Below are 288,358 nucleotides of genomic sequence, written 5' to 3'. Positions count from 1 at the left end.
CTCAGGGTTGGGTGCAGGCTCTGGAAGGAAGTTAGGGTGTGGGAGGGGATTCTGACCTGGGGCAGGGGGTTGGGGTGCGGGAGTTGGTTTGGGCTCTGGGCGGCGCTTACTTCATGTGGCTCCCGGAAGTGGCCGACATTGCTGGCTCCTACCTCTGCGTGCTGCCCGCCCTGGCAGGCGCCACCCCTGCAACTGCCTTTGGCTGCAGTTCCCAGCCCGAGGGAGCTGCGAAGCCAGCACTTGGGGCAGTGGCAGCATGCAGAGCCCCCTGGCCCCTGTGCCTAGGAGCCAGAGAGGGGACATGCTGCCACTTCCAGGAGCTGTGCGGAGCTAGGGCAGGCTGGGAGCCTACCTTAGGCCCGCTGCACTGCCAATTGGACTTTTAGCGGCCTGGTCAGCAGTGCTGTCTGGAAACGCCAGGGTCCCTTTTCAACCGGGCATTCCGGTCAAAAACCGGATGCCTGGCAACCCTATGTACAAGAATAGCTGAAGAGATGCAGAACGACTCTTGCTTGAAGGGAAAGAGAGCAGCTGCTTCCTGGGTGCACCACCTTTACCCCTTCCTCCCAAACCACCTGGAAGGGATTTCTGTGGAATTCTGGGGGGCAGGGAAGAAACAGACTGCAGAGCCTGTGCTCTCCCCATGTTTGTATCCCTCTGTGAGATCTTACATATTTGGTTTTCCTCAGCTTATATGCCCAAAGGGCAGAATATAGACTTCTGCAGTGACCCGATTCTGTTCTCACACCTGTGCATCTCCACACATTTCACTGCTTTTAGATTCTTGAGTTACACCCATGTGAGCGAGAGCAGTATCAGAACCCGTATTTTACAAAGTTAGTGTAAATGAGCCTTAGTGTGTGAATCAATCTTTTACCAACAGTCTCCCTGACTCTACCAATATGTTAATTTAAAAATAAAATTCTCAAACTCTGAAAGAAGATTTAACTTTGAAAGATAGGTCTAGGGTACTTGCCTCTTGGTTTGTTCTTTCTGGCTTTTGTTATACAAGTGTATTTTTTAAATTTAAAATGTCATTATACTGGGATTAAATCACACTTTTGCAATCAAGCCAATGCTGCTTCTATTATTTTGCTCTTCCTCATCACAGCTGTGGACTTCACATGCTGAACGAGGGAGGTCACCCCACTTGGTCAGAAAGGATGGAACAGAGGAAAGAATTTTAAGCTCTCCGGTGTGATGTCTAGAATGAAATGGAGAATTTTAACATCTTGGGAGGTGGAAGCGTCAGTGTATAAAATATGCATGCGCGCGCGCACACACACACACACACAGCTGAACCACTAAGTTGTGTCAGCACCCGATGTCATTATGATGCGATAAATGCCTCACTCAAACCACAAGATGGCACTAGAGCCAGGTTTTGTGGATGAACAATATTTCACCAATGTAGCTTTATATTTAGCAAATAAAGTGCATGTATTTCAAAGCATTAATTTGTTCTTAATAAGCCAAAGCCACTTGAAAACACTTCAATACTTATCTTTAGAGTAATTTATTAGCAAAAAACATGTATTGCTATAAGACAGACACCAAGAATGATCATTTCTGTAATTCTCATCACATCATAGAGACAAGTTACTGATATTTAACATTTCCAATATACTTGTTCTCACATGAGCTGAAAGGACCAAGCAAAACTTCCATATGTAGAAATTTCACACTTTAATATAAAATGTAAAATAACATTTTTTAAAGAGCGGGTGTGCTAAAGTTATATCTTTACATAGGATGACAGAGAAAATTCTTCGCATACATGCTCAAGTAAATGTTGTAGAAAACATCAAAGTGTTCCTTGCATCTTTCAATCTATAAAGCACACAGCTGCATCTAAATGGGCCATGATTTGAGAGGCAAAGTGAGCTGGGGACACACTGTAGCCACAAGCCAAGGTAAGGGTCCAGTCCTATGTGCAGAACTTTAATGGAGTTACATGTGCAAGACCAGACTCTTAAAAACTTTGAGAGCTTCAGAAGGTGAGTCTGAGCTGTAGCAATAATATGATAGAACATTGTAGAAATGCAGGCCCCACACACTCTGTGTTAAAAGCAATTATAAAAGGTCACCATCAACCTCTTCAAAACAAAAGCTGTACAAATAATCCAGAATAATTTCCCTTTTTAAAAGCAATTTTTACAAAAATGAAGGTTTAAAATTTAAAAGAACTGATGAAGTACAAACCTCCACCATGATTCAGACAAGTCTTCATTTGAAGTTTTATTTTAAAAGAACTGTCAAAGAATGTATCTTTTGATGAATTTTCTCTTTGCCTCTATTGTGATAACTATCAGATCCTCGTTCCTTGCAGTTTATAACAGCCACTTCAATGGTAGACACAAAATCTGTTTACTTACAAAAATATATGTCATCCGATGAACGTACTAGTTTATTACTGTAGGGTTACTAATACATCCTCAGCTACTTTGAAGTCTGTATAAAACCTGAAGGAACATCAGACCGCTAGCTACAGAAAAAAAATGCATGTAAAGAATTACATGAAGTTTGCAAATAGATTAGGGAAAAGGAAAGTTCAAATTTCTTTGTTTACTGTACTAACCTTGACAGTGTCCCTTTAATACACAGGGCTACTTAAGATTAATTTAATAATGTCAAAAGGGGAAACAATGTCCCAAGACTAATTTAAAATTGGACTACCCATGGTTTAAAAGAGAATCTGTTTTCACTGGAATACTGGCCTGCTACTGCTCTCAGAATATTTTGGTACAGCATTGTATGCTTTAAAGATGGGTTAACAATTTGGGTCAAATTTTGCTGTCCTCATTTAGCTTGAATGCTGCAACTGGACCTGTGCAGGCCCCCTGAAGCCAAAGAGGCTAGAAGCAGGCACAGAGATCCATCTGTGCAGATCCAGGTACAAGAGCAAGGCCCCTGTTTTATCCTAGTGCATGAAAGTGCACATAGTTAGTGGCACAATGACAGGCAAGTTATTTCAGGTCATGGACTTCCTTCTGCGTCACTGTTGTACTAGCTCTTTAGCATGGTTTCAAAGTTCTCATTAAGCCCTAGATTCTGCCACCATTATTTACAATGAAGTTGGCTTCAATGGGATCACTTGCCAAGAATCTGGCCTGATGAAATGAAGCTGTAAACAACTTAATCCTGAAATGCACTAACACTTGCAGCAGCACACGGACATTACTCAACACACAGATGTTAGTGGCAGAATGTTCTCCACCCAAAACACACTTACATCATCTGGCATCAGACAGTTTCCAGAATTTTTTTTTTTAAAGAAATTTAAACAGGCTGAAGGGAAACAGCAGCTCCTGCTACTCCACTGAGGGTTACATTGTAACTCAAACTACATATCCACGTAAGGGAATAAAAGCTCCCGTAAAGGCTCTGCACCGGCTACCCAGACCATAGGTCCCAGGCATTTCGGAGTAAGCAGGCACTGCAAGCCCAGAAGGAATCACAGCAACATGTTGCACCTTGGGAGTCACAGGCAGCAACTCTGAGCATCTAGAACCAGAACCTAGAGACTTTAACCACAGACCATGAAGATTAAGAGTTGGGACCCTCTGCCAAACCGGGTAACAATGACACAAAAGCCTCTCAGTAAAAAATATGTTCCATGGCAGACGTCTGCTAAACAACCTACTGTCTGGTCAGCCCTGTCTACCAGCATGCTAACTTTTTAGAAAGACCAAGAATTTATGAGATCTATATATGGCTTCCACAGTAGGCAAAATGAAAGCGGAAGGTCCTGTATATTCTACAGTTCAGCAGGGCAGCTGGAAACCAGTAACAGAAAAGAGCAGATATAGACAGTATTGAAATCACTGGCATGCCTTGCTTTGCTTTGCAGTTTCACTGCTATTTAAAACATACCATGGTTTTTATCAGGCATAACGTGTGTAGTTACAGTGGAGATTGTAGTGCTACTGCTGGACGAGCAAATTCTCTCTTAACAAGTGCATATGTTTCCAGTATTACATTTTTTCTAAAAGCCTTGGCTGCCCCCAGGGTCTAGTCATGATCAGCCTCATCATGGGGGAGAGAGACTCGAGTTTATATTCCCAGCCTGGGAACCTGCCCTCCTGCTGGGTTTGCAGGAGAACGAGGAGGAAGAGGAACCACTAGTTAGTGAATTGCTGTTACATTTTGGTGGAAGCCCCTTGTATACCCTGCTAGCAATAGAGGAGGGAGAGGTTTTAGGAGTTTACACTTGGGAGCTTGGCAGGGGGGAGTGAAGGGAGAGGGATTCCTGGGATTTATGGACCAGCTGTCAGTCAAGTCATGTTCAAAACCAGCAAATGTAGCTTGGATGGGGGGGTGGGGGTGGGGGGTTAACCTCTGACCAAAAAAATTGAGCATGCCCTTGTATTCTGACAGAGTGCAAACACCTGTCACTTGGTAACTGTACACAGTGCCACCTCAGAGCCATTAAGGAGATGAGTTTGTAAGTTTAGTCTGGTTTCTAATACACTTTCCATTCTCCAGTTTTAATTATCAATATAGTATTGGTCTCTATGAGAAACCATTCTGTCTCACTGGTTCACATCTTCCTGTCTAACAAGGGACATAAGGAAATCTGGTAATTTAGCCAGTGAGTTTCCTATAGGACAATGACTGTTCTAAGACATAGTTAATAACGTCTTAAAAAATTCTTCCTATGTGACCTAAGAGCCAAGCATCCCTGTGTGTTGTACACAAGGTACAGAGTGTGTCACATATGAAGTCAGCTAGCTCCAGTTTTTAAACAGTGACAAACTGATCTCCGTACAGGAGTATTCAACTGAAGTCCATTTTTAAAAGCATCCATAACAAATAAAGTCAATGCAAGAGAACGCTGTCACAGAATAGCAACTCCTGCTGCTATTGTAGAGAGAAGTTTATCAAAAACACTCTAAGGTTTATCTGGGAGTCATTTATCTAGTGAGGACATTCAATGACTTTATAGCCCTTATACCAGAGGATTGGAAATCAAAATGAAACCTACTTTAGTGTAACAGAATTACAGTTAGTGTCTACAAACCCTGTATGCTGTGGCATTTCCACAAGCAGAACATGTGAACAATCAGGCCTTATCATTTCTGCAAAGCTGTGTTCTGATTGCCTGAAGCATGGCAATCCATTCCTGCAAGCCAAGCGGATGCCATTTTGCTATTTTTTCCCCCAAATTCTTCTGTCCTATGAGCAATGAGCTAGTTTCCAGTCCTCTGATCTGAATTTTTATTAACAATGACCAGCCAGCAAAGCAATCTTAGTGGTTGCCAACAAATTCATGTTGTATATGATATAAGCAGCATTTTTCCAGTAATTCTTTTCATAAACATCTAAATTAAAAATGCTATAAAACATTTAAGACATCATAAATAAACTTATTCTAAAAAATCTCCTTTCAAGTAATTAATAAATAAAACCCATCCTTATTTGCTAGCACAAACAGGCTGGATTATAAAAGTGCTATGGAGAATCTGCAGAGACCTTGCTTGTTTCGTGCTTAGTTGCTCAATGGTTTCCGAGGCAGAGCTTCTTGCTCTGGTGCTGCTGTTCATCTAGTGATTTTGTTTTCTGTACGCCATCTAAAACACAAGATGTTTTAAGAGAATATTAAATATACATTAAACACTCAAATGTATCGTGACCATATCACTGCTGTTGTAGCCATGTTGTTCTCAGTATATTAGAGACAAAAGATGGTGAAGTGGGTCCAATAACAGATATTAGTTCATCCCCTTGTCTGTGGGGATAGTTAAGCAGACTCAGCCCCTAAGAGATACCTATACAAAGTATCAGGCAACTGAGAATTACTCAGCTATTACTCCACTGAAAGAATGCTGGTGACATGCCAGCACATGCTGTTCGTACAGTCATTAGCACACAGCAATGGGGGTCGAGAGCTCTAGATAAAAATGTCTATCCCTTTTTATTTGCTATAACACATGGGTCTGAGTCTGGATCCAGGGACTACACAGGTCTTCCTCTTTCATATGTACTCCAAGTTCCCAGGGAAGGCACAGGTCAATGCCCTTGCCACATTCCCAACTATGAATACTTGTCATTAGTGGGTTTAAAACTGCAATCAATTAATTAAAATATTTAATCTACTTTAGGACAGACAGACACTCTATGCAGGCACAGCATTGTGTGTGCACACAGCACTTCAGGATTCTCATACCTTGGGCTGAAAACAGAGGTAGCACATTTAGTTTAAGCAAGGATAAGGGAGCACCTTTTCCAAGATGGAGGAACTTACTCCACTTAAGCACAGCCATTGTGAGGTAAGTATACTGAGGGTACGTCTACACTTTCCGGAGGGTCCGGTGGCAGGCAATCGATGTTCTGGGATCGATTTATCGCGTCTGGTTTAGACACGATAAATCGATCCCGGATCGATCCTGGAAGTGCTCGCCCTCGACGCCGGTACTCCAGCTCGGCGAGAGGAGTACGCGGCATCGACGGGGGAGCCTCCCTGCCGCATCTGGACCCGCGGTAAGTTCGGACTAAGGTACTTCAAATTCAGCTACGTTAATAACGTAGCTGAATTTGCGTACCTTAGTCCGAAGTGGGGGCTTAGTGGGGACCAGGCATGAGTGGCCCAGAATGGAGATGGTTTTAAAACTCAAGGGCACCACATTAAAGGAATAAACATTTGGAAAATAACCTGTTGACAACAGCGGTCAAGCACTGGGACCTTATGCACCTCTCCTCAGTGAGGGTTGAAAATAGTTCAGTTATTGGTATTCTGCAGTGGATAGTGAACACCTATGTAATATCTGATGAATTCCTGACCAAACAACCAAAGAAGAGAGTGCCCCTGAGAATCAATCTCAAATTTCACATGGACCTCACTGCATGCTGGAGTTTAGTCAGTGCTCTGTGGCCTCTCAGACCAGAAAATCAGTCAAACTCCTAGCTATGTATACAGTACGCAGACTCAGTACTTCCAGTCAAGGTATTCCCAGTTACCCCCGGAACAAGATATCTAGCATGCCTTCTGCATTGGGTATTACAAATATTTTGGCTGTTTACATCATTTCCAAACCTGATTCAGAGGCTAACAGCTGATGCTAGTTTGTTGCAGTGGATCATTTCCCCTAGTGTAGAAAGGGCCTTAGCATGACACTGTGACTTAATTCCTGTCTTTGGAAAGTGACAGCTCACTTGGCACATACACTTGCTTGGGGTTGAAGGAGTGGGAAACAGCTCATATTCAGTGATCTGGGGACCAACTGCCATGGAAATGAGAGTTGCTTGAGAAAAAGTATTGGTGCATTTTTTTATTTATAAAACGTGGACAGTGGTTTGAATTTTTGAAAGCATTAAGTGACTTCAGAGCCCACATCTCATTGAAAGTTACTGGTACTTGTGCTCCAAGTCACTTGAAGGCTTTTCAAAAACCCTCCCAATAGGATGGAATCATCAGTGCAAAAAACTAGGATACTATGGATAACTTACATATCTGGATAAAGCACTACTGGATATTTATGTTGTGTGGGGGGTACCAGGTTTGTTTGTTTTTTAAATGAATACAGAAGTTTTATACTCACCACTAGTATCTAGTTGAAAGTTTAAATAGGCATGTTGTCTCTGTCAGAATTTGAAAAGTAAGCTATAACCTTGCAAGTATTCCAGGTTTGTTTTCAAAATCTGTTGTATTTATTGCATGTAATTACTTACAACCTGTTACTACAAATACTTACTTTCTCTGGATGTGGGCTCATCAACACCAGTGTGGGATGGGCTTAGTTGCCACTGTGAAAAAGAAAAAGTTTCATTTTTTCTAGAGGACAAAAAACAAACAATGGGAGGAAGAGGACATTTGGGACATCACTTCATTTTAAGGATGTGAGCTCCTCTGACACTATAAAACTACAAACAAGGTTTGCTTTCTTTTTACACCTCACCTTTTGAAGGAAAAAGCTATTGCTCTGTTAAAACTGTGTGGCCACAACTTCCACTTGTGAGGCAGAATTGCCTGCTGGAATGGGAGACTTGCACCAACATCCATGATCTTGAACACCTACAAGGCCCAGTGCCTCAGAACAGGTGCCTAGATCCACCTTCCACCCTATGCACTGTGACTCCTCCAAGAGCTATGTTCTTGAATGGGCCCTTCCAGTGGATACCTCCAACCCCACCCCAGTGTATGAAGGGGAGGGTTTGGAGGAGGTCACTTCATACAAAAGTACCAACTGAGTTAGCAAATCTTATTTAAGGGAAAACTTTGTAGGGAGATACCATGGAGATACTCCCAGCTCTGCCTTTGGCCTGCCCCTTTTCACTTTGCAGAGTATGCACCATATACTGTCCCTTTAGACGGGCTTCCAAAGGATCAGGAGAGCATGCCACAGAGCCCTTCTCTTTCTTCTGTACATCTACTCCGTGTGCACATACCCTGGCCTCCCCATATGGTAGCAGAGGGGACAACTGCACTCATAACAAAATACTGAAGATTAGAATCTTGAGCAGAGTGTGTCATATATGATATTTTCCTCAGCTCCCAGCCTGTTACTGAAAACCCAGATTTTGTGGGGAGGGTTGAAGAAGGGATCTTATGTAGTTAGGAAGGTCCCATTTTAATCTCCCAGATGCATCTGGAAGCATTTACATTGGAAACCAATCTTCCAAGCTACTGAAGGTATGAGAGGATTATGTCTGAGCTTGTTGAATCTGGTCAAGCGGCAGGAGGGTTTTTAAAAATGGGTTATTAACTGCAAAATGCTCCTATTGAAAAAACTGTATCGGAAGCCTTGTCTACACTAGCACTTTTCCCATCATGGGTCTCACACTAGCACAGCAATGGTACAAACACCAGTGTAGACAGAGTGCAGGCATTTTTATTACCATCTCTTTGAACCCTGCTCCAAGCAGGATTAGGTGACATGATGGTAGAACGTCTACGCCCCATCTCCACAGCTCTCCTAACATTCCTGTACACTTAAAGATTTAAAAAAAAATAAAAAAAATTCGCTAGGTTCTACCATTTACCGTAAATTTGCTAACGCCTTCAAGTTCACGAAACTTCATGTATGATATATCTGCTTTCTTCTTTCCAACATCTACATCTCCTACATAGATTTGCTTGATGCCAGCACCTTTGATTAAAGGCACACATTCATCACAAGGACATTTTGTCACAAAAATCATGCTTCTCTCTTCTGGTTTTATTTCTTGACACCTACAAGTAGTCAGAAAAAGATTCTGAAATTAAAAACTCCACAATTCTGAATGGTGGTGATTTAGGCTCAAGTGGGTGAGCAAAGAAATTCTGTTAATCATATTATATTCTGCTCTTCGGAGCAGGTTTGTTATTCCTACCAAAGCACCTGGGAACAAGAGGACACATTTGGTTAGGATTTGCTATCTGAATGACAAACACAGCACTGTTAAAGACTCAGCATTTACCATTCTGCAGCATTTCATTTCATGACAATAATGTGGTTATGACAGGTACCAGAGATGGTGACTGTTGAGTTTTAATGGTACTCATCACACACACAAGAATGAACAATTTAAGTCAAGTCCTTCAGTTTTGAAGAATTCACAGAAACTATTTTACCTGTGAATTTTCAAATTTTACATCATGTTTAAATGTGTATTTTGATTATACATAGCACCTTTCATCATCACATCATGTTCTGCATCTACCAGTTGTTCATTTCTGAACTGCCTTTTTCTTTTCTGATATTAAAATAATAGATTCATATACCTGAATGTCAAGGCGTTCTGTTCAGCATGTATGATGTATCTGAACTTTCTGATTTCTCTGTCTTTTTGTTTATCATCCATGTGTGGAAAATCAGCATATTCAGATCCAACAGGAAAGGCATTATAACCACAGCCTACAAAATACATGGCTCCTGTTCCATCACAGCTCTGCAAAAGTGAACCATCAAGATTGATTTAATATGCAGTCTATTTGAACATCTGCAGGGTGCTGCCCAATATACCTATATTTAATTCAGTGTTCAAATTCTGAGTTGTAGAGTTAAACTGGGCTTTCACTAGCAGTATATTGTGTGTATGTAGTGGTGGGGGTTCTACAGATTTATTTATTTATTTTGTTCGTGTTATAATGTGACCATCCAGTGCCATCTATATCTATCCATCCCCATCCATGGCACTGGATGGTCACATTATAACACAAACAAAATAAATAATGCAAGTCGTCCTCATTGGCTACTTCTCCTTGTAAGCAGCACTGATAGAGGCAATAAAAAGTATGAATGACTAAGTCATTAAGCCACATTGCAATATGTGAGAGCAGGAAAAAGCAGCTACAGGGTGAGCTCGAGATGCAAAAGCCTGTATTTGGCCATTGCATGGAGATCTATCAGATGCCAGACGTGTTGATATAGTAAAGAAGTTAGTGGCTGAAGTTAGAATAGTTTGTGGTACAACTGTAAGTATCTAACGACTAGAATGAAATAATCCAAACTGAGTGCTAGAAAATACATCATGGAATAATCTTGCACTTGCAGGAGGATACAGTAAGAATAATCAAAGATGGAAAAGACCTATGAAATGAGCTCTAGCATAAAGAAGTTTATGCCTGGGCATGAAAAGAAAAAGAGAGTAATAACACTTTACATTTATCTTTCTAGTGCCATGTGCGGAACCAAGGCATAAAATCGGAGACTAAAGTTCTGTGACTTAAATTCAGGTTCCAGTTCTTATTTTGCTAGGCAGATGAATTAGTCACTAAATAGATGTGGTTCTCAAAAAGTACTGCTCCAGTGCAGAGTAGCTAGAACCAAGAAAGCAAGTTGAAGCAGGAGAAATAGCAGAGACACATATCTACGATTAGTTAAGATACTTTTCCACAGAAGTAAAATAACCTGTCATTCTGATACATCCAGCACTGCTATAGTTATTTGCTGTTGCATCACAACAGTATAGTTCAGTACATGAATGCATTTTGTCTAGGTTTACCATTTATGAGTCAATGCTGCACATTAGTATATGCCTTGTTTTGGCATTTTTCCATTCCCTCAAACCCTACTCTGAGCCAAAGAAGGCATGTTCACCAGACATTTGCTGCAAAAAGAAGTTCAACGTGGTGTAACACTACCGTTGCATCAAACAAGGATTTGTCAGGTAAACTGTTGCCCTTTGACTTCTCTAGGGGAGAAGAACTGAATAGTGACACTGTTGAACAGCACATGTTGCTGGATTAGTAGTACTGGCAAAGCTTTGTAGCTAGGACACCTGGAATGACCGTAATTCTGTTACTATGGAGTCTAACAGATGAGAAACTAGGCACAAACATTGTGGTATTTACCAACTCAATCATACTAATTCATCTTGACAGCCCAATTATCAACCAAACGTTAATTTAGGGTTACCAGAGAATAAAAAATGCAATTTTTAATAACATAAGGCATAAACACCTCTTCTACAAAGTTATATAGTCAATGCTGAGCAAAATTAAAGTACAAACTGCCAGTGTGAGACAAAGTGACAATTTTTCCATACTCACAGATTTTCCTTCTGCCCAAATAACCGCTCCAACACCCGTTTTGTGATCCTCTAAAATATAGAATGTATAAGTAATAAGTAATAGCCACTTTTGTAGAAAACTTCCATTTGGAAATCTGATAGCATTACCTAACAATTAATGAATGATGCCTCATGGTACATCTGAGAGGTATTAGCTCCACTTTGCTGATAGGGAAAATGAGGCACAGAAAGATTAAGAAACTTACCAAAGGTTTGCAAGTCTATGACAAAGACAGGAACAGAATGCAGCCCTCCTGACTCAGGCCTTGTCTTTTCCCCAACATCTTAGCTGACTAAATAATTTAATTACTTTACAGTGTGGAGAGATATAAGCATTGGGTCTCTTTTGACAGTTATTAGATACTACTAACGCAATGTGTGCTAAGAAGATAGCTATCTAGAAACACTAGGTGCTTTGTGATTGGCTTTGATCACCCTACACAAAGCAAAGGACTGTGTGTTGGGAATCTAGCCCATAGCACCAAGGAGTTTAATGGATGGCAGAAGATCACTTGGAAACTTAAAAAAGAAAAAAGAAAAAAAAAAAAAGAATAAATTAATCAAAATTTATTTAAAGACAAACTTTTTAATAGCCACATACAGAATCAAGCTCTAGTACAGTAGAGTTTTGTGAGCTCTCTCTTACACACTACGCAGGAGTTTGAACAAAACTTTCATTTAAGTTATTGGAAAATCTTCCAAGGTATTTCTGATGGGAGGCATTTTAACTGGTTAAAAATGGGGTGTGCTCCGGTGGTAAAGAACATTATGGCTTTCGGTACAGAACACTTCAACCAGTGCTGTTCCAATTAACCATCTCCCAGCATTCTTAGTGCCATGTAGAATTCAGCAATCACTTACAGGGGGACTTTCCTGGCAAGGAAATGTTTTTACCAGGTCTTACAAATTATTTACATGTTTTTCTTAGTTATTCCTATATATTAGCCAGCATGAATTGTTCTCCTTCCTTGTATCCCTTCTTTACCACATGGTATAACTAGAGCTGTAGCATTAGTTCAATATCAGTTAACATAGGATTAGGAGGTCACTGCTAGCCTAAATAGGACAAGCTGGGCTGGACATAATAAACACTCATCCAAATATCTTCAGTTAATAAAGGTAAAACAGAAGAACAATTTGTGGCTGTAAACCTTCTTCCTCAAGTTTTATCCCCCCCTTACCTGAACCAATCAGTGCTCTTTGTTTAGATAATGCTCTCTGGTTTAAAAGATGGTCATCATATTGTGGTCTAAAACTGAGTCCAAAGGGTTAGGCAGCCCAGGCTTGTGTCATCACCAGGTTAACAGGGAGTTACCTCAACTTATCCTGGCATGTGCTCCCTACTTTGATCCTTTTCTCTCTCTATTCTGTGCCAACCCTGCCTCCTAACTTTCCAAAATAAGCATTCTTTCAAAGGGCACGATTTGCAAAAAAGCATAAAGCCAGGCTTCAAAACCTATGTTTAGGCATCTAAATAAATGGTCTGGTTTTCAAAGTGTTTAGTACCCAGCAGCTTCTCTTGACTTAAAGTTGCAACTGTAACTGAGGGCAGAATTGGAACCTTAAATAAATACAATTTTTCAGAGGGAGGCAAGAGAGCTAGAGTGGGAGTTTTAAAAATATGTAATTTAAAGAAAATTCTTCATTATGGCTCCAGAGCAGGTTGAAAAGATATAAGATGATGGGTGCCACATTTGCTGTGGGCATAGGGATGGAGAGTTCCTGTTAGCTAGTACCTATCATGCTCAGAGATTTCCCTATTTTATGGTTATTGAGGAACATGCAGACAGATGGCCAGACCTGAACAGCATCCCAAGCCCACACCGCTATATGCGCATCACTCATCAATTCAAAAATTGGTGCTGGAAGTGTAGGAAGAGTTGATCACCAGCGGACAATTTTTGTTTACAAATCTGAATTGAATGGAATTCCTTTGCTTTTGCAGAAGTGTCACCAGAGTCACTTGTAAGAAAGGACAGATTTCTGGAAGGAATTCCTCTTGCTGTTCTGGAGGCACAAAAGCCTCGAGGATAATTAGGAACTAGACAAAAGAGAAACTTTCTAAACCTTCCTGGGCCCAATTACACGCAAATACCAGAAATCTGCCTCAGATTCCCTGAAAGAGAGGCTGGAATAACGAACCAAATTTTGCCCAGCTGTACATGGGTGGAGTGCCCATTAACTTAGATGGAGTTTACGCTAGCTTATGTCAGTGCTGCATTTGGGTTTGGGGAGCAGTGGTTTACCTGCAGAAGGAAGTATGGGAAATACCCTTCCTATAAAAATTATATAGTGCCAGCCAGGGCATCTATGTCCTCCTCCACTGATCTGCCTGTGGTTTGCATGTCATTTATTTAATATAACACTTTAATTATGACCACATTATCAAGACCTCTGATGGTTGCCCCATTTCCAGGACTTTCACAAATACATTAATGCATAAACTGGATGCTTTGTGGCTCTCAACTGTGCCGGTGGCAGGATGTAGAGGGTTTAGGGGCTTATGGTGTATGATGCCAGGAAGAATGAATAGCTTGTGCTTCTTGAAGCCAATCTTACGTAAAAACCCAAGACTTATGCTGAGGTCTCTTTCACACTAAGGAAACTTAGAAATGGCAAGGAACAGGAGGCTGGATGAAAGATCTACAGGTTAAAGGTGGTAGGACTTAATATAAGAAAGGTTTCCTGCACCCTTTGTCCAACAAACATTCTCTAAGTCCTAGGAGACACTTAGGCTATCTAGTACCAATGCATACACACTATGAAATAACCCTAAAGTGTGCAGATCTCTTGGTACTTGGCTCTCTCTACAAGTTACCCTACTGCCATCTGTTATTTTTTCCCCTTGTCCTATAGAACAAAAGCTGGAAGGAAAAAACAAAACAAAAACAAACCATACTTTGCTCGAGAAAACCAAACATCTGAGTCAGTCTGAGTTCAGCTTCACAGTCAAACTGATTTTCAACTTAATCACATCAGAGACTCATGGGGCCTAATGATGTGATATATGTCAGAGAAGGGAAAGAGAAATAATTCTAAATGTGATGAGACCTCTTCACAAAACACAGGATGTAAAAGTTTCTTATTGCCAGGTACATCCTAGGGGATGTGACATATACAATACTTCAAACTTTAAATGTGCAGGCCAAGGAAAAGGATATATTAATATAAGGGATATACTGTATTTACATCCCTTTTCAATAGAACAAGCAATTTGTTATATTTGACCTATTTTAAAGTATTTGAAAAAAAAAAAATCAATCTAACCAATTATGGATGGATTTTTCAAACAAATGCTTCATTTATTAATGGAAAAATAAAAAACAACACTGGCAAACACAGTAACTAACCAACATAGAGGAAGCAAAAAATGAGTAAGGAAAGTATTGTCAATTTTAAGTTTCCTAAGGGTTATCATGTAGAGTATATATTTTTTCTCAGAGTCCTGCATAATAGCATAAATAATTTTAGTTTCTAATAGGGGAATTTGCACAAGTCTGCCATTATTTAATTAACTAGAGAATAAGGGGATTAGAAATCATTGGTATCAAAAGTAGGCCAAAGTCGATACATAGCCTCTGTCCTCTACAAAAAAAGTATTCTGTTCTTCAAAACTCCAGAATCTTTGCAAGTAGGAAACGGTCAGTTGTCAAGTGTGTAATGACTATCACTACTAAACAATGGGAATAGGAAAATGCTGTTATACAAAACTAACTAGTATTCTGCTGGTGGGTAATGAACAGATATGGAAGAGCATCTCTATTTCTGTTTACTATTATTTTCTATTTAAGTGTATTAAGTGCTTACTACAATGCCAACTGACCACTAGGTGTCACTTGTTGACAAGAAGGTGTTTGTATATAAAAGATCTTGCAGGGGCTCCAATAAATTAGATAACGTTTCAATCTTTGAGATGGGGGTGCACACGCTGGCTGAGGCTTTGCCAGTGTAGGATAATTGCACTGTGAGAGCTCCTTCCATCTGAAGAGCTCAAAGCCCCTTACAAACATTAATGAAGGCCCCTTGTGAGGTACTCTAAGTGGTACCCCCGCTTTACAGATGTAGGAACTGAGGCACAGAGCAGGTAAGTACCTTGCCCAAGGTCAGATGGGAAGTGTTTGGCACTGCCAGGAATGTAACCAGGGCTCCTGACTTCTAGTCCCATGATCACCACAAGACTGGTTTTTCTCCCATTCACATAGAAACTCACCAGTTCGGTACGCCAGTAACCTGGCTTGTATCATACAGTGCCTTGCAATTTCTTGGGGCAAGCTCTGATGGTGCATGTCATTTGTCTGCTGTGATCCATTACAATAAAATCCAAAATGGCCAAAGGTAGGGACACTGGCAGCTACTGTGGCCAAAAGCAGGATAAGATCTTTCATATTTTGCCTAAGATTGCTAAAATACGGATTTTCACAGAGGTTCTCCAGACCCATAGTCATCAATATTTGCTTGTGCATTTCTTCATTTGAAATTAGGAATAAACGTTCATACTCCTTTATTCTTTCTTGTCTACACTCAGTATAAAAGTCAGCGTTATTCCCAGACAGAGTTTTTGCAATTTTTTGAATGAAATCACACTTGTAAGAGGTTTCTTCTACAAACTGCACCATATCACACACTAAAGGCTGAAGCAAGAGACACACACGAGCTCGACTATTTGACTTCAATCTTTCTACTGCTTTGGCATCTAGCTTTGCATCTTCAGTACTAGTAGGGTTGGAGGCTTCATTCTGCAAACTTATTTCAGGATCTGCAGGCCAATAAGAAATTCTGTTCACTCCAGCTGAAACAGAAGATACACATGGTTAACAGGAAGTGTGCAAACACTGGTGTTAAATGACAGGTTTCAGAGTAGCAGCCGTGTTAGTCTGTATCCGCAAAAAGAAGAACAGGAGTACTTGTGGCACCTTAGAGACTAACAAATTTATTAGAGCATAAGCTTTCATGGACTACAGCCCACTTCTTCAGATGCATCCGAAGAAGTGGGCTGTAGTCCACGAAAGCTTATGCTCTAATAAATTTGTTAGTCTCTAAGGTGCCACAAGTACTCCTGTTCTTCTTTTTACTGGTGTTAAAAACATTTTTCATAATCTTAACTTTAAAACATTACCATAGAATACTGCATTTTGACCCCTTTAACAACAAGGAGTGGGTATTCTTCAAACTGTATTTGAGCATATGTGCTGGCAAATATCAGCATCAAGGGGTTATTGTGTCTTAGATTAGCTAGTTTTGCTTCTATTATGCTTTTACAGTTCTGGCAACCAAAAGGCCAAGATGCACCATCTCCAATAGACTGAAGCTGATTGTTTTCTAGATTGTAAGCTCCTCAGGGCAGGGACTTTTACTTTTGTGTCTTGTACCACCTGACCACATTGCCAGTGCATAACAAAAAAAACAGCTACTGTTAGTGGTGCTCTAGGTGGTGAAAAGCAAGGGTTGCTGAAGGACAGTGCAGTCAGTCCACACCACACAAAGACGAAGAAAATGATCTGTGAAATGCACTTGGTCTTCATCTTAAATGGAAAAGGAATTTCAAAGAACTGCATCTGAATTCCACACCAACTCACATTCCTCTTTGCTGCAGTTAATACTTAGCACGCAATAGGATCGTCTGGTAAAATTACAGGTAGGCAAGCAGAATGCAACTACCTGGGATAAAACTAACCAGGACTCCCAGGCTAACACTGCTATGCTTGCAAAGTGTCAGTGGTCAAAGGCCTAAGTTTTATGTCCAAGTAATGAACACAATAGTGCCACCTATCAGTACTTGAGAGGCTACTGTCTCAGTGGAAAGAGTCCCACTTCCTGAATCACCAACTGTAGAATAGAGACATTTAATGCTGGTTTCCCCTAATGAAAATATCAAGGCTTACTATGCAAACCAATGAGGTAAACATTTACATACAGTACTGGGGCAATCCCCAGGGAGTATGAGTTTTCTGTATTGTCAGTCAGTCATAAGTAGCAAAACATCTAAATTAACATGTTTACCCTTTCCATACTACAGTCTGTAACTTACCATTTACAATCATTTTTAAACAAGTTGAACATGGTTTTCTGGAAAAATAAAGATCACAGTTTTTAAGCCTTGATCCATGTTTAATCAGAGCAATTTGACCAGCATGTAAGTCTGCACTGGAGCAATGTAGACCAACCATTTTTATATTTTTCACTACGACCAGGCCAGTCTTCTTTACCTATTAAAAAGTACATTATTAATTTTTGTTACAAATTAAAAGTTCATAATGATGCCATAGCTCATTCAGTGTGTTCCACAAAGCAAGGATTTATCTACATGCAGCATTGCACTTCTTTGAATTTTGGGCTATGATAATGCAGTGATGGTCAAAACATGTTTCATGATCCCAGGATATTGGAGAGAGAAGGTGGATTCATCGGACCAAATTCCACTGGTAAAAGAGACAAGCTTTTGAGCTGCACAGAGCTCTTCTTCAGGTCTAGGAAAGGTATGCAGAGTGTTACAGCTAAATACAAGGAGGACTACTTATGCTAAACAATCTGTTCCATCTTGTATTCAGCTGTGACGCTGTGTAGCTTGAAAGTTTGTCTCTTTCACCAACAGAAGTTGGTCCAATAAAAGATATTACCTCACCCACCTTGTCTCTCAGAGATTAATAGGCAGATACATCTCTTGGTTACATTTCCTTTAGGCAGTGCCGTTCATTATAGATCTTGGAAGTACATGCTAATCTTTTTTAGTCATTCTACTCATCTAACAGATCCTGTATCAAATTTCCAGTCAAAACACATTGAATCTTACTGTCTTTTTTTCCCGGGGCAGATTATTCCCTGAAAATCCACATGGAGGATGGGACATCCCACAAATTTCCAGTCAGTATCTTTTGAATGATTCCATCTGAGTGAGGTTCGTCTCCTCCCTTCCAGCCACAGAAACTAAAACCATGGCTCAAGGGATCTGTGTGGAAAGGCCAGGGTACAGCCTCCAACCCTAGTCACTGTCTACATTCTTGAATCCTCTCTGTTGCACAGTGAACCCTCCATGTAAGAATGCTGAGGAGTTCAGCACTCTTCTTATTCATTCTCACAGGACGAGGATGAAGTTATGCTGGAGAACATCTGAGCTTCCAACACTAGCAGGGCCGGCTCTAGGCACCAGCGCTCCAAGCATGTGCTTGGGGCAGCACTTTCCAAGGGGCGGCACTCCAGCCCGCCCCCCCCCCTTTTTTTTTATTTCTTGCGGCACAAAAAGCCGGGAGCCGGCCCTGAACCAAGATGTTCCCGGTCAGCTGAAGCTTTCAGGCTGAGTTGGATCTGACGCTGCAGTTCTGGCAGCAGTCACTAGATGGCGCTCATGGCAGCCTGAGTCGCACAGGCTGGACTGCAGTTCAGGCTGCCCTGCCGCTGGAGAGCCAGATCATCATCCCCCGGAGCTGAGCCCGGCAACGAGAGGGGCTCAGCTCCGGGGGATGATGTTCTGGCTCTCCAGCGGCCGGGCAGCCTGAACTGCAGTCCAGCCTGGGTGTGAGGAGCCAGGGAGGGAGGGAGGAGGGGTCCTGCTGCCGCTGCTGCTCTGAGTCTCCCCAGGGCAGCGCGGCGTTTGCCCGCCCGAGTGGGCTGTGCAGGGCGCCGCCGGGCTGTGCAGGGAGCGCAGATCCCGGCTCGTGCGCTGATAGGGCGAGTGGCTGGGCAGCCCGAGCTGCCGCTGTCCCCTCCTGCCCCCGTACCCAGCCCGCCGCGCACCTCCCCCGCCTCAGCCCTGCGCTGCCTGCCCTGGGCGGGGAGAGGCAGAGACCGGCTCCGAGCGGGGCAGCAGGGAATACTGCCCTGCCGGGGGACCCCCGCAGCTCAGGCACCTGGGGGTCACTGTCTGTCCTCTCGGCTCTGCCTGCATGGGGTTGGGGAAGCAGCTGTCAGCGCCTGCCCCTCTCAGTCCTTGTACCCCCCCATCCCACTCACAGCCCCTCCACTTGTACCTCCCCCATTGCTCCTTTGCTGCACCCCTTCCCCTTGTACTCTCCCTTCACCCACACCTCTCCCCTTGTACCCTCCCAGAGTCCTCTCCTACCGTACCTCCCCCCTCCCCTGCACCTCTTCTCCCGCAACCCTCCTGATACCCCCTCTCCTCCTCCGCAAGTACATCACACCCCCCTCTCTGCCAGCGTAGAGCCCCCAAGCACCCCCACACCCGCTCCTCTGCCTGAACCCTCTTTACTAGCTCCCCATCCCTTTCTGGGTACAAGGTTTGAGGGTTAGTCCCTATGCCTTCCATGTGCATTTGGAGCACTAAAGATGGGGTTGTGGGGGCGAGATTTATACTAAAGTGAAATAAAAATAAGAGAAACGGTTTGATCCCCACTGCAAGTATAAATGGGGATTGCTGTGGTGAACAAGGAGGTCATGTTTGGGGGGGGGGAGCAGGGGGTGCGGGTGGCGGGGGGAAGAGCCCAGGGCTGGGGAGTCAGGGGGTGCGGGTGGGGGAGGGGAAAAGGGCCCAGGGCTGGGGTAGGAGGCAGCCAAATTTTTTTTTTGCTTGGGGTGGCAAAAAGCCTGGAGCCGGCCCTGAACACCAGTTTCGCCTCTCCTCATCGGCAGAGGCTGCCTGGGGAATCAGGAAGACAAATCCTCCCTTTGTACATTGCAGGCAACATTTGCTACATCTGGATCATTTGTGTTTGTGGAAAAATAGGAGACAGCCTAGCCCAATGAGATTTTTCTAATAATGGCCATCATGGTGTTACAGCTACTAAGAGTGAGAACTGAAAGACTACAGTTGCTTAAGATTTATGAAGAAATTCCATTGTTAGTGACAGTTATGTATCTGGGATTTTTGTACAGCCCCATGTAGCTGCCTACTACCTGCCTCTCCTAGTCACTTTGTCTAAGTTTGAATTTGGGTTCAAACTTCATAAGGAGCCCATATCTCTATGATAGGCAGAATCAGAAGAGTGGGTTTGAATACCCTAGAACAGCAAGTTAGTTAAATTTGGAACCTAACTTTGAGGCTTGGGTCAGATTTCTAATTATTACCAATTTTTATTTTACCCTCCTTTTCCTGTTCTAGTTTATACACGAAATGGCTATACATTGCCATTTCCCCTTCAAGCAGTTTAAATGAAGAAATAACATTTACACTTGTGTAAAAGTATTGGCACTAGACTAGAGGAGTACATTAAGATTTATCTTGACTCCATCAGGTGGCATATAGGTATGCAATGTATAAAAAAATTAATTATTTTTAAAGAAGAGTAACAAAATCCTTGATCCCAAAGGGATCGCTTAGAGAGAACCCTGTAACAAGGTGCTTACAAAAAACACCTTGAATTGGAAGCATCACTGTCTTTCAGTTATCCAGGAGACCAGTTGACAGATAAATACCCTTTTCACTAACACCCAGATATTCTAGCCTTAAAAAGGTGCAATGGACATTTCAAATGGCTCCATGCACCTACCATTCACTCAAGAGTTTGGTTTTAAAATGACAGTTTCCTATAACTATACAAGAAGGTTTGTGTTTTAAAGAGAGTCTGCTCTGTCAATGGGATCCATGTTTTTAAGCCCCAGTTGAGTGAGCCATTGGCCAGCTTGGTGGACTACAGGAAAATCCATGGAGGTAGACTCCAAACAACATCATAATGTTTTCCATAACACTACATCAGCGTACACCCTCTTACCATTTGAGTAAGGTATAGAAAATTCAAGAAATCATCACATGGCAACACATTGTAACATGTGCTGAAAAATACAGGGGACCACCAATCTCAAGAGATTCTTTAGCATTTCAACCCCATTTTTTAAATCTGGACCACCATTCTGCCACATGTATAACCCCATTCCTATCTTTCTAATTTAATATCGGTCAGCCAATACCAAGCCTCTTTTGAGATCATATGATCAAAGTTAATGCTGCTGACTGGAATTCCTTATCTATTGTAGTACATATGACATCTCAATTCTTTTCTGCTATAGCATCTACAGAAGAGCATTTACAATAATCCTATTGTTTGAACAAGGTTTGGATATAAACAAAAGAAATGTATGTAACTACATTTAAGTTTAGATGGTGAATAGATAGCATTCTTAAATTTTTGCTCTCAGGTTCTACTTTTATTCCTCCTGCCATTTACTACAGAAGAAAAAATGGTCAGAAATACAATCAATACAATTTTTGTACTTTTAAAAAAAGTACCTGGAAAGTATTTATTATATGTATAAATAACACACAATAGTCTGGTTAAGTGTATTCACAGCCTAAATGTTAGCATCTGTTCAGGAAGGACACCTAAACTGCAAGCAATATATTTTACCTGCGATTTCTTTTGCTGTTCAACTGGGGGAAATAGTTCCATCCAGAGACTGAACAAAGTAAAAAGGTTGACTTTGGAAAGCCTTGGTGTTTGACCTGTCATCAGAAAAAAGATGAAAGATAAATATTAACTGATAAAAATATTGTATTGCTTTAATGATTAAGACTCATAACTGGTGTTCTATAGTGTAGGTAGAAAAAGATGGAATACCTTGCTTAATACACACTGGACGGTAGTGTAGCTTGAAGTGCCATCTTCAACTTAAATTTGGCCTCCAAATTAAATTTTGTAAAAACAAGCATTTATAAAGCCAATGACTAATATTGATGTTTCCTCTATAGAAAATGTAGTAAGCTGTTTTACACTGGCATGTACTCAATATATAATTTTTCTAAATGTACACACATGTAATTCAAATATAAGTGTGTATTTATATAAACTGTAATAAATACAAATAAATTGTTCCATTAATTAATATACAAATAAAAACAGTAAAATAAATATGCAGAATTTAAAATTCAAACATTGCAAAAGTATGATCTGGAAAGTGAAAACAACGAAGTGAGCGATTTCACCTAATTTTATTACCAAAACTGAAAAGCAAAAAACAAGCAAAAATTGTGACTTTTGTTTTTAAAATAAAGAATTCCTTCACATTTTTAATGACCTAAATATTACTCCAAGCATCTACTACGAAAACTTTCCCTAGTCCTATAGGCCAAGCAATGGAAGAGCTAACGAGGCATTATAATCACTCAGTGGCCACTAGTAATACTAGTGCCTAAATTCATCTCTCCCCAACACCAGCCCCACAGATCACCATGCTTTTCTGATATTTCCATCAAATGAAGCAAGAAGGAAATGAAACAAATTTCAGCAGAAAATATGATTAGATGCAAATAAACTACAAAGATTTCCTAGAAATTCTACACCCGCCATGGTAGAGCCTAGTGGATCTTTTGCTTCTACTATTGCTGTGGCTAAATCCCACTACATAGAACTTTTCTAGGACACAAATTGCTTTGTCTACCCAGCTCTGTATAATGTGAGGAACTGGTAACATACTTTTCACAGAAGTCATCCCACTTGTGGGGGGAAAGCAGCAACCATATACTTAGTCCCACTGAATTTGGCACTTCATGGAGAAAGGCACATTAAATGTGCTGAAAGAAATCTGAGTCACCTCCTGTGGTCATCTAGTCTAGTCCCTGCGCTCATGGCAGGACTAAGTATTATCTAGACCATTGCTGACAGGTGTTTGTCTAACCTGCTCTTAAAAATCCCCAATGATGGAGATTCCCTAGGCAATTTATTCCAGTGCTTAACTACTCTGATAGTTAGGAAGTTTCTCCTAATGTCCAACCTAACCTGCCCTTACTGCAATTTAAGCCTATTGCTTCTTGTCCTATCCTCAGAGTTCAAAAGAACAATTTTTCTCCCTCCTCCTTGTGATAACCTTTTACGTACTTGAAAACTTATCATGTTCCCTCTCAGTCTTCTCTTTTCCAGACTAAACAAACCTCATTTTTTCAATCTTCCCTCATAAGTCATGTTTTCTAGACCTTTAGTCATTTTTGTTGCTCTTTTCTGGACTCTCTCCTATTTGTCCACATCTTTCCTGAAATGTGGTGCCCAAACTGGATACAATACTCCAGTTGAGGCCTAATCAGAGCAGAGTAGAGTGGAAGAATTACTTCTCCTGTTTTGCTTACAACACTCCTGCTAATACATCCCAGAATGATGTTCGCTTTTTTTGCTACAGCGTTACATCGTTGATTCATATTTAGCCTGTGGTCCCTCTGACTCCCAGATCCCTTTCTGCAGTACTCCATCCTAGGTAGTCATTTCCCATTTTGCATGTGTGTAACTGATTGTTCCTTCCTAAATGGAGTATTTTGCATTTGTCCTTATTGAATTTTATCCTATTTACTTCAGTACTACCATTTCTCCAGTTTGTCCAGATCATTTTGGATTTTAATCCTATCCTCCAAAGTACTTGTAACCCCTCCCAGCTTGGTATCATACGCAAACATTATAAGCATACTCTCTATACCATTATCTAAATCATTAATGAAGATATTTAACAGAACTGGACCCAGAACTGATCCCTGCAGGACCCCAATTGTTATGCAATATATAAGAAGTGTGAGGAAATTCCTGTTCTCACATTTTCTAAAGAAAAACAAAACAGTAAAATAGGTTTACTCTTCATGTAATTTTGACTTGTAGAGTTTATCCCATTAATCTATATTTCTATTGCATTTATGAATTTCAGAGCCCTTCTGTAGCTAGAACATATATATTCCTTATAGATGGTAAAGAAAAGTGTATAGCACAATGGATAGCTTGTATTATATGTTTGAAGGGCAACTCCAAATATCTGTTAAGGTGGACCTTAAACAAACATATTATGACCTGATTTTCAGAGGTGCTGAACACCTGCAACCCACTGAAGTTAATGTCAGTTAGAATCATAGAATATCAGGGTTGTAAGGGACCTCAGGAGGTCATCTAGTCCAACCCCCGGCTCAAAGCAGGACCAATCCCCAACTAAATCATCCCAGCCAGGGCTTTGTCAAGCCTGACCTTAAAACCTTTAAGGAAGGAGATTCCATCACCTACCTAGGTAACCCATTCCAGTGCTTCACCGCCCTCCTAGTGAAAAAGTTTTTCCTAATATCCAACCTAAACCTCCCCTACTGCAACTTGAGACCATTACTCCTTGTTCTGTCATCTGGTACCACTGAGAACAGTCTAGATCTAGCCTCTTTGGAACCCCTTTCAAGTAGTTGAAAGCAGCTGTCAAATCTCCCCTCATTCTTCTCTTCTGCAGCCTCTCCTCATAAGTCATGTGCTCCAGCCCCCTAATTATTTTTGTTGCCTTCTGCTGGACTCTTTCCAATTTTTCCACATCCTTCTTGTAGTGTGGGGCCCAAAACTGGACATAGTACTCCAGATGAGGCCTCACCAATGCCGAACAGAGGGGAACGATCACGTCCCTCGATCTGCTGGCAATGCCCCTACTTATATAGCCCAAAATGCAGTTAGCCTTCTTGGCAACAAGGGCACACTCTTGACTCATATCCAGCTTCTCATCCATTGTAACCCCTAGGTCCTTTTCTGCAGAACTGCTGCCTAGCCACTTGGTCCCTAGTCTGTAGCAGTACATGGGATTCTTCTGTCCTAAGTGCAGGACTCTGCACTTGTCTTTGTTGAACCTCATCAGATTTCTTTTGGCCCAAACCTCTAATTTGTCTAGGTCCCTCTGTATCCTATTCCTACCCTCCAGCGTATCTACCACTCCTCCCAGTTTCGTGTCATCTGCAAACTTCCTGAGGGTGCAGTCTACACCATCCTCCGAATCATTAATGAAGATATTGAACAAAATTGGCCCCAGGACCGACCCTTGGGGCACTCCGCTTGATACCGGCTGCCAACTAGACATGGAGCCATTGATCACTACCTGTTGAGCCCAATGATCTAGCCAGCTTTCTATCCACCTTATAATCCATTCATCCAGCCCATACTTCTTTAACTTGCTGGCGAGAATACTGTGGGAGACGGTATCAAAAGCTTTACTAAAATCAAGGAATAACACTTCCACTGCTCTCCCCTCATCCACAGAGCCAATTATCTCATCATAGAAGGCAATTAGGTTAGTCAGGCATGACTTGCCCTGGGTGAATCCATGCTGACTGTTCCTGATCACTTTCCTCTCCTTGAAGTGCTTCAAAATTGATTCCTTGAGGATCTGCTCCATGATTTTTCCAGGGACTGAGGTGAGGCTGACTAGCCTGTTGTAGTTCCCGGGATCCTCCTCCTTCCCTTTTTGCAAGAGTTCAGAACCTTTGAAAAATCAAGCCACTTTTTTTTTTTTTAAACTGCTGCCAATGTATAGTTATTGAAAGAGAACTTTGCAGGTGTATCAAAGCACCATCATCCTCCCAAATAATCCTGGGGATGCTGATCTCATCCCCACTACAAGACTCAGCAAAAGCAGTGTCAAAGGGCGATTCCTGGCTAGAGTATCGGTCGGGAATGAATAGGAGCCAAGCTTTGTGTCACATAAAATGTCATCCAGGAAGTAACACTATTCTTCATTTCAGTATCACGCAACAGCAGGGAAAACAAATGCTTGTTATTCAATTCCGAGGGTTTACACTGGCAGAAAGAGAACCAAGGCTGGATAGAAGGTTTTCTTCCCATCTGTATCCACCATAAGGACTGGGTTTCTCAGAGGAATTCAAGCAGAAGGGAGAATGGTTCTCTTCTTAAGCAGAGCTTTAGCAGCACCATCTTTATTTCCCATGGTGCTGAGGCAGCGTAAGTGTGGTATTCATGGGCAGTCTGCACATACACCTTATTCCCCCTGCTACATTTGGGTCACAAACACTAAGGGAAAATCTGAAGCCAATCAAAATTAGTTTCAGTTAGAATTTCATAACACTCTTGCAAGATTATTTTGCAAAACCTCTATTTGGGCCATGTTATAGGTGGATCGTGCCTGTAGGCATATGAAGGCATATTTAGATTTTTAGACATGGCTAGAGTAACTGTTCAGGAATAATTTGGTCTTTGGATTTAATAAAGGAATTTATGATTGAATTGGTGTCATGGTAATATCCTGTATTAATAATAATAATTCCAACAGTATCAGAGGGGTAGCCATGTTAGTCTGGATCTGTAAAAAACGACAAAAAGTCCTGTGGCACCTTATAGACTAACAAACGTATTGGAGCATAAGCTTTCGTGGGTGAATACCCACTTCGTCAGACGCAGCTTATGCTCCAATACGTCTGTTAGTCTATAAGGTGCCACAGGACTGTCAATTCCAACAGTGTTACTTTTAAGAAAAGGAATGCTTCATAATTAAGTACACAGGCCATAAAACCCAGTTAAGACATACAATACAAGGAAAAAGATAAAACTATATCCCAAACTCAAGTAAGTAGTACTGGTTTAGCAGGAAACCATATAAATAAAATTTAATGGGAAACACCCATTGTTAGTAATGCTAGGAAAATGTCAAGAAGAATGATGGGAAAAATCTCTGAGCCGTCCTGCCAGAGAAGCAGTTACCAGGCAGAAATAGACTTACAAACTCCCTAATGAGTTTCAAAAGATAATAGATGGCTAAGCGACATTTCTAATCATTAAATAATTTTAAAGTGTATGTATCATGTAAACAAAGAACTACAAAGGAAGATCTGCTAGCATACATGAGAATATATACTCCTACACTTACAGCTCTTGCAATAGCACATTAGGACCAGTTACCTAGAAAAGATTTTACCATAGTGTAAACTTAGATGAGATTATAATTTGAAAAGATGTGCGAAAAAATAAGGGAGTGGAAGGAAAGAGAGAAGAAAACAGTCATCCACACATCTTGTTTTCCAGAATATTCTTCCGTCTTTTATGTATTTACATATTGAATGGTAAGCTCTTTGAAAATGGGACTCAGTTAACATGCTGTCGATGTCCCAGTGGGGGAGCCTCCTCCACTGTAGTCATAGATTTTAAGGACCACTAGCTTGATCTGCTTAACACAAGCCAAGAACCTCACCCAATGATTTCTCCATCAGGCCTATAACTGCTGTTTCAACTACAGCCAGGGGTGAAAGTAAAACTGAAAACTTACTTGCACAGGGGCCCTGAAAGGGGCGGGGCTGGCTCTGCTCCCCCTGGAAGGGCTGGTGGTCAGCATCCCACAGCCAGCCCTTCCAGGCTGCCTGGCCCATGCCGCCCAGGGCTCCAGGGACGATTTAAAGGGCCTGGGGCTCTGTCCGCTGCTGCCACTACTGCAGCAGAAGATGGAACCCTGGGCCCTTTTAAATCGCCGGCCCTGGGGCAGCTGCTCTTTTTGTCCCCCGCATTGGCAGCCTGGGGGAGTGGGGGGGCAAAAGGGGCAGGGACGATAAAGCGCTGCCCCAGCAAGGCCAACGACAGGGGGCACAAAAGTGGCAGTGACGTTAAAGTAAGGTGGCAGGGGCCGGTACCGGCAGCCATGTTTTACCGGTACGCCATACCAGACCGTACCGCGTTACTTTCACCCTGACTACAGCACATCTGTTAGAAAGACGCACAGCCCTAGTTGATCAACTTCTAGTGATGGAGGACTCCAAGGAGGTGGGAAGTAGATGCCAGTTTGGTGAGGGGAGGCAAGTGGGATAGAAGGGGGCTCTTGCCTGACATGCTGCCAGGCTCAGTCCTGAAGGCATGGAAATATCACATTGTGGGGGAGACGGGCTCCCTCTTATCTGTCAACCTGGATATCGGGGAGGGCTGTCTGCTGGGGATACAGAAGAGAGAAGCTCTCACCTGACATGCTGTCTGACCGGGGCGGGGCAGTCGCAGTAGAAAGGGCATTAAGGAGTGCTCACCTGGCACACTCTCAGTCTGGGTGCCAGGGATGGGGGAGGGGCGCTCACCTGGCACGGTCTGGGGATGGGGGAGGGGCACTCACCTGACACGCGGCGGGGGAGGGGCGCTCACCTGACACGCTATCGGTCTGGGGGAGGGGGAGGGGCGGGGGCGCTCACCTGACACGCTGTCGGTCTGGGGGAGGGGGAGGGGCGCTCACCTGACACGCTGTCGGTCTGGGGGAGGGGGAGGGGCGCTCACCTGACACGCTGTCGGTCTGGGGGAGGGGGAGGGGCGCTCACCTGACACGCTGTCGGTCTGGGGGAGGGGGAGGGGCGCTCACCTGACACGCTGTCGGTCTGGGGGAGGGGGAGGGGCGCTCACCTGACACGCTGTCGGTCTGGGGGAGGGGCGGGGGCGCTCACCTGACACGCTGTCGGTCTGGGGGAGGGGCGGGGGCGCTCACCTGACACGCTGTCGGTCTGGGTGCCCGCGGTGCTGACTCTCCGCCCGGCCGCCACTTGTCCATCGCCCGGACCCTCCGCACTTTGCATTGGTCTCGCTGGCCTCACCCGCCCGCTAGCGACTCCGGCGACTCAGCTCCGCCCCACATAACTGCTGTGGCAACAAACACCCGTCAACGAGCCCAGCGCGGCGCGAGCTCTTGCGTCAGCATCACCAAGTCATCATGAAGCTGCTGCCTTAACCGCGAAGGGGCGTGGCTGGCCGGTTCAGGCACTGGGGAGGGGGAGGTGAAGTCACTCCAATGAGCGGCCTTTGGTTGGCTCAATATGGGGCGGGGCGGGGCGGGGCGGGCTGCGGGGAGCTGAGCGGGCTGCTGTGGGAATTGGGCGGTTGGGGTGTCTCATGCTCCCCTCAGCAGCGGCCGTATTGGCGAACCGGGAAGTGGGCGGGCTCAGCCCGGCGAGCTGCTTCTCGCGCGGGGCCGGCTCAGTCGCACGCAGGGATGTTTTGGCGCCGCGCTGGCAGGGCGGGAAGCGCAGTTAGCGGTGCGACGGTTTTGTGTGGAAACTGGACCCGTTTGCAGACATATAACGGCTGTCTGGAGCCGTTGGAGGGCCCGGGCATGTCAGGGGAGCGGGGCTGGAAGCAGCGCTGTTGGGGCGGCGAGGGAGCAGCAGCCCCAGGGGCTCTGATCTCCCCCAAGGGGTTCGGGCAGCTTTCACTTTTCACTTAGTGGGTTTGTTTTTAGGGAGCCTGGGACGTGTGGCCCCAGCCTCGTGCGCCGCACGCGCTATTCAAGGCACAGCGATCTCCAATGGCTAGAGCCCTGCAATCCGCCGATACCCGCTTCACATCCACGGGCCATTTTTGCAGCTAGTGGATCGGATGCAGATACAACTACGCAGCGCTCTACTCCCCGGCAACACCTGGCCTGCGGCATCGGGCTCAGGCAGCACAGGGGGGGACGTAGCACGCTTGGGGACAGGGGCTGTCGGGCACCTGCTTGTTGCGCTACTTCCTCTCCAGCAGCTTGGGCCCTTCGGGCAGCACCAGCATCCCCACCATGCCCAACCCAGCAGCACTAGCCGCAGTCCCAGCCCTGGCCTGCCGGCTCCTGGGCTGCAGGGCCCACCCTGGTCACAGGGATTGGAGCAGGTGGGGCCCCAGTGCTCCACCCCTCTGTGATACCACACACTGCTGTTGCCATGTGCCATCCCTCGTGAGCCCCTGGGAGCAGGATGCGCCCCTTTCCCCAGCCCCCCCTCAGTGCTGCTCCTTCTTGAGACCCTGTTCCCGTGCTGTCCCTTACCCCTAGCCTCTTCCCTGCAAGACACCCCCTGCCCCACACACCAACCCTTGTGAGAGGGCTTGTTGCTGCAGGTGCAGATGTAGATACAGGTAAAAGAGGGCTAGTGGATCACGGGTCGGATCATGGGTTGATCATATCAGATGTGGATCCACATTTTGTATCTGCACAGGGCTTGACAAATGGCCTGGGCCGGATTTAAGGGCAGGTGATCCAGGCAACTGCCTGGAGTGCCAGGCTTGGGGGGGCACTAGGCTCACAGATTTACAGATCCTAATGTGCACATTTATCATCTTATATGACAGATAAATCACACATGTAAATTGTGCAAAGGGGTGAAATGGGCTACAAATGCAAAATAATAAGGTAGTCAAAAGTTTAACAAATGGGTGGGGGGGAGGTGTCAAAGACATTCCTTGTCTGGGGCATCATTTGGGGCCCTGTCTACTGTGGCAAGTTTCTGTGCAGTAAAGCAGCTTTCTGTGTTGTAACTCCCAAGGTATACACACTGCCAAGCCACTTAGTGCGCAATTGTAGTGCTGTAAAAAAACCACCCCAATGAGAGGCGTACAGCTTTCTGCACCGGGGGTACAGCACTGCAGTGCCAGTGTAGACACCGTGGTCGGTTACAGTGCTGTGATTGGCCTCTGGGAGGTGTCTCACAATGCCTGTTCTCACCTCTCTGGTCATCATTTTGAACTCCACTGCCCTGCCTTCAGATGACCAACCATCATCCCCACCCCGTAAATTCCTTTGGAATTTTGAAAGTCCCCTTCCTGATTGCTCAGTGATGTCTACAGTGGTCTCAGCACATCTTTCCAGGTTCCCATGTCTGCTCCACGCACCAGGCGATTCCCCGCTTGGAGCAGTGCCGAACTGCTGGGCCTCATCAGCATTTGGGGATAGGAGGCTGTCCAGTCCCAGCTGTGCTCCAGCCGTAGGAATTATACCACCTATGGCCAGATTTCACAATGTATGACAGAAAGGGTCCAGGACTGGGACACACTGCAGTGCAGGGTCAAAGTGAAGGAGCTGCAGAACGCCTACCACAAGGCATGGGAGGCAAATTGCAGCTCCAGTGCTGCGCCCATCGGCTGCCAGTTCTTCAAAGAGCTCGGTGCGATACTTGGTGGCGACCCCACCTCCACTGTGAAGATCACTGTGGATACTACAGTGGCTTATGTGCCAGTCGAGAGTGGACTGAGCCAGGAGGAGGAAATCTTGGATGAGGAGAGGGAGGGGGATCCAGAGGCAGAGGACAACTCGGAGGTCAGAGGTGCATGAAGCCAGGAGCTCTTTTCTACCCTGGAGGAGGCTAGCCAGTCACAGCTGTCAGATGTTGGTGAAGCGCAAACAGGAGAGGAGGCCTCCAGTAAGTGTTTTTGATTTTGGGAATCACTGAGGCGAGTTGTTGGGGGCAGGAGGTTTCAGAAAGCAGGCTTGTCTCTGTATGATGCAGGTCCCACCACATGCCTAGTCTGAGTGGCGGAACAGGCTGTTGATTCACTCCCTCACTTCATGGGAATTTGCCTCAGAGATCTCCAGGAAACTCTCATGAGATACTGAGCAATCCACTGCCGCAGGTTCTTTGGCAGAGCTGCTTTGTTTCTTGCCCCATTAACGGTAACTTTCCCATGCCACTGTGCCATCACAGGAGGGTGGGAGGGGGAGGAAGAAACCATTGCTGCACACAGGCAAGCTGCATAAGGGCCAGGGTGGAAGCAGCAGTCTTGGAGAAGACCCTCCCTTGATTCTCTGCTCAGCCTCAGCAGCGAGATATCTTCCATAATGATCATATCCTGTGGAAAATGTGGGGACAGGAATGATTATCAGCCCCCCCCCAACAGTGCTGGCTCTCCCCAAGAGCCAAGTGCCCAATGAGCAGCAGGGTCTGGGAAAACTGATTTACCCTGTCCCTGTGGCTACTGATCATTTTGGGGGTCTTATGGCTCATACGTACTTGCCTGTAGTCAGCCAGTTAGTGACAGGTGCGTGAATACTGGCTGTGTTTTAAATCACTGAATCAGTGTTCTGTGTGTTGCAAACAATACTGCTTCTGTAAAATGTTGGGTTTAAACTTCACAGAGATGACCATGGGAGCCCAGCCTCCCTCTTTGTTATCAGTGGCTGAATGGCTACGAAGAATTAAGGAGGACTTTCTGCGTGATGTTATGATGCACGCCACGGCCAAGAAACACGAATTGAAGGAGTAGTACAACAGCGAGAAGAGGGACCGAAAGGAGAATATGGCACGCCAGATTGAAGCCACGGAGCGGCTTTTAAACGTTATGGAGCACCAAGCGAACATGCTCCAGGCAATACTAGCACTGCAAACCGAGCAGCTCTGCGCCCGCCCTCCCCTGCAGCCGCTGTCGCAAAACTCTTTCCCAGGCTCCCCCCCAGACACTGCCAACATTCTCTTATCAACCTTCTGGCTCCAGTCTCTATCTGCGACATTCCACTCCTTCCCTGTCACAGTCCAGCACTGCAGAGTCCCACTACCCACTGCACTCAACACCCAACCTTCTGCAGTTTGGCCCTGCTGAAGTACAGTACCCACTGCATTGTCCTCCAAAGGAGAAGATTGGATATGATCCCTGGACATACACAAATCTTTAGCTTTCCCAGGACCCCACCTCGTCCTGGGACCTTCCCTTCCCCCATCCCCCTCAGTGCTGATAGGTTTTTTTGTTTGACTCTCTCCTCCGGTTGTTGTTTTTTAATAAAAGAATTGTGTTTGTTTGAAAGCAATCTTTATTCTATTAATTGAAAGCAAATAGAGCCTGGCAAAGCAACAGACAATTATGTTAAACCTTCATATTGCTTCATCTGCACCAATCAATCACCTAGCATTACAAACACTGCATTCACGAGCATAGCAACAAATATTAGTGGCTTTCAGCTTCAAATTGTTGCCTCAAGGCATCCCTGATCCTTATGGCCCTGCACTGTGCACCTCTAATAGCCCTGGTTTCTGACTGTTCAAACTCAGCCTCCTGGCAAAAGTAGGATTCCAGGTCACCGCAGAACTGTATCATGTTCGTGGGGGTGGTGGGACAGAAGGAGAGGCTCCGAGATAGGACAGACTCTTCTGCCAGGCTAAGGGTATAGCTGGATGGAATCCTACTTTTGCCGTATCCAACTCAAGGAATGTTTCCACCACACCACTGAACAGCACACTAACCCACAGAAACCTTCCTACCAACACTACAAGAAGAAGGATACTGCATTGACTCCTCCTGACGGTCAAAACAACAGACTGGACTTCTACATAGAGTGCTTCCGCCGACGTGCACAGGCTGAAATTGTGGAAAAGCAGCATCACTTGCCCTGTAACCTCAGCCGTGCAGAACACAAGGCCATCCACAGCCTCAGAAACAACTCTGACATTCTAATAAAAAAGGCTGACAAAGGAGGTGCTGTAGTCATCATGAATAGGTCAGAGTATGAACGAGAGGCTGCTAGGCAATTCTCTGACACCACATTCTACAGACACACCCCTACAGCCCCGACCAGGGGTATTCTATCTGCTACCCAAGATCCATAAACCTGGGAATCCTGGATGCCCCATCATCTCAGGCATTGGCACCCTGACAGCAGGATTGTCTGGCTATGTGGACTCTCTTCTCAGGCCCTACACTCCCAGCACTCCCAGCTATCTTCGAGATACCACTGACTTCCTGAGGAAACTACAATCCATTGGTGACCTTCCAGAAAACACCATCCTAGCCACTATGGATGGAGAAGCTCTCTACATCTAAATTCCACACAGAGATGGACTACAAGCCGTCAGGAACAGTATCCCCGATAATGTCATGGCAGACCTGGTGGCTGAACTTTGTGACTTTGTCCTCACCCACAACTATTTCAGATTTGGGGACGATTTATTCCTTCAAGTCAGCGGCACTGCTATGGGTACTTGCATGGCCCCACAGTATGCCAACTTTTTTATGGCTGACTTAGAACAATGCTTTCTCAGTGCTCATCCCCTAGCGCCCCTACTCTACTTGGACCCATGGGAAGGAGGCCCTGGAGGAATTCCACCAGGATTTCAACAATTTCCATCCCACCATCAACTTCAGTCTGGACCAGTCCACACAAGAGATCCACTTCCTGGATACTACAGTGCAAATAAGCGATGGTCACATAAACACCACCCTATATCAGAAACCTACTGATCCCTATACTTACCTACATGCTTCCAGCTTTCATCCAGATCACATCAGACAATCCATTGTCTACAGCCAAGCCCTAAAATACAACCGCATTTGCTCCAATACCTCAGACAGAGACAAACACCTACAGGATCTCTATCAAGCGTTCTTAGAACTACAGTACCCACCTGAGGAAGTGAAGAAACAGATTGACAGAGCCAGAAGGGTACCTAGAAGTCACCTACTACAGGACAGGCCCAACAAAGAAAGTAACAGAATGCCACTAGCCATCACCTACAGCCCCCAACTAAAACCTCTCCAGCGCATCTACAACCTATCCTGTAGGACGATCCCTCACTCTCACAGACCTTGGGAGACAGGCCAGTCCTCGCTTACAGACAGCCTCCAACCTGAAGCAAATACTCACCAGCAACTACACACCACACAACAGAAACACTAACCCAGGAACCAATCTCTGCAACAAACCCCTTTGCCAACTCTGTCCGCATATCTATTCAAGGGACACCATCATAGGACCTAACCACATCAGCCACACCATCAGGGGCTCGTTCACCTGCACATCTACCAATGTGATATATGCCATCACGTGCCAGCAATGCCCCTCTACCATGTACATTGGCCAAACCGGACAGTCTCTACGCAAAAGCACAAATGGACACAAATCAGACATCAAGAATTGTAACATTCTAAAACCCGTAGGAGAGCACTTCAATCTCCCTGGACACTCAATGACAGACTTAAAAGTGGCCATTCTTCAACAAAAAAACTTCAAAAACAGACTTCAATGAGAAACTGCGGAACTGGAATAAATTTGCAAACTTGATACCATCAAGTTAGACCTGAATAAAGACTGGGAGTGGCTGGGTCACTACAAAGAGTAATTTTCCCTCTGTTGATACTCACACCTTCTCGTCAACTGTTGGGAATGGGCCACATCCACCCTGATTGAATTGGCCTCATTAGCAGTGACCCCCAGTTGGTAAGGCAACTCCCATCTTTTCACATGCTATATATTTATACCTGCTTACTGTATTTTTCACTCCATGCATCTGATGAAGTGGGTTATAGCCCACGAAAGCTTATGCCCAAATAAATGTGTTAGTCTCTAAGGTGCCACAAGGACTCCTTGTTATTGTTCCAGATTTGGAATCTATTTATCTATATTTGGTCTAAAGACTATACCCAAAGTTGTATCAGAGATGGGAAAACTGAGGGGTTAAGATACTCTGACTTTATCTCACAGAGGTTCTGTCATATTTTTCTGTCAGCTTGGGTAGGCAGAAATAGACCCTCCAAACCCGCAAATATACTGAGATCCACAAACAAAGCCTTCAGATCTCAAGATGCCCATGGAGGGCTGGATTATTTGCAGAGATAAATTCCTCTGCACTATTCCCTACAACCCCTATGTGCTTCCTGCAGACAACTATCCTTCCCGAGTATGTGAATAGGGCCGGGTGGAAGTCAGAATTCCACTGTGCAATGGTGTAAGAGAAGTGCTGCAGAAATGTCTGTTGGAAATTGGAAACACTGTTTTACCTAGTGGGAAAATAAAAAAATTCATAGATACAGTATTGTGCAGTATAAAGTTAGACTTGTAGAGCAATGTATTGTGACTATATATGGATGGGGAGTGATAGACTTAGAAAATTTTAGGCAGTTTATGAATACAGGTACAAAATCTGTGTATGGCACTAGTATGTATGAAAATTATCCATTTGAGGGATGCAATTTTGTATATGTACCCAGAAAGGGTGAGATGGATCCTGATATATTATTCTCAGCAAACACTTGAAGGACCATACAAAGGCATTTACTCTGATATCCTGACTTGGTCCCCTGCTGGGCCTGCCAGACAGGCTTCCCAGGAATGATTCAATCCATGTGGTGAGGGGGAGGAGGAAATCAAAGGATCTGGGTGGGTTTAAAGAGACACCCAAAGATAGAAGGCAACTTTTGACTCCTACCAGGTGGAAGTCTGGGATAAGATACATCTGCCTAAAATTCTCATAAATGTAGACATTGCTGTAGACTTTTTAAAATCCCTTTTCTCTTATGTTATGCTTTGTTCCTACTGGTAAGATTAATGCTTTATGAAGGCTGTCTCTGCTCACTGTATTTAACCACAGGTCATAGACTCCCAAAGAGAACAGTAGATATCAAAATCAGTCAGACTTGCTTGGGTAATCATGGCCAATACACAGTGTCTGCTAAACCCAGGGTTAAAAGAACAGGAGTACTTATGACACCTTAGAGACTAACAGATTTATTTCAGCATAAGCTTTCGTGGGCTACAGCTCACTTCTTCAGATGCATAGAGTGGAACACACAGACAGAAGATATTTATACATACAGAGAACATGAAAAGCTGGAAATATGCATACTAATTGTAAGAGGCCAATCAATACTTCCACCTTTTCATGTTTTCTGTATGTATAAATATCTTCTGTCTGTGTGTTCCACTCTATGCATCTGAAGAAGTGAGCTGTAGCCCACGAAAGCTTATGCTGAAATAAATTTGTTAGTCTCTAAGGTGCCACAAGTACTCCTGTTCTTTTTGCGGATACAGACTAACAGGGCTGCTACTTTGAAACCCAGGGTTGTGAGCTCAATCCTTGAGGGGGCCATTTAGGGATTTGGGGCAAAAATCTGTCTGGGGATTGGTCCTGCTTTGAACAGGGGGTTGTATTAGATGACCTCCTGAGGTCCATTCCAACCCTGATATTCTATGATTCTATACAGTCTGGGGCCCAGGCTCAGAGAAGGACACTCAGGGGTTCCACCCCTGGCAAGGTAAAGGCCCAAGGCCTGACACCTGAGGAGGTGCACTCAGAGGTGGAAAAGGGAACAGATACAGCTAGCCATGGCACGTGTAGTCTGAAATTTCAGGGGGAATGCTTTTATTTTATCAAACTTGGGGAGGATGTGAAAATTGGCCTTGCACCACCTTGCTTCAGCATTAACCACAAAGCGATCATGTATTTAGATATAACACAAAGTCAGGAGAAAATGGATACATTTCAGTGAGAGCATAAACAGCAAAATCAGGCTTCAGCACTAAAGTTCTTTAAATAAACCAGGTCAGGTCCAGCACTTGATCTCTCAGCAGCACCAGAGATCCTGGGCAGCCTGTCATTAAACTGGGACAGACATTAAATGTTTTGACTCCGCACATCCACAACCAGAGCCATCCCTAGGGTACAGGAGGGGAAGCTCTGGCTGGGATGATTTAGTTGGGGATTGGGTCCTGCTTTGAGCAGGGGGTTGGACTAGATGACCTCCTGAGGTCCCTTACAACCCTGATAATCTATGATTCTATGTTTGGCCTAAATTCTTTGTTCCTATGTGTATGTTTAGCCATACTAAAATGCATATTGTTTTCTTGGGCTCAGTTCACCAAGCAATCCAGATTGCTCTGAATCAGTGACCTGTCCTCTTCATTATTTAGCATTCCCGTAATTTTTGTGTCGTGCACACTTGATGATTTTATGTTTTCTCCCAAGTCATTGATAAAAATGTTAAATAGCATAGAGCCAAGAATTGACCCTACAGGTTCCCACTAGAAACACACCCATTCAATGATGATTCCCCATTTACAGTTATATTTTGAGACATACTAGTTAACCAGCTTTTAATCCATTTAATGTGTGCTCTGTTAATTTTATATCTTTCTAGTTTTTTTACTTAAAATGTTATGTGGTACCAAGTCAAATGCCTTATAGAAATCTATGCATATTACATCAACACTATTACCTTTATCAACCAAACTTGTAATTGAATCAAAAAGAGATAAGTTAGTTTGACAGGATCTATTTTCCATGTTGATTGGCATTGGGGGGAGGGATAGCTCAGTGGTTTGAGCATTGGCCTGCTAAACCCAGGGTTGTGAGTTCAATCCTTGAGGAGGCCACTTGGGGATCTGGGGCAAAATCAGTACTTGGTCCTGCTAGTGAAGGCAGGGGGCTGGACTCGATGACCTTTCAAGGTCCCTTCCAGTTCTAGGAGATGGGATATCTCCATTAATTTATTTATTTATTTAATTTATTATTTATATTACCCTCCTTTTAATTATTTATTAATCAAATACTGTGTCAGTTGCTCCATTATCTTGCCCAGCCAGGATCAGCGTCAGACTGATAGGCCTATAATTACCTGGGTTATCCCCTTTACCCTTTTAAATTGTTTGGCACAATATTAGCTTTCTTCCAGTGTTCTGAAACTATCCCAGTGTTCAAAGACTTATTGAAAATGAGAGTTAATGGTCCAGTGAGCTCAACAGCCAGTTCTTTAAAAACTGTTGGATGTCAATTAACTGGACTTGCTGATTTAAAATGTTTAACTTTAGTAGCTGCTATTTAATATCCTCCTGGGATACAGGTGGAATGGAAAGTGTGTTGTTATATGATATGTCTAGTTGGCAGCCAGTTTCAAGCGGAGTGCCCCAAGGGTCGGTCCTGGGGCCAGTTTTGTTCAATATCTTCATCAATGATCTGGAGGATGGCGTGGACTTCACTCTCAGCAAGTTTGCAGATGACACTAAACTGGGAGGAGTGGTAGATACGCTGGTGGATAGGAATAGGATACAGAGGGACCTAGACAAATTAGAGGATTGGGCCAAAAGAAACCTGATGAGGTTCAACAAGGACAAGTGCAGAGTCCTGCACTTAGGACGGAAGAATCCCATTCACTGTTACAGACTAGGGATCGAATGGCTAGGAAGCAGTTCTGCAGAAAAGGACCTAGGGGTTACAGTGGACGAGAAGCTGGATATGAGTCGACAGTGTGCCCTTGTTGCCAAGAAGGCTAATGGCATTTTGGGCTGTATAAGTAGGGGCATTGCCAGCAGATTGAGGGACGTGATCATTCCCCTCTATTCGACATTGGTGAGGCCTCATCTGGAGTACTGTGTCCAGTTTTGGGCCCCACACTACAAGAAGGATGTGGAAAAATTGGAAAGAGTCCAGTGGAGAGCAACAAAAATAATTAGGGGCTGGAGCACATGACTTATGAGGAGAGGCTGAGGGAACTGGGATTGTTTAGTCTGCAGAAGAGAAGAATGAGGGGAGATTTGATAGCTGCTTTCAACTATCTGAAAGGGGGTTCCAAAGAGGATGGATCTAGACTGTTCTCAGTGATACCTGATGATAGAACAAGGAGTAATGGTCTCAAGTTGCAATGGGGGAGGTTTAGGTTGGATATTAGGAAAAACTTTTTCACTAGGAAGGTGGTGAAGCACTGGAATGGGTTAGCTAGGGAGGTAGTGGAATATCCATCCTTAGAGATTTTTACGGTCAGGCTTGACAAAGCCCTGGCTGGGATGATTTAGTTGGGAATTGGTCCTGCTTTGAGCAGGGGGTTGGACTAGATGACCTCCTGAGGTCCCTTCCAACCCTGATATTCTATGATTCTATGACCGCATCATCTGTTTTTTCTCCAAATGCAAAACAAAAATATTTATTGAACATGTCTGCTTTTTGTGCATCAGTACTGGTAATTCTACCATTTCCATCTAGTAATCAATTAATACCATTGTTAAGGGTCTTTTTGTAGCTAATATACTTAAAAAACTCCTCCTTATTGTCCTTAACTCTACTGGCCAAAGTTTTCACCTTGTGTCCCTTTGTTTCCTTATCAAATTTCCGCAAGTCCTAGCGTCTGATTTATATTCAATACTATCAACTTCCCCTTTCTTTCATTTGTTATATTTTTAAAAATTTGTTATAGTTACCTTCACTTCCACCTGAAATCACATTTTTTTTTAAACCAGTATGGCCTACAGAACATTAAATGGACTGTCTAAAAAAGAAATATTTGTACTATATGTACCTAGTAATCCACTTTAATTTTGGGGAACAAAAGTACATGCTGAGTTTTCTTTTTTTTTGCTTATGCTTCTCACATTTCTGTAACTTACTTTATGTTGGCACAAAAAACCTCCTCCCAGTCCTTTTTAAAGTGTTTTTTGTAGTGATGGGAAGGAACACCAGGGGGAACTATAAGTTAAGTACTAAATTATAAGAAACAATTGTTGGCTATTGTTTTGAGAGGTAATAATGAATAAAGGGCTGATCATGCAGTCCTCTCCCTCCCTGACTGCACTCTGATTGACTTCAGTGGTATGGATGATTTAGGACTCTCTAGGTGAGGACTAGCTATGCCAACCTGCTAGTTTAGGGCAGGAGACTCCAGGTGGGGGGTTTTGTTTATAGATGTCCTCTCTCCGGGCAGATAATTTTAAATCCAGTCTTCTCTGTACAAACCTATCAACTGCCATTATGTGACCTACTTAATAAAAGAACAGTACAATACTTAGTTGAGACTATGGAAAACAGTACTGAGCTGAGAATATGGTCTTAAAATATACCAAACTTTCACACTTCACAGTAAACTACCGAAGTAATATCATGAGTAACTGACAGAGCCCAAATCAGAGAAATAAAGGTAAATTAATTTCCTAAGGCAAATGTAACTGTACTTGGGAAATGTGCAGCAAAATATGACGCTTAGTGCTAACAAATCGTCTGACATTATTGCTGCATCAGTTCTTTACCAATGATGGATCCAACTCAAAGAGAAACAAGGTCTGAGCTTGCTCCAATTGAAGTCTACGGGAGCAGCCAGTGAAACTATTATTTCCCTATCTACCTTGAAAAAGGAAATACAATTTAATTCCCAGAGTATTACTGAAAATCTGCATCCCTATATTAATAAGAACAGATTAAAAATTTTATTAAGATGATGTTAAAAAAAGTGAACAGAGTTTGAGTATAGAAGTTTCTGGTTATCAGGGAAGAACGTACAGATTATTGAGGGTGCAAAGTTTGGTTTAAAATCAGGTGGCATAAGGAATACATAATCTGCAATATCCTCGATTTGGGGTAAAGGGTTGATGGGTCAAAGTACAGGCATTGAGATATGAGGCTATGAAGTTCCTGAAGTGGCTCTGTTCAGGTGTGGAGTATAATGAGTGGATATGATGATGAGGATGGATTGACCCTCATTTGGTGAGATTTAATGTTCAGGGAGTTTATGGTTCCAGTTCATATGATCCAACGGAGAAGGTCACTTGGTCCCTTTCTCTAATAGAAACTGTTTTGATCCCTCCAGGCAACTCAGAGATAGTAAGCAGTTGAGTGTAGAAAGTGAAGTACACCTCTACCCGATATAATGTGACCCGCTATAACACGAATTCAGATATAATGCGGTAAAGCAGTGTTCTGGGGGGCGGGGCAGCACGCTCCAGCGGATCAGTGCGTCATCATGTCTGGCTCCGACATGCTGCTCTGAGCAGCATGTTAAGGGTGCCGGACCAGGGCCGAGGGGTTGGATAAGAGGCAGTCAGGGGACAGGGAGAAGGGGGGGTTGGATGGTTTGGAGGTGGGACAAATGGGGGGTGTTGGATAGGGCGTGGAAGTCCTGGGGGTGATTAGGGATGGGGGGGGTCTCTGGAGGGGGCAGTCAGGGGACAAGGAGCGGGGGGGGTGTTGGATGGGTCGGGGATTCTGAGGGGTCAGTCAGGGGCCAGGAAGTAGCTAGGGGTTGGATAGGGGGTAGGGCTAGGCTGTTTGGGGAGGCACAGCGTTCCCTAACCGGCCCTCCATACAATTTTGATGGAAATGCTCGAGGCCAAAAAGTTCGATATAACACAGTTTCACCTATAATGCGGTAAGATTTTTTTGGCTCACGAGGACTGTGTTATATCGGGGTAGAGGTGTATAATATGTCAAATTAAACTATCCACTATTTATCACACAATTAAATAGATCTTAAACTTTTAAAAATTGTCCCTCCTTAAAAGAGGCAGTTGCCACCTGCTGACTAATGCTGCAGAAGTGGTTCTAAATGCTTATGTATTATATGTGGCTTATTGGAATGTTGCACTGATAGGGTCTTTCAGAGCACTTTAAATGTGATATGTTCCATAACGGAGCATTGAGGTTTATATTGTGTCAAAAATATCACCGTAAAAACCAGTTACATTTCAGATGCATATTAGTGCTGCCAGCTCTCTTAAGAGTCAGGCACTACAGAAGCCAAAAGCTGCTGTGATTATTTTAAAAGGGAGGCCCAGGGGCTATAATGTGGATCAAGAGCCTTTGATACTACTTTTTAATTAGTGGTGCTACCCATCTGGGGAAGAAGTATTCCGTGAAAAAAATTCAGTTTGCTTCTATAATTGAGTTTATCCTTGTAAATTAATAACATTATAGAAAATCTACAACATGTTGCACATTTGTTTGGCAGCATGTTGCCAACGGAGAAATCCATAAAATGACAATAAGGGCATAAGTCAAATCTCAGACCTTCAGCTCCTAGTAGTCTCAGAGGATGTTGTGTTTAACTGTTTTTTCATGCTGTACATTCAGAACCCTCACATTACAAATCAGAGTACAGAGCCTGCTCTTCTTGAAGCTAAGGGGAGTTTATTGGGGGAAAGGAAGGGCCTTTGAGGTAAAATGAAAATTTATTGCAGCATAGGAGGGGTAACTTCTCTGCTTGGCTTGTATGATCACATCCTTACTAACACTGAGCTGCTCAATACTTGATGTGATACTTAATACAAATTGACACAGTAATGGCTCTGATGCCGCCTTCCTGCTACATCCAAAACTTGTAATGAAGCCAATAAGATTCTTTTAATGCATAAGCAATGGAAGATCAGGCCCAAAAATATAGGTCTTCAAAGGAACCATCACAATCCAATGACTGCATATGCAGGGGAACCTAGGGAGGCTGAATGCAGGAGGGAGGCTGTGAAGAACTGATGAGTATAATTCACCAGAGGGGAAAAGAATGGCATTTTAGTAAGCAGGTTAATATGGGGGCAGGGATATCTGAGGGGGTAAGGAGGAGACTGGGGAGTTGTAAAAGAAAATGTGGAGTATGGGGTTAACAGCAGAGTTATGTTTTGGGTTGTTCTGGGAAGCATTGTGCTCTTGGAGGACCCCAGCATAAAGAAACTATTTTTCTTCAAATTCCAACATGTGCATTAAGGGCACAAACTAGCCCTTCAGTTTTACACATGTGACACAATCTGACAAATACAGGGTGCTGGCCACAGTTATGGTGCAAGGTTAAGAAACTAACTCTTAGCCTGATTTACAGAAACACATCTCTTCTTCACTTCATTGCACTGTGATGGCAGGTGACACGACCTGGCACTGTTACACATGGTCTGCCAAATTCTTTTTCTTAGGGCTTGTCTACCCTGCAAGTCAGCATGTGAATTTACAGCACGCCAGCTTGCTGAACAGTAATTTCCTGTGTGGACACTGCTATAGTGTAGTGAAAGTTCTCAAATGCAGCTCAGCGTACTACTTCAAAGTGTAAAAACAATGAGGAGTACTTGTGGCACCATAGAGACTAACAAATTTATTTCGGCATAAGCTTTTGGGGGCTAAACCCCACTTCATCAGATGCATGGAGTGGAAAATACAGTAAGAAGATATATACACTCACTACATGAAAAGATGGGAGTTGCCTTACTAAGTGAGGGGTCAGTTCTAACAAGACAATTCAATTAAATAAAACTGCTTGAATGACAGCCTTCTGTTGCTTGAACCATCCTCTGTAGTGGAGTGGCTGAGTGCCCGGAGCCTCCCCACACCTTCTTGGGCGTCTGGGTGAGGCGGATATAGAATATGGGGAGGAGGGTTGGCGGTTATACAGTGGATACAGCAGGGGTCTGTGCTCTTGTTGGCTTTCCTGCAGCTCCAACACACACTTCATCATGTCTGTTTGCTCCAACAGACAGACACTTCAGCATGTCCTTTTGCTCCCCATTAGTCTCAGCATCGCGTCCTGCCTCTGCTCTTCACGCTCACTCAATTCTTTCCTGGCCTCTGCCACTGAATGCCTCCATGCATTAAGCTGTGCCCTATCAGTGCGGGAGGACTGCATCAGCTTGGAAAACATGTCATCGTGAGTGCGTTTTTTTTCCCCCACCTTCTAATCTGCGACAACCACAGAGACAAGAGATGGTAGGGGGAGTGGAGAAACATTTGCACTTGGGGGAGATAAAAAGGGAGAGCAAAATTTGGTTGGCTTCTTACACCTTCATAACATGTGGGAAGGTTTTCAAACTGCAGCTCCCCCTTTTCCCAGAGCAAGCAACGGGTTAGGTTTCACCTTTAAAAGGAGGGGCTGCAGTATTCGGGTAGATGTGCAGCACACACCTACCCCCACCCCACTGCGTGGCTATTCTCTGGGATGATCCATTTTAGCCAAGCGCAAACAGCCCAGCATGAACAGAGTCCTTTTATGGTTCCCTTACAAAAATTCCCTTATTTCAACCAGGTGACCATGAACACTATCGCTTTTAAAACCTGTATTGTAGTTACAAATGTGCACTCACCAGAGGTACCTTCTCTGGCTTCAGGGTCTGGGATCCTGCCTTGGGAGGGTTCACGGTGATGAAAAGTTCCTGGCTGCTAGGGAGAATGGATTCACTGCTTGCCTGCTGTGCATTCTCCTCCTCCTCATCCACAAAATCCTCCTCTGTGTTCTGTGAGACTCTCCCCCCCCCTGCAGATGTCCACGAACAGTGGTGGGATAGTGGTAGGGCCCCCTCCAGAATGGCATGCCACTGTTCATAGAAGTGGCATGTATGGGGCTCTGACCTGGAGCGACCATTTGCCTCCTTTGTCTTTTGGTAGGCTTGCCTGAGCTCCTTAACTTTCACGCGGCACTGCTGTGTGTCCCTGGTGTAGCCTCTGTCCAACATGCCCTGTGAGATTTTGGCAAATATATTAGCATTTCTTCTTTTGGATCGGAGTTCTGCATGCACAGATTCTTCTCCCCATACTGCAATCAGATCCAGTGTCTCCCTTTCAGTCCATGCTGGAGCTAGTTTGTGATTCTGGGACTCCATGGTCACCTGTGCTGCTGAGTTTGCCATGCTGACCAAACAGGAAATGAAATCCAAAAAGTTCCCGGGGCTTTTCCTGTGTACCTGGCTAGTGCATTGGAGTTCAAAGTGCTGTCCAGAGCAGTCACAATGGAGCACTCTGGGATAGCTTCCGGAGGCCAATACCGTCAATTTGTATCCACACTACCCGACATTCAATCCAGCAAGGTTGATTTTAGTGCTACTCCCCTTGTTGGGGAGGAGTACAGAAGTCGATTTTAAGAGCCCTTTAGGTTGACGGAATGGGGTTGGTTGTGTGGACGTGGTCATTTTTAAATCTACCTAATGCGGCTAAATTCGACCTAACCCTGTAGCGTAGACCAGGCCTAAGGGTTTACAGGATTAGGTTCCAAGTTTGTAAATTGTTCTAGGAAAAACTGACAATGCCTGAACTGAGAGAGTCATTCGAATAAAGGTGGGCAGATGTGTGATAAGCCTTCGCTCCATTGCTAAGATGAGGAACATATTTTCAGCAAAGTTATTGGCAGATTACTGAGGCAGATCGTTTAAGGTTGACAGTGTCAGGCATTATAATCTTCACTTAGAGTTCTCTCACCCACAAAGCTGGAAAATGAGGTATTTGTTTTCTTTGTTTTGCTGCTCCAGTTCCAGTTAGCAAAATGTATGTTAGACTAGTTTGGCTGCAAAGAAGAATTCGGTGTATGCTGGTGACAACACCAGATTCCTGTCAGGCTGCAGAACTGGGCTGACATCAGAATCCAAACATCCTCTGGTCAGTGCAAGCAGAGGCATTCCTCTAATGATTTGGACTTGATGTGATGCAGTATGAATGTCATGCATAATTCAGACCAATGGGGAGAAAATCAAAAACACTGTTTAAACACCTTCTGTCCCCCATCCCTACCCTCTTAAGGACTCCTGACCAATTTAACAGCTCAATACATATGCTAACAAACTTAAACAAAGCTTTTAAGTTTGTTAGCATATGCATTGTGCTGTTAAAGCCATATAAAGAATGAATGCCCTCCCTAGCCGTGTAGAGCAAAGCCCTGCTCCACCCCACCCCTTCAGCAGGAGAGCTAGCCCCAAGTCTTTCTGGTACCCCATACACCCTAAAAATCTCTTGCTGGTACTGCATACTGGAGAGTACCACCAATACCTGTTACCTGCCAGCACCCACAGGCCACCACGCAGTAGGTGGCAGCAGAGGGCTTGTGCAAGAGAGCCTGGCACAGGGAGATGCAGGGAAAGCATGAGAGATATCAAGCTGGAACAGGAGACAGAGAGAAAGACATTTTTGGTTGCTAGAACATGGGCTACCTAAACAGCTGATCTTGGTTAGGGGTCTAACTCTAGGAGAGGATTCACAACTGAGGTTCTTGAGTGGTGGGATACCCATGAGAGAGGCGCACCAAGTCACTTAGGCAACTCTAGGGTTACCATATTTCAGCAAGCAAAAAAGAGGACGGGAGGAGCCCCGCCCTAGCCCCGCCCCTGCCCCTCCCACTTCCCGCCCCCCCAGAACCCCCAACCCTCCCCCCGTTCCTTGTCCCCTGACTGCCCCCTCCTGGGACCCCTGCCCCTAACTGCCCCCCAGGACTCCACTCCCTATCTAAGCCTCCCTGCCTCTTGTCCCCTGACTGCCCCAACCCTTATCCACACCCCCACCCCCAGACAGACCCCTGGGACTCCCACGCCCCATCCAACCACTCCCCACCCCCTGACAGCCCCCCCCAGAACTCCCAACCCATCTAAACCTCTCTGCTCCCTGTCCCCTGACTGCTCCGATCCCTCTCCCCACTCCTGCCCCCTTGACAGCCCCCCCCAGAACTCCCAACCCATCTAAACCGCTCTGCTCCCTGTCCCCTGACTGCTCCGATCCCTCTCCCCACCCCTGCCCCCTGACAGCCCCCCCCAGAACTCCCGACCCATCTAAACCCCTATGCTCCCTGTCCCCTGACTGCTCCGATCCCTCTCCCCACTCCTGCCCCCTGACAGCCCCCCCCAGAACTCCCAACTCCCCACCCCCCTGCTCCTTGTCCCCTGACTGCCCCTTCCTGGGACCCCTGCTCCTAACTGCCCTCCAGAACCCCACCCCTAAGCCTCCCTGTTCCTTGTCCCCTAACTGCCCCCTCCTAAGACCCCCCCCAACTGCCCCCCAGGACCCTACCCCCTACCTGTACCCTGACTGCCCAAAACTTTCTCCACCCCCCCCCAAAGCCACCCCCCCGTTTCTTGACTGCCCCCTCCAGAACCTTCCTGCCCCCGGTCCCCCTTACCCTGCTGCTCAGAACAGGGTGTTGGGCTCTGTGCGAGACGAGCCGGACACGTGGCTGCGCTCCCCAGCACAACAAAACCCAGTCCCTGGCCCTGCACAACAAAACCCGGTCCCTGGCCCTGCACAGTGCTGCCGGACCGGGTTGTAGGAGAGGCCAACTCAGAATGCAGGGCGGCTCCGGCTCCTCTACAGCTGCTCAGGAGTCCAGCCCGGGATTTTTCTGCAGCCCTCCCAGCCACTCGCTCTGCCGGGGGAGGGGGAAATCCCGGACATTGTGAGTGCTTTACAAATTCCCCCCGGACGCTATTTTTAGCGCGAAAAGGACGACATGTCCGGGTAAATCCGGACGAATGGTAACCCTAGGCAACTCCCCCTCTTCTCCTGCATTGTATGGGGAGCCTGGACACCTACCCTAGGACTGAAAACTCTAGCGCTTAGCAGTCTACCTCCTAGGGGCTAGGCATTGTAACACAGTGGAGCAAGGATCCGGGCCTCTTGCTTTTGATTTCCTACTTCCACCTGCCAGGGGTTGTCAAGCCCTTTTGGTGTTTAAATACAAAGATCATTGTCATATATGGAAACAACTGGATTATTTGGCTCTATGGTTTTAAAGTTGCATATTTAAGGCATCATATCTGAACCTCTTGAAAGACTAGAATTTGCTGCAGAATAAGCAAAGATCTCTCTGGTGATGTGATCAAAGTAGTTATTTCTGCAAAACCTTTTAGGAATTTCAGATAAAATCTATTTCAGTGTAGGAACTGGCTGAGTTCCTGCAGTTCTGCATTACACTTTTATTTCTTCTCTTTAGAACTCTAATCCTGCTTCACTAACAGTATTACCAAAAACCTCTCTCTACCATGCAAAGCAGCACATACTATCAGACCTTTTAAGATGAGCTCCTCTGCATACAGTAAAAATTACTTTCTAAACATTTTTGAAAGCTCTGGGTACTCTTTATGGATGCAAATAAAAGCATTCAAGTTAACAAATACATCTTCAGCCCCCCTCTGGGTTGTTTACTCTCTAAAAGGTGTAGTGTTAAGACCAAATGGGAGATACTATATATTAAACACAGGCATAGGTAAACCAAATATGCCTTGTCCATCTTCTGTATGATCTTCTAGTGATATCTTGTAACCACATCAAAACTCATGAAAAATATTGCTCTATTAAGTTCATCTAGTGTTTCAGCCATGCTGAGGCATTGATACCTATTACTAGTTGTTTGTCTATCAAAATATTCCAACCTGGGTCCCCACTGTTATGGTCCTAAATTCATCATTAGGCACAGGATGGGATTGTCGAAAGTCCCTACGTGACTTGGACCATAAGGTCCATCGCACGTCAAACCTCACCACAAAAGGACACATGGATCCTAAGCAGGATGAAGTAGAGACAGCCTACTTTATAGGTGTTCTCCCATTCTTTACAGCATCCTAATCCAGTTCTGGATCCAGGTTTTTTCTGGTCCTGAATCCGAAAGCCCCCAAGGGGCTAGAACCAAGCAGACTCACTAACTGCTTCTCCATTGTGCCCCACAGCAAAAACTGATTAAAAGGTGCATTCCAATTGCTGGTTCCCTGGCTGAACCTTTTAGAGGCATGGAAGAGAGTGGTGGAATTCTCTAACACCAGAGATCAGGATAAGCCTGAAGATTGTCATCCATTGTGGTTTCTATAAAGCTAGATACTCATTTGTACAAGGTCTGTCCCTGTAATGATGCTTCAGAATGGTATAGCAACATCTTCCTGGAAGATGGCTATCAAAAACAAGCCTGCAGAGAACAGCCAAGTCAAGGGAGCAGAGGAGGACATTGTTCTTTTGGCAGAATGTATCTGAGTCTTATGTATAAGAAATGTAAATTCTACTTTGATTGGTACTGTGGAAATACATAGCTAAGGTATGAGTCTATTATTCCTTTTACTTACAGCACACTGCTTCTACATTTGACCAACAAAGCTTCTAGTTGTCACATAGCAGCTTAGCTTAAAGGCAAGCTGTTTCAGCTAAGTCCATTCCCAGATCTTGACCCTAGATACGCTTCAGTGCAGGAGTCCTAGAGAAAGCTTACTACTTTATTCAGGGCTGCAGTTTGTCCCTGAGTGACCACTCTAATAGATGGATCACCAAATCCTATATTCTCCATTGGAACCTGTTTTACTCAGCAGAACCCCTACAGTGAATTCTGTTTCAGAGAGTCTTGGAAAGTTGGAACTTCTCTTGCTTGTAAAGGAGTCAAGATTTCACTCCATCTCTCTTGCAGCAGCTGTGAGTGCTGAGTAGAACAGTATTGGGGTAGCTGTGTTAGGGGATGGATCACTTGATGATTACCCTTCTGTTCATTCCCTCTGAAGCATCTGGCATTGGCCACTGTCGGAAGACAGGATACTGGGCTAGATGGACCTTTGGTCTGACCCAGTATGGCTGTTCTTATATGATATTCTCACATTTAGTCACCAGCCTGAACCTTCTTTTCAGGCTTATTAGCTTAGAACACCTGTACCTGTGTAACCTTTGGGTGGGCTAGAGTTCACCTCATTGTTCTTTCAATGCCTAAAACCCTCAACTCCCATAGAAAGTAGCTGGAGACCCAGAGTTCAGTCTCTAAAGATTTTCAGCAGGGATTGCACAGGGTCAACCTCCCGACATTCGAATCCCAAAAGGAACTAAAGAAATGAATTTAATTAAATAAAACTTTATAAAATCTTATGATAAAGAAATAATCAAATTTTTACAGCATAAAATGGCTATTTTATAATCCACAGATGACATCTTCACAATTATACATAAACATAAAAAACAAACAAATTAAAATCTGAACAGTTCAATCCCCACAGAAACCCAATGAAAAGAAACTCAGAGTTCCCAAAAGACCCCAGCAACAGGGAACCTAGTGGAGCATACCTAAACTACCACACCCAATTCCAGAAGCTTCTGGATGTGGAGTGCTAAATCTGCCTAGCAACAATGACCCAGACACAACTCACTCCTATTTCCCCCCAATGGGTCTCTTAACGAGATCTCCCCCTATTAGGCACATCAGTTACACCTGCATCTCACAATTGCTTTACAATCTCTTCCTGTACCTCCTTGTGCACTACAGTTTTCAGACTCTGAAACGTAGCTACATATAATACTTTCTTGCAACCTCTCAGGATTTCCACACAACATCTCTCCTGCTCCAGTGTCTTTGCAGCAATATCATCATTTATTAAGGTCTCTCACACCTCCAAGGACAGAATGTTTAAAAACTGTCTTAGATGAAGGGAATCTCTCATAAATAAGCCCCTGGTTTGTGTTTCCTCACACAATGTCCATTGTTAATTCAAGTAGTCTCATCCTTCTCATTTGTTGACTTCCTGCATTTGATTGTGCATGAAAGTTAAAGTGAATGAGTAGTACTGATGAGAGTGAGCTCTTCAATTGATTCAGGAGATACATGGGCAGGCTGTTTCCTTCTGTAGTACAAGAGTGCTAAGTCTCCCTTTTAATTGTGTAGTCCTTAAGAACTCTGTCTGAAACCTTCCCTGATGATGCATCACTGGCAGCTTATGGAAAGAAAGCTTTTGCATCACCAGCTAAAAAAACAAATAGAAACCCCGCTGCCCTTTTATCATTGTCTTCATTAGAGACAAATTAATACATTGTAATAAGTAAAACATCAAATACGCAAATAGGATAATTGAGGATACTGTAAATTACTTTAACATGGAGGCAACTTCTTCCTTCTGCTTTGAATGTGCACTGACTTAAATGGAAGTTGCATGCACATATCAGAGGACAGAATTTGCTCATGGGGAAAGGCAGCTGGTACAAATCAGGTCAGCTACAGCACATTACATTAACATGAACTCACACACTCCAAACTTAAAAGGACTAAGTGCATTATTACATTTTCTTCACTTCCTAACAAACTGTGTGGTGTTGAAAATGCAACTGCTGTGTTTTGCCTCAGAGGTGGCTGTAGCAATCCCCTTACGTATAGTTTGCATATCTATTTAAAGGCACTTGGGGATCAATAATGATACTTGCATTTATAAACAGAAAAGAAACATTATTTAACCCTGAACAGAGGAAATACATTAAGACATTTGTAATGAGCCATAAAAGCCACAATTTTTAACACCGCCTACCACCTACTAACCCTTAATTGCACACTTCAGCATGTGTGAACCCCTGATGCCTAACAATCTGTCCCACCTTGTATTCAGCTTTGACACTCAGCTCTTCCTGAGGTCTGGGGAAGGTAACCAATATCTTGCTCAAAAGTTTGTCCCCTCCACCAACAGAAGTGGGTCCAATAACAGATGTTACCTCACCCAGTTTGTCCCTCTAACTGAATTTTAAACATTTTGAGGGAAGAGTCTGCTTGGGCCTCAAGTGGCTGTGCAGGACAGGAAGGTGTAAGGAGGCCAACTAGAACCAGGGCCAGTGCTTCTACTAGGCGACCCTAGGCGGTCGCCTGGGGCAGCAGCATTTTGCTGTCCTCGGTGGAAATTCGGTGGTGTGTGTGGGGGGGGTCCTTCACTCGCTCTGGGACCCGCTGCCAAAGTGCCCCGAAGACGCAGAGCGGAAGGACCCCTCGCCGCTGAATGCTCACAGGAGGAGCTGCTGCCTAGGGTGGCAAAAACCCTGGCGCCGCTCCTGACTAGAACAGCAGTGCCTAGGCTACATTCTCAGAATTTACCAGCAGTAGAGGAATAATCCTCTATTTAGCGGTGACATGCCAACTAACCAAATACATTTTTCATTCCCAAATTATGCATTTGTGCTATACATACATCCCCCTTGGATATACACATCACTCACAAGCTTATTAAGCACATGAGACTATTACTAAACAAAGGACGTTCAATAGAGAAGCTAGTATGGGGCAGAGGCTCAGCTGGTGTAGGGCAGCATAGCTCCTTTGGTTTAAACGAAACAATGCTGATTTACACCAGCTGAGCCTCTGGCCCAAAGCGAGTATGCACTTCTGTTTTCGTTGGGAATGAACTACTTTAGGGCTTCTTTGTAATAAGCTAAGAGCTTGTCTACACATTGAGTTATTCCAGAATAGCTATTGGGCTTTCAATTCTCTGAATCCTGGAATTCAAGTCCGCACTTGAAAGTTAACAAGTCTTAAGAAGTGTGATCCCTATACACCAAAATGTTAAGCTCCGTTTTCATGTCTCACTATATACTCAAATATAGCACTGCTCAGAAGGAGACCACCATAATACAGGTCACATACAATATGGCCAGAGAAACCTATGGGCTAGATGACAAACTTCGGTCACAATGTGTTTAAAATATTTTAAGAAGTTATTTACATAGCATTGATAGAGATCATGGGCAGGATGTCAAGCCAATAAGAATAATGTAACCAAACTTTGAATATACAGTAGACTTATTTGTTTTATGAAGCAGCATGTCAAAATACACACAGTGGAAATGAAAATATTTAGAAAGTGACTGCAGGAAAGCAGTTAGCCAAGATTGCTACACTGGGCAGTAAAACCTGTGCAGCTGCTCCAAGATCCTGGCTGTGGAGAAGGCCCCAGGGGAAAGGTAATGTAGGTTAGGCTGTATTATCTTTTCTGGGGAATCTCCTTGGGGACAAAGAAGGGAGGATGTGCATCCTCTGTCAACCTCATTGTCGGTCTCATCCCCATGTAACACAGATCACCCAGTCTGGGGCCCCTATCCTCAGGTAGATTCTAACTCTGTGGAGAGACCTCGGGGGGCGGAAGAAGAAGAGAAAGAAGAGGCTGGTGAAGTGGAGCTGGCTGACACCCAGCCCTTTCCAGTATGTGAGAACCACGTATGGGGGGGGGGGTCCCCTCTGTGCATGGAACTTGAGGGCACCACCTGCATTTATTAAGAACCAGAAAGAGGGGAGATACAGCTGTTTGGCCTGTTTAACTCTAGGCAGGTACTGGAGTAGGAGATTTAAAGCTGTAGAGTTGAGCCACAGAGAACTTATTTTGCGCCAAACCTTTAGGTTTAACTTTAGAGCCCTTTTAAATCAAGAGCTGTATTTGTCATCAGCACTTATTTTCCTTTTTCAGGGTCATAAAAAAAGAAAACGTGAGATTAGTGGTGGAAACATGTCAGTCTGACAGCCCTGGAACTGGAGCAGCTGTTGCAGTCACAAAACAGGCAGCTGCCCAACAGTTATACAAGTGGCCCATGGACCATCACTTGTGACATGGACACTGCTCCCTGGGGAATTGGATGAAGATGTTTTTCACACTGGCCACCAAATACTGATGGCAACTTTTCATTCCTACTGACACTGGTCAGATTCATACCGTGACAGATGCCATAATTAACTGCTGACCCCCACCTTTCTGCCTGATTACACTCATTAGCAGATTACACAGCTCAGCTCTAAACGCCTGCCAGACTCCCTTTGATTTGGATTACATTGTGCAAGGTGATGAACACCCACCAGTCCTGTTAGGGCACATTTTGAAAGGTGCAAGTGAATGGGGTTTCCATAGTGGGAGTCACTGGTGCTCACTATTGTCAGCACTTGCCCACTGACATCACTTTGAGTTGAAGGTACTCAGCACCATGCATGCCCTACTCTAAGTGTTTGAATTGTTAGTGGGCTCAGTTCAGCCCTGGTCTAACTCCACTGAACTCAATAAGGAATGGGTTAAAATGCATAATTGGGGAGCAGAGATCTTTCAGAGACTGTACATTCCAATTAATACCCTTGTTTGCCTTTAAAGTCTACAAGCCAATAGAAGGAAATTTGTTCCAAGGATAGGTCTTGTGATTGTTAGACCACATCAGTTCTAATACAGCAGTTTTACTAACACGTGCTGTGAAGTATTATCACTTTGGCTTTTTTCCCCTTTTCACAAAGAGCATCTGTAATTTTTAAAAGCCAAACCAGTCATATCAGAGGTTAAATTCCTTCATTTTTCTAGCCTGAATTTCTAGTGGATAGGAGGGGATAATTTAGTTTAGTCTCAGTTTGTTGAAAATAATGCAGAACATCCAGAGTCCTGCACAAAGCACACAATACATATTATGAAGAACAGGAGTACTTGTGGCACCTTAGAGACTAACAAATTGTTAGTCTCTAAGGTGCCACAAGTACTCCTGTTCTTCTTTTTGCGGATACAGACTAACACGGCTGTTACTCTGAAACAATACATATTATGCCTTTCATCTTATTTCTTCTCATATTTGTGAGACAATTACACAAGAGGAAACTGAAGCAATTATCACAGCCTAAATGAAAGGAAAAGTTTTCTGCCATTCTGGGTCACACATGACCCACTTAGATGACAGTACCTGGTAATTGCATAACTGTTGGGCAGCTAGCTGCCTATTTTGTGACTACAACAGCTGCTTTCATACAAGGCCATACATGTTCAAACAAACGGTTTCCCCCCAAATACTTAAGAGAAATCAGGTCGATATAATAATTACTAAGAAATAATGGCAGAGGGAGAGAGAATCAAAGTAGAGTGATGATGTAGAAGAGAGGAAGGATTTAACTTCAGATATGTCCATCAATGGCTATTAGCCAAGATGATCACAGATGCAACCCCATTTTCTAGATCAGGGATAGTCTATTTTTCATCAAGGTCCAAAATTTCTTGGTCCTGTTCCTGACTATAGAGAAACATTTTTCACACCACCACCACAAGAATGATAAAAAGATTGTGTGGTCCATTCAAAAGTGTTTGTTGCTCTGGATTTGGCATGTGGTTTGCCTATTGACTACCCTTGCTCTAGGTGTCCCTTAGCCTCTAACTGCCGGATGCTAGGACTGGACTACAGGGGATGGATCACTTGATTGTCCTGTCCTGTTCATTCCTTTTGAAGCATCTGGCACTGGCCACTGTCAGAAGACAGGATACTGGGCTGGCTGGACCATTGGTCTGATCCAGTATGGCCATTCTTATATTCCTAAGGTATGTGCTGCAGAGAGATGGCTGTCACACCAGCCATGGCAAAATAAACTCTGTGGAAGGACAGAGGGAAAGTTACCGTTAGCCTAGTAAATAAAGACTAGAGGGTGAAATTCACCCCCAGGCAGAGAGCTAGTGCTAGGGCTGTTCAAGCGCCACAGAGTACTGCCCCTGGGACTTAAGCAACGCATGTCGGCCTCATGCTGCCTCTGCACGAGAGTGGATTTCGCCCAAAGAAGAGATCTGCAAGATAAAAAAACCTCTTCATGGACCAAAGTGAGTCTTAAACACCCCCAAAAAGAAAACACACCCAAGAAAAGTGATTTTGAACTGGATCCTGGAATTGCATCTCAGTTCTTGACATCTCTATGCACCAATTCCTTACCTGCTTTTTTCAGCCAGGAGTATCCACAGAGCTTTTCTTTGTACAGTATAACTTTGTTTTGTGTAGCATCTGTTATACAAAGTATACAAACACGGTATGAGGCCAAATAGCATGGAGTCTGTCAATACCCATTGTGCCTGCGCTCCCTATACAACATTAAGGATGAGGAAACCACAGACATATGTTTCAGATAACTATGTTTACTTACGATATAGAAACATACAAGGCCTAACTACCCATGTACACTGTTAGGTTCTGCTGGCTTCCGCAATGGAAGGCAGGGAGAGCTCAAGCTATTTATGGGGATACTATCCAATTCCTCCTGTATACTACAATACCTGACAGCATCCCAGTTTTACTGGATTCTGAATCTTTTTGCTCTGTTTTTTAAATGTCCAGCTGCTTGGGGATTTGGTTACCTTGAAGAAATATGACAAAGTTGACGCCTTACACACAGATCAACTTTTAGTTCCTTGAAATATACTGAATCACTCCAACTTATTTCTTCTATATTCATTAGACAATTACACAAGTGGAAACTGAAGCAGTTATCCCAGCCTAAATGAAAGGAAAAGTTTTCTGCTATTCAGGTTCTCAGGAGACCCACTCAGATGACAGTACCTGGGTAATTAAGTGTTGATTATTACATTGGCTAAATATGACAGCCACTGAGAACAGGTGTGATCAAATAAAGAGGCCATCAGGACTCTTCTGTACTCTTGAATATTGTGTGCAGATGTGGTTGCACCATCTCAAAAAGAGATTTATTGGAAAAGGTTCAGAAAAGGGCAACAAAAATGATTAGGGTATGGAACGGCTTCTGCCGGAGGAGAGAATAACAAGACTTGGACTTTTCAGCTTGGAAAGAGAGACAAATAAGAGGGATATGATTGAAGTCTATAAAATCATGACTGGTGTGGAGAAAGTAAATAAGGAAGTGTTATTTACTCCTTCTCATAACACAAGAACTAGGGGTCACCAAATGAAATTAATAGGCAGTAGGTTTAAAACAAACAAAAAGGAAGTATTTTTCCCCCCCCACACAATGCAGTCAGTATATGGAACTCTTTGTCAGAAGATGTTGTGAAGGCTAATATTATGACAGGGTTCAAAAAAAGAACTAAAGTTCATGGAGGATAGGTCCATCAATTTCTATTAGCCGGGATGGGCAGGGATGGTATCCTTAGCCTGTTTTCCAGAAGCTGGGAATGGGCAACAGGGGGTGGATTACTTGATGGTTACCTGTTCTGTTCATTCCCTCTGGGGCAGCTGGCATTAGCCACTGTCAGAAGACAGGATGCTGGGCTTGATGGACCTTTGGTCTGACCCAGTACAGCTGTTCTTATGTTCTAAAGATGAGCTGGCATAATCATTCCATCTTTACTTTCTGATTCATGGGGCTGGACAAAGAGCAAAATTAAGTTGAGAGCAACATAAGGAAAGATTGGTTACTGAGAAATGCACATTAGATCACAGGAGAGGCAATCCAGGAGCTGCATTCTGTCTTTCCACCATCTGAGCTATGGGACAACATAATTCCCCAGTTTTGCAAAGCAGCTACATAAATTCCTGTTCATGCTGCAGAAATTGACAGCAATGGGTCTTGGCGGTCAGGAAGCCAAAGAAAAGGCAATGAGAGATTTCTGGAGGAGGTGCTGTCCTTGCAGAGCCACACTGTGCAGAGTTATACTCCACCAGAACTTAGGTGCCTGTCTTCCAGAGCTCCTACCAAGCCAGGAGCTCCCAGTGGAGCCAATGCGGCATGGCTCTTCTCCTGTATAATATAGGAGCTCTGCTGCTTTGATCTGCTTCTGCAAGCCTTTAACTTTAACAGTTCCCTGGCTGCAATACCTTTCTCTGACATATTCCAATTAAGGCCACATTCTCAGGCAACATCTACTTCCTCTTGGCTGCAGCCATGTTCCCATACTCCAGCTCTGCTGGAATGCAGTAGACACCCCACAGGCTAGACATCTGTTTTGTCTGCTAGAGAGAAATGAAGCGAAGCATCCTTTGCTGTTTTGGAAGTGAGCACAATGTGTAGGAGGAAGAGCAGTTGTAGTTAGTTTTATTTATTCCAAAGTCTGTGCCTCTGCCAGGGCTTCTGGGGGGAGGGGGAAGGGAGGAGGAGGAGCGGCAAGTGGGGCAATTTGCCCCAGGCTCTGGGCCTTGCAGGGGCCCCGTGAGCCCTGGCCCGGCGGTGGTCCGGGTCTTTGGTGGCGGGTCCTTCAGTGCTGCCAGAGACACGGAGTGACTGAAGGGCCCTCCGCTGCCAAAATGCCAAAGACTTGGACCACCGCTGGGTGAGTACAAGTGCCGCAGCTCCCCCGCTTTGCCCCAGGCCCCCTGAATCCTCTGGGTGGCCCTGGCCTCTGCTCCTTCAGGAAGAGAAAGGGATCATTCATTTGTTTTACACAGGGACAGCTTCTGTTCTCAGGAACCCCAGTTTAAATCCAGATTAACTCTACTGAAGCTGGATTCTCCATTGTTGTGCATCAATAGTTACGGATACCTGTGCAAGCTGGCTGTAAAACACCAGCAAGTCAGTTTTCCAGTCCACATGGCTCAGGGGTAAATGACTACACAAGAGGCAAGGCACTGGTGAACTGGTCACCAATGTCTTTTGAATTCAGTGCAATCCCTTTAGCGTCACAACATGACTGAGAGCAGTATCTAACCAATGCACCCTCATTTAAAGGAAGTGTATTTTTAAATTCTTACCTTTCCAAAAGATGAGTGCATCTCTTGTGCTTTCTCATTTACCTGCTGCTGAAAGGCTCCCGTTTACATAGGCTGGGGTTTGGGGATGCTAGAAATGGGCTGCTGAAGGGCAGTACAGTAATTGATGTCTTGCAAAGATTCAAATGTCAAAGTGCAGGCTATTAGGGGCCTATCTAGGATTGAGGAGATGAAGTGGAATTTGGCATCAGGGCAATTCAATCATATAGCTTTATGCTTTGGCCATGTGGGGGTTAGTCAGTCCTGCAGTAAATAACCACATGGGCTCCTTCTGGAGGCACAGCATTCAGTGAGGATACAAGCCACCTGGAGAGTTGGGGTGACAATATTCTAAACTTTGAGAGTTCCATAGATACTACCTGATAAATTGACAGATCCCCAGGGTACAACCTCGAACTGTGGGACCACTGTGCCCCCTTAACTCTCCCACCTGGGCTGTCTCCCATGATGCGTTGTTAGTGTCAAGCAGCAAACTCTTCCAGGTGCTGTGATCACTCAGTCAACAACATGCAGGGACACACCCAGCTAAATTGCATGAATGCTCTAAGCCACTCATGAACCATACACAGGGAAACACCAGCAAATCCCCCCCAGCTTTGCACCCCAGAAACGTACCCTCTTACACCGCTCACAACCTTCTCTTGAACAATGCAAGCTCAGAGTAACAGCCGTGTTAGTCTGTATCCGCAAAAAGAAGAACAGGGAGTACTTGTGGCACCTTAGAGACTAACAAATTTATTAGAGCATAAGCTTTCGTGGACTACAGCCCACTTCTTCGGATGCATATAGAATGGAACATATAATGAGGAGATCTATATACACACATACAGAGAGCATAAACAGGTGGGAGTTGTCTTACCAACTCTGAGAGGCCAATTAAAGAGGTCACATCAATACCACCCTATACCGGAAACCTACTGACCGCTACACTTACCTACATGCCTCCAGCTTCCATCCAGGACACACCACACGATCCATTGTCTACAGCCAAGCTCTAAGATATAACCGCATTTGCTCCAATCCCTCGGATAGAGACAAGCACCTACAAGATCTCTATCAAGCATTCTTAAAACTACAATACCCACCTGCTGAAGTGAAAAAACAGATTGACAGAGCCAGACGAGTACCCAGAAGTCACCTCCTACAAGACAGGCCCAACAAAGAAAATAACAGAACACCACTAGCTGTCACCTTCAGCCCCCAACTAAAACCTCTCCAGCGCATCATCAGAGATCTACAACCTATCCTGAAAGATGATCCTTTACTCTCACAGATCTTGGGAGACAGACCTGTCCTCGCTTACAGACAACCCCCCAACCTAAAGCAAATACTCACCAGCAACCACACATCACTGAACAAAACCACTAACCCAGGAACCTATCCTTGTAACAAACCCCGATGCCAACTCTGTCCACATATCTATTCAAGTGACATCATCATAGGACCTAATCACATCAGCCATACCATCAGGGGCTCGTTCACCTGCACATCTACCAATGTGATATATGCCATCATGTGCCAGCAATGCCCCTCTGCCATGTACATTGGCCAAACCGGACAGTCTCTACGCAAAAGAATTAATGGACACAAATCTGACATCAGGAATCAAAATACTCAAAAACCAGTGGGAGAACACTTTAACCTGTCTGGTCATTCAGTGACAGACCTGCGGGTGGCTATATTACAACAGAAAAACTTCAAAAACAGACTCCAAAGAGAGACTGCAGAGCTAGAATTGATATGCAAACTAGACACAATCAACTCCGGTTTGAATAAGGACTGGGAATGGCTGAGCCATTACAAACATTGACTCTATCTCCCCTTGTAAGTACTCTCACACTTCTTATCACACTGTCTGTACTCGGCTAGCTTGATTATCACTTCAAAAGTTTTTTTTCTCTTAATTAATTGGCCTCTCAGAGTTGGTAAGACAACTCCCACCTGTTTATGCTCTCTGTATGTGTGTATATATATCTCCCCTCATTATATGTTCCATTCTATATGCATCCGAAGAAGTGGGCTGTAGTCCACGAAAGCTTATGCTCTAATAAATTTGTTAGTCTCTAAGGTGCCACAAGTACTCCTGTTCTTCTTAATGCAAGCTCATTAATTCGTTCACCACTTCGTCAAAGGTGAGCAGACATGCACCAGCGTTTTTAATCTGAGCAGATTCCCCAAGCGCTTTAGACAGACTCATTGGTAAGGATAAATCATTGTTTATTAACTACAGACAGATAGGCACAGAGGTTAGAATTGGTTACATAAGAAAGAAGAGGTAAACTCAGACTAAGCAAAATTTAAATTAAACAGTTTCTCACCCCGCTAGATGTTCCAGGCAGTTTACAATTCTTATTACACAAGTTGCATTCCCTCCTCAGCCTCGGCCCAATCTTCCCAGTTCAAAGTATTTTCTTCCAAACATTCTTGTTGCCCTCAGAGTAGATAGGGGAAGAGAGAGGTGGACTAATGAGGTCACAGTCCTTATTTTATACTCCGTTATATGCCTGGAAAAATCCTGGCTCAAACATGGAGTCAAGCATCAGGTGTCTTGAGGTGCCTTGTTGAGTCAGAGTTAAGCAATCCCTATTGTGTGGATGTGACACTACCATACTCATTCATATATGGTTGTGATATTTCATACAAAGCATGCCATGTAAGGTACATGGAAGATCATGATCTGCTGAAATCCTTTGTTCTGTCCAAATATGTGTATCATTACTGTGTATAAAGCTATGAGATTAAGCTGTATGGTTGCTACTAAATAGGCTGTAAATTTGCTAGTGGCGTGCAAAGGTCCTTACATTTTGGAAGTGTTCTCTACAGTATGCTTAGGGAATGGAGGGTTGACACACTCTAGGTTTACACATACATTTATAAACAGAATATATTACGTGCAGCTCAGACAAAGGGCAAATTCTGCCCTCAGTTGAAATGAGGGAACCAATAGGGTTAGCTGTATGCAAGCATGGGCAGAATTTGACCCAAGGAGTCTGCATATACTGGGCCTGATTCTTCCACTCACAGTGGTTTTAAACCACTTAATTCCACTTCTCAATGGAGTTATTCCTAATTCATCCCAGAGAACTGGGCCTATTTTTCCCCTGGAATTGTTTGACTTTGTAAAGCTGTTTGTAGAAGCTTTTCACAGACTAAGCATTTGAGCGCCACAACTTGTAGGGCCGTCTTGTGAAACTATGCTGGACATCATAAGATTCACTTGGAAGAAACTGACTTTTAGAATGCCATGAGATACTGAGGTTAAAGCCGTTTCCCCTCTGATGACCAGAAGTGGTCTTATGGTTAAGGCAGTGGGCTGGGATTCCAGAGATCTGTGTTTATGGGCATACATGCAGGTACCTATTTTAAGGTCCCATCACACTGACAGAACGGCTCAAAGAGGACTTAATATAGTGAGAATCAGACCTGATGATCTAGCATGCTTACCTACACTGGGTGGTTGTACTCAGCTGACCACATCTACACCAGAAGGACAGCCCCTTTCAGCACTGCTTTGGCTTTACCAAACAAGGAACCTGCAGGAGCTATGATGCCAGGGTCTCCTCCAATGGTGGCTGCACCTGAAACTGCCCTTAACAGTGCAGAAGAGCTTCCAGATTGTGACAGGGAACACCATACTGCAGACTCACTTGCCCAAAGGGGAAACTATCTGGCAGAGGACATCCTGCTTTCCTTTTGTACCTCCTCCCACCTGCAACACAGGGATCTCCCTGAAGGAGCTTGTCTGAGGTTTGGGGTAAAGCAGGAGCATGTCACACACACCTCTCCCCATCTACCATCCCACAGACAGAATCACCTCTGCTCATGGAAGCAGAGGAGAAAGCCTGGGTGACAAACTGTGGCTTTCTATATACTGGGTATGAGCTCTAATCCAACTGTACTCCTTGTAGTTTGGCACATGGTTCTACAAGATAGGAAACATTCTACATAAAAAAATTCTTTGCATCTTTGTTGCTTTACATTGCACCCTCACCAAGGCAACAATAGTCTGTGATATGGTGACTGCACAGTATGCTGGTTGGATCTAAGTGCCTTATGTAATAACAGTATCATCTGTTTTGTTTTTCATTCTAGCCCCTGATAAGCACACCTGTTATCTTGTTTGTCTTTTTGTGCTGATGGTTTCAATGACGCCCTGGCCTCTTTTACTACGTCACATTTAAGGTCTTCATTGTCAACTACAAGATGTTCTGGTGGAGATATGAGTCTGAGATCCAGGAGATCGAGGCTCTATTCTTGGCCTTACTTCTTGAGTGGCTGTAGGTGAAGCAAATTAGGCCAAATTTTAAGAAGTGGCCTCTGTTTTAGACACAAAAAGGTCTGAGGTGAATTCAAAAGGGTTGAGCACTGACTTAACTGGAGTGGTAGGCGCTCAAACAGCTGGGGTCTGAAACTGAACACTGAAAAAATCCAAGTCTGTTTTGAAAATTTTAGTACTGAGTCTTCAGTTTGTAGATCTCAGGTTCCTCATCAGTAAAATAGGGATAATACAGTCTACCTGCTTTGCACATGCACTGAAGGGGAGGCTTAATTCATTAAAAATTGCATTGATATCTTCAGATCTCCCATACATACAAGAACAAAGTTTTAATGTGTTAAATACCCAATAATTTCTCCTGATCAGTTTTCTGGTTGATTGTTCAAAGTGGTGTTCTCTAGATTTGTTCCTCTCTCTCAGATTGTTTTACACAGACAGGAATTATCTTGCTGAAGAAATGCTACATTAACAACCAAAAGTTACTGTGATCTTAAGGTCCTAGTGCACTTCAAGAATGTACTGCACATTTAAAAAAAAAAAAAAGTCACCTTTCCAAATATATACAACCTTCAAATCCCAGCAGTCTGCAAAGAATTCTGGTCCAACTATTCATACATTCAGCATCCCTGAGCACTTGTGAACACCCAGGGACGGCTCTATGTTTTTTGCCATCCCAAGCACAGCAGTCAGCCTTGCTGGTCATGCGGATTTGGCGGCGTTTCTGCGGGTGATCTGCCGGTCCCCCATGTTCAGCATGCTCGCCGCAGAGTTGCCACCAAAACTGCAGACCTCCCGCTTGCATGCCTCACAGCGACTGACAGGCTGCCCCCTGCAGCTTGCCGCCCCAGGTACGCGCTTGCTGCGCTGGTGCCTGGAGCCGCCCCTGTGAACACCTCCCTGTCCCCCCCCCAAAAAAACCAAACAACCAAACAAAAAAAAACAAAAACCTGCATTTGCCATCTGATCTCCTAATCAATGCACAAGCATTTGTATCTGATTGTACAATTTCTCACTATTTGTTCTGCCTACAATTTTAGTATCATCTGCAAGTCTGGAGATCTCTTTGCAGTACATCCACACCCCTCATTTACAGACTACCTAATGCACTGTGCTTAGCAATGAGTGTAACAGGTCCTGAACTAACTCCTAACCGCTCTCCAATTCGTAAGATACCCATGACTAATCTTTTCTATGGTTCTTTGCATTAACCATGATGGGCCAAATCCTTCTCCAATGACTTGAGCAAGGAGAGCTGGATTTGGCCCCATATTCAGTGGGGAACCTCATCAAATGCTTTTAGAAAATCCAAGCAGTCATTAAGTATCACGCATCTATTTTAGCAGTAATCTCCAGAGTACTTCAGCAAGCTGGTTAAGGAGGACCTCCCCTGTCTTAATGCATACTGCTACCCATTGCAAACAGGGCTGCTCCCACCACATGCCTTTGGATGCTTTCCAATAGTTCCCGAACAATTGTTAAAACTACAGCTCTAGAGTTTTCTGGTTTGTCTTGATTTTATTTTCAGTAGTGGAGCTTGTTTGCCATTTCACTGCCCTTGAGATTTTAGTACATGAATTAACCATCTAGAAAATGTGTCAATTTGTTACATTGGTGTTGGTGCTTTTGTTTATTTTTACTACACAATACCGGGTTCTCTCTCTGCCAGGTGTGGTGAATATGCAGCTAGAACTTTAGGTTCTAAACCAGGGGTTCTCGGGACAAATTTTTTGGTGGCCTCAGAGTGCGGACACCCACTCTGGCTGGTGGCCGCTCTCACTTTTTCCTAAAATACTTAATTAGCTTTAGGAAAACCAAATAAATACTCACATATACATCCAAATCATTGCAATTTATTTATTGCTAGCTAGTAAGTCGGTTGTGAAAAGTGATAATAACAAGCATACAAGTATCACTTTTTACAGCAGTCTTACTCAGCCCCAGTAAGTCTTGGGACATATTAAGCCCTGGGGAAGGGCCAAGGAGATGGGAGTGGGGAGGCAGCGAGGGCTGGAGCCTGAAGCTCTGTGGCTAGAGCCCAAAGTCCTGCAGCTGGAGGACAGGGCCAGAGGATGGAGCCCGAAGACAATGGGCTGGACTCTGGGGCCTGCTGCCACACAGCCGGTGCCTGGGGCTGGAGCCCAAAGCCCCACAGCCAGAGCCTGCTGCCCTGCCACCCCCAAGCTAAAGCCCAAAGCCTGACCCCCACTACTCCTGGGAAGGTGGGGAACTCATTGGCTGCCTGCTCCTACAGCATTGTGCCCCTGGTGATTCCAGACGGTGCAGGGCCCAACCCCTGATGGTGGCCCCAGCAGCCAACATCAAGGCAGTGCATCCAGGAGCAACGGGGGAGGGGCAGGAGGCCCTACTTTGCCCTCCTCACCCAGTGATGAGCTCCCAAAATCCTAAGAACTGGTTCCCTACTGGGTCCTCGGCAGCACTTCGGCAGCTGGGGGGAGCCTCCCCAGCTGGGAGCTCAGGCAGGATGGTCCCGTGGGCTGGATGTGGCCCACGGACTGGAGTTTACTCACCCACCTGCCCCTTTAGGAACTGGTTCTACACCGGCTTCTAAATTTAACAACCAGTTCTTGCAAACTGGTGCGAACCAACTCCAGCTCACCACTGTCCCCACCCCTTCCAATCACAGCCCAAGAGGCTGTGGTCACAAGAAAAGCCCCTGGTGGCTGCATTTGAGAAACACACTAAACCCAACTTCTCTATGCCCTGCCTTGACTTCAGTGGAGTCAGACCAGTTTAAACTAGCTGAAGTTCTGGTCCTAACTTATTTCCTAACTCCCTGCTATTCACTCTATTGGTTTTTTTTTAAATCTTTTGTCCACTGTGCATTTAGTTGAAGAGCCCTGATTGTTACTGGAGATTTTTAAAGTGCATGCTTTGTTTTTATTCCTTCACTGCTCTCATTTCTCTGTTGGCCTATGCACCTTTCCCAGTTTCTCTCCTCCTGTCTGAAGGAATCTTCCCTACCTGTAGCTTAGGCACATCCTAGTGTTCCATTGTGGATTTCCCAGGTGTTATTGAATTCCAGCCAGTTTTCTTGATCTCATGGTCTTCATTTCCTGCCATTTTATTTTCAAGCCTTTGTGTTTGATCCCACCTGTATCTTTTTCAGCAGCCTCATAAGATGCTCTGTTAATATTAGTTTGGGTATTTCTCTGGCCTTGGGTCCTTAAATAGTTCCATGGAATCTAGGCTTTGCTATTTATTTTAGCCTTGCAGTCCCTTCCAGCCTTACATGTCTATGGTAAACAGTAGATTATAGCAGTGAATGGCTTAGCTCAGTGGCTCTCAACCTTTCCAGACTACTGTACCCCTGTCAGGAGTCCCATTTGTCTTGTGTACGCTAAGTTTCACCTCACTTAAAAGTTACTTGCTTACAAAATCAGACATAAAAATAGTGTCCCAGCACACTGTTACTGAAAAATTGCTTACTCTCTTTTACCATAGAATTATAAATCAACTGGAATATAAATATTGTACTTACATTTCAGTGTATAGTATATAGTGCAGTATAAACAAGTCATTGTCCGTATGAAATTTTAGTTTGTACTGAGTTTGCTAGTGCTTTTTATGTAGCCTGTTGTAAAACTAGGCAAATATCTAGATGAGTTGATGTACCCCCTGTAAGACTTCTACATACTTCTAGGGGTACATGTACCCCTGGTTGAGAACCACTGTCTTAGCTAAGTGGATCATCTTTAAGACATACAGTTAAAGATGACTTGAAGTGCTTTTGGGATAGACTAATGGTGACTTGCTGAGGTCTGTTGGAGAATGACAGTCCATCAATTAGAGAGCACTAAGAACACCATATTCAGTCCTTGTGAGATCTCTACCCAGTTTGTTTTAAGGCAGCCAAGGACCAATGGTGCAAGCTGCTAAGCACCAACAGTTCCCATGGACTCCACTGGTCACACAGGATCAGGCCATTAATGAAAGGCTTGATATGAGGGAAGGAAGAGGTCAAGGACCAAGTTCCACCCTCAGTTTGACCCAGGAAAACCCATTCATGTCAATAGAGTTACAGGAATGTAACTAATGGCAACGTCTGGCCCATAGACTTTAAAAATAGTGCTAACTCCATTGCAACAGTTAACCTTATTTTAGGTGCTTTTCACACCACCAGCTGGATATTAAAGCGACACTACATGATATTGTTGACAGGGAATATTTGTATACAGAATTTCACAACTGAACACACACGCCTGGCCATAAAGCTATCAAATTTAAATATTTACCAAATAATATTTTCTTATTACAGCCTCAGTAGGCATAGAGCACATGGGTTTGATAGAACAGGCATATGAAACAAAAGCCTTCATTTTCTAGCCTATTGAGACTGCCTACGTTTGTTTCCGCATGGTAGGTGCAAGTCAGAGTGATCAGGGAAGTCTGGACTCTGAGAAAGAGTGGACTATTTGCTTTTGGAGAGAGTGATGAATGGATAGTAACAAGAGAGATTATCCTAATCAACTTTATTTACAATATGTACAATTTCTTTGGAATATGGCTTTGAATAGAGCCATGAAAGAGCAGGCAGGCCACCTTGGATCTATGCACTCCTAGGCCCATATTTCAGTCTCTCAGCAAGAATTGTGTGGTTTATTTCCCTCAGCTAGCACAGGGACATGCTTCCCAGGGACACCCAGGGTTGTGGGGCACCTTGCTACTACCTGCCCTTAGTGAGAGGGAACCTTGTCTGCCTGTTGGGGGCCAGTTCCCTGGCTCTCCCAGCCACAAGCAACAAAGCACTCCCCTCTCAGCCCATGGGCTTTGCTGTTTCTCAAGCTGGCTAGCAATAATTCTCCAACACCTAAGGCCTCCGAGTGTCCCTCCAGCACCCAGCCCCTTATCCACTGGGCACAGGTTTTCATTGGCAACCTTACATGACATTCTTTGGCAAACTAGTATGTAGATCCTAGACCCAGGGATCCCTGCAACTCTTAAGTACCTCTGTTCCCTCTGACAGTTGGCACAAAGAGGTCCCTGGGTCATACAGTGACAGACTCTGGGTCTAACCCTGCACTCACTGACATAATTAAATTGGTGCAAAAGGCTGAGAGGACATTTTGTTTTAGTGAAACCTGTTAAACCAAAAAAATGACTTATTTTAGATTAGCAGTAAGTGTCCACACAGGGCTCTGTACCTACTTATCTATATTAGTTTAAATTCACTTCTTAATTCATATCCTTGCAGCTTTCTTGTGTAGATCATACCTCTATCTCAGTCCCCTCTACTCTACTGTCTGGTGATAGTGTCTCATAGTTTTCCAAACTTCTCCACCTCATTCAATTGCCTTTGTGCCACATAAGGCAATGCTCTAGGGGCTTGTTTACGACACACATGTCACATTAAACCAGTTTAGTTAAATACATGCAATGTTGCATGTGGACACTCACATCAACTAAACTTCTATAAACTGGGTTTAATCTGAACAACTCCTCCATTTGAGAGGAGGGTAAATTCTTCAATCTTAACTTATTTCCTTTGTAACTAGTCTAGGCACTGTACACTCATTTTTAGTAAGAGGAGCCATGAAGCGGGGGGGGGGGGGGGGAGAGCCCCTCTACATTAACTTTCTTAGCACTAACAGCAAAATGGCTTGAGAAATGGTCATTTAGAAATCAGACAACAGCAAGAAAAGCAGCCAGCCTTATGTGAGAAGCACTTATTCATGTGAGTAGCATGTTTGAGTTTGGAGGATTAGACTTTTGCTTGTATTTAAACAAACTATTTCTGTAGAAGTGTACATTAAACATTTGTACAAAGTGATGATTATGTTTATACAGGTCTCCTCTTGCACTAATTTATAAATTTTAAAGATACTTTTCAGTGCACAAGAATAACCGTACTGGGTCAGACCAATGGTCTGCTTAGCCCAGTATCCAGTCTTCTGACAGTGGCCAATGCCAGGTGCCCCAGAAGGAATGAATGGAACAGGCAATCATCAGTGATCCATACCCAGTCATCCACTCCCAACCTCTGCCAGTCAGAGACTAGGGACAACTGGAGAATGGGGCTGCATCCCCAGCCATTTTAACTAATAACCATTGATGGACCAATCCTCCATGAACTTGAGGGTTTTTTTTTTTTTAATTATTATTATTAAACACAGTTATACTTTTGGCCTTGACAACATCCCCTGACAAGGAGTTCCTCAGGTTGACTGTATTGTATGAAGAAGTTTCATGGGGTGATCCTCAGTTCTTGTGTAATGTGATGGAGTAAACACTTCCTTATTCACTTTCTCAACAGCAGTCATGATCTTCTAGCTCTCTATCATATCTCCCCTTAATCTCTTTTCCGAGATTAAAAAAGACTGGGACTGTTCATCTCTCCACAGAAGCTGTTCCATACCCTTAATCATTTTTGTTGCCCTTCTCTGTACCTTTTCCAATTCTAGTACATCTTTTTTGAGATGGGGAGACCAGAACAGCACACAGTATTCAAGATGTGGGTGTACCATGTTTATACAGTGGCATTTGATATTTTCTTAGTATTTAGCTCTTTCATAATATTCTGTTGGTTTTGGTTGGGGTGTTTTTTTTTTTTTTGGACTGCTGCTGCACATGGGGCAGATGTTTTTGGAGAACTATTCACCGTTATTGCAAGATCTTTGAGTGGTAACAGCTAATTTAGACCCTATCTTTTTGAACATATAGTTGGGATTATGTTTTCCAATGTGCATTACTTTGCATTTAACAATTAACTTCATCTGTCTTTTTGTCATCTAGTCGCCCATGTTGGGAGATCCTTTTGTAATTCTTTGCAATCAGATTTGGGCTTACTATTTGGAGTAATTTTGTATCAGCAGCAAGTTCTGCTGCTTATTTACCCCCTTTTCCAAGATAATTTATGAATATGTTGAACACCACTAGTCCCAGTACAGATTCCTGGAGGACACCACTATTTCTCTCTCCTCATTCTGAGAGTGACCATTTATTCCTACCCTTTGTTTCCTGTCTTTTAACCAGCTACTGTTCCACGAGAGGACCTTCCCTCTTATCCCATGACTGCTTTCAAGAGCCTTTTGTGAGGGTCCTTGTCCAAGGCTTTCTGAAAGTCCATGTACACTATATCCACTTGAATCACCCTTGTCCACATTATTGGAATTCTCTGAGGGGGTCAACTAAATTGGTGAGACATGATTTTCCTTTACAAAAACCATGTTGACTCTTCCCCAACAAATGGTGTTCATCTGTGTGTTTAATAATTCTGTTCTTTACTATAGTTCCAACCAATTTGCCCCATACTCAAGTTAGGCTTACCAGCCTGTAATTGCCAGAATTGCCTCTGGAGACTTAAAAATTGGTGTCACATTAGCTATCCTCTAGTATGGAAGTTGATTTAAGTGACAGGATACATATCACAGTTAGTAGTTCTGCAATTTCATAGTTGAGTTCTTTCAGAACTCTTGGGTGAATCTCATCTGGTCCTGGTGGCTTATTACTGTTTAATTTATCAATTTGTTCCAAAACCTCCTCTATTTACATCTGAATCTAGGACAGCTCCTCAGATTTGTCAGCTAAAAACACTAGCTCGAATCTCCCTCACACCCTCTGCAGTGAAGACTGATGAAGAATTAATTTAACTTAGGGTTATCATATTTGAGGTTCCCCAAAAGAGGACACTGCCAGTGGGGATGGGGCAGGGGGAAGCTGGAGAGGAAGGGGGTTCAATTGGGGTGTGTACTGGAAGGGATACCTGGGGGGCACTAGAGGGGGGGTAGTATTGCTCCCTGTCATGGTGGCAGGGAGGCTGGAGCAAGCCCAGGATGCAGCACCAGCTATCAGTCAGCATCTCCCTGCAGGATCCTTCTCCTTAGGGCTGGGAGCTGGGGTCTGGCAGCTGTGGCTGCAGGGGAATGGACCAATCAGTTGTGGATACAAGAAGGGACCAATCAGGGATCTTTCTGAGCTGCAATGACTGCTGTGCAAAAATTCCAGATGTTGCCTGTTATTTGAAAAATCCACCCAGACAGAAGGTCAAAAAGAGGCAAAGTCTGGGAAAACCCAAACATATAGTAACCCTAATTTAGCTTCTCTGCTATAGTCTTATGTTCCCTGAGTGTTCCTTTAGCACCTCATTTGTCCAGTGGCCCTACTGATTGTTTGGCAGGCTTCCTGATTCTGATGTACTTAAAACTATTTTGTTAGTCTTTGGCTAGTTGCTCTTCAAATTATTTTTGGTCTGCCTAATTATACTTTTACATTTGCCAGAATTCATGCTTCTTTTTATTAACCTCAGTAGAATTTGACTTCCAATTTTTAAAGCATGGCTTTTTGTCTCTGCTTCTTTTACTTTCTTATTTAGCCACAGTGGCACTTTTTTGGTCCTCTTATGCGTTTTAATTTGGGTTAGGAGTTTGAGCCTGTATTGTGGTCTTTTAAAGAATTTCCATGCAGCTTGCAGGCATTTCATTTTTGTGACTGCACCTTTTAATTTCCATTAACTAGCTTCCTCATTTTTGTGACGTTCCCCTTCCTTAAGGGAAATGTGATGGGCGTGTTCGGTTCTTCCCACATCCCAAAGATGTTAAATTCAATTACATTCGGTTCACTGTTACCCAGTAGTCCAGCTATAGTCGCTTCTTGGACCAGCTCCTGTGCTTCACTTAGGAGCAAGTCAAGAATTGTCTCTCTGCTTGGGGGGTTCCAGGACTAGTGCTCCAAAAAGCAGTCATTTAAGGTGTCAAGAAACTTTCTTTGCATCCTGTTCTGAGGTGACAAGTACCCAGTCAATATGGGGATAGTTGAAATCCCCCATTAGAGATGCTATACAAATAGAAAATGCAATAATAATCTCCAAGACATTTCGCAATCACCATCCTGGTCAGGTTGTTGGTAGTATATTCCAACTGCTATATTCTTGTTATTCAAGCATGGAATTTCTATCCCTAGAGATTCTATGTATAGTTTGATTCATGAGATTTTTATTAGATTTGACTCTTTCACATAGAGTGCCACTGACCCACCAGCACAACCTACTCTCTAAACCCCTCACCTACACCTCAGAACTGTAAATCTTCCTTCAGAATGGTCTAGTCCATTTGTCATGGTATTACCATTGCCTGCTCTGCCAAAGCCTTTGTGGACTACTTAGGAGAAGTCATTTGTCTCTCTTGGCCTCATTCCCCTCCCCCTCTGTAAGATTAGAGATAAGAACACTTGCTGACCTCACACTGGTGTTGTGAGGGTAACTACATTAAAGAGTGAGAGGTGCTCAGATATTACAGGAATGGGGGCTGGTCCTGCCTGAAGTGCCATCCTGTAGCAGGCCATGGCACAATAGACATACTGCCTCCGTTCCCTGCTTCAGAATACCCATAAAACTTCCCTTCAGTCTCTCTTGTCCTAGTATTACCCCTTCTTGGGGGCAGTTTATTACCCAAACAATGTGTCAATGATCCATAATATAAATCCAAACACATAGGCCAGTTGTCACCCCAGTACAAGTAGTCCTCTCATCCCTCAAGTCTTCTCATACCTCAGTACCCCCCCCACCATGTACCACACCAGCACCTTTGACCACATACACACACATTCTCTGTTAGCCCTCTCTTCTCCCTGTACCAGGACAGCCACACTAGCCCCTCCAACCACAGTATAATCCCACTCATCCCAGAATCTCTCTGGGAGATGCATCCTTGCCAAGGGAGCATCCTTCACCCCACACCCTCAGTTCCTCTTGGTCTAGCTCACCAGCCTTGGAGATATCAGCAGGTAATAGCCCTACTGCCTCATTGCCTTCAACTTGCTCCAACCCTTGGCTCTGGTTCTCCAGCTTAGAGCAGGGGTCTCAAACACCCCCTGTCCGGAGCCTCCACCACACCCCTCACCCCTCCTGCACCCCATCCCCCTGTATGGAGCCCCCACCACACCCCACACCCCCAACTATACCCTGCACCCCAACCTGCACCCCACACTCCAACTCCCTGCCGTACCCTTCACCTCAACTCCCTGCCCTGAGCCCCCATCACACCCCGCACCCCTCCTGGGGGTAGGGAGGGGGCAGAGTTGGCGTGAGGACTTCAGGGGTTGAAATGGAGGTAGGGAAGGGGCAGGAAGAACAGGGCCGGCTCCAGGGTTTTGGCCACCCCAAGCGGGCAAAAAAAAAAAAAAAAAAAAAAAAGCCGCAATCACGATCTGTAGCAGCAATTCGGCGGGAGGTCCTTCGCTCCAAGCAGGAGTGAGGGACCGTCCGCCGAATTGCCGCCAAATAGCTGGACATGCCGCCCCTCTCTGGAGCGGCCCCCCCAAGCACCTGCTTGCCAGGCTTGGTGCCTGGAGCCAGCCTTAGGGAAGAGGCAGGGGCAGGGCCTCATGGAAGGGGTAGAGTGGGGGCTGAGGCAGGGTCAGCAAGGAGTGGGTGTCAGTGATGCGGCCCTCAGGCCAATGCACTAGTCCTCATGCGGCCCTCATGGTCATTTGAGTTTGAGACCCCTGGCTTAGAGTTAACAGGCAGCTCCCTCTGCTGCTGTTCCTCTTACCTTCAGCCCTCTGGCCCTGGCCCTGGCCCAGGGAGGCCAGCAAACCTCTCTTTGTACTCCTCTACTTTCAACTTCCTTCTTGGCTCTGCCACAGTCCTCTGGTCTCTAGCAGCTCATACATACCTTTCCAGATTGAAGCAGCCTACTTTGGCAGAGTGGGACTCCCTGATTCTTTATAGCCCAAAGATACTGTCCCACCCTCTTAATTGGCTAAATGGGAGCACCTGCTCTGGCACCGGGGCTTTGGAGCGACTTCATTTACTGGGGCCAGCCACCTATGGCAGGGCCATATAAGTGCCTAGGAGTGATTGACATGAAGAGATTCTAGCTGCTATGACTAGATACAATCCTAGTAATTTAGGCCCCTATTCAGGACTGCACTTCATCTTCAAGTCAAACACATGCTTCAAGTGTTGTCCTGAGCCAGGAACTTAGTTTCAAAAGTGTCTTTCCCCAACTGCAGAAAAACAGTGTATAAAACACCTATCAATGAGGGGGCTGCTGGCAGGGCCAAAATACCTTCAGAAAATGGTTTGAAGATGCCTTTTATAAGTGAAGAGGGTTTGGCTGAGACAGATGTCAATGGGGAATGAGTTCGTCTTGCTAGGCTCCCCTACAACAAAGACACAACTGCCTGCTGCCCTGAGACACGCGTACAATATCCAGAAAGAGCAGATGGCAAATGCCAGCCAGGACTAGGCTCCAGGTGGAAGGGACAAGGATCACTAGAGCTTACATTAGTGAAAGCTTTTAAAAAAGACGTAAACCCCATTCAGCATACTAGACTATACAACTCATGGGGAGAATTTCTGCCATCAAAAGAGTGAATATATCTGGGTTAATTTACTTTTCAGCATAATTCTTTTGCCCATAGCTGTGTCCCCATAGAGACTGGTGGAGAAAGAATGGAACATTCACAGTTCTCCATAGAAAGCACAGGTTAGCCAGCCAGGCAATCTAATCACTTCTCGAATGAACCCCTCCAGTCCATTACAAACACTATTTTTTTCTGATCAGAACAATCCATTAAATGCTGTTCTGCCTGGATTTTCGCCTTTACTAGAGTAATCGGAATTGTAATGTTCTGAAAGGATATTTTAAAAGTTCCAATCCTCATAGAAAATGCCGTAGGAGCAAATCCCGCTTGCCTTTCTCATATGACTTCCAAGGGGCTACTCATGTGAAGAAGGCAAGCAGGATTTGGGTTTATTGTATTATAACAAAAACAAAACCAAGTAGGAATTCCATAAGGACCAGAGAAAAACACAGTTGTTTCCCAGCCTGAAAGAAAGATGGCTTTGTGGATAAGGCACTGCACGGGCACACAGATTTGGGATCAGTGCCGGTCTCTGCCACAGACGTCCTGTGTAATCTTGGGCACATCACGTCACCTATGCGTACCTCAGTTTCTCCGTCTGTAAAATGGAGCTAATGATATTCACTGCCATTGAAGCGCTCTGAGATCTACTGATGAAAAGTGCTGTATAAGAGCAGCTGTAAAATGGGGTCCATAGTTCTTCTTTAGTCATAAGAATGACCATACTGGGTCACATCAAAGGTCTATCTAGCCCAGTGGTTCTCAAACTTTTCTACTGGTGACCCCTTTCAAATAGCAAGCCTTGGAGTGCAACCCCCCCTTCTAAATTAAAAACACTTTTTAATGTATTTAACACCATTGTAAATGCTGGATGCAAAGCGGGGTTTGGGGTGGAGGTTGACAGCTCACGACTCCATGTAATAACCTCGTGACCCCCTGAGGGATCCTGACCCCCAGTTTAAAAACCCCTGATCTAGCCCATCCTGTGGCCAATGTCAGGTGTCCCAGAGGGAATGAACAGAACAGGCAATCATCAAGTGATCCATCCCCTGTTGCGCATTCCCAGCTTCTGGCAAACAGAGGCTAGGGACACAATCCCTGCCCATTCTGGCTAAGAGCCATTGATGGACCTATCCTCCGTGAAATTATCTAGATTTTTTTTAAACCCTGTTAGTATCTTGGCCTTCACAACATCCTCTGGCAAAGATTTCAACAGGTTGACTGTGCATTGTTTATCTGTCTTGTGTATTTAGCCTGTAAAGCCTTTCTGGCAGGGACTGTCTCTTATGTACCTAGCACAATGGGGCCTTGGATGTCAGCTGGGGCATCGATACTACCATAATATAAATAATACAAAAATCAAACAGCTTTCTGGACCCAACTGCCACAGCGAGCTCACAGACATTACCTTGCTCCAGAAAAAGAGAAGGGCTGCATGGAATTTTGGAGTGTAACTGTTCACCCTCTGCACCATTGACTAAACAGCCTTTTTCTGTGGGAATACGGACCTTACCCCAAACCACACGTGTCTTTTGGCTGCCTTCAGTGACCTTTGGCTCAAGCCCTGATACTTTCCCCATTATTCACCTTACTGATGCATATCTAAACTGGCAAGTAAAAATCAGTAAAAATCAGTGGCCAGAACCCCTGTGTTTTGCAGAATGTGCAGATCTGGTTGCACGGGGCCACAAATAAACTACCAAGGCATAACACAGGCAGGTCTGTTGGGGGAGAGGCACAAAATACATTTATTTAAAGAAATGTCCGAGGCCTAATATTTTGTTGAAACCTAAAAGGAATATGGAAACTGCCATACTGGCTAAGAGCAGTGGTTCATGTAGGGCTCAGTCCTGCATCATTGAAGCCAATGGGAGTGTTGCCATTGATTTCAGTGGGAGCAGGAGCAGGCCCTAAGTCCACTTTCTGTCTCTGGCAGAGGCCTCTACCCAATGCCTGAATAAGGTGAGAAACACCAAAGTGGACAGTTTGGGAATAACTTACTCCCGGGGAGGTGGGGGGGATAGGGAAGGGAGTTTCTTCCCAGTCCCCTCGATTACATTGGTTTATACCTTGGAGCATGAAGTGTTTTAGCCTTTTCAAACGTTAGGTGCTTAAAAAAACAACCAACCAAAAACCAATAGGGTATCTGACTGTGGGGTGCTTTGTTAGTCAGAGAAATGGCCAATTGATAACTCCAGCTAAGCAACACCACACCGATCTCTTGTGACAATGAGTTCCACAGACTAATCATAAGTTGTGCAAAATTGTTTCCCTCTGTCACTTTTTTGATTTGCTGCCTTTCAGTTTTTAATCAAATGCTCCCTTATTCTTGTATTTCAAGAGGGTAAATCGGAGCACCCTGACATCCTCTTCTTTACCATTCATTGTTTGTGCACCTCCTGCTATGTCCCTCCTTACCTGTCCCCTCTTTAAACAATCCCAATCGTTTCATATGGAAGGCTTTCCATGCTGCTGATTAGTTTCGTTCCCCATCTTGGAATGTAATTGGAATCTATTCTGCTCTATCTTGTTTTTACAGTGGGGTGGCCAGAGCTGACAACAGTGGGGATGAAGTAGTGATTTATAGCTCAGCATTACAATATTTCTAATATTATTCTCCATCCCAGTCCTTAACATTGTATTGTTTGACTGCCAAGGCAATGCAATGTCAGACCCAGCATTTCTGTATAACCACTCTAAGCTCTGGTTAGTTTATGTGCATATGTATTTGTTTTCAAGTAAAGCACATCACAAGCTTGCAGTTGTGGTTTTCTGAATAAATTTATTCTGCGATGCTTGGAAAAGGGATATTTACAATGGGGACACAAACGATCTTCCTACCAAACAGGGCAGATTTCATGCCATCACGGTAACCAGAAACCAGTTTGCTTTTGGCATTTTCTGCTGATCAGCAGCAATGCATTATCTCCCAATCATAATATCCAGCCCAAGGTGTACCATGAGTAAGAGACGAGGCAACTTCTAAATAGCTTGCCAGCAGCTGATATGGAGCAGGAATGCAGTGTCCCAACACTAAAGGGTTATACTGACATTACAGTGGCTGGTGTGCCATAAATGCTATAGATCAGACAGAACAGAGCTGCTGACACTTCTTCAAAGTGAGGAGCACATTTTATATAGGGAGTGTCTGGTGGATGGTTTTCCATTCTATTCACAATCACCTGGGGCACCTCCCCTCTTGTTTGTGCTCAGGGGGGCCTCTTCCCCTCCTAACTATGATCCCCCTGGAAGCTACAGGAATTACTCATAAGGAAAAGTAACACCGAGGAAGTATTTAAAGTGCTTTTAGCAGGTCTTTCAATAACATTTAGCAAATGGAAATGGAGAGGAGGTGCCAGCACCATGTAACCCGCCAGCTCTCAGCAGACCACAATGTGGGATTATCCAATCTAGATTAGACAAATTAGTATCAGGTTAGTGAAGCTCACAAATCAGTGTCACAAGGCTTTGTTTTATATACCTCTATTTATTTACAGAGTTCACAGGAGAAAATGACGTGTTCTACCAAACCCACAAACTAGCAACTATTCTTTTTTCTGTTGTTAATTTAACATTTTGAAGGGCAAAAAATCCAGCCTTGCAGGGGTGAGAAGTTGCTGCAAGGCAAAGGCTGTATGTGTATGGCATGCCATGAGCTAACTGGCTCCTCTGCCCCGTGGCCTTTACTCTAACCAGCCAGTGCTCCCTTTCGTTAAACTAAGGGTTTTGTCCGAGAATTTTAACGCCTGGGAAGGGTCAAACACTGTTTTCTATGCTGGAATTTTTTAGTCATATTTTAACATGTCCACTCGTACCATTGTAAACATTAGTGTAGACAGGACACACATGTTACTACACTAAGGATACACAACCACGGTAGTTAACATGGGTTAACTAACGTGTTAAAACACAAGTAAAATTAAAGTGTAGCCATGTGATCAATTACGCTGATGTGAATGCAGCTTAGCTCCATTGGTTTCAATCGAGTTGTTCCAGATTTACATCAATGTAGCTCAAAGAAAAATTTGGCTCTTCATGTATGAGCAATATGCTTTGACTCTCTGTAGATAACGATACCTTGTCTTCCTACAGCTCTGCCTGACACCACCACATTCCTCACTAAATCATCTAGTTTTAGTCTGGGTTTAAAATTTGTGGTCTCGGTCTCAACTAGAAAGTTAACCTAATGTGAGCTAATAAATGCATATATTTAATAAGGAACAACACTGCTATTAAAATTATTACAGAGGATTGGTCCATATTATATAAATTAGAGACCATTAAATTGTACAGGTCATATGTAAGGGACTGATCCTGGAAACAAGCATGCACATGAGAAAATTTACTTGGGGGGAGCTTGGTGACGCTATTCATGTGAGTAAAATTACTCATGTTTGCACAATTAAACCCTAAAATCAACCTCCAATCTTGCAGGACACTCATATAGATGGACCCCTGCACCTGCACAGACCTCTTTGCAGTTGGGCCTAGGAGTTACAGTGGATGGGAAGCTGGATATGAGTCAACAGTGTGCCCTTGTTGCCAAGAAGGCTAACGGCATTTTGGGCTGTATAAGTAGAGGCATTGCCAGCAGATCGAGGGACGTGATCATTCCCCTCTATTCGACATTGGTGGGGCCTCATCTGGAGTACTGTGTCCAGTTTTGGGCCCCACACTACAAGAGGGATGTGGAAAAATTGGAAAGAGTCCAGTGGAGGGCAACAAAAATGTTTAGGGGGCTGGAGCACATGACTTATGAGGTGAGGCTGAGGGAACTGGGATTGTTTAGTCTGCAGGAGAGAAGAATGAGGGGGGATTTGATAGCTGCTTTCAACTACCTGAAAGGGGATTCCAAAGAGGATGGATCTAGACTGTTCTCAATGGTACCAGATGACAGAACAAGGACCAATGGTCTCAAGTTGCAGTGGGGGAGATTTAGGTTGGATATTAGGAAAAACTTTTTCACTAGGAGGGTGGTGAAGCACTGGAATGGGTTACCTAGGGAGGTGGTGGAATCTCCTTCCTTAGAGGTTTTTAAGGTCAGGCTTGATAAAGCCCTGGCTGGGATGATTTAGTTGGGAATTGGTCCTTTTTTGAGCAGGGGATTGGACTAGATGACCTCCTGAGGTCCCTTCCAACCCTGATATTCTATGATTCTTATAGTTTGTAAGATCTTGTTAATGAGAAATCAATTTCAAAAGGGCAAAGGCGCTCTTGGAGGTTCCTTGGCTAGCAAACCCAAACAGAACAACCTTAATATTTGGCACTGTCTCTCACACACTTTTACATAGCAGTTTTTACTGATTGACATGTAATAAGTTAACAATGGGGTTTCTAGGTAATTGACATCACCTTGCCCTTTGCTATTTTGTTGCCTTTCACTAGTTCTATGCCAGTCTCACAGTTCTAAGTTGCCTATTCATTTTCTCTATTAACAGAACAATACAAGTATTAAGAAAAAATACAAAGAATTATAAAACTCCACAAATAGCAAAACAAAAATCTAGTCTTTTATGACTATACTGCTAGAATTAACTGCCCTTCCTTTATAGATTATCTCTCTAGAAGTCCATCCATGAAGCAGTCTCAGAAGGGGGTTATGTACTCTTTTTTTATGCTAGTGCTGGTCTCAGTGTAGCCACCAGTATCTCGGGTAGCACTGAAAGCCCTTTCTCCAGATCTGCGTGGGAGCAGGAGTTTGTAGACAGCTGCCCTGTATTTCTTTGAAATGAGGTTGTAGAGGATTGGGTTGATGGATGCGCTCAGATAGAAAAGCTGCAAAGCGAATATATTAAAGTACTGGGAGAAAAGCATCATGCTGGTATCCTGAGTGTTTATAAATATGATCCTGCCCACATGGAATGGCAACCAGCAAATTATAAACGCCAGAACCACCACAGCTGTAAGACAAAACAACACACACAAAATAGTTAAGGGTCAGGATTCAGACTCATTAAACCACTAACATTCTGAATGTCTAGGTACCAAAACATAGAATATATTATAAGTCTGATTCTGCTCTCATTACTTTCTCTTCTTACACTAATGTAGATCAGGAGAAATACCAGTGAAGTAATGAAGTTATATTGGTGTAAGAAAATGGGAACAGCATCACATCCATTAACTACTTTTCAGAACAAAATAAGGTAATTGGGAATCTCTCCAGCAAAATTCCTAGAGATTATTTAAACAGGGGGAAAAGTACATACTTTAGTGAATATGAAATTGTAAACTATTGTATCTTCCCTGTAATAGCAAACACAATAAAAATGAATTTATGTAACATTTTCAACTTCATTTATATAGTCTGAAAACTAAGAGGAAAACCAGAATGAGGAGAGTTTTTGTAAAAGTGCACAGCAAATCTTTTCTTGTCATCAATTTATTCTTTAACATAGATATGTTGAAAAGGGCTGTACTGTTATGCCTGTTGTAACGCACTGTATAGTTAATGTGTTCTCTCTACTGGGCTCTTACTGTAATCTACCGTGTGCATTATTTTTAATTATTTCTATTTACAAGTTCAGGAAACACATACAATTCCTTTGTATTACTTGTGACTTTTCAAAAGATAACAACATATGGCTAGTCAACTATAGAAAAAGTTTAATGGTCCAAATTCATCCCTTGCATAATTCCACTAGTTTCAAAGGAATAACCAAGGATCAGTTTGACCCATATGTCAAAAGACACTATCAACTTGAAATTCACATTTCTGTCAGAAAACTTGGTCCTACTCTAGTTAAAAGAAATATCTAAGTTTACTACACCTGAAAGAAGTTGGCAAACACCTATTTTTCTCTAGTGGTTTTAATTTCTTTGCTTTGTGCAACTGACAGCGCTCTGTATGTAGTCAGTTTCTCTCTTGTTGAAAGAGCTTTACATATGGCAACCGAGGCAGAAAAACCTTCTGAAAAACATTGGCCCCATAATGTATAAATGATGCTCAATCAACAACTGGAATCTTTTAAAATTAGCCAATATATTACAAAAATTAACACTGGCAATGTTAATTCAACTCTATAGCTGTTAAGAACCTAAAACTAACTGTGTCAATGCATGTAAATAACTGAATTGTTTAACAAGATCTTGTTAATGAGAAATCAATTTCAAAAGGGCAAAGTCTAAAATCTATTGTATACATTTTTCTCTAAGCACTTATATCACAGTTATCACAGAGTATTTTAGTATCTCCTCTGCTTGCAAATAAATGTTATGCATTCCTGCAAGCATGGCTTTGTGGTCTAATCAATATTTTCTAAATACATAGACAGCTGGGAGCCACATGTTCAAATACTGGCAGGGTCCGTTCAGCCCTTTGTATTTCTCATGTAGCTGTCTGATACAAAATCGGTGTGTTAGTTGAAGCCTTAGAAGTTAAGGAATGAAAATCAGTACCATTGAAGTCAATGGGAATATCACCATTGACTTCAATGGAGCCAGGGTTTCATCACAAGTCTTCTTTGCTGCATGGGCCCATCATGATTTGTTAGCCTTTTTCATAAACATGCACCTGACCCCAAATTCTCCATTCCTTTGCTGCCATCCTGGTTATCCACCTCTGAAACGGCTGAATTTCAGTGGTGCTACATAGATAAAGTTAGTGAAGTTAGTTAGCTGTTAGGAAGTATTTTAGGTAGTAGATATCCCAAATATTATTTAAAATTTAATATTATAACCAAGTGCATTTGGGGGGTGGCCCCTCCAAAGCAGTGCTGACGACTATGGTGCACGCAAATGTATGAAAGCAAGATTTAGCAAGTACACCAGAAAAATCTGCTAACAGGGAAACCTATTAGGCAAGGGAAAAAATCTCCACAGGGAAGAGGCAGAAGCCTCATTATTAGAGTAATTTTAAACTGAACAAAGCTTTGGAGAGAGCATGAACCTCACCTACTGCTAGACATTGGCCGAATACATCTATAGGGACCAGTGGTGGCTTGCTGAGGTCAGAGGTCACCAGGCCCTACTGAGCAGTTTGACCTAAGGGATTTTTCCACCTCTGATGTCCCTGCTCTCAGACACATCCCTGCTGCAATCGGTGGGGTGCAGACACTGGCCGAATTGTGCCCTATGAGGTTCTCAGTCCTTTTCACTCTGCAGTTCACCCTGGAGCCACCCTGCACAAGTGGGCTGTGGGGAGGGTGCCAGGTTGCCTTGGTCTGTACACGGCTGATTGAGCCCAGCCTAGGGGGAGCTGGGCGGTACCTGGGGATGGAGTGAGGGAAGGGGCTGATTCCCTGGGACTCACCCAGGATCCTGATGGTCTGTCTGTGCCCCTTCTCCCTGAGGGCTGCGTTGGGGCCCTGGGGCCGGACCTTGCTCCTCCACAGCGCCCTGCCGATGAGGCCGTAGAGCACGTTGAGGCAGAGGACGGGCAGGATGAAGTAACTGGTGGTGACCCACAACATGATGCCCAGCAGGCCGGACTCGGTGGCCAGCGGCGTGAGCCGGCACTCGCGGCTGAAGTCGGTCTGGTTGTCCCGCTGCTCCACGCCCACCAGGAAGAAGAAGGGCCCGGCCGAGAGCAGGGCGAAGGCCCACAGGGCCCCGATCACCGCTTTGACCCGGCGCTTGGTGATCACCACCTTGGCCTTGAGCGGGAAGCAGATGGCCAGGTAGCGCTCCACGGTGAGCGCCGTGATGTGCAGGATGGTGCAGTAGGTGCAGGCCTCGCTCAGGTAGTAGGAGAGGCGGCAGAGCAGCTGGCCAAAGATCCAGGGCCGGGAGCGCCAGAGGCGGTAGAGGTCGAAGGGCAGCCCCAGCAGGATGAGCAGGTCGGACACGGCCATGCTGCCCAGGTACAGGTTGGTGGTGGTCTTCAGCTCCCGGCAGCGCCGCAGGATCAGCACGGTCAGCACGTTCCCCGCCACCCCCACCACGAAGAGGCCGAGGCACACGGCGGTGACCGGGATGAGCGCGGGCAGCGGCAGGGAGCTGCAGAGGCGCTCGTCGCACGGGGACCCCGCCCACGCCTCGCCCTCCACCCTCAGCGCGCTGCTGTTCTCGCAGCCGCCCCCCATGGCGCCGGCCGCCGCGGCTAAGCCCGGGGCTGGGGCTGGGGCTCGGGCGCGCCGCCCGGAGGAGCTGGGAGAGAGGCGCCCTGGCCGCAGCCCATGGTGGGCAGCGAGCGCCCCGCTGCCAGGGCTGGGCCCCGCTCCGGCGAGGCAGGGGCAGCAGGAGCCTCCGCTCGGACTGTTCCTCTGCGGCCGGGGGCAGAGCTAGGAGCTGCCGCCGCTCCGAGGCGTGGGTCGGGCTGAGCTCGGCGCCACTGTCCCGTCCGCTCCCCGCGGAGCTTATATGGCTCCTGCTTCAGAGCGGACGTTTTTCAAAGTCTAATCTAATGACTGGCCCCAGCACAGCGGAAGCCCATTTCTCACTGCTGGGAAGTGACCGCGAAAGCCAGGACAGCCCCAAGCGTGCACCTGTCGCCAGCAGTTTTTGCTTTAAAGAGCTCCGTCGAGTCAGGAATCAGCGCCCCGCCTGGGCTTAAGAGGAAAAGTACTAGTCAGCCCTGGGCAGTTGTGCTTTAAAAACCGAACTGAACCCTGGCTTTTAAGGTAGAGTTTTTCGTTCTTTCTTTTAAACTCAGCATGAATTGAACATCACGTTCCAACAAATCTCAAAACAAACGGAATGGAAACCACTGATTTTCTCCTTTCAGCCAAAACCTTGAATTTTGGATGCGGTCACAATGTTGCGCTGGTCTAGACACAACTTCATTTCAGAATCTGAAATATCCGGTTAAAAGTTGCAGTCCCTGCTTTGACCTTACTCTCACAAAATTCCCTGTGGAAGTTTTGCCTAAACGGGCAGCAGTTCCCTATGACAAAAATAGATTTAAAAGAGCTTGTATGAATGGATCATGTGGAAAAATAGATAATTTTCTGCTGGGCAAGAATTAGCTTTTTGTACTGTAAGGGCTATTTTAAATCACTGCTTCTTAGTCTTCTTGCACTAACTTCTTGTACTGCATAAAGTAGGCTACACGCAATATTTAGGAACTATGGAATATTGTTCAATGAAATTGTGATTTTCAAATCAGCGTTTACATTTAATACCCATTCCTTGCTTCACTAACAAAACAATATGGTTATGAAAGCACTAAGGAAAAATAATTTACAGGAGAGCAAAGCTAAGTTTTAAGAAAGGCACTTAGTATAGCAATGAGGAATTTGCCTAATCTCCCTATCAGACTGATGTCTGAGACAGTGTCTGGTCACACTCATCTTGTCATAAAATAGACAGAATTCTTAAAACCTGGCAAAAGGAGGAGAATACTATTTTACATGAATTGTTGTCTCATTAAAAACTATGTCTGTCTGCCAGAAAAGTGGGGAAGTCCAGGAATAGTTCAGTTATATCCAAAGATCAATTAACAAACATGGAAAAAGAATACTTTTATTTTCCACACATTTTAAAGATACTTTTGCTACATAGTTTGTGTATATTTCTATGAGATTATACATTTTTAATCTGTATGAAGTCCAACATTATACAAGTTTAAAGTGATATGTTTGGTACTGTATCTATAACGTTTTAAAAAGTTTAGAGTTTTTTTGGAATGTACAGTATATGAGGTAAAATTAAGATTACATTAAAAACTGTCTTCACTGCAGTAATCTGCACTGAGGTTCAAATGGCAAATACACTATTAAATGACATTTACTATCAAAAATAGGAGTTCATTTGAATTTTACTATGAAAAACATAAGCCACTGCAGTTTAACTGGAGTGACAAATCTTACCATTTTAGACATTCAACCATATAGAAATCTCTGGGCTATTACACTCAATCTCATTTGTACTGCCGAACATGGCACTTTAAGAAGGTTCTAGAAAATATCTGCTGTCACTGTATTTTGTGGGAAGATATTAGCCTCTACATAAAAGTGACAAATTTAAAATAAAATGTAAACATACAGTACATTTTAAAGACAGATCATTCTTACCACTTGAGGGCCAAGTTCTTATCCATTTCTTTTTTAAAACAAAACTCAACAACATTATTCTACAGCACAGATCATTGGACGTAGAAACAATTACAATACATGCCCGTTCTAATATAAGAGAAATTCTTCAGAGATCTTCAAAACACAAGACAGAGGTTCTTTTTATTATTATTTTAAGACTGACAGAAGTGCTTAATACCATTAAAAATGCTAAATCCAACACAAGTAGAAGTCATTAGTGATCCACTATCTTGTAACTGAAATAAATTAAAGCTAATTACAAAATGGATAACAGATAATTGTAAGTGTGATGAGACAAGAATTTTTTTAAGATAGTTTCACTACAAGCTTTATGTAACTGGCAGTCATTGACATCTGGCAAGATGTTCCACGGGCTACTTGATAAAGTTAAGTCTGGTCATTCAAGAACTCACAAATGCAAGCTCACAAAACATCGATGAATTATGCAATTGCAAAGTGCTCTAATGCAACATTAACTACATGCAATCAACATTTTGGTACAGTATCCAAAGAGACATTACATTAAACGTTAGGTTCTCAGGAAAAAGAAGGTTGAAGTTTTCTGGTGCAAATTATTACACTCCCCCCTTTGCCCGATTTGGTGCCCCAAAGAACAAAGGCAGTGCTTCATTCCGGTGGCCACGGCAAGTGAATGTAGGGGTAACAGCAAAAATTATGGTTATCCAAGAAAATTTATACACATTATCAATAGAGGGCACATATATCTATATAAACAGCACCCAATCAAATAAAGGTCTTATTTCAAAAATGATTTTTAACTTACTTCTTTATAGTGTTAGATCAAAAAAGCTCTCTCTCTTCCATGTCTGTAGGAAGCTAAAGAGGCATTTTTATGAGTAAACATATCGGGGCCAAGATAAACCATTTGTGCCATATCTTTTTAGTCTTACAAAATGTATACTTGCAGTGGAAAACTCTACATTTCGATAAGAATCTTCTTTCATGCATTCACTTCCATCCAGTTTACTGCCTGAGAAAAGCCCCTTCTATTTTCATCATAATCCTGCTTCCCAAATAATTAAGAGAAATGAGGAGGTAGAAATACAGCGCTAGATTGCTTTCACAGCATCAGACTAACATTTTATACAGCACAAGTTTGTTAGTGTAACTTTTAAATACATTTTACTCATTTCCCCATCTCCCCCTTAAGGTACTAATCCTTAAAAATGTGGACCAGGTTACCATTATTACGCTCCTGCTTATTGGTCATAACCTTATAATGATACATTGCTTGCCTTATATAAAGTTTGTACTGCAAGAAGGCATGTTAAAGGAAATATTTCTGTGGCTTGCATTCTATAATCTGTGCCAGCGTCTACTTAATAAGCATTTTAAGTGGCTGAAAAGATGTGCTACAGTCCCAATGCTGATGCTAAATGCCTGTTTTTGTAAAAGCAAGAGAACAGAAATATTTTTAGAATATGAGAATGTAAAATGTAATGGGCAGCATTCTAAAAGAAAATGGTTTTTCTCACTTTATTACGAAGTACTGAATGATAAAGGCAATCAGAATGGAAAAGGTAGCAAAGAGCACAAGGATGACAGCAGCACACTGTTCATCACTTAGTGTCTGTTGTGTCCTTGAGATTTCCACAGTGTCTTTGTTGGTGCTGGTTGGTGGTTCAGTTCTCTGAGAGATGAATAGTACTGTGGTACTGTAGGGGCCTATCAGGTCCTGATGACCTACTGTTTCTTGGCACTGTCGAATGGCACACACACGAAAACGATATTCACAGTTCAGCTGGAGGCCTGAATACCGGAATGACCAGTCAGGCCCTTTATAAATCTGTCAAGAAAAAAAAAAAAAAAAAAAAAAACAAAAACACTTCTAGCAAACAGGCACATTGTGTTTACTGTAAAAATTTAAACAAAATGTCATACCTATAGTTTAATACTGGGATCGGTAACCTTTGGCACGTGGCTCGCCAGGGTAAGCCCCCTGGCGGGCCGGGCCGGTTTGTTTACCTGCCGCGTCCGCAGGTTTGGCCGATAGCGGCTCCCACTGGCCGCGGTTCGCCGTCCCAGGCCAATGGGGGTGGTGGGAAGCAGCGGCAGCCCCATTTGCCTGAGATGGCGAACCACTGCCAGTAGGAGTCGCGATCGGCCGAACCTGCGGATGCAGCAGGTAAACAAAGCAGCCTGGCCCGCCAGGGGGCTTACCCTGGTGAGCTGCGTGCCAAAGGTTGCCAATCCCTGGTTTAATATGTCTCTATGTTTACTGTTGAAGTTATTGTGAAAATAGCAAGTGCTACTTAATCACCTGTGTTTTCAATGACATTCTTCTAGCCATATAGGCAGAAAAAATTAACAAAGATTAATGGAAAAGAACTTTAATGTCTAATTAAATTTATTTTCAGTCTTTTGGTAAAATATGTAGCATTACAAACTCCACTATATCATAACTTGCAAAGCACCAAATTTAGCTCCTGTAAGAAGCCTTCACTTTAAGTAAACATTTTAAGTGTCAAATTTGATGTAAATCTCATTGTCTCACAATGGGTTTCTAGTGACTAATTAGATGTCAGATTGTACGCAGTGTTGTTGTAGCCGTGTCAGTTCCAGGATATTAGAGAGAAGAGGCAGGCGAGGTAATATCTTTTATTGGACCAACTTCTGTTGATGGATATTAGAGAGACAAGCTTTTGAGCTACTCGGAGCTCTTCCTCAGCTCTTCATTCACACTGTTCCTTAATCTGAGGAAGAACTCCGAGTACTTCAAAAGCTTGTCTCCCTAATAGCCACCAACAGAAGTTGGTCCAATAAAAGATATCACCTCACCCGCCTTGTCTCTAGATGTCAGATTACCATATTCATCAATTCTAACCAAATCCAACACATTTTTGCTATATTTAAGCTACGCTCTCTTAAAAAGACCACCATAAATTTTCCCAGCAAACTTTGGAGCCAATAAAGAGCCTTGAATAGGGCCGGATTTGGGGGCAGGCGATTGCCCGGGGTGCCATTTTTGTTGTTATCATGAATAAATACAGATTTACAGATCCTAGCATGCATATTTATCGTCTTATATGTGAGGGCTAAATCATGCATCAGAGTTGTAAAATGGGCTACAAATGCAATAAAAAATAAGGTATTCAGAAGTTTAACAAATGGAAGGTGGGGGCACCGAAGACAGTCCTTGCCTGGGGCTCCATTTGGTCAAGGGCTGGCCCTGCCTTGAAAAGCCCTCTTTGTGATTCTTTTAACCTCACCAATTCAGTGGTCCCAACACGCTGTTAGTGTTCATTCACACTGTTCCTTAATCTATCTGTTGGGTGACTAGGCCCCATCTTTCACTGAACTCACTGCTTCTTCTACGTTCTGAATGCCTGCCTCACTGAAAGCTGAGGCCCGGTCTCCTAAGGATCCATGTTTGTAGATCCATTTATGTCTGTGGAAGTCTCATTGAGGCCAATAAGACTCCTTGCAGGCATAATGGTCTGGGTGGGTGGATTCATTTTCATATGCATCACAAACACAGCATATGCTAATTTCTCTCTTTAAATGCTTTTATCCTCTTCTCTCCCATTATTCGATCTCATATTTAAGTGGAGTACTGGTAGCAGTAAACAAACATCAAATAATCCAAAACCTTTTCCTATAGTTGATTTCACAGTATTGAACATCGTCTAGCAAACAAATGCATGCAACTACTAATTTGTTTAGTGGTGGAAGAAATAATCAAAACCTGTTCTCTAGGTTTAGGTCTGGAACTCAATGTAACCCTGTTTTGCTTGTCTTGATGCAAAATTTGATTTAAAGATGTTTCATGAACTAATATAATTAATCAGATGTACAATCAAATTTCATATAGGTATAATATATTTTCAGAGGAAATACAGTACATTAGGTGTATGCTGTCAAAGTAATAAACTTCTCAAACTGAATTTGCTTGAAGATTGTAGAAATAGTACGAGAGCTCTTTCTACTACTTGCTACATAAAGCGTTACAATAACCAACATTTCACATCACATTAAGGGCAGATCTTCTGGTCTGGTCCAGCTATACTGACAGCTGCCCTGCTTTACAGCTGGCTGCCCATGGACCCAAGAGACCATTCTGACAGCCAGGGATTGCTAGAATGTATAGACACCTTGGAGACTCCCCTTCTTCCTAGACACAGTTCCCACACCAAGGGATGGGAGACAGGTTGTATAGGAAACCCTACAGCAGACCAATGCCACAAGAGGATTCCCCTACACAGAGGGCACCCTACACTAGAAGGTCTTAAGGCTGGCCATGTCTATACTACAAGGACTATAGTAGCAGAGCTACAGAGTGTAGCTCTGCTAGCATAACCCCAGAGTGTATGCACAGCCTATGGAAATGGAAGAGGTTTTTCTGTCGTTGTCACCCCTGAGTGTTGGTAGCTACGCTGATGGAAGCAGTCGTCCGTCAACCTAGCTGCATCTATGCCAGGGATTAGGTCTGCGTAATTATGGTGCCAGGGGTGTGGATTATTGCACTCAGCTGTGTTGACCTGAAATTTAAGGGTAGACCAGACCGCTTTTTTGTATTGCTGGAGTAGCAAAAAGCAGCCTTAATGGACAAGAGAATCTGGTTCTAAGGCCATGTCTACACTTACCCGTAGATCAGCACTGCTGCAATTGAAGCAGCGGGTGTCGAGTTAGCGGGTCTAGTGAAGACACGCTAAATTGATGGATAACGTAGCTGAAGTTGAACTATCTTAGTTCGAACTTAATGCGGGTCCACACGCGGCAGGCAGGCTTCCCCGTCGACTCCGCGTACTCCTCTCGCGGAGCAGGACTACCGGTGTCGACGGCGAGCACTTCCGGGATCGATCCCAGAAGATCGATTGCTTACCGCCGGACCCGGAGGTAAGTATAGACGTACCCAAAAAACAGTCCAACTCTGTCTTTAGAGGCAATTACACAGCATTCAATGAATTCTACTAACATACTGAACGCTGCATTTGCAACTTTAAAGCTACAAAATCAATAAGTAAAATACGTAACACTACATTGTAGGTACTGATTTATGAGACTAGTAATGTGCATAATCTACCAAAACACAGGGCTACACTTATTTAATTTGGGCCCATAATAAAATTACAGTATCTCAAAATTAATTGTGCTTCCTCTTTGGAAGGAAACCTGCTTGCTTAATAGTGTGAAACAGAGCTCACAAGTCTAATTATATGTCAATTTTCTGAGAGTTCATAGTGAAAGACATCAGAAGCTAAGGTGGTATTGTACATCCTCTGTTAAAAGCAGCCTATTTTGTTATTTGGCATCTCAAACTGCATATCTACATGGTAAAAACTGAAATTAACTGAAAACATTCTTAACTGTTTGGCACTGGTGGTTGCAGCATCCCCTATCACTGGGAAGGGAATGAATGGCAAGAAACTAATGATTGGAATGGGTTAGAGCAGCTTCCCGCAAACCAACATTCCACTGTGTCTACACTGCCTATGGAATTCTTCTTGTTGGGTAGGGCCTGTCTGCTCTACTGTGCTTTCCATACACTACAGACAATACAGTGAAACTTTCTAGAATATCAACAGCTTTCCTTGAACAGTTCATGATGTGCAGTGAACATCGAGTTTGTTTACTCTTTCTTCATAAATCTTGCTTCCATTCCTTTAATTAATTTGTTTCCCTTTTCTCAATTCCTCCCATTTGTGGACATTTTCCTGACCCTCAGGTGCAAAGAACTGTACGTAGTATTCAAGATGACTCATCAGTACAATGCAGATTCATAGATTCAAAGGCCCAAAGGGACCACGGTGATCATCTAGTCTGATCTCCTGTATAACAGAGGCCATAGAACTTCCCCAAAATAATTCCCAGAGCAGATCTTATAGAAAAACATCCAATCTTAGTTTAAAAATTGTCAGTGATGGAGAATCTACCACAATTCTTGGTGAACTATTCCAATGGTTAATTACCCTCACTGTTAAAAATGTACACCCCGTTTCCAGTCTGAAACTATAACATCCTTTTACTGAAGTCTTTTCCCTCTGTAAACATTTTAGAAGAAGAAACCTGGAGGATTAGCTTTTAAGACAAAATCAGCATGGGTGATAAATATAACATTTGACCTGCACATTCTTTAATTGCAATTAACCTTCACCATTACATTTTTTTAATGAACTATACCTGTTTGAATTCTGAGTCTTTTCCCGCCATGACCTGAAGACTATAAATAACTGGATCACCTTTCATTGGTTGCAAAACCTCCCATGTGATTTCACAAGTGTGATCATTTACTCTCTCTATTCTTGGCGCTATTGGAAAAAAGCAAATACATTAGTTAACTGTGTACTGTCTCCAGTTAGTGGTTTTCACTAATTTGTAAACTGTAGCCTCTATGGTATTTTATTTTGTATCTGAAACACAGAAACAAAAGATTTAAGTGCAAAGATATTTTTCTTATCCACTTCTCATGTTGACTAACACTACATAAATAAGGATGCTAGCATATTGCTTACATGTTTTGTTTCCTCCACAAGGAAGCAAGGACAATTATGATTCTGATGAATTAATATCATAAGAAAGGTTAGTTGCTATGAAGAAAGTAGTCTGAAAGAACTTTTATTGCAGAGAAGTGTTAAGTAATAAATGTAGATCAAGAATTGCAGTTTAAGATCAACTGACCGAGTCTGAACACAGGAATTGCCATACTCAACCATCAGAGAGTGGAAAGAACCAGATGCTTCAAAGGATAGCATAAGAACCCTGCAGCAGGCAGAGACAGGATAATCTGATACCTCCCCACCCACCAAATACAGAAAGAAGAATCTGTACAGTGAGTGAGGGCTGGGTGAGTCTGAGACTACGTGATACACTGTGGAAGAGACTGGGTGCCGGGTTGTATGTAGTAGTCATTTTATAAATTCCTCAACAATATAAGGGAAGGAAGGAGCAAGTGATGACATAGGAAGGGGCCTCAAATGAGTTGGTCTGCAGGTGTTCTGGATGGATCTGACCCAGCCCTGCTACCAGGACACCAAGAAACATTTCCAAAAGGAATACTACTACAAATGCCTAGGCAAACTTATTTCTGATGTCACAGAAAGTTAAATCTGTACCCTAAGTGTATGGAAGGAGATGTGCAGTCTTGGTGATTTGTGTTCAAGCTTGACAAAAGGCTGTCAACCCTGCTTTAATTGAAAAATTACATGTCCCATTAAGTATGGAGCTGCTGATGATACCGTCATAATCTATGTATTTTAATGCACCCATTATGGAGTCTCTGGATGCCACAATGTATCGTGTTTGTTTAGAGCACTTTAAAGAGGAATTGTTTAAACCACATCAAAAATAATTAATTGAATAAAATATGATCACAAAATCCTTCCTATTCAGTTGATTTTTAATTAAAAAAAAAAAAAAACCTTAACATGGATTTGGGACTTAAACTACTCAGCACTGCCCCTTAACTGCAAGCTTGTTTAAACTGAATAGGACTAGTAGAACTGATTTATTAAGTAGTGAGAAAAATGACATTACAGTTAAATGACAAGTGAAAATACAATGCTTACCTTTCAAGGCAGTTGGAACAGATTTGGGAGTCGTGAAAATGTATGCTTGAGAAAGTGGACCTTCACCAGCTTCATTACAAGCCTGAATACAAAATTTGTAGGATGTTGACTCAATGAGTCTTTGTACTTTGTATGTATGACATGGTCCTCTGTATAAGGATATAAATCTGAAAGTAGACATAGTGATTATATAAACAGACTAAATAGATTCCAAAGTAGTCTGCATGATTTCTATTTTTGTTTTAAATTCACTCATCTTTTTTTTTTAATTCCTGGAACTTAATGAGAAGCTCACAAATACTAATTTCCAAGTTAATTTATGATCTTTTAGTAATACAAAACAATAAGCTCACTTTTCAATAAGCAGTAACTGCTACTGGTCTTATTTCGTCTTGGAGTGGGAAAGGGGGAGAGCTCTGGATTAGTTTAGTATGTGGTGCTTTCATTATCATTGCTCCCCTATTATCAAAAGTGAGTGGGCCTGGATTTTAGCTACCTGCACCTCAGCAATACTCCTCACTAGCTCCAAGAAATGGTCCAGTCTCTGTGGTTCCCATTGCTCTTCCACATTTTTGCGGGGAAGATGTGCTATGGCGCTAATGTCACATCTGTGTGGGAGGGATCTGTCACAGTTGCAACATACGTTGTTGCCCCACTGATGGGTTTTTCTAGATTGGCCACACTCTCTTGTGTCATGATGCTGGAGCAGGTTAGTTTCACTAGCCCATCTGTTTGCTTTTCAGTCTTGGGGGTTCTAATACATAGCACAGGTTTTGTCTCAGAGAGAGTGGAGAAGTTTTGTTACCATATTCGACTCCTGTTCATTTCTGAGTTGGGGTGCAGGCATGAATTACTTTTTGGGGCGATGGTGAATTCCCTGCTATGTGGATCTCCATTTCTGTTTCTCCCTATGTCAGGGCAGGTTCCATAATCTACCCTGTCCTACTTTTGTCCAGTTCTCAAGCTATCATATGCTCATACTGGGTAGTGTATGTGGTGCGGTGGTATTGTGTGTTTTGCTATCTAGGGAAAAGTGGTGCAAGTAAAACATTAATGAATTTAAATCCTTAAGCTCCTCACCCTATAAAGAAAGCAGCAACAAGGTGAGAACTCACCCCTCATCCCCCAAGAGGGGCATCAAGTTAAAAGAATTAGATCAAACTTAATCAACATAAATACTTAACAAAACCATAGAAAACAGAAGAGCATGGTGGCACAAGCCATCCTATCTCCACATCAAGCTCCTCATGTTGAACCTTCACTATGAAAACTGTTCAGTTTTAATTTCTTGCACCCTCTAATGCTGAACATCAGAGTCTCCCATTTTCTTCCCAAGATAGACAACTTCTTAAATTCATTTTAAATTAAACCAAAGGTATGGTGTTTTCTTCCATTATGTCTTTCTGATACATCCTTAATCCATTAAACAACACCATATATAATGCAGAGCACATACAAAAGGAAGTGATATTAGTGCTAACCTTCCATTCTTATCTTCCATTTGAAGGTGATACTGAATGGAGTCAGTTAATGCTTTTGAAGTTCCCTCTCCCCATTTTAGCTTGAGAGTCTGAGAACTGTATACAGCACATTCCAGGCGAGGCGGATCAGGAGGGAGTGGCTTTGTTTTCAGTTTTATTGTGTGGCTGAAAGGACCTGCTCCAAGACTATTTAGGGCTTGAATTCGTATTCTAATAATTAAAAAGAAAAAAATTATCCATGTAAACATGAATACAGATTTAAAAGGGTAACTGATTAATTCCAGTACTCATATTCAAGAGTGTTACAGTAGAGAATAATAAGGTCATTGTACAGATACTACTTTTTATGATATATATGTCCCTTACCACTCAGAGCTGTTGGATTTAGTCATAAATATTAATGAATGTGCATTCATCTTGCAGTACTTTAAAACAATCTATTCTATTAAAAGTAAAGAATATTAACATAAGGGTCATCATATAATGACAGGAAATAAAAGTTCTAATGTTTGGGTCCTGGGACATCAAGTGATCCTAGTTCAGCACAAGAACTTATATTTATAGGAATTATATTAATAGAAAGCCATGATCTTCTGAATCCCTTCCAATTACTGCATATTTTCATTATACTAATAATTGAAGTAATAAGCAACAGATCAACATTCAGCTTTCTCTGATAATAAACATCCATGTTACGACCAGCCTTAAGAGAGTTGGGGTGGCCAGAGAGAAGTTCTGAGAGCCTCCTAGAACTGAACTAATTCATTAAAAATGGAAGGGAATATTTGGACTGCCACCATTTTTTTCTCTTGCAGGGATGTTGCAGTGGTGCTGGTATCACTGGTAGCGGCACAGTTGGTCACTCCCAACAATGAATTATCAAGGGGTCCACAAGAAAAGAGGGAAAGAAAATGATAAATCAGAGGTCTAGCAGCTGTGAACTTTGCAGGCCATTGTGATTGCGGTAGGGACTAGGAATAATCTGTGATTTTCAGGAAGTCAATGTTGCAAACTTTCAATCTCAGGAACAGGTTTACAGTTTGAAGGTCTGTGACTCAACAAAGAAGATTAGAACCTTATTTTTACAAAACAAAAACAGAAAATAGCCCTGAGATTTAAAGAGCATAGAAATTGGGGGACACAGCTGCAGGCTTTATGGATTTCAAAGGTACCTTGATTAGACCAACACTTCATGACTCTAAGGCACCTTGTTTTCCATTAAAATATCATACATTAATGTCTGTGTGTTTTGAAAAAAATCAATGTTTGAGCAACTGCAAAAATTAAGTTCACAATTGCAAAATGCTGGGGTCCCTCTGTCTGCACATATTTCATTCCTTATATATCTATCACTATAGAACAGTTTAATTTTGAGTATGTTAATTTATTAGCACACTGTAGAACTGGTGACCACATATTTGAGTTTTGTTTATTTTCACAAGAAGCTGGCAGGGTTTATCAAATCTGTGATATAAAAGTACTTTTGTGTGTCTAAATGCAAAAATATCTTTGCAATGTCAATTTCCAGTTCTTCGGTAATATATATATTTTACAATTACTCATAATGTGGCAGGCAGTAGTTCTTCAATTACTAATATAACAGTTTTAAAAGTAATAGTAACACAAAAGTATTTTATTTCTAAAAAAATATTAAGGGTTACCCTGGCAGTCTATAATGAACATCATACACATGGGGTGAAACCCTGGCCCCAGTGAAGTCAATGCGAGCTTTGCCATTGACTTCAATGGAGTCAAGATTTCACCCAATCTATTTTAATGTAGAGGATCTGTGTTTGTAACATGAGCATAGAATGCTATTCAACTGTAAAAATGACTGAAGTGGCACAGTGGAATTCTGTGTTCATCGTCTTTTAATAACTGCCATATTAAATTTAACTGATTTACAAGGAAAAGGATGTTTTCTGTAACCATCACTTTTGTAGACACCACCAGGGATCTCAAAGTTATGCTCTTTGTGCCTAGATGTATCACCACCAGCAATAAAGGTTCTGCAGAAATTGCATCACACTTTGTAACAACCAGGCACTGGATCAGAAATGGAAAATAATGACAAATGGACACAGCAGATCAAATGATGTACAGTCCTACCATGGACAGATCTTACCTAATTTGACAGATACCTTAGGAGTCTGTCTTTTTTCAATACTTTGACAACACCCGTATATCTTGTTTCATGACAACAAAGTCTCATTGAATTTGAATTTACAATCAGAACTTTGTTAACCAATATGAAGCTGATGCATGAATGGAATTAGGTTCTCTTTTTCCAGAAATTTATTGGTTCTGCCATGCTAACAGGAGCAAAAACTTGGTAGATACAACTAAATGTCCATAGTGACCAGATCTGTTGAGTTCATTACATAGTCTCTTTTCTGACCATAGCTACATACTAATACTTTGATAGGGTGGTAGTGATTTGAAGCAATGTGGGAACAAAGACAATAGATTATTTTCCTTCTACGTAAAATGCTAAGGAAGGCACACCACTTTGCACAGCATACCTGTATGTTGTGTCTGGCTGCAAATTGTCTATGAAATAGCTTGAAACCTTCCCAACAGTTACAGGCTGCTTTTCTCCATAGTCTATGCTGTAGCCAAGGATTTCAGAACCATGGTCACAGGGCTTTTCCCAGCTTATGGCAAGGCATGTGGAAGGTGAATAGTGTGGACTCTCCACTTCATCTTCACTTCTTCCCTGAAGACAGGTCACAACTGCAGGTACAGAGGCTGGTGTCATGCATACAACTACTTCACTGAAAGGTCCTGCGCCTGCAACATTCACGGCCTGCAAATGCAAAGCAACATAAGAATGGTGATACTGGGTCAGATCAATGGTCCATCAACTCAATATACTGTCTTCCCACAGTAGCCAATGCCAGGTGCTTCAGAAGGAATAAACAGAACAGGTAATCATCAAGTGATCCATCCTGTTGTCCATTCCCAGCTTTTGGCAATCAGAGGCTAGGGACACTCAGACCATGAGATTGCATCCCTGACCGCCTTGGCTAATAGCCATTGATGGACATATCCTCAAAGAACTTATCTAATTCTCTTTTAACCCTGTTACAGTTCTGGCTTTCACAATGTCCCCGGGCAATAAGTTCCACAGATTGACTATGTGCTGTGTGAAGAAGTACTTCCTTATGTCCGTTTTAAACCTGCTGCCTATTAATTTCACTGGGTGACCCCTGGTTTCTTGTGTGAAGGAGTAAATAATATTTCCTTATTCACTTTCTCCACACCAGTTACTATTTTATAGACCTCTACCATATCCCCTCTTAGTCATCTCTTTTCCAACCTGAAAAGTCCTAGTCTTTTTAATCTCTCCTCATACTGTTCCCTATTCTTAATCATTTTTGTTGTCCTTCTCTGTACCTTTTTGAATTCTAATGTATTTTTTTGAGATGGGGCGACCAGAACTGCATGCAGTATTCAAGGACTGGGCATACCATGGATTCATACAGTGGCATTATGATATTTTCTGTCTTATTATCTATCCCTTTCCTAATGGTTCCTAATATTCTATTGGCTTTTTTGACCACCACTGCAGACTGAGTGGATGTTTTCAGAGAACTATCCACAATGATTCTAAGATCTCTTTCTTGAGTGGTAAGAGCTAATTTAGACGCTATCATATTGTATGTATAGCTGGGATTATGTTTTCCAATGTGCATTATTTTGCATTTGTCAACATAGAATTTCATGTGCCATTTTGTTGCTCACTCCGTCCCCCAGTTTTGTGAGATCGCTTTATAACTCTTTGCAGTCTGATTTGAACTTAACTATCTTGAGTAATTTTGCATCGTCTGCAAATTTGCCACCTCACTGTTAACCCCTTTTTACAGATCATGTATGAATATGTTGACCAGCACTGATCCCAGTACAGATCCCTGGGGGACACCACTATTTATCCCTATCCATTGTGAAAATTGACCATTTATTTCTACCCATCGTTTCCTATCTTTTAACAAGTTACTTATCCATGAGAGGAGGTCCCTTTTATTCCATGACTGCTTACTTTGCTTAATAGCCTTCTGTGAGGGATCTTGTCAAAAGCTTTCTGAAAGTCCAAGTACACTATATCCACTGGATCACCCTTGTCCACATGTTTGTTGATCCCCTCAAAGAATTCTAATAGATTGGTGAGGCACGATTTCCCTTTACAAAAGCCATGTTGACTTTTCCCTAACAAATGGTGTTCATCTATGTGTCTGATAATTCTGTTCTTCACTATAGTTTCAACCAATTTGTCTGGTACTGAAGTTAGGCTTACCAGTCTATAATTGCCAGGATCGCCTCTTGAGCCTTTTTAAAAAATTGGTGTCACATTAGCTATTTTCCAGTCATCTGGTACAGAAGCTGATTTAAATGATAGGTTTCATACCAGAGTCAGTAGTTCTGCAATTTCATATTTGAGTTCCTTCAGAAATCATGGGTGAATCCCATCTGGTAGGTGGCATATTATTATTTAATTTATCAATTTGTTCCAAAATCTCCTCTATTGACACCTCGATCTGGAATAATTCCTCAGATCTGTCACCTAAAAAGATTGGCTCAGGTGTGGGAGTCTCCCTCTCATCCTCTGCAGGGAAGACCAATACAAAGAATTCATTTCACTTCTCCGCAATGGCCTTATCTTCCTTAAGTGTTCCTTTAGAATGTCCTTTGTCCAATGGCCCCACTGATTGTTTGGCAGGCTTCCTGCTTCTGATGTACTTAAAAAACTCTTTGCTGTTAGTTTCTGAGTTGTTGGCTAGTTGCTCTTCAAATTCTTTTTGGCCTACCTAATTATACTTTTACACTTGACTTGCCAGAATTCATGCTCCTTTCTATTTTCCTAAGTAGGATTTAGCTTCCAATTTTTAAAGGAAGCCTTTTTGCCTTTAACCACTTCTTTTACTTTATTGTTTGTTGTGGCACTTTTTGGTCCTCTTATTGTGTTTTTTAATTTGGGGTATACATTTAATTTGAGCCTCTATTATGGTGTTTTTAAAAAGTTTCCATGCAGCTTGCAGGCATTTGAGTTTTGTGACTGTACCTTTAAATTTCCATTTAACTAGCGTCTTCATTTTTGTGTAGTTGCCCTTTCTGCAGTTAAATGCTACTGTGGCAGGCTTCATTGGTGTTCCCCTCCCGCCCAAGGATGTTAAATTTCATTATATTATGGTTGCTATTATCAAGCAGTTCAGCTATATATTTTTCTCTTGGACCAGATCCTGTGCTCCATTTAGGACAAATCAAGAATTGTCTCTCTTCTTGTGGGTTCTAGGACTAGCTAGCAGTCATTTATGGAGTCAAGAAACTTTATCTATGCATCCCATCCTGAGACGACATGTACCCAGTCAATATAGGGATAGCTAAAATCCCCCATTATTATTTAGTTTTCTATTTGTATTGCTTCTCTAATCTCCTGGAGCATTTCCTAGTCAGGTGGTTGGTGGTAGATCCCTACTGCTTTATTCTTATTATTCAAGCATGGAATTTCTATTCATAGAGATTCTATGGCACAGTTTGATTCATTTAAGGTTTTTATAATATTTGACTCTATTCTTTCTTTCACATACAGTGCCACTCTCCCACCAGCACGACCTATTCTGTCATTCCTATATATTTTGTCCCCCGATATTACCATGTCCCATTGCCTATCATCATTCTATCAAGTTTCTGTATTGCCTATTATATCAATATCCTCATTTAATATGAGGCGCAAAGTTCACCATCTTAGTATTTAGACTTCTAACATCTGTATACAAGCACTTATACAATTTGTCACTTTTTAGTTGTCTGCCATTATGTGATGTAATTGAATGGGACTCTTTCATTTGACTGTTTCTCGTCATCTCCTACCTGTACTTTATTAACTTCTATCCTATCTTCAATACTAGGATATAGAGAATTCCCATTAATAGATCTTTCCCTAAGGGATGTCTCTGTCCAAACCATGTGCTCCTCCGCACCTGATAGCTTTCCCCCCAGACCTTAGTTTAAAAACTCCTCTACCACCTTAAATTTTACATGCTAGGAATCTGATTCTGTTTTGGTTTAGGTGGAGCCCATCCTTCCTGTATAGGCTCCTCATTTCCCAAAAGGTTCCCCAGTTCTTAATAAATCGAAACCTCTCTCCCTACACTATTGTCTCATCCACGCATTGAGAAAAATGGTTACTCACCTTCTCATAACTGTTGTTCTTCGAGCTGTGTTGCTCATATCGATTCCACGTGCACAGTCATTGGAAGGTTTTTCCGCTAGCAACACCCGTTGGGTTGGCTGTGGAGCCCCCTGGAGTGGCACCTCCATGGCGGTGAATATAGGACCCTGCCGACCCGGCTCCTCCTCAGTTGCTTCTTGCCAGTACTCTGACAAAGGGGAAGGCAGGTGGATATGAGAAACATATCTCGAAGAACAACAGTTATGAGAAGGTGAGTACCCATTTCTTCTTCTTCGAGTGCTTGCTCATATCGATTCCAATTAGGTGATTCCCAAGCCTTCCCTAGGAGGTGGGGTTGGAGTTATGGAATTGCTGACTGGAGCACCGCTCTGCTGAATTCTGTATCGTCTCTGGCATGCTAGGTAATTGAGCAATGAGAGGTGAAAGTGTGAACCGAGGACCATGTCGCTGCCCTGCAGATCTCCTGGACTGGAACCGGGGCCAGGAATGCCGCCGAGGAGGTCTGCACTCTCTTGGAATGTGTTGTTAGTGCAGAGGCTGGAATTTTGGCTAACTCATAGCATGCCTGGATACAGGACGTGATCCATGATGAGATCCTCTGCGATGAGACCAGGAATCCTTTCATCCGGTCTGCCACTGCCACGAACAGCTGGTTTAACTTACGAAACAGCTTTGTGCGTTCAATGTAAAAGGCCAGCGCTCACCTAATGTCCAGAGAGTGAAACCTTTGTTCTTGGCTATCCGTGTGAGGCTTAGGGTAAAACACAGGTAGAAAAATGTCCTGGTTGGAGTGGAATTAGGACACAACCTTTGGGAGAAAGGCTGGGTGAGGCCTGAGCTGCACCTTGTCCTTATAGAAAACCATGTAAGGAGGGTCGGAGGTGAGGACTTGTAGCTCCTATACCCTCCTTACCAAAGTAATGGTGACTAGGAAGGCCACCTTCAGTGACAGGTAGAGGAGCGAGCAAGTCACCAGGGGTACAAATGGTGGCCCCGTTAGTCTGCACAGGACCAGCTTCAGGTCCCACGCCAGGATTGGCTGTCTAACCCGTGGGTACAGTCTGTCCAGCCCCTTTAGGAAATGGCCAACTATGGGACTGGCGAAGACAGAACACCCAGTCGCTCCCGGGTGGGCGGCCAAGATGGCTGCTAGGTGTACCTTGATGGATGGTGCCACCAGGCTTTGCTGTTTCAAGTGCAGTAGATAGTCCAGGATAAGCGGTATGTGCAACTGCATCGGAGGTACGCGGCTCTGAGAGCACCAGATTGCAAACCTTTTCCACTTGGCCAGGTAGGTGGCCCTGCTGGAGGGTTTCCTGCTACCAAGTAAGATCTCCCTAACAGGCTCTGAGCACCTGAGCTCCATGGGGTTAGCCATGGAGCTTCCAAGCTATGAGGTGAAGGGACTGGAGGTTTGGGTGCTGAAGGCGACCATAGTATTGGGTGATCAGGTCCAGGACCAGGGGCAGTGGACTGGGATTGTCCACCGACAGCTCCAGGAGCGTGGTGTACCAGTGCTGACGAGGCCAAGTCATTGCCACCAGTATGACCGCTGCCTTGTCTCAGTGGATCTTGAGCAGAACCTCGTGGATGAGTGGGAACGCAGATGGTCCATCCAGGGTAGGAGAAATGCATCCGCGAGTGAGCCCGGACTGTGATTCTGGAAGGAACAGAATCACAGGCACTTTCTGTTGTCCCGTGTGGCAAACAGGTCGATCTGGGAAATTCCCCACCTTTGGAAAACGCTGTGTATTACGTCCAGGCAGATGGACCACTCATGGTTGTGGAAGGATCTGCTGAGGTAGTCCACCAACTCATTCTGGGACCCTGGGAGGTAAGACGCTTCCAGGTGAATAGAGTAGGCTATGCAGAAGACCCACAGCTTGAGGGCTTCCCAACGTAGGGGAGAAGAACGAGTCCCACCCTCCTTGTTTGTATAAAACATCGCAGTTGTGTTGTCTGTCATGACTCCCACACACTTCCCTTGCAATTGGACTTGGAAGGTTTGGGATGCTCGTCGGACTACCCTCAACTCCTTGATGTTGATGTGGCGTGAGAGCTCATCCTGCGACCAGAGGCCTCGCGTCTGTAGTTCTCCCAGGTGAGCGCCCCATCCCAGCGCTGATGCATCTGCTACAAGAGACAGAGAGGACTGGGGTCTGTTGAAGGGGATTCCCTCGTACACTTCCTGCGGGTTGAGCCACTAGCAGAGGGACTTGAGGACCTGCACCAGAAGAGTGACCACTGTGTCTAGGCAGTCTCGTCCTGGACAGTAGGCCGATGCTAACCAAGCTTGTAGAGGCCTGAGCCTCAGTCTGGCGTGCTGTACCATATAAGTACATGTTGCCATGTGGCCGAGGAGCCTCAAGCAACCCCTTGTTGTGGTCATAGGGTGCCGTCTGAGGCTTTGAATGATGTCCGTCATTGCTTGGAAATGGGCCTCTGGCAGTGACGCCGTGGCCCGGCCCGAGTCCAACACTGAGCCGATAAACTCTATCCTTTGAGTTGGTGATAGGGTCGATTTGTGTTCGTTGAGGAGGAAACCCAACCTGTCGAAAGTGGATCTCACAAAGTGGACCTGAGCCTCCACCTGATCCCTGAAATCTCCACTGAGCAGCCAGTCATTGAGGTATGGATATATCTGCACTTGCCTCTGACGTAGGAAAATGGCCATGACCGACATGCACTTGGTGAAGACTCGTGGGGCTGTGGATAGGCCGAAAGGGAGGACCGTGAATTGGTAACGGTTGTTGTAGACCACAAACATGAGGAAATGTCTGTGAGCAGGATGTATCGAGATGTGGAAGTACGCATCCTTGAGGTCGAGGGCAGCGTACCAGTCTCCTGGATCAGGAGAGGTGATGATCGAACTTAGGGAGACTATGCAAAACTTCAGCTTTTTTATGAAGCTGTTGAGGCCTCGCAGGTTGAGGATGGGTCTGGGAGGGAGGAGAAGAGCAGAACTGGAGAGAATATCCCACTTTTACCATACGAAGGACCCAGCGGTCTGATGTTATTTGTGACCAAGCACGGTAAAAGTGGGACAGATGGTTCAGGAAAAAGGGATGAGGATCTGGTCCATTGACTGGTATGCTGTCCTCGGGCGCACCTTCATAAGGCCTGTTTAGCGCCTGATGAAGACTGCGCTTGGCCTTGGCCTAGGCTAGGCGGGGGCTGGGAAGGCTTGCGCCTGCCATTCTTGCCACGCTTCCTCGAGAAGTCCTGCCTAGGCTGGGGAGGGTAGAAATGCTGCTGGGGTTGGGGCTTAAAATGTTTGCGCTGGGTGGCTGGTGTATGCATGCCCAGCGATTTCATCATTGCCTGAGAATCTTTTAGGCTGTGAAGCCTGGAGTCTGTTTGCTCCACAAAGAGGCCTATGCCATCAAATGGCAAGTCCTGCAGAGTTTGTTGCACTTCCGGGGGAAGCCCAGCCACCATGAGCTGCTTCTCATGTCTGCAGCATCCAGTGAGGCTTGCAACAAGGTCCATGCCGCTGCCTTGCCCTCGTTCATTATGGCCCCAAACTCTTCCATGGACTCCCTGGGTAGTAACTCCTTGAACTTTAACATGGAGCTCCAGGAGTTAAAGTTGTGCCTACTCAGGATTGCCTGCTGGTTGGCAATCCTGAGCTGGAGCCCCCCGATCCAGTAGACCTTCCGGCCGAATAGGTCCAGCTTTTTAGAATCCTTAGACTTTGGGTTTGGACCCTGCTGCCCCTGCCTTTCATGCTCGTTTACCGCAGCCACCATCAACGAGCAGGGCTGCGGGTGTGTATACAAGTACTCGTACCCCTTAGAGGGGACGAAGTACTTTCTTTCCACTCCCTTTGCAGTCGGGGGAATGGAGGCAGGGTTTTGGTGTTAGCCTGAATTGTTTTAATGAGGGGCAAAGCCACCCTCGATGGGCCCTCCAGAGCCAGAATGTCCACCCTCAGGTCCTCTGGCTTGACAACCTCCTTGGCTTGCAGCCCCATGTTGTGAGCCACTCTGCACAGCAGGTCCCGGTGTGCCTGACTGTCGATTGGGGGCGGCCCAGAGGAGGAAGACCCCACTACTGCTTTTTCCGGGGAGGACGAAGACGATGCCAGGGGGACAAAGGGCCCTCCTGGCCATCTGGAGCCCTGGAGATGTCCTGTTTGGTGACAGGCAATGACTGCAGGTTCGGTGCTGGTGGTGGGCACGGGATTGGGAGGTGGCTGTGCAGCCCGCACCGATGTAGTCTCGGAGCCTCGAGGGGTGAGACAACCCGCGGCTGCCGGGGGCATTCGTGGTTCCGATACCATTGAGTGAGGGCCCCTGGAATGAGTGTCCTGGGTCTGGTGGTGGGCCCACAGAGTCCAAAAGGGCCCCTGCCACTGCACATGCTATGGCACTGCACTCATGTCTTGCTTGTGACGACCCAACCTGCGCCAGCTGTGCCGCGAATAGTGGGACTCTGCCTCCGACAATGTGGACCTGGAGTGCGAAGGCCACAGCGGTGCTGAGCGGAGCGGTGCTGGGGATTGATGCCGTGAGTACGGTGCTGGGGAGCGGTGCTGCGATGGGGAGATGGGAAATGGTGCCATGATGAGCGGTGCCAGGATGGAAAGCGGTGCTGGAATGTAGAGCAGCACTGCGACTGAGAGCGGTGTCATCCGTCCGGTGCAGGGGACAGGTGCCGTGTTGTCAGCGGTGATCGGTGCCTCGAAGACTGAGACGGGGACCGTCGTGGGGAGTGGTGGCATGGGGATCGAAGCCTGGGGGATGGTGATCTCCTCATCATTGACAGCTTGCCCCTAGAAGATACCCCGCGCTGCGGCACCGGGGACCTTATCCCGACTGGCTAGGGACCAAGAAGCTGTCGTGGTAATTAAGTTCCAAGCGGCCTCAAAGGTATCCCGGTTAGATGGAAGTTCTATGTCCTCCACCCGGCATTCTTGATCAGAAGAGACCAGAGGTACCAGACTCAACGGCTCCCCCTGTGGGGCCGAAGTCAACGGTGCTGTCTCCTGGGCTGTCGGCGCCAGGACCTCTTTGCTACCTTTCCCTATGTCATTGGTACCTACATGTACCACGACCACTGGCTCTCCTCAGCACTGCACATAAATCTGTCTAGATGTCTTGAGAGATCTGCAACATTCACACCTGGCAGGCAATTCACCATCACAAACCCATCTCTATATTTCTAATGATCGAATCCCCCATTACTATTACTTGTCTCTTCCTAATAACTGGGATTCCCTTCCCCAGAGAGGTATCCTCAGTGCGAGAGGATACCATGACATCATCTGGAGAGAGGGAACGTTTCTCTCTGTTCCACCTTGATGTTCTCCTTCCCTGAGAAAGTAAAATAAATATTCATGGAAACACAGAGATCTGTGAATAGCAGGATACCAACAGTAAGTCTTCCTCTTTACCTGAACCCTGCAGTAATATATAGTTGCAGGCAAAAGTCCTTTCATTTCATAATTGAGTCCAGTCCCACAGTAACAGATCTGCATGCATCCTTCCACACTGCCCCACTCCAAACGGTATTCTGTGATGTCAGCTCCATTATTTACTGGGACCTTTAAAGTTAACAGAAAATAATTAGGACTTAAATTCATTGTCTGAAAATCAGACCAAACTCACCAAATCTTGACTACTTTCTCTATAAAACAGTAAGATAATGAATGTAACATTTGAAGCCATAAAAGTAAGCCAGAAAGCTGTAGAAACTGCATTTCCACAGGAAAGTCACCCTATGGTAGCTTCAGCAATCTCCAATTTATTATAGTACAAGCAAAACACTGCATTATTTTATTGGTCTTGAGCACATTAAAATACTAATGGATAATGTTCATGGTGGCAGAGTATTATATGTGGAGCAGTAACTGCTTTTTCAGTTGCTTAAATACTGAAGTGACACTAAGCGATAATCATAAAATCTATTAAATGTGGATATACTTCAAAGTGATTTCTCTTAAAGAACTAGATTACAAATAATGAAATAAAAATTATTCTCTTCTTTCATGGAGGACTTACCAGTCTAAGATACTGCTTCTCACTGAGGATATGCTATTATGAATCATTGCTCCAGGGCAGTTTTTTAAAAAAATCATTAGTTTAAGAAGTGGACTATATGAAAAAGGAATGTGATTGAACATAAACAACATTTGAGAGAATAGTGTTTGATGTCCTGTGCTATGATTGGCAGAAATCTTTCTCTTCTGTAATTTACAATAAATTGTGGCATATTCTGGACTATTTATAGATGACATTAAAATTGTTAAAACACATTTAGGTTGCAAAGTCAAACACTAGAAAGTTAGGATGCACCAGAAACTAAGTTGGCTATGTACATTTTAATTCTGCTCCCTTGTGTGTATGCATCACGATACAGTATTTAAATATATAATTATATACTACTGTTTCCAGAGGACCCCTGCCTTGTTCAGGCCACAGAATGGACAATCAAGGAATGAGGCGGCTGTCCAAATATTTTTATTCTCATTTTTCAATTGGTGGCTCCATGCCTTACTTACTCCACAGTGTTCAAAGCCTATGAGCAACACAGAATTATTTTTCTCATGGTATTTTTGATCATGGTACTTATAATTGTATCTGTGTTGCACAGACATTAATTAATTTATCTCAACTACAAGATGACAGAATTATTTTTCCCATTTTATAAATGGGAAAATCAAGGCAAAGAGACTTGGCTGAGGCCACACAGTGATTCAGTGGCAGGGCCAGGATTAAAACTCAGGACCTCCTGATTCCCAGTGCTATGCACAGTCCTGCATACCAAATTACCTTACTGCTAGAGGGGCTGAGCATCCACAACTCCCAATAGCATTGGTTGCATTTGTGAACGCTCAGCACTTCTGTGTCTCAGTTTGCAGGTATCTTAAGTTGGGCACCAATAAATGAGGAACACACAATTAAAATGTTGGTTTAAATGACTTGTTTGAAATCATATAGGAAGACTGGGCAGAAGCAGGGATAGAACAGAGTTCTCCTGTGAGGCATTCACAGCGGTAAGAAGGAACTGAGAGGGCGTAGGGCCAGCGGCGCCTGATATACAGGCGCATGAGTGCGACACTCAAGGGGGCACCACTGCCTACTCTATGGATACCGCTAAGGCAAAAATCTCTGACGATCGCACCCAAGGACGTGCACACCTAGAATGGAATTGACATGAGCAAGCACTTGAAGAAGAATTAATGACATTAGCTGTTAGCAGAATCATAGAATATCAAGGTTGGAAGGGACCTCAGGAGATCATTTAGTCCAACCCCCTGCTCAAAGCAGGACCAATCCCCAACTAAATCATCCTAGCCAGGGCTTTGTCAAGCCTGACCTTAAAAACCTCTAAGGAAGGAGATTCCACCACCTCCCTAGGTAACCCATCTGAGTGCTTCACCACTTTCCCAGTGAAAAAGTTTTTCCTAATATCCAACCTAAACCTCCCCCACTGCAACTTGAGACCATTGCTCCTTGTTCTGTCATCTGCTACCACTGAGAACAGTCTCGATCCATCCTCTTTGGAACCCCCTTTCAGGTAGTTGAAAGCAGCTATCAAATCCCCCTCATTCTTCTCTTCTGCAGACTAAACAATCCCAGTTCCCTCAGCCTCTCCTCATAAGTCATGTGCTCCAGCCCCCTAATCATTTTTGTTGCCCTCCTCTGGACTCTTTCCAATTTTTTCACATCCTTCTTGTAGTGTGGGGCCCAAAACTGGATACAGTACTCCAGATGAGGCCTCACCAATGCCGAATAGAGGGGAATGATTACGTCCCTCGATCTGCTGGCAATGCTCCTACTTATACAGCCCAAAATGCCGTTAGCCTTCCTGGGAACAAGGGCACACTGTTGACTCATATCCAGCTTCTCATCCACTATAACCCCTATATCCTTTTCTGCAGAACTGCTGCCTAGCCACTCGGTCCCTAGTCTGTAGCAGTGTATGGGATTCTTCCGTCCTAAGTGCAGGACTCTGCACTTGTCCTTGTTGAACCACTTCATATTTCTTTTGGCCCAATCCTCTAATTTGTCGAGGTCCCTCTTTATCCTATCCCTACCTTCCAGCGTATCTACCACTCCTCCCAGTTTAGTGTCATCTGCAAACTTGCTGAGGGTGCAATCCACACCATCCTCCAGATCATTAATGAAGATATTGAACAAAACCGGCCCCAGGACCGACCTTTGGGGCACTCCGCTTGATACCGGCTGCCAACTAGACATGGAGCCATTGATCACTACCCGTTGAGCCTGATGATCTAGCCAGCTTTCTATCCACCTTATAGTCCATTCATCCAGCCCATATTTCTTTAACTTGCTGGCAAGAATACTGTGGGAGACCGTGTCAAAAGCTTTGCTAAAGTCAAGGAATAACACATCCACTGCTTTCCCCTCATCCACAGATCCAGTTATCTCATCATAAAAGGCAATTAGGTTAGTCAGGCATGACTTCCCCTTGGTGAATCCATGCTGACTGTTCCTGATCACTTTCCTCTCCTCTAAGCGCTTCAAAATTGATTCCTTGAGGACCTGCTCCATGATTTTTCCAGGGACTGAGGGGAGGCTGACTGGCTTGTAGTTCCCCGGATCCTTCTTCTTCCCTTTTTTAAAGATGGACACTACATTAGCCTTTTTCCAGTCATCTGGGACTTCACCCAATTGCCATCAGTTTTGAAAGATAATGGCCAATGGCTCTGCAATCACATTCGCCAACTCCTTTAGTATGCTAGGATGCAATAGAAGGCCATTATCCCTGGAGGTGTGGAAGTAGGAAGGAGGCCACATGCTGGGTTCAGGGATGGTCAGTCTGGCTCTTTCCTCCCCTCCTCTCCCATGACATGTGAGGAGCTCATTCCCCATGTGGTACCCCCAGAGAGGACATAAGCCACTGGGGCCATGCCCTAGGTCCAGCAAAGATTGTCAGAGACGGGGGGTACCGTCTCTGGAGGAGGATGCCTGCTCCCTGAGTCCACAGGGCAACATGCTGCTGCTGCATTGTTCCCAGTGCAGTGTGGGCATCTTAGATTACAATGTTCTTATGCAGTTATTATTTTGATATGCTGCCAAAATTTTGCTGACAATGCAAATGACAGAAGAGAATGGTGATTCTCTGGCCCCAAGACTTTCGTCCTGCTGAATTTTAAAGTCCTGTTGCAAACAATGAAAGTATTACAGATTCTTTTTAAAAAAAGTTTCAAGACTCTTTTTCATGAAAAGTGTTAGGCAGCCTAAATATAAAGGTTTCTACCAGCTTTCTCCTGTAATGTGGGATTCCATCCAACACTTAATTTGTTTGTTATTTATGCTCACTGAGACCACGTTACATAATATGAACTTTCCATGTGGGCTTGTGCAAAAGTATTTTATTTTTTTTTCTTTTTAAAAGTGAACATTTTATAGATGCAAAAATGCATCTGAAAAGTCTTCAGCCTTTTTGCATTCATCTACAATGCTAAATCCCCATCCCATAGTAAGCACATTTTTTAAAAGTTAAGAGTTCTTCCCCACCCTTCAGTGACAATCTTTTTCAGATTTAGTCTTGATGAGATTTATTTTGCTTACTAAAAATCACACACCTGAAAACTGGGAGGTTAACAGATAGACCCTTTGCTACATTATTACTGATGTGATGATATAAAGTACAAATCAGCTTAGAAAAGTGGTGAGTGTAAAGCCATCATTTGTATTGTGTGGCTATCTGGGTTTTCTGCAAAGGAAGAAACAAATGGTCTTAAAAAAATTAAAAAGAATCTGCATCAAATTCATACTCACAGTGTAGCATTATTGGAAAAACCCGTAATAAAAACAAAGGAACAAGAGGATATTGTGTGTCGAAGTTTGAATATGTGTAGATCATTTAGCTACAAATATTGTATAAAGGAAATGGCAAATAATGCTTTGAGGACTTTCAAATTTTATGTTTAAGTTTCAATGTAAAGATAACCCATAATCAGGCAGCTTGTTTCTGTTTTGGTTTTTTTAAAATGTTGTCTTAGCTACAGTTTAGGCTTTTTAAAATTGACAAAAGAATATAAAAGGTAACTATCGTAAGACATAAAATAAGCCTAAAATATTCCTACCTCCCAATACACCTGTGCACATGTTGCCGATCTACATGTCACTTGAGGGGGTTTGCACTGATCCGGTGGTCCAGGGGCTGTAGTAATTTCACATTTCTCTGAATAGGGTCCAAACTATTAAAAATAGGTTGACATAATTATTACCATGTTTTTAAATAGAAGTTTTGCCCACAGTAGCTGTATATACTATTAGTGTTTGACAGTCAGCATCAAATATTGTGTGACTGTAATTTGCAAGATGACTTGTCATGACTTCAGGGTTCATTTCACTGTTTGAGCATTCTTCAGAACTACTATATTATTCTTCCTCTTTTGGAGATGTAGTGAGAATAAACATGACAATTTACACTCTAACTCAGAAGAGCACATGACTCTGTAAGTCACAGTTGCCAGGTTACATATGACAGCTAACCTGTAACAGAGAATACTGTACAACTGTGTATTTATTTAAATCTAAATGAAACAGAAGACTCCAAATAATAGGCTACAACTATAATTCTTCCTCTGGATGTTAGAAAGTAATTCAGCATTCCGCTTCTCTGCCAACATTGACAACTAGTGACAATCGTAATAAAGGTTTCTGTGACTCCTGTTCATGAACTGAACTGAAACAAAGAGTCCTGTGGCACCTTATAGACTAACAGACGTATTGGAGCATAAGCTTTCGTGGGTCAATACGTCTGTTAGTTTATAAGGTGCCACAGGACTCTTTGTTGCTTTTTACAGATCCAGACTAACACGGCTACCCCTCTGATACTTAACTGAACTGAGATGCCCACTCATTTTACTATTAAATTAGGGTATTGGCTATTTAATAAAATCAAATATTTTAAAGCAATGGTTGATTTTAAAGCAGTTAATGTAAGGTTAATGTTCAAAATATAAGGAACCAGAGAACATTTTCTTACACTTTGTGAAGTACACACTAATAGATAAAAAACACAGGAAAAAAAGTAAGAAAATGCTAGTTGCTATGCTCCAGAAAGCCTTCAGCTGTGGAATGCACACACAACAATCAATGTGCAAAACTACAGTACACCTCTACCCCGATATAATGCTGTCCTCGGGAGCCAAAAAATCTTACCACGTTATAGGTGAAACCGCGTTATATTGAACTTGCTTTGATCCGCTGGAGCGCGCAGCCCCGCCCCCCGGGAGCACTGCTTTACCGCGTTATATCCGAATTCGTGTTATATCGGGTCGCGTTATATCGGGGTAGAGGTGTATATAAAATCATTTACCTACTTACTTCACAGGATGTTATGATAATTTATTAAAGTTTGTACAGTGCTTTGAATCAATGTTATATGATCAACAGTATCATTTAGATTTAAGTAAAAAGAAGAACAGGAGTACTTGTGGCACCTTAGAGACTAACAAATTTATTAGAGCATAAGCTTTCGTGGACTACAGCCCACTTCTTCGGATGCAGTCCACGAAAGCTTATGCTCTAATAAATTTGTTAGTCTCTAAGGTGCCACAAGTACTCCTGTTCTTCTTTTTGCGGATACAGACTAACACGGCTGTTACTCTGAAACTTAGATTTAAGTAGTAATTAGATGCTTTCTCTTTCCTTCATCCAAACAACCCAGGTTTATTCAAATTGGTCTTTAACTGTTGGGTACTACAGTGCTGCTGTAAATCATCTGAACCAATTAAATCTACATTAAGAATCTGCATGACAAAACTTAATATCTAAAATTTTTGAAAACAACAACATGCATAAAAATGATTGCACTCTATGTAACTCGTTGGATTTCAGACGGCCTCCTTACCCCAGCTTTGTTAGCTGCTCGCAGCCTAAAGCTGTATGTCTTTCCAGGAAGAAGGTTGCTTACGGTGCATTCAACATCAGAGCCTTGGTAAACCTCTCTGTGTTCATCTGTTTCCACAGAAGACATTTCCAGACCATAACAGGTAATAGGTGATCCACCATCTGCTTGAGGTGGTCCTAAAAAACAGGGAAAAGGATTATATGGTTTTAAAAATATATCAGCACATTTTGATTTCTCAGGCTATATCTACACTATAGACTTCTGCCAGCTTTGTTATGTCAGTCAGGGGTGTGAAAAGTTGTGATCTCTGACTGACACAGTTGTGCTGACAGAAGTCATTAGTGTAGATGCAGCTATACTGGCAAAGCTGTACTTTTACCTCTACAGCTTGTTTTACTCGTGGGGGGTGGTTTTACTATACTAGTACAAAACACAGCTTTGTTGATATAGCTGCATCCACACTTGGAGAACTTGGCTGGCATACTATACTGATATACCGACATTGGTAAAGCCCTCCTAGCATAGACTTAGCCTCAGATGATAGTCGCAATAACGATTACCCCATTTCAGCTGAATTTCTTTTGCTCTTGGTCTACCCTGTAGTCTGGGAGGTTGGCCTGGACCAGGAAGCACTGCTGGTGTCTGCACCAATAAAGAATCAGATGCCTGTAAAGGAAAAATTGACAAAAGCCGTAATATAATCGGATGCATTTTGACCTTACTTCATAAAGAAAATGAGAATACTTTGAACTCCAAATAAATATAATAAATGTCATAAAAATCAGTGAGGTAAAATATTGATAAATATTTCCATCAGATCCCAGTTTAGGAGAAGATTTATAAAAAGAGATCAATAACCAGGGACAGTAGGAACTGCATACAATTTTTGCACTGCTGTAACTATGTCAATTAGGGATGTGATTTTTTTATTGATATAGTTATACTGGTACAAACCTAGTGTAAATACAGGTATGCCAGTATAAAGGTGCCTTGCACAAGTATAACTTATTCCCCATCCCATAGGGGAATAAGCTGTATCAGTATAAGCATGTTTATAGGGATATAATTGTGTCCATACTAGAGGTTGTACCACTTTAACTATCCCGGTATAGGTTTTGCTGTAAACAAGGCCTGAGAGAGAAGATAAGTAAAAATTGTAACCAAAAAGTAGCAATGCTTTTTTTTGATAGCAAAGTTGAATTGTCCACTTTTGCACTGCTTTTTATAATTAAATATGCAGTAAATATCCACCTCCAATTTGGAGATGTGCACAGGAATGCACAGCATACCCCTTGTGTAGCACGGAGTTCCATTCCATAAGGGTTCCCTGCATATGCTCAGGCAAGGGCAGGCTAGAGGATCAGAGGTTGTGCCGATCTGCCAATGCACACTGTTGCACAGGGATCAGAGGTGACTGCAGCGCACTATTCTGTGGCCTGAGAAAACATTCATTCCGTGCCCCACCTTCACATGTATTCAGCCCAGCTATTTAGACTGGGTGCTAGAATGATGATTTGGCTCTTGGAGAAATGAATATTTACATTGCTGTGCTGAGTTAAACAGATGCTGCTTTAAGGAAGTTTTATTATTTCCAATAAATCACATCAGAAAAGTAGGGCAATTATATTGTCATGTTTTCTGTAAATTTGAATAGCAGCTGGATTAAGTAAAACATTTGTACAGAGAAATGTTCACATTTTATTTCTCTAAGAAATGGGAGCAGAAACTCTAAACTTTGGGCAAAATTTTCTGAAAATTTCTTGAGTCCCCAATTATAGATACTGTATTACATATTGGTTGTATGATTATTCTACAACATTCAATGTTCCTAGCTTGACCATCAGACTTTCTTAAAGCTAAAGAGGTTTTCCACAAGTGTCACATTTATATATAAAATATCAGACAATATTACCGCACTCTGCCCTCCTTCCCCAGTACAGTATACACGTAAGCGATAAGAGCAGCCTGGATGTAGTCGATCACACAAATGTTCCCTAGCAGCTCCACTGTATATTACGTCCCAGTTGTTTCCTGAAAGGTTAAGAATTAGTGTGCAATGAACCAAGGTGCAATTTTCAGCATTTTGGTATCAGACATAGCACGTATCCTAATTTCACTAAGCAAACGTGTGTGCCATTTGTCTGACAAATTCAAAGCTTGCTTTGAATTTCCTGGAAATGATTTAATTATCTCATGACGATAGTTTCCTAGACAAATTTGTGTAGATTTGCTGAAGTGAAATATCTCCCTTATCTGGCATACCCATTAACTAAGATGTATAATTTGTATTTAATAAAGCAGTTTAAATGTGCTTACTGGTCTAGTAATAATGTTATAACTAAATAGATGGAAGAAAAATAATAGACGAGCCCATGGAAAAGATACTTTAATTAAATCATATATATTCATTTTACACAGCAAGTCTATACTTCCTAAAATTGAAGTCTGATAAAGCCAGCCTGATTCCTGAGCAGTAGGAAGGGGCTTGCAGCACCTGAGAGAAAAGGAAGTTACCTACCCTTTGTAACTGGAGTTCTTTGAGATTTTTTATGAATCTGTAAACTCAGGGGTTGTACTCTATGACTGGAGAATTGCTAACATAGTTCCTATTTTTAAGAAAGGGAAAAAAGACCATCTGGGAAACTACAGGCCTGTTAGTTTAACCTAATTGTATGCAAGGTCTTGGAACAAATTTTGAAAGAGAAAGTAGTTAAGGACATAGAGATAAACGGTAATTGCGATAAAATATAACATTGTTTTACAAAAATTAAATTGTGCCAGACCAACCTAATCTCCTTCTTTGAGAATATAACTGCTTTTTTAGACAAAGAAAATGCAGTAGGTCTAATCTACCTGGATTTCAGTAAGGCATTTGATACAGTTCCACATGGGAAATTATTAATTAAATTGGAGAAGATGGGGATTAATATGAGAATTAAAAGGTGGAGAAGGAACTGGTTAAAGGTGAGACTACAACAGGTCATATTGAAAGTTGAACTGTCAGGCTGGAGGGAGGTTATTAAGTGGAGTTCCTCAGGGATTGGTTTTGGGATCTATCTTATTTTTCTTATGGACCTTGGCACAAAAGGTGGAAGGGTGCTAATAAAATTTGCAGATGACACCAAAGTTGGGAGGTATTGCCAATATGGAAGAGGACCAGAATATCATACAAGAAGATCTGGACTACCTTGAAAACTGGAGTAATAGAAATGGGATGAAACTTAATATTGCAAAATGCAAGGTCACGCACTTAGGGACTAACAACAAGAATTTTTGCTATAAGCTAGGGATGTATCAGTTGGAAGTGACAGAGGAGGACATAGACCTGGGGTGTACTGGTGGATCACAGGATGACTATGAGCTGCTAATGTGATATAGCTGTAAAAAAAGGCTGATGTAGTCCTAGGATGATGCCTAAGGGTATGGTATTTCTACTAGGGTCAGGGGATTGTTTATACTATTATATGAGGCACTGGTGAGACTTTATCTGGAATACCGTGTGCAATTCTGGTCTCCCATGTTTAAGAAAGATGAATTCAAACTGGAACAGGTGTAGAGAAGGGCTACTAGGATGATCCAAGGAATGGAAAACCTATCTTATGAGAGGAAACTCAAAGAGCTTGGCTTGTTTAGCCTAACCAATAGAAGGCTGAAGAGAGATATGATTGCTCTCTATAAATACACCAGAGGGATAAATACCAGGGAGGGAGATCAAGAACAAATGGATATAAACTGCCATCAACAAGTTTAGGCTTGAAATTAGACGAAGGTTTCTAACCATCAGAGGAGTGAAGTTCTAGAACAGCCTTCAATGGGAAGCAGTGGGGGCAAAAAACCTAAGCTTGATACGTTTATGGAGGGGATGGTATGATGAGACTGCCTACAATGGCATGTGACTGATCTGCAACTGCTAGCAGCAAATACCTCCAGTGACAGGTGATGAGACACTAGATGAGGAGGGCTCTTAGTTACCAGAGAATTCTTTCCTAGGTGCCTGGCTGGTGTGTCTTGTTCACATGCTCAGGCTCTAACTGTTTGCCATATTTGGGGTCAGGAAGGAATTTTCCCACAGGGCAGATTGCCAGATTTCCCCCCTGGGTTTTTTTTGCCCTCCTCTGCAGCATGGTGCATGGGTCACTTGCAGGTTTAAACTAGTGTAAATGGTGGATTCTCTGTAACTTGAAGTCTTTAAATCATGATTTGAGTACTTCAGTAACTTACCCAGAGGTTATGAGTCTATTACAGGAGTGGGTGGGTGAGGTTCTGTGGCCTGCAATGCACAGGAGGTCAGACTAGATTATCATGATGCTCTTTTCTGGCCTTAAAGTCTATGAGATGTGTGGTCCCAATCTGTATTCCACTGTGGGTACGCATGTGCTCCATATACCTAGGACCAGGAATTCTAGCAAGTAGTGTCCGTTGGTCTGTGCCTGCAACCTCAGTCTCCTTGTGTCCTTGCTGATGGTATAAAGGGTGGTGCGGACAGATGCTTCTCCAGTTCCTCTTCTGACCGTGAATCAGAGATGATCCGAAGCAGAGGAGAAGGAGGGCAGGTAGTGGAATACAGACAGGGACCCCACATCTCAAAGAACTCTAGTTACAAAGGGTAAACAACTGCCCTTTCTTTTTGAGTGCTGGTCCCTATGTGTATTCCACTGTGGGTGACTGACAAGCAATACTCCTAGAGGAGGAGGAGGGTGCAAGAATGGAGGTAGTATGGCTGCTTGTAGAACCACTGTCGTGGAGGCTTGGCCCAAGGCATAATGTCTTGTGAATGTGTGGATGGACCTCCACATTGCTGTCTTACAAATATCAGGCAAAGGTACTTCTTATCTATTTGGCGTACAAAATCCAGTTGAGTCAAGCCACAATATTTTATAAATGATGTTCAAGGCACGAAGACCTCCAGAAAGTTGAGTAATTTTGGAGTCCTCAACAATGTGTTTCATGGGCTGTGGATGCCTGCATTGACACAGTGGGATGTCTCTTAAACACCACCGAAATTTCGCTGCAGCACAAGTTCCAAGTGTGACACTACACCCCCTATTCATCATAGTGATATTATTATGATATGATTATGGCATAATTGTGATGCATTTTGTACAAGGTGGGTCATGTAAGGTGTCATTGGAAAAGTTGATTTGCTAAATATGATTATCCTATGTGTGTACATATATAATTTTTGTATCTGAAGTTGTGAATATTGACTATGTATCTGTATTTCAAATGTGGTTACACCTGGGTGACACCCACTAGGCAAGTCCTTGCCCAGACCCTGTAGGGAACAGAAGCAATGACTTTTCCTGTTATTCTCGGGGCAAACAGGTCCACTTGGGGAGTTCCCCACCTCTGGAAGAGTGTCTGGGCTACCTCCGGATGGAGTGACCACTCGTGGTGAGAGAAAAAGGATCTGCTGAGGCGATCTGCCAGTGTGTTCCTGACACCAGGGAGACGACAGGCCTTCAAGTGGATCGTGTGCTTGATGCAGAAATCCCATAATCGGAGAGCCTCTTGACAGAGAGCCGATGAGCATGCTCTCCCTTGTCTGTTGATGTAGAACATCGAGGCTGTATTGTCTGTCAGCACTCTCACCACCTTGTCTGCCAGGTGCAGCAGAAAGACTCCGCAGGCCAAACGTACCACTCTGAGCTCTTTGACATTTATGTGCAACATCATCTCCTCCGGGGACCACATGTCCTGGGTCTGGAGTTTGCCGAGATGCGCTCCCCAGCCTAGGTATGAGGCATCCAATATCAACTCAATGGAGTGACAAGGGCTGTCGAATGGAACTCCTTCCAAGACCGCCCTGGGGTCAGTCCACCATTGCAGCGAGGTAAGTATCGTTGGTGGGATGGTAATGACTTTTTCCAGGTGATCTCTGGACTGGAAATAGACGGTCGCCAGCCAGGCTGTAAGGGCTGCATCCGGAGCCTGGCATGGCAGACGACATATGTACGTACTGCCATGTGTCCCAGCAAGCACAAACAAACCCTGGCCATGGTCAGGGGGAATGCGGAGATGTCTGCAATGAGGTCCACCAACACTCGGAACCTTTCCTGTGGTAGAAACACTCTGGTGCAGGTGGAGTTGAGAACCGCTCCAATGAACTCTATCCTCTATACTGGAACTAACATTGACTTTTTGTTGTTTACCAGCAGGTCCAGGAATCAGCACGTGGCCTGCAACACCATGACATCTCTTTGGACTTGGGACCTGGATCGACCTTTGACCAGCTAGTCGTTGAGGTACAGGTAGATCTGGATACCCTGACATCTGAGGTAAGCTGCTACTACCGACATGCACTTGGTAAACTCCCTCCGTGCTGTCGCTAGGCCGAAAGGGAGTACCGCAAACTGGTAGTGGTCCAATCCCACCCTGAAGCGTAGGAAATGCCTGTGTCCTTAGAATCGTAGAATATCAGGGTTGGAAGGGACCTAAGGAGGTGATCTAGTCCAACCCCCTGCTCAAAGTAGGACCAATCCCCAACTAAATCATCCCAGCTAGGGCTTTGTCAAGCCTGACCTGAAAACCTCTAAGGAAGGAGATTCCTCCACCTCCCTAGCTAACCCATTTGAGTGCTTCACCACTTTCCTAATGAAAAAGTTTTTCCTAATATCCAACCTAAACCTCCCCCACTGCAACTTGAGACCATTACTCTTTGTTCTGTCATCTGGTACCACTGAGAACAGTCTAGATCCATCCTCTTTGGAACCCCCTTTCAGGCTTGAAAGCAGCTATCAAATCCCCCCTCATTTTCTCTTCTAGACTAAATAATCCCAGTTCCCTCAGCCTCTCCTCGTAAGTCATGTGCTCCAGCCCCCTAATCATTTTTGTTGCCCTCCGCTGGACTCTTTCCAATTTTTCCACATCCTTCTTGTTGTGTGGGGCCCAAAACTGGACACAGTACTCCAGATGAGGCCTCACCAATGTCAAATAGAGGGGAATGATCACGTCCCTCGATCTGCTGGCCACGCCCCTACTTATACAGCTCAAAATGCCATTAGCCTTCTTGGCAACAAGGGCACACTGTCGACTCATATCCAGCTTCTCGTCCATTGTAACCCTTAGGTCCTTTTCTGCAGAACTGCTGCCTAGCCATTCGGTCCCCAGTCTGTAGCAGTGCATGGGATTCTTCCGTCCTAAGTGCGGGACTCTGCACTTGTGCTTGTTGAACCTCATCAGATTTCTTTTGGCCCAATCCTCTAATTTGTCTAGGTGCCTTTGTATCCTATCCCTACCCTCCACTGTATCTACCACTCCTCCCAGTTTAGTGTCATCTGCAAACTTGCTGAGAGTGCAGTCCACGCCATCCTCCAGATCATTAATGAAGATATTGAACAAAATCGGCCCCAGGACCAACCCCTGGGGCACTCCACTTGAAACCGGCTGCCAATTAGACATGGAGCCGTTGATCACTATCTGTTGACCCTGACGATCTAGCCAGCTTTCTGTCCACCTTATAGTCCATTCATCCAGCCCATACTTCTTTAACTTGCCGGCAAGAATACTGTGGGAGACCGTATCAAAGCTTTGCTAAAGTCAAGGAATAACACGTTCACTGCTTTCCCCTCATCCGTAGAGCCAGTTATCTCATCACAGAAGGCAATTAGGTTAGTCAGGCATGACTTGCCCTTGGTGAATCCATGCTGAGTGTTCCTGATCACCTTCCTCTCCTCTAAGATCGCTATATGAAAGTATGCATCCTTCAAGTTGAGGAGGTCATACCAGTCTCTTGGATCCAGAGAGGGGATGGTGGAGGCCAGGGAGACCATGCAGAACTTCAATTTCTTTAGGTATTTGTTGAGGTCTCACAGGATGGCCCGTAGATCACCCTTGGCCTTTGGGATTAAGAAATACCGGGAATAGAACCCCTTGTTCCTGTACGTGTGAGGAACCTCTTCCACCGTACCCAGCTGCAGCAACCCTTCTACCTCTTGCACGAGAAGACTCTTGTGAATGGCATCCCTGAAGAGGGATGGGGAAGGAGGGTGGGAGAGGGGGGTAGAAAGAAACTGGAGGGTATAATCCTGCGCCACTGTATTGAGGACCCAGTGGTCCAACGTTATGGTGGTCCATGCCGGGAGGAAAAAAGAAAGGTGATTGGAGAAAGGCGGGAAAGATAGATCCACGGTATAGTCTGGTAGGTAGCCCTTGGGTGCACCCTCAAAATACCCGCTTGCTCCCATGCTTAGTACGTGTCGAGCCCACTTGGGTGGAGGGGTGGAGGCGGGTGGCTTGGGTGGCATTTGTAGCCGCTGCTCTTTTTGTGGGATGGCTCCCGCCGGGGTTGGCTCCCTTGGCCCTGAGATGGCTGCGGTTTGAACTGCTTACGGACTGGACCAGGGACGTACAGTCCTAGAATTTTCAAGGTAGTGTGGGAGTCTTTTAACCCTGGTAGCTTGCTGTCCATCTGCTCCGCAAACAGGGCCTGGCCATCGAAGGGGAGGTCCCGCATAGACTGCTGAGCCTCAGTCAACAGGCCAGAGAGGAGTAGCCAGGATGCTGGCCACATGGAGATGGCCGAGGCCATGGTGTGAGCCGCGGAGTCTGCCGCATCTGAAGCTGCTCGGAGGGCCGCTCTGGATGCAGCCGTGCCCTCCTCGAGGATTGCCCAGAATTCCTTTCTGGACTCTTCAGGAAGCGAAACCTCAAACTTGGCCATGGCCTGTCACATGTTGTAATCGTCATGGCCGAGGAGGGCTTGGTGGTTGGTCACTCTCAATTGAAGGCTGGAAGACGAATACATTTTTCGCCCAAACAGATCCAATCTCTTTGCGTCTTTATTTTTGGGCTTGGGCCCGGGTTGCCCCTGCCTCTCCCTTTGATTAACAGCCTCAACTAAGAGAGAGTTTGGGGCCAGATGGGTGTAGAGATACTTGTGGCCTTTAGCTGGCACAAAGTATTTACGTTCAGCCCTTTTTGAAATGGGGGGGCAGGGAGGAGGGGGTTAGCCACAGGGCATTAATAATTTTTGATACCCGTTCATGTAGGGGCAAAGCCACCCCAGCAGGTGTGGTGGAGCAGAGGATGTCAAATAGGGAGTCCGATGGCTCTTCCGTCTGAAGCCCCAGGTTGGAGGCAACTCTCTTCAATAGTTCCTGATGAGCCTTAGCATCATCTTGTGGAACTGGGTGAGGGGGACCCGTGATGGCTTTGTCCAGCGGCGATTAGGACAAAGCTGGTGCTGTGGGAGCCACATGTCCCCCCACCACGTCGCCTGGTGGTCCAGCAGGCTGTTCCCCTGTCTCTTCATGGGCCTGGGGGGTCCTGTCTGGTGGAGGGAGGGATGCTGAGGCTGATGGCCTATCTGAGGCCCCCCGTCACCGTCCTGACTGTCTGCGAGGGCTGGGGAAACCCCCAACAGTTCCAGGGGTACCAGGCTGCTGCCTGCCACTGGCCTTGGGGCCATAGGGTCGGTTGCGGTGCTGACGCTGTAGACAGTACTGCTGGTGCTGGGGCTTGTCCCACTGTCAAGGACTCCTGCTCAGTTCCAGAGTCGGAGGTGGAGTGGTCACTGCCAGGCGACCATGATCCAACGCACCAACGTTCCTTCGCCGTGCACTGCCGGCCGCTATGCCTTGACATAGACCTGACCAACCGAGATGAGTCCCTTGCGCGGGAACTTCGGGACCATCGGTGTTTGGCGGATAGGCATCAGTAATCTGTCCATCTACACCTCACGCTGCTCGACTGGTGCTGGGACATGGAACGGGATTGGGTGCTGGAGCGGGCCAGACGTCAGGAGGATCTCCCTCATTGCAGGGATCTGAGTCTTGGCAACAGGTATCAGTGACCATGTTCAAAGGATGGTTCGCGTGACCAGTGCCGCAGCCTTGGAGACACAAAAGGCCGGTCTCGCCGCTCTTGCCTGGGGGCATGAGCCTCAGTAGATCTGCGCCAGGTTACTGGCAAGCCACGCCTCGAATCCCGCTGTTCGTGCCCAGGGTCCGGAGACCAAAGAGGGCTTTGTTGAGCCTTCCTCCCTGCTTTCGAGGTGTGACGGCTCTGAGCGGGCGAGCACTGGCAGAACGTTCCTCTCAGTGGGGAACAGTCCTGCTGAGTGGGGACACATGGTAAGGTCCCAGAGTGGGTTTACCCTTAGACTGGGGTACCGCTGGAGCCAGTGTGGGCCTCAGGATCTCCTTTGTTGCCTGCAGGGCCTCGGGTGTCAACAGGACATCTAGATAACGGAGGCCCTTGTCACTGTCTGGGGTGACAGGCATGGTACGGGATGAGATGAACTGCTCAACCTGAGCTGGGGCCCGACTCCCTGATGGAGGTGTTGAGCCACCCAGCAAGGGTCTTGGCTCTCCTCCGGCCCTGTCCTTTCCCTTACGGGAAATGGGAAATCCTTCCCTTGTGGTTCTCTTCGGCTTCTTGGCCAGAGCTGGGGAGGGGGATCGGTACTGGCTCGAAGACGGCGCCGTGGGGCGCTCCACACTGACGCTGTGGTGCTCGGGGCCGAGTCGGACCTCTGCTCCAGTGCCGGGGTCAGCACTGACTCCATCAGGAGCGCCCTGAGATAGATGTCTCTCCCACTTTTTGTTCAGGGTTTGAAGGATTTATAGATGTGACACTTGTCGCGTACGTGTCCTTCGCCTAGACACCTCAAACAACTAGCATGTGGGTTGCTGATGGGCATAGGCATAGGCCACTTACAACGATCGCAGGGCTTAAAGCCTAGGGACTGGGGCATGCCCCGTCCCTAGGCTGAGTCCCATCTGCGACTGACTAAACTAGAACTAATACTAAGGGAACTACTAACTATTATACAACTATTTTATAGGAAATGTTCAGAAGAAACACTGAAAGAAATGGTGTCAAGTATCAGAGGGGTAGCCGTGTTAGTCTGGATCTGTAAAAAGCAACGAAGAGTCCTGTGGCACCTTATAGAGCAACAAAGAGTCCTGTGGCACCTTAACAGACGTATTGGAGCATAAGCTTTCATGGGTGAATACCCACTTCATCACGTCTGACGCATGTGGTGGAAATTTCCAGGGGCAGGTATAAATATGAAGGCAAGAATCAGTCTAGAGATAATGAGGTTAGTTCAATCAGGGAGGATGAGGCCCTCTTCTAGCAGTTGAGGTGTGAACACCAAGGGAGGAGAAATTGTTTTTGTAGTTGGCTAGCCATTCACAGTCTTTGTTTAATCCTGAGTTGATGGTGTCAAATTTGCAAATGAACTTTTAAAGGTGGCCATCCTGCAGCAAAAAAACTTCAGGACCAGACTCCAAAGAGAAACTGCTGAACTTTAGTTCATTTGCAATTGACTACAATGGAACTTAAAAGCCACGCTTCAGCACCCTTCCATAATAGGGATGCTTTTCTGAACTGGGACCATAGCGCTGTCTTAGCCTGAACCAAACTACACACAACTAGCTATAAACTAAGGGCAAAAACAGTTGTTATTCCAAAAGTGCTCTGCATCATTTTCCCCATTTAATGATGGTAAACGCAACAGTAATGTTATTAACTAAAAGCTCAGTCACAAGAAAAGTGTCAACTCTGGTTGATCTCTGCCATGAACCAAGGGTACTATGTGGTCTAATCTGTAATTTGGCCACCCACACAGAATGCCTGTAATACGAGGATTAAATTTGGGCCATCTCTTTAGACAGAATAGGATACAACATACAGCCTAGTAATTACAACTTGCAAGAGTATTCTTTATACATACATTCAGAAAAACAGAGTGCCTTTTAGTGCCTTTCATTTTTCTATTATAGTAGTTCCCAGAGGTGCCAATCATCTAAGCATTCAAAAACAGTTCCTGCCCCACAGAATTTAAAAGGAATATCAGAGATATAACAAAATGCCAAAATCAGGGAACACCATGCTGCCTTTGAAAAGTTCCTACATTAATTCTTACCATTTGAGCCTTCAGAAATCTCCACGACATATTTAGTTATTGCTGCCCCTCCATTATCTTTTGGTGGATCTACCAAATATGAACAAAAAGTCAGGCAAAACACACTGTTCTGGACACTATTGTATTTACATGACATAGATAAAAAACCTTCTGTGGAATATTTAAGGAAGTTAAGCTAGTGCCTAAGACCCAGATTTTTAAAGATATTTAGGCATTGCTCTGGTCAGCATTGCAAGGCCTAAATGACTTAGAAGCAGGACATAGGCTCTTAAGAACCTATGTCACTTTTAAAAATGAGAGTTGGGCTCCTAAATCACTTGGTTTTACAATGCTGAGAGAAACAATACTTTTAAAAGTCTGTGCCTAAGTGCTTTTCTAATTAGGGAGGGACTTAAGCACATATTTAAGTACTCCGCTGAGTTGGGGCCTTGTCGGGTTCCAGAAGAAGTTGCTTTTTTTTAAATGGAAAAATCAGATGTTAAGCAGATTTATTTTAATGACTAGGTCAGAGATTTAATTACTTAAATGTAAGGCTGTCAATTAATCGCAATTAACTCACGTGATTAACTCAAAAAAATTAATAGTGATTTAAAAAATTAATCGTAATTTTAATTGCACTGTTAAATAGTAGAATACCAATTGAAATTTATTAAATATTTTAGTTGTTTTTCTACATTTTTAAATATATTGATTTCAATTACAACACCGAATACAAAGTGTACAGTGCTCGCTTTATATTATATTTTATTACAAATATTTGCACTGTAAAAATGATAAAAGAAATAGTATTTTTCAATTCACCTCATACAAGTACTGTAGTATGATCTCTTTATCGTGAAAATACAACTTACAAATGTTAATTTTTTTTGTTACATAACTGCACTCAAAAACAAAATAATGTAAAACTTTAGAGCCTACAAATCCACTCAGTCCTACTTCTTGTTCAACCATGCTAAGAGAAACAAGTTTGTTTACATTTATAGGAGATAATGCTGCCCGCTTCTTATTTACAATGTCACCTGAAAATGAGAACCGGCATTTACATGGCACTGTTGTAGCTGGCACTGCAAGGTATTTACATGCCAGATATGCTAAACATTCATATGCCCCTTCATGCTTTGGCCACCATTCCAGAGGACATGCTTCCATGCTGATGATGCTTGTTAAAAAAATAATGCATTAAACAAACTAGTGACTGAACTCCTTGGGGGAGAATTGTATGTCTCCTGTTCTGTTTTACCTGCATTCTGCCATATATTTCATGTTATAGCAGTATTGGATGATGAGCCAGCACATGTTATTCGTTTTAAGAACACTTTCACTGCAGATTTGACAAAACGCAAAGAAGGTACCAATGTGAGATTTCTAAAGATAGCTACAGAACTCGACTCAAGGTTTAAGAATCTTAAGTACCTTCCAAAATCTGAGAGGGTCGAGGAGAGATGCATGCTTTCAAAAATCTTAAAAGAGCAACACTCTGATGCAGAAACTACAGAACCTGAACCACCAAAAAAGAAAATCAACCTTCTGCTGATGGCATCTGACTCAGATAATGAAAATGAACATGCGGCAGTCCGCACGGATTTGGATCGTTATCAAGTAGAACCCGTCATGCATGCATGATGTCTTCTGGAATGGTAGTTGAAGCATAAGGGGACATATGAATCTTTAGCACATCTGGCACATAACTATCCTGCGACGCCGGCTACACCAGTGCCATGCGAACGCCTGTTCTCACTTTCAGGTGACATTGTACACAAGAAGAGGGCAGTATTATCTTCTGCAAATGTAAACAAAATTGTCTGAGCGATTGGCTGAACAAGAAGTAGGACCAAGTGGACTTGTAGGCTCTAAAGTTTTACATTGTTTTGTTTTTGAATGCAGTTTTTTTTTGTACATAATTCTACGTTTGTAAGTTCCACTTCCCTGACAAAGAGAGATTGCACTACAGTACTTGTATTAGGTGAAAAGAAAAATACTATTTCTTTTGTTGTTATTATTCGCGATTAATCACCTGATTAATCACGCTGTTAAACAATAATAGAATACCCATTTATTTAAATATTTTGGATGTTTTCTACATTTTCAAATATACTGATTTCAATTACAACACAGAATACAAAGTGTACAGTGCTCACTTTATATTTATTTTTATTACAAATATTTGCAATGTAAAAAACAAAAGAAATAGTATTTTTCTATTCATCTAATACTCATAGGTTGACAGATTGTGTGGGAATTTGTACCTGGACTTCAGGAAGCATATATATTTCAAACTAGAGCTGTGTGAAGCTCCCATTAGAAAAACCTGAAAGTTTTCTTCACTCTGCTGGTTTCATTATAAACCCAAAGCTCAGACCTGGTTCATCCAAAGGTTTGTGAACCTAGGTCCAGTTTTAAGCGAATCTAGGCCAATTTATAGTTCTGCAATGAAACACACTCACTCATACATTTTCAACAGAAACCAGGTAAAATTGTAGTTTTGGAAAAGTTTCCCTTTAAGTTAACTCAAATATAGAACTCCAAGTTAAACTCAGGGACAGTAGTAGAGTGAGCCCAGGCAAACTGAAACCAAAAAAAAGTTTCCCATGAACCCCTGTGAACCAAAAAGGCTAAATTTCCTATAGCTCTGTTTCACACCTGATAGGGTAGTTAGGAGGATGTCACAATAGTCTAACTGACGTCACTGGGTCAATATTCTGCTCTTGGTTACACTAGTGTTAATCCAGAAAAATTGCTGACTGCAGTAGTACTGAGAGCAGAATTCTTCACATACAAATGTACATAAATACAGAAGAAAGTATCAAAATAGAACTGAACAAAAACTTTACCCCAAATTATTTTAAAACTCTGTGCATGAATTTTTCCTTTAACTGATGGTTTTGAAGGTACTCCAGGCTTGTCTGGGCAAGTAGTAAAGTCGACTACCTCACTTGGACTGCTTTTGCCTTCCAAGTTATAGGCAATGACCTGTAAAAATAAATAAATAAATATATATATAAAAGTATGCTATAAACAGCATATGTACATTTTTGGTACTCTACCAGCTGCTAATGCTAAGTGTGTCCAAATCATTTATATATATGCTTCATTCATAGGTTATAAATCAGCAAAGTAAAGAAAACTATCACACATTTTTGTATATTATATCATTTTAGTAGTCAACCACTTTACTGAAATGAAAAAAGGCAGAGAATTGCCAGCAGGGAAATTTTAATATTTAAAAAAATGAAAATTTAAAAATTAGCATTTTATAACAGTTGTAAAGAAAACAAAAAACAAATGAACAAAAACCCAACATTTACATATCCACCTGACTAAAGTTAGGCTCCTAAATCTATATTCAAGGCATGTAAAAGTAGCCTGATGATAAGACACACTCAGGAAGCTGCAGCTCCCAATGACTTTAATGGAATTTGTGGGCACTTAGTATTTTTGAAAGTCATGCTACTTTTATTTATGTGCCCAAGTATGAATTTAGGAATCTAATTATAGGTACAAGGGTTTGAAAATTTGGCCATAGTATTTTCGGTAGTCTTAGATACTTAGGGGTATTTTTTAAATAAATGATCCTTAAATACAAATATAAACTGCATATGCACAGAGGCAAATTTTTTAACTGCAGATACATCAGTCAGTTAGTATTCAACTACATTAAACGTAAAAAGCAGATCAAATCCCCACAGATCTATCTCCAAGAAGTATTTTAAGTGTTGCCAGCTTAAATACATATGCAACCGCTGGGGCCCCAATTTTATACTATATTGGGGATATCCTGCTCAAAACAATGCACAACTAATGCATTCCCACACCTGGTCCTTCATAATTTTTTTTTAACCGTTGTAGCATCACTAGTTAAAATGATTAGGCCAACATATTCTACAGTGAGTACCCTGAAGTTTGCGTCCAAAAATCTTTTCAGGTTCCTAAATAAGGGGCCTAATTTTCAGCAATCTCAAGCAACAAGTAGTTGTTACTGTAATCAAGGGAATGCCCTATGTAAATTATAAAATGGAGATTTCAAAATGTATTGAAAAAGTATTACTTCTGCTAAAAGATCAAATAGCTTTCCCTCTCATATTACAGAGAAGGTATGCTCTCCTTGGGCAGCACTCATTTCTTACCAATAAATGTATGAAGTGATATTTTAAGTTTATCCAAACAGTACTTTAGAAAAGTATTGGTAACATCACATTGTTTCATCACAGAAACCAACTGTAAAAAACAACTGCTAACACTGAGCAACTTTGCAATGAATAAAACCAAAATAATCTGAAGAATATTACCCTAAATTTATACTTTGTACTACGTCTAAGATTCTTCACTGTGCAGGTGAGATCATCTCCATCGTATTTTGGTTTGAAACCATATCCCTATAGAAGGAATAAAATATTAATACTTGAAATATATTTATAAACCAGACTATATATAGCAGAACTCGTAAAATCTGAAACATAGTAACTTGTTAGGCTGCTTTGAGTGAAGTTTTTATTCTGTAAACAAATATTTTTGAGTCACCCATCATCATTTGGGATGGTGTACAATGGAAATAAGAGAACTATGATCAAAACAATATAATAAAATCAAAATAAACCCATCATCTTCTGACTATAAAACAGAAGTTCTAATGTAACAAAAGGGAAAAGGAGAAAATAATATGTAGCCGATATTGCTCATACTAACATATCTTTTGAGAGGAGGGGGGAAATCAAAGCAGGATTCATTGAAAAATGAAGGCAGATAAGCTGAAATAATTGTCAAGGGGAGCAAGTTCCAAACCACAGGGACTTTTGTCAAGATCTTTCAAGGATTTACACATGTACTTGACTCTCTATTCAAGAATACTACTTGTGTGTAAAAAGCTAAACAATGTGTGCGTCTTTGCAGGATCAGGGCTTAACAGCAAAAGCATAACTGACGAGGATGATTGTTTGACATAACAAAAGAAAAGAAAACAATATGGTTTTGTCACAGTAAAAGCAAGTCATAATTTTCATTTAAGAGGAGGAAAAAGTCATGACAAATGATGTTTCAATATTAACAGTTTTTCCTTGGAAATTATGGGAAATCAAGTAATTAACCTTAATTTACAATAAAATTTGTTTAATTTTAAAATGATTGTTGAAAATTATTTAAAAGCCCGTACTCTACTACATAGAGCCAAATTTGTAAAAATTAATGAAGGTGGCTTATTCAGAAGGGGACTGATGGGAGTGGCAAATGCTATAACTTCTTTATTTAACAGTCCTTTGAAAGACCGTAAGCCCAAGATTCTTTTATGTAAGGTTCCTTACTGCTCTGGCTGTGTAAAGGGGCCTTGAAGTGGGCATAAATGCAATTTCCTTTATGGCCATCTTACACTGCCAGAATGGCATAAAGGGAGCCTTACTGTAAATGAAAATCAGGTTCATGATTTGTATAAAAATAATCACAGAACTCATATAGATGAGGCTAAAACTGAAGACTGCAAACATAGACAAAGAGAACTGTATGGGCAGATCTCTATGCCTGTATGGTTCTCTTTCCAGGGCTTGGGCCTTAGTCAGGAGCTACAACCATTAAGGGACTTAAAACCAGAAGGGTCAACTTAATCTGCTAATTTATCTATAGTCAATGCAAGGGATGCTGAAGTGTAAGACAGTGATCAAATGTGCTGAATTTGTTCATGAAAAGCACTGCTGGGAGGCATGCAAAAAGAAAATAACCAATTGCCTCATGGTCAAAACCGTATGATTAGCTGTTGCGGTCGTCATGGTATAAGTAGGATACAGCCTGTATAAATTGCACAAACTCAGACACTTTCATACCATCTCTGACATGGTTTTCTACAGAAAGGATGTGCTCAAAATTGACACCAATTACTTGCTCATTGTTTACAAATACATCCCTTTAACAAACAGGGACACAAAGAAAATGAGAACATCCTTCCAACAATGCCTTCTTACTTCTAGCAACACTTATCCCTTTGCAGGATTGAGGAGGAGGTATATTCTTGCCAAGGCCAAAGCCTAATTTGCAGTGTCCGTAAGGCAAGAGATACATGAACGTTTAATATTAGAATATAATTTCATTAAAATGGAAGGACATTATTAAACATTTCAATTTTATTTACTGATATCACCTAACCATTACTAAAAAACCTTGCTGATTACAAAAATCACAACTGCACACTAATTTCTGTAGTGAATGTTTTTTTGCAGATATTTCCCCAATTTTGATTTTACAATATGAAATTTACCTTCTCCCTCTACATGTAATGTATATGTAATAAAAGCACCCATAAGTCTCATTAGAACAACATCACATCCCCAACAGAAGATACTGTCAATGGCAAGTGTTGTTATTACACTGAGATACTATTAAGTGTGCTAAAACATTCATTTATGGTCTCTTCTCTTATTTAGAATATTTATTTCACACTTACTGAGGTCTCATCCTCCATCTCTAAAATATAAGAGATTCCTTCATCTGTTGGTGTTCCTGAGGGTTTAGTCCACTGTAAGGATAACCAGGTAACTCCAGCTTTAATCAGCATAGGACTGGCTGGCATTGATGGGGCAGTGCCTGAGGTATGATACAGGACTTCTTCACTAAAACCACTGTTTTGAAACAAACAGTATATAAACTAAATAGGATGAAGTAGGAACAAGAATAATACTGAATTGCTATACAACAGTTTCACGCCAATTTGTCAGATATGCACATCACTGGTAATTGCATGTTGGTACATGCAGTTGACCATCCTATACAAACAAATTGTGCCTGTGTGTGTAACTCATGCTAATACAGGTTATACATGCCCATATTTGAAAGTTTGGCCTGGAATTAATATACATATTTGTTAACAAAATAGACCAAGAACACAATTTGTTTTTTAAAATCCACTTTGAACAGTCATTATTTGCACAGCAGTAAGTCTCTAAAACGCTTGTACGTTTATGTACTTTATCCAACTAATGCCAAAGCTTATTCTTTCCATCTCTGCCTGCACTGTTTTCCTTTGTCCAAGATTTAATAAAAAAAATAACCAAATTCATTTTGCTCCCTAACCAGCTACCTGTGCAAACACTTGTACACTTCTAAGTGAGCCTATTACTTATCAAGTGTTAATTTTCCAGGGGTCCAAAAAATGGGACCAGTAAAGCCTCTCTGAAAGCTAAGTTTCCTGTGGAATTGCCAATATAAAATTTGTATTTTGTAGTAAATGAAAATACAGTGTAGACCACCGACTAATCTGGCAAAGTCTGATTTGTCAGCCTTACCTGATATATCTTTGGGTAGCCTTGTTTGGAGACAAAAGGCAAGTAAAGGGTACAGGAAAGAACGAAAGACATTAGGAAATAGAATCATTAGGGAAGGATGCAAGAGTGAATGAGGGACTATTAGGGAGCCTGTAAAATATAGTTCTCTGTATGGCTAATGCAACAAAGGTAGCAACCTAACAACTTTGATTTCAAAACTTGGATTTCTTCTACATTGCCTGGACTATCTGGGTCTTTTTAAAGTGGAATCCATCATGATACCATTTAATTTCCCTGCACATGTCTATTTACTTTTGTTTTTTATGTTCTCAAACACATTATAATGATGTGACTACTATAAAACAAAAGTTGTGATCTTTTGGTATAACAGATGAGCCATAATTTCACTAAGTTTTTTTTAAACAATTAAAAACTAAAAGACAACATGTCATAAAAGCTTCCACAAAGGCAGCATGCAAATCAGACCTTGACAATTACTATATAATGAGCACAAAACAAGATGGAACTTTCCTAATTTTGGGGACGGTATTAATTTTTGTACTTGCACTAAATCACTAGTAAGAAAGTCCCAAGAACAGAGATGCAGAGATGTGTATATCATGATGTTAGTTACTTAAAACAAACGAACAAACAAACCCAAATCTACAGCTAGGTATGCTAAATGCATGGAGTGAACGGAAAGGCGTCATAACCCCGCAGGCCTGGAGGCTGGGTTCACAGGATTGCCAGTTGACAGTCATCTCCCTGCTCCCACCCAGCATATTGCTACTAACCAACCAAGCAGAGAAACCATGAAAACAAAAGCTACATCAGGGAGGCCTCCCAGGCCCTGATTGGAGGAACACCAGGATCTCTGATTGGTCAGGGCTTCCTATTTAAACCCAAAGAGAGGCACAGGAAGTTGTCCATACAACTGGGCTCTACCTGGCTGTTACATCAGACCCTGCTTCCTGCCTCTCTGCCTGGACTCCAGGTTCCTGCCTTGTTACTGATTCTTGCCTCTTGTCTCCAACTCTGGCTCTGACCCTGGGCTTGACTCTCTCTGACTCTGGCTCTGACCCTGACCCTTTGCTTGACCCCAACCCCAACTCCTGCTCCAACCAGATTACCCAGCCACCTACATCCTGGCCCCAACAAAAGGGCAGACCCGTCTACCCCCCATTAATGCCTAAGCATTCACCCAGTGAGTAGATCTAACTAATGGGTACCTTAAAACAAAATAAAGTGTCAATTTAAATAAAAAGTTCTTAATTTCTTATTTTTACTCTCTGTGGGCCCAATCCAAAGCGCACTAAAATCAATGGAAAGAGTCCCACTGACTCCAGTGGGCAATGGATCAGGCCCCAGACAATTCACTCAGAAACTTTCTTTTAGCTATTTCTCTCTGCTTCATTTTTGTACTTTTCCTATTTAGCAAATGTTTTTGTGCTGTATTTCATATGTGGCTGAAATTAAGAATGGTTAATAACTTAAACACATATAGAACTTATAAAAACAAAACATTTATCTTTGGTCAGTAACATCATCTAGATGAAATTCTGCTCTCAGATGCATAACGTTCCCAACAATGTTAATAAAAGACATCCTCAATCATACCTAGGGCAAAATTTGGCCCCTCCTCTTGTAAGAGCTCTCCTTAAACACTGTTTATTACTTAAACAGAACTATAAAGCCAGTAGTGTATTTTTATGTCTATAAAATATGTGATTTAAAAAATGTTTAGAGACTGATTAGTTTTAAAAGGATTTTCAACCATACAGGGTAATGCCATCCACTAGCTTATAATACAGGAAATGTGAGCTATATGTCCAGATATTCACAGATGGACTAGGAGGTGTTTTGTCTGTTTTTATTTTAATCTTCAAGATTTTATCATAACTGTTTATGTGTAATGTTACCTATTAAAATTACTTCAAAATAAAGATTTCTGTTTTAAATCTTTTAAAATCAAAATGGTTTAATAACAGGAGCAATATATCATATGTAGTGATACGAAGCTCTAAGAGGTTTAAGAGCATTCAATTATATGTCTTGTGTCTTATTGTGTATATCAGGTGGGCATATAATGTTATTTAATTACAGCAGCATTCTGTTATATGTTGTTCCTATATACACATGCACGTGGATGTAGACACATTGCATTGTTTATGTATATAACATGGTAATACTCACCTCATGCCCATGTCATTTTTGGCTGCCAGTCTAAAGGTGTACCCCATTGCTGGTGATAGTTTAGTAATTCTATACTGCTTCTGTTGGCCATAGTAACACTGACAAAACTCTCCATTTCCTTTTCCCTAAAAGGAATAATTAAAACTCATATTATTTACACTGTTCATTAAATAAGTACATCTACTGATTAAAACAGTTTGCTAAATCTTGTGGAATGTTCATCCAGTTAAAATCAAAACAAGCCAAAGAAGCCAAAAGAAGGTAAGTGTTATATCACACTGTTATGAATATTGAACTCAAAATGCTGTTCTTTCAGTCCTTAGCTCCACAGGGCTGATGAAGGAGGCTGTGCATGTTCCACCCCACAGCCCACTTAACTCCTTTCCTGATAACCTCTTAGGTGTCTAGGGGATGGGTTGGGAGACAGCTGAGCCATCCTTACACAAGGAAGGAGATCTTCACACAGAAATGACTCTCAGCTCGCAGATCCTGGGAGGAAGAATTGGGCCACCAGAAAGGAAAAAGCCACCCTAAACAGTGACCCAATAACATAAGTTTTAAGAGCCACCTGATAATACTGCCATTTTCTATTCAGCAAGCAAAATTTGAGGAAATATAGCTGTATTTTTGATATCTTCTTAGGAATGAATTGTATATTACCAACACTTGCCTCAAAGATATAGGTCACAATTAAGGATACAATTTGGTCACGGATTCTGTGACTTTAACAAACCTCCGTCCGTGACTTCTGCTTCCACCCCGTAGTGGCCAGCGGGGCTCCAGCTGTCAGCCCTCACTGCAGCTGGCAGGGCTCCCTACCCTGTCAGTGCCTCCCTACCCCCTGTGCGGGGCTTCAGGTTCAGCCCCGTGGTACTGGGCTCTAGATTCTATGATTTATGGTTTATTGCCTGCATCCTGCCCGTGAATTTTAATAAAAATCCCCTTGCCAAAATCTTAACCTTAGTCATAATTTTCCTCTGAAAATATGTTCACATTCACACAAAGCTATTTTTAAAAAAATACAAAGAGAAAAATAGTATAAATACAGCAAACCTGCGCTTACCTCGTCCCATTCTAAAAGATAATTGTGGATTTTACAGCCATTGTCACAAGATGTCTGCATCAAGAAAAGAATAAAATTAGGACACAATAGCAGGAGGACAAGATCATTTTAGAAAAATGGCAATGGGCTAGAGACATTCATTTATAGGTCACCTGTTCCAATCAAGTCAAGATCAGAGGTGACCAACTGCTCCCTGATGTTGGCTGTTTGAGGTTTCCCTCAACTCTCCTTTTATTGGCAACACACACCTCTGAAAAATATTCTGGCAACCGTGTCAAATATCATCCTATAGCAATTTTCTGAGGAGCTGTAGTGTTAGATAGGTATATAAAGGGTTACGTTAGCTTATCTTAATGAAGGAAAAGATATGTGTTTTGTAGTTGAAGCCATGGGTTTTTAGCAGCTATGGGAAGGTCTTGAGGAAAAAAATGTAACTGGCAAGTTACAAGGTAAGTTGTAAAAATGCTGAGCTCAAAATGTGGCTAATAAGAGAAGAGAAGCATCTAATTATCAGAATTGGTTCTAACAGACAAAGAAAAGTTGTTTTGTGATATGATTAACTTATAATGATGCCTAATACAGCAATGTTATCTTGAAGAAAGAGGTCCACTCATAAACTCTTGTCTACAAGCTTAAGAAAAGGGTCAATCCCAAACTAGCCAAAAACTGTTTTTTAAGATAAGATAACAGTCAACATGACATCACTTGTTTCTTAACTGTATAAAAGAATCAGGCTTCCTAGGGGTATTTAGCAGATCCTATCTAATGATGCTGAAGTAAATCAGGATGAGAGGGTTATCCCTGGGACTGATCCTTTTGTGAATATTCTCATCAAATGCTTATGAATGTTTGTTACTGTGTGGATGTGGTAACTGCTTATTATGTAGGCATTTTAGACATGTTTAGAGCAGCTGTACAAATACCATTTGGCCTTTAGATTTAATAAAGGAATTTATGGTTGAATTGTTGATGTGGCAATACTATGTATTAATAATAATAATTCCAACAAGAGCCAAATTACAGCCACAGAGATTTTTTTAGTGTGATGGCTGATGATCTTGCCTATTACATTTTCTTTACTACATTAAAAAAAAAAAACTATAGATTATGACAGCCTTAACTTGTTCTTTTTCTGATTTTTGTGCATTTATCTTTGAATCCTGAAAAATGGCCAAAATATTCCTCCAGGCCTACGAAAGTCCACAGGACAGGAACTCTTTTCCATAAGTGACTTACTCCTACAAAAATAGGTTGTACACCCCATTTTCTGCTGAAAACAGAGAATCAACATAAATTCAGTTAAATGCACAATAGTATTTGTAAAATACATTTTGTAACAAATTAATTTGACAAAAATATACTATACAGACACTGAAGTGCAAACAGAAATGGTTTTGACTAAGTTTTAATAAACAAAAATACTGCACATCAATAAGTCATTTTAAAAATAGTCCACGTTTTAGATTTTGAAATAATCTGCCAATGACGAGACAAGTTCTTATTTAAATTTTAAAAGCTGAAACTTTAAGTGACGTATCTATTTGTCCTCAACTCCACTTTTTACTTTAGCTGGATGTTACTGCTAAAATGATCAGTGGCGATTTAGTTAGCTATGTTGACACTTAAGTTGGCCATCTTTAAGTTTCAGAGTATGAACAATTCAACTGAGATGAACAGAGCAATTTATGTTTCTTTAGGTTATTGGTTCGGAATGTCTGCAGTCTCACAAAGATAACACTTAGTTTATACTTGGGTTCATGTTTTTAGGAGTCTCAACACTAAAATGTATAAATTTCTTTTTCAAATGCAAAAGCTTAGATACTGAAACATTCATTTGATAAATATTTTACAATATAAATAGTTGCTGATGGTCACTGAAAAAAATAACACATAAAAAATGAATGCAATAATAAACTTTGAAAACATCCTTTGGGGTTGATTCAATACTGCATTACTCCCAACTACTGTAATTCCACACTTAAGGTTATACTGAGATTTGCACTTAAAGCAGGTATTAAATCTCATTCTGGGGTCATTTAAAACAAGTCTTACCTTCCATTGCAGAGTGAGAGAATTTTTGGTCCGGTTAGTTATCCTTGGAGGATTTGGAGTATCAGGTTCACAGCTCATTGTTGTAAAACTCTCAGCTTCTGAAGGGCTTCCCTTTATGCAGTTGCATTCTGCTTGGACTCTAGAATAGTAAAAGAGGTCAATAACATTTTGTTTCAGAATGTAAAGAAACAATTTCCATAGAACCTGAACAATATTTTGAGTTTACAACGTTCAAAAAACAGCATATTCCCATCCCCTCCAAATGTTATAGTTAAAAGTAAATAATAAAAAAAGGTGGAAAACTTCTGCTCAATACAATTTATGAAAAGGGGAAATGCAATACACTGCTTTGGATATACATACATAGTGGCTCCCATCAGTCAACAATTACCCTCCCTATAGTTATATATGAGAAACCACAGTTATCCTCTTGCAGTATACCGGATACCACTATGTGATAACCGCAGGTAAAGGTAATGGTGTTATTTTGGACTAATGGTGGACTTTTAATGGTGACCAATGTATTAAAAAAAAAAATTATCCAAAGGTGAAAGTGTACAAAAACACTGAAATTTATCGGTCAACCTCCAAATTTTGTTTTCAGATATTAGCAGATTAATATTGTACACATTCCGTAAATATGCAGTAAACTACAAGAACACTAAAAGCCAATTATTTAAAAAAGAGACATTATGAGATGTATTGATATTCAGAATATCAGATACATGAAAGAATTTAAGCAACTTCCACCAATTTTCACAATTTGTGCAACACCAGAAAGAAAAACATAACATATCATAACTTCAAGTTTGGTCTTTATTATTGACCACCTACCTGCATTAATTAGAGAAAAACCTAAAAACCATTGTGGTTTAAGGACTTCATGTTTCATACTTAGGCCAAAATGTTCATGCCTGGATACCTAATGTTAGGCACTTAAATACATATTTATCCAGTTAAATGTGTATTCTCCACCTCCTTTTGTTAGTCTGAAGTCTCATTAACTAGCATCTAAATTAGAAACAAGAGAGAGAGATAGAGAGAGAGGAAAAGGAACCAAGCATGGCATCTTCTCCCCACCCTCTGCCATTGCTTCCACGGGCCATGAATTGTGCAGCAGTTCTTGCTGGAGCTGCAGAATTATAGTGAACTAGGGACCCTTGTAACAGTGCATAATCGGTCAGATTCTGTTGCCCGCTACCATACTGTGTAAATTGTACAAAGTGGCCTTAAAATGTTCAGAAATAGCCAGTGGAGAATTCCCCTTGTGTAGGTGAGCTCTCCATTGGTGGAAACCTGGCAGAAATGGCTCCTTCACCTCCTGTGCCAACCCTGCCATAAGAGGAAGGAAGGGAGAGTGTCAGGGGCGTTCTGGCAGCATGAAGTGAGGAGGGAGCATGGTGTAGTGGGCGCCACAACTGGCTTCCAGAGTCTGCCAGTCTTGGACCTCAGGGAGAAAGAGTTAATTACTCTTCATTTGAGAGTATCAACATTTCAATTGTGGCTAGTTCATAAATTACAGTGATCATCAGGGGAAGAGCAGCATGTCTGGTGGTAAAGACTGAAGATATCAAAGTCAGTTACTGTGTTCATACTGTTATACATACTAATTACAAATTTGGAAAGTTACTTTAAAAATTTCCATTGCATTTAATAGATAAAAAGAAGGGTACTTACCTTGCATGGTAATCAGTTGCTGGCCTGAGATCATTTATGGTAACGCTAGTTTTTTCTCCACTGGAAAGAAGTACAATTTTGTTTAAAATATTGTCTCAGAATAATAGAAATTAAAGATGGAAATAATCTAATCAATCCACCTTGCAGTGCAGGATTGTTTCCCGCTATTTCCTAGTGCTTTGTTGTTCTAGTATATTTAGTGGTGCTTTATTAAAGATGTATCTATCTTTTGGTTTCCAGTTCTTTTATATAAAAAAGATTGTCCTCCACTTTACTAGGTCACCTAATGTGTGAGATATCATTTGAGTCCCATCCTTAGGTGGACACTATATGACAATAATATCTTAAAATACTAAACATGTACATAAACGCTTTATCAACACTGATTTTCACACCTCCCTGAGGTAAATAAAATCATTACTTAAAATAGTAACTGATTCTTCAAGAGAGCTGCCACAGTATATTCACATTTGTGGGAACACCAGCACACCTGGAATAGTTCTTACTGGGGCTGAATGAGCCCCAGTTACTTCAATTTATATAACTAGTTCTCACACCATTGTACATTCAGAATGAGGCTTTAAAAGGGCGGTGTAGCCACATTCCTTCCATTAAACCCAAAAGTCCCATTTGAGGAAGAGGGGATGGTGGCAGGTAGTGTGCACACATAGAGACAACACACTTGAATAACCACAATTACTATGGTAAATACTTTTTTTATTCTTTGAGGTGGCCTCTGCATATTCCTACTTGCGAGAGGCAAGCAAGAAGTGCAGCCCCCAGGAAGGTGTCCATTAGCCTGGTTTGGGTAGCTTTTAGATTATGTTGTGAAGGCTCATCTCTTCTCCCTTTGTTTTAGGGAAAGAGTTGCAAGGGTCTAGGATTCTGTTGGTGAGGCTTAAGTTTTGCTTACATTTCGCTGTTGTCAGGGTACTGTGTTCTGGAAGTAATAAAAAGTTAAAAAAGACTGTCACGGGGTCCCAGAACCTTGGAAAGGTACCTGTGTTTTGGTGATAGTAGTAGTAGTACAAATTGAAGTAAGTAAATAAAAAAGATTTTGCTCTGATACTGTATCATTTCAGAAACCTTAACTTCCATTGTAGTCAACAGAAGCACAGTCAGTAGAAGATGAAGGCATTCTGTTCCTTAAAGGGTCAAGCCTTTACATAGTAAATTATTGGTAAAGATTTGGGAAATAAAGCAGTTTCATCTTACTGATTAAAACAATTTGCCTCAAAAGTGAAGTTGTGTGAGACGTCTCATTATCTCACTCTGTAGATAAAAGGCAGTTTTTAAAACAGGCTTTTATGTACAAAGTTCAGGGCATCAGTAATCTAATAAAGATAACAAATACCTACGTATATACAGTTTTGTATTTTCCATCTTTTCCGGTGTTTGAAATCAGAACTTCATAAACATACACCTCCGGCACATTATTCTTGTCAGCATCCCCATTGATGGCACTGGATGGAGGGGACCACGCAAGTACTACTGTCCGTGCCTGAATGTCTGATATCTACAGAAACATAACATTTAAGAACTCTGTCATATAACTTCAATTGTGTGCAAATACTGATAACTAAACAGTACGACTAAAACAGAACAGAAAATGTAATTGAACAAATATTCTGAAAAAGTCACAATAACTCACTGGTTAGGCTACAAGTGGGACCAAACTATGTATTTGGAAATACAGGAAATGTCATGATCACTTCCATCCTAGGACACAAAGCTGTTTGCAACCAAAGAACATAGATAAGTAACCAGAGCCATCTAGTGGCAAAATACAAGTGAACAGTCTGGTTACATTTGTTTGTCATTCTTGTGTATAATAAATTCTGGGAATAATTTTTTTTTATTTAACAAGGCTCTAAAGTTTTTTTATTAAACTTGTTAAGACATGAAGTTAAAGGGACACCATCAACAACAACAAAATCACGCCTCTGTCTGAACATTTATTATCTATTGTTATATGTAACATTTAATATTACTAAAACTGAAAAAGCTTCTTTTATATTCAAGATTATGTATTGTGCCCATCACCATAGTATCTGAGTGCCTTCCAGAAGCACATTAAGTGACATGACTAACATTTATTGAGTGTGATGCCCTTTCTTCCTTCCTCTCCCCAAGGGGAAATTTGTGCATGGATTTCTTTTCATTTAATTTTTTTAAGCATATGTATGCAGTGTTATTATTAATGAAGGTAAGTTTAAAGTGCATTTGAACTTTGAATGGAAAGTGGTGAGGTTTGCAGTGGTTCTTTGATCCTGCAGGAATTTCTTCTGCAATCTTGAATCAGTCCTCTGAGAAAGCTCTGTCTTCTGCATAAACAAGTCTCACCCTTGCAGTATACAGCTATGTTGTACCACAGGAGCAGAGTTGTTGACTGAAGTCCAGTTCTTGTCGCAGAGCTCTAGGTGGTCTTTTAGGTATCCCGAGCCCAGACCATTAAAAGCATCCCAAATAGAGACAAAGAGTTTGAATTTGATGTGACATTCTAGGGGGCAACCAAAGTAGAAAGTAAAAGACATCTCTGATGAGCTCATGGTAATCCTTGTTGTGCAAGAGGCATGCTACTGTATTTTGTTCTATGTACTCCTGGGGGAATTCTGCACCACTGCGCAACGCAAAATTTGTGCAGAACGTTCCCCGCAGAAAAGACAGTTACTTACCTCCCGTAACTGTTGTTCTTCGAGATGTGTTGTTCAGGTCCATGACAATTAGGTGTGTGCGTGCCGCGTGCATGGACATCGGAAACTTTTCCCCTTAGCAGCTCCCGTCGGGATGGCAGGGGAGCCCCCTAGAGTGGCACCCTTATGGCGGTGTATATATTACCCTGCTGGCCCGACCCCCCTTTAGTTCCTTCTTGCTGTTGACTCTGACAGAGGGGAAGGGGGGTGGGTATTGTAATGGATGTGAACAACACATCTTGAAGAACAACAGTTATGAGAGGTAAGTAACCGTCTTTTCTTCTTTGAGTGATTGTTCATATCCATTCCAATTAGGTGACTTCCAAGCTTACCATTGGAGGAGGGTAGGAGTCATGGAACGATTGATTGAAGAACACCTCTGCCGACTACTGCATCATCTCTGACCTGTTGGTTGACAGCATAGTGGGCTGTAAATGTGTGCACTGAAGATCAGGTAGCTGCTTTACAGATCTTTTGGACAGGGACCTGAGCCAGAAAGGCTGTCGAAGATGGCTGCACTCTGGTTGAATGTGCCGTAATCGCTGGGGCTGGGACCTTGGCCAGCTCATAGCATGTGTGAATGCAGTCTGTGATCCAGGAGGATATGCGTTGCGCAGACACAGGAAGGCCCTTCGTTCTGTCGGCTATGGCGACAAACCATTGGGTCGACTTGCGGAAAGGTTTGTGCGCTCTGTGTAGAACTCCAAGGCTCTCCGGACATCTAGCGTGTGTAGGCTGTGGTGTCTTGGGCTCGTGTGAGGTTTTGGAAAGAACACCAGTATGCAAATGTTCTGACCCATGTGGAATTGAGAGACCACCTTGGGGAGAAATTGGGGTATGGTCTAAGCTGAACCTTGTCCTTATGAAACACCGTGTAAGATGTTTCGGAGGTGAGGGCTCTCAGCTCGGACACCCTCCTTGCCGATGTAATGGCCACCAGGAACGACACCTTATGAGAAAGGTAGAGGAGGGAACAAGTGGCCAGGGGTTCAAATGGTGGGCTCATGAGTTTGGAGAGGATAAAGTTCAGGTTCCAGGTTGGGACTGGTGGGTGCGAATATGGGAACACCCTCTCCAGCCCTTTGAGGAATCGCCCCACAATGGGATTTGAAAACACCGAGCGCCCAGACTCCCCTGGATGGAAAGCTGAAATGGCCACCAGGTGTACTCTGATGGAGGAAAGGGATAGACCCTGTTGCTTAAGGTGTAGGAGGTAGTCTAAAATAACTGGGATAGGAGCCTGGAGCGGTTGAAGGCGCTTGGGTTCACACAAACAGGAAAACCTTTTCCATTTCGCCAGGTAGGTAGCCCTAGGGGAAGGTTTCCTACTACCCAGAAGAATTTGTCTCACCGACTGAGAGCACTGGTGCTCCATGTGATTTAGCCATGGAGTTTCCAAGCCATGAGATGTAGAGATTGCAGGTTCGGGTGGAGGTGGTGCCCGTGGTCCTGCGTGATCAGATCCGGGGTGAAGAGGCAGGGCTATCGGGGCATCTACGGACAGCTCTAGGAGGGTTGTGTACCAATGCTGCCAGGGCCAAGACGGGGCGATCATGATTACCGTAGCCCTGTCCCTGCGAATTTTAAGGAGGACCCGGTGGACGAGCAGGATAGGAGGGAAGGCATACTTCAGACTCTTGCCCCATGGTATTAGGAATGCATCAGCGATTGAGCCTGGACTGTGGTTTTGGAATGAGCAGACCTGAGGGCACAGTCTGTTGCTCTTGGTGCGAAGAGGATACTTGGGGATAACCCCACTTTTGGAAGACTGACTGTATGATGTCCAATCTGATTGACCAATCGTGCATGTGGTATGACCTGCTGAGGCGATCCTCCAGCTCATTCCGTACCCCTGGAAGGTAGGATGCTTCAAGCTGAATGGATCGGGCTATACAGAAGTCCCAGAGAAGAAGAGCCTCGCGGCAGAGAGGTGAGGAGTGGGCTCCGCCTTGTTTGTTTATATAGAACATGGAGGTGGTGTTGTCTGTCAGGACAGTCATGTTGTGACCTTGCAAAGTGGCGTGAAAGGTTTGGCAGGCCAGATGAAACACCCTGAGATCCTTCAGGTTGATATGGAAAGGTATCTTGTCCCTCGACCCCAAGCCTTGTGTCCTCAGATCCCCTAAGTGTGTGCCCCAGCCCAGATCTGACACGTTAGTTACTAACGTCAGAGAAGGTTTGGGCTTGGCGAAGGGGACCCCTGCACAGACCACTGGTCGGTCCAGCCACCACAGCAGGGATTCTAGAACCTGTCCCAGGATCGTCACCACAAGGTCCTGGGGGTCTTGGTATGGATGGGAAGACAGTGCGAGCCACGCTTGTATGGGCCTGAGTCTCAATCGGGCATGCTTGACCACGTACGTGCATGCTGCCATATGCCCTATTAGATGCAGGCAACACCTGATTGTCGTGGTGGGATACTGAAGCATTGATTTGACAATCTGCTCTATGGCTTGGAACCTGGGCTCTGGAAGGCTCGCTTTCACCTGTACCAAGTCCAGGATTGCCCCTATAAACTCTATCCTTTGGGTAGGTATGAGTGACGATTTGGGTACATTGAGGAGGAGCCCCAGTCTGTGAAACGTGTCCATGACCATCGTCACGTGGGACTGGACCTCTTCCTTGGAATGACCTGTCGGTAGCCAGTAGTCGAGGTACGGATACACTCGAACTTGCCTTTTCCGCAGGAAGGCCACCACCACCGCCATGCATTTTGTAAACCCCTGTGGACAGGACGAACGGGAGAACCGTGAACTGGTAGTGATATTGGTTTACGACAAACCAGAGGAAGCGTCGGTGCACCGGATGAATGGCAATATGGAAGTATGCGTCTTTCATGTCAAGGGCAGCGTACCAATCCCCTGGACCAATGATGGAATGATAGTGCTTAGGGAGACCATATGGAACTGAAGTTTGACCACAAATTTGTTGAGTCTGCGAAGGTCTAAAATGGGTCGAAGACCCCCCCTTTGCCTTGGGAATTAGAAAGTAATGGGAGTAAAACCCCTTTCCCCTTAGCTCCTGTGGAACCTCTTCCACCGCACCTATCTCGAGGAGAGAACGAACCTCCTGCATAAGGAGTTGCTTGTGAGAGGGGTCCCTGAAGAGGGACGTGGAAGGTGGGTGGGAGGGAGGGAAGAAGAATGAGAACTGGAGGGAGTATCCCACCTGTACCGTATGTAGGACCCAGCGGTCCCATGTTATATGGGACCACACATGGTAGAAGTGGGATAGCCGGTTTAAAAACCGTGGGGATGGATCCGGGAACTGGGTTGGTACACTGTCCTCGGGAGCGCCTTCAAAACCCTTGCTTGTTTCTGGGCTGGGGTTTATTCTGGCCTTGGTTAGATGCGTTATTCTGCTGTCTACGCCTGTTATTTCTGCCCCGCCTGCGATACGGCTCCTGTTTGGGGCGGGGTTGATACTGCCAATGCTGCGGAGGCTGAGGCCTGAAGGGCTTTCTCTGGGTTGCCGGTGTATGCATCCCTGGCGACTTCAGGATGGCCCTAGAATCCTTAAGGCCGTGCAGCCTGGAGTCTGTTTGCTCTGAGAAAAGGCCCGAGCCCTCAAAGGGAAGGTATTCTGGACCTCTGGAGGGAGGCCTGATGCCTGGAGCCACACTGAACGTTGCATGACTACCCCCGAGGCAATGGTTCTGGCCACAGAGTCAGCTGAATCGAGGGTGGCTTGTAACGAAGTCTTAGCCACCACCTTTTTTTTCCTCGAATAACACCGCAAACTCAGAGTGTGAGTCCTGGGGCAGGTGATCCTTAAACTTGGACACGGCCATCCAAGAGTTGAAGTTATGTCTATAAGGATTGCCTGCTGGTTGGCTATGCGTAGCTGGAGGCTACCAAAGAAGTCCAAACGCTTGGACTCCTTGGCCTTTGAGGCCGAGGCTTGTTGGCCCTGTTGTTCCTTCTCATTGACTGCTGAAACAACTAGGGGACAGGGAGTTGGATGGCAGAACAGGAACTCGTAGCCCTTGGAAGGGACGAAGTATTTCCTTTCTACCTCCCTGGCCGTTGGCGTGATGGAGGCCAGGGTCTGCCATATAGCATTGTAATTCATCTGTATGGTCTTTATGAGAGGGAGCGTGACTCAGGAGGGACCCTCGGGCATCAGGATGTCCACCAACAGATCCCCCTACTCGACTGTTTCTTCCTCCTGGAGTCCCATATTAAGGGTGATCCTGTGGAGTAGCTCTTGGTGAGCCCTGTGGTCTATCAGTGGCGGTCCTGAGACTGATGTGCCTGCCACCACCTCATCTGGGGAAGAGGAGGAAGTGAGGTGCTGCTGGTTGCCCTCATCTAGACCCTCCTGTGTGTCCCCATATGCCTGGATCACTTCAGGGCCCGGCGGGGCTGACACCTCTTGAGGTGTCGCAGTGCTTGGCACCACCTCGGGCATTGGGCCTGGAAGCTCCGGTTGCTCTTGAGGGTCCGGGGGAGCCTGGAGAAAGTGGCCTCCCTTGTCCTTGATGCGTGCCTGTGTGGCGACCTGGAATGGCGTCTCATGGATTGCCCGGACCTAGAGGCTCTGGAGGTGATGCCCTGCTGCTGGCGGTAGGCCCATGGGGTCCAGAAGGGCCACTGACCTGAAGGAGGCCATTGTGGCTGCCATGCTGAGTGGGATTCTCTGCTGGCCATGGTTCGATGTCTGCTATAGCTGGAGTGACTGGAGTCGGCCTCGGAGTTGGAGGTTGTCAACAGAGAGGACCAGGGTGATGCCGAATGTTGAGTGGCCGCAGAGTGCCGCGGAGCTGGGGAGCGGTGTATGGCTGACCGGGACCTCGAACGGTACCGGGAGTCTCGGGACTGGGACCGGTGCCTCTCACTCGATGCTGGTGAGGTTGTTGGTGCCGCACTCTGGTGCCGGGCGACCAATGGCGTTGTGGACTAGCATGCAGTCGCCACGGGCACCACTGGTGGGTTCGCTTCCAGTGCCGTAACCTAGCGGTGGGTCGCGGGTGCTGGGGAATAACAGGACGCCGAGCTTGAACGGGAGTGGTACCGAGACAGTGACCACGAGCGTCGCACCATTGCCGGCTTCCCTCTGGACGGCACCCTCTTGGGCTTCTTCCTGCACGGGAGGGGATTTGGCGCCAACAACTCAATGAGGTCTTTCGCTGCCTCGAAAGTGTTGGGCATGGAGGGGTGTTCGAGGATCTCCTCCAGACATTTGTTGGCACTGAATCCGCTGGGTACTGGACTCAACAGGGCCTGTGGCACCGGTGCCAGTTCTTGGCTCAGGCCTGCAATCTGTCTTTGCATGCCGGGAGCTTCTTTGAGTGGCTAGTAGCTATTTGGGGAGAGCGCCCTCTTTCCCCTTTCTTGTGACGCTTAGTCGGTGCAGGAGAGGTCGACCGGTGCTGAGGTTGGTCGTCCCGTCTCGGTGCCTGGGCAGTGCCGGGTCACACACAAATGCCGGGGCACTTCGCACCGAGGAAGCTGGGGCCAGTGCTGGTTGGTCAGGGGCCGGTGGTTGTAACGCGGCCTCCATGAGCAACTGCTTAAGGTGAAAGTTTCTTTCTTTCTTAGTGAGTGTCTTGAAGGCCTTACAGATTTTGCAGCGCTCTGCCTGATGAGACTCTCCCAGACACCAGAGACAGGAGTCGTGGGGGTCGCTGTTAGGCATAGACTTGCAGCATGTGGCGCAAGCTTTGAAACCCTGGGCTTGCGGCATGCCCCGCAGCCCAAGGCTGGTGCTGGAACTAGCTTCCAGACACCTGAATATAATGGTATTTAACCAGCTGATAACTATCTAAGAACAACTCTAACTAGAAGAGTGAAAGGCTAAGGGATCACTCGCAAGTGAGAGAGAGAGAACATTCCAACGCCGCCATGGACGGTAAGAAGGAACTGAAAGGGGGTCGGGCTGGCAGGGTAATATATACAGTGCCATAAGGGCGCCACTCTAGGGGGCTCCCCTGCCGTCCTGACGGAAGCTGCTAAGGGAAGAAGTTTCCAACGTCCATGCACGCGACGCGCACACACCTGATTGGAATGGATGTGAACAGTCACTTGAAGAAGAATTATATTTTTCCCCACAGAATTTGTGATTCTGATGGTGAGGTGAAGGGAAGCTGCAAGAGGGGACCTGCACCCCTCCTTGCTCACCGTCCCGGGCAGCAGTCCTAAGTGGGTGAGTCAGTTTGGGGGAGACTTAAATCACCGGCTTGGGGGAACAGGGCTGTACGTGCGTGTGAGACTCTATCCCTCTCACGGTGTGCCCAATGCGGAGGAACAGGGTGCTGGGGTGTTTCTGGGGCAGGCCCAGCCTTTGTGCTATGTCAGGGTTGGGTGTAGCCTTGCCATCGAATGTGTGCCCCGTGCCTGGGGTCCCGGCTGCTGGCCCCACACCTCAGGCTCTGCTGTCACCCGTCATCCCTGGGAGCAGACGTTCCATTCCCTGGACATGCGGTGTGCACTGGCCTTTTATACTGAACCAACTAAGCTGTTCCGCAAATCGAACCAGCTGTTTGTTGCGGTGGCAGACAGGATGAAGGGCCTCCTGGTGTCCACACAAAGGATATCATCGTGGATCACATCCTGTATCCGGGCATGTTATGACCTGGCAAAGGTCCCTGCCCCCGCTCTGACAGCGCACTCCACCAGATCTCAGGCGTCCTCCGCAGCCTTTCTGGCCCAGGTCCTGATCCAGGAGATATGCAGTGCAACAACGTGGTCCTTGGTTCACACCTTCACTTCTCATTTCTCTATCACCCAACACGCCAGGGACGATCCAGTGTTTGGCAGAACAGTGCTTCAGTCTGCGATTCCATGAACTCTGACCCCACCTCCTAGGTAAAGCGCTGGCAGACGGGACCCTGGGTGCACTGGGCGGCAGCAGCCAGGACCCCAGGCATGGGGAAGCAGCTGGGATACCAGGCATGGGCAGCAGCAGAGCCATGGACGCAGCGGCAGCACGGATCCCCCGGGTGTGGGGCCAGCAGCTGGGACAGCTGGGACCCAGGACTCTAGATGCTGGGTGCACGGGATGCTGGGCATGGGCAGCAGCAGAGCCCCGGGCATGGGGGCAGCAGAGGGGATCCCCGGATGCGGGACAATAGCAGAGCCCCTCGTAAAACATGGGGGTGAAGCATCACCCCCCGCAACCCTCGTTCCCTGGGTAAATGTTTAACCATGTAACTGAAAGAATTTTAATCGGTTACACGGTTACTGTTTTTACACATTATTTACATCCCTAGTTTGGACTATCCCAGCAGGGGAAAGCCTTGGACTGAGCTGGCCTCAGGTGGGGGAGATAGGAAGTGGCCCAGGGAAAGCAGCCTTAAGCAGCCTCAGTTGCCAGACCACTGGTAGCCCCAAAGGACTCTAGGGCGGAGCCTGGTGGAGTGGAAGGGCCTTGGCTCCCCTAACAACAACTCCCCTACTGTTCATGGGTTGTGTCCCTGACCACTAGGCCATGCTTTATGACCAATCCTTGAGTGAGGACCATTGCACTCTATCAACCAGAAGCATCTCTGTGTCGAACAGGTTTAACTTAACCCAGCTTTTCTTCATGTATGAGCGGATCCTTGTCAAGCATTGGGCTAGGATGATGGAAATGGTTTTGCCATATGTTTTGAAGGATACAAAGAGCTCTCATCTGCATAGTGTTAGCATATGAGCTCATTAGCTCTCAGTAGTTCTGCTAATGGCTTCACTTTGATGTTGAATAGGAACTGAGAAAGAACTGATCCTTATGGAACTCAGCAAATACAGGTCTGCAGGTGAACATGCAGTTACAGACTAAAAAAAATTTTTTCCCCGTTTGTTTACTTTGTGCATTTGACAGTACTTTATTCAGGGTGAGTCTCACTTTTTTCACTGCATAGTAAATTAGTCGATTTTCCACATCCAAGGCCCTATTTTTACCCAGGAATTGGGAAAATGGACATCATGCCATTCAACTTAAATTAAAAGAAGAGGTAGTAAAGCTGCAGCTCAACCAGCATACTGATAGCACTTCAAACTACAAAGACTATTCCCCTCAGCGATCCACATACACCTGCCGAAGTACTGAATTAGCAAATTTCTGCTTGTAATATACTGAACAATTATTTGAAAATTTACTGAAAATGTTTACTTCTGAAACTGATTTTGAATGTTAACAAACATTTCCCTGCTTCCTTTAATGATAAACTGCCTATTATAAGAGAGAGTTTTACCTGTATAGTTATTGCGCCAGCTGCATTAATGCTACATACACAGAACAGAAACAACAAAATAACGGGATTCTGTGTGTCTCTGAATGATTTTAACCTTGACAAGTTTACAGTGGGCGAAATTCTCTTCTTAATTACACTGGGACTGTATCAGGGCGAGCAAGAAAAGAATTCAGCTAGGTAAGTCTTAAAAAGTCAGTTTCTCTAAAATTTATGAAATGACCACTTTAAGTAATTTGAACTTCAGTGACTGAAGATCCCTCAGTCTGGTGATTTTTCGTTATTGTTGCTATCTAAAGGTCGTCCAGACCTGGACAACAAAAAACCAAGTGTCACTACAGGGTAAAACATGAATAGCTCAATTCTGATTTTGTGGAAAGTAGCATTTACTTACCACTGGCTTGGTAATATTCGAAAGAAGTGCTTCGAGTGCTTTCGTTTCTTCATCCTTTTCTTAAAAAGCAAAACAAACAAAAGTCCATGAATAACTGTTTAACATTTTTACAATAAAGCATCTTTTTAAATCTAGACAATACACACACATTTAGATGTGTGCAAGTGGAACTTCTTATCAACTTAAGCTACATTGATATAAGGCACTCTAAAACTGAAATAAGAGTACCTAAACAAGGGGGCCATATACATTTCATAGATTATAGAGGCATGACCATCTCCTAAAAATATATTTATTTGAGTTTAAATAACCCACTGCTTTGGAGGGCTTAGAAGACATCTTAGATATCTCAGTTACCTACCCTATTTTTTCGTAATATATTAAAAAAAGTGTTTACACTAACTAAACACTTATTTAAGATACTTCATACGTTTTCTCACATGTACTACTGAGTGAACTGATCTAACCTTGCTTAGGTAGATTAGCGGTTAGATGGGAGTTGTAGGGTATTTTTCCTTCATTTGTTGTTTTAAAAATGAGCAAATTTCAAGTGAATCCTCCCGACTTGCTAAATCTCCCACCAGAAAGTGAGATCAAGTCAATTCACTATTTTATATTCATAAGATTTTTCTTGTTAAAAAGTTGATTAAAAATATCTGTGACCTGTTATGCCCTTGTTACTGCAATTCTAGTGACATTATAAAGTGTTTCATCTTTTTAAATCAACTTTAAATTTGACATAAAATCCACTGAAATAAAGTAGATTTGCAAAGAAGGCTTGCTGTGTATGTGTATTTTTTTTATGATTTTTAGTCATATCAGAGTAAAACCAAACTTCATAATAATTGCATTTGAATCAATGATAAACAAGCGCAACTGTGAACATTAAAACCAAAAAGAGAAGGAAAGAAGCGAAGATTAAAGTAGAAAGAAAAAATTTTGGTACACAGAGGTGCAATGCTATTAGGAGAAAAATAGCAATTACAGTTTATAAGTGATTACACAGAAATACCTTTACTGTTAAGATTCTCAATTGTTAGACAATAAAATTTTGGATGCTGCCTCAAAGAGAAACATCTATTATATATACATGTACAACAGAGGTATGATGTGTATTAAAAGTGTGTATGATGAAATGACATGATGTGCAAATTAAAACAACAAAGGTAAAATCAAGCCAAAATTTGAACAGTCTCTGTTTTCTTACTCTAAAAAGTTTGGCTACTTTAAATACACAGCACATATTTAAGGTTTATAACTGCATTGTAAAATGCTTCACTGATTTATTTTGTAACCTTCCAAATAAAACTGCTCGACATCTCTCAGTAAAAGGGTGAGAATTGCATTTTTCTTAGTATTCCACATAGACTATTGACAGCTAAGAAGTCTATTCTTACTAATATGCTATTTTGTTTTTAAGTTTACTAAAAAGCTGCAACATAGTGTACATAAAGGGCAATACTATTCACACACAGTGAAAATAGGCAATCAAGCAACAGTCATATAGTAACAGATCAGCCCCAGCAACAACCCTGCCCCTTCCAGTAGGGAGAACACAGAAGTGATGTAGCCAGTCAAGCTGTGGGTGGTGAGCCCTAGACGTTGAGACAACAGTTCAGCATACTGGTTAGAGCTGGGTTGGGGGCAGGGACACAGTTCAGGAACTAGCCCAGGGTAAGTACTAGAGGGAGAGCAGCAGAATGCCAGAGCCAGAGGGTAAACCAGAATCGTAAGCCAGAGGCTGAGTTGAGGATTGAAGCCCAAAGCTGGAGTAGAACAAGGGCTGGCTTGAGAGCGGACAATAGGTAGATCAGGAGCAGGTTTGAAAACAAGGCTGGAGCAGGATGAGAACCAGGCAGGAGCAGGGACTGGAATGAATGGCTGGAGCAAGGACTGGAAACAGGAGCAGGGCAAGCGCAGCTGTCAGCGTGGTATGTGTTGAACAGCTGCTGATCTGCTGTGGGTGCTAAGCTTAAAAGACGGCTGCTAAATCATCAGCCAATCAGGTGCTGTGGCTACTCTGTCAGTTCCAAGGCAGTGCAGTTGGGCTAATTGGCTGCCTAGCAGCAAAGTTAGTCAGGGAGCAGGTTAGCAACTGGTTTGGCCCCTGACAAGTGATGATGAGGGGATGCCCTCTCCTGTGCAGCAGCATGACCGCTTTCTTTCTTCACTGGCTCAGTGCTGCACTAGCAAATATTGAGGACATCCTAACTAGATATGGGTGCAACGTTGTAATGAGCTATAAAACCAGCGTCTCTGTTAAATCCATGGTTTTTAGCATCCAGCAGAGGTATGAATTAAAGTTCCCAGGCTTGTCTTTTGAAGTTGTTGTGCCAGTTTTCTTTGAGGAAGAGGACTGAGTGATCAGATGTGCAGTGAAAACTTTGTCAAAAGTGTTTGCTTATAGGGGTGACAGGGTGTTTTTGCCTTTTATCATTTTTCTGTGTGAGTTCATTTGAAAGAGCAGTGATTGTCTGGTTTCACCCACAAAGTTGTTGTTAGGCATTCGATACATTAGATGAGGTATATCACATGTTGTGAAATGCAGTGTAGTTGTAGCTGTGTCAGTCCCAGGACATTAGAGAGACAAGGTGGGTGAAGCAATATGTTTTATTGGAGCAACTTCTGAAAAGCTTGTCTCTCTCACCCACAAAAGTTAGTCTAATAAAAGATATTACCTCACCCACCTTGTCTCTCTAACATGTTGTGACAGGCGTGAATAGAACCCGTGGATCTTGAAAGGTGTGCTGTGTTGGTATTGATCATTGTAGCAGTGGTGATATGTCTGCAGGTTTTGCATCTGTTCGGGCAGGGTATGGTGCTGCTTTGAGCTGGTGTGTCCTGGTCTATGGGGAGCTTGCGTCTGATGATGAGGTTGGAGGCGGGAGGCTAACACTTACCTTCTACTTCTGTATCCACTTGAGAATTACTTTTTCCTTTCCCTGAAGACTTGCTCTTTGTAGATCCTGTGCTAACACTACTTGCGTCCTGTCCTTTCACAAGTCCATTATGTTCATTTGTGGGAGAAGGACATTTCTGAGGTGATGGTGGCGGACTGTTCAATTTATCTTTCTGTGTTCCATGCCGATCTTTTAATTTTTTCTGTAAACGTTCGTATGTTTTACTAGACCTTTCGTCTCTAAAGTTGGACCTTCCATGGGTAGAGAGAGCATCTAAATTAAAGCAAAAACATGAAATGCTCAGAATATATCATAATGTATAAAATATATTTACAGTTTCATTTGAAGAGACTCCATATATATCTTGAAATTACATCTGCTCTTTTCTCATTGTGAACCTAATTAGCATAAAAGTTTACCTACTTAGCATTTCAATCACATGTTAAAAAAAAATTATATGCAACAGTTAAGGATAAAAATGTAACCCTTCTTCCTGTTTTAGTTAATACAAGAGATCTTAAATATTCCAAATTCTGCTTTGCCCTGTTTGATACTATTAAATTCTGCACCTATGTGGAAAAATTAGTGCTTGCCAATATGACATCTGTCTCCCTCCACCAATGAATTAGAGGCCAAGTAGTCTCAATAAGATCCTGTTGGTGCAACAGACATAGTAATACCTATTCTGATTTATTAATAGAGTGCTGTAAAGAAGTATTAAAACAGAAAATGGAGAAACCACAGTGAAACCATACAACTCTTATAAATTCACTTACCTCAGTGTTTGAAGATCTCATTTCAGGGCAGCTGAAACACCACATATTGAGCAAACAAAATGAATCAGCACTTAAGCCCTGATTAAGCAGACCACAGTCATTCAGCAAAGCAAACTGAAGAATTGACTTTGTTGAATTGGGACTAGAGAGCATTTTACTATAGCAATAAGCCACAGCAGGGCATAGACACTGTACCCTAATGGAGGTTCCAGTCAAAAATGTTCATCTATCTCCTACTGGCTGCAACTGGCAACTAAGTTTTGGAACAGAATAATGAATTACTATTCTAATGGTCTTTCAGCAGAAACCAACAGAGACCAGTAGAAAAAACTCCCAGCAGCTGAAGGATACTAATGGAATGAAGCTAGTATAGCCAGCCATGCTCAGCACACTATTAATCTCTGTTTAAAAATTAACAGTAGATTTCTATATATTTATAATATCATGGGCAAAGCTATTCTCCTAATCTGTTTGATGAGGCGGTCAAAACAGTGAACAGCGGCGAACTGGTGTACAGCTGTGACTTCACCAAAAAAGCCCAACCACCCAAACAGAACATGGTTTTGGACAAATAATGACCAATAACACGAAAGAACTGTTCATTCTTGTCAAATTTTGTATTAAAGATTCTACTTCCTTTCCCAGCGCTAACATTTTCATTCTTTTTTAACATCACATACAGAAGTGCTTTAATTACACAGTGCAGCCTTTTAAAAGGTACACACCACAGCACCAGCTCTGTTTTCTCAGTGTAATCCTATCTGTCATTAGTAAAGGAAACAGCTGGTGTTTGTTATACTTGTGGGAAAAGGAGATTCCTCTCAGGGTGAACAATCTGTCACTTTACTTTCTCAATTTATGCACTGGTTGCATTTAGATGAAAAGTTTAGAAATGGGAAGACAGGTATCAGATGGACGAGATGGTTGACTTATCAACTTTTGGTAGCAAAGACATTTTATTAAGACAGATTACTTAAAGTGAAAAAGCTTTTTTAAATGTATTCTTTGTATGATATACATGACATATATATGTATACACACAATACTTATAATAATGCTCATTACAATATACATAAACAATCTAACTATGAGGGAATAAACCTTCTGGATATTTTGATTTATCACTAACGTTTTAAATGGGCAGAAGTAACACACCAGCATCTTAGCTTGTGTCGATGTACCATATCGTTGCACATAATCTGAAAAAATAACTGTGAAGCGCACTTACAAATATAAATATTAATTCAATTCTCAAATATGAAGAAAAAACAAGAGCTAGCGCCTGTTCTAGTCTGAACATTTTAAAATGGAGAGATATTTTCTTTCAATATTTACCACTTTATTCAGAACAATCTGTGGGTGGAATGCTAGCTTAGTTAAAAATATATAAATGACTGCCATGAACTGTATCTTTCTACTGTGTGAAATAATCTACATATAATAAGTAAACCAATTATGATCAGAGCTACATATGTTCTACAATTCCGCGGTCATGGAATTGGCTGCAGAATCAATTCCTTACCATAGAACTGTGCAGCAGAATTAAAGGCCTTAAATAGATGAGAAAGTTTTAGTTGTTTAAATTGGTTTCTAAATAGACTTAGTTAAATGGGTACAAACCACTTGTGTAGACACTCTTGTTTTATTTTAAAAAGAGTCTTATATTGGATTTAGTATAAGCTGGTGGGGAATCAACTGAAGCTAAATCCAACATAAGACACTTTTAAACCAGAATAAGATTGTGAACACGAGGGGTGGGGATGGGAGGGAGAGTTGTACTAATTTAACTAAAATGCTTTAGAAACCGATTTAGTTTAATCAGTATAAGTTTTTAGTGTAGTCAAGGCCTAATATTTTATTTACAGAAATAAATTTTGAGCCATTATTGGGCAATGAAATACTATCCTCCAGAGCCTGAAAACAGCCCGAAAGAGCAGACCCGAAGAGTGCAAACTCATTCATTGCAACTGAGAGTTGGCTTTGAAGTGTATTGATTACATTTTGAATCTCAACTTTATTAACCAGTTTATTACCAATCATTTTAGTAGAAAAATCCTGCTAATGTGCTTATTTATGGTTGTTGATGCATTGGTGGATATTTGAGAAGCGGCCAATTGGGTGATCAGATTACTGGGGTGATAACCTAGGAGTTCAAGCTCTCCCCCAAATTCCAAGTCACTTTTGCTTCTGCACAGAAGGGGAAGGAAAGAGAAAATGAAAACTCTTCCTTTCCTATTTCCCACCGCCATCTTCTCAGTGCCTAAGCCTCTGCTAGCTCCTGGCTGCCAAAAACCCAAGCCACATTCCACACTGGATCCCAGGAAGCAAAACTCTAACAACCCCACACCCAGCAGTCAAAACCTGCAGATACCACTCCTGACATCTTCTGGAATGCAGTTTGCTGCTGTTAATACAAAAATGTGCAACTTTGCTAAGAACCATAAATACTGGAACAGCGCAAAATTTAAAAACATTCAAAAACTCAGGTATATATTGAATTTAGTATAAAAATAAACAAGGAATAATGTACTGTTTTATTTTTCACATATTTAATTCAAAACAGATGCTCTGGTTTTGAATTTACTTGAAGTAACCATGGAAATTTCAACGTCACAGATTTCGACACTGCTTATGTGGTAGAAATTCACAGAATTTGGATCCAGTGTCCCATAGAGAACAAAGGGCCTACCTATAATGCTGAGGCAATGGATTTAAATACTGAGTCAGAGGAAAGAGTGACACTCACTGAATCACTAAAATTACATCATACAGCGCCTTGCCTTTTCCAGTGTATGAGGCTCCCTTCTATAACTCACCAGGCCTAATTCTGCTTAGATTGGGATATCAGACAATTTTCTGAAATAAAATACTTAATGTACTTTAATAAAAACTTATATGGTTCCCTGATACTGTCTTTATTTGTACTGCAGGATTCTAGCTAATAGCTCTACTTTAGGCTATAGTACTGCTTTAAAGCTAACAGTTACACAATAGAAGAATACTGAATGGACTGGAGATGCCAGAAGAACACGAACACATTGCTTTGATAGGATATGTAACTCTTCGATAATTTACTTACCCAGATCTCCATATACCTGTGAAGTGTGATACTGTGGTATATACTGTGAAGCCATATCACCTGCTCCAGTCACTGTTGAGTATATATGTCGTGGTGGAGGGGGCATCATGGCTTGAAGAGGAATGAAACCAGGCAACGGATGATGCGGAGGCCGATGTATTACTGCATGACTGCCAGGGTGAAATTCTGGAGCCTGGGGAACCACCACAACCCTTCGAACACCATTATCTTCAATAACCTGTAAGCCAAGAGAACAAAACATTGATCAGGTAAAGGACTGCTTCTTAGATAGCAAACAGCTATTACAAATATATGCCACAAAGAGGAAATGGAGTCTGGAACTATGCAGTCTGAAAGATAACAAATCAATAAATCTTTTTAAAAGAGAATGTTTCATTTTGAATATAAGAGCAAAAGAATCTTCAATGGTATAAGTAGAACAAAATGGAGATGATAAGACCAAAAAAAAGAATATGGGAGAGGAAAATGAGGGATACTTAGTAGTATGTTTCAGAGGGTTTCTTGTAGGAAAGTGTAAAACTGCAACTGATTTCTGGATGGGAAAATAATGGGGAGAAAATACTCCCCACCCCCCTTAAAATGAAAGCTGTGCGTAACAAAAATTTTATAAACAGTTCTTATACAGGCCATTTTGAGGTTCACCACTGTAGTTAATCCATTTAAAAAAAAAGTGGAAAACTAAATATGATTCAGTTGGTAGTACAACCTACTACCTAAAAGGGGATCTGGCTTGGAGTAACCATAGCTGGAAGTATTGTGGGGGCAGTAACAGCCTCTGGAGTGCCAAAAAGAAAAAAAAAATTACACTGACTTCAAGAGCCCAATAACAAGTGTTATAGAATACCTCAGAGGAAGTTGCCAAGCCTCTCACCTGGCAGGTTTGCATGCTGATGAATTTGTAGTAGATATGTAACAGGGTGCGATAGATGTAAAATGGGGGGAGGAGGGAGGAAATAGCCATTCAGAAAAAAAGGAAAACCTATGTGCCCACTGTAATATCCTAAATAGCTTCCTAAAATAGGGGACAGACCACTTGGAATATATTGTTAGTTGCAATGATGTTTGGTGAGAGGACCACCTACTGCGATGTAGGTGTGGGAACAGGAATACACAACAATTAAGATAAAGAAGTTGTTAAAATCTATTTTAGGTTGGATTGATCAATTACAGAAATACTTATCTTGAATTTAAGATTAATTTTTTAGTCATAACTTAGCTTTAAAATAAATACCATGTGACTTTCCAAAGGATTTGGTACTTTGAAACTGTCCCTTGCTGTAAAAGAAAACAACATTCCTCAAAGCTACCAAAACTGAAGAAGTCCTATCCTTGCAATTCGAATATAACAACAACAGTATAGGCAACTATAATTAGAGTTGGCCAGTTTAATTCCCCAAACATAAAGATGTATAATTTTAATTATTTTTTTAAGTCCCTCATGTTTGTAGCAAGGATAGTCATACGGGTTATGCTTTCTAAGGCTTGTCTACATTACCCGCAGGATCAATGGGCAGTGATCGATCCAGCAGGGGTTGATTTATCGTGTCTAGTCTAGACGTGATAAATTGACCACTGAGCGCTCTCCCGTCGACTCCGGTACTCCACCGGAACAAGAGGTGCAGGCGGAGTCAGCGGGGAACTGTCAGCTGTTGACTCACCGCAGTGAAGACACCGCGTTGAGTAGATCTAAGTACGTCGACTTTAGCTACGTTATTCACATAGCTGAAGTTGATTAACTTAGATTGATCCCCCGCCCCCCCCCAGTGTAGACCAGGCCTTACATATAAAAATTATACTACATATTACAGCAACATTTGGAGTCTGACAAACTGAAAAAAAAGAATTAAAGATATCACTTCGTCCTTACTCTTCCCTGCTGCGCTTAGTTATTGAGGCACACACGGTGTGTACGATTATGCCTAGTTCACAGACTCCTGTGGTATCTCAGCATGTCTGAGTAAGTGAAGGATAAGGCAATGGATTTAAATGAAGACCTTTAAATTAAAGGTGAACTTCAAGTGTGTATGCACATATATATTTAAAAGTTAAACTGCAAAATGCAGCAAATCATAAGGCTACGGAAGGTATTCAGCACAGCATAATTTATTAAAATCTCACTTTTCAGGTTCTGCCACACCTGGACCTGTGCCAGCTCCTATTCTCCATGATGCCCCAGCACAGTTTCTACAGCAAATATTACTTAACATATAATCTGCTGGAAAATGGAGACAACCTAGATGGCAGTGTTGTCAAACACCCAGCCTGGAGGTTGGATCTAGCCTGTTTAAGGTATTTATCCAGCCCAATAACAGCTTCAAATTCTGTAGAAAGCAAAATTTCATTAAAATAATGTTTCTTGCCCTTAGGGCTTTAAAAAAATGCCAAATATGATCTGACAGTAAACAAAGCGCAAACCAATATAATGCTGTCCTCCTGGGTAACTGCCCCATTCATGACATTAGGTTCTGAAAGTCCAATAATTAAAAGTTAGAGTTTCAAATAATTTACATGCACAATTGTGTGTCTCACTTAAACATTACCTGCAATTGTGTGTGCAAATCAGATAACTGCACATGTACAAAACAAACAAACAAAAAAAAGTGGCCAAGTATGATTTTTCCACCCCCAGCACTGAGGGATGCTGAATGCAACAATAACCTTACAAGCTAAACATTTAATTCTGGCATAAGGCCCATACTCTCTATCTTTGTGCAAAGTTATCATCATCATTGGGAGATCCACTACAGATCAATGAATGTAGACAGACTTACCTCTATAGAACAGGCAGGCCCACACACAGTAACTAAAAGTGTAATTTCACTCTCTTCACAGAATGAATTTCACTCCCACGATATTGGGGGTAAAGCAAGCCCTGTTTTTTTTAAACAGTATATCACGTTTTCTGAAACACTTATTAGTTGTATACAATGTGTGAAAACCAAGACATGTCTTATCCGATATGTTGGCTCTAATCTCCAGCAGCAAAAAGTATGGTGTGAAATCACCAAATTCAGTAGCTGGGGCAAATCCAGGCATAAAGAGACCTAAACTAAAATGATACATAAATGATAGATATGTTGAATAGCCTTCCTAGCCTGGTGGTTTTGGTCATTCAGCACATATTTCTGCAGGTGTTCAACTTTTCTTAATATATACACATTTGCAGGGCACTTTCAGGGTTTTTTTCTTTTCTTTTTAATGTTAAGTATCAGGAGACAATTACACAAATACAAAATGGGAAATGACTGCCTAGGAAGGAGTACTGCAGAAGGGGATCTGGGGGTCATAGTGGATCACAAGCTACATATGAGTTAACAGTGTAACACTGTTGCACAAAAAGAAAACATCATCTCGGGATGTATTAGCAGGACTGTTGTAAGCAAGACAAGAGAAGGAATTCTTCTGCTCTACTCCATGCTGATTAGGCCTCAACTGGAGTATTGTGTCCAGTTCTGGGTGCCACATTTCAGGAAAGATGTGGACAAATTGGAGAAAGTCCAGAGGAGAGCAAGAAAAATGATTAAAGGTCTAGAAAACATGGCCTATGAGGAAAGATTGAAAAAATTGGGTTTTTTTTTAGTCTGGAGAAGAGAAGACTGAGGGGGAACATGATAATTTTCAAGTACATAAAAGATTATTACAAGGAGGAGGGTGAAAAATTGTTCTCTTTAATTGTTGTTTACTTGTTGTTTAATTGTTCTCTGAGGATAGGACAAGAAGCAATGGGCTTAAATCGCAGCAAGGGCGGTTTAGATTGGACACTGGAAAACACTTTTTGTCAAGGTGGTTAAGCACTGGAACCAACTGCCTAGGGAGGGTGTGGAATCTGTGTCACTGGAGGTTTTTAAGAACAGGTTAGACAAATACCTGTCAGGGATGGTCTAGTTATTCCGTAGTCCTGCCTTGAGTGCTGGGGACTGGATTAGATTACCCACTGAGGTCCCTTCCAGTCCTACAGTTCTATAATTCTAAATTAAAATCTCTTTATTTGTTTTGGGATAACTATGAGCTTGGTACTGGTTGCTTCCACTGGCAGCAAGTTATCTATTTGTTGTCAATTTTTTTTATTTGCTACAGAATCTTTTCGTATAAATCACTACACAATGGTATGTTCTGTTAGCAATAAGCATTTCAGAACTCTTACAACATAAATGTTTTACCAGGATTTGATAACTCTGGGTTCTGGGAGGCGCTGTGCCCTCAGTGGAAGCAAACAGTATATATTAATTTCACTAAAATTATTTAGCCTTTCATGTATTCTATAACATTTTAGCATTAAGTAACCCACTTGAAATAAAAAAAAAATACAGAAGAAACTAGCTCATAGCAAAGATGTCAGGATTTTTATTTTTCCTAATGATAAAACATGAATTTTAACAGGAAACATGCCTTTCTGTAATGATCTAAAACAAAATGAAACAATTAAAAACCACAAAATCCATTTTGCTGCCAGATTCGATATTCTAATATTAAAGATTTAAGAACCAACCAAGGGCTTGTCAGTTAGTGTGTGGCAAGACAGGGTATGAATATACAGCATGTGAGCCTGCCATGCGGATCATGCTACTGCACACTAACAATTCTGACTATGGTATATTTAGTGCGCAGTAGCAGAGTCCACACAGCTAATTAGGTTAGGGTGCAGCAAGTTAGAGCACTGTACATTCACCCAACTTGCTGCACATTAAATGACCATGTAGACGAGCCTTTATACACAAACTTTCCCCAGCAGAGAGTAAGTGAAAGTAGGTGGGCCTCTGCCCTGTATGCAAGCACTCTGCTGGCGGACAGAATTTTATACTCTTTCATTAATGTATGCACCATCTGACTGGCTTTGGTTTTTTGGGTTGCATTTTGTGTTGTTTGTTCGTTCCTTATTCTATACCACAGGCTGTGCACATTGGATCAGCAAAGGTAGAGAAGGTTGGCTGCAGATTCAGTACAGAGGCAAGAGAAAAAATTGTATGGTTTGTGGGAAATTTTAATTAAGACAATACACTGACAATTATCAAAGATTTGTATTGCAGTAGTGCCTACAGACCACAACCAGGCTGGTTCTCCATTCGGCTAGGCATTGTAGAAACAAATAATAAATGACAATATATCCCCAAAAGCTACTTGGCACTTGGTCTTACATGTTCTCTGTCCATTATTGTTCGTCTGTCTTGTCCATTTAAGTTCCAGTTCTGCCAGGAGCTCCTTGGTGGCAGAACACTTAACCAGATGGTGCCCCCCTGAAGTGTGTGGGGCTTTGCACAGATGAAGGGGATCTAAGAACATGAAGCTCAGTACAGGACTGGAGTCTTGGAAGGTAGAATAGAATAGGGAACCACGTCTTCCTATATGTTTGTACAATGCCTAGCAAAAGGGTTCCCTGATCCCGCTTGGGAACTTCGCATGCTATTACAATATAAATAACTGGGAGTAAAATAAATATTATACACATACATCAAAAAGGAGGCTCATAAAAGCATACAAGACGACTCCTACTGAAGGGACTTTATGGGACACCACCATATTTACTTGTACAAATCACTGTAATTCTGAAACTTACCATGTCATGTTACCAGGTTAGACATGTCAGCTTATTGTTATGTTAGTCCCAGGATTTTATGTATGTTTTATTTAACTGCAAATGTAATGTGAATATATGAAGCCATATGAATCAGATGTTTGGACATACCTGTGGGGCATATCCAGGAGGCACATAAATAGGAGGCACTGAACCATTTGGGGACATCATTGGAACCTGAGCAGGACCTAAATGGGTTACAGAAGTATTTCAGTATAGCATGGTTTAACAAGCTTTAAAAGTTCTAAGTCCATTCTGAATTGCAATATCTCTGCAAAGAAATATACAAGATAACATGGATAAGCAGAGCACATGGGCTGTAAAGATAAAATTATAGTGAAGGGTACTCAATTCATGTGAACAACAGATATGGCGCATAGAAAAATTATTTCCCTGCAAATATTTCCCTCTTTCTGGAAATAAAGCTTCTTTTTTTAAACACACAAAGCTATAATCACCAAAGGTAATAATTAAAAGGAACAGAAATCCATGTGTATTCTTCCTAGGAAAATATTTGAGGAAGGTTTTGAGGCAAAAGCACAGGATTGGGAGTGTGGAGGTCTGTGTTCTATTCTCAACTTTGCAACAGACTTCCTGGGTAATCTTAGGGAAAGTAAAATGCATAGGCTGATTTTCAGAGGTGCTGAGTACCCAGAACTCCCAACTATTTCAAAGCAGTTACAAAAGGGATGCATTTGATTCTTTATCTGTAAAACCAGGATAATACTTTTCCGCCCCAAAAGAGTGTGTTCTTATGCTTAGACTTAGGACATTAATGCTTGTAAACTGTGATCAGATCAGCAAATGCAAGGTGCTAAGTAAACGCCAAGTACTATCTGTATAAGCAGATTAATCCATCCTATGGTTGGTAAGCAAAGATGCTTGAAGAAAAATAAAAGTAATTCTGCCTGAATGTGAAAAACTGGGCTAGAGCAACAAAAATATTTCTGAACTTAGTGTCTGATCAAATTTGAAAACTTTATACAAGATCCTCAACAGAAAACATACAATTCTATAAATGTTTTAATCTGCAAAGAAGCTCAGTTTTATTTTCTGTGCAATTGGTAGTCCATGACTTTGACAGCAAAGAAAAATTCTCTAATTTCAAGAGCAAAGTCTTTAGTTGCAGATGGGAAAAGATGGGTTAAAAGCAAACTTTAATGTAGCCTTTTCCATATTTTGTTTAACTTGGAATTACAAATTTTCTTCAGCAACTGAAGCAGTGGGAGTTCTGCTGGAGTAAGGAGTGTTGAAGAGGACCATAAATAATATAACAAATATATAAGCCTACAATGGGTTGCTACTGTCCCTAACCCTAAAACAGTCTCTCTTAAACAGAATATTTAAGAAGAAAAACAAAGATGGAACTACTTAAAAAAATAAAGTCAATAGCAATAGCTGCAGGCATATTAAATGTATCATCACCCTAAAACAGAAAATACTTTACATTTTTAAATAAAAACAAGGGGTGTGTTCTCTGCTGCTTGTATCTTGTAGCCATTTATAGCCAAGAAAAATGTTTTCAAAGTGGATACAAAATGATACCACTCTGCTTTAAACCACTCACTTTAAACAAATATAAATGACTACACAAGTTAGAAGTCAGTTGAGAATCATGCCCACCTGCTCACGTCTAATTAAAACCCTTCATCCTAGTTGCTCCAGAAACTCTGGTGATGCACATCTGTGAAGAAAGATATATATATAGTATGCATATAGATGATAAGCACATCAATGGATGTTTACTTTTGCTGCATCTGGCCAAATTAAGTAGAGTGTTCTGAACAGCAAAACTATACTTCATTCTGAAGACCACCAATTTCGTGTATTTAATGCCTTTCTGTCTTGACTGATATAAGCAGCGGTTTTCTCCAAAGCCAATACAAAAGTTGCCATATGGTGGCATTAACACATTGCTCCCAATACAGCCACGTTCACAAACCACCTATTCCCCCAGCAGCCAGAAAATAAGAGACTCAAGGCAATTTATTAACTTGAATGAGTCCCACTTGTGGTGTTAGCATTAAGACAAGGTGCTAACTTTGAAATATTTATATCCTGACTTTAAAATTCGGAAGTTTTAAAAATAGAGAAAAGATGGTTTCTTCTCACTCAGGCTGTAACAGTAAACTCCATTATACTTCTGATTAGGTTTTTAAATCATTGTAAAATGTAATAAATGGTAGATAAACTTCAAAAAAAAAAAAAAAAAAAAAAAAGAGCTTGACAGCATTCCTTGCTGTGATGTTTTTGCCAGAAATATGGTACTGCTAGCATGACTTGGAAAAAAAAAAAAGTTTTTTTTTGTGAGAGCTTGGGATAAAATGCCAATGCCAGATTTTTAAAAATATAAAATTGAGTTTATTTTTTTTGTTTTTACTACTAATGTGAAGAGCTTGGTTTTATTTAGGCATAATACATTGTAAAAGAAACTCTTGTGTTTCTATTTGCTATTGCTTCAAGTTACTTGTTATACTGTTGATAAGTATACATGACAAATTTACTGTTCCTAGCCATGAAAAACAGTAATGGTGTCACATTATCAGCCAATAATGACATTATTAGGACGTGTTAACACTTTAATTTTTTATAGTGTATACAAATGAAATTCTGCTTTAGAAAGTGTTTCCTTAATATGATGATTTTATTATTAATGTCAAAGGTTTCTATTATCTAAATTGCTAGTCTGGAATCTTCTATATATTGCAACATGCTGAATCTCATTATGAAAGTAAAATTGAAGGACTCGGAGAAAAAAATCTGATAGAAATATTTTATAGTTTAAAACAGTGGTGCCCAACCTTATCACATAGGAGGGCCACAGAAACCTACGCACAACCTTGTGTGGCCCAAACAGATTCTACATATTTTAATATGATTTAAAGTCACCTTTATTGATTTATATTTTAAGTTCAGCTTGTTTTGTATGATTTTAGAGAGAAACAACCCATGTACAGTATTGTCTATTTACACTCTTGTGTAAACTAAAATTATGTAAACATGACGACACAGTGCTAATAAATTGCATGTTAGTATATTGTGTTGAAGCAGGCTGCAGGCCTTATGAAATGCTTTGGTGGACTGTGTACAGCTGAGGGCTGTAGGTTGGATACCCTGGTTTAAAATATAATTGCCTGAAAAATGCCTTACCACACACTAAAAATATCATATTAAAACAGAAGACACATGTTTTCCCATACTTTCAATAGTGCCATTGTATCAGAATGTCCACATTTCCCTTAAATTATTACGGCAGACCTAGCTTGTAATTTTTTTTTTTTTTTTTTGCAGTGATAAGCATTTTATCCCAAGGGGAAATAAAGAGACCGTGGTAGGGAACAAGTCTCCTGAGACATTTGTTACAGAGTTCATGAAAATTAAGAACATTTGCAAGAAGCAGTGAAACCTAAACACAACAGCTTAGGTCATATTAACTGTAGCAGGTTGCTTAAAATCTTGAGCATGCCTATTTGAACAGAATGTAAAAGAAAATGTATCATGCCTCTTATAAACAGTATAAAGAGGGAAACAAAATTAATATGATGTATGCTTCCTACTGTCAGACATAATTTAATCTTATGAAAATACATTTCAAACCTGTAAACTTCAAAATATTGAAAAAAACTTATTTAATCAGATATGCAATTAGTTTTCAAATCTCACTTTCTCATTCAATTTTGAATTCAGTAAAGAGATTGTAAACTTAAATGGACTGAATTTTTAATAAAAACCAAACGTTTTATCAGTCTATAAACAAAGATTCTTTCTGGACAGTAACTGTATATAATAGTGCTCTTATAAAACTAGTATTCATAAAGTCCTCCAAATGCAATACTTGCTTCTAATTTTATGTTCTGACAGACAGGGAGGTCCTTAAAACAGGATACACAGTGGTACACATTAATCTACTGAACCCACATAATAATAAAGACAATTCATAATTTTACATATCACCAGATCTATGTTTAAATGTACCAACCCTCTTCTACCTTTTATAGCCATTATATATCTGGCATCTGCTGAAAACACAGACTGGGTTTAGATTTATGTAATGCTTTTCATGTTTTAACACAAAAGCAGAACTCTCTTTCAAAATACAGTCAGCAAATCTTACCACTCATTTTGTTTTTACTGTAACAGCAGAAGAGTAAACAAGATCCAGTGATCCAAGGTTGGACACGTTAGCAGCTTTAATTGGGAGAATGCTTTCGTTTTTGTGATGGTTGAGGAAAAGCTCCTTTGACCGAGTCACATGATCATCATCACATGACTTACTGAGAAAGGGAAAAAGGGAAGCTTCAGGTATGCAGCAGAGTGATTTGTTCTTGTAAACACTGCACTTATTTTTCTGCACAGCAGTTGAAAGTATGTACTAAAAGTGGATTCAAAAGCCTGTCAAAACAAGTGATAAAAGTAGCTCATTTTAAAGAAGATGACAACTGTTCTCAGGGGAATACCCCTCAGCGAAACACTTCATTTACTGTTTTACATGATGTATACTCGGATTTTTTTTTGCAATCTGTTAAGTACTACATAATCTGATGTGATTATTTACAGAAGTTCTTATAATTGAAAGATTTTTACATTTTAATTAACAGAATTAAGTTTTAAAGAATTACTTTAACCACATATTTTCTGATTAGGAGGGTTTACCTTTAGCTGATAATCAGTGAACCCTTGGGGAAGTAGGTACATATAAATACCTCTTTTTAAACAAACACTATTTTGACACCATGTTTAGCAAGCTGCAGTAGTTCTGATACTAATCTGTGTGGATGCTGCAGGTCATGAACACTGCTATACTTAGCATTAGTCTAATGTGAACAAGGATGATTCACTCTCTCTTTGTTATTCCCAGGAGGAAATAGTGTTCAGGATTTACTGCAGCACATTAGTTTAACTATGTCTCTGTAACTGAACACCCACACTTTGACATCACACAGGCAATGATATGCATCACTGACGCAAGCACTGCCAGGATCAAATACAAAGGCCACAGCAGTTGAAACAATACAGTGCACCACTGACGTAGCAGCATGCCCATCTAACATTGACAGACTGCAGTAAATCAATAGTCCCCGATGCCAGGAATAGTTGCACCACTCTTTCTTTATATAATAGCTAAGACTTGGAAGTTTTATTTTAGGCTTCCAGCAGCAACAACAACAGAAAAAAGAAGTCTATATCTCTTTAAATTCTGTCTGTAAGATACCATGAAGTATCATCTCTAAGTGACAAGCACTAGAAAGTGCTACAAAGAAAGAACTGAGAATTTTACTTATAATAAGCAGATAATATAATCTAAGTTTGGGACTTGAGCTGAGAAAGAGGCACCAGTAGGAGCTGTGAGCACTACAAGGATGTGGACAAACAGTGCTGTCAATCTAACACTTTCCATTAGCCCTAAATTCACACTGACAAAACACCTCCCTCCCCCCAACAGTCTAGCTTTGGCATCAAGGATGTGTAGTAGCTGCTCGCAAACTGGGGTGGCCAATTTCAATATATACTTTTAAACTGAGTATTAAATCTACTCATGAGTAGATTGCAGTGAACAGGGAAGCTTATCTTAATAAAAGGATAGTAGAAAGAATGCAAGGGGAAAACGCTCAAACAAAGCAGATACCTTCAGAATTGGAAAAACCCCATCAACTTCATCCAAAGAGACTGAGGAATAATGGATCAAAGGACAGAGAGCTGTGAAACGTGATCATCTCCAACAACGCCTGAAGAGTCCCTTCCAAAAACACCCCAGGCTTTTCCATGGGGAGAGTGCACACCCATTCAAACTGAGAAAATAAAAGGAGGCCATCAAATCCCCTCACAGAGGCAAATTGCCTGGAGAGGACAGATTCCCTGTAGGGTTTTACAATCAATAAACCAATCAACTCTGTCCTATATTGGCCCAAACCTTTGAGAAAACAGAGGATACAGGCTTCCTTGCCCAAAGCATCAAATATACTTTTATTTCAATTATTTCTGTGACCATAATGAAATCTTTTTTGCCAGTTACAGGCCTACTCTTTAATCAATATAATCTTCAAAATATAAAATAAAATCTTGGACTTTGCAGCAGATGATCAGCCTCTGCTAACTGGGGAATGTATGCCATCCAAGGTGCTTAGACAGATCTGTCGCACATCAGAGACTAATACCACCCTACCCCATCAAGCGGTACATCTGAATGAGGAGTTATGGAATTATTATACAGTCTCTGTTCCAGACTCTCAAAATGTTCAGTTTGGGGCCTTTCTTTTATGGATAGTATCAAACTTGTCTCGAGTAATTATTGTGTATCTATGCTAAACCCAGGGTTGAGTTCAATCCTTGAGGGGGCCATTTAGGGTTTTGGGGCAAAAATCTGCCTGGGGATTGGTCCTGCTTTGAGCCGGGGGTTGGACTAAATGACCTCCTGAGATCCCTTCCAACCCTTATATTCTATGATTCTCTATGATTTACCACTTCCAATACATTTATGTTAAATGTCTCCAGTCCTCCTATATCTTGTCCTGATCCAAATACCTGGCTATCCATAAGTCACCAGGCATCACAAGGAGACAAATACAGTATATTAGACTGAACACAAGGAATTTTTCCATTTTAATGTTTTTATCCTCAGTTGTAAAAATCCAACTATCTCCACTGGCTCTTTAATGTGATTAAACAGCAGTATTTGTCTTACAGTTTGTTCTCACACAAAAAACTAACTGGGGAAAAAGTGAGAGCCTCTCAGTTTCCCTAGATTGCCTTTGTGCAGTGCTTACATGATAGGACTTTCACATTTGCACATAATACTCAATAGGTGCATGTACAATAAGACTGAGGTGATTCCGAATTAATTAAGCAACCAACCTGGCCACCTGATGGGATTTAAAACAGCTCTTGCTAGGGAATATATATACATCATCTAAAAAATTTTAGCCACACAGTTCAGCATTTTTTTACGTGTTTTCCCTTTTAATTCTTTCAAAAGAAAAAAGTTTTATTACCTGAAAAGCTCTTTTCTGTATCTTTATATCCAACTCTCTGCACTAAAGGGTTATTTCCTTCTATCACAGCTTACCAGGCTGCACTAATACCTAACTAGAGAGCAGAATTTTTTCACATCTCCTGCTTTCTCAGGAAATAAGGAAATATATTAATAATTAAATAAAGAGATTTTGGGGTCCGTTCAAAAGCATCTGGCAGTCCAGATTTGGCCTGCAGTCCACAATTAACTAGCCCTAATCTAAGGAATCCTCTTTCTCCAGTTGTGAATTTCTTAATACTCCAAAACAACAACAACAACAACAACCCAGAATAAAATCTGCATACAGGTAGGTCATAAATATACAAATCAACTATACACATTATTGCTTGTATCCAAAATACTTATTTTCAGGGTGGGATATTCCAGAGTTATGACTGAGATTATATGGAAGATGCCTTCGGGAGGTAATGAACTTCTATTTTCTATATTTTAATGACTGATGGTTTTTGAATATTAAACCACATATCTAGCTAGGAGGATAGGAGAAAGTCAGGAAGGCATCACTGCTACAAGAAAGTAACACCCATAGGGTATGTCCAAGAAAGTAGAAGGTATCCAAGTTGTGATACTTTGATGAATAACCACAGGAATAGCCAAATATCTACCCTACAGATCTTTTCTTCAAAGGAGATATTTTCTCCTCTTTCTGGTCATAAAAATGCTATACATTTAACTGAATTCACTTTGAATTGGGATCTGTTGAATGTGTAGGTTTCAAAGATATACAAGAAAATCTAATGGTAGATTTGTATGCCCTATCTCCATTTTGATGACAATAAAGTACCACCACTATTTCCCTTCCTAGTAAATAGACTAGGGCAGAAACTGGGAAGACCATTTTCTTAGGTAAGTTGGAACAGAGGCAAAACTTAAATAGCAGGAGGTGACAGGCTTAGGATCTGTTTTTCATCAAGACAGAGTGGAGAAAAATTTGTAGTACAGAGCAGCTGGTTTACTAAGTGATCTATCAGAAAAAGAGTGACAACTAGGTAATTGATATCATGAGTCTTGAAGATTAAGGTGGCCTCCACTGATGAAGTTCTGGGACCAGGATAGCTGGTGCAAAAAGTGGCTACTATCTAGTTCCCATTAAAAACAAAAAGGTTTAATGACAACTGTCCCTATTTTTTTAAACAAATAGCTCAATGTTCCTGTAAAATCTATTTCATTGAATGTATAGACAACATTCTCTTTCCATTAGCCAGCGAATTTGCTTTTCTGACCAGATGAAAAGGCCTTTTGTTACAGCTGACAGAAATGGAGATAGGTTCTTAAGGACTGATCTCATCCCCCTCCTCTGATTATAGACACTACATGGAATTACAGTTTAGCCCTCTAATGACAAAAGCAGATGGAATTTCCTGAATTTTCTTAATTCCAGTAAGCTGATGTGCAGATTCTACTTGTGTTCAGAACATTTGCTTTGCACTAGAAAGTGTTCAATATGCACCTCTGAACTCTGCAGATTTGTATCTACAAGAACCTTTCATGTGTGTACTTGAAGTCACATCTTTCTGAAAATAGTCTTTACTCCACCATTTGAAGGAGGATGAAAACTGTCTGAAGCAAATGGGATAAAACAGAAGAAGTTGTCCCAGATGCAAGCTCCCTCTGAGGCAACCCAAGCTGCACAAAACAAGCTCAAAACCAGATCAATCATACAACATCCATGTATGACATTAAAAAAAAGAACCAGATACAGATATTTACCCCCTCCTCTGTCCATCCACAACAAGACAACTATGTGAATACAACTATAGTATGCAACCCTTCTGAAGACAGAATGGAGAATGAAGTCTGGCTAAAACACGGCTGATCTTAACATTTATTTTATTTGGCACCTATATAACATGGTGATTGGTGCATTATTCATACTTATACAGCTAGATGAAATTCCTGATTCTGGCAGTCACTTTTAGAGTAAACACAGAGGAGTATAGTTTTCACTGATCAAACAACTTTATGGAACTCTTGTTCCAAGTCAATCAGCCCAAGGCTTTGGAACATCTGAAAAGTCCAGGACATTGCTTTTTTGGTTAGATTTAAAAATTATGCTTGAACTAAACATAGAGAGGTACTATGATCTACATCACACACCTGACCTTTTCCCTAATGAAGTGGTTTCTACAATATCATTTAGGTCACAAAACAACCGCTGCTCCTCCCACTCCCTGAGGAGCAAACTTCAAATTCTGATGTTGACCCTGCAAAACCAGGGTTCCTGGGTATCTAGGGATGCAAGAAAATCCCCTGGATTGACTGCCAAAGACACTTTTAAAAATCTATTCCATCTACATTATTTTTTACAGGTTTTACCATATCAAGTCCAGAATTGGTTCTCCCCTTTCATCTTTTTTGGTTCTATAATGAAAAGGGAAAACACTTCCTGATTCTATCATAGAATCAGAAGAGATATAATAGAATCCTTTGCTTGTCATAAAAAAAATACATTTCCTTACACAAAGGCTCCACCTACCAAGAATCAGATAACTAACAGACACATTATAGAGGCACCAACCTGCCCTTTTCAATCTCAGATCTACATCTTTCCAAACAAACTAATACAGACAGAAGTACAATTGTGGAAAGAAAGCAGATTTGCTACCTATACATCAATCCTCAAGGTAAAGTGGGAAAGGAGTAAGATGGGGAAGAGAAAAATTATTACTAGGGCTGTTGATTAATCTCAGTTAACTCATGCGATTCACTCACAAACATTAATCACGATTAATTGGTTTTAATTACACTGTTAAACAATAGAATACCAATTGAAATTAATTAAATATTTTGGATGTTTTTCCTACCTTTTCATATATATTGTATTCTGTGTTGTAACTGAAATCAAAGTGTATATTATTTTTGATTACAAATATTTGCACTGTAAAAATGATATACAAAAGTAATAGTATTTTTCAATTCACCTCATACAAGTACTGAAGTGCAATCTCTTTGTTGTAAAAGTGCAATTTACAAATGTAGATTTTTTTTGTTACATAACTGCACTCAAAAACAAAACAATGTAAAACTTCAGAGCCTACACATCCACTCAGTCCTACTTCTTGTTCAGCCATCGCTAAGACAAACAAGATTGTTTACATTTGCAGGAGATACTGCTGCCTGCTTCTTATTCACAATTTGACCTGAAAGCGAGAACAAGAGTTTGAATGGCACTGTTGTAGCCGTTGTTGTAAGGTATTTACGTGCCAGATATGCTAAACAGTATGCCCCTTCATGCTTTGGCCATCATTCCAGAGGACATGCTTCCATGCTGATGATGCTTGTTAAAAAAATAATGCATTAATTAAATTTTGATTGAACTCCTTGGGGGAGAATTGTATGTCCCCTGCTCTGTTTTACCCGCATTCTGCCATATACAGTATTTCATGTTATAGCAGTCTCGGATGATGACCCAGCACATGCTGTCATTTTAAGAACACTTTCACTGCAGATTTGACAAAACGCAAAGAAAGTACCAATGTGAGATTTCTAAAGATAGCTACAGCACTCAACCCAAGGTTTAAGAATCTGAAGTGCCTTCCAAAATCTGAGAGGGATGAGGTGTAGAGCATGTTTTCAGAAGTCTTAAGAGAGCAACACTCCAATGTGGAAACTACAGAACCCAAACCACCAAAAAAACAAAAAAAATCAACCTTGTGTTGGTGGCATCTGACTCAGATAATGAAAATGAACATGTGTCGCTCCGCAGTGCTTTAGATTCTTATCAAGCAGAACCCGTCATCAGCATGGATGCACGTCCCCTGGAATGGTGGTTGAAGCATGAAGGGACTTATGAATCTTTAACGCATCTGGCACGTACATATCTTGTGATTCCGGCTACAACACTGCAATGCGAACGCCTGTTCTCACTGTCAGGTGACACTGTAAACAACAATCGGGCAGTATTATCTCCTGAAAATGTAAACAAACTTGTTTGTCTGAGCGATTGGCTTAACAAGAAGTAGGACTGAGTGGACTTACAGGCTCTAAAATTTTACATTGTTTTATTTTTGAATGCAGTTTTTTTGTACATAATTCTACATTTTAAGTTCAACTTTCATGATAAAGAGTTTGCATTACTGTACTTGTATTAGGTGAATTGAAAAATACTATTTCTATTTACAGTGCAAATATTTGTAATCAAAAATAAATATAAAGTGAGCACTGTACACTTTGTATTCTGTGTTGTAATTAGAAGAACAGGAGTACTTGTGGCACCTTAGAGATTAACAAATTTATTAGAGCATAAGCTTTCGTGGACTACAGCCCACTTCTTCAGATGCATATAGAATGGAACATATATATGTTTATATGTTCCATTCTATATGCATCCGAAGAAGTGGGCTGTAGTCCACGAAAGCTTATGCTCTAATAAATTTGTTAGTCTCTAAGGTGCCACAAGTACTCCTGTTCTTCTTTTTGCGGATACAGACTAACACGGCTGTTACTCTGAAACTTGTGTTGTAATTGAAATCAATATATTTGAAAATGTAGAAAAATATTTAAATAAATGGTATTCTATTATTTAACAGTGCAATTAATCGCATAATTATTTTTTTTAATCGCATGACAACCCTAATTACTACTAACAAAAGTATTACTAAGTAATTTCCCCCTCAACTACATCTCCTTTTCTTCCTTTGTACAACAGATTATTTTTATTAAGCAGATGTAAGCAGTGTAACTCTGACCATGCTTACACAGGGACTTTAGTTCTCATTGAGTTGACTCAGACTAGTTGGTGCATAATATGTAAGCCATACTAATAATGTGCACACAGGATGGCTGTGCCCACTTTCAATTTGCATCATTGTGTATATACAGCAGGGGCTTTGTGTGAACTAAGCAGATGGCATTGTGGGAGGATATCCCATGGTCCTTGGCTTTGCTGGTGAACTGTGCGCATGCTGGGATTTTTCTCACTGCACACTGTGGAATGCATAATGTAAGCCAGGAAGAAGCCAATGGCGAATTCTGGACTTGGGGTCAAATTAAAAGAATCCCATGATTCTGCTCCCTTTGTCCCATGCGTCTTCTCTTTCTGGGCAGGCTAGCACCATTTTCCATTTTCAGCAGTGACTCCTGCAGCAGCAGCGGCAGCGGAGGAAGGACGAGGAAGCCGAGAAGCCCACTGAGCAATTGCTACTACATGAGCTCTTCCTGGAGCCACTTCAAACAATTCAGCACTGTTTCTGGGCTTGGGAAACCAGTGTTAATGTGTGGGAAAGGACTGTTCTGCAGACCTGGGATAATTAGCAGTGACAAAAGAATTTCAGGATGGCAAAGGCAACCTTTGATGAGATCAATGCTAAAGTAACCCTGGAGCTGCAGCAGAAGCATACCAATGTGTGGGGCCCCATATTCACTGAGAAGCGGGTCACCATTGTTCTCTGGAGTCTGGCCATCCCTGAATGTTGCCAGTCTGTAAACAACCAATTTGACATAAGGAGATCATCCGTTGGGACCACTGTCATGCAGGTGTGTGATACCATGCATAAAGTACTGTTGCATCAGGTTACAAAACTTGTTAATGTTCAGATTTTTGATGGCTTTGCACGCATGAGGTTCCCAAACTGTATTGGGGTAATAGATGGGACCACGTGCCTATCATTTATCTCCCATATCAGGCCTTTAAGTATATAACCAGAAAGGGGTATTTCTCCATGGTGCTCCAAGGGCTGGTTGAACACCAGAGCAGGTTCACAAACATAAATGCAGAGGGGTCTGGAAAGGTCCACAGTCTTTTGGAACTCACCTCTATTTGCCCGAATGAATAAAGGAGACTGCCCCCAGGATCACTGTGGACATTAATGGTAGGGAAATTGCTCTAGTTATCCTGAAAGACCTGGCTTATCCTCTGCTTCCCTGGCTAAGGAAGCCATTCACAGGCAACTTGGAGAGAACGAAGGAACTGTTAAACTATCGTTATAGTAGCTGCAGAATGACAGTGGAGTGTGCGCTGGCCACCTTAAAGGAAGGTGGCACTATTTATGGGCTAGGTTGGAAGCTGCAGAGTTTTTTGTTTAAAATTATAGCTGCATGTTGTATTTTGCACAATATTTTTGAAAGTAAGGAAGAAAGTCTTAATGATGGGCGGGAGGCTGGGGTGCAAAGACTTGCCCAGCAGTTTAAGCAGCTAGCAAGGAACCCATGAGAAAATGGAAACAGCCAGAACAATACTGTCAGGGATGTTGCCAAAGACTGGCTGGCCCTTTAAGGCAGGTGGGCTCAGACTTACCCATATCTACTTGGGGCAATTAGTGATGCCAGCTGGGTGTAATGGAGTTAGTGACTGACTCTAGCTTCACAGGACTACTTAAATAGACCTGGGAACAGTCTATGGGGAAAAGATTCTGGAGAATGCAGTACTCTCCTGCAGGAAGAACCCACAGGATAGGCTCCTGGGGATGAGAGTGGGGAAAGCACCGAGACAGGGCTCATAGGGTATATCTACACAGAAATTAAACACCCAGGGCTGCCCTGGATCGCTGACTCAGGCTTGGACTGTGGGGCTGTAAAACTGCAGTGTAGACATTTGGGCTTAGGCTGGAGCCTGAGCTCTGGAGTCCCACAAGAGGTGAGGATCCCAGAGCCCGGGTTCCAGACAGATCCTGAATGTCTACACAGCAATATTTAGACCCACAAGCCTGACTCCGCTGACCTGGACCAACTGTGGCTGTACCGCCGGCCTTTTATTCCAGTGTAAACAAACCTAGAAAGGTTGGAAGTCAGGTAGGAGAACACACATAAAGCAGAGTAGGCTCCTGTGGAGGAGCCCTAAGACAGGGCCTAAAACGATCAGGGAGATTCCGAAGGAAAGCAGTCAAAGTCCCTGGGAGAAGAGAGGCAGTAGGGGAAGAAGCAAGATAAGGGAAACTCTGCATGGGCCAAGAGAAGAGACCACAAAGCAGAGGACTTTAGTGGAACCTGAGAGGGGCAGAAGAACCTGCATTTGATTTGGATTTTCAGTTGGATCTTGTTACCCCAGAAAGGGACTGAGCTTTGTGTGATTTGACTGGAGGTCTGAGCCGAGGAAGACCCAGCAAGAGGCAGATGGCAGGAGAAAGTGCCAGAACGGGGATGCCCCGCAGCACTGAACGCTGATACAAGGGGGTACTACAGGTGGTGAGTACACTACCTTACAGATGCCTATTGCTCTTAATTTGAGTTTCAGGCCTGAAAATGTCCTGCTGTACATCCAGCTGTTAACCAGGGGGAAGCAGGGGGCATGGAATATGAGCATTGCAGTGTCTTTTAGGGGTGGTAGAAGTGGCACGTTGTGCAGCTCCTTATGTTATCTTGTGTCTGCTGTTATACTTTTGTAAAAATCTCTGACTTACGCAAAATGTACAGTTTTTTCTGTCTACCGTGCGCTGCAGATTCTTTATGAATGATTTTTAAAGGTTTTTATTATTAAACAATGATTTATTATATAACAACCAGAAACATGTAATTAAATCATCAGTGAAACACAGGTTTAAGTGACACAGTGAAGTGGAGAGCAATGCACAACAATGGGGTGCGGGGGCAGAGCTCCAGTTCACAGGCAAGTATATGTCTTGTCTCTGCCTCTTGTTCTTGGACCTTCTGGTGTTGAGTGTCGGGCTCAAAGTTATCAGGGCGTTAAAGGGCTTGAAAGAGCAGGGCTCCCGGGTGTAATTCTTCTTGCTGTCCTCAACTTGGGCTAGGGAGGGGAATGGCATCTGGGAGCACAGCTGTGGGGTACAGTGGGAAACGCATGCTGGTGTTCCCAGGACCTTGTATTGTCCAGGGGCTTCAGCACAGAGCTTCGACTGTCTGTGTGCCCGCTAGCAGCATGCGCTGCAGCAGAGCATTCTACTTCTGTATTGCCTCCAGGAGTTGCCTCTGCGTATCCCTGTGTCAGAGGCCTAGCTGGCCCTCTGAAGAGGTCAGGGCCCCAACCTACCTCTGACAAGCTCCACAAGGGGGAGGGTTGCCAACCCTCTTGGTTTTGCTGGGAGTCTTCCGGAATCGGGCTCTATCTCCCAGAGGCTACTGAAACCAAACTGGAAGATTTTAGGCTGTTAATAGTCCGGTGGCACAGCTGGGCTAAGGCAGGCTCCCTACCTGACCTGGCCCTGTGCAACTCCCAGAAGCAGCTGACATGTCCCTGCGGCCCCTGGGGGGGAACCAGGGGGTCTCCATGCACTGCCCCAAGTGCCGATTCCACAGGTCCCATTGGCTGGGAACTGTGGCCAATGGGAGCTGTGGGGGCAGTGCCTGCAGGCAGGGGCAGTGCACAGAGATCCTGCCTACCCCCGCAGGGATGTGTCAGCCGCTTCCAGAAGCTGCGCGGGGCCAGGGCAGGGAGGGAACCTGCCTTAGCCCTGCTGCGCCACCAACCGGGAGCCGCCCAAGGTAAGTGCCGCCCGGCTGGAGCCCGCACCCCAACTCCCTGCCCCAGCCCTGAACCCCCTCATGCACCCAAACTCCCTCTCAAAGCCTGCACCCCACACCTCCTCTTGCACCCCAACCCCCTCCTGCCCCAGTCTGGAGCCCCCTCCTGCACCCAAACTCCCTCCCAGAGCTTGCACCCCACACTTCCTCCTGCACCCCAACCTCCTGCCCCAGCCCAGTGAAAGTGTGTGTGTGTGTGGGGGGGGAAGCAAGCGATGGAGGGAGGGGGAGATGGAGTGAGCTGGGTGGAGCCTTGGAAAAGGGATGGTGCTGGGGTGGGGCCTTGGGGAAGGGGAGGGGCAGGGGGTGGGAAAAGGGTGTTTGGGTTTGTGTTATAACAGTTGGCAATCCTGAAGGGAATGGGAGTAGTTAATTCACTGAGTAACTGGGAGGTAGTTTAATTAGACAAGGAAGCAGCTGAACATGGCTAAGGATTTTAGTTAGACAAGGAGAATGGAAAGGAAGCTCCTGAGGAGAAGAACTGCCAGGGAGCCCAAATTAGGCAAATGCTCTCCAAGCAGCGAGGCCTGGGAGAGTCCCTCAACAAGCAGGGGAAAGACTTCAGAGCTTTCTAGGCAGCGGAGAAGCCTGATGCCTTACAGCTGAAGTAGCTGCTGCTGGCACCTAGAGACTTTTGTTCTGGAACTTAAGTTTTATCTGGGCTCTTAGATAAGAGCCTTTAAATCACTGTATACGTGCTCATTTCAGAAGGTTTTATTAAAGGGAGATATACTAATGTAAAGCAGAGTGGCTTCTCCTCAACTGCACTGTTTCTGACCTCACTGAGGGTAGAAACTGAGGCAGGCTACAGCAAGCCACACTCAGTGTCTTTTGCCATGGCAATGCTGTCTCTGGTCACTTCAATGCTCTCTCCCCAAGCTCTTTGGATAGTTCCCTGTTTTCCCCCCCCCCTCTCCAACCTCAAATACAATCTCCAGCTCTTCATTATTTTCATTTTTGGGAAGTGGGGGTAGGGGAGTCTGAAATGAGGTCTGCAAACGGTTCATTCCAAGTTCTCTGTTTCTTCCCCTCAAGTTACCCAGCTGCTCATTTATTGATAAAGGCCCTGTCCTTGAGAGTCTGGCCAGTGCAGGTGCTCTGGCTGTGGGCGTAGGGGAAAACACCCAAGTGGTGGTGGTTCATATTCCAGAGAGGCTATGATAGTATTTTTCTAATATGTATTTCTCATTTCCCCTCCCTGAGATTCTTCCCACTGTGGGGGAACTCCAGATGGTAAGCGGTGGGTGCATGGCTAGATTAGGATTTTTTGGTGTGCCGTAGATGCTGTTTGAGTTTGCAGTTGTGCCTCGGCGGCTGTGGGTGTTGGGAATTATGTTCAGGGTTTGGCTTTGCAGTTTAGGCTGTGCCTTGGAAGTGCTGATGAGGTGTTGGAGGGATTAGTAGGGGGCTTCTGGGGTCAAACTAGATAGTAAACCCCTCTACATCCCTTTTAGGTTGTCCTGACTCTCAGTGATGTTACACTGAGGTGGGTGACTAGAAGGCAGAGAACAGCCTTATTCAGAAAAGCAAAGGGCAGATCAGCAAGATACACTGTGAAGTTATTCACCAAGACGGTCCCTCCAGAAGTAGTGAAGGAGTGGAAGGGAGTTGTGAGAGATGCTGGGAGCAATAACCATAGAGCGATTCCCCATAATGTCCAAACCAAAAGTGAGCAATGTCTCAATTTAGTTTCTGCTTTATCTCCCCTGCAGACATGCTGAAAGTACAGAGAAAAACAAATTGGCTTCTGCACTGATTGTTTGAAGCCTGAACTGCTCCTAGTCTTTTTCTGTATAAGCCTGTGAAAAGTCATTTGGAGCTGTACAACTGTGCTGTTGCTAAGGGAAACTTATTTTCTTGTACGAATGCCTGTTACAGGGCATATACAACTCAGCAGGAATGCCCCAAGGGCATGCTGAACTCATGCTTCTCCCCAGATGGCGATGAAATCTAGGGTTTCAGCATGGCTCCAAGCGGCTGCTCAAGGCATATTGTAAAGGCTGCTGGAGTAATATTGCTGTAATGCCAGTATATTGGAATCCAGGACCAAGTGCGCCGATCTTGGCACTGTGCCAATTTTTAAATGGACAAGGGTACATTCAGTGAACTTGACCCTAGAACAGTGGCGGGCACCCAAGTAAACAGACAGGTCAGTAATAGACATCCACAAAGCAGTGTGGCATAGCAGTTGGAGTACAGACAAAGTAGTGCACACCAGCATTGTGTGCAAATGAACAATAGACTGCACTAACTCAATTCATACTGAACTTCGTACACTTTGAAAAAGGACTACAGAGTTTTCAATAAATGCAGAGTTAGTGCACTCTAAGGAATTGCATCATGTGTGTGCAAGGATTTTCAGACTGGACTAACTCAAATTAGTGCAGACTAAAGCCCTATACAGACAAGCCCTCAGGGGGGATACTCATCAGATGATTAAACTGAGGAAAAAAGTAGTTTTCTGCTCAGTAAAAAGGAAGATGTGTCATCTTTGTTTAAAAAGAATCTCATATCAATGAGATTTCATTATATGATGCCATAAGAAATACTATGAGAGTAAAGTGTTCCCAATGTAACATACCTTAAGTGAAAACACCAAATAAGAATTTTAAAAAATCTGATTGCAACTTTTTTTTCATGTGTGCACATTTAAATCAGTTAAGTGCAAGTTCACTGGCGTGGTATCTTTGATCTAGATTTAATAAAAAATCCCAATTACATTCCTATTTGGATCAATTTCACTTCTTAATTTCTATTTCACTTTTGCCTCTTTAACTCCGCAATGAGAAATGTGTTGGGCTACTTCCTTTCCAGCAATGGTTTCATAACAAGGAATGAAATGGGCTGGACACACAATTGGAAGCATCAGTACTGTAAGACACATGTCAAGGACATAATCATGAAAGTGTGCACGTGCATAGTACGCACACAGTAATGGAATGTATGTGACCCAACATTGGTATTTCAGTCACGTGCCCCAAAAGTGCATGGTATAGTGGGGGTATGGGATGGGAGGGTAAGGGAGAAAAGCAGATTGGGTGAAGGTAGAGAGAGAAAAGCTAGACACACAGGGTATGTCTACAACAGCAAAGAAACACCCACGGTTGGCCCATGCCAGTTGACTTGGGCTCACGGGGCTTAGACTGCAGGGCTGTTTCACTGCTGTATAGACTTCTGGGCTGGGGCTGGAACCGGGCTATAGGACACCAGAGGGTGCCAAGAATTCTACCTAGCAATGAAACAGCTCTGCAGCCCAAGCCCCGTGAGCCCAAGTTGACTGGCACGGGCCAGCCACGGGTTTTTCTTTGCTATGCAGACGTACCCACAGACACTAATGAAAACCGAGTACATTGTAGACACCTAAAAAGAAAAAATGAGGTGATTGCTTCATATTATATTGAGTAAATACAGAGAATCATAATCTCATGTTAATTTTTATTTTATTTCACAGATTCCTAAAACACCCATCAGCACAATATTTTAACAGCTAGGATGAAGAAATCTGAATTCTGTTTAATTTCTTAGCTTTTAGATCTGCCCATTTATGCTGTAATACTATTAATTATGCACATGCATTAAACAGAAATCAGTGATTGGAAAATCATTCATCTCTCCTACCAACATTAATCTATAGCCAACTTATTATTTCTTTAGCGAGAAAGTGGTTTGACAGAATACACATTTCATTTCCTCTCTTAGCCATCTGATTTTAAGCTGTTACTAGAAAGACAGATAAAACAGGTATTTTATAAAAGTTTTATCCAAAGTTTAATACTTTAGTTTCTATTTAGAATGCAACAGGGAAACTTACAGTGTACACACACACACACTCTCTCTCTCTCCCCCCCCCAAAGGAGCTGGAAAGCATAAGAAGGAATTGTTCACCCTGTGCAGTAACAGTGGCGAATTAGCCACTGGGCCAACAGGGCCTGTGCCCAGATGTCCCAGCCAATGGGGGCCCCCATAAAAATGGGCATCCCTGCACCCCTACCTGCTCTGCCTGGTACGCTTGCTGGGAAGCGGGGTCAGGGTGTGGGGGCTTGCCCTGCTTCGCTCGGTGCTCCTGCTGGGGAGCAGGGTTGGGGGGCTTCCCCAGCAGGAATGCCTGGTGGAGTGGAGCAAGACCTTGCGCCCCGACCCAGCTCCCCGGCAGGAGCGCCAGGCGGGGGAAGCCCCTGTGTCCCGACCCAGCTCTCCAGCAGGAGGGCCAGGTGTGGGGGGCAGTGAGGCAAGCCCCCACACCCCGACCCCATTTCCGCCACAGGAGCATGGGGAAGAGGGGTGGGGGGACTGCAGGCAGAAGGGGTGGGGAGGACCCCACACATGCTCTGGCCCAGGGCCACACGGCCCCCAAAAAAACCCTAATCCGCCTCTGGCAGTAACTGTAGTTTTTCAAGATATGGGTCTCTATGGGTGCTCCACTTCAGATGCATATGCTCCTCTTGAGCCCTTGATCAGCGATTTCTAGCTAGCAATGTCTCTTTAGTCCGTGCATGCACCCTATGCCTCCTCTTGGCAGACATCAAGGCTATATATACACATTTGGAATGCCCATCACTTATTGGTATAGCATCCTGGCAAGAGAAGCATCATTTGAAGCCTGGTGAACCAAGCATACCTTGCCAGGAGAAGACAAGTCTCCCAGGGGAAAAGAGTAGAAAACAGTCCTCTCACCCAAAACTAATCAACCATACTAAACACCACACAACAACCTACTACCATAAACTAACAATGAAGAAAAAAGAAAAGGCTGACTATGCTCTAGATGTTCCATCTCGGGGCAAGGCAGTAGAGAAGGAGCTGAGGGCAGTTTGCCCAAGCACCCGTATATAGCATGCATGGGCCAAACGGACACTACTAGCTAGTATCAGAGGGGTAGCCGTGTTAGTCTGGATCTGTAAAAAGCAACGGAGTCCTGTGGCACCATTAAGACTAATAGATGTATTGGAGGATAAGCTTTCGTGGGTGAATACCCACTGCGCCTGACGAAGTGGGTATTCACCCATGAAAGCTTATGCTCCAATACATCTGTTAGTCTTAAAGGTGCCACAGGACTCTCTGTTACTACTAGCTAGAAATCTCTGAAGTGGAGCACCCATAGGGACACTACTCGAAGAAGAAATAAGATTTTCCAAAAAAAAAGCAAAAGTTCTGATCAGTTACATTCAGAATTCAGAAATGCCTTGTTTCATTAATTTACAGTGTTCTTTAAAAAATTCTCCACTGGCAGGAGCCCACTCATGTGAAATGGGAGTCAGAAAAGGGCTTTGTTTTATTTATTTAACTCTGTGGATACTGGACAGGGCTGCGGCTGGGGACTCAAAATTAAGCTAACAATGAAAAGAAAGTTACACTTCTAACTATAGCATCATATTACTGCTGCTTCATAATGGATGTAAACTTCCTCTCCCTTTCAACTCTTAAAAACACATTTTAATGGATATTTTATTCCTTATTTTAAACTAAATTAAACCAAAGCAAGGTTGCTTATTATTTTTCTTTCAAGAGACTTGCCTTACACTGATATTTTATTCATTTCAAAACATGAAGTATTTATAATCCATTCTAATTTGCACACATTCTCATTTTATGAATACGGCAATTTTCCTTTTGCAGAGCCATATATAACATTGTCTCTCTTATTATGTCAAGTAACATTTAATAGCCCTTAGCTGCAACTTGTGACTGTTATAAAATGTGCTCAGGATGAGTCATCTTCATTCACATATTTTGCAGTGGAAAGAATTCATGAATGGACGATCTGCTGTAATTCACTTCTACAAAGAGAACCCATTCATACATTTTAAACCCAGTTTTATGAATCACTCTAATGTAGCTTATAATTCCACTTTAGAATAAGAAAATTTGGGCTTAAGGAAGGTTTCACAAAAGCCCATAAACACTACTACTATTAAAAATGGCTATATAGATTTACAAGAACTCTTTCCTTTTAAAAAATATACATTTCAGTATAGCAAACTGACAAACTAAGATAGAAGTCCTGTTACCTAACTAACAAACAAAAAATAAGTTATCTCTGGAAAGCAGATATTCAGGGGATGGTACTGCTAGTCTTTTCCCAATAGTTTGCTGGGGCTCAGATCAGTGGTGACCAGAGGTCATTACTATCTGATGACTGTTTGGTAGTCAAAGTGAGTAACTTTTTTTTTATAAACGTATAGAGAGCTGATCACTAATGTATCTAGGTGCTCATTTTAAAATGAGTTCTTAAATAAAACTATCTACAATGGGTTGCAATTAAGAATCCATGGCTGTTATCTGCAGAAATGTTAGCAGCCATACTGTCATTTTTTAGGAATAAAAAGACGAATATAAAAAACCTGGAGAAAATCTAACAAATATATTTTATTTTGTCTTGAAGCTCATTAGTACTCTGATGGACCATCAAAGGGATTGAATTGCCAAGGTAGGGCCCTTCAATTAAGACTGTTCTGCTGCCATCCCTGGAGATTTCAAACCCGGGAAATGATCACAAGGACCTTTCATCCAATCTTAACTCCATGAAAAAGGCATTAACTGAAATTACTTCTCACCTAATGTACTTCCAGATCATCCAGGGCTTTCCAGATCACCAGCCTAAATTACATTTGGACACAACCTGGAAGTCAGTACAGGGACTTGAGTACAAATGTACTTGCAATAGCTTACCCCTCACAAAAAATGGGCATCACCTTTTTCATCAGCTAGTGCTTCAGAGTAAATTCAAGGATATTCCTAAAAACATCTACCCTGACACACCCTTTCATCTAGTAGGAGATTCACTCAAATTTGTTTTCAAATTTAATTAGTTTTTTTACCCTCATCTAGTACAACATCCCAAGTCATGAGAGCACTCATTTGAAATAAAAACCAACAGCAAAAATTTATGAAGTGCCCCATCTCTTAACTTGCCATGGTCTCTAGATATACCACAAGAAAATGCAATTAATATTCTAATTATTACATACACAAATAACATATGGTGACTTCACTAGATGGTGCAGATGAACAAGTTGTGCCTTGAAGTCCAGAGTCTGGCCTCTGGAATATTGACAAGGCATTAAGAAACCCAAGAAACTGACACATGGTGATTTGCTAAATCCCCCATGCAATACTACACTATCTCTATTTCTACTCCATAAGCTCAGCTCCTCTAGGAACTAGAAAAAAGATGGTGGCTCATTATTGCAGTCTAATATTGTAAACAGATTCAGAAAATAGCACCTTGGAGTGGTTAGCATATACTGTTTCAAGCAGGTATCAGAGGCCCAAGGAAACAGAGGAAGAACTTTTGGTATAAAAAGCTGACTTTAAATAGACTCATGACATTCCTTCTGATCCAGCTAATGCACATGAACTTTTGTTCAAGGGAGGGCCGGGCCCTCACCCTTGCTGAACAGTTGGAAGGACTTTGATTTGCCAGGGCCCCAGAGCACTGATGGGGTGACTGTTGGTATGTTTAATATGTGTGTAGATATGTTTACTGTTTTCTTGTACTATTTGCGGTATTCTTTTGTCCTTAAATAAATGTATTCTGCTTAAGAAGGCTGTCTGGCCACTGGTAAAGACAATATTATTGCTCTTGGAGAGAAACGAAGGAGCACAAACTGCAGACCTGCTTGGGATAAGCACACTAAAAAAAGGAGACTGCAGCTTAAAACCTCAGTCAGAAGGGAAAGGGCCACAGTTCTCTACTCAGGCAGGTAAAGCGGAGAGACCAGAGACTGCATTTCTTGAACAGAGCACAGAGGGACAATTACCCTGACATTATGACAATTTCCTCAAACTATCAGAAATCATAAAATATGTCCCATAAAACATGATGACAAAAAGCGCCTGCCTAACACAGAGAAAGGAGAAAACTGGCATCATGCTATGTAGAAACCTGCCACTGGATCAGGAATGGTTTGTAATGATAAATGGCCAAATATTATGTAACACTCTCCTGGATGGTCACACCCTCCTCTACAAGATAAGGGGTTTGTCCTTTTTTCCTTAGCACACAGTTTGGCAACAATTGTATAGCTTGTCATGCTAATAAAGTCTCAATGAACTGAGTCATAACTCCAAGTGGTGTACTGGAATGGAACTTGTCCCCTTTTTTCCTTAAAGACTTCATATTTAATTGGAGCTGGAGGTGGTTTTATTATGCCAATGGGACTGTCTTCACCAGATGTGCTACAATGGTGCAGCTGCACCACTGTATCGTTTCTAGTGTAGACTGGCCCTTAGTCTAGCTGGACAACATTGCTGATGAGAAAGAATTATGAACTGGGATAAGTAAAAGTTTAAAGTTTGATTGTGTATATTTACAAATTATTAGTAGTTCAGCAGCCATCAATTTTCACAGTTATGTTTTTAAATGGCTTTACCCAATTTCAATTTAATTATATGTCTTATGAAAATAGCCTGGCTGGCACCAAAATCAGATTTGAATCTTTCTACCCTTGGACAATTCATATGCATTGTCAAAGATTTCCAATTTTTTCTTTAGCTCTCAACAATTTTCTCCTTTATGTTACGTGATCCCTTTCTGTTTACAGGACTTTACTACCAAAAGACAGGTAGCAGTGATGACAAATACTAGCAAACCACCACATTGAGAAGTATAACTCCAGTGCGTATGCTTAGAACACTAAAAGTGCTCAAGTGTTCTCAAACCTTTTCTTAAAGCAATCCCCTTGTATGCTTAAATTTACTTTTTATTTCTCAGGCCTTGCAATTAGGTATATTATTTGTAGTGTGCTGAAAGCACTACAAAGCATGAAGCAACAAATCTCCTTGACTCATGAGCTTCTGATCTTAGACAAATGATAGAGGACAACACAGACACAGAGCTCTGGGTGATCAGCAGATGAAGTTATCACAATTAAGTAAATAGGGTGGTGAATGAAGACACCGGCTGCACAAAAGCATGTTTTGAGGGGAATTTTAACAAGGAAAAGGAGAGTGCTTGCTGTGTATTGTTAGGAAGGTCATCTTGAGTGCAGGGGTAGCAGGGAAGAAAGTACTCAGCCAGCTCATAACTTCCCTCCAGTTTAGGGTTACCATACGTCCGTTTTTTCCCGGACATGTCCGGCTTTTCAGCAATCAAACCCCCGTTTGGGGGGAATTGCCAAAAAGCCGAACATGTCCGGGAAAATGCTGGCCGGGCACTTCCCCTCCCGCGGCGGCTCTGCTCCTCCCCTGACTCTTCGGCTCTGTTTAAGAGCCAAGCTGCCCGAGCGCTATGGGCTTCAGGCAGCCCCCTTGCCTCTGGACCCCAGCCACCGGCCGGGCACTTCCCCTCCCGGGCTCCGGCGGCGCAGGGTCCGGAGACATGGGGGCTGCCCGAAGCCTCCGGCCGTGGCGGCTCTGCTCCTCCCCTGACTCTTCGGCTCTGTTTAAGAGCCGAGCGCTACGGGCTTTGGGCAGCCCCCATACCTCCGGACCCTGCGCCGCCGGAGCCGGGGAGGAGAAGTGCCCGGCCAGGGGCGCAGGGTCCGGAGGCATAGGGGCTGCCCGAAGCCCAAGTGCTACCGGCTTCACGGTTTGCCGGGCAGCCTCCAGACCCTGCGCCCCCGGCCGCGCACTTCCCCTCCTGGGCTCCAGCTGCGCTGGGGAAGCGCCGGCCGGGGGCGCAGGGTCTGGGGGCTGCCCGGCAAACCGTGAAGCCGGTAGCGCTCGGGCAGCCCTTTTCGCGTGGCTGGGAGTGGGAGGGAGGAGGGGGCGGAGTTAGGGCAGGGTTGGGGTGGGGAAGGGGCGAAGTTGGGGCGGGGCTGGGGGTGGGAAATGGGCGGGGCCAGGGCCCCGTGGAGGGTCCTCTTTTTTTATTTGTTAAATATGGTAACCCTACTCCAGTTGGAATTAGAATGTCTGAATAAATCTCAAGGAGATAGATTTGGTGCAGATGATGCTGTTATAAGCATTTGATAAATTATGTGGGCATATAATATATTTATTACATGCTTGCACAATTTATCATGTGGCTATTACTTCCAAATATATGATGGGTGTGTTTGTATGTGCATGTGCACACATGCACAATTTTTATTAATATAGACAGCATTCCCTCCTTTATACAAAGAACTTCACAGAAAAAGCATAACTGAAAACTTTACAGAGCTGACTCAGCAGCTTTCATTGCAGTCAGAAAAAGACTACATAAAATGAAGCAGAATACAAAAGAAAACTGACACTAGAAAACAGAAAAAGTTTTAGCAGGTATTCTGGTGAATTAGGTGGAGAGGAGAGGATAGAAAAGATGCACTAATGAAGAAAAGAGAAGGTGAGTGGAGTTTACTATAAACCACTGACTAAAGAAAGAAAATGACTCAGTAGCTCTTAAGGGCTTGTCTACATGGGGAAGTCAGTGTGCAGCAAGCACATTAATGACTCTGCAGTCACTCCCCATATGGATGCTTATTACACATGAAGAGAGTGCTTGGGTGGTTTAGCTGAATGCACTTCCACAGTGCATTAAGCTAATAAGCACAAAGGCATTCTTAAGTAATAGTGTCCACACATGGAGTTAGTGCAGAGCAGCTAGTGTGCATCAGTTACATGTAGACAAGCCTTGAGTGAGGGACAAAGAAAAAATTCCAGATCTGATTTTTGAAACTTTCTGACAACTCTTTCGAAGTTTGAATGATGGATAGAATAAATTGGTATGTCTTGCTGACATCTCAGTGTTAAAAGTTCAGATCAATTCTTTAGATTTTATTTTCTTTCTTTATTCCAAATTCTTGTTTCAATAATCTACCCTCCATGTCCATGTTTCCCCAAATCAAACCTCCTTGGTATTGTCGTATCTTTAACTTTAATGTCACCCAATTGTTGAAAGGACAGGTTTAAAACTTTATCTGGGAGTGCACCTATGAGGTCTAGAGCTAGGAACAGTGATCAGTCACTACCCAAACTTGGGGGGTTTAGAAGCACGTGGGAATCAGCAGTTGGATCCAATCACAATAGACTGGCATCCATCCAGAGATTGGGATGGTGAGTTTGTGAAAATTGGCAAGGATTAAATCATTCATTTGACAGCTACTGTTGTCACAGATTGCCGTGGCATTTATACAGAGACAATAGTAATATTTTTGCATGTAAGCTTGATAGATGACAATTTACCATACAACTGGAACACTTTTAAGGTTATAGTGTATGAAAATGCAGTATCTGTTCATCTTAGATTCAATCTCCTTATTTAGTTTGTTGATAATTTAAGATTACAATAAAAAGATTGACTTGTTATACTGATGAGTTCAATACCTTGAATAAAAAGAATGAACATTTAGTCTCATGTTCATTACGTTTTATTCACTTTTGCCTGAATATCAAGGTATAAAAGTACTATGTTCCCCACAGAAATTGTGAAGTAATTACTAGACTGACATGTTGCAAATAAATCTCACAAAACCATCAGTTGCAAGATTGACCAATTTGTGGTTCAAAAGGGGGAAAAGAATAAACTGTAACAAACAAATTTCTGAAAAGATTTGAATCCTCTTTAGGGTCATGTTAGAATCTTCAATACAAATCTGATTATAACATTATTCTGAAATAGTTTAGTTTCTGAACATTCTGCAGAATCACGGAAACTAATAATGAAAGGGAAAATAGTTTTCACTGTCTGTTAATTTATTTCCTTTGACATTTTTTAACACTCCAGACAGCTAAAATACAATTTCCCCCAGCCAGCAGATGGAGACAGAATAACTAAGTTTTGACAGCACCATCCTCCCCTTAGATAAGGGATTTGTCAGTCCACAGAACTCAGTTGAAACTTTAACAGCCATACCAGCAAAACATAAATCTAGGAATAATTACAAAACAAACCATTATCATTAAACAAATTATTACAGGGACAAGTTCTAGACTTGTATACAAGCTCTTGAAGAAAGGAAATTAACAGCTAAGGATAATTTTCTGTTTCTTTCTTTAATCTTCTATACCAGTCCATATGTTTTTGACCTCCCACAATAGTACAAGAAATCCAACAATCAGGATGGATTAATATTTTACAGTTGCCTGCATGACCCACAAAAGTTGCATCCAATTATGTTTGCAAATAGCAACAAATCTAGTTCTTGGCTAAGGTGTACATGAACAAACAGTAGTGGTCTTTCATCTGGGCAATAAGCTCAGGTATTGCAGGCTCTTCTTGAAGGTTTGAGAGTTATACTGTATGAATGGCATTTGGAAAGGAGGGGGAAAGGAAGAGGCATCTGTCCTCCTCCCCAGGAAGCCCCTGAGTCTTTTTTATTAGTCAGTGACTGCTCAAACTTTTTTAATTCCTCCAAGACAAGAATTTTCATTGAAGGGAGACAGCTGCCAGTCTGACTTTAGAGTGACCTTTTTTAGACAGGTGATTCAAACCCAAAGAACCTTTTAGCTAGCTAAGAATTTATATAGTGATGAATAGTAGTATCTAAATAGGGGGTACCTAATTAATACCCCCAAAGCTTTAGAGCTCAGACAGAGGAGACCATAGAACAAAAAGACATCCTGATAATATAGAATGTGCCATCACTAAAGAAAGAGATTAAGATAGGATGAGGTCTTGGCAATGTATGACTACTTATTTCTGGCAGCCAGAGATTTGCTCAATTCTTGCAGCCATCTAATAGATCTTAGACTCCATGGCCTATGGAGAAGGCTTGAACATCCTCTTTAGAGAAGCTTGCATTTTCCTCTGTAAGAGAACCTTGAGTACTGCTTCAGGTTTCAAGGAGATGCTAGTTCCCTTATCCACTTTGCAGAAAGATGTATCCCCTCTTGGATTCTCTATGAAAATTTCTGCATTTTCTCCCCAAATCAGATAGAACAACTTTAGCAATATGTGTAGTGCTAATTTTCTTTCAGAGACATATTACTGTCCAACAACTATATCCTTCACAGGTTGGTTACTCCTGGGGGAATTCTGTGCCACTGTGCATGTGCCGGATTTCTTTGCTTCTCTGCAGAAAAATGACTTTCTGATGAGGAAGCCACAAAAGCGGTCATGCAACCTTCCCCAGCAGTATGTTTCGGCTGCCCAGGGCAGCTGGCAAAGAGGTAAATCACTATGGGGCAGGGGGCGGGACTGGGGAATACCCAGCTGGTGGCTTCCAGCTGCTATTCCTGGGTGGACTGGGGAGGATGGGACTTCCTCTTCCCCTGCATGGTACCCAGGGCTGGGTCAGACCCACCCCCAGATAATTCCCCCAACTGCAGGAAGCTCTGCAAACTCCCTCCCTCCCCGCCAATTTCTGCACCCATCGCTCCTAAGCTGCAGGGGGAGGGATCCATATACAGGGAGCTGCTCCCCCATCGCCCAACCCCCATGCATCCAGACCCCCTCATACCCAGACCCTTCTGCCAAGCCCCCCTGTGCACTCAGAAACCCCTCCCCCAATGAGCCCCACTTCCCCTGCACCTGGACCATCCCGACAAGCCACCCGCACCCGGATCCCCACCCCACCAATTAGATGGGGAAGAACACGTGATACTGTATCTAAGTCGTAAACTGTTCCCCCGGGAACAACATTATTCCACAATAGAGAAAGAGGCCCTGGCGGTGAGGTGGGCCATCGACGCCCTACGTTATTACCTGCTGGGGAATAACTTCAGGTTGATCACAGACCATGTCCCTCTACGGTGGATGCATAGTATGAAGGATACAAACCCCCGGATTATGCGATGGTACCTCTCCCTCCAACCCTATGACTTCCACGTGTTTCATCGCCCGGGTAAGGCCCACGCTAACGCAGATTTCTTCTCTAGACAGAGTGAGGGGGCGGAGGAGGCGGACCAACCCGGAGGGTCCTTCTTAAGCGGGAAGGTGTGTGACGGGGCAGCACTGCCCCGCACCAGCCCCGGAAGCGTCAGGCCAGAAGCACTCACGGTGGAAGTCCTGCCCCGTCCATACTGGGCATGCTCCAAGTGCTCTGGGAGTATAAAAGGAGGAAGCCCAGCTCAGTCTGGACTGGCGGCTGCAGGGGAGGGACCTGACCGGGAAGCTCCTACGGAGGACCAACCGCCACCCATGGAGGTGCCGGAGACTGAAGCCTCTCCAGGTCGGCCCGAAGCCCTACTACAGGAGGAACCTGGGGAGGTGACTGACCTGGAGGCCCTCAGGGAACCTAGGGACTCGTGGGAGACCTCCATGTTCAAGCTGGTAGGAAGCGACCCGGGGGGGCGACGGACTGGTACCTTGCCCCCAGCAAGCCTCAGCGTGTTTCGGTAGGACCCTCCCGCTGAGCCAAGGGCAAGGTCCTACGCCGCAGTTAGGGCCGGAGGCCGGGACCTGGTGGAGTGGGAGAGTCTCTGGCCACCAGGCCGCATTGGCCTGCAACCAGGCATGATTCTATGGACTCTGGCCACTAGGCTGTATTGCCTGGTAACCAGGGGTGCAAACCCTCACACCCCTCCACACTTACAACCTGTGTTGCTGAGCATGCCTGCCCATACCTGGTGCACTTGGCCCAGAGGGGAAGGGCCCTGGGGTGTTTCTGGGGCAGGCCTGGTCCTTACGCTGTGTCAGGGTTGGGTGCGGCCTCACCGCTGAGTATGTATCCCGGGGGGAGCTTTACAGTGATCTCTCACCTCTGTGCAGCCAGTGGCCTGTGCTCCCCACTGCCATGCTTATTTGACAAATGAAATCTGCAGAATTTTGCAGAATGTTAAAATATTGTGCACAGAATTTTTATTTTTTTTTTGGCACAGAATGTCCTCAGGAGTAGTTGATGCATGGAAAGAGCTTAGAGGGCCTTGTAAGAAATAGAAAGTAACAGATCTCAGAAAACTAGTTCTGCTGGTTTTGACCCCTCCACTGTTAGTATCTGGAAAGCAGAAAAACCTTCTCCATCCTTTTTATGCAATTGAGGATCTGAAATCCTGCCCATTCCCTGGATTGCCTCCTGTGATGCTTCCCAGAGGTACCTAGGGTTGTGAGGTACCTTGCTGCCATCTGCCCTTAGCATGAGGAAATCTTATCTGCCCCCACAGGTAAGACAAACAATCCCCTCAAGCCCCACTGTCTCTCTTTCCAGGTTAGCAATAGGCACACAGCAACCCACAAACATCTCCCTGGAGTGTCCAACGGACACTCTCAGTACTCACAAATTTGCTGCTTCCAAAGAAGGAGTACACCCCAGCTTACCAGTTACATGTCAGATCACCATCCCACTTAACACACAGCACATAGATATGTTTATAATGAAAACAAGTACAAGTTCATTTAACAAAGTATAGAGATGCAAGTGATAGCAATTAGAAATACTGGAAACAAATGGATACAAATAAAAGAAAATCATAACACATCCTAGAACCTAGACTTACTTCACGAGATACTCTCATGTCTTAAAGAGCAATGCTCACCCAAAGTCCTTCCAGCCTTTTACACCAGGCTCGGCTGTGAGCCTCTGTTCATAAGACAAACCCCCTGCCCGAGCCCTGATCACCCTCCCGCGCGCCGAACCCCTCGATCCCAGCCCAGAGCACCCTCCTGCACCCACGGAGTTGGCGCCTCTGCAAAAAATGCCACTATGGCTAAATAGCAGAGTAAAAGAGGCAGTTAGAGGCAAAAAAGGCATCCTTTAAAAAATGGAAGTCAAATACTTCTGAGGCAAATAGAAGGGAGCATAAACTCTGGCAAGTCAAGTGTAAAAGTAAAATTAGTCAGGCCAAAAAGGAATCTGAGGAGCAACTAGAAAAAGACACAAAAATTAACAGCAATTTTTTTTAAAGTACATCAGAAGCAGAAAGCCTGCCAAACAATCAGTGGGGCCACTGAACAATCACGAGGCTAAAGGAGCACTCAAAGAAGACAAGGACATTGCAGAGAAACTAAATAAGTTCTTTGCATCTGTCTTCACTGCAGAGGAGATGAGGGAGATTCCCACACCTCAGCCGTTCTTTTTAGGTGACAAATCTGAGGAACTGTCCCAGATTGTGGTGTCAATATAGGAGGTTTTGGAACAAATTAATAAATTAACAGTAATAAATCATCAGGACTAGATGGCATTCACCCAAGAATTCTGAAGGAACTCAGATATGAAATTGCAGAACTACAAAGTGTGGTACGTAATCTATTGCTTAAATCAACCAGTGTACCAGATGAATGGAGGATAGAGAATGTAATGCCAATTTTTAAAAAAGGCTCCAGAGGGAATTCAGGCAATTACAGGCCGGTAAGCCTAACTTCAGTACCAGGCAAACAAGTCAAAATTATAGTAAAGAACAAAATTAACAGACATATAGATTAACATGATATTTTGGGGAAGAGTTAACATGGCTTTTGTAAAGGGAAATCATGCATCGCCAATCTATTAGAATTATTTGAGGGGGTCAACAAGCATGTGGACAAGGGTGATCCAGTTAATATAGTGTACTTGGACTTTCAGAAAGCCTTTGGCAACATCCCACACTTTCAAGCAAAATAAATAGTCATGGGATAAGAGGGAAGGTCCTTTCATGGATCAGTAGCTGGCTAAAAGATGGGAAATTAAGGATAGAAATAAATGGTCAGTTTTCACAAAGGAAAGAGGTAAATAGCAGGGTCCCCCAGGGATTGGTACTGGGACCTTTGCTTTTCAACATATTCATAAACTATCTGGGAAAGGTGGTAAACAGCGAGATGAAAAGTTTGCAGATGATACAAAAATTCTCAAAATAGTTAAGACTGCAAAGAGTCATAAAGGGATCTCATAAATCTGGGTGACGGTAACAAAATGGCAGCTGAAATTCAATGTTGATAAATGCAAAGTAATGCACATTGAAAAAAATAATCTCAATTATATATACGAAATGATGATATATACTAAATTAGCTGTTACCATTAAAGAAAACTATCCATAATGACTCCAAGATTTCTATCTGAAAACATCTGCTCAATGTGTAGCAGTCAGAAAAGCTAACAGAATGTTAGGAACCAGTAGAAAAGGGATAGATAATAAAAGAGAAAATATCATCATGCTATGGTATCAACAAATCCATGGTATGCCCACACCTTGAATACTATGTACAGCGCTGGTCATTCCATCTAAAAAAAGACAGATTAGAAATGGAAAAGCTTCAGAGAAGGGCAACAAACATGATTAGAGGTATGGAACATTTTCCATAGGAGGACAGATTTCAAAGGGGACTGTTCAACTTAGAAAAGAGACAACTAAGGGGGGATATGATAAGAGGTCTAAAAATGGTGTGAAGAAAAAGTGAATAAGGAAGTGTTATTTACCCCTTTCATAACACAAAAACTAGGGGTCACCAAATCTAATGAATAGGTAGCAGGTTTATAACAAACATAAGGAAATACTTCTTCACACAAACCACAGTCAATCTGTGGAACTCTTTGTCTGGAGATGTGATGAAGGCCAAAAGTATAACTGGGTTAAAAAATAATTAGATAAGTTCATAGATGATAGGTCCAGCAATGGCTATTAGCCAAGATGATCAGGGATGCAACCCTATGCTATGGTGCTCCTAAACCTCTGGGTGCCAGACGCTGGGACTGGACAACAGGGTATGGATTGCTCAATAATTGCCCTCTTCTGTTCATTCCCTCTGAAACATCTGGGACTGGCCACTGTTGCGAGACAGGATACTGAGCTAGATGAACCATTGGCCTGATCCATTATGGCCATTCTTATGTTCTTATAATGTGAGTAAGATTTCATTTCTACAATGTGACATTCTACAAGTTAGAGCATGCTAATAGTAAGGCTTGAGACTAAATTTTTTTTTTTTTTTTTTTTTTTTTTTTTTTTAAGAAAAAGAATATGGGCCTGGATGCAGAAAAGGGGTTAGGGGCTGTGATGTTCAGTGTCACAACTTTCAAGCACATAGAAAAATCACTGCAATTCACAAATCCTGAGTTAGGCACCTAGGCTCCCAATATAATGAACAGGGATACAGAGATGCCTAAATGTATGTCTACACTGCAAATAAAAACCTGGGGCTGTCCCATGCCAGCTGACGCGGGCTCCCGGGGCTCAGGCAGTTTAATTGCTAGAACCTGAGTTCTCGGACCTCCCACCTCAGGGTCCCAAAGCTCAGGCTCCAGCCTAAGCCCAGAAGTCTACAATTCAATTAAACAGCCCCTCAACCTGTGCCCCATGATTCTGAATCAATTGGCATGGGCCAGGCGTGGGTGTTTAAATGTGTGAAGACATAGCCTTAGACTGCGATTCACAAAAATCAGCATGCTGGACAGGGAGCCACCTACTCTAGCCAATGGAAGATGCCGATTAGAGGGGTGTTTGCTGAACCCTACTCTCTCACGGAGATCGGTTCCTAAATCTAGTGCAGGGTGGTGCCTATCTCTGCTTGCGATTCTCAACTGTGACTACTTTTCTGGAGTTATGTGCCTATGCTGATGAAGCTGTTGCACTCTGGATAAAGTCACTGAGTAGCCACACTGGATCTGAAGTCTTCCACATCTCGGATGAGTGCTCTAACCACAAAGCTATAGAATCATTCTCATGCTTGTGCTTGCTGTCTCTCTGTCCCAACTTATTCTTTAATTATTTATCCGAAGTGCAACCGCTTCAACAGGAGAGATTGAGGGAGCCCCACATCAGAGTATCCCATAGCTGAATGGTTAGAAATCCCTGCTCAAATTTCTTCTCACCAGCAGGAGGAGGGGCATTTGAATACCCTAACCATTGGAGTAAAAATTCTGAGGGTGGTCCTCTTCCGCCATTCCCCAAGCTATTTTGTGTGAACTCATCTGCGGGACGTGATCTAGTAGGCATGCTCAGAGGTTGTCTACTGGATCAGACTTGCACCCAACTCTGACCTGGTCTACACTAGGAAATTAGGTTGGTATAATTGCGTCGCTCAAGGGTGTGAAAAGTCCACACCCTTGAATGATGCAGTTAAATCGACCTAGCTGCGCCCTCCCAAAGACAGCAGAAAGTCAATGGGAGAATTCTCCCATCAACCTAGCTACCGCTTCTCAGGGAGCTGGAGTACCTACATTGATGGGAGACCCCTTTCCTTCAGTGTAGGTAGTGTCTGCTGTAGCGCTTTAAGTGAAGACAAGCCCTTAGGCAACCGAATGCCTATCGTCCTCCGGGTTGCAAATCACGCTGGGGGTTAGGCAGAAGATAGGCATCCGGCAGTGGCCTATGGGAGGCAGCAGTGGGCATGCACAGAGGCAGAAACATAGGTGCCTGGGAAACTTTTACTGCAAAAATGTAGGTGCCTACAAGGTTTTGTGGGAGTTTTCTGCCTCACAGTGGTCCTGAAACTGGGACTTATGTGCCTAAAACAGGGACTTAGGCACCTAAATTATTTTGTTCATCCAGGCCTATGTTTCTACCATGATAGCAGTTGTTCTCTGAAAGTAAAGAGTAAGTGCCTCTAAGAATGCATGAAGTTTACAGATTCATGTCCTGTTAGTGCCAACTTTTTAAGTAGTACAGTATTATACCACACCTGCATTGCTGAGCACAGGGAGACCAGGAGCACAGAGGTCAGTCTAATGCCAGAAGCACTGCTACTTTCACAACTGGTGCCTATACATTCATGGACTGCTGTGATAGTCACTGCTTCCTGGTCCTGTTGCTATTATAGTGGGAATCGTTTAATACTCTCCACAAGCAGAATGAAGAGTTCATTTAAAAAAAAAAAATCACTGCTACATTGTCTTCTCTACCTTAAAAATCCCTAGGATTAATTTGTCAGTTACCTTCAAATGACTGCCAAACAAACCGTTTCCAGGGTCAGTAAGTAACTTTCAAAAACTGAATTACAGCTTTAAATTCTAAAATTGAGATTTGCATTTAATAAATAAGCAAAACCATAATTGTTCCTATAGTGCTTCTTCATCTGCACTGTAAACTTTACAATCATTTCCTTTGCAGAATCTAATTTCATGATACATGTAAAAATGCACTGGTTATGGTTATGATAGTGAAAAGGAAAAAAATCTACACACTAGCATTAACTGGAATCTTCTATAAAACTATTTTAAAATCATATCCTCCTCAACCCTCTTCCTACAACTTCAAAAACCACACATTTACACAATGAAAGAATTTCTTGCAATACCTTTTGTTTATACTGAAATAAAATGAGAATATCAAGGAAATACATTATTAACTTTACCTGTAATGCACTGAAACTGTCCATCTTCTCTTCTTATTGTAAAAGCCTCCCCTGGATTAACTTGCACCAGAATAACCTTAAAAATAAAAAGGTGTTTGAAACTGTTACATAGGAATGCATCACATAACCCAGTGCACCCAACAGGCCATCTTTCTTCCATTTAATGTATACATTCCTTTCCAGAGCATGCTGCTTGCTACCTTCTTCCCCGACAGAAATGAATTAAGTTAACAAAAAGGTACGCACATGACTTAAATATAAATCTTTATGTGAAACATTTTGGAAGTTCAAAGATTAAACCAACAAATGGTTGAGGCAATAACTTTACATAATTTACTGTCTGGATTGCTGGTGAAATTTAAAGAGGTACTTCATGTTATACTATTCCAACTACAAATATGATCTATTAACTTGGACATTAATCAAAACATTATAGATAGCTTCATAAAGAAAGCGTATAATTCCTAATATTTGAATATTAATCATAACTGCTTGGCAAATAGCTCTCAGTATGAGGGAAATATTGTGCAATTTCTTTCCTCTCACAGTACTAGTATGTTTGTACTTTCATTAATAGATAAAACATTACATAAATAATGACAGAGTAAGAGCATCAGATATGCAGCTTCAAAAACTGTATGTATATTTTTAATCATGGAAATCTGTTTATCCTCCTAACGTTGCAGAACCAACTTGCTTTTCTATCAATTGTACATTACTTGATAACTGAAATAAACAGAGGAAGACTGATCTGTACCAAAACCAGAAATCTGCAACCTCTTCAGCCTTTTGCGTTTTAATTATTAGCCTGCCTTTCTGTGTGGGAAAGGGATTTATAATTACTAAAAGAACCTAATTAAAATTAAAAACAAACAAAAAAAGAACAGAGTGAGTATCCTCCACGATTCCCTATTTGGACAGAATCTTTGTCTTGTTCAGACATTTGGGTCTGTCCAAACATGGTATATGTCCTTTGTCTCATGTAAACTACAATGCAATATATCTTAATACATATCATCCACCAGAGTCCTGGACATTAAAAATTAACATGCTAAGGAAAATAAATTGGCTTTGTGCTTTTTTATGGTTACTAAATAAAGGCAGGACAAAAATTTGAAGTGTTTTTTCCCCCCCTGCCTGTTTATTCACTTTAGGAATAATAAACCACGATTTCCTGTTTTGCTGGAGGACACCTTGGAGGACCAGAAACTGGAGAAATAACTTTCTCAGCCTTCCATTGAAGAGGCAATGGTACTGAAACTTTCACAAAGATCTTAACTCCCACCTATTTGCTGGGCATTTAAATTAAGGGGTGAATAAACTGAAATCCTTCCCTGCACAATTGCTAAAGGCTCACATTCTTGGTACTTAACTATTCATAATCCTGCCAGTTCTCAAGCAGGGCAGAGTATTCCAAATAAAATAAACAAAGTCTGACTTTCTAACTTAAACTAAGAAAAAAGTATTTAAAAACAATTAATAATCCTCCTCTTCCAAAAAACTCCAAAAAGAAAACACAATTCAGTCCACCTTTTTAATACCTTGTTGAGAAGAAAGAGGATGGGAAGGGACAAAAGCATTTCCTTTCCTGTTTTGCTGATTACCTTTACAAATTAAACAAACAAAATAAAATAAAATAAAAATAAAAATCAGTTTTTATCTCTATTTAATAGCGACTTGATGGGAGTTAGTAAATACTCAGCACTCAAAGTCAGGCCACTTATTTCAGTGCCTAAATACTGATTTGGCTTAACTTTAAGCATCCGTTTTTTTAAAAATCCAAGTTCATATTTTCACACACTGTACAACTCTCCATTTGTTACCGGTGTTACTTGCCTTTGAAACACTCCCAGACTGCTGGAACCAAATGGCTACATGTTAGTTTTTTTTTTTTAAAGTGAATGCCATTTTATCAATGTGCAATACATTAAATCTATGAATGTTTATATAAAATATACAAATGAAAACAGCACACCGTATTCTAGAACTTTTTTCATGAATGTCTCTGACATATTTTATATTTGAGATGGAGAGCCAAATTCTGCTCTCAGTTAAGTTTATGGAATTATTCCAAATTTATATATATTCAAAAGAGCAGAATTTGGCCTGGAGTGTACAGGTCAGGCATCTAAGTGCCAATTCCATAGAACACCTTGTGTATGTTGCTACACTTGTACAAAAAAAGTGACAAGTAGAAGGAAATCCACTAAAGGGCTCATGGTGATCTACAACCACTGACATATGCAATCAGGGTAAATAATTATTCTCTCCATTAAATTTTTTGCATTGTTAGTTTATAGATTTTAAAATTGTAATTTCAGGGCTTTTCTAAAAACTGCCTAGACAGATGTTTATAAAGCATTTGAATTCCATGATTTATTTTATTTCATCCTAGTGAAGTCTTAGCCCAGAGGTGGGTAAACTACGGCCTGCAGGCCACATCCGGCTCGTGGGACCCTCTTGCCCTGCCCCTGAGCTCCTGGCCCAGGAGGCTAGCCCCCGGCCCCTCCCCTACTGTTCCCCCTCCCCTGCAGCCTCAGCTCAGTGCGCCGCCGGTGCAATGCTCTGGGCGGCGGGGCTGCGAGCTCTTGCCAGGCCGTAGCTCTACAGCTGCACTGCTCGACCTGGTACTCTGTGCCGCGCGGTGGCGTGGCTGGCTCCTGTCCTGGTGCTTTGGGCGGCGCGGCTGAAGCACCACCAGCCGCTGGTGCTCCAAGCAGCGCAGTAAGGGGGCAGGTAGCGGGCGGTTGGATAGAGGGCAGGGGAGTTCGGGGTGGTGGTCAGGGAGCAGGGGTGTGGATAGGGGTCGGGGCGGTCAGAGGGCAGGGAACAGGGAGGTTGAATCGGGGCAGGAGTCCCGGGGGCGCAGTCAGGAAGGAGAGGAGGAGTTGGATGGGGCAGTGGGGGGCAGTCAGGGGTAGGGGTTCCGGGGGCAGTCAGGGGACAGGAAGAAGGGTGGTTGGTTGGGGCAGGGGTCTCCAGGGGGCAGTCAGGAAGGCGGGGGGCAGTGAGGGGACAGGGAGGGAGGGATGGATGGGGCAGGGTCCCGGGGGGGCCCCCATCAGGGGACAGGGAATGGGGGGTTGGATGGGGCAGGAGTCCCGGGGGGCCATCTGGGGGTGAGAAGCGGGGCGGGGTTAGATTGGGGGGGGGGCAAGCCACGCCAAGCCTGGCTGCTTGGGGAGGTACAGCCTCCCCTAACCGGCCCGCCATACAATTTTTGCCCACCCCGTCTTAGCCTCTCTGCTTCATTCTCACTCCTGCCCCTTAACCTTTCCAGCTGCCTCTGACACTATTTTTCATTCTTGTATAGCCCACTCACCCTCAGCTTTTGTGATAATACTATCTTTGCCTCGTTCTCCAATCTCCTGCTAACCCTGTGACCACTCTTTCAATGGCTGCTTTTCTGTCTCACTTTTCCAGTGTATAGGGATTACCAAAGAACTATGTTCTTGGGATACTTTTTTCTTCTACACTTTATCATTAGATAACCATATCTGCTCATTTGGATTTAACTACATCTCTATACAGATTACATTAAAAAGCACAAACCAAAAACTAAGTTAAAAGAAAGTTATTGAGGTTGCAAGTCAAGAACTCAAAAGCTTGGAAAAGCCACATTTACAGTTGACTGTGCAACCTTAATTCTGCCCCTTTGTGTGCCAATATGCTCTGAGGGAGGAGTCTTATGGAAAAATAGCATGTTATCAAAGACCATCATAATGCAGAAGGAGGCTGAATTAAGGTTGCAAGGATGACAATAAATCTGGCATTTTCTAACTTCTGAGTATTTGATTTTGTAACCTAAGTAGCGTTCTTTTAACAGTTTTTTTTTAATATAATACCCTATGGTTTTTTTTCCCTAAAAGGAGAAAGGTAAAAACAAATTCTATTATGTGCAACTATATCCCTCCTTCACCCCCCTGCCCTGAACCCAGAACCTTCAGCATTACTGTATAGACTTCTGCTACTTGAGCTAAGGGACTAACAACATTAGTGGGTATCATGAGAAGATTGTTTTCTCAGATTGGGAAATGGGGTGCTGGATCTAGTTAGTGGTTGGGGTGGGGGAACTTAGACACATAGAATATCAGGGTTAGAAAGGACCTCAGGAGATCATCTAGTCCAACCCCCTGCTCAAAGCAGGACCAATCCTCAACTATTTTTTTTGCCCCAGATCCCTAAATGGCCCCCTCAAGGATTGAACTCACAACCCTGGGTTTAGCAGGCCAATGCTCAAACCACTGACCTATCCCTCCCCCCATGGTGGTTATGGTTTCACTTTCTCCTCTGCAAACAGAAATAAGGCCAGACATAGAAATGATATTTACATGCTAAAACTATTAGAAAAACTTTATTTACAAAGAGCCTACTGTCTTTTGAACTATCAGGTGAGCAAAAGAGACAATGTTCTTCTACATAGAGTAACTTCTACATATTATAAAATAGTTTTTTAAATAAAATTGTACACTTTTTGGTAACTGGGCTGGAGAAAGGGAATGGGGGGGGGAATAAGAGAAAGGAGATGCTATGTCTAGGTGAGTTATTGTTTCTTGTTTCAAAAGTATCTATATTCAACTAGCAGACGGATCAAAGTCAGTAGGAGGATTTTCACCATAACCCAGAAAGGAGTGCTAAGTTTTTGCTACCAAACTCATGGAGAGACGCTTGAAGGAAGGGGGAGAAAGGAACAAGAGTTAAAATGGTATGGGTCTTCAAAAAGCATACTTGAACTGTTGCTGTCTAAAACTGGGCAAAAACTAAAGCAATGTAAACCGTACATTTCTTTAAATATTTTATCAAGATTAAAAGCTTTAGGAATGAGTTTTTGTTTCATACAGTCACCAAAGTGAACTTTTATTTTAGATTTAACAAGCAACTATAAAAGCAGGGGAGTAGGGATGAAAAAGAGAACTTGCCTAGAATTGATTTCTACACCAGCATTTAGTAGGATTTTGATGATGTTCACATAACCACCAGAAGCAGCTAGAGTTAGAGGTGTGTAATCAGAAACGTTCCTGTGCTCTTTGTTTGCCCCTCGAGCTAGCAGCAGCTCCACCACCTCTTAGCTTGGTCTGGCTCTCTCTCCTCTAGCAATGGGAGTTGGGTGAGCTCTGAACTAGCTGGCCGTCTACACTGCAATTTTTTAACCCCACAGTCCGAGTCAGATGACATGGGCCATCCGCGGGTGTTTTACTGCAGCGTAGACATACCCTAATGGTACATCTACACAGCAGTTGGGAAGCGTAATTCTGGGCTCGGGTAGATGTACATGTACTAGCTCTGCTTGAGCTAGAACCTAAAAACAACAATGTTGCCACAGATTAAAAAACATTTTTAATACCCAACAAATATTTGAAATGTTTTTTTCTGACATTCAGAAGTTTAATTTGTGATCCATTTGCTATCATATCAAGGAACATAAACTGTAACTAAGTGATAAATGCCAGTTTCCTAACAAGACTGAATCATATCACATATTAAAAAGCTCACTGGGTTTTTACTGAAAAAAAAAAAATGGTTACTGACTTTTCCGTAACTGTTGTTCTTTGAGTTGTGTTGCTCATATCCATTCCCATGTAGATGTGCGCATGCCACGTTCACCATAGCTGGAAGGTTTTTCCCTCAGTGGTATCCGTTGGGTTGGCTCTAGTGTCCCCAGAGTCAATCCCCCATGGCGCTATATATAGGGGCCTGCTGCCCCGCCGCTCCCTCAGTTCCTTCTTGCCAGCAACTCTGACAGAGAGGTAGGAGGGCAGGTTTTGGAATGGACATGAGAAACACATCTCAAAGAACAACAGGTGCGGAAGGTTAGTAACCACTTTTTCTTCTTCGAGTGCTTGCTCATGTCCATTCTCATGTAGGTGACTCCCAAGCAGATGCAGGAGGTGGGTTCAGAGTTCAACAACAAGCAGACCGTAGCACTGCTCTGCAAAATCCAGAATCATCCCTAGCTTGCTGCATGATGGCGTTGGGTGTTGCGAAGTTGTGGACTGAAGACTACTTTTCCACTCTACAGATATCCTGGATGGGAACCTGTGCCACAAATGTGGCTGAAGACGCTTGCACTCTTGTGGAATGTACCGTCAGTGCCAGAGCAAAGACTTTTGCCTGGTCATAGCACATGTGAATAGAAGTAATCCATAAAGAAATTCACTGGGCAGAGACTGGGAGGCCCTTCTTCCTATCAGTTACTGCAACGAAAAGCGGAGTAGTCTTCCTAAACAATTCAGTCCTTTCTATGTAGAAGGCCAGCGCTTGCCCTACATCTATTGAGTGAAACCTCTGCTCCTAGCTATTGGCATGTGGTTTCGGAAAGAAGACTGTGAGGAAAATGTCCTAGTACTGTGGAACTGCGACATCACCTTAGGGAGGAAGGCTAGGTGAGGGCACAGCTGGACCTTGTCCTTGAAGAAGACTGTGCATTGTGGTTCCAAAGTAAGGGACCTGATTTCTGAGACCCTCCTGGCCAAGGTGATGGCCACGAGAAAGTCCACCTTCCATGACAAGTAAAGCAAAGAGCATGTTGCCAAGGACTCAAACGGGGCTCCCATGAGTCTTGATAGTACCAAGTTAAGGTCTCAAGGTGGGATCAGCTGCCTCACCCATAGGTACAGCCTGTCCAGTTCCTTAAGAAAACAGCTACAGAGCGCGTTAGCGAAAATGGACCTGCCGTTCACCCCGGGTGAAAAGTCGAGATAGCCATCAGGTGTACTTTAATCAGAGACACCCACATCCCTTGCTGCTTCAGATGTAGCAAATATTCCAGAATACATGGTATTGATGCTCAGATGGATGAGACCCCTTTCTGTACTGACCAGATCAAGAACCTTTTCCATTTTGCCAGGTAAGTGGCCCTGGTGGATGGCTTTCTGCTCCCTAACACAACCTCTTGAACCATCCCCGAGCACATTTACTCCAAAGGATTCAGCCATGGAGCTTCCAGGCTGTGAGATGTTGTGAGCCAGTGCTCACCACAGGAGAGTGGTGAGCAGTGCCGACACGGCGAGGCTGGCAATATCAGGCTCAGGCTCACTCTGTGCCTTTTGACCTTCAGCAGGACCTTGTGTATGAGCGGAATGGGTAGGAATGCATAGAAGAGATGGTCCTTCCAGGGGAGAAGGAACATGTCTGTGAGTGAGCCTGGAATGTGACCCTGCAAGGAGCAGTACTGCAGATACTTCCGGTTGTACTGTGTTGCAAACAGGTCTATCTGGGGAGTTCTCCACTCCTGGAAAATGTGCCTCACAACCACCGGTCGAATGGACCACTCGTGAATGGAGAAGGATCTGCTGAGATGATCCGCTAACACGTTCTGGGCCCCTAGAAGATAAGAGGCCTTGAGATGGATCAAGTTATGCAGAACTCCCACAGGTGGAGGGCTTCCTGGTTGGCATAGGTGAGAGAAGCATGCTCCACCGTGTGTTTATATAGAACATTGCTGTCATGTTGTTTGTAATTGTTGCATCATTGCCGGCTTCCCTTTCAACGGCACCTGCGGTCTTGGTGCTGTAGCCACTCTTGCCCCCAGTGCCGGATCGCACCTGGTTGGTGTTTGCAGTACCAATAGGGATATTAAGTCCCGTGCTGCCTGGAATGCCTCATGGCATTGATGGAAGCTCCAGTCTTGCACTGCTGCGGCTCTCCCTCGGAGGAGAGTTCAATGGCACTGTATTTGATGGCCCCCTCACTGGGGCCAGAGTCAACGGCACCAAATTGGCAGGTTTTGAGCCTGAGTGGCCCTGCACGGGTCTCACCCTGCCGGTTTCCTTATGACTGGCGGGCTTCGGAGTAGGGGAGCTTACCCTGTCCATTTTGCGTTGTTTCTTTTGCGGCATCAGTGAATGGGATCGGTGCCATGTGAGCAGACCTCGTCTACGTGGGCAAACTTTGGTGGGGCCGGGAGTCCTAGGACACAGATGAGGAGTCCCTCCTTGGTGCCGGAGAGGCCAGGCTGTGGTGCCTCTCTCTCAAAGAAGCCGGTGCTCTCTCAAAGAGGCGGAGGTGCTAGGTGCCAAGTCGGGATGACTTGGCTCCGAGGAAGGGCAAAGAGCCGCTTCCATCAGAAGGAACTTAAGTCTCTGGTCCCCTTCTTTCTGGGTCTGGGGTTTGAAAACTTTACAAATCCTGCAGCAGTCACACAGATGGGATTCACCCAAACACTTGAGAAAAGCTGAGTGGGGGTTGCTAATGGGCATAGGCTTGTGGCAAGCCTCACACGGCTTATACCCCAAAGACCGAGGCATGTCCCGGTGCCAGGGAAGAACCCCATTAAGCTGGGTCCTACTCTATTACTACTAACTAGGCTGTAACAACTAACTGCTAAAATTTTAACTATTTACAGGAGAAAAAGACAAAAGTCCACTGGGGAGAGTACTTGCAAAGCAAGGATGAGCAGTTCCAGCGACCATCACAGGCGGAAAGAAGGAAATCGGAGGGTGGCGGGGCAGCAGGCCCTTATGTACAGCGCCATGAGGGCGTGACTCCAGGGGGCACCAGAGCTGATCTGACAGATGCCACTGAGGGAAAAACCTTATGGTGACAGTGCATGTGGCACGTGCATACCTACATGGGAATGGATATGAGAAAGCACTTGAAGAATCACTGTTCAGAACAGGGATCAGCAACCTTTGGCATGCGGCCCGTCAGGGAAATCTGCCGGCGGGCCGGGACTGTTTGCTTACCTGCAGCGTCCGCAGGTTTGGGCGATCACAGCTCCCACTGGCCATGGTTTGCTGTTCCAGGCCAATGGGGGCTGCGGGAAGCGGCGGCCAGCACATCCCTTGGCCCATGCTGCTTCCCGCAGCCCCCATTGGCCTGGAATGGCAAACCGCGGCCAGTGGGAGCTGCGATCGGCTGAACCTGCAGATGCTGCAGGTAAACAAACCATCCTGGCCCGCCAGCAGATTTCCCTGATGGGCCACGTGCCAAAGGTTGCCGATCCCTGGTTCAGACTCACGCAGCTGTTCAAAGCAAGTAAAACAGCACTTAACATCCAAGGACCACATAGATCACAGAATATGAGGGTTAGAAGGGACCTTAGGAGGTCATCTAGTCCAACCCCCTGCTCAAAGCAGGACCACTCCCCAGACAGATTTTTATCACAGTTCACTAAATGGGCCCCTCAAGGATTGAACTCACAACCCTGGGTTTAGCAGGCCAATGCTCAAACCACTGAGCTATCCCTCCCCATATCAAAGCTTCTCTCCCGCTCCCCCAAAAGATCTCAACTATTTAATTTAGACTCATGACACTCCTATGAGATAGATAAGTATTATCCCCATTTTGCATAAAAGGAAATTAAGATAGTACTAGTGCCCAAAGAGAACACAGTGCTCAAAGTAACACAGGAAGTTTATAGCAGAGTTTAGAATAGAAACTCAGGTCTCCTGACACATCTAAACTTCAAGATCATCTCTTTCTTCTTTGCCTGACCCTCAGTAGATCAGTTCTATGCTCCAACAGGGGCTGCATGGGTGTGGTGACACACATGCTAGGATGTCTAATCAGAGTGGGATTGAACATTGTGACCTGAAGTGAAAGGAATGAGCTGAATGCTGTATTGAAGTTAAATACTGGGTTCCATGCTAGATAAAGCAGTATTTCATACCTACAAAGTGCATTTATTGAATTTACTAGTCTTTAATTTTTTGTCCTCTACCAACATTTCATCATAATATTGTCACAAATAAATTGATGATAGTGGACATACATGCGCACTCCTGGTTGGGAAGGGCTCTTTCAGCCCCTTTAATAGCATCCATGTCAAGGTTCTATGACCAGGCGTTCACTGCTCTCCATCTGATATTAAGCAGTGTCCCACACATAATACACCAATTTTAAAAATTATAAATTCAAATATTCAAATTCTTTATCTATCACCATTCACCACAGTAAATTACGTAGTAATTATAATGTATGTGTAAATGCATGGTTTAGTTGGATCTTGTGTGTCAGATCTCTGATCATAGGTTGAAGAGCAATGCAACAAGTCTGTCCCTCTACTGTGTTAATGTGCCTCAGCTGTAATTTTGAAGTCAAAATAATGGCAAATTACTGATCTATTAATGTGATAACATGAAGCTTAGCTGACTCTCCTTTTAATCAGGAGTTCTTTGCAACCTCTTAACTTGGTCTTCTCTTCCTAAGGGTGCCTCTCCACTTCAAATTAAGGTGCATTTGTAGCATATGTAGGCATAACTGCACTACTTTTAATTTAGCTTGCATGGGTAACAAAAGCAGTGAAGATGTGGAAGGAAAGATTTCAGCACTGGCTAGCTGCCTCCAGTACAAGCTCACTGGGGACCCAGCGAATATACTCGGATTGCTAGCCTATACCAGATATGCCTACTATGCTACAATTACACCTTAATTTGTGGTGTAAATGTACCCTCAGTTTGGCCCCAATTCTCAACTCCCTCGTCTAACCCCTTAGCAGATTCCCTGCTTAGCTCTATGTGTCAAATGAACAAAGTGACACTTTGCTACTCAATTCATATTGCATATTTAGATACAAGAAACGTATCACTAACTCATACTGTGACACTTGCTGAGTATCAAACTAGCCCTCATATGGATTAATGCCTAAAATGTGGAAAGAGTTTGGCTCAATTTATCTCTCAGCCATGAGATTTCTAAGAATATGCTGCTAAATTCACTTTCAGTTCTGATTTTGCTGACATCAACCTACCATCACAGTTCCAATGGAGAGAGACTCCGTCCATTAGGGGAGTTTTACTTAGATAAAATACAGAAAGGAAGGGACTTCAATAGCCAGGGTTGATTTAAAACACGGCAGATAAATTTTGGATGAGTCACACAACTGGAGATATACAGGAAGACATGTTTCACATTAAGAGAGCATTAAAAATTCTCCTACATTACTTAAACTCAAGTATAGGGTCTCCATTACCCTCCCTCCCCCCCCCAAAAAAGGACACCTGAGGGAAAAAGTTTATTTCCTCAAAACCAGGACAAGAAGGAATTGAATGCTTTGGTGACTTTTGGGATGTCCTTGATCTCTGATGGTGCTGTCGTGTTTTTTGTTGATTATTTTTTCCGAGTTTGTTTTTTAAAGCAGGATCTGACCCATAACTCCAATTTGAAAGAGCACTGTAAATATTTCTTGGATGCTTAACCAAATTGGAAGATGAAAGAAATGGACCTGAGGGACAAAGTGGACAAAGTAAAACAATGCTGCAAGTGTGAGACTGAGGCTGCAAAGGGAGAGAAACACTGCCTAGGGACATCTTGACCCAATGAATTGTTGTGGTAAGAAAGGAGCTTTGGAGACCAGAAGCTCCTCCAAGCTTATCATCTGCAGACAGGACTAGAAGTGACCTAACACAGCATACCATGAATAAAGACTGCCAGAGACAGATGAAAAAAGATCTCTATATAAGAGGCCTTGGTAAAAATATTTACTTCCTCTTACCCAGCATGGCCATGGCATTGTTTTGTAGATAGAATAGTGCAAGTGACAGAAAATGGTGTTGATTCATGCCTTAAAATTCCCTTCAAATACTCTGTCTTGATGGGCAAAAAGGCTGTGGTTTTTCAAATCTGTTAGCCTTCATCTTAATGGGACTTTTTAGTTGTGTTAAGCTAACACATTTGTAAGGATGGGAAGCACAGACCACAGCCAGCTTCAAACATGTCAGTCTGCTTCTTAGCCCCATTAAATCAACTGAGCTAACACAACTGAAAATCACACCCTTGTCGCCAATGAAGACATACCCAAAGACAGACTACCTTACCTCAGATATATTGCACTGTAGTTTACATGAAATAAAGGACAAAAACAATATTAGGACAGACCTAAATGTCTGAACTAGCTTGATCAAGACAAAGATTCTGTCAAAATAAGGAATCATAGAATATACTCTGTTCTTTTTGTTGTTTTTTTAATTTTACCTCAGTATCCACCATATCTACAACAGGACACATTCATTAATAGGCTGCTAGGCTCAGAAAGCAACTAGGGTTGTTGATTAATCGAAGTTAACTCATGCGATTAATCACGATTAATTTTTTTGAGTTAAAAAAATTAATCGTGATTAATCGCAGTTTTAATTGCACTGTTAAACAATAGAATACCAATTGAAATTTATTAAATATTGTGGACGTTTTTCTACATTTTCATATATATTGTATTCTGTGTTGTAATTGAAATCAAAGTCTATATTATTTTTTATTACAAATATTTGCACTGTAAAAATGATAAACAAAAGAAATAGTATTTTTCAGTTCACCTCACACAAGTTATGTAGTGCAATCTCTGTCGTGAAAGTGCAATTTACAATTTTTTTTTTACATAACTGCACTCAAAAACAAAACAATGTAAAACTTCAGAGCCTACACGTCCACTCAGTCCTCCTCCTTGTTCAGCAAATCGCTAAGACAAACAAGTATGTTTACATTTACATGCTGCCCTCTTCTTATTTACAATGTCACCAGAAAGTGAGAACAGGCATTCACATGGCACTTTTGAAGCTGCATTGCAAGGTATTTATGTGCCAGACATCCTAAATAATCATATGCCCCTTCATGCTTCGGGCATCGTTCCAGAGGACGTTTCCGTGCTGATGACGCTTTTTAAAAAAATAATGTGGTAATTAAATTTGTACCTGAACTCCTTGGGGGAGAGTTGTATGTCCCCTGCTCTGTTTTACCCGCATTCTGCCATATATTTCATGTTATAGCAATCTCGGATGATGACCCAGCACATGTTGTTCATTTTTAGAACACTTTCACTGGAGATTTGACAAAACGCAAAGAAGGTACCAATGTGAGATTTCTAAAGATAGCTACAGCACTCGACCCAAGGTTTAAGAATCTGAAGTGCCTTCCAAAATCTGAGAGAGACGAGGAGTAGAGCATGTTTTCAGAAGTCTTAAAAGAGCAACACTCCAATGCGGAAACTACAGAACCCAAACCACCAAAAAAACAAAAAAAATCAACCTTGTGTTGGTGGCATCTGACTCAGATAATGAAAATGAACGTGTCGCTCCACAGTGCTTTTGATTCTTATCAAGCAGAACCCGTCATCAGCATGGATGCACGTCCCCTGGAATGGTGGTTGAAGCATGAAGGGACATATGAATCTTTAACGCATCTGGCACGTACATATCTTGTGATTCCGGCTACAACACTGCAATGCGAACGCCTGTTCTCACTGTCAGGTGACACTGTAAACAACAATTGGGCAGTATTATCTCCTGAAAATGTAAACAAACTTGTTTGTCCGAGCGATTGGCTTAACAAGAAGTAGGACTGAGTGGACTTACAGGCTCTAAAATTTTACATTGTTTTATTTTTGAATGCAGTTTTTTTGTACATAATTCTACATTTGTAAGTTCAACTTCCATGATAAAGAGTTTGCATTACTGCACTTGTATTAAGTGAATTGAAAAATACTATTTCAGTTTATTTACAGTGCAAATATTTGTAATCAAAAATAAATATAAAGTGAGCACTGTACACTTTGTATTGTGTTGTAATTGAAATCAATATATTTGAAAATGTAGAAAACATCCAAAAATATTTAAATAAATGGTATTCTATTATTGTTTAACAGTGCGATTTATCGCGATTCATTTTTTTAATCGCTTGACAGCCCTAAAAGCAACATAAGATTGGTGATACCACAGCGCGGTACGTAAACTTCAGAAGTTGGGGCAACTTTTTCTCAGATGCTCTTGGCCTCCTGGCCACTTAAGGAAAAAATAGGATAAACCACAATCACAAGTCTTCTTTGTACAAAGTACTGTCTGTCAGTTAAAGAGGTGAAAAACCCTGCTACTCACAGGGCACTTCAGTGGGCAAAAAAGAATAAAATGTATAGACTTTACTATGAAGCATCCAATACCAAAAGTTGCTAATCCAAGCTTTGGTGGGTGGGAAGGGGAAGAAGAGGCAAACGGATTGATTTACCGTGTCATTCCAGTTTTATGGCAGCATCACTCCATATTTCACACTGCACTGAAAGTAGGGATTAAACCTCTTTCTGGGGTTATTTTTAAAAATGCTGATCTTATCTACCAGTGAGATAAAACTGGAGTGACAATAGTGAATCAAGCCTTTTTACTTCGGTAAAATATCTCCCCAATCCTTCGTCAGGATTAACTACTTAGCATAGGAAACTTCATAGTAAAACATATACATTTTCTCTCTTTTGCTCCCCAGAGTACCCTGTGCAGAGGGAGCTCTCTGAATCAGGCCCAAAGGGTCAAAACAAGAGTCTAGCCAGCCAAAAGAGCGGAAGACAACTGATGGACTCTGGAAAAACAATTAAGCCACCCACTGTCTTTTTTTTTAAAAAAGGGGAAGTGATGTCTCATTTTTTTCTCTCCATCAGCATGCAGGAAGATATATATCCACCACCTGTGCAGCTGCAGAGATATTTGAAAAAAATCTACACAATACACAATAAAAATACACACTATGCGGTGTACTAACAGATCTCATTCCGATTTAGAGGTTAGCTCTAAGCAGTTTGAATTCAACTATCTCAGGAAAGGTATCACAACAAACTCATGTATGTTCAAATGGTCAAAAGCAATCAGAACCACAGTTAAGGCTACACCTCTAACCTTCTCCAGGCACAACAGTACATGTGATATGAAGATCCACCTGATTTAAGGAGATCTCTGCAATTCATGGGCTCAACAAGGTGCATTGAAGAGACAGTTCCTTGCATTGTGAGGTTAAATTGGAGTCTTAATATTATTTGAATTATGTTTTTATTAGGTAACTCTTATTTTCTGATAGGTTTATTTTAAAAAGGGCAGAGTTGAAATATGATGATCATACTAAGGACTAATAACTTAAGCCAACATAAACTTAAATATCAAGGGACCCAATTATGATTTAGCCAAATTTTGTTTACAGGTTTGGTATTCATAGCAGCATCTTCAAAATCTTTTACAATGTACAATGGGCTATGTATCTAAAATACAAAGACTCTCAGACAGAAAGTGATTATATGATAAGAACCTAAATATATGGACACTTGTATCTGCAGTTAAAAGCTTCAATAAAGTAGTTAATGTAGAACAGAGTAACAACTTTTAAAGGTAGCTTGGGCTTCTGAAGACAATCTACATTGTTGATTTCCAATCAGCAACATTTCACTTTCAAAAATTATGTCTTTATATTTACTGGAGCACAAGATAAAAGGAAAACCCAAAAGATAGGAAATATTTTTGAACTTGTATCAATTAAAGGGGCCATGGCTGTCAGATTCCTGATCTAACACAGCCCTCCAAAATCAAAAGGATCATCAACGCTTTGAAGAGAAAACTAATAGTTTGTGGATACAGGCTCTAAGTCTGAGCAAACTAAACACATCACTGCTCCTTATTTCATGTCCTACAGTCTTGCTCATAACACAATTGTACATGTGAATAGCTGGCGCAATCCCTGTTCTGTCCACAAACTAGTACCCTATGTCATCACGCGAACAGCAAATCATGAAGAATTGTACTTTAGTTTTGGTGGAAGAGGTATTTTCAAAGTAGAAATTATTTTTATATGGGAGAGGGAGAGGGAGGGAATGAGTCAGTTTTGGGATGTTCAGACATGAAGACAATCTACATTTCCCTTAGAAAACTAGCCTAATTCATTCTTAGAAATTTTAAAATTTTTGTTTTTAGGAACAAGTTACACCTTGGGATGAATTTTTACAAGCAAAGTTATTAATCTGTAATGGAAAAGCTGACACATCTATCACTAGAAACATAAATGGCACTGACAAAACAATGTGGTCTTTAATAGTAATGTGTAAACTCAAATTTTGGCATCACTATTAAAATTATTGGAATATGTGGTGGAATAGGTATAGGGCAACAACAAATTACAATATTTCTTACTAAAGGGAAGAAACCAGAAAATATTCTGTTATATTACATTAACTTTATTTATGACTGAAGTCACAGACAATACTGTGAAGAAATATATTTTGATGTAACCCAGCTCTGTGGTCTGAGATATTCAAATGAAAGATACAGTAAGGTAAGAGGTACAGCTACTGTTAATAGGACTGATTACAAATGGGAAAAAATCATTGTGCTGTTGAAAAGCAGAGCTCTCTCTTTTTTTTTCTTTCCACAGGCTGACTAGCTGTAACTGCTAAGGGTAATATGGATCAAGTATATTTCTCTAGAGCTCTGAAACCACAATTTAAAAAGCCCAGTCATGACCAAGATCTGCAAAAGCAGAAATAACATTCCTCTCCTAGGTGTTTTACTGCAAAAGTGGAGAAAAGGGCTACATAATTTTTTTTTATATGAAAGCCTCTATATTAAGTATTTCATAAATACAGCTGCTGAGTAACTGGCAAACAGTTGTCAACAGAAATGAACAGATGATGGAAAACAGTTTGTATTCAAATTGCATCATCTTTAAATATACTAGTAAAACTGCAGCAATATAAAAATGGTACTCTGTACAGCTTTGTCTAAAAACGCTGCAATTGTAATTAGCTCAGCAATATTAATTAGAAGTATTTTAGGCAGACAGTGAAAATGTAAATTAATTTTAAAACAGTTTACAAATTAGAACAAAGCTATAGCTAATGTGCTTAGTGATTCCAACTGTAAAGATTTTTTAAATGCTCCACTTATCTTGCTTAACGGGTGATACAGCCAAGTCCTCTATAAAATGCATAGTGCATCTTTAACAGTCTTGTCCGTGATAAGATGAAATACAACCAGATTTGGCTTCTTTGTTTGATCTTGGGGAAAAAACATAATACAAACACACCTCCTTGCAAAGCCATGGTTTACACTCACTGTTATCAGGGCACGTACATATAACAAATAATTTTTCCCCACTGTGAAAACCAGCTAACAGCTCCAATCAAGATGTTAGTTACTGACATGCTTAATCTAGTAAACCATTCAAAAGCCTTAGCACTTTGACTTACTGTGGCTCGCATCCTTTTATTTCTCTCATTCAACTGGTGCTACCACACTGACAAAGGGTGAAGGAAGATTCAACAGTCACCACTCCGGATGTTCCAATCTGTTCCATTCACTAAAAACTGAGGTTATCTTCATTGACGTGCCAGACATTGGCCTCCCTCTATTTAACAGAGCAACCTAGCCTAAACTCCATTCCTTAAAGTATCTCTCTTTATCTCTTTCTATAGCTGTGCATCCATAACACATGTAGAGGCAGGATGTTAAAGGTATGACCAATTATCAGTATAGTCAGCAATACCTACCTCAAGCCTTGCTTCCTATCAAATTAGCCAATGTACAGTGAGCTTCCTGCTGTACACGAATGTATCATGTCACCATAGCAACTAAATCAACAAATAGCTGCAGCAGCATCTGCTTCTGGATCATATAACGTCAGTCAACAGAAGGTTAGGATTTAAGGGAGCAAAGCTTCCAAATATATTCCATTTTAGAGTCATATTTTTAATTTAGCCTTCTGATTCCAAGATAGACTCTGCTAGCTGGGAATGCACCAACTTTTGGCTCTGTAGCTGGATATATGATGCAGTGGGTGGCTTCAGTTTGCAAACAAATGAACAGAAATACAACAGTTTATTAGGGGATGAGCTTCACAGCAGAAAATAAATCACTATCCAGCTGCTGAGCTCCTCACATTAGTCTCATATACTCTATATTTTATATGCATAATATGTTAGGTGTTTAATATTTTCTTTTGTCATTTTTTATTTCTCCATCTCTTAATTTTGCTTGAAAATTTTTATGATTTATATATGTTTATTTTAAATGCTATCATATACAGAAACAGAGTTACATATTTAAGAAATATAATCGGGGCGGAAAAAGATGGTGTCCCTCTTTCTCCTACAGCTCTCCCTGTATTTCTTCCCACTCAAGTCTCGATCTGCTAAATTCAAATTGGCCACTACTGGTTGCTAACAAGATCCTGTCTCTGTCACCTTTGATCTCTATGGTAACTTGGGTCCACTGTCTCTCTGACCTATTTATGGACATTTGGTTGTGATGATATCCTGATGCAGTACATTTGAACAAACTGACCCTAATAGAACATATACATGAAGCCGGACTTAAGATTTTTAACTCCAGGACTGTAAGAACTGTGGGGGACAAAAGGTCTTCAACAAGATGTCATAACCACCAGATATCTGGGACATGATAATATTAGATTCAGACATTCTGATAATTTCTAAGTTTTCTATACTTCAGGCAATATTTTAATCATTAATGTCCTGAAAACTGATAAATATGTAATGCATATTTATGTATGAGAAGACCAAGTCTACAATCAACTAAAACAAAACAAACAGCTTCACAGTTGTGTAATGTCAAGAGTTAGAAATATGGTATGAACCACACACAATTTATTTTTAAGCAAAAGCTGTCCAAGCCAAAAGCTTCAGTACATCATGACTACTTAAAAAAAAAATACTCAGTTTTAGGATTTAAAGGGTCTGGCTTTCCATCCACATGCACATAACTCTATTTAAAAGGAAATTATCAGGTCAAATTTGGCCCAAAGATCTTGGTTTAAAAAATAAAAACACAAGGACAATTGTGTGGTCCAATGAATACAAACCTGGACTGAGAGTCAAGAGACCAAAATTCTATTGCCATCTCTGCCACTGACATGCTGTGTGATTTTGTGCATGTCACTTCACCTGTCTGTGCCACAGTTTTCCTATCTGTAAAACTGAAATAATTATATTTGCATTTCTGGTTTTCTGAAGTCTACTGATAAAATCACAACATATAACCTAAATATTATGTATTTGGAACACAGGAATTGCCATACTAGATCATGTTAGTGGTCCATCTTATCCAGCAAGACCAGTGGCCAGGACCAGATGTTTCAAGAAGTTCCAAGAAATCCAGCAGAACACAGTTACAGGATAATCTCCCCTCAATAAAGCTGTGTACGAACCCCAAATGGTTAGGGGACTGACTTACACCTTGAAGCATGAGGCTTATTTCTGTTCCAAAATAATAGGTTTTTTAAAATAGAAAAAAATATAAACATAAGACCAACAGACGTGTTTCCACGATTTAAAAAAAATATTCTAATAGAAATATTTTAAATAAGTAACTCTCCCTTTGCAGTATCTACAGTCAAAGCACTGAGACATTAATGCAAAAAGAAAAAATAATGAAAAGTAAATTAATTTTTTTTAAATGTTCTCTTTCGATCATTTAAGGTTTATAAGAAACGAAAGAATGGATTTGTTAAAAATGCATTTAACTTTTCTTTTAATGCAAGTAGGAGTTGCACGTGGACACTGATAATAGAACAGAACCCTTAAGAAATCCTAATAATGATTTTAATTAACAACGTTGACATTCTAATCTGCCTCAGGTTCTCTTTAAAAAGTTTTCTATGTTTAGAAAATTAAGTTCCTATTCTTCAAACCTTCTATTCCTTCCCTTTGCCCTCAACTTTTCCTCCATCTTTCTCCCCCTAAAGCATTATCCTGTATTTTAAAACTCAGGATGTGTGGTATAGGGAAAAGGAAAACCGAGTAAAAATATTAGTAAAAAATTGAGGAATAAGATTTATCACATTGTGAAATAGTCTCTTCCAGGAAGTGGTAGATCCTTGAGACCTTTACAGCAAATCTTAACACAAAAGCAGTTGAAATTTTATTATAAGGCAGCAGTTCCCAAATGGAACCACTGAACTGATTAGTCATATTTGCAACTTCGTTTCCAGCTGCTTCTACAGGTGCCCATCCCTTTCACTGTATTCATTTGTGCTGACTGATGATCTCGCAGTGGTTGAAGAGAAAACATTTACTGACTTTATTAGATCGGTCAGCTGCCTTTGATACCAATGGCAAGGTAATTACTGGGATACTTGCTGTCACTAGTGAGAATGTATGGGGTCGCTTGGGAGGTTCCCTTCATTCTTTTCCAGAAGAGAGGTTTTGAGCAATTGTTCTGCCACCTCAATAGCTCTCTCCTGCAGGATACCACACGGCTCAACTTTGTCCCCAGTTCAGGACCTGAACACTGGAAGGGTCATCTCTCTGAGGGCTATAATGTCACAGTCTAAATCAGCTGAGGTGCTCAAGTTGGAGTTCCCTCTATTTGAACAAGAGGAGCTACTAGCAGAGCTTTCCACATGACAGTTCCTTGACTCTGGAATACACATTCCATCTTGGCCCTCCAAAGGCCAGATTTGTTAACTTTCTGGGCATACTGCCCGGCCCATCTTTTCTTGCAAGCATTTTGTGAGGTTATAAGCTCTACAGGTGGAGGGGTTGAGACTAAAGGAGATTCTGTGAGGTCCTGTGCTATGATTGGATAGAGTGTCTTGGATTTTATTTTTGTGAAAAAATTCTGTGGCTTGGAATTTGTGTAAAGAGAAATTTAAAAGAAAAATTCATACTGGTAGATTTTAGAATTTTTAATATATTTATAATTTAAGAATTGTGAACAGACTCCAGAAAAACAATTAATAAATAAATACATAGAAACCTGAATGTCTGTAAAAGGAGCTGAAAATGAAGGTGAGCCACCCTCTCACTTCAATCGGAGGTTACACTACATAAAAGGATAAGACTTTAAGAAGCTAAAATTAACTAAAAACTTTCCTAACATTACTTTTCGATGTAAGTATTAGGCTACGTTTTAGTCAGAGGTATTTTTAGTAAAAGTTATAGACAGGTCACGGGCAGTAAACAAAAATTCATGACCCATGACCTGTCCATGACTTGTACTATATACCCTGACTAAAACTTTGGTGCTCTGCGGCAGGGGTTGGCCCGGGCGCACCGTGGGTGCTTGGGGTGGGATGGGCGGTGATGTGCAGCCCGGGACCCTCACTGCTGCTGGTGAGGGGGAGAGGAGGGCTGGAGGGGCAGGCAGGCTCCCTACCTGGCTCCCGGAAGCGGCGGGCATGTCCCCTAGGCAGACTTGAAGTTGCGGCCAGAGGGGCTCCGTACTCTGCCCCTTCACTGAGCACCTGCTCCACAGCTCCCATTGGCTGGGAACTGCAGCCAATGGGAGCTGTGGGGGGCAGTGCCTGCAGGCAAAGGCAGCGCACAGAGTCATCTGGCCACGTCTCTGCCTAGGAGCTGAGGGAGGGGCATGTTGCTGCTTCCGAGGTAAGTGCCACCCAGATCCCTCACCCTGTCCCGCAAGCCAAGCCCAACCCCCTGCCTCAGCCTTGAGCCCTCTCCCACACCCAAACTCCTGCTGCTGCTGGGGGGAGGTGCATGGTGGCCCAAGACTGCCCCAGCGGTGGTCAATGCAGCTGGTCCGGGAGCCCCCCAAGCTGCTCAGGCGGCTCCCGGGCTAGCCACAGCAGATGCTGCAGAAGTCCCAGAATCCATGACTTCCATGACCTCCAATGACAGACTCGCAGCCTTACTTGTAGTTGCTACAGTGAAATTATTCAATTGTGAATTTCAGTTATCACCAATGGAAATATTTTTATTGGTTTGTCTGTGTATGATAAAATCAATGTTAACTGACATTTGCTGATAAAAATCTCATCCTTCCATGCAAAATTATTTGTATTATTGTAGCGCCTAGGAGCCCTCATCATGGACTAGGACCCCATTGTGCTAGGTGCTGTACTAACAGAACAAAAAGACACTCCCTGCCCCAAAGAGCTTGCAATCTAAACAGACAAGGCAGACACACGTTGGGGAAACGTTTAGAACACACTAAGGGAACAATGTGATCGTGGCAAATGTCATATTAGTTCCATGGCTTTTTTTTAGGAGAAAGTTTAGTTAGGATGGGATCAGCTAAATGGAAAGAAAATGGAAGGGAAAAAGGTGAGGGGGACAGGACAGGTGTGAAGAGGGTAAGGTGGACAGGTGTGGAATGAAGATGAGATAAAAGGACAGTGAGGTAAGGTTGGATCAAACAGCAAATTAGCACAGGGCAGAGAAAGTCCAGTCAAAACAACAGAATGTTCTCCAAACCAATGGTATGCTTGTCGCTGTTTCTGCCCATATTGGCTGCAGACTCTGACTGCCTCTTTTTAATGCACATGGTCGGGGGAGACTCTGCCTGAGTCCAAGGGCCCCCAGAATGTGTACCTGTGTTTGGGGGTGGGTGTGTCTCCTTGCACAGTTCCGAGTCCAGTGGGTGCTGGGAGGAAGTGTGCCCCCAGCTGGGCCCAATTACCCCTCCACCACAGTACAACAGTCCCTATTTGCACCTCTACCAACTTGGATGCTTGCTCCCCTACAAGATGGAGACTATGGCATAATTCTTCATTGACAGGAGAATGGTTTAGGAGACCTACCACATTTTTTTCACTTCTAACTTCTTTGAAAGACAAGTTAGGTGAAGAAAAATAGCTAAGCAATGTTATTTTTAAAACTGCTGGTAATTCAAGAGCTCTATTTCACATGGCTGAAAAGAAAAGTTAACACCACAATTTAATCATTATTTTTATGCATACAAAAATCATCACTGTGGTGGAAACAGTATTTTAAAAGGCGCAGTTTTTTAAATTTAAACCAGATTTTTTGTATTTACACAGAATCATAAAAGTGCAGGACTGGAATGGACCTTGAGAGGTCATGTAGCCCAGTCCCCTGTACTACCACCATTTCTGACAGCTGTTTGTCTAACCTGTCCTTAAAAACTTTCGTACCTGGGAATGACATTTGCTTTTTTTGCCACAGCATCACATTGACTCATCAATGTTAACTGACATTTGCTGATAAAAATCTCATCCTTCCATGCAAAATTATTTGTATTATGGTAGCAGGGGGGACGGACACAAAGAGGCCCGCAACATAAAGTGCTATTAATGGGAGACAGGCTAAACAACATACATTAGAGTGTTTATACACCAATGCAAGAAGCCTAGGTAATAAAATGGAGGAATTGGAGCTCTTGGTCCAAGAATTGAAACCGGATATCATAGGAATAACTGAAACGTGGTGGAATGGCAGTCACGACTGGAACACAGGTATGGAGGGGTATGCACTGTTTAGGAAAGACCAGGACAAAGGTAAAGGTGGGGGGGTGGCATTGTATGTCAATAGTGAAATAAGCTGTAAAGAAATAATAGTTGATGGAATAGATAACACGGAGTCCGTCTGGGCAATACTCACACTGGGTAATAGGACTACTAGAGCCTCTCTGGGGATAGTGCTTGGGGTGTGCTATAGACCGCCAGGATCGACCCAGGATATGGATAAGGAACTATTTAATGTGTTTAGAGAAGTAAATACTAATAGAAACTGTGTAATTATGGGGGACTTTAACTTCCCGGATATAGATTGGGGAACAAACGCTAGTAGCAATAATAGGGCTCAGATGTTCCTAGATGTGCTTGCTGATCAATTCCTTCATCAAGTGGTAGCTGAACCGACGAGGGGGGAGGCCATTTTAGATTTGATTCTGGTAAGTAGTGAGGACCTCGTTGAGGAAGTGGTAGTAGGGGACAACTTGGGCTCCAGTGATCATGAGCTGATTCGGTTTAAACTAAATGGAAGGAGTAACAGAATTAAGTCAAAGACTAGGATTTATAATTTTAAAAAGGCCAATTTTAACAAATTAAGGGGACTGGTAAGGGAAGTGGATTGGGCAAACATATTAATGGATCTAAAGGCAGAAGAAGCCTGGGATTACTTTAAGTTAAAGATGCATGAGCTGTCGGAGGCCTGCATTCCAAAAAAGGGAAAAAGATTACTAAGCAAGAGATTTAGACCGAGCTGGATGAGCGACCGACTCAAAGGGGCGATTAGGAAAAAACAGAAAGCGTACAAAGACTGGAAGAGGGGAGTGATCAGTAAGGAAACTTACCTTAGTGAAGTCACAGAATGTAGAGATAGAGTGAGAAAGGCCAAAGGCCGTGTAGAGTTGGACCTAGCGAGGGGAATTAAAAGCAATAGTAAGAGGTTTTACAGCCATATAAATAGGAAGAAAGCAAAGAAAGAAGAAGTGGGACCGCTGAAGACTATAGCCGGAGAGGAGATTAAAGATAATCTAGGCATGGCGCAATATCTCAATGAATATTTTGCATCGGTGTTTAATGAGGCCAATGAAGGTATTAGGGATACTAGCACCGTGACAAAGGGGCATACAGGATGGGGGATTACCGTATCCGAGGTAGAAACAAAACTTGAACACCTTAATGGGGCTAAGTCGGGAGGACCGGACGATCTTCATCCGAGAATATTGAAGGAATTGGCACGGGAAATAGCAGGCCCATTAGCGATAATATTTAATGAATCTGTAAGCTCGGGGGTGGTCCCGTTAGACTGGAGAATAGCTAATGTGGTTCCTATTTTCAAGAAAGGGAAAAAAAGTGATCCGGGTAACTACAGGCCTGTTAGTTTAACATCTGTAGCGTGCAAGGTGCTGGAGAAAATTCTGAAAGAGAAACTAGTTGAGGACCTTGAGGTTAATGGCAATTGCGACAAATTACAACATGGTTTTATGAAAGGCAGATCGTGCCAAACGAATCTGATCTCCTTCTTTGAGAAAGTAACGGACTTATTAGATAAGGGAAATGCGGTGGACCTAATATACCTGGATTTCAGTAAAGCGTTTGATACTGTACCCCATGAGGAATTATTGGTTAAACTGGAAAACATGGGGATCGATATGAAAATCCAGAGGTGGATAAGGAATTGGTTAATGGGGAGAATGCAGCGGGTCGTATTGAAGGGTGAACTGTCAGGTTGGAGGGAGGTTACTAGTGGAGTGCCTCAAGGTTCGGTTTTGGGACCCATTTTATTTAATCTATTTATAACTGACCTCGGAACCAATTGCAGGAGTGGGCTGATAAAGTTTGCGGATGATACGAAGATGGGAGGCGTTGCAAATTTGGAGGAGGATAGGGATGTTCTGCAGGGAGACTTGAATGAGCTTGTGAATTGGAGTATCAGAAATAGGATGAAATTTAATAGTGAAAAGTGTAAGGTGATGCATTTGGGGACGACTAATAACAATTTTAGTTACAAGTTGGGGATGCATTGGTTAGAAGTAACGGAAGAGGAGAAGGACCTAGGGGTCCTTGTAGACCGCAGGATGACTATGACTCGACAATGTGACGTGGCGGTGAAAAAAGCCAATGCGGTCTTGGGATGCATTAGGCAAGGTATATCTAGTAGGGATAAGGAGGTCCTGCTTCCGTTGTATAAGGCGCTGGTGAGACCTCATTTGGAGTACTGTGTGCAGTTCTGGTCTCCCATGTTTAAAAAAGATGAACTCAAACTGGAACGGGTGCAGAGAAGGGCGACTAAGATGATCAGAGGAATGGAAAACCTGTCGTATGAAAGGAGACTAGAGGAGCTTGGGTTGTTTAGTCTGACAAAACGAAGGCTGAGGGGGGATATGATTGCTATCTTTAAATATATCAGAGGGATAAATACAAGGGAGGGAGAGGAATTATTCCAGCTTAGTACTAATGTAGACACGAGAACGAATGGATATAAACTGGCCGTGGGGAAGTTCAGGCTTGAAATTAGACGAAGGTTTCTGACCGTCAGAGGGGTGAAATATTGGAACGGCCTTCCGAGGGAAACGGTGGGGGCGACGGACCTGTCTGGTTTTAAGATTAAGTTAGATAAGTTTATGGAGGGAATGGTTTAATGGTAAAACATAGTAGCCAAGGAATACCAAGCAATGGTAGGTAAATAGTATAATGGCTAACAGGGGTCAGGCTAGAGACTCTTGCCTACATGCTCGGGGTCTTACTGATCGCCATATTTGGGGTTGGGAAGGAATTTTCCTCCAGGGTAGATTGGCTGAGCCTCTGGAGGTTTTTCGCCTTCCTCCGCAGCATGGGGCAGGGATCGCTAGCAGGAGGGTCTCTGCCAATTGAAGTCACTAAAACACAGGATTGGGGACTTCAACAGCAGAGTCCAGGGAAGGGGTAGGGACGGTTTTGTGGCCTGCAGCATGCAGGGGGTCAGACCAGATGATCATAATGGTCCCTTCTGACCTTAAAGTCTATGAGTCTAGTTTAGGTTGTGATCACTTTCACCAGACTTGCCGTCCGCCTTCAGAGTCGCAACCAGTTCCTCCCCGATAGTCAGAATCAAGCCTAAAATGGCTGCCCCCCGGTTACTTTCACCCCACCTCATCTGTCTTCTCATTGAAAAGGTGGGCTTCATCAAAGGGCAAGTTCTCTATGGTGTTTTGGACCTCCCTGGGAAATCCCAAAGCCTGTAGCCACTGACTCATGGTATGTTAGAATGGCTGTTACCACTGACCTTGATGATGTGTCTGCTGCATTAACAGCTGATTGAAGTGAGGTTCTGGCCACCAGCTTACCTTCTTCAATAAATCTTGGAACTGAGTTCTGTCTTGCTGTGGCACCTTGTCTACAAAGTCTGTGAACTTGGAATAGTTGAGATAGTCATACTTAGCCAACAGTCCTTGATAGTTTGCTATTCTGAACTGAAGTCTAGTGGATGTGCAGATCTTCCATCCCAATAAGCCTATTTAGCCTCCCTGTCAGAAGGAATTTTGGATGTTGTTCTGTAGATCTCTCCATGGCAGCCTTTATGACAGAAAGCTAGGTCTGGAATGGGTAAAAAGAAATTCGTTCCCCTGGGCTAGAACAAAATAATGTTTTTCTGCCCTCTTTGAGGGGCTAGGTGCACATGTGCCTTATGTATGTCAGACTGTTCTAGCAGGTTGCAGAATAACATCATTAACTAGAAGTGCTATTTGACTGGATCCGGTAGTTTGCAGTATATTCAAGAGTTTGTGTTGAGGGCCCTGGACCTCCTCTGGGGCAGAGGTTCTCAAACTAGGGTGCATGGAATGTATTCGGGGGAGGGCGGGCATGAGAAACTTTAGGAAAAAGCTTTCTGCGCACATTTTACCCACAGCAGTGAATAACTAGCAAAGTTGATTCATCCAGACATATCAGGTCCTCAGATGGTGCTTTGCATTTTGACAGATTTCTGTTAAGTTTGCATAGCATTATACAAAGTTGTTTCAGCATGGAAAAGAGATGACTAAGGGGTAATATGATAGAGGTCTATAAAATCCTGACTGGTGTGGAGAAAGTAAATAAGGAAGTGTTTACTCCTTCTCATAACACAAGAACTAAGGGTCACCAAATGAAATTAATAGGAAGAAGGTTTAAAACAAACAAAAGGAAGTATTTATTCACACAACACACAGACAGACAACTTGTGGAACTCTTTGCCAGAGAATGCTGTGAAGCCCAAGACTATAACTGGGTTAAAAAAAGAACTAGATAAGTTCAGGGAGGATAGGTCTATCAATGGCTATAAGCCAGGATGGGCAGGGATGCAAACAACGCTCTGAAGTGTCCCTAACCTCTTTTTGCTAGAAGCTGGGAATGGGCGACAAAGAATGGATCACTTGATGATTACCTTTCCGTTCATTCCCTCTGAAGCACCTGGCATTGGCCACTATTGGAAGACAGCATATTGGGCTAGATGGACCATTGGTCTGACCCAGTATGGCCATTCTCATGTTGCCATCTATATGTTAATCCATTTTCTACGACACAGTATGCACATTTAATTGTAAGCGTGGAACACAATCACAGTTTTGCTTTTGCTCTTATTACAATGGATCGTTGGCTCATTCGTGAAACAGAAAAAAAAACCCACTCAACTAAAAAACAAAGAAGCCAAAACTAATTCAAATGAAGCTCCACTGCCACTGCTTATATTGGTATATGTACTAGTGTGGTAGGAGGAAGGGGGGCATAAACTACTACAGACAAATAAGGAGGGCACGATCAAAGAAGTTTAAGAACCTCTGCTCTAGGGAGATCTGGAGTTCTTCTGCCGCTCTGTGCAAAAATTCTTGGAACTGTTTATAGTCATTTGGAGAGGACAGAGACACTGTGGTGACTGCTTCATTGTGAGAAGAAGACGACAATCTTGTTTGTACTGATAGAACCAGCTCTGGCTGTATCCTTAGAGGAGAAAAGTGGAGTGATTCCCTAGAAGAATGTATAAGCTCTGCATCTCTGGCATATGGGTCCCATGATCCCCAGTATGGTCAGAAAGCTGGGTCAGGAGAGGGCTATGGAGGTCCCCAAGGCAGAGACCATGAGGGTGTGTGTGTAAGTCACTCTTGATCCCAAGGTAAATGCCAAGGTGCAGGTTGGTACTGGGAGATTCTGAATCACTTGTCTGAGCTAGTATTTCTTAGAGGAAGAGATCATGGTTCCTCTGGTGGTGGGATTCTCCAAAGGAAGAAAAAATTGGGCCTGGATCCATTAGTGGTACTGATGGTGCCGATGGAGGAAAAGCTAGGCTGGTAAATGGAAGAGGGGATAGACTTGTGTCATGGCCAACATCTCCTGGTGGAGCTAAGATCTTCCTAGTGAGAGAAGGTCCCGATGATGGGGGAAATTAAGGCTCAGGAACAGCAAAAAGGTCTTCTGGTGTTGTATGTGTCTCTGTCCTCCCTGGAGTATAAGAGGTCTGATCCACTTGTGCTGACAGGGTCAGAGGAAGGAACGTGTTGGTGCTGGTGTTGGTGGTACGTGAGACAGCGACGGTACCATCAATGATTGAGACTATTGTTGTGTGTTTCTTGCTGGAACCAAAGGATCTCAATGTTTCAGCTTGGATCATACCAGTGGAATTGATGTTGTTGATACGGGGTGCAGTACCAATAGACTCCAGGTTCATGGGCTTCTGCGTCATGGCCCTGGGACTTAGGACATTCTAAGTCCTTAGGGACTGAGGAAACAGGCTTGCTTGGTTTAGGCAGAGACGCATCAGTCGCCTTCGAAGCAGTCTTAGAGGGAGACTTGCTTTTAAGCTTGTGAGAGCATTCCCTGCTCTCCTGATGAGACCCTGATTGAGGGTCTGTGGGTATGGATTCCCTCACATCGAAGTCGGACCTTGTGCCAGAAGGTGTCCTCCATATTGATTCAGGCAGATGTACGGGTGAGGGGAGGAAGGGAGAGTCCCTCAGTTTGGGTCCAACCACAGTTTCGTGGCCTTCTTCATTTGGTGTTTCTAAGCCACAGTTCCCATGTCCCATGGGTACAGCTAGGGAAAGACCAGATATTGCACCTACCCAAGATGTGTGCCTCCCTGAAACAGTAAAGGCAGCGATGATGGTTGTCACTAACTGAAAGGAAGGAGGGCAGGAAACAGTTTTTGAAGCTCAGAGTTCTGGGCTTAGTCCAATACCTGTAATAGAATATGGGGGAGGAAGGGTGACCCCCCCAAGGCAGGGAATCTATGTAATTAGAAAAACTCTGTTAAACTACAAGCATACTAAAATTGTTAAAACTATTAAGAGCTACATACAAAAGCACTAACAGAAAACTCTGAAATATTTACAGATTGAAGAATAACGATGAAGCAGCAGCTCTAGACAGTGGAGGTTCTGACCCAGGCCATATGGTGGGAAGAAGGAACTAGAGAGATGGCGTGTCTGCTCTGTCCTTTATACCCTCAGTTTGAGGCATGAGGAGAGCAAGGGTGCATGCAAGAATTCACCGACTCTGGGTGCATGGAGCACACGCACACACACAATGAGCTACATACAGGGACAACTGAAGAAAAATCTCTCCTTGTTAATATCGAAGCTGTTTGGGTTGAAGTCACAAATATTAGATAATAGAGGAGTTTTTAATAAAAATACAATTTTAGTCCCAGATGCTGCAAACATTTATTCACATGCTTGAATTTAAGCATATGAGCAGTTCAGGTTCAAAGGCTTAATTTTCAATATTTTGATTTGTTCCTCCAGCAGTTTTGCAAAATATAAGTAAAACACCCTACCTACCAATAGTGACACCTTAAAAAGTCATCATTTATAATGGAGTTCATTATATATTTTAATCTAAAATTAAAACAAATTTTAAAGTTTGACAACATTTTAACCTCATTTAAATCTTAAAAATAATCAAGTGATTTAAATCAACTATCGCCTTGATTTAAACTGTTCTTCCTAAACTATCAATATAGTGTTTTTTACCCTATCTTCCTTTCCCGCAACACTCAAAATCCAAAAGCCCTTAAAATTATTTAAACTGGCCATTGGCTAAACCACATTTTTTAAATGTTACCTGAATTGTACTTATTTTGCAAGCCCAGTACTTCCTATTTGCAGGCAGGGCCAACAGTTGCTCAGCAAATTTTGTGTTGTACACAGAATAGGTACTGCCAAGTGTTCTAGTAAGTTGGAACACTTCCAAAAGCTGCTTCCCCAATCTCTCTGAATGAGTCTTCAGGAGCTTAGTGTTGTTGGGGGTACGAGGTTACAGCATTTTAATTCAAAACAAGCTGAGCAGTTTTACAATAATTACAGACCTTGTCACTGAAAATACTTAGCCCTCATAAAGCACCTTCCAGTAGAGGATTCCAAGGCATCTTACAGGCGTTAATTTAGACTTATAACAACCTATGTAAATATCTTCCTTCTGCAGATGAAAAATTTGAGGCAGAGACAGGGTAAGACATTTGTCCAATGTCACATACAGGTTAACTGCAAATCTAAGAATAGAACACAGGTCTCCTGAGTCCCAGACCGGTGCTTTAACCAGAAGAATATTCTTTCTTCATGGACTATATCTGAACTTTTCCAAAGATGCATTTAACCATTTTGGTGTTCACTTACTAAGAAAGTGAATATAATGGGAGTGTAAGGCAATTGTTTCCAAATTTTTCAGACTGAGGGCTGAATATATTATTTCAAAAAGGACAAGGGGCCAAAACAGATTCTTTAACTATCTCCATAGGGTAGGGCAGAGCCATTTAAGCTCCTCTCCTGCTTTCCCTCAGGTTCCCACAGCACAGAGGATGAGGAAACAGATAAGGGAGCAGCCAGAGATACTCTCTCTTCCTTTTCCTCTTCTCTGCAATACAGCAAGCTGCCAGCAGTGGTACTACTGAACAACGGCAGCAGGGAAGAGACAGCAGCTAGCCAGAATGCTGGTAGCAAACTGCCAAGCTTCTCCAGGGGCTGCAGTGGCAGATAGTTAAGTAGCTGGTGCCCTCTCTCTCCTCCCCATATTGAAAGTGAGGATTCAGATGCTTCACTCTAAAAATCACAGAGCACAGTTCAGGGAACATGTTTCCAATTTGTAGTTAAATACAAATTTCTCTTTGAAAAGAATCACTCTTGAGCGCCACCTTATCCTTCTGGAAGTCCAGTGTTGGAGCTCTTCAGATAGTCCACAATTTTAATATCGCCTTTACTGAAGTTATAACAATTAGGAAAAAATTGAGAGATAAGAAATAGAATGAAAGTGAATTTCAGATCTTCCAAAAATAAACTTGAGATACCTGGAGTAACTTATCTAGCTTTCAGTTAGGAACTATGAGCCACTGATGATTGTGATATGCCACTTTTAGAAGTTCTATGAGAATGTAACATTGAGAGGCAAAAAAGAGCTTTCTTCTGTGCTGGGAATTTGCCATCAAGGAGTTTAGTAAGATTCTGGGCTAGTATACTGGGACGATATGTTGGGTGGATTTGAAATTGAACCTTGGTTATGGACTGTTTGGGCTAGACTGCCCTTCAAGTTAGGTGGGTTAGCACTTTAATTCAAGCAGGGCTCTTTGAAATGAGAACAGTGCCATTTTTTTTAACAAGCCAGTGATTAGAGGTGGCTGAGTCAGAAGGAGCGAGTCACCCGTATCAACTGCGACTACTAAAGTATGTGAGTCTTTAAAAAGCATGCAGGCTCCCAGTGGCTAGTAAGACAAAGGCAGTTGGGAAACTAAAGAAGAAGCCAGCAGAGGAAGACAAGAGAGGTAGTTTTTCTTCAATTTGTAGGTATTCTACAAGGAAGAACTTGCAATGGGAGGAAAATGGCACACTGCCTACACCACTGCTAGCTCTTCCTCTGCCTGCACCTGTGGAGACACTACCAAGCCAGGAATCCTGACCCTGGAGGTTTCTACCCAGGTCCTGGTCTTGAGTTGCTAGGAATGTGACCTGCATGTCCCTGTTGAAGAAGGCCAGGAAGGTGGAACCATTCTGGTGGTGGAGTCCCTCAGGAAGCAGGCAAGAGAGCTACAGGAGGAGATGGCTCATCCCAGTAGCATCCAGGAGCATGAGGACTTCAGTGACCAGATGAACATGGAGACATCCAGGATGGAGAAAGCTAGCCAACCAGATAAGACTACAGCAGCACCAGAGGAGGAAGCTGCTCTGCAGGGAGGAGACTGGCTGTTAGCCATCTTGCGCAGCAGAGAGTGATCCAATCCCACCACCCAGGCCCCCCATCCATTAAGGTTAAGAAGTGGTATGTAGTACTGGCATCAGCAGGAAAGCAGCAGATCCCCATGGTTGTGGAAGAGGAGCCACCTGTCTCCAAGGCTGGGCGGCTCACAGCCACCACCCCTACCAACAGGAGGAGACAAACTGTGGTGACTGTCAGAGTCTCCCTTCTGAGGAAGATGGGGGCATCTACTTCCCAACCTGACCTGACATCCCAGGAGGTGTGCTTCCTGCTTGGAGCATGTATATGAGACATTACAGAAAGGTTGCCAAGGCTCATCCAGCCCTCTGACCACTATCCTATGCTGCTCATCCATGTGGGCACTAGTGATACTTCCAGGTATGACTCTGAGCAGATCAGTAGTGAAGGGTGAAGGAGCTGGGGGTGCAAGTGGCGTTATCATCCATCCTGATGGTTGAAGGTAAGCACCCAGGCAGGGACAGACATCCTGGAGCTGAATGTATGGTAGTGCAAACAATGTTGACAGGACTTTGGTTTCCTTGACCATGAAATGCTGAGAGAGGGCAGCTGGGAAGAGATGGTGTCCACCTGATGAAGGGGAAGAGCAACTTGGGACACCAACTCGCCAACCTAGTGAGGAGGGCTTTAAACTAGGTTCAAAGGGGGCAGGTGACAAAAGCCCAAAGAGAAATATTAAAAAAGGTAACCTTGACAGAGGGCAGGAAAACGGAGAGATATGGAAAATTACAATAGGATCATAGGAGTAGCATGAAAAAACAGTGGAGGAATCTGCTCAACATCTTTGATGTCTACATACACTTGCAAGGAGTACACAGAATAAACAGGAAGAACTGGAAGTCCTAGTATACAAGCTAAAAATATGATATAATTGGCACCACAGAGACTTGGTGGGATAGAGCTCATGACTGGAATACTGGTATAGCGGGGAATAGTTTGTTCAGGAAGGATAGGCAGGGAAAAAATGGATGACATGGTGCATTGTACATCATGATCATATAAACTTGTTCTGACGTCCAGATGGAGGTGAGAGGCAGACCAGCTGAAAGTCTCTGGCTCAGGCCAAAAAGTTTGCCCACCCCTGAACTATGAACTATTTCTGAAAGAACTGTTTGCAACTACAAAGCTCACCATCTCGGCTATAAATCTGCACCTAAATGAATTGAACTCATGTCTGTATGTCTATTGATCTTTTAACCATACTCTCGCTCTTTTGTTTTTTAATAAATTTTAGTTTAGTTAATAAGAATTGGCTGTAGAATGTATTTGGGTAAGATCTGAAGCATTCATTAACCTTGGAGGTAATGTGTCCGATCCTTTGGGATTGGCAGAACCTTTTCTTTTATAGGATGAAATAAGATTTACAGAAATTTTCATCATATTTGACGGTTGGAGGCCTGAGGCTGGATCACTTTAAGGGAACTGTGTTGTTTGGACTTCTGAGTAACCAGTACGGTAATAAAGAAGCTGTTTTATGCTGGCTTGATGAATTTAAGTTTTGGAATATCCACTAGCTTTTTGGGGTTTGGCTGCCCCATTCTTTGCAGTTCACCCTAATTGAGTGACCATAGCTAACTCCCCACTAGAACCCCGGTCATAATGACCAAGGGGGAAAGGCTGAAAAACTTGGACAGGATTAGTTTAGAGAAGAGAAGGCTGAGAAGGGACATGATAAGTCTTCAAATATGTTAAGGGCTAGAGATGAACATCTTCTGCCCACATTAACTGGGCTAAGAGCAATTTGATCTTACTGGGCTCTTGGCAGTGTAGTGGTCCCCCTTCATTGACCCAACAGCAATGGGGCACCTCTGGGATTAAAGTGTTGTGGATCTTTTTCAGATCTGTACAATATACATTAAGGAACTGGGAAGGGGCTGAGGAGAAGGTGTAAGACCACCTGCAGAAATGATGCTGGCTCCTTCCTGGACTTTCTTTTCAGGGACAGGTTTTGATTGCCAACTATCTTGTGGCCTCAATGTTGTGACACCAGCTACTATGTCTACACCCTTCCCTGTGCCCTTTGAACTGGATTTAGAGGCACATTAACCATTTTTTAAAATAGTCACCACTGGTTAACTGTTCCTGACATTAGAGGAAAGGGGCCAGGGGCTCATTGATTTAGTCAGCAGGGTGGCAGCCTTTCGCCTCTGGTCTGTTCAGCAGTTGCTATACCCTGAATTCCCATTGGCCTGAAAGTCCCTGGGCTTCTCTCTCTATGTCGTGCTCACAGGATGGGCATGACTCTCACATACTTTTGTTGGCATCTGACTGATTACAAAGTCTAGATTTGCCTCCATTCTAAAATGGCCTTTTTTGTGCCTGGTGACTTCTGCGAAGTGCACAACTGGACCAGCCATTTTCCAGTTTATGGCTCTTAAAAGAGCGGCTGCTTTTAAACCCGCTTTTTCTGCTGAAGCTCTCTCCTCCAGAAGCCTGTTTTCTGCCTTTATTCAGGCTGAGTTGACCAAGCTGTTCCCCCCAATTGTTCTTAGTTGGTCAAGCTGGAAATTGGTGACAGCTCTTGCTGTTCAGACCAAACTCTAGTCTGTGGGTTTTTGGATAAGGTTGTCACAGTCACAATAAAAATGGACCCCATGGCACTGTATATTGCGAACACTTATATTTACATGGGAAAGGATCTTGGGAAGGGTTGAAGGTGTGAGTGTGGCGTGAAAGATTCCTTTGCAGGTCGCAAGAGGCCGAGAGGGAGGAAGGGAGAAAGGAACGGGTTAACTCGACGATCCAGCTAGGCTCGAAGATAAGGAACGAAACTGCAGCCCAAGGCCAACGCACACAAACAAGCTCCCTGCTGCTAAACAGCCAGAAGCTTGTGAGAAAAGAGAACTGAACTAGACAGATCTGACAAGGTTGCAAAACTAGACAGATTGTGAAGGCCAGTGAGTTGAAAACAACAGCCTTGCGACCCTGAAGCCAGTGTGTTTTGGGGAAACTAAGAGACTGCGGAAGACCAGTTCAGACTGGTACCGAGAGCACGGAGAGGGAAGGTCCCTAGATGAAAACGCCCCCAGAAGAACCCAGGGCTTAAAACCCTCCCAAGAGCTGAAGCAAGTCGGAGATCAACAGCAGACCCTAGATGGCCTGCGCACAGGACAGAATTCTCATCTACCCTTCCCCCTCTTCTTCTTACGTTACACCCAGGCTTGGCCAGCCTTGTGTTGTGCGTGTGAGAGTATGAAAGTGGGCTAGGGCTCTGGCCCTAAAGCTTTCTTCCTTCCTCCGAGTGATGTGGGGCGCACCCAGCACTCACCCGTTATTTGATTAATAAAGCTTTAAAACTAATCACTTGGCGTGCTCCTTCATTTCCTCCCCTAAAGATCCTGCGGCCTCAGCCTGATCACCTGAAGCCCAGCAGATTGGTAACAAGGTCCTCTTTGAATTCCAGGTGGCGCTCCTTCAGTGGGCTGCTCAGTATTTGCAGAAAGTTTTAGCAGCGATTGTTCTTTTCAGGGGGAACAATCCTGTATTCTCTTACTAGCTGTCTCTCCTTCTGTGGATGACATCCTTGTGCAGCCAGGCAGATTGTTCTCCTGGAAAGGTCTGATGCATGTTTCTTTTGCAACTATGACTAAGAAGCAGCTCTATGGTATGTGTGTCAAGGTGCAACATTATGCCACCCTCTCATCTCTCTGATACAACCTGGAGGATGCCTGTCTCCGGGTGACTATGACCCCAGTTTGGAGGATGTTCTACAATCCTCTTCTTAAGCGCTCCAGTGACTTGCAGTGGAGGGTACTGCTTAACAACCCTCTTGTGTACAATACTATAAAATCCCTCCTGGTCAGAGACACCAAAATCCTTTTACCTGTAAAGGGTTAAGATTCTCAGGTAATCTGGCTGACACCTGACCCAAAGGACCAATAAGGGGACAAGATACTTTCAAATCTTGAGGGGGGAAAGAATTTGTTTGTGCTCTTTGTTTTGGGGGTTGTTCGCTCTTGGAACTAAGAGGAACCGGACATCAATCCATGCTCTCCAAATCTTTCTGAACAAGTCGCTCATATTTCAAACTTGTAAGTAACAGCCAGGCAAGGCGTGTTAGTTTTAGCTTTGTTTTCTCAACTTGTAAATGTTCCTTTAGCTAGAGGGTTTACCTCTGTTTGCTGTAACTTTAAACCTAAGGCTAGAGGGGGGTCCTCTGGGCGCTTTAAATCTGATTACCCTGTAAAGTTATTTTCCATCCTGATTTTACAGAAATGATTTTTACCTGTCTTTCTTTAATTAAAAGCCTTCTTTTTAAGAACCTGATTGATTTTTCCTTGTTTTAAGATCCAAGGGAGTTGGATCTGGACTCACCAGGAATTGGTGGGGGAAAGGAGGGGGAATGGTTAATTTCTCCTTGTTTTACGATCCAAGGATTTGGATCGGTGTCCACCAGAAAACTGGTGAAAAAGTCTCTCAAGGCTACCCAGGGAAGGGTTATAGTACTTGGGAGGAAGATATTCTGGGGGGGAAGGTAGACAGAGTTTCCCAAACGACTCAAATAATTTGGGTAGTGGCAGCAAAACCAGATCGAAGATGGTAGTTAAGCTTAGAGGTTCTCATGCAGGTCCCTAGAGTTCAGAGTGGGGAAGGAACCTTAACAGAAGGGTACTGCATAGCATCACAACAACCAATCATTTTGAATACCATATTACCCCTGGGGTGTCTGCACAGTGCTCCTTCTGTTTGGCTTCAGACACAGTGTTTCATTTTTTTCTACACTGCTCCCAACCGATCCCTCTTTTTGGGGGAGTTTCAGCAGTTTGAGACTGGCCTTCCCCAAACCCCTAATTTGTTCTCCAAATGAGATACAGTGCTCACATTCAGCTGCTTTCCTGCCTGCTAACTTTTCGCTGGATCAGGCAAAACTAGCCATTTTGAAATCTCAACAGAATGGCTGAGGTAGAACAGTGTGATGTGCTAGGGCTCTTCTGAGCACTGATTGTGGCTCAGCTGTTGATTGATAACACTTCTTTATAAACTGACTTGCAACCTGGACTCTTTTTGGTTGACTTAGTGTGTTAACAGTATTTTGAATGAACTTGATGATGATGTTTTAGTGATCCCTGTTTAATGTTCACTTAAGATGTGTTTGCTTCATTTTATTGTGTACATATTGTGATTTTATAACATGTTAGTGGTTTTTAATGTGATTTTATGTGAATAAAGATGTTTTTCATGTCATCTAGGACTCTGAGGTGGAAGGGTCCCATAGCTGATGCTGCAGCCTGAGCTGGAACGTCTACACCGCATTATAAAGCCCCACAGCCTGAGTCAGGTGGCAGCAGTCTTGTGGAAAAAAATAGTATGTGATCATGTAATTGAGTTTGCACAGGCAACCTTAATTCTGACATTTCCTAATTTTTGAGTGCTTGACTTTGCAACGTTAACATTCTTTTAACATAGTATCAGAGGGGTAGCCGTATTAGTCTGGATCTGTAAAAGCAGCAAAGAGTCCTGTGGCACCTTATAGACTAACAGACGTATTGGAGCACGAGCTTTCGTGGGTGAATACCCACTTCGTCGGATGCATGTAGTGGAAATTTCCAGAGGCAGGGATAAATATGCAATATCTCTAGTCAGGCTAGAGATAATGAGGTTAGTTCAATCAGGGAGGATGAGGCCCTCTTCTAGCAGTTGAGGTGTGAACACCAAGAGAGGAGAAACTGCTTCTGTAGTTTGCTAGCCATTCACAGTCTTTGTTTAATCCTGAGCTGATGGTATCAAATTTGCAGATGAACTGAAGCTCAGCAGTTTCTCTTTGAAGTCTGGTCCTGAAGTTTTTTTGCTGCAGAATGGCTACCTTTAAATCTGCTATTGTGTGTCCAGGGAGATTGAAGTGTTCTCCTACAGGTTTTTGTATATTGCCATTCCTAATATGTGTGTCCATTTATCCTTTTACGTAGGGACTGTCCAGTTTGGCCGATGTACATAGCAGAGGAGCATTGTTGGCCTATGTTGGCGTATATTACATTGGTGGACGTGCAGGTGAATGAACCGGTGATGGTGTAGCTGATCTGGTTAGGTCCTGTGATGGTGTCACTGGTGTAGATATGTGGGCAGAGTTGGCATCGAGGTTTGTTGCATGGATTGGTTCCTGAGTTCGAGTTACTATGGTGCGGTGTGTAGTTACTGGTGAGAATATGCTTCAGGTTGGCAGGTTGTCTGTGGGAGAGGACTGGCCTGCCACCCAAGGCCTGTGAAAGTGAGGGATCGTTGTCCAGGATGGATTGTAGATCACTGATGATGCGTTGGAGAAGTTTTAGCTGGGGACTGTATGTGATGGCCAGTGGAGTTCTGTTGGTTTCTTTCTTGGGCTTGTCTTGCAGTAGGAGGCTTCTGGGTACACGTCTGGCTCTGTTTCCTTATTTCCTTGTGCGGGTATCGTAGTTTTGAGAATGCTTGGTGAAGATTTTGTAGGTGTTGGTCTCTGTCTGAGGGGTTGGAGCAGATGTGGTTGTACCTCAGTGCTTGGCTGTAGACAATGGATCGTGTGGTATGTCCGGGATGGAAGCTGGAGGCATGAAAGTAGGCGTAGCTGTCGATGAGTTTTTGGTATAGGGTGGTGTTAATGTGACCGTCACTTATTTGCACCGTGGTGTCTAGGAAGTGGACCTTTTAACATAGTTATTTTGGATGTAATTTACTACATTTTTTAAAAACTGAAAAAATTAGAAAACAAAAATTCCATTATGTAAAATTGTATTGACCTCCCCACTTGTGTTACCAGAAGGGCTGGAATCTTTATTTCCACAGCAATCTTCTACCAGAGCTAACAGAGGAAATGATGACAATAGAAGACTTATCTTCTATGTGGACCTGCCACTACAGGTGAATGAAGACAGTTTGTCTGGGGGCTTCACAGCTATTCACAGCAAAGGAATGCTGAGACTCAGGAATGATAGGCTCAATTCCAGGTTCTACAGGGGAGTGTACTCTAGTGGTTACAGACCCTTTTGCTCCGTCCCCTAGCTCTTTAGTTCTTGCCAAATTTCAAGTTCCTGCTCCAAAAGAAGTAGCACTAGAGCTTCTTAATAAAAGAGTTATATTTATTTATTTTTTAATATGGGAAAAACATATTTTCCCTAATGTGTTTCTTGAAATGGCTGAATCATTTTAGCTAATGCTTTTAAAAAATAAGCTTGAGGCAAACATCTGGCATGGAAAATTTCAGCCAAAATAGTTTAAATTTGGCAAAGTTATAAGCAACTGAAACCAGAATCTTATAATGGGAAATGGTGGACCTGTGCTGCCTATAATATGTTTAATATACACCATGGGTAACAGAATTATTCATGCAAGATCCATTCAGATGGACCTGTATTCTCTACCTCTCCTTCCAATGGCACATTTGACTGTATGGAAAAAGGAAGCCTAAAAGGTTATACATGTGGATTCATAAACACAGGTATATGTAAAATCTCTCCCTTCCCTTCCCTGCAAGGAAGTCAAAATTGTGGATTCATGACACTGTTGTGGCCATGGACTTGATTGTGACAGTATGAGCTCACTATGACATCTGCTCACTATGACATCTGACATCCCCTAGGGAGGTGTGGAGGAATATTCATAGGGGCACAAAGGGGCCTGAGCCACGTCCTGCAGGGCGGGAAGAGGGAGCACCACCCAGCCCCACTCTGCCCCCAGCGCTGCTCCAATTGCAGCTACAGTATCAGCCCCTGACTCCCAGCCTGGCTGTGGCTCCACACTCAGCCACAGCCCTGGCTGCGGCTCTGCCCCTGGCCCAGCCCCCTTACCGCTGTCATCCCTCCCCACCCCCCCGGAGCCATGGCCCTTCTCCCAGCCCCAGCTGCTGACCACAGCTCCCAGTGGGAGAGGAGTGCAGACAGGGGTTGGGAGGGTGCGATGTGAAAAGTCTGTGAACCACTGGTATAGGAGGACAGAATTGGCTGGAAGAGAAAATCCTCATTTAAAGAAAAAAGTCATTTGTGGATTTGCAAATGTCTTAAAAATACAGAAAAAAAAAATCTGTCAAGTACATGCACTTAGATTTTTTAATCTGATATATTTCAAGAGTTTCCCCAGAATATGAGTTCAATTGGAAAGCAGTAGTGTAAATATCATCTATAAAAATCTCCTCTACCAGGAGAGCATTTCCCCACCATACCCAGTACCCTAAAAGTGGAGTTCTTTCTAATATAGGATTGGCAGTACTAGGAGAGTATTATGGAGAAAGGTCCCAGTCACCATAATTCCAGATCTTTTCCACATTATGAAGACAGTTTCTCCTCTCTCTCTGTCAACTAAAATCTACCCCAGCAAATCCCAGAAAATAAAGTTAAACACAAAGTATCATGTACAATAGAAGCAATGATGAAATAAAAGACAAGGAAACAGCTGCAGCTGTCCTTCATGAAGGCAGAACACAGAACGGGGAGAGGAGAACACCACCTGGGGAGATGCTGTCTCAATTGTGCTAAAATTATATATTGCTAGATTTGACTTTTAAAAGCACAGATTTTGTTCTCTTAAAAAAAAAAAAAGAGAGAGACTAATATAACATGTATTATTGTGTCTGATTTTAAGCAGCAAGAAAAGGACAAACAAAGCAAGCTACAGCATGATGATCTATCACAGTGATTCTCAGATTGAGGCTTGGGAACCGTAAGTGCAGCACATGATATTAAAACACTGTGTGATTTAATTATTAACCAATAACCAAGTTATTAATCAATCAGGATGCATTTATTATGTTATTAACCAATTGTAGAATACTTGGTCAGTCATTTCGCTGGGGAATTATATATATAAAAATAGTAAATGAAACAATGAATTCACACTACTGTCGCTCTTTTGGGTAATGCTGATCACTAAGGTCTGAGTATCGCTCATCTATGATATGTTTTTCAGCAAGAAAAATGTCAAAATTAGAATTTAATTAGAATTTACATCACAAATGAGATGTAAACTAGTTTAAATATTCACCAGCATCTCTGCTTAACTCTGAACATTGAAACATACTTTATAACTAAAAATTTAATAAAAAGGCCAGAGTAATAAAGTAGATATCCTTTGAAGTACTACAGTCATTTTTATATCTATCTTGTATTGCTCTGTTGATTAGAAAGATTATTCTTTCTACTACTGCAGGCCAATACCACCTAGGTACAGCTTTTAATATTAAAACTTATGAATCTTAAAAGAGCAATTTCTTGCAGAAATACGAAGTTGGAGACCTGATAATGCTAAAGGCTCCTTTTTAATTCAAATGTTTTCACCTCAACTCATACTCGAAAGAAAGAGCGAGAGAAAGTTTCCCAGTCAACATGGTTTTGAAAGCAAATCTCAACCATAGCAGAATCATTTAACAGGATCATTCTTCAGTTAAATACTTGATTTTTCTATAATTAATAAGTTTCTGTATTACACTGATAACACAACTGATGTTATATTAAAATTAGCTGAGACCACTTGCAAAATAAAGACTGGATCCTGCACAGAGAGAAGGCCCTATGCCCTTGTGGAACACCACTGACTTCAGTGGTTTGCTTACATGGAGACAGTTGCAGGATCAGAGTCCAAGTGTAGAAAAAAAAATTGAACATTGTATTATTTACGTAGCAGCATACTGTGCATTTTTTCCACTACAAACTTAGATCCATAGGTAGAAATAAACAGAAATGAAAATAATTACAAGATTCTATCTACTGATCATTATGACAATGGAATAATTATGTTTTAATCAACAGATCTTTTATATAAGTTCTTTGTCAGATATGAATTTTAACAGTTTTGGAAGCATTAATGTACAATATATTTAATTAGGCAAATAATCGTGGAATAGTAATTTATTATTGTAATATCTCACAAGCTGTTTCTTCATTGAAGGTTTGTATTAACAGTATTAATCTTATGTCTTTTAGGGTTAAATGTAGCTATTTGTGATTTTCATAGGACATCCTTAATTAGGCAAAATAAATACCATTTTCTTTAAATACTGGATGCATTTTTAATAACATCGTTAAACTGATTTTAAATTTACTGTAAGAGTGACTTCAGTTACAAATTGACGTACAGAATTTATCCTTGTTTGGTACTGATTTGAAAGTTATTAATACACTATGAGCCAGATCCTTAGCTGTTGAAGCCAATAAATATATGTTGATTTACACCATCTGAAAATCTGGCCCTGTATTTCTAACTGGACAGGTGCATGTTTTATATAAACAGACATAAACATGAATGTTTCCAGATGCCAAGTATTTAACCATATTAAATAGCAATAGTGTATTTAGTGTAAGATATATTAATGAAGCACAACTGATCAGTGGAAGATCTACCACTGGGGCATCTGGGACTCTGCTAAAAAATCCAAATCCAGAGTTTGGAGACAAAGAATTAACAATTTACATCCTACTCCTTCACTGAGCTCTGTACAGGTGAACCTTTACACTCATGAAGAGCGCACTGCAATATTGTTGTGCAGAGGACAAAATCCATTACTTTGGGCATTGCTTCAAGTGTGTTAAAGTTCTTTTTAGCCAAGACATCGGCTTCCTCTTGAGGCAAGGGAAGAACAACACTCTCTGAACAGCACTCATCCTTCTCAGAACTTTCCAGAACTGTGTGGCAATGAAAAGCCAGAGGCTGCCAGCCCTGCTCCACTAGCCTGAGTTGAATCTGGGTAGAGCTTGGAATTGGGGGTGAGAAGGCCTGGTAACCTCACCAACCTAGATTCCTCACACACAGCATTAAGGAATTCCATCAGAACTGGGATTAGTTGGGAAAAAAGTGGGGGCACTGTGTCTCCACCAGCTAACTGCTCTGTTCCCAGTGTGTGCGCCTTTGCACACTGCAGGAGGAACAGGGCAGCCTACCCAATGTCTATTTATGGTGAGACTACATCTTTTGGGGTCTCATAACCAGAGGTGAAAGTAAGCCAGTACGGTAAGGTATGGCGATCTGGTAAGAAAGCTGATACACAGCCAACTGTACCAGCAGGGCCGCTGATGGGGGGCGGGGGGAGGGAGGGCACAAAAGGGGCAGCTGCCCCGGGGCACGGCAATTTAAAAGGGTTTGGGGCTCCCGGCAGCAGCCGGAGCCCCAGGCCCTTTAAATCGCCCCTGCCGCCCCAGGGCTCCCGCCACTACCCTGGGGCTCCGGCAGCTATATAAAGGGCCTGGGACTCCCAGACACCGCTGCTGCTACCGCATCACCAGCCAAAGCCCCAGGCCCTTTAAATTGCAGGCCAGGCAGCGCTGAAGGGCTGGCTGGAGGAGTCTGGCCCCAGCCCCGCCCCTTCCGGGGGCCCAGCGCCACCCACCCACCTTGCCCAGGACTCCGGCCACCATGTGTACCGGTAAGCCCATTAATTTACTTTTTCACCCCTGCTCCTATCCCTCTTGGGAAAGTGAGACTATCCCACAGAACAACCGAGGCAGGAGGGGCTCACCGAAGAATGGACTGGTTGACTCTGTGATGACAATGCATGACAAAAATCCTATCATGTCTCAGGTAATATCATGTGAGGTAATAGATAACAGAGAGAAACAGCAGGTGATCAGAGTGCACATACCGGCAACAATGTAATCAGTTACTGCCTAATTTCCAGAGCTCCTCCCAGAAACTACATTTTCAAAAATCTAAACCATAGTTTACTATTTTATGCAGTTTAACATGGGAAATGAACATTTACCTTTTGGTTGTTGTGTTCAAAAAGGCTGCAGATAAACAGCATCACAAATATCTACTATCCCACTAACTCAGGCCAAGTAAAATATCATTTTTTTCATAATCATATTTGTACAAGGCAGGCAAACAGATTTTGTGGCTGAGATGGTAAATTATACAGTTATTCGGCAAAGCCTTTTTTATTCTATTTTAAAAACAATTTTATTTTAAATATAAAATGATTTAATAACAGCATTTCTATTCCTGTTAGGTTCTGTAAAACCCTGTTTAAAAACAGATCACTTCTGGCCAAGTAGTAATGCCCTTGCTCACTTTTGAATAAGATATTCCTGCACAATAGTCTCATTGACTTTCATGAGTCTATCTGTCATATATGGTACAATTCAGCATGCGTCAAGGTATCACAATCTGGCTCCTAATGTAATGCCTGAAATTAGGAAATTTAAATTATTTGGCTATTTTTAATGAGTGGTCTCATTTCACTGTACAGTTTGAGAATCAAATGATTCCACACTGAGGTAAGTACACTACTATATGTATGTTCATTTGAATATGCTATGTGAGCAATTTTGTATTAATTTGCTAGACCATAAAGTTATATTTTCATATTTATAATGCATTAAAGCTGCTTCATGTTAACGCAACAAATGCTCAGTCTTAATCATCTTGGATTTCATTTTACATTTGAAAGTTTATTCCCTTCTGGGATACTCTTCAAAGTTCTTTAGAATATTAGTTTTCAGTAAACAAAGGCATCTTAATCTTGACTTCCACATGAAAAAAATCTTACATTTTGAAAGACTCTCTCTCTCTCAAAGTATTGATCCTATCCTTAGGAAAAATGCATGTCTATTCCACAGATTAGTAATCACAGGAATAAAATACAGAAAAATTGTAAGCAATTAATCTTTTTATATTAATAAATTAAATTAATTTAATCTTCACTATTAATAAGAAACAAAAAAATTCCTCCTAGAAGATAAAATAAATGCATTTCAATTATGGGGTTGTTCTCTCCAGAGCCTCATCCCTGTCCACTTGCTATTGTCTTGTATTCTAGATAAATAAGCCTCAAAAGAATGAGGCTCTGATCCTGCACCATTAAAATCAATGGGAGCTTTACCACTGATTTCAATGAGCATAGACTCAAGCTTTGAGTCAGTGATCAGAAGAAAATTCTGACTCATGTGCCCAATAGAGGTCTAAATTACATGACAAAAGATACCCTTCTCTCTCACATACAAACTATATGATAGCAAATAGAGAGTCTCCAAGTATATGCTGGTCACACAGTCTTTACTCTAAAGAGTTCACAGTCTAAGGAATAAGAAAACAAGCAATGTACTACAGGTGAAAGAGAGGGATAAAAACATATTATGCTTGATTCCCCCCCACCATAAACAATGTCAATTGTACCCAGCTGGTCCTCTCCAATCTTTATTTGCTGGCAATGGCTGTAAACATCACAGTAAAAGTGGGTCCTGAAGAGGGATTTGAAGAGAGGACAGAGGTATTATGGACAAATTCAGGAAAAGAAGTCAAATGCACGTTTCTGTCTAGCAGAGTAACATATGAATGGACACAAAACTCCCAATGTGTATCAAACACTACTACTTTAGTTTCGATGGGACAGAATGTAAATCTGTAAGTGTAAATACAAGACTGTCTGAATCGTTCAAGTTTTGTATCCTTCCCAGGATTTTTGCTTAAAAAAAAAAAAAAAAAAAAAATCAATCATCCTACCCGGCAGAAGATCTCACAACCTTAGCCTGCTTAGGCCATTCAATGTGTGACAGACCCAGACCAGTGGGGTTCAGGAGTCTGGTAGAGGGCAAATATACTGGTCACTGGATGAGTAGTTTTCTGTTCCCTGAGTGACCAGAGCAGGGGCTGCACTAGAGTAATCAGGAACCTGCTAGAACCAGTTCAGACAGGCAGGCTAATTAGGAGCCAATTAAGAAGAAGCTGTTAGAATCAATTCAGGCAGGCTAATCAGGGCACCTGGGTTTTTAAAAGGAGCTGTCAAGGCTGCTTCCCCACTTTGAACTTTGGGGTACAAATGTGGGGACCTGCATGAAACTTCTAAGCTTAACTACCAGCTTAGATCTGGTCCGCTGCCACCACTCTCAATGCTAATTCCCTTCCCTGGGTAGCCTTAAGAGACTCTTCACCAATTCCCTGGTGAATACAGATCCAAACCCCTTGGATCTTAAAACAAGGAAAAATCAATCAGGCTCTTAAAAAGAAGGCTTTTAATTAAAGAAAAAGGTAAAAATCATCTCTGTAAAATCAGGATGGAAAATAACTTTACAGGGTAATCAAACTTAAAGAGTTCAGAGGAATCCCCTCTAGCCTTAGGTTCAAAGTTACAGCAAACAGAGGTAAACACCCTAGTAAAAGGTACATTTACAAGTTGAGAAAACAAAGGTAAACTAACACGCCTTGCCTGGCTGTTTACTTACAAGTTTGAAATATGAAAGACTTGTTCAGAAAGATGTGGAGAGCCTGGATTGATGTCTGGTCCCTCTTAGTCCCAAGAGCGAACAACTTCCAAAACAAAAAACACAAACAAAAGCCTCCCCCAAGATTTGAAAGTATCTTGTCCCCTTATTGGTCCTTTGGGTCAGGTGTCAGCCAGGTTACCTGAGCTTCTTAACCCTTTATAGGTAAAAGGATTTTGGAGTCTCTGGCCAGGAGGGATTTTATAGTACTGTACACAGGAGAGCTGTTACCCTTCCCTTTATAGTTATGACAGGAGCTCACTTCAGTTTGTGGTATGAGTGTGAGGAGCTGGGAGCAAGAGGTGCAAGGAGCAGAGAGTGAGAGGTATGCTGCTGCAGGACTGAGGAGCACAAGCGTTATCAGACACCAGGAGGAATGTCCTGTGGTGAGAATAAGGAAGGTGTTTGGAGGAGGCCAAGGGGAAGTAGCCCAGGGAGTTGTAGCTGTCATGCAGCTGTTACAGGAGGCACTCTAGACAGCTGCAGTCCACAGGGCCCTGGGCTGGAACCCGGAGTAGAGGGTGGGCCTGGGTTCCCCCTAAACCTCCCAATTGACCTGGACTGTGGGTTCTTCCAGAGGGGAAGGTCTCTGGGCTGTTCCCCAACCCACATGGTGAATCTCTGAAGCAAGAAAATCTGCCAATAAGCGCAGGACCCACCAAGATAGAGGAGGAACTTTGTCACAAATGTCTGAAACATCTTGCCCTTCATCTTTTGAGATTTACATGTGAATATTTGTGTAGCTATTCTAAAGTTAAGGGTTAGAGGAAAACATTTTATATCCCGTTGAAATATTTGAAATTAATTGATTTGAAAGGAATATTTACAAAATTTCAGGAAACAACTGTATGATATTGACCCACCTGGCAACTCAACTTTGTATTTCACTAGAAAGAGCATAAACTACATATAACTTGAAATCACAAACAAAGTATTTCATTAAAACAATAACCAAATAAATGGATTCTTCATAGTCTGTTAATACATTTTAGATTGCATCCTGTGTAATGTTAGTTTTCTGTGTTTAGGATCTCAGATGTTCCAAATCATGGCAATTTGCTATGAAGGACTGGTAAACATTGCATAGTCAATTTCTAATGTAAAAAGTTCTTAATATATATTTTTAATTATCTGAGTAACTTGAAGCTCCTTCCCACCAGGCTTTAGATATATTTCTGTAGCCGGCCTCTAGGAATAAAAATTGTTTCTTTTAAAATACAGAGGCCATATCAATAAAACTATAATGGAGTCTGGGGACCAGTTATGATATGGGCAATCCAAGGCTTTAGCTTGGTTGCAGTGACACAGTAAAATTCTGTCCCAATTAGAAATTACAATTGTTATAACTTGATCCCCTGATTCTGTTATAACTCTGTTGTAGAATGAGGGAGTAACTCTGTAGTAATTTGGTGAAAGTGTTTTTGAAATGGGCAAAATATTTGTTTGAATAGCAGCTAAGCATGTGAAATAGCTAGTTTTCAGGATATTGTGTATAGCTCCATGTTTATCAGCATAATGATGGCACAAGTTCTCACTGCAGTCACTAGAACACATTACAAGGGTAAAGCTAGGAAAATCTTTCACAATACCAAAAACCAGTATTAATGCAAGTTATACCACAACTTTAAAAAACAATGAAACTGATTAAAAGTACAGTGAAACGATGTTTAGGTTGAAACAGATACCTTCACATAACAGCAATGGAGTTCAGAGTTAAATCTATGATGCTTCATACATAACTCAGCAAAATACTATAGTGTATATAGAGGGATATTCTTATACTGATGTAAACAAGAGATACTCATAAATTCTTATGAACTAATAAAATAGGGTGACCAGACAGCAAGTGTGAAAAATCCGGACAGGGGGTAATAGCAGCCTATATAAGAAAAAGACCCAAAAATTGGGACTGTCCCTATAAAATCGGGACATCTGGTCACCCTAGAATGTATTCCAAAACTCGCAGAATCACCCAATGCTCTGAAGCTCTTGTACCATGGGGTCTCAATTGGATGAGCTAATGATAGAGTTGTAGCTACAACTCTGAACGTCCTGGCTTTTGTAAGTTCCGAACATAAGTATTTAGAAATCAGCATTAACTAAATCACTACAAGAAAAGTAATAAATGTTTCCAGTAAAGTTCCAGTTCCTGATACTGAATAAATACATTTCCAAATTATTTAAGGGTCATGTATTATATTACACAGACAAAAGAAAAACAAAGTCAAATCAATTGATGATAAAAGTTTTTTGCTAATTTTTGTGAGATGCTAAATTGGAGCCAAATCTGTTATATAACTTGGAACTTGGAAATGAAAAAGTGGTATTAGCGGTCCTTAACTGTTATTAACTGAAAACCTAGCTAACATATTTTGTAGAATTATTTTAAATAAATCTGTTAACTGTCCTCTGAAGGTAATATCCAGTTTGTATGCATGGCTACTCTCTAAGGATAGATACTGTATAAACTACAAACTTTTTACTTCTAAAAAAATTAACAAGAGACATAATTTAATCTCTAGTGTGGTTCTTGGTTCAAATTCTTTTCTTGCTTAGTAAAAAGATAACGGAATATATTTCCTTTTAATAAAACTTCCCCCAAAGGACATTCAAAAATAGAAACTTCTTCAAATCCTGGAGGTCATTACTAAACAAGCTGTATGAAAGGGCAGATTGATTAGCCTCATTTTTTGGAGGGGATAGAGAGGTTACTTACGTAGATACCTAAAAGTAAAGGAAGAAAGAGAAATATGTGAAGAAAGGGTATGAAAAGAGGAAAGTATTTAAGCAGAAGTATTGAATGTCTAGAGAGAAAAGTGAGTAGGTAAACTTTAATATGTCCATAGCTTTTATTCAAGTTTTTGCTTAACGGGTTGTTGTTTAGTTGTCAGGGATGGCTTACAGTTTTAACTACTTTTAACCAAAAGCAGAAGTATTTTTATTAAATAAAAGCTGTTTTAAAATTTCAGAATAATTTCTGCCTGTATTATATTATAATTGCCATCTTTTTTAAACAATGTAGGTAAAAATTCTGAAATGTATTTAATACCAGGCAGAAGACATTCTCAGACACAGTAAACGGGAAATCATATTTTCTTCCCCCACACTCTTCTGTCCATACACTCACCATAACACTTAACAGTTCCGCCTCCTCTTCATTTAAGCCTCATTCAGCTCTCATCCCAATTTGACCTCATATTGGATCTTAGTTTGGCTAGTTCACTCCATTTCCCCTTAAAGCCAAGCAACCAGGCTTCTCTTCTTAAATTTCTTTCCACTCCCATTTCCCTTGTTACTCTTGGAGCATATGCAGGTCACCCATGACAGCATCCCTTTGTGTCTTTGGCATGATCCCTCTCCCAAGGCTAGAAGTAGCATTCACAAGCATTCCCCAAATGGGCCTGTTTTGGACACTGTAGCGGGGCGGCCTGGCTCCCAGGCGCCCCTGGAAGCGACGAGCCAGAACAGCCGCCAGAGTGGGCGGAGCCACCGCGGCCTGTCCCCGCCCCCCGGAAGTCAAGGGGCGGGACAGGAAGTATAAAGGCCAGGCCACAGCGCTCAGTAGCTGGCCGGCAGCGGGAGAGGACAGACGCTGGTGCCCGAGCTCCCGCGGGCCTGAGCCTGCCGAGAGCCCGGTATCCTGAGGAGGACTGGCCGAGCCTGCCGAGAGCCCGGTATCCAGAGGAGCGGTCTGAGCTTCCCCCCGCCAAGGGCCCAGAGGGAGCGACAAACCTACCTGGTGCTCGGGGCCCGGAGGAGCCCATGATCTGCGACCCAGCAGACGAAACTCAGGAGGAACAGGTACCCATGGAGGAGGAGATGGGAAGTGGCCCGGGGATAGCAGACCCCGAACCCATGTCAGCGTGTTGCGGTCAGGATCCCCACTGACTGCGCGGCAGACGGACTGCTGTGGATAGGGCCCCGGACTGGAACACAGTGGAGTGGGTGGGCCTGTGTTCGCCCCTGCCACCCCGCGCCAGGTGGCAGTCTCTCCTCCTCCTTGTCCAAGGGGCCTGGGCCTCTGACAGACTATTTGTTTGCTGCCCCGCCCTGCCCTAGGGCCTGGGCTAACCCAAACTGACCCAGCCCCCGCTACAAGGCCTGGGCCGCTGATTGACTATTGGTTTGCTGCCCTGCCCTGATCCAGGGCCGGGGCTGTTAATTGTGTGCTCAGTCCCTGCCTAAGGGCCTGAGCCCTGAACTGTCAATTGTGTGCTCAATCCCTGCCCAAAGGTCTGGGCCCTAACTGTTATTAGCTTTGTAGCGGGGCGGCCTGGCTCCCAGGCGCCCCAGGAAGGGACGAGCCCCACCCCGGAACTACTACAGACACGTATAGGGATCTTGTTTTTCATTAATGCAAAAACAAACATATGTAGAATGAAGAAAAAACTGAATATGAAGTGTCTATTGTAGCAAAGATCTACTGTCAATAGGTCATGCAGTCCTTCTCCCTTGTGGCATAATATTGCTCCATACAGTGCACATTTTCTGCTGGCTTGATAAGAAGTATATTATGTTCTTTATTAGTTTTGAGGAACCATTAACAGGTTTTATACAGTACTTTCCTGAAGCAACAAAATTGGTATCTATATTGGTACCAGGTTTTTTGAAACATTACTTGATGTGACCCAGGGACCTCTTGGGATCCACTGGCAGAGGGCACAGGAGTGCTTAGGATCATAGGGATTCCCTGGGTCTGGTCTCTATAGTTTGTCAAAGCATGTCATGTAAGGTCTCTACTGAAAACCTGTGTCACACCGATCATCACAGCTGGTCATAGGAAATAACCTTGGATTGACTGATCACAAGATGATTCAGTTTAAATTAAATGGAAGGATAATCAAAACCGGGTCATCAAGGACGTTTTTTATTTCAAAAGGGCAGATTTTGGGAAACTAATGGAATTAAAGAAGTCACCTGGACTAAAGAGCTCAAGGGCTTCAACGTGGAGGAGGCTTGGAATTTCTTTTAAATCAACTATACACAAATTATCTTTAATTTGCATCCCAAGCAAGGGGGGGAAAAACTTGTAGGGAAAGACTCCAGAACCATCTGGCTGAATAATTATCTCAAAAAGGTTATTAGGAGTAAACAGCCCATGGCGAATGGAAAAAGTGATCAGTGAAGACAGCTATATCTTGGAGGTTAGAAATTGTATGAATAAAGTGAGAACTACTAAAAGCCAGGCTGAATTAGTTCTTGCCAAGGAAATTAATATAAGTAGTCACAGGTTTTTAGTTATATAAAAATAGAATGAAGAAGGATGAGGTCTGTGTGCAGTGTGGATAGGGAGAAGCTTAAAGATAATCTAAGTAAGCCCCAAAACTAAATTAATACAATGTCTCTGTTTTCAATAAGGAGGATAATATGGAATATGGGTACGAAGGCAGGATGGCTGATAGAAATGAGTGCATAGAAATAGGTATGACCACAACAGAGGTGGAAGAAAAACTTGAAGAGTTTAATGCGCTCAAATCAGAGGGACCAGACAATTTCCACCCCAAAATACTGAAAAAACTGGCACATGAGATTGCTAGTCTAGTAGCAAAGATTTTGAATAAATCTATTTGGGGTACTACTGCATGACAGGAGAATAGCTAATGTTGTACATATACTTGTGGGCAATTACAGCTCTGTTAGTCTGATCTCAATAGTATGCAAGATTTTAGAACAAATTGCAAAGGAAAGAATAATTAAATTTATAGAGGTAAACAGAAAACCAGATGTAATGCAACATGGGTTTACCAGGGTATAGACTGTGCCAGTGTGATGGGATGTTTACCACACATCACTTCTGAAAGGAATAAGTAAGCCAAGAAAGGGCCAATTAATGTAAAATGCCACACATGCAGGGATCAGGCTGGAGAAGCAACCCTTGACTGGAAGATGAAGCTTAGTTCAGTAGGTGTGGGCTGGGCTAATATAAAGCCAGGAAGATGGCAACAGAAATGGTTGCAGTGAGGAAGACTGCCGCCACCCTCTGTGCACAGAAATGGGATAAAATTCAATAGTACAAAGTGCAAGGTTATGCGTTTAAGCTTCAATAAGAATATCTACAAAAAGCTGTGGGCTCATCAGTTGTGACAGATAAGAAAAGTGACCCGAGTGCGTTGGTTAATCACGGGATGACTGAGTCACCAATGTGATGCAGCTGCAAAAAAGGCAAATGTGATCCTAGGATGGATCAGGCGTGGCATTTTCAATACAGACACGGACATATTAATGTCATTGTACAAGGCACTGGTAAGAACTCATTCGGAATATGGCATATAATTTTGGTTGCCCATGTTCTAGAAAGATTAATTCAAACTGGAACAGGTGCAAAGAAGAGCTACAAGGATGATCCAGGGAATGGAGGGCCTGTGCTATGAGATGGGACTGGAAGAGCTTGGCTTATTTTAGCCTACTGAAAAGGCGGCTGAAAAGGGAATCACAGAGGGTTAAGAGCTATTTAAGCTAAAGGACAATGTTGGCACAAGAACAAAATGGGTATAAACTGCTTGTGACCAAATTCAGGCTGGAAATTAGAAGAAGGTTAGAAACCTTCAGAGTGAGATTCTGGAACAGCCTCCCAATAGGAGTTGTGGGGCCAAATAACTTAATTAGTTTTGAGAGAGAAATGGATAAATTTATGAATGGGATTATATGACAGGGTTGCATGTTATCATGGGGGCAGGACTTGGCAACTCTGAGGGTCTTGTCTCATGTATGTCTTGTGCCCCTCAAATCTCAAGCTTCAGGGCGTCAACAGGTCAATTGCAAGGATCAGGATGGGATTTCTACACACTCCTCACCCATCAATGTATTCTTGGGGGTTTTTTTTGTTTTTTTTTTTTGTCTCCTTCCTCTGAAGGATCAGAGATGGCCATGGCTGGAGATGGGACATAGGACAGGGTAGGCCAGTGCTCTGAGGTGGCACTGAGGATTCTCTCTCTCATGGGCTTAGCTAGCTGGTTCTTGCTTGCATGCTCAGGGTGTAACTGATCATCATATGTGGGGTTCGAAAGGAATTTCCCTCCAGGTCAGATCAACAGTGACCTAGGGTTTGTGCCTTCTTCTGCAGCATGTGATGTGGGTTATTTGTGGGGATTATCTGGGTATATCTCACTTAATCAATTCCTTGCCATTTCAAGAAACTCTGGCATTGGTGCATCTCGGTACTGCCTGTTCTCTACCTGTGGCACACACCAGTTTAGTCTCTTGTGGGCTGTAATACTTCAGTCTAATTTCAGTTGTTGGGTTTAGTGTGTGGGTGCTGGGTGGTGTTTGTGACCTGTGATGCACAGGAGATCAAACTAGATGATCTGGTTGTCCACTCTGGCCTTAAACTCTATGATAATTGCTAACAGGCTCATCTTAAATATCAAAAAGTTTTTGGAAATATTTACAATCTCTATAGGCAATGTAAATGTCTCAAGAAAAGGATCAGAATCTCGCAACTGCAGTACTCAGACTGCAGTTTCTCTATTCCACAGCCTAAAAAGTGAACAAAAAACAGTCAGCCTAAATCTACACTGACTTCTCAAGAGATACTGGAATGGTGTGACTATTATTTTCAAGACTTTTGCTAAAGAGCATTTTGGTGTTTTTCAGGATTTGGAGCTTTTCAAATATCCCACCTCTTCAGCTGGTACATAACCACATTTCTTTTGTATATATGGCATAAAAGAAAGCAAAGGTGTTGAAGTTTCTTTACCTGTTGTGCTCCATCCCCACTAACAATAGGGGCAGGTAGAAGAGGAATTTCACTACTTATAATCTGAGTGGTATCCAGTAGTGGCGGGTGTTCTGCCATCTTTGAAACATTAATTCACAGGATCACCTGTAAAGAAAAACTACCAAAATTACATAATGTGCATGTTATATATTTTAATAAATGAAAACTGATTTCATAGTAAGTATCCTTTAAAATAGTCTTTAGTGTTAAAAAGTAAAGTTAACAAGATAACTAAATGCACCAGTATAAATATTTTTCATAACATCTCAAAGGACCTTTCCATAAATATGACTAAGGTTATTTTGGAATGCTAGCACAGTGATTCTCAACCAGGGGTACGTGTACCACTGGGGGTACTCAGAGGTCATCCAGGGGATACTCAACTCATCTAGATAATTGTTTCTCAACCTGGGGGTTGCAGCCCATGGGGACGGAGTTATGGGATGGGTTTGGGGGGCTTGCAAGTGCAAAGTTGGCATTAGAGCAGGGGTGGGCAAAATTTTTGGACGAAGGGGCACATCTGGGTGGGGAAATTGTAAGCAGGACCATGAATGTAGGGCTGGGGCAGGGGGTTGGGGTGCAGTGTGCAGGAAGGAGCTCAGGACAAGGGGCTGGGGTACAGGAGGGGGTTCAGGCCAGGAGGTAGGGATGCAGGAGGGGGTGTGGAGTGCGGGAGGGGGTTAAGGGCTGGGGTGCAGGAGAGGTGCAGCAGGGGCTTAGAGGACTCAGGGCAGGGGGTTGGGGTGCGGGGTGCAGGAGGGGTTTGAAGTGTTGGCTCCGGTCCGGCACCACTTACCTCAAACAGCTCTGGGGTGGCAGTGGCGCACAGCGGGGCTAAGGCAGATGCCCTGCCTACCCTGGCCCCGCACCTCTCCCAGAAATGGCCAGCATGTCCGGCAGTAGCTTCTGGGGGTGGGGTGGGGTGGGGCAGGCGGCTCCGATGCGTGCTGCCCTCATCTGTGGGTACGACCCCCAAAGCTCCCATTGGCCACAGTTCTCCATTCCCAGCCAATGGGAGCTGTGGGGGGTGGTGCCTGCAGGCAAGGGCAGCACACAGAGCCCTCTACCCCCACCCCCTCCAGGGGCCACAGGGACGTGGTGCCAGCCGCTTCTAGGAGCCGAACGGGGCCTGTGCAGACAGGGAACCTACCTAGGCAGGGAGCCTGCCTTAGCCCCGCTGCGCCACGGGGCTGGCAATCCTGCAGGCCAGATTGAAAGCCCTGACAGGTCGGATCCAGTCCGTGGGCCGTAGTTTGCCCTCCCCTGCATTAGGCAGTGGCAAGCAGGGTAGTGGAACAGGGCCCCACACCACAGGCAGCCACACGAAGTTAAGTTACATGCTTCAGCTCCATGTGGCAGGGCTTGAGCTTCAGACAATTCCCACAAGTGAAAAAACAGCCTCAAGGATCATACTGAAATGTAAGTACAATATTTATATTCCAATTTATTTATTTTATAATTATATGATAACAATGAGAAAGTAAGCAATTTTTCAGTAATAGTATGTTATACTTTTGTATTTCTAGGTCTGATTTTGTAAGCTGATTTTATGTGAGGTCAAACTTGGGGTAGGCAAGACAAATCAGACTTCTGAAAGGGGTACAGTAGTCTGGAAAGGTTGAGAACCACTGTGCTAGCATAACCCACAATTACACTCTGTAGGTCTCTAGCCCCCTCTGGTGGCTGAACCACAGAGGTTTGAGTTCACTGCAGCCTCTGAGCCAACAGATGTCAGCCTTGTAAGTCAGTCAGTAGAGTCTAATGGTTTTAGACCCAGAGGTCCAAGGTTTAATTCTCATTGACAACTCATCTAAGGGCACTATGTTGCATTAGAAAGTCTTGAAAGTGCACAAATGTCTAGCTTCATTATAAACAAGAGCACTGGTACAATGTAATCTAATGTCCATTCATTCTGTCTTTTCTTTCTTTATTTAAATACTGTCGCATCTAGGTGCCCTAGTTTTGGACCAGTGCCCTGCGGTGCTAGATGCTGTATAAATACAGAACAAAAAGATGGTTCCTGCCCATGGTCAAGCTTAAAATCAAAATATAAAATGAGACAACAGATGGATACAGTCAGATGGTGAAGTGCAGAAAAACAATGAGACAATATTAGTCAACATGATTGCATTGTTTAGTGGTCTCAGCGTATCCACCACTTAAATGTTGCCAATCTTTTTGTAAGCATCACAGAAAAGGAGGGGTTTGAATGAGGTAGCTTTGCAGATGTTTACAGGGAGCTCCTTTCAGGCCTGAGGGGCAGCACAGGAGAAAATATGAAGGTGCTTGTTTGAAAATTTAACAAGTGGGCAATAAAGGGTAGTATCATGGTCTGGACGCAAGAGTCGACTCTTGATTGCCAATGAGATATTATAGGGGGGCGGGGAGACAGGTCAGGGGTTTGAAAGTGAAGATGAACAGCTTATATTTGATATGACAGAGTAGTGGGGGCCAGTGGAGGGATGCAGAGAGGTGACATGGTCAAAGTGATGGGCTAGGAAGATCATCTTTATAGCAGCATTCTGAACATATGAGTGGGGCAAGAGTGCACTTACCAAGGCCAGAAAAAAGGATATTGCAGTAATTGAGAGACAAGATAAGAGCCTAGACGAGAGTTTTAAATGAATGGATGGATGGGAAAGGCCATATATTAGAGATGTTATCCAGAAAGGAAACTGCAAGACTTAAATATAGCCTGGATGGGGGGACCTAGAGAGAAGTCCACATCAAAGAGAATGATAGGCAGGATGGTGGTGTTTACAGTAATCGAGAAAGAAGTAGCAGGAAGCATTTTAGGGAGCACATCAACAGCTCTATTTTATCCATATTTAAGCTTGGCATCCATGAGGAGATGGCCAAGATTTTAATTTGTACAGAAGATAACAGGAGTTATCTGGAGCGAAGGTCCACACAGTTGATGGTAGTTAAATTTGAATCTGCAGATGAGATTACCCAGAGATAAGATTTAGAGGGAGAAGAAAAGAGGACCAAGGACAGAACCCTATGGAACACCCACAGATCGTTGGAGGTGGGATGAGGAGTACCCTCTGAAGGACACGATGAAGGAATGATTTGAAAAGTAGGATAAGAACCAAGAGAGGGACAGTCACAGAAGCCAAGGGAGAAATGTTTTTTGAAAGGCGCATTTTCAGTGCCTTCGCGGGTGACTGACAGGTCAAGGGGAATAAATATATCTGTTATGCCATATCCATATCATAAGCATATTTCCATAAAGAATATGGAATGTAACGTCACAATACAAAAATTAAATTGAATTTAAAAACTCACACTGCGTTAGCATATTTTGAAATGAGCAGGAAATGCACAAAATTATTCAAGATTTATTTCAAAAAAGTAAAACACACACCTCCCTCCTAAAAAGCCTTGATTAGAGCGTGTCAATATTTAGAGTCATCACAACTAACTCATACTTTCTATCTACTTCCTATATAGGAAACTATGCTTATTCTCCAGTATTTATCTACTCAATGAACACCTCAGAAAGACTCAAAGGACTTTCAGAAGCAAGCAACCATCATCCTTGCCATTGTGCTGACAGTGGATTCTAATAATCTGAGGAGCAACATAACCAGGAATGGTTTCATTTGTTTTTTTTTTCTCCTGCTTCTAGGTTATCCAGCTAACCTAGCCTTCCTGTTTTATCAATGTTAGTTTAAACTTCTTCCAGCACAGATATATTTTCTATATAGTGAGGTACAACAGTGCTGATGTTCATTATTCACAGCATATTTAATACAATTTCCTTTCAGTGCACTTCAGGTTTGTCTTTGTTAGTATCAAACAAGGGAAAAGCTCTTATGCTAACATGAGAATTGACAAAGACAGCTTAATGGCTCTCAACCCTCTACAGCTAAATACTGGAGATACTTATTTGACCAACTGAAAAGATGTTATGCAACCTACAATATAAAAATAGATTTGTTGTCCAAAAACCCAACACAACTGACCATTTTAACTTATTTACTCCTCCCAGGCTGAAACTCTGTTGTAAATCTGCTCTGGGCTTAAGTTGGAACACAGAGCTGTAAGCATACAGAAACCTTACAGGGGAAAAAGCCCAGAGCAGCAAGTATGGAGTAGCTAGTGCACGACGAGTACGAGTGGAAGTAAGGGGGTCTGTAAGTAGTTAGTGCAGAGTGGCTAGTACACCTTAAATTCACATACTAGCTTACTCTGCACTAAACTCCCCATGTAGACAAGTCCTAAACCTAGGGCCCTACCAAATTCACAGCTGTGAAAAACACGAAATCTGGTCTTGTGTGTGCTTTTACCCTATACTATACAGATTTCACGGGGGAGACCAGTGTTTATCAAATTGGGGGTCCTGACCCAAAAGAGTCGCAGGGGGTTTGCAAGGTTATTTTAGGGGGGTTGCAGTATTGCCACCCTTCTGCACTGCCTTCAGAGCTGGGCGGCTGGAGAGAGGTGGCTATTGGCCAGATACCAAGCTCTCAAGGCAGCGCCTGCCAGCAGCAGCACAACAGTAAGGGTGGCAATACCATACCGTGCCACCCTGACTTCTGCGCTTTTGCCTTCAGAGCTGGGCAGCCAGAGAGTGGCAGCTGCTGACTGAAGGCCCAGCTCTGCAGGCAGCAGCACAGAAGTAAAGGTGGCAATACTATACCATGCCATCCTTACTCTGTGCTGCTGCTGGTGGTGGCTCTGCCTTCAGAGCTGGGCTCCCTGCCAGCAGCCATCACTCTCCAGCCGCCCAGTGGTGAAGGCAGTGCCGCCACCAGCAGCAGCACAGAAGTAAGGGTAGTGTACTGCAAACTCCCCCTCCTCCCCCAATTACACCACCATGAAATTTCAGATTTAAATAGCTGAAATCATGAAATTTACAATTTTAAAAATCCTATCACCATGAAATTGACCAAGTGTACCGTGAATTTGGTAGGGCCCTACTATATCTCGGTCTAACATCATCTCTTCCCACTGAACCACCTTAGCTACTATTTTTTCTGTCATGTCAGCAGCACAGGTCTTCCCAAAGATCATGGGATGCTAGCAGTCTGATTCTTCATTCCTATGGTTCACGGAGTTCCTGTTTTCCTCTTTCTCCACCTAGCTTCACAAGTAATTTGCATGCTATCGAGCCATCAGTTTGTGTGGTTGAGCAAGTCCAAAGGATTTAATCCAGTTTATCATTAAATGGGCAAGTTTATTACCCTGAGGTGGACCAGTTGTCTTCCCAGGTCTTATAACACTGAGTTTTTTTTGGTCACTTCATATTCTTGGGGCACTGCTTTCACTCCTGGGGATGCACATCTCTGTCAATTACTCAGCCACCTCGTGAAATATTAAAGGTCAAACACATGGGTTCTGGATCTCCTTTGTACATACCGATACCAGAATCTACACTTCCATCTCTGCCTAGCTAGCAGCACATCCATATAACAGTCTTCTATGAGATATGCCAAAAATAAAATCAGCTAGATCGCAGAAGACACATTGGTCACTCTTAACATAGCACATAACCGAGCTTCACAACATCTGCAGTGTTATTTGTATAGCTAATGGCTTCTAGCCTTTGCCTTTAAGGCCCTCAACAGATCAGGACCTATCTCCCTTACAGACCCTTTCTAATTCCACAACAATTCAAGGTAAAAGTACTCAATGGGAACCAAAACTCAAGTTGACAGAGCCTAGGTTCAAAGACTTGAGAGCAGGACCACAGCACTGTCCATGACAGGTCCCCCTCCCATCTGCCCCCCAAAACTTCAGAACTGAAGATCAGATGGAGCTCTCACCTAATTATTTTCCTGACACTCTCTTAAAAAAGGCATTAAAAATTACACTTGTGTACAACACCCAATACAATGTGGCCCTGATTTTGATTGGAGTCTTGGGGTACTACCACTATGATAAATAATAAACTACAAAGAGGGGGGGAAACAAATAAAAGGAACAACAGAAACCTTCAAAATGAAGTCAATGCTAAATAATGTTTTATTTTGTGCCTAGATAGCATGGTGATGTATTAGAAATGTTGAAGATAGGGGAGTCTCCCAATTTCCTTGTGAAGCAGTCAGTATATGCTTCAGCCTGCGTCCTCTTACAGCTCTTGTGAATCAGAAGCACTGTCCTTCCAATGGGCTACAGCGGAGAGCAATGCTGGTGCGCATACTTTCTTCAGTAGGGTTCTTTTGTGGTTAGGCTCCCACAGGAGCTAATGGCAACTTCACTCCTCAGGCAAAATGGAAATTTCTACCATAAAGATAAAAGCTCATCTGTGCAGGAGGGCAACTGAGACACCACCACAAACCTCACCATCTTCCACTTCAAGTGTGAGGCACACTTCTTCCATCTAGCCTTCTCTAACACACACAAAACAGCATGCACATTTAAAAAAACCAAAAACCCTAAAACAGAACCCTACCAAAACAAAATGACCATACATAATTTTCCCCCTTGCCAGAAAATTAAAGAGAACAAATCACATGTGACAGATGTTACTCTCTCTGCTTAAAGCACTATTGGAAGGAGCTCACATATTACAGCAGGGATTGGCAACCTTTGACACGCGGCTCACAAGGGTAAGCACCCTGGCAGGCCGGGCCGGTTTGTTTACCTGCCATGTCCACAGGTTCGGACAATTGCGGCTCGCACTGGCTGTGGTTTGCTGCCCCCATTGGCCTGGGACGGCGAACCGCAGCCAGTGGGAGTCGCGATCGGCCAAACCTGCGAACGCAGCAGGTAAACAAACCAGCTCGGCCCACCAGGGTGCTTACCCTAGCGAGCCGTGTGCCAAAGGTTGCCGAACCCTGTATTACAGTGATGAGGGTGATATCAGAATATATAGAATTAGGCAGTGACCCACAAGGTCTGTATCTGGGCTACCAGAATTATTAAGCATGCTAAAGAAATTCTTTTTACATGTTTACACTATGGCTGTCGAGGGATTAAAAAAAAATTAATTGCTATTAATCGTGCGATTACAAATAATAGTCATGCTGTTAAACAATAACAGAATACCATTTATTTACATATTTTTGGATTTTTTCACATTTTCAAATATATTGATTTCTATTACAACACAGAATACAAAGTGTACAGTGCTCAGTTTATATTTATTAAATATTTGCACTGTAAAAAACAAGAAATATTTTAAATTCACCTAATAAGTACTTTAGTGCAATCTCTTTATCAAGAAAATTGAACTTATAAATGTACAATTATGTACAAAAAAATAACTGCATTCAAAAATAAAACAATGTAAAACTTTAGAGCCTACAAGTCCACTCAGTCCTACTTCAGACAATTGCTCAAACAAGTTTGGTTGCAATTTGCAGGAGATAATGCTGCCCGCTTCTTGTTCACAGTGTAACCTGAAAGTGAGAACAGGTGTTTGAATGGCACGGTTGTAGCCAGCATCGCTAGATATTTACATGCCAGATGCGCTAAAGATTCATATGTCCCTTCATGCTTCAACCACCCTGATGAGGGATTCTGCTTGATAACAATCCAAAGCAGACCAGACCGATGCATGTTCATTTTCATTATCTGAGTCAGATGCCACCAGCAGAAGGTTGAGTTTCTTTTTTTATAGTTTGGGTTCTGTAGTTTCTGCATCTGAGTGTTACTCTTTTAAGAATTCTGAAAACATGCGCCACACCTCGTCCCTCTCAGATTTTGGAAGGCAATTCAGATTCTTAAGCCTTTGGTCGAGTACTGTATCTATCCTTAGTAATCTCACATTGGTACCTTTTTTGCGTTTTGTCAAATCTGCTGTGAAAGTGTTCTTAAAATGAACATGTGCTGGGTCATCATCCGAGACTGCTATAACATGAAATATATGGCAGAATCCAGGTAAAGCAGAACAGGAGACATACAATTCTCCCCCAAGGAGTTCAGTCACAAATTTAATTTTTTTTTTTTTAATATGAGCTTATCAGCATAGAAGCATGTCCTCACGAATGGTGGCCAAAGCATGAAGGGGCATATGAATGGTTAGCATATCTGGCATGTAAATACCTTGCAACGCCGGCTAAAACCGTGCCATGCAAATGCCTGTTCTCACTTTCAGGTGACACTGTGAACAAGAAGCAGGCAGCATTATCTCCCATAAATGTAAACAAACTTGTTTGTCTTAGCAATTGGCTGAACAAGAACTAGGACTGAGTGGACTTGTAGGTGCTAAAGTTTTACATTGTTTTGTTTTTGAGTGCAGTTACGTAACAAAAAAATCTCCATTTGTAAGTTACACTTTCACGATAAAGAAATTGCACAGCAGTACTTGTATGAGATGAATTGAAAAATATAATTTCTTTTGTTTATCATTTTTACAGTGCAAATATTTGTAATAAAATAACAAAGTGAGTACAACACAATACAAAGTGTACAGTAATAGAAATCAATATATTTGAAAATGTAGAAAAACATCCAAAATATTTAATAAATTTCAATTGGTATTCTATTAACAGTGCAATTAATCACGATTAATTTTTTTTTAAATCGCAATTAATTTTTGAGTTAATCGCATGAGTTAACTGCGATCAATTGACAGCGCTAGTTTTCACAAACAAGAACTACAACCCAAAGCTACTTAAGGGGTTTTGTCAATATTTTTGTTTGTAGTTTCACCAGGTTTCCACACCTAGATTTCAGATCCAGCAACCAGAGCAAAACCCAGTGTCACAGAATTCCATCTTGCTCACAAACTAGTCCTCCTATTACTTCAGAATTTTTTTTAAATGTCCTTTGTAAGATGTTTGTTTCCATTTTAGACAACGGGTTGCTGTTAACTAGAACTGGATGAAAAAAATTTAGATGGAACAGCTTTTCATCAGAAAAATGAAATGAAATGAAAAATGTTTTGCAGGACTGCATCAATTTCAATGAAATTTGACAAACATTTCAAAATGATAGAATGATAGAAATAGAGTATTTCATTCTGACTTTCTCATTTTGTTTCATTCTGACTTTTACATTTGTAATATTCACAATGTAAAAATAAAGTATGTAACTACTTAATATTTATAATGTATTTACATTCTAAAATATTTCAACATTATCCAAAACATTTAGACATGATCATTAGATGCTTTAGAATTAAAATATTTAATGATTGACTTTTTATACAAATTTCAAAATGCCAAAATTTCTTGCAGGACAGAAATTCAATTTTCCAACTTGCTCTGCTGTAAATCAATACTGCAAAGGTTTCAGCCATAGTTTTCAAATGAGGGCACTTATGGAAAGACAACGGTAAAACCTGGAGCCTCCAGAAAGGAGGCAATTGACCCATGAGCTGAGTCTGTTCATAGAAATTTTTTGCATGTCTGCAAGGCATTTCTGCTGGAAGGAAAGGAGTAGCTGCTGTAGAATAGAGCCAATATGATTAAAGTGAGTATGAACCATAGCAAGGGTAGATTCTTCTTGGGTAATACAGAGAACCGAACTTTTGAAGAGGTAATAGATTACACCTAAGGAAAATCGTTTTGTGGAAATTAGGCCTTGACAAACCAGTCATCTGAAGAAGGCAAACAAGTACAACACACACGCTTGTTGTATCCACTTATTGTCTCATCCATTACTTGGCCTGTAAACTCTTTGGGGTAGGTGACTGTCTTTTTGTTCTTTGCATGCACAGTGCCTACCACAACAGGCCCCAATTTGCTGAATGGGGCTTTTAAGCACTTAGTTGCCTGTGAGAGGGGTCCCTCAAAAGGAATGAGGTCTTGGAGACACAGAACTGAACAGTGTACCCTTTCTTCACTAATTTACAATGCCCTCCTATACAATTTCACTACATGCTGCAAAAAAAGAACGATGACCCCAAGTTTGTTTTTTTACACCTTTGATTAATAGTTCTTCAAAATACCTATTAGACCTCCTAATTTCCATTTTACAGCCCTCCCCTCCCACCCCCCATTTCATTAGGTTCCTCTCAATAAACTCCCCAAGGATTGGAAATAAATTATTTATTTTAGTAAGGAATCTGATTGGCTCAAAAACTTCTTGAACCTTGCCAAGTAATCATTTTTTCTTGCCCTCCTTTTTTGTTTAAGGGTACGAATACATACAGTGACTCAATTATATTAGTAAGGGAACTTCATGTCAAGTAATTTCCTCCTTTTTGACTGGCTTCCTCCTTTTAAAAAATATTTCAAATATTCACTGTTATAGTGGTAGTTTTTAGTATGATCTTTGTAGTACACATAGAACTACTATGTAATTATTAAATAATACTGATCTAATAGTTTTATTGATATTGTATATGGGCACAGAAATTTACATTCTGTGCTCCCCCAGGCTCCGGCGGCAGCTCACTCTTCTCTTCCTAACCCCTATTCCGGCTCAAACTTGCTTTTCCCTTCCTCCCTCCGTCCCCAGCTCCAGCAGGCACTTGCTCTTTTACCCACAGCCCCAGGGCCAGGAGGAGCTAGTCAGTGAGGTTAAGTTACTGTCTAGTTATACTGTTATTAGACTTCCCTGTATGGAAGTAAGGGTCTAGCTTATATGAGGCTGTTGGGGAAAATCAAGCAGAAAGTCAACACAATGAATCTAGATAAGCAACCTCCCACCCAAAAACTTTGAAGGCAATTACAGTTCAGTGGCCTAGTTCCATGCTTCAGCCTAAAGTTACATAGTTGTTTTGCCAGTGCTAACAGATCAAAGTTTTATGAACAGTTAAAGTGATTTAGGGCACGTGTACACTACAAATTTTGGTTGACACAAATTACGGCAGCATCCAGCCACTGAAGTTAGTATATTACTCATGTGCATGCATACTTAGCAGCTTGTGGTGGCACTGGACATATCTACCAGGAATGCTTGTGTCAATGCAAAGTGCAATGCACGATGGATTGTAATTCCAGTATTGCCCCGCGCGCCGCTCCCCCCCCCCAAAGCAATGCCTTTTGGAAAATTTTTGCAATGTGTTGTGGGAGAGAAATGATTCACCCAGGGATCTCTGGGAGGTAGGGGCTCAAGTTCTCAGCATGCAGCTTGCCAACCCATCCCATAATTTTTGTACTTTTTTTTTTAAAATATCCTACAAACCTGTGATACTTTTTGATGTCCACCATCTATAACAGAAGCACGGAGCCTGAAGAGCTATGCATTATTCTCATGATTGTTGTAAATACAGGACACATGATTCTCCTATATTTGGAGACTCGCAGGAACAGCCACAACAACAGGGGACACGATGATGCCTTCAAGGACAAATTCAAGTTTGCTGGTGGAGTTCACGGAACAGTTGCAGACAGTGAAGTGCTGCTTCTGGGCCTGAGAAACAAGCACTGACTACTGGGATCACATCATAATGCAAGTTTGGGACAACAAGCAGTGGCTACAGAACTTTTGGATGCAAAAGGCCATATATATATTTCTGGATCTGTGTGCTGACCTCTCCCCAGGTCTCCACCAAGGAACACCAAATTGAGCTGCACTGACAGCTGAGAAGCACGGGGCAATCACACCCTGGAAACGTATAATGCCAGACTGCTACTAGTCAGTGGGAAATCAGTTTGGAGTTGGAAAATCCATGGTGGGTGCCATTGTCATGCAAGTGTGTCGGCCATTAATCATCATCTGCTGCACAGGACTGAGACCTTTGGCAGCATGCAGGACACAGTAGATAGATTTGCAGCAAAGGGGTTCCGGGACTGCAGTGGAGCAATAGATGGCATACACATCCCCATTTTGGCACTAGTCCACCTTGCCACAGAGTACATCAACAAAAAGGGTTATGCAAACAGTAGATCATTGGAGACACTTCACCGATATCAATAGGGGCTGGTCAGGGAAGGTGCATGACATCTTTATGAACACAAAATTGCTCCGAAAGCTGCAAGCAGGGACATTCCTTCCTCACTGGTAGATTACCACTGACTATATTGAAATGCCAATTGTGATTCTGGGGGATCCAGCCTACCTTTTGCTCTCCTAGCTCATGAAACTATACACCAGTTACCACCAAGCAAAGATTAAACTATCAGCTCAGCAGGTACAGAATGACTGTTGAATATGCTTTTGGTAGATTGAAGGGACGCTGATAATGTTTACTCACTAGATTGAATCTCAGTTAAAACAATATCCCAGTGGTTATAGATGCATGTTGTGATCTGCAAAATTTCTGAGGCAAATGGGGGAAAGCTACCACCACGGTGGAGGTAGAACATCTGTCTGCTAATTTTGAACAGCCAGACACAAGGGCTATTACAAGAGCTGAATGTGAAACTATGCCATTAAAGAAGGCTTTAAAAGAGCATTTTAACAGGCTGTGGTGGACAGTTCTCTAGGCCTAAAGCTTTAATTCCTAACAGCACCAATGCGGTGCTTGGTGTACTTTTATAAATATGACAGGCTCAGGAAAATACCCAATGAGTTATCTGGTGCTCTACATTTACAATGTACTGGATGCTTTGGGTACCCCTATGCACTCTACAACGTGTTGTGAACTAATAAACAATTTTATTTAAAAAAAAACACAAATTTATTGAGTGGCAAAAACAGTACAGAAAAACAATGTGGAAAAAACAGGCAATGCTATACAAACTGTAAATATAAATTAACAGAATGGCACTTTGAAATTAGAAAGGTAGAAAAAAATTGTCCATTTCAGTGCACAGAGTCCATTGTGGCTACATGTATACCATTCTTTGCTGTCCCCTGACATGGAGTGGTAGAGGTATGGATGCAGCCTGTGATGCCATGTGGAATGCTGGGGTATGTAGGGAGCCACTACCATGGAGTTCTCTAAGGACTGCAAAAAGCGTACAGTCCATGTGTCTGACTCTTCATCAACCAGGGTCTGCAGCATGTGTGTTTGCTGTCTGAGAAGCCCTATTATGTGTTGGTGCATCGCCTTCTCGGTTTCTTGGGCCTTTCTCCTGTCCCTTCTCAATGCTCTCTGCTGTGTCAGCCCTCTAGGCCCTTTGGTTGCAGTCCGATGCAGCACCGGCTTGCAGGATTTCACTAAACATGTCCTTCCTACTCCTACTTTCCCCTCATGGGGTCAGGTGTTCTGCAGGTGTGGAAGGGGAACTCTCCAAGACTGCAATGGCAGCAGCTGCTGATAAAGACACACATCATTGGATTTACAGTGACAACAGAAAGGGAAAGATAAGTTTCAAGACTACCTCCCTTATTCCAAAATCATAATAAAAACCCCCCCAACTTTTTGATAAGACTGTTTATTATAGAAACATAGAATTGTAGGACTGGAAGGGACCTCACGAGGTCATTTAGTCCAGTCCCCTGCACTCATGGCAGGACTAAGTATTACCTAGACCACGGGTCGGCAACTTTTGGCACACGACTCGCCAGGGTAAGCACCCTGGCGGGCCAGGCCAGTTTGTTTACCTGCCGCGCCCGCAGGTTCGGCCGATCACTGCTCTCATTGGCCGCAGTTCGCCATCCCAGGCCAATGTCCAGTCCCCTGCACTCATGGCAGGACTAAGTATGGGATCATGTCTCATTTTGTAGCACATAGCGAAACTGCTAACTATAAATAGTGACGAAAGATTACACTATTCAGTTCTGTCTCTCCTGGCCCTCTTTCACCATTTCTTTTCAGGAATCCCTCTCACAAGCAACTAAGAGAAAGTTTTCTCTCTAAGAGCTCAGAATAATAGAAGGCATCTTGCTAGTATTGTAGGTATATATTTTTTTCATTGTGTTAATCTTGACTAAAATGAGGATAAGAGGAAAATATAGTATTCCACGGCATAGTCCTCACCACTGAAATTCTCATTAGATTTTTATGGAATCTTTTAGGTTCCGTATTACTCTTGCATCTTTCGCCTTCCTCTGCAGCATGGGGCATAGGTCACTTTCAGGTTTAAAGTAGTCTAAAATGGTATATTCTCTGTAACAATGTCTTTAAATCATGATTTGAGGACATCGGTAACTGAGACAGAGGTTAGGGGTCTATTTCAGGAAGGGGTATGTGAGGTTCTGTGGCTTGCAATGTGCAGGAGGTCAGACTAGATAATCACGATGGTCCCTTCTGACCTTAAAGTCTATGAGTCTACATAGTTACAGCCAGATATTACAGTATATCATTGACAGACATGAAAAGATAGAGGAAGGAGAGTAATTGCCAAAGTCCTCTTTCCATCATTAGGCATTCTAGTGCACTTATTGTTTATCTTACTACAGTGGTATGCAGACATTTACAGCTTTTGTCAATGTGCCTACTTGTCTTTATCTTCTTAATCTGAAAGAGATCTCTCTGTTCCCCAGTATTAATCCATATCTGCCTTCTAGGCAGCAAAAAACAAACCTAATCTAGTTATTCCCTGCTTTGCTGTGAAAAGATGAAGCTACCTCCTGATAAATTGTAGAATAGGCAACTTTTCAGTACAAAAATTTAAAGTGCATTGAAAAACTGAAGTTGGGACTCATAAGATTTACTTTAATGTCAATCTAGTGATACAGTAGTTAGTATACTAGATTAGGGAGAGGACACAAGACAAGGCCTGGCAACAGCCATGCTTAACACACAAGATTGTGCTACACAGGACTCCTGGCTTTGCTTACTGAAGACAGTGAATAGTGTACTTTGAGCAGTACACTATTCTGTGGATTCTGGCATTTAATTTCAGAAAGGGGAACTATGCAAAAATGAGGAGGTTAGTTAAACAGAAATGAAAAGGTATAGCGACTATAGTGAAATCCCTGCAAGCTGCATGGACACTTTTCTAAGACACCATAATAGAGGCCCAACTTCAATGTATACCCCAAATTAAAAAACACAGTAAAAGAACTAAAAAAGAGCCACCATGGCTTAACAACCATGTAAAAGAAGCAGAGATAAAAAGACATCTTTTAAAAAGTGGAAGTCAAATCCTAGTGAGGTAAGTAGAAAGGAGCATAAACTCTGCCAAATTAAGTGTAAAAATGTAATAAGAAAAGCTAAAAAGGAGTTTGAAGAACAGCTAGCCAAAAACTCAAAAAGGTAATAACAAAATGTTTTTTAAGTACATCAGAAGCAGGAAGCCCGCTAAACAACCAGAGGGGCTCCTGGACGATCGAGATACAAAAGGAGCACTTAAAGACGATAAAGTCATTACAGAGAAACTAAATGAATTCTTTGCTTCAGTCTTCACGGCTGAGGATATTAAAGAGATTCCCAAACCTGAGCAGTCCTTTGTAGGTGACAAATCTGAGGAATTGTCACAGATTGACATGTCACTAGAGGGGGGTTTGGAATTAATTGATAAACTTAACAGTAACAAGTCACTAGGATCAGATGGCATTCACCCAAGAGTTCTGAAAGAACTCAAATGTGAAATTGCAGAACTATTAACGATGGTTTGTAACTTGTCCTTTAAATCAGCTTCTGTACCCAATGACTGGAAGATAGCTAAATGTAATACCAATATTTAAAAAGGGCTCTAGAGGTGATCCCAACAATTACAGACCAGTAAGTCTAATGTCAGTACCAGGAAAATTAGTTGAAACAATAGTAAAGAATAAAATTGTCAGACACATAGAAGAACATAAATTGTTGGGCAAAAGTCAACATGGTTTCTGTAAAGGGAAACCATGTCTTCCTAATCTAATAGACTTCTTTGAAGGGGTCAACAAACACGAGGACAAGAGTGATCCAGTGGACATAGTGTACTTAGATTTCCAGAAAGCTTTTGACAAGGTCCCTCACCAAAGGCTCTTGTGTACATTAAGCTGTCATGCGATAAGAGGGAAGATCCTTTCATGAATTGAGAACTGGTTAAAAGACAGGGAACAAAGGATAGGAATAAATAGTAAATTTTCAGAATGGAGAGGGGTAACTAGTGGTGTTCCCCAAGGGTCAGTCCTAGGACCACTCCTATTCAACTTATTCATAAATGATCTGGAGAAAGGGATAAACAGTGAGGTGGCAAAGTCTGCAGATATACTAAACTGCTCAAGATAGTTAAGACCAAAGCAGACTGTGAAGAACTTCCAAAAGATCTCACAAAACTAAGTGATTGGGCAACAAAATGGCAAATGAAATTTAATGTGGATAAATGTAAAGTAATGCACATTGGAAAAAAATAACCCCAACTATACATACAATATGATGGGGGCTAATTTAGCTATAACTAATCAGGAAAGATCTTGGAGTCATCATGGATAGTTCTCTGAAGACGTCCACGCAGTGTGCAGCGGCAGTCAAAAAAGCAAACAGGATGTTAGGAATCATTAAAAAAGGGATAGAGAATAAGACTGAGAATATCTTATTGCCCTTATATAAATCCATGGTACGCCCACATCTTGAATACTGCGGACAGATGCGGTCTCCTCATCGCAAAAAAGATATACTGGCATTAGAAAAAGTTTGGAGAAGAGCAACTAAAATGGTTAGGGGTTTGGAACGGGTCCCATATGAGGAGAGATTAAAGAGGCTAGGACTTTTCAGCTTGGAAAAGAGGAGACTAAGGAGGGATATGATAGAAATATATAAAATCATGAGTGGTGTGGAGAAAGTGAAAATAAGGAAAAGTTATTTACTTGTTCCCATAATATAAGAACTAAGGGTCACCAAATGAAATTAATGGGCAGCAGGCTTAAAACAAACAAAAGGAATTTCTTCTTCACACAGCGCACAGTCAACCTGTGGAACTCCTTGCCTGAGGAGGTCGTGAAGGCTAGGACTATAAAAGGGTTTAAAAGAGAACTAGATAAATTCATGGTGGTTAAATCCATTAATGGCTATTAGCCTGGATAGGTAAGGAATGGTGTCCCTAGCCTCTGTTTGTCAGAGGGTGGAGATGGATGGCAGGAGAGAGATCACTTGATCATTACCTGTTAGGTTCACTCCCTCTGGGGCACCTGGCATTGGCCACTGTCGGTAGACAGGATACTGGGCTGGATGGGTCTTTGGTCTGACCCAGGATGGCCGTTCTTATGATCTTCTGGGTCTTCTCAACAAGCATATTTGTACCCAGTTAGCTTCTGGCGTTCCATGATCCTGTTCAAATTTGTATACAAACACTCCACTACCCAACCATCACAACCTGCCCCCTATTCTGGGACTCAGGGGACCTGGGTTTTATTCCCAGTCTGCCACTTGCCTGCTGGGTGAACTTGGGTAAGTCACTTCACTTTTCTGTGCCTCTGTTTCCCCACCTGCTAGATGGGGATAATGAAACCAACCTCCTTTATAAATCATTTTGAGATCTATCTACTGATGAAAAGTGAAGCAAAAGAGCTATGTATTACTACTCCACTACTAGGAGCACATTAGCCACTTAGATCTCCAGACCAGACCCTTCAGCCTTTCCCCATGCTGAGTCCTTAGGTATTTAGACATCTAAATACCTTTCAACAATTGGCTCTTGGAACTTAAGCAATGAACAATTTGATTACCTAGCACAGAGTTTCAGAGTAATGGTTTGGACACGGCCTGCTCAGCTGCCTACCACATACACACACCACACAGAGCTATGACAGACTCTACCTTCAATTAGGGACCAAGTTTTTTTTAGACAGACACCCCTAATATGAATATGCATGTACACACACACACACACACATATATATATATGACCAAATATTTATGCAAATAATTAACTTCATATAAGCAAGTGACCTTGTGGAAGTCCTGGCTCCAAGGAGTGTACTCCTATGTGCAGGCCTAGCTATATACACCTAGGTCTTTGCAGGGCTGTGACTTGTATTAGAGCAGTTGACAGTATTTGAGATCACATATTTTTAAGGAGCAATTTTAAGACATTGTACTAGATTTAAACAGATAATTAAAAAAAAAAAAAACAACAACCACCGAGTACCCACACGTTCTAAAAATAAAAAAGCCGGTATTTTTGAAACTTTCAAAAGAAGTTACCTTTTGAACTGAGGCATTGTATGTCAAGTGGTAGTCTACAGTGAAATTTTACAATCTAGTCAGAAACCACCTTGAAAAACAAGATTTAAAATTAAGTCACTAACATGTCCATAAAACACTGTCCACAAAGTGTTGGGTTTTTTTTAAGTTATGAAAATAACTTATTATTCACTTATGTTTACTTTTTACCTAGTTCCTACAATAAATATAGACTCATCAGTTTCACTTTTACTGCAAGTTGGTTTCACTTTCTGATTGCCAGGGAGCAACATAACATTTTTGTTTACATTCCAGGCCCGATGTCTATATGGTTGGGTTTTTTTGGTTTTCGTTTCGGATTTTTTAAATTGAAAGAACCATGACAATATTTCCATTCATATTACCGGTTTATTTATCTATTTTAAGAATGTGGAGTCTAGCCGGAAACGTCTCTTTAAATCGTAACTACACTGGCAGGTTTCATACTATGTCCAATAGGAAACCAAACGATCATTAGCAACTCTTATGCTTCGGGAAGACAAGTTATGCGAGCACATTTTCTAGTTTGCAGGGGGAGACAGCATCTTCAGGAACAGGTACCACAGCCAGCCACGTCCCTGCCCCTTGATTGCCGAGCCCACCATCTGTACTGGTAACGCTTCACCGATGCCCCCACCACACAACACGATGCACCCCTTTCACTGCCTAACTTTCACCCAGAGACTCTTCCACTGACAACGGACTTTACAGCCCGCGAGCGACACACGCAGCAGCAGCCGCCCCGCGCTCTCCCTGACCCGCGCCTGTGCACACGGACATTTCGGCCGAAGAAGCCCAGCGTGTCTCGGAGCCACAGAGCAAGGGGGGCAAAGTTTACGCCGAGGGGGTTTGCAGCCCGAACAGCCAAGTCCCGGAGCCGGAGCCAAACCCTGCCCAGGCAGGACGGACGAGCCAGTCTCGGGGGGGAGGGCGGGGGGCGAGCTAAGGGAGCTGGCAGCTGAAATCCTGCTCCCCAGAGCCGCCCAGCCGGCAGGGTGTTAACCTGCCCGGCCCCCCCGCGAGCGCAGGCAGAGGCGCCCCCCGTTGCTGGGGGCGCGGACCGGACCTACTCACCGCCAGGGCTCCGCAGCTAACGGTTCGGCGCCCCTCGCCGGCAGCAGCCGCGGGCAGGGAGCTCCCAATGGCGCAGCAGGGGCGGGGCGGTACCAGCGGCTTTCCCCACCTCTCCCCGCCCCCTCAGCTACCTGCGCGGCGCCTCGACCTGTCCCAGCAGCGCATCACCGCCTCGCGCTGCCGCCCCGCCTCGCTCGCGGAAGCGCGGCCACCACCCTCAGCCTGGGGAGGGGGAGACGCTCACTCAGGAGAGAGTCCGTTCCAACACGCACTGCGCCTGCGCTGCGGGAGAGGGGGTGTTTGTCCGCGGAGAAGCACAGGGCGGGAAAGGGGGCGGGGCTGAGGCAGGGCATGGAAAGCCCCGCCCCCTCTCGTTGTCCCTGGTACTCAGGGGGTTGGTGCCGCAGGGTGCCCAGGCAGGGCTGATGCACCAGCAGCCCCTCACTCAGCTCCTCCGTGGAAGGGGAGGACAAATAGCCTGTTGCCTGTTTTTTACTGGCCTCTTTAGTATTCATGGAAAAAGTCATGGGAGGCCTACTTCAGCCTTCTCACACCACCCACTGTCTCATCCCTGGAACATCAGGAGAGGGCCAGGGCTCATGTTACTTTGAGCACACTGATTGCTCTCTATGGCACTCAGAAGCAAGCAGCAGGCAAATGCTTATTACAAAAAGAACAGGAGTACTTGTGGCACCTTAAAGACTAACACATTTATTTGAGCATAAGCTTTCATGGGCTACAGCATGAACAGGTGGGAGTTGTCTTACCAACTCTGAGAGGCCAATTAAGTAAGAGAAAAAAATCAGCCATTACAAACATTGAATCTATCTCCCCATGTAAGTATTCTCACACTTCTTATCAAACTGTCTGTACTAGGCTATCTTGATTATCACTTCAAAAGTTTTTTTCTCTTGCTTAATTGGCCTCTCAGAGTTGGTAGGACAACTCCCATCTTTTCATGTTCTCTGTATGTGTATATATATCTCCTCAATATATGTTCCATTCTATGCATCCAAAGAAGTGGGCTGTAGCCCATGAAAGCTTATGCTCAAATAAATTTGTTAGTTTCTAGGGTGCCACAAGTACTCCTGTTCTTTTTGCGGATACAGACTAACACGGCTGCTACTCTGAAACCTGTCATGCTTATAAGAGGTACCAATACTCTAGCACTGCTGCCCTTCCTTCTCCCCAGCCACAGTAACTAACAGCTGACACTTCTGGGAAAGGAGTAAAAGTTATGCATCTCCAGCTATTCAGTAGTGTACATGAGGAAAGGAGGTGCTATCCTTTCTTAATACCCACAGTTTTTAAGTGGCAGCCTGAATCATGAGCTATGATTATCCCTTGCTTAATGTTTATAATTTTAGACAATATTATGGGTCAAACTTAACCAGCTACAGTATTTAACTTAGGGCAAGTCTACACTACAAAATAAAGTTGACCTAAGTTACTTCAACATACAGGCACCACAGTAATTAAATCACTTCTGCATGTCCAAACTACGCTCCTTGTGTTGGTGGTGCATGTCCTCAACTACCACCATTTGCACTGATGCAGAGAGCAATGCACCGTGGGTAGTTATCCCACTGTGCAACTTGCCACCATCTAGCGCAGGGTGTTTTGAGAACATAAGAACAGCCATACTGGGTCAGACCAATGGTCCATCTAGCCCAGTATCCTGTCTTCCAGCCCAGTATCCTGTCTTCCAGCAGTGGCCAATGCCAGGTGCCCCAGAGAGAATGAACAGAACAGGTAATCATCAAGTGATCCATCTCCTGTCTCCCATTCCCAGCTTCTGGCAAACAGAGGCTAGGGAAACAATCTGTGCCCATCATGTCTAATAGCCATTGATGGACCTATCCTCCATGAACTTATCCAGTTCTTTTTTTAACCCTTTTATTGTCTTGGCCTTCACATCCTCTGGCAAAGAGTTCCACAGGTTGACTGTGCATTGTGTGAAGAAATACTTCCTTTTGTTTGTTTTAAACCCGCTGCTATGAATTTCATTTGGTGACCCCTAGTTCTTGTGTTATGAGAAGGACTAAATAAGGAGAAAAGGTTTGCAATGCTTCCTGGGGGCAAATGAGTCATGCAGGGGTGACTAGGAACACGATTTCAACGTCCCATGATGCAGTTTTCTCCATTCCATAATTTTATCTGAATCCCATAATTTTTCACGTCTCTTTTAAAAAGCCTTGCAAACCTGTGCGTCCACCATCCATGAAAAGTATGGATCCTGCACAGTTCTGCACTATTGTGATAAACGTTGAGAACATGAGGCACCTGATCTTGCAGTATTTGCGGAGCCTCAGGGAGCATGATGATTCCTTTGAGGCTAGCTTGCTGTGGGACATAGAAAGAAACAATTCAAGGTTGTTGTTGGTATTCACAGAGCAGCTATAGATGGTGGAGCATCAGTTCTGGGCCCGAGAAACAAGCACTGACTGGTAGGATCACATTGTTATGCAGGTATGGGATGACAAGCAGTGGCTGCAGAACTTTTGGATGAGCAAGTCTACATTCCTGGATGTGTGTGCGGAGCTTGCCCCAGCCCTCCAGTGCAGTGACACCAAAATGAGAGCTGGACTGACAGTGGAGAAGCGAGTGACGATCGCTGTGTGGGAGCTTGCAATGCCTGATTCCTACTGATCAGTCAGGAATCAATTTGGAATCAGGAAATCTATTGTGGGGGTTGCTGTGATGCAAGTGTGCAGGGCCATTAATCACATCCTGCTCTGAAGGACTGTGATGCTGAGCAATGTACAGGACATTGTGGATAGTTTTGCAGCAATGGGGTTCCCAAACTGCGGTGGGGCGATAGATGGCACCCATATCCCTATTTTGGCATCAGACCGCCTTGGACAGAGTACATCAACAGAAAGGGCTACTTTTCCATGGTATTGCAAGCACAGGTGGATCACTGGGGATGTTTTACCGACATCAACATGGGATGATCAGGGAAGGTGCATGATGTGTGCCTCTTTAAGAACACAGGCCCATTCAGAAAGTTGCAAATAAGGACTTTCTTTCCAGACCACTGGGGATGTTGAAAGGCCAATAGTGATCCTGCGAGACCTAGCCTACTCCCGTGGCTCATGAAGCTGTACACTGGCCACCTCAACAGCAGCAAGGAGCACTTCAACTACAGGCTCTGAAGGTGCAGAATGACAATTGAATGTGCCTTTAACCATTTGAAAGGCTGCTGGCGCGGTCTACTCATGAGATTAGATCTCATGAAAAAAATATCCCAATGGTTATAGCTGCCTGCTCTGTGCTTCATAATACCTGTGAAGCAAAGGGGGAAAAGTTTCTGTCAGGGTGGAGGGTGGAGGTGCAACAGCTGGCTGCTGATTTTGAGTAGCCAAATACTAGGGCTATAAGAAGAGCTCAACGGGCAGCTGAATAGCTCAGGGAGGCTTTGAAAGACCATTTTAATAGTGAGCCACAGTAATGTGTGTTGCTGTAGGGTGCTCTGCCTGGCATGGGTTTATTTGCACACAGTATGAACCTTGTAATGAGGTGTGTGTGTGCAGTAATATAATATTGCAAATGCACCAATTGCTATTATCTCTGAATGATGTCAGCCCCAGCCAGCATATGTTGTGAAGTAATAAAGATGTATTAAGTTTCCATAAATATACTTTTATTCCAAACAGACATATTTATAACTAAATGAAACTTTATAAATACAGGGGAAAGAATCTTTGAAGGGGAAATAACAGTCATTACCATTTCACAAACAGATACACCAACTATGTCTCTCACAGGTCAGTGTATGTGCAGCTGTGATGGTCTGTACTCTCCCACGTGGTGAAATGGTAGAATAGTGCAAACATGGAATGGGGAGGTCCTGAATGCAGTTCTCTATGGGCTGCAGAAGGAGGCAAGCATGGGTCTGTTGAACCTGAAGGTCAACAAGAGTCTTCAGCATGTCTGCCGCTTGAGAAGTGCTAGCATCTCCTGCTGCACATCTCTCTCCTTTTCCTGTGGTTTTCTCCTCTTCACTCTATTGCTGTCCCTTCTGTCCACAAGGGTGATCCTTCAAGCCCTCTGCTCAGTATCCGAAGCACCAGAGGCTTGCAGGATCTCTTGGAATACGTCATTCCTGTGTCCCCTTCCTTCTCCTCTTTATCTGACTGAGCTGCTCCACTGGTGTGGATGGAGAGACCCTCAAGGCCACATTTCCAGCTGCAAAAAGTACAATGCACAGAGGTACCATTCTGAGTTTATTCACAAGATAAATGGAAACTTGGTATACGGAACTCACTCCCCTTAATCCTCACAAGTTGCAAGCACCACATTCTCACTTGTCCTTGGGATTCATAGAGCACAGCAGCAGCCCTAGCCATGGTAAGTTTGGCCTGGGGAGTGTGAGGGGATGAGTTGGGACAATAAAGGGGCTGTAAGGATAAGGCCGTTTCCTGTATCCATATTGTAAGGCCATTAGCTAAGAATCTGGAAGTCACATAGAATCATAAAAAGAACAGGAGTACTTGTGGCACCTTAGAGACTAACAAATTTATTAGAGCATAAGCTTTTGTTGACTACAGCCCACTTCTTCGGATGCATACCAAAGAAGTATGCATCCGAAGAAGTGGGCTGTAGTCCACGAAAGCTTATGCTCTGATAAATTTGTTAGTCTCTAAGGTGCCACAAGTACTCCTGTTCTTTTTGCGGATACAGACTAACACGGCTGCTACTCTGAAACCTGTCATAGAATCATAGAATATCAGGGTTGGAAGGGACCTCAGAAAGTCATCTAGTCCAACCTGCTGCTCAAAGCAGGACCACTCCCCAGACAGATTTTTGCCCCCCGATGGCCCCCTCAAGGATTAAACTCACAACTCTGGGTTTAGCAGACTAATGCTCAAACCACTGAGCTATCCCTCCTCTCCCATCCAATCTAAATTACATTAAAACAATGTAATAGTAGGCTGTTAAGAAGGAGATTCTGTCCTAATAGCACCCACTATCACCAGATAAATAAACAGATCTTAAGATGGTTAAAGAAAACTTAGTTTGACAGCATTCTGTTTGGCAAGAAATCACTTATCAATAGTTGTGGTTGTGAAATCCTCATTTCTTTATTGTTTTATCTGTATGGTCCCCACTTCTCTATTGTTTGTCTGTATGATCTCTGTTTGGTTCTTTGATTGTTTCTGTCTGTTGCATAATTAATTTTGCTAGGTGTAAATTAATTAAGGTGGTGGGATGATTAGGTTAGAAAATTTTGTTATAATATGTTAGTAAAATTTTCGTATAATGATTGGTTAAGGTTACAGCTAAGCAGGACTCAAGTTTCACTATATAAATTGGGGTCCAAAACGAAGTTCTTTTGGGAACCAACTCCAGGACACAGCCCTAAGATCAGAGCTGCCAGACCGCAACACTCTGCCAATAACACTGTGCAGAAACTGGAGTCCCCCAATTCTGACTGGCCAACAAAAAAAGTTCATCTGTCTTATTGGGAGTGGTGAGCATTGTATGTTTAGCGTGTGCATTCTGTTTTGGTGATTGTTAATAAATAGAGGTTAAGTAGGATATTACTGTGTAAGGCTCTTTCACTGGTAAAAGACCCTATAAACCCGCAAAAGATTAAGCCCTGAGGCCAGAGGGAATGGGTGTTTGCTCTGAGTCCACAGGGAATGGGTGTTTGCCCAGAGCCTGGAGGAGTATAGCCCAGAGCCCAAAGGAATAGAGCCCAGAGCCCATGAAGGGGTAGAGTTAGGTGCCTTTCACCTGGAGCCCTAGGAACTGGGAAAGCTTGGGGGTGCCTAAATTAATCGGGTTATGCCTTGAGCACTAGGAACTAGCAGGGGCGGCTCTAGCTTTTTTGCCGCCCCAAGCACGGCAGGCAGGCTGCCTTTGGCGGCATGCCTGCAGGAGGTCCGCCAGTCCCGCAGATTCTGCGTACCCACCGCCGAATTGCCACCAAATCCACGGGACCGGCGGACCTCCCGCAGGCATGCCGCTGGAGGCAGCCTGACTGCCGCCCTCGCAGGGACCGGCAGGGCGCCCCCCATGGTTTGCCGCCCCAGGCATGCACTTGGAGTGCTGGTGCTTGGAGCCGCCACTGGGAACTAGGTAGAGGTGGGTGCCCTAGAGTGTGCAAGTGACAGAGAATTTTGTGTGGGTAACAGGACGGGGAATAGCTCACCAGAATGAGTATATGCGGATAGAGCAATTGAACTGAATACTGGCACCGTTTTTCACAGGCAGTGGTGATTTTAGCTGTTACTTCACTCCTTAGGGTAACAGAGGCTGAAAGGGAACAGCTCCTGCACACTTCCGGCTACAGGCTGGGGCCATATGCTGCTAGCCTATGTGCTGCAACGGTGCCTGCTGAAGTAATTGCTGAGTGGCATATGAAAGTGTCCTTCTGCAGCAGAAGATATAAGGCAGCTCTCCCCAGAAACCTTTGGCAAAGGATTGCAGACTACCTCCAGGAAAGTTTCGTTGAGATCTCTATGGAGGAGTCACGGGATGTCCCATTGCACATAAACAAATTGTTCTGCAGTGCCCCCTCTGCCTAGCTGTACGGGGAACGAGAAGCAGATAGCAACTGTATCTCTATTGCTTATCTCACTACCTCTTCTAGCATGATTAAAAAAGAATAAATGAACAGATGTGTCCCCACAATATCAAAAGAAACTTGCATACTTATCTGAGGTTCCTTTCCCTGCATCAGGCTCACCCATGCAAGATTGTAGGGACTGGCTCAACCACTTTGGAGTCAAAAACAGGTCCTGGCTTGCTGAGCCACTGGTTCCCCTGGTCGCCTGTCCCCCATACTCCTCCTTTTCCTTGTCCAACACCTCTTCCTCACTGGTCACTCCAGGGACCTGTGACTCTGGCTCCTCCGGAGTATCCACTGGGCTTCTGGGGTGGAGGTGGGGGTGGGGTCTCCGCCCAGAGTGGCATGCAGCTCTTTGTAAAAGCAGCATTTCTGTGGCTCTGCACCAGATCAACTGTAGCCTCCCTTGCCTTCTGGTACACCTGCCGCAGCTGCTTAGCCTTCATATGCCACTGCTGTGGGTCCTTCTTTGTAGCCATTCTCCCTCATGCCCTATGCAATCTGCTTGTAGATATCAGCATTTCTAGAACTGGATCAGATCTGTGCCTGCACAGCTTCTTCTCCTTACAGACCCAGGAGATCCAATACCTCCTGTGTACTCCAGGCAGGAGTGCGTCTGCAGCGTGGAGACAGCACGGCCCTAGGTGAGCTCTCCATGCCGAGCAAACAGGAAATGGAATTTCAAAAACTTGCAGGGCTTTACAGGGGAGTATACCTGTTTAGCTGGCTGTCAGGCAGCGGAGTTCAAAACAGTGACCAGAACGGTCACAGTGGGGTATTGTGTGACACCTCCTGGAGGCCACTAAAGTAATTCAGCGTCTACGTCAGGGGTCTCAAACACGCGGCCTGCCATAGCTCTCCTCACCCTCGCCTCCGCCCCGAGCGTGCTGTGTCCCACTCCTCCACCTAACCCCCAGCCCTTCCCACCGCCAACCAGCAGCGTCGTGTCCCGCTCCTCCACCTAACTCCCAGTGCTTCCCGCCGCCAACCGGCAGTTTGGCAGCGCTTAGGGCTTTCCAGGAGGGAGAGGGGAGGAGCGGGGAAGGAGGCAGAGAAGAGGCGGGGCTGGGGTGGGGATTTGGGGAAGGGGTTGGAATGGGGGTGGGGAAGGGGTGGGAAGAGGTGGAGCAGGGATGGGGCCTCATGGAAGGGGTGGAGTGGGGGCAGGGCTGGGGGGGGGGCTTTTGTATCTTTGTATGAAAAGGTGTCAGTGATGCGGCCCTCAGGCCAATATACTAGTCCTCATGTGGCCCTCGTGGTGATTTGAGTTTGAGATCCCTGGTCAACGCTGACACTGCGTCAACCTAACTACATTGACCTAAGCAGTACACCTGTCACGGAGGTGGATTTATTAAATCAGCATAGAGGGCAAGTTACATTGGCGGGAGTAACATTTTAGTGTAGACACTTACAGAGTAAGGTTGATGTAAGCTGACTTGCATCAACCTAACTCTGTAGCGTAGACCAGGCCATAATGACGTCCTGCAGCTGTGAATTGCATAGGATAGCAGTCTGAACAATATCTATCTAATTAATTTAAAAAGTGACCCTTTGCTTGCATTACCGCATAGTTCATATCTCCCTTTGTAGTATGGGTACAAAAGACAAGAGCATACTGAAAGAGAATGCATTTTTTCATGTTATGTGTAAATTCCTGATTGTTCCCTGTAGACATGTCATCTAAAACTCATGATTTAGCTGATGTTCTGCCTGCAGACAAAGTATCTCAGGCTGTGATCTGTCAGATCTCAAAACTAAACAAAGTCAGGCCTAATCAGTACTTGGATGAGACACCTCCCCAGGTACAGCAGGAAGTGCTGCTGGTGATTCATTAGACAGCATTCATCCCTCTGAGTCAGTACTGAACAACTGCCGTTGCATGATATTGGTGATACTGTACTGCTGGAAGTGCTGTCTTTTGATGATGCAAAAAAATCAGGTCTTCACCCACTAATATTATTGAGAGATCCCTAAGAGTATGTCCTGGCCCATTTGGAGCCTTGATCACCCTAAATTCCCCATGCAGTTTCAAAGGACATCAGTTGTTTAACAGAACAGAACACCATGCAAGTCAAGACAGTAGATTAAGAATATTGTATATTTGTATAAGAATACTATATATTCTTAATCTACTGTCCAACCATGTATAATGTTATGTGCTATTAAGCAACTACTGACTTCCCCGCCCCCACGTCCCCAGTTGTCGGTAAAGTGAAGCAGTTTGCATAGTGCTTTGGGATTCTATACAATTCTGCCCTCTCCTACAAGGCAAACTACAGTAGAGACTCAGCTGAACAGTCACTCAAACTGACAATATTAAGTGACCGGAAAACCTGAGGGACCAATACAAAGGCCATGGTCATCTATTTTTTGTGCACGCACTAATAGATTTATTTTTCCAAAACCAGCGGATTAGACAAAGCTGAGGTAAGGTTGAGATCATTTATTTGGCCAACCAGCCTATCCAGGTCTCAGCAGGTTCCAGACAACCGGCCAAGAGTTCTTCCCTTCATCCATTAGGGGACTTGCCAAAAGGGGCCCAAAAGGCAGAATCTCTTATATAACATAGCTAAATAACTCAGAGGAAGAAATCTGTTTTTAGTTTCTAGGAGACTCTCAGTGAGCACCCAAGTGTTAATGGTGAACAGTTGGGAACTGAATATTATAGGTGAGCCCAGCAAAGGACAAGGATCTCAATCAACTATTAATAGGGTATGACTCATTGTTTTTCCCCCATCAGATGCATTCTTGATTGCTACAGTAAAGCCTCCCTTCTGTGGCTCTCCTCCCTTTAGTAAACAAAAGGGTACTTTCTCCAGAGAATTCTGAAACCTTAGCTAGGCAAAAATATTATTTCACATGTGTATTATGGTAGCACCAGTCAGGATTGGGGTTCCCTGTGGTAACTTTAAAATATAGAATACTGGAATAAGTCCTACCCTCCTGTTCTCTTCATCTTCATGGGGAATGGGGACAACCTCCAATTCGAAAGATAAAATAAAAAACATATAACGCAGCAGAGGGTTTGAGTTTTAGGGTTCTGCAGGCATTCCTATGCTCAGCAGAACAGCTGATAGAAGGAGCCCTGCCCTTCTGCAGACCTTACATAGCTAGGTAGGATGCTTGTAGTGCATGTACATATAAGCAGGGAAAGAGGCCAGTCATGGTAGTAGCAGCTCTGCTGTTGTCACAAGGGATTCCCTGCACATGTAAGGAATTATGTGTTAGTAGCATTGAAAACTATCTGCATGGAAATATCATACTGATAATAGTAACTCATTACTCAAAGTCCCATCTATTATTTCCCCCTGTTAAGTTTAAAAGGTAATGCTCTTTATCACTCATATGTGTAAGACCCACTAAGCATTTACTTTAAAAATAGGAAATAATTAGGGCTGTTGATTAATCACAGTTAACTCACGTGATTAACTCAACAAAATTAATCGTGATTAAAAAAATTAAGCGTGATTAATCACATTTTTAATCACACTGTTAAACAATACAATGCCAATTGAAATTTATTAAATATTTTGGATGTTTTTCTACACTTTCATGTACACCTCTACCTCGATATAATGCCACCCAATATAACATGAATTCGGATATAACGCGGTAAAGCAGTGCTCCAGGGGGGCAGGGCTGCGTACTCCAGTGGATCAAAGCAAGTTCAATGTAACGCAGTTTCACCTATAACGCGGTAAGATTTTTTGGCTCCCGAGGACAGCATTATATCGAGGTAGAGGTGTATATTGTATTCTGTGTTGTAATTGAAATCAAAGTGTATATTATTTTTTATTACAAATATTTGCACTGTAAAAATAATAAAAGAAATAGTATTTTTCAGTTCACTTCATAGGAGTACTGTAGTGCAATCTCTTTGTCGTGAAAGTGCAACTTACAAATGTAGATTTATTTTTGTTATGTAACTGCATTCAAAAACAAACAGTGTAAAACTTCAGCGCCTACAAGTCCACTCAGTCCTACTTCTTGTTCAGCCAATCGCTAAGATAAGTTTGTTTACATTTACAGGAGATAATGCTGCCCTCTTCTTATTTACAATGTCACCAAAAAGAGAGAATAGGCATTTGCATAGCCAGCATTGCAAGATATTTACATGCCATATATGCTAAACATTCATATGCCCCTTCATGCTTCGGCCACCATTCCAGAGGACATGCTTCCATGCTGATGATGCTCATTAAAAAAATAATGCATTAATTAAATTTGTGACTGAACTTCTTGGGGGAGAATTGTATATCTCCTGCTCTGTGTTTTACCTGCATTCTGCCTATGTATCATGTTACATGATGATGATGACCCAGCACATGTTGTTCATTTTAAGAACACTTTCACTGCAGATTTGACAAAACGCAAAGAAGGTACCAATGTGAGATTTCTAAAGATAGCTACAGCACTCAACCCAAGGTTTAAGAATCTGAAGTGCCTTCCAAAATCTGAGAGGGACAAGGTGTGGAGCATGCTTTCAGATGTCTTAAAAGAGCAACACTGCGATGTGGAAACTACAAAACCTGACCACCAAAAAAGAAAATCAACCTTCTGCTGGTGGCATCTGCCTCAAATGATGAAAATGAACATGCGTTGGTCTGCTCTGCTTTGGATTGTTATCAAGCAGAACCCATCATCAGCATGGACACATGTCCCCTGGAATGGTGGTTGAAGCATGAAGGGACATATGAATTTTTAGCACATCTGTCACATAAATATCTTGCAGCGCTGGCTACAACAGTACCATGAGTACACCTATTCTCACTTTCAGGTGACATTGTAAATAAGAAGCAGGCAACATTATCTCCTGCAAATGTAAACAAACTTGTTTGTCTGAGTGATTAGCTGAACAAAAAGTAGGACTGAGGGGACTTGCAGGCGCTAAAATTTTACATTGTTTTATTTTTGAATGCAGTTTTTTTGTACATAATTCTACATTTGTAAGTTCCACTTTCACGATAAAGAGATTGCACTACAGTACTTGCATTAGGTGAATTGAAAAATACTATTTCTTTTGTTTTTTTACAGTGCAAATACTTGTAATCAAAAATAAGTATAAAGTGAGCACTGTACACTTTGTATTCTGTGTTGTAATTGAAATCAGTGTATTTGAAAATGTAGAAAACATACAAAAATAGTTAAAGAAATAGTATTCTATTATGATTAACAGTTAGATTAATCACAATTAATTATTTTAATTGCGTGATTAATCGTGATTAATTTTTTTAATCGGGTGATTAATCACGATTATTTTTTTTAATCGCTTGACAGTCCTAGAAATAATGTATGAAAATAGATGCTTTAAACAACAAGCACTGCTCAGCAGTAACAGTTTATGTGCTGAATAAGTTCTAATTGTCTTGTGTTATTAAAAAAATTGTGGAGAACTTAGTGGTCATGAAACTGACGGTCAGCTCTGGGTCTTCACAGGCATATGTCATCTTCATCCAGATCCGAATCACACTTGCCATATTTGTCCAGGTGAGAAGGCTATGACAGCAAACAGAGCTGTAAACAGGGGAGTTTGAGTGGGAGTTTGGGGGAAGACTAAGAGAGGAAGGCAGAGGATCAGACAGGCTAGTGAAGGGAGTGTGCAGTGTTCTAACAGTGTTTTGGTGCTTGTTGGGGATTTGTTTTGCTGTGGGTGGTGGTGTTTTGGTTTGGTTTGTGTTTCCCAGATTTACAGGATTTAAGTGAGAAGGCTATGACAGATACAGAGGCAGCAGTGGTAGTGACCCAAGCAGTGGAAAACACAATGAAGATGACTGGATGTGGAAGCTGTGGCATGTACATGATCCTGGAGGGGGTACCTGATAGGAGTTTCATCTGCATGAAGTGCCGCCTGATAGAGCTGATGGACGAAAAGATCCGAGGATTGGAGATGCAGGTGAAAACACTGGTTGAGTTTAGAAGGGGGTTCGAGTGGATGATGGAGCAAAGACATGAGGAGTCTGAATGGAAAAGCTCAGACTTGCAGATGGAAGCAGGATCAAAGAACTCTGAGGGGAGACTGCTGGGTGAGGAAAGTGGACGGTGAAAGCATGTGACTAAGAGAACCAGGCAGAGAAAAAGACGGGCTAGTGAAGGAGAAATAGAGCTCAGGAACCGGTTTGCGGAGTTGGAAAATGAAGAAGGGGCACAGCAGGTGGTTGCTGAAGGTGAGAGGGCAAGGAAGAAGAGAAGAGCAGCTAGTCCTATAAGAAGAGGGGAAGAGTCAATGGAGATAACGACACCCAACATGAGCCCCAGGAGGATACGGGATGGGTTGCGGAGGATTGCAAGGGTGAATAGGAATCGAGAGGACTTGCAGCCAGAGGGAACAGGGGATAGACTGGAGAATCACACTGTCACCAGGAAAAGGCAAGTCTGCGTGATTGGAGACTCCTTACTGAGAAGGATAGACAGGACTGTAACCAGAGCTGATCCAGAGAACAGAAGGGTGTGCTGTCTGCCGGGTGCTAAGATACGGGATGTGGACCTGAGGCTGAAGAGGATCCTAATGGGAGCAGGAAAGAATCCACTGATTGTCCTTCATGTGGGAACGAATAATACGGCTAGATTCTTGCTGGAATGTATCAAGGGAGACTATGCCAGGCTGGGGAAGACGCTTAAGGAAATCGAGGCTCAGATGATCTTCAGTGGGATTTTGTCTGTTCCTAGAGAAGGGCAACAAAGGTGTGACAAGATTATGACGATCAACAGATAGTTCAGGCAGTGGTGCTATAAGGAGGGCTTTGGGATGTATGGCCACTGGGAGGCATTCATGGACAGAGGACTGTTCTCTTGGGATGGACTTCACCTCAGTAGGGAGGGAAATAGTCTTCTAGGATGGAGGTTGGCACAATTGATTAAGAGAGCTTTAAATTAGGAATTGGGGGGTGATGGTTGGGAGGAGAGGGATAGCTCAGTGGTTTGAATATTGGCCTGCTTAACCCAGGGTTGTGAGTTCAATCCTTGAGGGGGCCATTTAGGGATGAGGGCAAAAATCTGTCTAGGGATTGGTCCTGCTTTGAGCAGGGAGTTGAACTAAATCATCTCCTGAGGTCCCTTCCAACCCTGATATTCTATGATGTCCAGGTAATCTTTATGCCAGCTTTTCCCTTTGAGAGGGAAGAAAACAAAGTAAGAAAGGATACAGCCATGGGTAGGAGAATGGACATACGAAGGAAGGGTAGCGTAGATACCATTCTAATAGGTGATACTGGTGATAGAATGTCTGGGCCTAATCAAGTAAAGAATGTGAGCAAAGCCAAACAGCAAGAATTAAGATGTTTGTACACCAATGCGAGGAGCCTAGGTAACAAAATGGAGGAAACTGGTGCAGGAAGTGAAACCAGATATTATAGGGATAACAGAAACATGGTGGATTAGTAGTCATGACTGGAGTACAGGAATTGAAGGGTATGTGCTGTTTAGGAAAGACAGAAATAAAGGCAAAGGTGGTGGAGTAGCATTGTATATCAATGATGAGGTAGACTGTAAAGAAATAAGAAGGGATGGAATGGATAAGACCAAGTCTGTCTGGGCAAAAATCACATTGGGGAAGAAAGCTACTAGAGCCTCCCCAGAGATAGTCCTTGGGGTGTGCTATAGACCACTGGGATCTGATTTGGATATGGATAGAGACCTTTTTAATGTTTTTAATTAAGTAAATACTAATGGGAATTGTGTGATCATGGGAGACTTTAACTTCCTAGATATAGACTGGAGGACAAGTGCTAGTAATAATAAATAATAATAATAATAATAATAGGGCTCAGATTTTCCTAGATGCGATAGCTGATGGATTCTTTCACCAAGTAGTTGCTGAACCAATAAGAGGGGATGCCATTTTAGATTTGGTTTTCATGAGTAGTGAGGACCTCACAGAAGAGGGGAGGGATAACTCAGTGGTTTGAGCATTGGCCTACTAAACCCACGGTTGTGAGGGGGCCACTTGGGGATCTGGGGCAAAATCAGTACTTGGTCCTGCTAGTGAAGGCACGGGGCAGGACTAGATGACCTTTCAAGGTCCCTTCCAGTTCTAGGAGATGGGATATCTCCATTAATTATTATTATTATTAAGAAATGTTTGTAGGGGACAACCTTGGTTCGTAGGGGACAACCTTGGTTCAAGCAATCATGAGCTAATTCAGTTTAAACTAAATGGAAGGATAAACAAAAATAGATCTGTGACTAGGGTTTTTAATTTCAAAAGGGCTAACTTTAAAAAATTTAGGAAATTAGTTAAGGAAGTGGATTGGACTGAAGAACTTGGGGATCTAAAGGTGGAGGAGGCTTGAAATTACTTCAAGTCAAAGTTGCAGAAACTATCAGAAGCCTGCATCCCAAGAAAGGGGAAAAAATTTATAGGCAGCAGTTGTAGACCAAGCTGGATGAGCAAGCATCTCAGATAGTTGATTAAGAAAAAGCAGAAGGGAGTGATCAGCAAGAAAAGCTACCTTATTGAGGTCAGAACATGTAGGGATAAAGTGAGAAAGGCCAAAAGCCATGTAGAGTTGGACCTTGAAAAGGGAATTAAAACCAATAGTAAAAAGTTCTATAGCCATATAAATAAGAAGAAAACAAAGTAAGAAGTGGGACCGCTAAACACTGAGGATGGAGTGGAGGTTAAGGATAATCTAGGCATGGCCCAATATATAAACAAATACTTTGCCTCAGTCTTCAATGAAGCTAATGAGGAGCTTAGGGATAATGGTAGGATGACAAATGGGAATGAGGATATGGAGGTAGATATTACCACATCCGAGGTAGAAGCCAAACTCGAACAGCTTAATGGGACTAAATCAGGGGGCCCAGATAATCTTCATCCAAGAATATTAAAGGAACTGGCACATGAAATTGCAAGCTCATTAGCAGGAATTTTTAATGAATCAGTAAACTCAGGGGTTGTACCGTATGACTGGAGAATTGCTAACATAGTTCCTATCTTTAAGAAAGGGGAAAAAATTGATCTGGGCAACTACAGGTCTGTTAGTTTGACATCTGTAGTATGCAAGGTCTTGGAAAAAATTTTGAAGGCGGAAAGTAGTTAAGGACATTGAGGTCAATGGTAATTGGGACAAATTACAACATGGTTTTACGAAAGGTAGATCGTGCCAAACCAACCTGATCACCTTCTTTGAGAAGGTAACAGATTTTTTAGACAAAGGAAACGCAGCGGATCTAATTTACCTCGATTTCAGTAAGGCATTTGATACGGTTCAACATGGAGAATTATTAGCTAAATTGGAAAAGATGGGGATCAATATGAAAATTGAAAGGTGGATAAGGAACTCGTTAAAAGGGAGACTACAACGAGTCGTACTGAAAGGTGAATTGTCAGGCTGGAGGGAGGTTACTAGTGGAGTTCCTCAGGGATCGGTTTTGGGACATTTCTTATTAATCTTTTTATTACTGATCTTGGCACAAAAAGTGGGAATGTGCTAATAAAGTTTGCGGATGACACAAAACTGGGAGGTATTGCCAATACAGAGAAGGACCGGGGTACCATATAGGAAGATCTGCATGACCTTGTAAACTGGAGTAATAGTAATAGGATGAAATTTAATAGTGAAAAGTGCAAGGTCATGCATTTAGGGATTAATAACAAGAAATTTTGTTATAAGCTGGGGACGCTTCAGTTGGAAGTAACAGAGGAGGAGAAGGACCTCGGAGTATTGGTTGATCACAGGACGACTTGAAACGCCAATGTGATATGGCCGTGAAAAAAGCTAATGCGGTCTTGGGATGCATCAGGCGAGGTATTTCCAGTAGAGATAAGGAGGTGTTAGTACCGTTATACCAGGCACTGGTGAGACCTCATCTGGAATACCGTGTGCAGTTCTGGTCTCCCATGTTTAAGAAGGATGAATTCAAACTGGAACAGGTACAGAGAAGGGCTACTAGGATGATCCGAGGAATGGAAAAACCTGTTTTATGAAAGGAGATTCAAAGAGCTTGGCTTGTTTAGCCTAACCAAAAGAAGGCTGAGGGGAGATATGATTGCTCTCTATAAAAATATCAGAGGGATAAATACCAGGGAGGGAGAGGAATTATTTGAGCTCAGTACCAATGTGGACACATGAACAAATGGATATAAACTGGTCATCAGGAAGTTTAGACTTGAAATTAGATGAAGGTTTCTAACTATCAGAGGAGTGAAGTTCTGGAACAGCCTTCCAAGGGGAGCAGTGGGGGCAAAAGACATATGTGGCTTCAAGACTAAGCTTGATAAGTTTATGGAAGGGATGGTATGATGATAATTGATCTTTGGCTATTAGTGGTAAATATGCCCAATGGCCTGTGATGGGATGTTAGATGGGGTGGGATCTGAGTTACTATAGAGAATTCTTTCCTGGGTGTCTGGCTGGTGAGTCTTGCCCACATGCTCAGGGTTTAGCGGATCGCCATATTTGGGGTCGGGAAGGAATTTTCCTCCAGGGCAGATTGGCAGAGCCCTTGGGGGTTTTTGCCTTCCTCTGCAGCGTGGGGCACGGGTCACTTGCTGGAAGATTCTCTGCATTTTGAAGTCTTTGAACCATGATTTGAGGACTTCAATGGCTCAGACACAGGTTTGTTACAGGAGTGGGTGGGTGAGAGTCTGTAGCCTGCGTTGTGCAGGAGGTCAGACTAGATGATCATAATGGTCCCTTCTGTCCCAAAGTCTATGAATCTATGAGAAATAACAGCCAGGCTGAATTATTTGCTGGTTTTGTGATCCAATAAAAGGATTCAAATTGTAAAGATCTTATTTTAATATCAGGTTGATGCATCAAAATAAAAGTTTAATGAGATGTTTAGAACAGGATATGCTTAATTTAAAGGTAAAATCTATGTTTATGGAGGAAGGGGAAGAGTCTAAGATTTAATTTACATTATGAACTGCATTTCTACATAATTTGACAGACTTATCAGTATTCAAGCTATTTTATGAGGTTTCTTATAATAAATTTTATACAGTGCTAAAATTGCTTTACAAGAATCGCAAAAGAGTAAATGCTGTATAAGATTTAATTTACATACTTTTATTAAAATGTTAACAGACACCTTAACAATTTACAAGTCTGGCTTCTTCCCCTGCTATTAATAACATGGATGATGACAGAGAAGTTTATACTAGCTGAAAGTGTAAAACTATTGTACCAAGGTGAATAGAAAGATTAAATGGAAGACACTAATCCACTCAGAGACAACAAATTTCACGTGTTCAACATCTGGATTATAGAGATAGAGTCTCATACAGTATTAACAATTTATAGGTAGGGCCCTACCAAATTCACAGTCCATTTTGGTCAATTTCACGGCCAGAGGGTTTTAAAATTGGTCAATTTCATGATTTCAGATGTTTACATCTGAAATTTCACAGTGTTGTAACTGTGGGGGTCCCAATGCAAAATGGGATGAGGGAGTTGCAAATTTGTGGTGGTGGGGGGGCGGTCCCAAAATTGCCACCCTCACTTCTGTGCTGCCTTCAGAGCTGGGCTCTGAAGTCAGCAGTTGCCAAGCTTTCGGCAGTTAAAGGAGGTTCCCGGAGATGGAGGTGGGTAGGCTCACCCCCATGCTGCTAGGAGCGCCCCAGTTGGGGCCTCCTAGCTGCTAGTCCAGGCCAGTGACAGATTAAGGCAGGCCCCACCCCTGGGCAATTTGGAGGCCCCTGGAAAACTGAGTGCCCCAGCCCCAGGACGGAAGCCCCATCCAGGTCACCCAAACCCTAGCAGGAGTCCTGGAGAAAGAAGCTCCAAGCCCGGGTGCCCCGAGCCCCAGCTGCAACCACCGGGTTGAAGCCTTGAGCCCGGGCAGCCTCCAACCGAGACTGCCCCAAG

The 288,358-nt window shown here is 42.8% G+C and overlaps 3 protein-coding genes across 12 annotated transcripts; all 3 read right to left on the bottom strand.

The window, feature by feature from the left end:
* Positions 1–1,500: 1,500 nt before the first annotated feature.
* CDADC1 (cytidine and dCMP deaminase domain containing 1) lies at positions 1,501–28,871 on the bottom strand. Of its 2 annotated transcripts, none has more exons than XM_054014929.1 (9): positions 28,615–28,871; positions 21,786–21,880; positions 17,519–17,696; positions 15,701–16,279; positions 11,471–11,520; positions 9,701–9,867; positions 8,980–9,169; positions 7,692–7,743; positions 1,501–5,570 (listed from the first exon to the last, which is right to left on the bottom strand). In XM_054014929.1, exons 1-9 carry the CDS (start codon positions 28,700–28,702, stop codon positions 5,497–5,499), a joined length of 1,473 nt encoding a protein of 490 aa, XP_053870904.1. In that variant the 5' UTR covers positions 28,703–28,871; the 3' UTR covers positions 1,501–5,496. The 2 variants fall into 2 exon arrangements, with proteins under 2 accessions (XP_053870904.1, XP_053870909.1); XM_054014934.1 differs by lacking the exon at positions 28,615–28,871 and adding an exon at positions 28,328–28,344.
* Positions 28,872–77,652: 48,781 nt separating this feature from the next.
* MLNR (motilin receptor) lies at positions 77,653–82,900 on the bottom strand. The gene is made up of 2 exons (XM_054014917.1): positions 82,129–82,900; positions 77,653–79,777 (listed from the first exon to the last, which is right to left on the bottom strand). Exons 1-2 carry the CDS (start codon positions 82,898–82,900, stop codon positions 79,464–79,466), a joined length of 1,086 nt encoding a protein of 361 aa, XP_053870892.1. The 3' UTR covers positions 77,653–79,463.
* A 1,360-nt stretch (positions 82,901–84,260) lies between these two features.
* On the bottom strand, positions 84,261–270,222 carry FNDC3A (fibronectin type III domain containing 3A). Of its 9 annotated transcripts, XM_054014852.1 has the most exons (27): positions 269,975–270,222; positions 268,883–268,952; positions 251,059–251,184; positions 197,098–197,173; positions 161,697–161,773; positions 155,993–156,230; positions 152,138–152,410; positions 149,238–149,296; positions 139,339–139,496; positions 137,981–138,040; positions 136,304–136,442; positions 134,252–134,305; positions 133,189–133,313; positions 130,179–130,353; positions 128,041–128,127; positions 126,586–126,724; positions 123,755–123,823; positions 113,795–113,913; positions 112,443–112,548; positions 111,883–112,058; positions 110,108–110,221; positions 105,443–105,592; positions 96,380–96,663; positions 93,858–94,067; positions 92,377–92,543; positions 90,992–91,119; positions 84,261–86,657 (listed from the first exon to the last, which is right to left on the bottom strand). In XM_054014852.1, exons 3-27 carry the CDS (start codon positions 251,155–251,157, stop codon positions 86,343–86,345), a joined length of 3,597 nt encoding a protein of 1,198 aa, XP_053870827.1. In that variant the 5' UTR covers positions 251,158–251,184; positions 268,883–268,952; positions 269,975–270,222; the 3' UTR covers positions 84,261–86,342. The 9 variants fall into 9 exon arrangements, with proteins under 9 accessions (XP_053870827.1, XP_053870817.1, XP_053870844.1 ...); XM_054014842.1 differs by lacking the exon at positions 268,883–268,952; XM_054014869.1 differs by lacking the exon at positions 268,883–268,952 and having other exon boundaries at positions 270,106–270,222.
* Positions 270,223–288,358: the final 18,136 nt, after the last annotated feature.

This window comes from Malaclemys terrapin, chromosome 1, assembly GCF_027887155.1.
Source record: "Malaclemys terrapin pileata isolate rMalTer1 chromosome 1, rMalTer1.hap1, whole genome shotgun sequence".
Taxonomy (NCBI): domain Eukaryota; kingdom Metazoa; phylum Chordata; order Testudines; family Emydidae; genus Malaclemys; species Malaclemys terrapin.
This window is presented reverse-complemented; position numbering and strand designations above follow the sequence as displayed.

Coding starts and splice junctions, on each gene's coding strand:
- CDADC1 (XM_054014929.1), bottom strand. CDS start 28,702: ATGCAAAGTGCGGAGGGTCCGGGCGATGGACAAGTGGCGGCCGGGCGG. Junction 21,881..28,614: donor CCAGACCGACAGCGTGTCAG/GTGAGCGCCCCC, acceptor TTCTGATGACAG/GTCAAACACCAAGGCTTTCC. Junction 16,280..17,518: donor TTTAAAAATGATTGTAAATG/GTAAGTTACAGA, acceptor CTTCTGTTTCAG/CTGGAGTGAACAGAATTTCT.
- MLNR (XM_054014917.1), bottom strand. CDS start 82,900: ATGGGGGGCGGCTGCGAGAACAGCAGCGCGCTGAGGGTGGAGGGCGAG. Junction 79,778..82,128: donor ACAGACCATCAGGATCCTGG/GTGAGTCCCAGG, acceptor TTTGTCTTACAG/CTGTGGTGGTTCTGGCGTTT.
- FNDC3A (XM_054014834.1), bottom strand. Junction 130,354..133,188: donor AAAAATGACATGGGCATGAG/GTGAGTATTACC, acceptor GTTTCAAAACAG/TGGTTTTAGTGAAGAAGTCC. Junction 105,593..110,107: donor GTGCACAGGTGTATTGGGAG/GTAGGAATATTT, acceptor TTAACTTTAAAG/GTCCCAGTAAATAATGGAGC.